Below are 243793 nucleotides of genomic sequence, written 5' to 3'. Positions count from 1 at the left end.
TTAGCTTGAAATTGAATATTTACCTCCAGCCAGCGCTTTCAAAGAGTTTTTGCTCTGCTTGAAAAGCTTCAAATTGTTTTGAGGGAAAAAAAACGGGACTCCTAATGTCCGTCAGGCTGGAGGGATGGCAACAACAAGATCCTAAAATTGACGAATCCGCCCTCCTCAGGGCGCTGCCCGGGGGAGGCGGCAGGGGGCGCCCTGCCAGCTCCTGCCCCGCCGCTCTTCCCAGAACTACCCCCCACCCCCACCCCCGCCCTCCGCTCGTCCTGACGTCCCAGGCCCCCGCCTCCCTCTCCCCAGCCTTCAAAGGGCGCTTGGGGGCTGCGGGGCTGGAGCTTCCGTCTGCAGCCCGGGGGCCTTGCCTTCACCTGCGGGCCGCGAGGCCACGGGTGCGCGCGGGCTCTTCCGGGTCCCGCCCCGCGCCCCCGGGAACAGGTGCCGGGACTGCTTGCGGCCCTTAGCCTCACGCGCGGAGGTGGGATCAAGGCGCGCAGGGCGGCCACATGGACAGCGGCGGAGGGACTCTCCCCGCTGGGACGCTTGGGGTGGCGACCGAGTCGCCACGGTGCCCGCTGGCGCCGGGAGCCTAGGCCACGGCGGAGCCCGACGGGGCGGCCGAGGGCGCCGGGAGCGGCAGCGGGGGCGAGGACGGGGACGCGCCGCGGCGGGCTCTGCGGACCGTATACGTGCGCAGCGAGAGCCCCCAGGGCGGCGCGGCTGGCGGCCACGAGGCGGGGGCGCGGCTGTGCTTGCTGCGGGCCTGCGAGGCCGAGGGCGCCCACTTCACCTCCGTACCCTTCGGGGAGCTTGACTTCGGGGAGACAGCTGTGCTCGACGCCTTCTACGACGCCGGTGAGGCAGATGCCCCCTTCGCCCTTACCCCACGCCGCCTGCTTTTCTTACCCTGGCACACGCCATGGCCCTGGCCACCCCCACCAGCCCCGCTTCTGCTAACTTAACCACCAGCCTGCCCTGCCTTTCTGGAGGGGAGAGTAGGTAGCATTGTATCTTTTTACAGATAGGAAAACAGAAGCGACTGGCATTTAGCTTCGTTATTTTACAGTCTCCTTAAACATCCCTTAACCCAACAAACAGCCCATAAACTGGATGATGCGAAGCCCTCCTCCCCACCAGTTATCCAGTTTTTATTTCCTCCCTCTGGCCCTGTCCTTATAGCAGTGAGTGGGCCCCAACCCCACCTACACATTAGAATCACCTGGGTAACTTTTACACCCCACCCCCACCCCGCCCCGTGCCCAGATTGTATCCCAGACGAATACCAGAATCTGAGGCCTCAGTAGTTGTTAATGCTTTCTCAGATGATTCCATTTTGCAGCCCAGAAGGGGAATCGGTGTGTTACAATTGAGTGTGTGTATATATGTGTAGGGACAGGTGCGCTTAGAAGTGCCCCGGTGTTCTTTTTAGTACTCTAATTCCTGCCCCCCAAACACACTTTGACGGTGGGGCTGTGCTCTCCCACGTGTGTGACAGATCTATTTTATCCCATGGTGCACAAGCATTTGGGGGCTCAGGGTCTCCTCCGTTGCTGGGATGGGGCCCTAGATCTCTGAGCTCACTGTAATAAGCACTGGCGTGACATTAATAAGCCTTGGGTATCGTGTAGTAATTACCTGGGAGTCCTTGTGCCTTGGCTTCTTCACTGATCAAAAGGTGGTAACGGTGCCTACCCTAAACCTAAAAGCATGTCAGAAGGTACAGGGAGAATTTAAGACGCTGGCCACACCACGCTGAAGCAATCAGCCAGATGTAGTGCCATCCATTCTCTGCCAGAGGGAACAGGGATCCGTTTTCTGCAGAGCAAATCCTCCCCGTCTGGAACAGGGGGCGGGGTGTCAGGCTTGTTCAAATAAAGTGGCCCCTGAGCCCGTTGAAGACACTCTCTTGACATTTCTGACCTTTCAGAGTGTACTCTTCGGCACAGCGTCTTTTTAGAAAAGTGCTCAGGAGCCCACTTCACCCAGAACCACTTGGTTTTCTTGCCTTCTGTTCATTCTCCTCCAAAACTGGAGTTTGAACAGACTCTCCTCTGAAAGGTTAAATGTTCCTTTAGCCACTCAGCACAGCTGTAGCCTCCTGCGTGCTGGTGCCAACTCTGAAGATCGCTGTGCAGCGGCTTTATTCGTGCAGGGGGGGAGGGGGTGTGTCTGTGTCTGTGACAAGCCTTCATCTACCAACAGGACCCCTTCTGGGTGGGTGTGAAAGTTATGTCAGTCAGAAATTCTTTGGCTTTCGATTCCAGATCTACACAACAGGTACATTGCCTTCTCTTGCTCCCGGTCCTGATTCCCTAGAATTTTCTGCATCATGCGCTTCCTTTGGTTGACCTTGGCTTCATCTTTTTTTAAAAAAATTTTTAGTGTTTATTTTTGAGAGAGAGAAAGACAGTGCATGAGCAGGGGAGGGGCAGAGAGAGAGAGAGGGAGACACAGAATCCAAAGCAGGCTCTAGGCTGTGAGCTGCCAACACAGAGCCTGATGCGGGGCTCGAACTCACGAGCCGTGAGATCATGCCCCGAGCCGAAGTCAGATGCTCAACTGACCGAGCCACCCAGGCGCTCCTTGTCTTTTTTTAAAAGTTTATTTATTTTGAGAGAGACAAAGACGGCATGAGTAGGGGAGGGGCGGAGGGAGGAAGGGAGAGGGAGAGAAACCCAAGCATGCTCCAAGATGTCAGTACAGACTCCGACGCAGGGCTCGATCCTACAAACTGAGATCATGACCTGAGCCGAAAACAAGAGCCGGACGGACACTCAACCGGCTGAGCCACCTGGATGCCCCAACCTTGGCTTGGTCTTGACTAAGTTGTTTCTCAGCACATCATTACAACTTATAAATATAACTTACGTATTTGTGTATAAATATAAATATATATGAATATAACATATATTAATATATAACAAATATATGTGAATATAACATATTTATATAAGTTATATAAATATATGTAAATATAACATTTATGTAAGCTATATAAATTAACTTACATGTAAATATAACATATATATAAATATAGCAATAAATTCTTTTTACAGGTTTGACAAAGGATGTATGCCACTCCACTAAGTGGGTTTATGGATTAAAGAGACAGCCCCCTCACTCACCTCTCCTGGCTTCCTCATCTCTACCACTCAGACTTTTGATATCTCCACCAAAAATCATACAGATCTTTCACTTTGGTTTCTTTGTAGAAGTTCTGTAAGCACGCTGTCCAACAGGTAGCCTCTAGCCACAGGTGGCAGTTTACATTTAAATGAGTTTAAACACAGTAAAAGTCAGTTCCTTGTGGATACCAGGTGTATTTCAAGTGCTCAACAGGCACTGTGAAGAGAGCATTTTCCTCATCGCAGGATGTCCCATATGGACAGTGCTGTTCTAGAAAAATGTTTGTGGGGAGGGGACCAATGGAGCTGTCCCAGATGTTTTTTAGGGAGGCTGGTAGGTGTGACGTGTGAACACTTCCGGCCTCTTGCTCCCATAGCAAGGTGAAACCGGGTTGGGTTGGGTTTTCCTACTCCTGGTGCAGTTTTATGTGGTCCTGTGTGGGTCTGGATCAGAGGTTCCAGATCACCAGTGCCTGGGTGACTTGGTGGGATATGAGAGAGCCCCAGGCAGGCCTTCATCCCAGGCAAGGACAGGTGACACTGTGGGGAAAAACACTGCCATGGCCATGAGTACTGTAAAAAGCAAATCATAAGATCTACGTAACATAAAATTTGCCATTTAATCATTTTTAAGTGTGCATTTCATTGGCATTAAGTACGTTCACGCTCTTGTGCAGCCATCTCCAGAGAACTTTTTTACCAGCTCAGACAATAACTCTGCTCCCCTTAAATAGTAACTTGTCCTCCCCCGTGCCTAGCTCCTGGTAACCACTGTTCTACTTTCTGTCTCTGTGAATTGGCCTGTTCTAGAGATTTCATAGAACTGGAATCATACAGTATTTGTCTTTTTGTGTCTGGCTTATTTCACTTAGCATAACATCTTCAAGGTTCCTCTGTGCTGTAGCACATACCAGAGCGTCTTTTAAGGCTACCGAATACTCCAGTGATTGCATACACCACGTTATGTGAATCCCTCGTCTGCAGATGGGCCTTGGGTTGTTTCCACCTTTAGGGTATTCTAGATAATTCTGTGATGACCGTGGGTGTCTGAATACTTGTTCAAGTTTCTTCTTTCACTTTCTGTGGTATATGGTAATTTCATGGTTAAATTTTTGTTTTTTTGAAAAACATCCTGTTCACTTTGAGCGGAGGTGGTGGTCATCCCTATGTGCCTTTGGTCCATAGAAGGACTAATTTGTTTTATTTTTTTGAGCATCTGTCATCCATCTTCAAAGTTGGGAGTCTTGAATTTAGTAGAACTATTGAATTATTTGAGGGTCGATCACTCAGTTACTTCTAGTATTTGGAGAACAAAACAGGTGTTCTCTTTTTTCTCTAAAAGAAACCCCTTCTGGATATGCCTTCACTCCTTTTGTCTAAGTGCCCATTTATCTACTTGAACAGAATTCATAGTTATGGCTTGAGGTTCTTCTCTTGTGTGTGGAGTGTATTTACATGCAGCAGCCTTTTCTCCTTCTCAGGCTCATGCTGTGTCTCCCTCTTGGAGGTTCTCCGTGCTTGTGAACATACTAGAAACCAAGAGTTCCTTCAAGAAGGAAATCTATGTAACTCTGTCTCTTGCTTTCCCACACATTTTGACCTGGAAATTCTCTTCTCCTGGACTCTGTAGTAGAATCCACTTACTGTGGTATCTGATCTTAACCTGAGATCTGGTTCAGTAGAATACATCGATCTCCTAGGAGTGCACCGTTTTTTTTGATGGAGGTTTACTCTCCAGGTAAACCAGGTGGTTAATGACCAATCTAAGTTAGAGCCTCCATGGTGAGTTAGCTAGTAACTGCTCTAATGACAGCAGCCCCTTTGATCGAGCCTGCCCTGGGGCACAAGTTCTCTTCCCACTGCTGTTGGGTTTGGCTCTGCCTAACTTGGCTCCTCTCTGAACCTCATTTAGTTGGTACTTTTCTGCCCCACAGGCCCAACTTCTGAGGATTTTGTCTTCAGTTACTTTCACGGTGATTTTACACATTGTGAGCTATTGCCACCTACGGCAAGAAGTCTTTGCACTTCCTGGACATCGATTCAGAAGACCAAGGCCAACACAGACGAGCTGTTTGACTTTGCTCTATCCGGATGACACCCTTTTTCTGGCTGGCTCATACAGAGTCATTTGGAGGATACCAAGTGTGGCAGAGATTGTTGGGTGACCAGGGATTCACGCTCCTAGTTGTTGCTGGGAAGTGGGGGCTACATTTTCCAGCCCTTTGAGTCTTGGGATGTGTAACTAGTTCTGGCCGATGAAATGGAATTACAAGTGGTATCTGTCACTTCTGGGCCCAGGTGTTAGCATAGCGAGTAGTCCTTCCCATACCTTGTGTCCCCTTCCTGTGGTCCCCACGGGAACCTTAGAGGCTCAGGGTAGACGATGGCAGCAGTGCACAATGGAAGGCCCCCAGATCCCTGAACCACTCTTGGAAGGATCACTGTTGGAGCTGGAATGTTTACTTAGGAGTTCGCATAAGCAAGAGAGAAGCTTTTATTTGGTCAGGCAACTAAGATTTGGTGTGGGGGGTGTTTGTTACCGTGGTAAGAGTGCAACTTGGGTTATGAAAACCTAGCCCAGCTGCTAGGAAGTTGTCTCCAAGGTATGCCTTTCCAAGAGGAAGTCCGGCTGTGTATCACCTCAAGTAATGGATCGTCCCTGTTCGTAACTGTGGGGCCCCACGCTGTGCTGCCGTGAGTGAAGAAAATAGAATTGAGATGCTTGGACCATCAGGTTAATACCAGTGATGGGAGGACACGTTCTGGCTTTTTTCCTTGGTTTCACTGGTTTTGGAGGCCAGGTTATTTTTGCCTTTTGTATTAACTGATAATGCAGTGATTCTGTTATTTTCGAAGCTGAGAGTAATATTGTGCTTCTGCCGAGATAGGATATGTAATGGTTTAACGTAAAGCCAGCTGTAGTCCCTTTTGCTGCCCTTTGTGTGGGTTGTGTCTAGCCTCTCCATCTGTGATGTTACTTGTGGATTCTTTATCAGCTTGGTGATAAAGACCAGGCCCTGCCAGCTTCTGTATACTCTTCCACAGTTCCGGACCTCCCTGGCGGTCAGCTGGGCCCTTGTGGTTAGTACTGGCCTGTGAAATGTGAACAACGCCAACACGTATCACTTTGAAAGAGAAGTTAGTGTGCCTCCTCCGTCTGTCTCTGCCTCTGTTATGGCAAACTCAAAGGTCATGTGTCCAAGATGGCTGTTAAGCCACTGAACTGGGGACTTGTGGCACCCTAGCCTAGGTTACCCCGACTAATCCAGTTTGCCACGCATTGTGCTAGAAACGCCTGAATGCGTCTCTCGGCTTTCGTGGACTTAGTCCACAGGTGTATTGGCTTCTACTCAAGAGAGAGCCTTGAGGATGCCTTAGGCCTTCTTGTAATCAGGTGCATACTCTCCTCATCACTGTGGAAAATGCAAAAGGTTCTAAGGAAGACAGGCGTGGGTTTAATGGTTGTAGAATGTGTACTTTGTGTGGCATCTCTACCTGGTCAGGCGACTGGCCAAATCGATTTCCAGCAGAATATAAGGGCAGTAGTTCCTTAGACTATTGCCTTCTCTTAAGTAAACACTGATGAGTGAAATCATCAACTGCGAGTCAGTCTTGGCCCCACCTTCTCGGTCATGGTCGAATCCGGCCTATTGCTTCCAAAATAGTTCTCAGATCTGCTGGATGTTACTCTATGTGCCTCTGCTACCTTGGTACAGGCATTATCTTCTCTCGGCCAGGGTGCTGTTAACACCTTTGTCCCTGGTCTCTTAAGGTTGGTGCGTTCCACCCCATGTCATCTGCTTGGACACCACTGTCCCCTGGCACCCTCCACCACCCTGCAGTCTTGCTTTGTCTATTACGTCCTCAGCCTTCACATCTCCTTTCTTCAAGGAAGCCTTGACAGATTCCTCACCCTTACTCTCTCTCTGTCAGCTTTGAGCACACCGAGGTCTTCATTCCTAGTGAGTAACACAGTTGTGATTAAACGATTACTGATTTAATGATTGATCTTCTGTGAGACCTTGAACTCGTCACCCATAGGCAGCCAGATGCGGTTTTCTTTGCTACTCTTGGAGTGCTTCCTAGGAATATCTCTCTAGTTCTTTTTTAGAATAACTCTCAGTGGACACAATGACACTTGGTTTCTCCTGTTGAGATGAAGCACAACTTATTTTGGTACTCTCAAAAAGAAATCAGAATGTGGTTTCCTGTAAAAGCCACGTTGAATATGGTGGCCAGGCATAGATACAGTGCAGTTGTCACTTTTATTAGGAAACAAGATCCATCCTAATGACACACCTCTGGATCTGAACCTTTCTCCTGAGTGGTACGTATCGAATAGAAGAGACCAGAACCACTCACTCTGGAGACACCGGAATGGAAAGAGTGGTTTGAATTGTGTCCTGGGGGTACTGGTTCTTTTTATTTGTCCACATTTTCTACAGTGTATATTTTTTGTAATATAAATAATTTGATATTAAACAAGTGCAGTGGGAGATTGACGATGGGGTTATCAGAAGCCTCTTTTCTCCCTGCTGGAGACAGTGACGTGGCTTGCCCAGACCACAGTGGCTTTACTCCCAAGGACAAGGCTGCGTGAGTGCCTGGCTGGACCTCGGCTGTCTTCGGCCGGACCTGGCTGCTGGCTTGCCCTCGAGGGCCATTCGCGGAGCCTCTTTCCTTTCTAGCTGCTCTTACTGCTACTGACTCGGCATTGAACCTCGAACTTTCCTCCATGCTTAGTCACGTGGGCTGAGTGAAAGAAGGTTGCACCTGCAGCATTTCCTTGCAGCTGTGCTGATTGAGCCTTGAGTGTGTTTGGGGTAGATAAATACTCGTGGGCTGGCCTGCTACACTGCTGGCTCTCTGTTACTGGGGCAGAAGGTGTTTGGGGTTCCCAGCAGCCAGCTTACAAATAGATTTTTGGAATGCAAGCCATAAACTATTGTTCCAAGACTCTGTGTATCAGGCTTTGAGATCAGAGCTGTTTAAATCCTGTTCAAATAACCTCTGTGGAGGAGGGGTGAACTCCTGCAGAGCCTGCTAGAAAACGTCTGGTTTCCACCCCCCCCCCAACACCACCCCCCCCATACCTTCCCAGCTTTCGGGCTGTTGGGTGTGACAGGGCTTGGCCAAAATGCCTGGTGGTCGTTGGGGCTTGATTGGTGGTAGGAGGTGCAGCGCAGGAAGGAGTTGAGCTGTGGACCTCAGCAGGAAGCAGAGTTCACTGGAGAATCTGGGTCTGTGGGAAGCAGCCCGGGCACCAGGCAGAATTGGACAGGGGTGGCAGTAGGAGAGAGCAGGCGCATTAGATGTAGATGAATTTTTTCTTAAATTTTTATTATGGAAAATTTCAAGCATGTACGTTACCAGCTTCAACAATGATGAACTTTCTGCTGTCTTTATTTGTTCTTTATGTACCCCCTGCTCCACCCTTGATTATTACACTCAGACTTTTTTTTTTAAATGTTTATTTTTGAGAGAGCGAGAGGGAGAGCACACGAGCATGAGCAGGGGAGGGGCAGAGAGAGAGGGGGACAGAGGCAGACCCTGTGCTGACAGCAGAGAGCCTGACTCAGCGCATGAACTCACAAACGGTGACATCATGACCTGAGCTGAAGTCAGACGCTTCACCAACTGAGCGACCCAGGTGCCCCCTACTCTTAAACTTTTTTTCTTTTTTAAAGTTTATTTTTGAGAGAGAGAGAGAGAGAGACAGAATGTGAGTGGGGGAGGGGCAGAGAGAGAGGGAGACACACACAATGTGAAGCAGGCTCCAGGTTCCAAGCCACCAGCATAGAGCCCACCGTGGGGCTCAAACTCACCAACCGTGAGATCATGACCTGAGCCGAAGTCGGACACTTAACTAAGTGAGCCACCCAGGCACCCCCCTCTTGTACATTTTTAACGTGCAATGTATATGCATCAAAGTACACAAATCTCCACTGACTAAATCCCTGTAAATAGATCCTATCACGATAGAATTTCCATCTGTCCAGGAAGTTCCCTCATGTCCCTTCCTGCTCATTCCCCTCTCTCTTCCCGTTCCTGGCACCAAGGAGTGACGGAGGTGCTGTCACTACCAAGTAGATTTGCCTTCTCTGGAGTTTTGTATAAATGGGCTCATGCAGTGTGTACTCCTCATTGTCTGGCTTCCTTGGTTCAGCATGATGTTTTTGAGATTGACGTTTACTGTTGCGTGTACCCATCGTTTGCTCCGTATTCGTGCTGAGTTCTGTTGAATTGTGTGGATATACCACAGTTGGTGTAGTTATTCTCCTGTTGAAGGACATGTGGGTTGTTCCCAGTTTGGGGCTATTAAAAATAAAACTGCTATGAACATTTGTGTGTAGGTCTTTTTTGTGAGCAAATGTTTTCATTCCTCTTGGGTATATACCCCACAGCAGAATGGCTGTATGCGAACCTGTATAAGGACCTTCCATACCTTTCTCCCAACTGACTGTGCTATTTATGTTCCTGGCAAGGATGCACAAGAGTTAACATCCTCACCGACACTTTGTATTATTGAGCTCTTCAACTTTGGCCTTGCTAGTGGGGGTATAGTGGTTTCTCATTATGGTTTTAATTCACCTTTCTTTGATGACTGATGACGTTGAGCACCTTTTTATGTGCTTTTCGGCCAGGCAGATAGCTTCCTTTGTGGGGTGTCTGTTGAGACCATTTATCCATTTAATTGGGCTGTCCTCTTACTATTGAATTAGAAGACTTCCTTATATATTCTGGATTCAAGGGCTTTGTCAGAAGTATATTTTGTAAACATTTGCTCCCAGACTATGGTTTGCTTATTCATCTACTTGGGACTTTGGATGAGCAGAGAATTTTAATTCTGATGAAGTCTCATTGAGGCTATTTTTCTGTTTAGGTTGCCTTCTGTGTCCTCTCTGAGAAATCTTTGTCTCCTTCCGGGTTGCGGTTGTACACATACACTTTGATGTGTTCTTCTCAATGCTTGACAGTTTTAGCTTTTACACTGACGTCTATAACTGATCTCAAATGAAGTGACTTGTGATAGACCACGCCTGACACCTTGTCTCAAGCACCTGAGAGAAGGGTCTTGCCCCAGATGAATTTTCCAGGCGCTTTGAGTCTAGTTGCCAGAACCACGGCTGCCTCCCTTTCACCTTACCATCCAGGAGAGCGTAGGAAGTGCAGGTGATCCTTCAGGTACATTGCCTTTCTGCTTTTTGGAATAAACACCACCAATACAGATCTGTGACGAGACTTTACCAACACGTGTTCCGTCATTGTGTCCTGCTACCCTTGTTAATACAAATGGCAGAGGGGAAAAAACCTTGGCTTTGCTGATCAGGTTTCTATTTTTGCCCTGTCATTTATTGGCTGTGTGACCCTGGATAACCTACTTAACATCTCTGAGCCTCATTAAAAAGAAAGTCTCTACTAAGTAGAGATTCAGCCACAGTGCCCTGAACTCAGTCTCATAAGTGCTCAACAAATGTCAGTCCCCTGTGCCTCCCTTTCCTCCTACCAACAAATAAACCAGAACCTCGCTATGGAAGGAAATATGCTTTATGGAATAGTAAAGACTCAGGGATCAAACCCTTTGGACAATCATTATGTAGTAAGGTCACATTATACTCCTGCAATTGGGTAAAACACATTTTTTCCCAAAGTTTTAACGTTGGAGATTTAATCCTAACTCCATTCCTGGTCCTGTGTTCAAGAATGGAAGTGAGAAAAAGGCACAAAACCCTGCTTTGATGTTTTTTCTTTTTTCTTTTTATTGAGGTAAAGAATATTTATGTAGAAAAGGGCACATTCTTAAGTGTACTGCTCTGTGAGCTTTCATAAGCTATACGTGCTGTGTAATTCTGCGCTGGGATCAAAAAAGTGAACGCCAGTAGCACCCCAGAGTGAGCTTGCTTCTGTTTTCCAGCCTGGCCAAGTCTCAGCATACATTAGTTTTCCTGTTTCTGTACTTTCTTTTCTTTTTAAAGTTTTAATTTTCATTTCAGTGTAGTTAACATACAGTGCAATATTAGTTTCAGGTGCACGGTATAGTGATTAAACACTTCCGTATAACGCGGTGCTCACGACAGTGCCCTCCTCAGTCCCCGTCACCTATTTACCCTACCCCCCCCACCCCCGTAACCACCAGCGTGTTCTCTGTAGCCAAGAGTCTGTTTCTTGCTTTGCTTCTGTCTCTTTTTATAAATGGAATAATACAATTTCCTTTTAGTGTCTGGCTCCTTTCATTCACCATTATGTTTGTGGAATTCCTCTCTCGTTAATACAGCAATAATTTGTTCATTTTCATTTCTACGTACTGTTGCCTTGTAAGAATATAACACAGTTTACGTTTTTTATTGTTGAACATTTGGGCAGTTTCCGGTTTGTTCCAATTGCTGCTAAGAATATTCCACTTAAAAAAAAACAACCCAGCTCTATTGAAAAGTGAGTCATCCACTGCAAATGTACAGTTCAGTGGTGGTTGGTGTGTGTATGGAATCATGCAGCCATCGCCGCAGTCTTGATCTCAGGCCACTTTGCACCCCCCCCCCCCCCACCAAAAGAACCCTATACCCATTAGCAATCATTACCCACTCCAGCCGCCTAGCCACGCCCCCAGACAGCCATTACTTTCTGCCTCTCTAGATTTGCTTATTCATATAGATGTCATTGTGTAAAATGTGGTCTTCTGCGGCTGGCTTCTTTTCACTTACCATGTGTCCACGATTCATCCTTGTTGTGGCTTGTATCTGGACTTTATTCCTTTGTTGTTGCTGAATGAAATTCTGTATGGATAGACCATGTTGTTTTTATCTACCTGATGGATATTGGGCTTGTTTTCTAATTTTGGCTATTGTGAATAACGCTATAACTTTTTGTGTGGACATTTGTTTGCATTTCTCTTATGTTCCCAGGAGTGGGATATCTGGGTCATATGGTAACTCTATATTTAACCTTCTTTAAAATATATATATATATATTGATTGTGAGAGGCCCCTGGGTGACTGAGCATCTAACTTCGGCTCAGGTCATGATTCTCGGTTTGTGGGTTCGAGCCCTGCATCGGGTTCACTGCTGTCAGTGTGGAGCCCACTTGGGATCCTCTGTCCCCCCCCCCACCCCTCCCTCGCTTGCATGCGCTCTCTCTCTCAAAAATAAATAAACATTAAAAAAATTTTTTTGTGTGCTAAAAAGCCACATAATATAAAATTTACCATCTTAGCTATTTCCAAGCGTACAGTTCAGTAGTGTTCAGTACATTCACCTTGTGGAACCAATCTCCAGAAGTTTCCCATCTTGTAAAATGGAAATTGCACCCATTAAATAACTCTGAGTTTCCCCCTCCCCTCCATTCCTGGCAGCCACCACCCAGCTTTCTGTTTGTATGACTTGACTACCGTGGATACCTCTTGTAAATAGAATCCTGCAGTATTTGTTTGTGATTGACTTATTTCATTTAACATAATGCTTGCAGGGTTCATCCATATTGGAGCATGTGTCAGGATTTCCTTCCTTTTTCAGGTTGAATAATATTCCATTGTAGGGATACGCCTTATTTTGTTGTATCCATTTTATCCATCAGTGGGCTCTTGGGTTATATCCACCTTATATTTAACCTTTTCAGGAACCGCTTTTCAAAAAACAACTGTTTTCCAAAGCCGCTATACATTTTACATTCCCACCAGCAGTGTGCGAGTGTTCCAGTCACACCGAATCCTCATTAGCACTGGTTATGGTCTGTTTATTATAGCTGTCCTAGTGGGCTTTAAGTGGTAACTCATTGTGGCTTTTTATTTGTATTTCCCTGATCATGAAGGATGTTGACTGTCTTTTCTTGTGTTTGTTGGCCATTTGTATACTTTCTTTGGAGATATGTCTGTTCAAATCCTTTGCCCACTTATTTTCAGTTATTTGTCCTCTTACTATTGAGTTGTAAGAATTCTATACATGCTCTGGAGACAAATCCCTTGTTAAGTATGTGATTTGCAAATTTTTTGTCTGATTCTGTGATTTATCTTTTAACTTTCTCGATGCTGTTCTCTAATGCATATTTTCTTTTAATTTTGATGAAGTCCAGTTTATTTTTTTCTTTTATCCCATCTGCACTGTTTCCCCTGTTTTGTTTTTTTTTTTTTTTTAGTTTTTTATTTATCCGTATAGTGTTTATATCAGTTGTCAGCATGCTGCCACCTGCAAGCTGGCTGCCTTCATTTTGTAAATAAAGCTTTATTGGAACACATCCATTCATCTATGCAGTGGTGGAGACTGTGAGGCTACAAAGCCAAAAATATTTACTTTCTGGTCCTTTACAGGAAAAAGTTTGACAACTTCTGCTATGTAAATATAAGCACATATGAATGTACATTCTTATTCTCCCTTTCTTAGTCAAAAGGTACCAGACCAAATACACTGTTATGCACCTTGTATTTTTCCATTAACAGTCGAGCCTGAACAACTTTCCAAATCAGAATATGGGAACCTACCTTCTTCTTTTATATAGCTGGAGAGTACATGATTGGGTAAATTGATCTTGTGTATTTTACCAGTTCCTCTTTAAAGGATACTTGGATATATGGGGTTTTTTTTTTTTTTGCTACTAAGCTGCAATGGGTAATTTTGTATATGTGCTATATAATATATGTATAAGTATATTTGTGGTTAGGTACCCAGAAGTGGCATTTGTGTATTAAAGAATAAATGCACCTGCAAAAATAGTTTGCTAGTCTTTTGACTCTTGGTAATCTGTTAGTTGAGAGATAGTATCTCAGTTCTAGCTTGTGATTCCCTTATTCTGAGTGTAGTTGAGCACATCGCCCTTGTTTCTGAGAGCTATTTATTCATGATCCTTCCTGGTGCTTTTTACCTATTGGTTTACAGGCCTTTGGGAGAGTGTCTTAATTTCTAGAACCTTCTATGTTTGGGCACAAACTCTTTGTTTTCTCTCTGTTGTTCATATTGGATCATTTATACTGCACTATTGTTAATTTCACTGACTCCCCTCCCCACCCCCACCCCCTTCCGCCAGTCATGTCCATTCTTCTTGTGGGCCCGTCTGGTAAGTTTTCTATTTTGGTTATTATACTTTTCATCCCTAAGATTTCCATATGGTTCTTCTCTTTATGTGGACACTTTCTACTTTTTCCATTCTTTTCAGAAGTGTCTGCCCTTAACTTCTTGGAGAACTTTTATAATAATTGCTTTAAAGTCATTGTAAGGTAATTCTGATATCTGTCATCTTGTCATTGGAGTGCATTGATTGTCTGTTCCTATGTGAGTTTGAAACTTTTATGCTTCTTTGAATGCCAAGTGATTTTGGATTGTACCCTGAACCTTTTGAAATCCTATCATGAGATTCTAGGCCTTGCATATATCTTGTAGAGTCTGTTGGTATTGTTGCTCTAACAGGTGGTCAGCCTGGTGGTTTTAGGCTGTCAAGTTCAGTTTCAGTTGTGGTTCCATTTCTGATTTCAAAGCCTTTTCAGTGCTGCATGGCTTTGCACTTTGTGATTTACTGGAACTCCCCTTTTGGTCTTGTGGCCAGAAGACTGGGGCTTTAGTTAACCCACTCAGCCTCACATTTCCACAACTGCCCATGTTTGAGGCCAGGAGTTCAGAGAGAGAAAAAGGCAGGGATTCACTGCTGCCCCCCCCCCCCAACCTTGAGACCACAGCTCCTCCAGATAGAGCAGAAGATTGCCCCATCTCAGAGGTCCAGGCACCTGTAGACCCCATTGCCACCGGCTGTCTGTGCTGGCATCACTGTGGGCTTGCGAGGGTCTGGGGGATGCAAGGGAACAGAGAAAAAAGTGGAGAACTGCCTTCCCTCTCTCTGATCATTAGAAGTCCCCTTTCCTGCTTTCTGAGCCACAACTACAGGGCTCTCCTGGCGCTCTCTGCATCCACACCCAGCACCCATTTTGGGGTTTCAGGCTGCCTTTAGTCCCAGCTAGAGAAGACTGGGGGAATATGGGCCACTTGCTTTTGGTTTGGTGGTACTTTGGAATTGGGTCTTCTCCAGTTGGCTTGCTTTTCATATTCCTAAATACCTATTCAATCCATTCTGCCTAGTTTTTATAGATGCATTCAGGGAGAGACAAGCTAGAATGTCTACTCCATCTGACTTGGAACCAGAACTTAGACCATTACATTTTGAGATGTTTTGTCATGAAGCCTTAGTAAGCAGAATGTAATATCTCTGCATCTTAATGATCAACTTAATAAGCAAAAATATCCTCAAGGCCAGCTTCGTTGTATCAGACCAGTTTTGTCCGTACGAGAGGCTCTGTGTGACTGGTAAGATTGGGAGCAAAAGAAGTGAAACACGAGATGGTGGAAATGGTTGATATCATAGAGATTCTTGTTGGGTCTCCACCGTAGCCGTCCAAATATTTTGGTTGTGAGCTGCAAGCAAAGACCATTTCGATGTTGAGAATGACCCTTGGATTGTCCTTGGGTCTTCCAAGGCTGAAGTTTTAAGACTTGTTGGATGGGTTCCCTAAAAAAATGTGTTGTCTTTCCTGAAAATGAAAATCCTGCATTCATAGTACTTGTCCTTGCTAAGTAATTTTTGTAAAGTCTGTGGCTAGTGAGGCATACTTGGTGCAAACCAGGAACTCTGGACATGGATTCTCAAAGAACCTCCTAGGAAAAAGGATATTGGCATGTGTGTGGGGGGGATTAGATGGGATAAGGACAAAGAAAAATGGCCCTATATCCAGCAGTGAGTTCCCATCACCATTGCCAAATGAACTGTGTTCCCCTCCGTAGGCTGTGAGGTGGACGCCACTGAGGAAGCTTGGAGCACAGAATGGGTGAAATCTGTGGTCAGGCAGAAGTCCTGGTACCTAGGGTTGATCTTGAAAGAGCAGTTGATTTGGTCAGGAAAAAGGGGGATGTTACCTTGGAAGTGGATGTAAAAGCCACGGGTCCTCCTGTGTTGACTGGCAGTCATTTTAGCGAGACAAGTAGAGAACAAATTAAGGAAGGCAGTGGCCATTTCCTACAGTCTTGTCACTCTGACAGAAAAGCTCAGTGGTACCCTCTTCACAGTGTGTGCCATGTGGTCCCTGTGCTTCAGGCTCTACTCATCTCTGAAATTGCACACATCTTGAAGGCGACATAATGACCCAGACCTTTTAGAAGGAGAAGTCATTATCTGCTGGTCAGAAAAAGCTGTTAAGAAATGGTCTCGGGGCGCCTGGGTGGCATAGTCGGTTGAGCGTCCAACTTCAGCCAGGTCACGATCTCGCGGCCCGTGAGTTCGAGCCCCGCGTCAGGCTCTGGGCTGATGGCTCGGAGCCTGGAGCCTGTTTCCGTTTCTGTGTCTCCCTCTCTCTCTGCCCCTCGTCCATTCATGCTCTGTCTCTCTCTGTCCCAAAAAATAAATAAACGTTGAAAAAAAAAATTAAAAAAAAAAAAGAGTCAGTTTCTTGGTTTGCCTCTTTTTAAAAAAAAAAAAAAAAAAAAAAGAAATGGTCTCAAAAACTGTTTGCCAGAGAGTGTTCTGTTAAAGCAGATCCTTTTATAAAAGGGCTGAAGGAAGCTGCAGAGAACATTCAGGTGATGAAGATGAAAATATTTAGGTGGCATGTTTAAAAGCTGCCAGGGAACCCAGAGGGGGAGCTGTGACGTGTACCATCTCGGGTGTGGATGCTGGCACACCGTTTCAAGCACCGAGCGAATGGTAGGGTGCCGTTGTTGTCCTTGGTAGCTGGAGGAACAACGTCAGTATGTGAACGCTCACTGACTTAAATCATGCTGCCTTCTCTCTTACGGATAGTTCATTGCGAGTGGCCTAAGATGATGCCCGGTAGGGGTGCCTGGGTGGCTCAGTCACTTAAGCGTCAGACTTTGGCTCAGGTCATGATCCCACGGTTTGTAGGTTCGAGCCCCGCGTTGGGCTCTGCGCTGGCGGCTCAGAGCCTGGAGCCTGCTTCAGATTCCGTGTCTCCCTCTCTCTCTGCTTGTCTTCTGCTCATGCTCTCTCTGTCTCTCTCTCAAAAATAAACATTAAAAAAATGTTTTTAAATGAAGCCCGGTGAGTCCATTCACCTCACGCCTTGCTTATATTCGACATGTTTCTTTGAAGAAAACTGGTAGTCAGCACATCTCAATCACACTTACAAAGTTACACACATTTATCTTTTGGTCATTCTTTTTTTATTTTTGTTTTATTCTGATAGCACACACAAGCAGGGAAGGAGTAGAAAGAGAGGAAAGAGAGAATTCCAAGCAGGCTCCGCTGACAGCACAGAGCCTAATGCAGGGCTCGAACCATGAACTGTGAGATCACGATCTGAGCCGAAATCATGAGTCAGCCACTTAACTGACTGAGCCACACAGGCACCCCTATTTTTTTTTGGTCATTAAAAAAATAAGATCTTGGAAAGCAAAAGATAGGGGGCCAAATATCTATATTTGGTATCCCATTTCAACTGCCTCGCCCGTTGAAATGGGATACCCATCCCATGCCTCTGTGTTATTTGGTAAGGATTTGTTGACGTCGTGACACTGAATTGGTAGGTTGTGTCCTCCTTATGAGACTGGAAAATTGGGTTTAAAATAGAAGTAGAATGTGCCTCCTGTCCAGTAAACATGGGCGCTATTGTTTTTGGGTAGCTTCAGATAACTAATGTTGCCCTAGGTCCAGTCAGATGTTTTTAAATGTCTTTGGCAGTAAAGTTATTCTAAAATCCAGTTCATTTAGATACAACCAATCTTCCTTATCTTCATTATTTCAGATTGCCTGGAATATATGTAAAAACTGGCATGAGCCAGTCCAGTCACAGAATTACCATACGGTAAATCATTTACCATTGTATCATTTTGTTGACAAGTGGTTGGCTTTGGAAGTTGGACACTTTTAAACCACACTAGGAAATTAGAGTTTTACTTACTGCTTATAAAACATTTCACAAAAATAATGTTCAAGACAGTGTTCAAAAGTTTTTAATGAACTAAAATCCTGTGCATCATTCATCTTTTCATATTAGCACGTCATGAGATCCTTGCACTTGATTCTGAAATTGTATGAAGGGCACTTTGATTTCAAATTCAGACACTCTCCTGGTAAGAGTAGATTTTAAGGAGAGCCCTAGCTGTTTTGCAAGTTCCTGTTATGCTGTCTCTTAAGGTTTATTAAACCAAGATGGGAAGGGGGCGTGTGTGTCCCCATCAAGGAGAATGGTGTATCCTCTGCAGACTTTCCCCCTGAAGCTGACCTTTGTCATTAGAAACTGAAAGGTAATGGTTGCTCGGAGAGCAGGCTGCATTTGCAAAGGAAAATCTGAATTTTACCTCTTTTTATCTGTGGTCTGTTTGCCTAAGACTTAGCTTGATCAATCAGCTGTTTTACCCCTTGGTGGCTGTGTTTCAGAGTCAGGAAAGTCGTAGACCTCACGTGGACACTTGGGAGCCCTGTTTCGGTCGGGCCCTCGCTGTGTGACCTTGGGGCAGTCTTGGTGCTTCATTTCCCCATCTGTGAAGTAAAGCCAGTACCTACCCTGCCAGTCTGCCAGGGTGGTTCTGAAATTCAAACCAAGATGTTTGTGGGACTGTTTTGTAAATGTCAAAGCAGGTGACCATTGTGGTGATTGAAGCTTTTAGGTAACTTATGATCTCTTTAGGGGAAGAAAAAAAAACCTTGATGCCTCATTTATAATAAAAATTCCACTGTGGTGTTTAAATTTACTATTTATAAATCTGCAAAATTAGTATCTTCAGAGTTGTAAAAATAAGCTGGTTGGGTTGAATATTGTTGTGGTGTAAATCCTGAACATAAACTCAGTGTAGTGGCCTGAGTGACAAATGTCAGGCAAAAATGTCAGCTTTGGGTGTGAGACAGTTTTTCTGTTGAACATGGATTACGTGGAGTCTGGATAGCGGTATCAATCTGCTCTGTGTTAATTAGGCGCCGGCAAGTCTCTGTCCCAACCCTGGGTGGAGCCGAGGAGGGGCTCTCTAGTGGCGGTGGTAAGGCCGGTGGGGCTAGCGTACGGGACCCAACACAGAATGTTGAGAAGGCGGAGGAAGGAAGGAACTCGCTTCACTGGATTAAAACGTCCTCTCCTCAGTGACAAGCTAGTCCATCAAGTTGCAGGTTTTCCCCGAGAATGGTCGACATAACTGGGGGGCTGCTGTCCATCTGTCTTCCGCCCTTTCCCGTCACTCTGCTTTGTCTTCGGTTGCTTCCTTTCCTCTGTTAGCTAATTACAGCCATCTCCATGGCTTTGGAATTAGCATCTTCATTGCCATCTCTTAATAGCATAATTAGGCAACACATTCTTTTTCGTATGAGCAGGTGATCGAGTCTAAGGAACAATCCTGTACGCAGAATGTCTGATTCATTCAGGTGCAGTGTGATTTTTTGACTCCAAGCAAATGTCTCTGGGAGCAGGTACCCTTCTGAGATAAAACAATCAGGCTGGGTCGTGTGTCTTCAGCGTATATGTTTGTCCTTTCTTGAACAACAACCTCCAAAGGGTGAATTTGGATAGGATAGGTTCCCGTGTAAAACCCCTCGTGATTATTTTTTAAAAACTTTGAGGTGAGGCATTGATGCCACAGTGATTTTTTCCTCTGCATTCTCCTCTTTTAGCAACACATAGTGAAATATTTGGGAATGAAATGCTAGGGTGATGTCTGGGATTTACTTCAGAATATGGAAGGGGGTGGTGTGGGTGGCAGGAGAGATGCGACAGGGCTGGCTGTGAGCTGGTAATTGTTGAGGGAGGTGAAGCGGGTGTGGGGGTTTCGTTATACTATTCTGTCTGCTTTTATGTATATTTGTAATTTTCCATGATAAAAAACGTTATGGAACCAGGCTGGAACGCTGGCGGAAAAACCAGGTGGCACTCGAAGATCTTGGTGGATCGGAGATTGGCTTAACGCCGGCGGGCTCAGAGGAGACTGTTTCTCCAAAGATCTGAGCGCCGAGTGCATGTGGGGAGGGTAATTTATAGTCATCAGCTTCCATTTCTTTGGGGGTTTTCGTGCGCGCAGCAAACAAAGGAAGAAGATCCCGGAGGAGGGGTCTCGAAGCCAGAGACCAGAGTCTGCTTTAGCCCCGTCGGCCATCTTTGGCGTCCTTCATGCACTTCTCCAACAAGAGTAAAAACCACAACGCCACCCTGCCTTAGGTTTCTCATTGCCCTAAGGTAGAGTGCAGCCCTCCTCACGTGGCCTTCAGCCCCCTTAATCACCTGGCACCTATTAACCCTTCCAGGTTCATCTTCTTAGGAAATTATTTGCAGTAGCCTGAACACTTAATGGCCCATCTTACCTGGCCCTTTGCACTGGTTTTCTTCTCTTGCTGCAACACTCTTTCCATCACCTCATCCTCATCCTTCCATCCAATTTTCCTGACCCTTCTGGACCCTTGGATCCCAGACGACCTCGCTTCTTGCAGGCCTTCCCTGATTGCCCTCTGCCCCAGTGTGGGTTGAGTACCCTCCTGGGGGGGGTGGCCTCTGTCACGGTGACCTTCACTTTAGCCATCCTCTGGGTGATTGTCACCACCACTTCCTTCCTGTCACTGTTGTTGTATTACACATTTTTTTTGAGGAAAGGGATTAGGCCTTGTTCACACTTCTGTCCCTTGTACTCAGCACAGTGCCTGGCTTGTGGACACTTGCCCTCCAGTGTCCCACTGCCTCCTGCTCAGAGACACAACGGTGCCCATGTGGCTTCCGCCTACCTTCTCATTGTTGCTCCCATTCACGTCACCTCTGTTCTGCATCCTTGGGATTTTTGCTGATCTCTGTGAGTCACAGCAGGACGTTCTTTGCAAAATCTCTGCATGTGGATAAGGAAGGTCCAATCAAACTTGGAGCTTTTATACTTTCCAAAATGACAAGTTTTGAGATGGTATCCAGTACTAGTGGGCACATTGAAACACATTCCTTATTGATGTGATAGGTTGCTTCACTGTTCAGAACAGGTCTCTGTAGGACACAACTCCAGGGGTGTTTCAGCTACATTGTCAAGTTGATGGTGGACATGTGAATGAAGAGGAATGTTCATTACAGCAGTTTGAAATAGGAAAAAGAAAAAAAAGTGCATTTTGGATGGATAAAGAAATTTCCATCTAGTCCTCATATAGTGGGATGCTCTGCTGAAGTGAAAATGCATCCGCCAGAGCTGGGCATGCGGATTGGTGGCATCACCAACCAATGGCAAGTCCAAGAATATATATGGTGTGCTACTATGTATATAAGGTTCACAAACCAGCAAAACTAAACAGTATACTGTTCAGGAGTTCATACGTCATAATATGCATACACATGCATATATAATATGTATATATACGTGCATACATAATCCCATATAAGCTTGTGCATGCACGTATATAGTATACATGTGCATATGCTCATAAGTGTACATATATATTTTTTCATATACACATATACATGCAGGGAACCGAGAAATCCAGAGATCAGGACAGAGGTGTATCTCTGTGCAGGAGGGAGAGAAGTGACTGGGAAGAGACACATGAGAGTCACAGTATAGATAATGCTCTGTCTTGGGTTGGCACGGCAGGAGTATGGTTTTACATTTCATTATACTATACTTTATAATTTGTATATAAGCTAAATATCTTCTGTGGAGATGGCCTGTTTCCTAATAACACTAAAACTAAATCCATCAGTAATCTTTATGTGAGGCTACATTCCCAAGTCCTTTGATGAAGGAATAGGCTTATCTTGTTGTTGCTTTTCTCCCACTGTTCATGGGGTAATGTTAATCCAATCATTCCTCACTTTCTGCTTTGCCTAAAAGACTGTTGCTACAAGTGCAAATTGTGGTAGTTCCCCATTGGTGACCAACAGGAAGTGGATGAAGGACACAGATCACTTCTCTCTCCCACATCGTGTCCTTTCCATGTTCATCACAGATGTCGCCGTGGTGGACATGAGTGATGTCTCCAGACAGCCTTCACTCTTTTACCATCTCGGGGTCCGAGAAAGCTTTGACATGGCCAATAATGTGATCCTTTACCACGACACCGATGCTGACACTGCTCTTTCATTGAAGGTAAAGGATGTTGTTCATCTTCTTGTGAATACTTTGTTTTGGGAAAACGGTATTATATGGTCAAATGAAATGTACGTGTAGTACAGGAGGTTGGAGAAAAACAATAAAGATTTGCTCGTGCAATTCCTTCCTTTCTACTACAGGTTTTCGCTCACACAGACAACTTCCTGATCACTGTGTGAGCGTGTGTACTACAGAGAGGCATTTGTAGGCATCTTGATCGTTTCCAAACTCATTAGGGAAGTGGAGGCAAAAACAGTTTCCACGGAAGCCAACACACAGCTCTGAGTCCTTTAATGGGCAATGTGATGCAAACCTTCACATTAAAAAAATAGTTTCTCAACTTCAATAATAAGACTGCGCATAACCATTACCATAGCGGGCAGAAAGTTCTAGCATAGATATAATCAGTATTTAATCTGTTACCCCCGCCCCCCACCATCCAAAGCAGAGGAACACTGAAAACTTGTCTGTTTGTGCCCAACTCAGTAATTACTGAGATTTTAAAAAATGTATTTTTGGAACTATGAAACAAGTGCTTTTTGGATAATAGTACTTGTTAAAAATGATCATATTTGGAACAGAGGGCCAGATGGCAATGGAGTAGGAGGTCCCGTGTAAGTGTTGAATCACTGCCTTGTACACCAGAAACTAATAGGACACTGTGTGTTACCTATACTGGAAGTGAAATAAAAACTTCAGAAATCCTCCTGTTTGTAAAATGTGAAGGTCTAGGGTGAGCTACTGCAAAACTCAGCTAATGTTAATATTGTTGAATATCTTAATACTAGTTAGGAAAATCTGGTCTGTATTAAATCATTTCAGGAATAAAAGACTAGTTTGTTAACAGCAGTATTGCTCAACCTTCACTGCACTTTAGAATTACTTGGACAACTTGTAAATATCCCAGTCCCCAGGTCACGCCCCAGACCAATTACATCACAGTCTCTGGGGGGTTTGTTTTTAACCTCTCCGAAGTACAGTCATGGGTGAGAACTAGCGGCTTAAAGTTAGCTTTCATGGATGCCATTTTTAAATGTCCAGCTCCCTTAGTGTTAAAAATCACTAGCATATAAATAGCACAATTTTGTGATGGCAAGGATGAACATTTTTGTGTTTCTTGGGATTTAATATTAACCAGATTGTTCTAGGTTCTGTAATAATTGGGATTATTTCCTGGTAGAAATACAGCCTGCTTCAGGTGTGAAACCTATACGTGTTCAGTATCACATACACTTTATGTAGATGTGTACTCTGTAACTGGAGCACAGTACTGTGTGTTAAGACATCATTCATAGGACATTAAAAGAAGAAACTGGTTATTATTGTACTTTACATTGTAAAATAGTTTCTCAAAAGACTATAAGCCAATGTAAAATATTACTTTAGATATTTAGATACTGATTTTCTTTTACCGGTTTTCACTAAGGAAGTTGTGCTTGGAAATACTTAGAAATAGAAAATATGAAAGGATAGATTATTACGCTACATTTTGATGAGGAACATGAAATCAAAGCATTTTTTCCGATGCAATTCATTATTTTTCTCAACGATGCCTTAGTGGACTCCTCTGGAAAGTCTCATAACCTAGGTAAGTGTTAATTTTTAATAATATGGAAAAATACTTCCTAAAATGGCTATGGGTAGTCCGTTACATCTGACACTGGAAGAGGCGGTCTGCACTTGTCAACAGAAAACTGAAATCTCAGAATATAGAAAACCCATTTTATGGGGCAGCTGTTTTATTATGTTTTCTTTTTGCAGCACATGTTGGCCGACAGCGCATAAATGATACGGTCAAGGACTGCACAACCATTATGCTAAGTTAACTGACTAAAATTGCTATCGCTGAATCTGAAGGTTCCTAGACAATTACAGTGATGTGTCAGAAACCCTACCGGCAACACCCTTTCTGTAGAAAGGCTGACGGAGGGGCGGGGGTGGTGGCAGCACTGATTGAGGCAAGAAGCGACTGTAGACCAGAGGACCCCACGGCACTTCCTGGGCATTCCTTGCCGTCACTGCCGTGGTTCACTGGACAGGTGAGGTGCAGGGCGCTCAGAGTCCTAGACCTGAATCTCACAGTGTTTGGACAAAAGCATTGCCGCTGCTATGGGGCATTTTCATAACTGTAAATGTTCCTCAGTCATTCTAAAAGCTAGCCAATTATGATCTGTTTTCCTTAGAATATAAATTTTACAATTCTCTGAGGCTCACCCTGTTTGAAGCTTTTTGCTCAGGGAAAGTGGGGAGGTTTCAAATGATAGGTCTTGCTCTAGGATGGGTGCTGGATGATGGGGGGCAAAGTGCTTGTAGTGCTTATGGAAATTAATGGGTTTTTTTTTAAAAAACTGTATTCATCTTATTTTTTTCTTTTCAGGATATGGTAACTCAGAAAAACACAGTAAGTATTATATTTTCAGATTTTTAACCTGGTAAATGTAGAAGATGCTTGCTTGAAAATCTCACAGATAGCAGGGTGATTTTTTTTTTAAGTTTTATTTACTTTGAGATAGAGCGTGAGTGGGGGAGGGGCAGAGAGAGAGGGAGAGAGAGAATCCCAGGCAGGCTCCCCACCGTCAGCACAGAGCCCAATGTGGGGCTCGAACTCACAAACCATGAGATCATGACCTAAGCTGAAGTCAGACACTTAACTGGCTGAGCCACCCAGGTGCCCTGCAAAGTGATTTCTAATTATGCCTGTTGGTATGTTTCTCAGGGGGATGGCTGGAACCCCCTGTCCTTCGAGCTGCCTGCTAGGTTAGGCCCCACTCCCATCTGGGGTGAAGGGCAGAAGGTAAGGTCAGGAAAACGGACTTATTACTCTTCATTGTGTACTAGGACTTTGAGGCTGGAACCATCTGGCTATCTCCTTCTGATCTGGGTTGGTCTCTTGGACACCAGCAAGATTCTTTTTATTGGAGCCATTACCTCCCATATTTCCCACCAAAGTTTCCCTAACAACAGAGAAACATGAGCTTATACTTGAGGTAATACGGGGCCTAGCCCAGAGTTCCTGCAGTGACATAGTGATAACACCACGTTGGTTTGAATCATATAATGAAATCCCCACTTTAAAGACATTCAGATAAGTTCATGTTCTTGGAAATTGTGCCAAGGTTACCCTGTGCCTTGAATGAGCCTTGAAGCACTCATCTTCCTAGACCTGTAGCACTGTGGTCTGACCAGTCGTGACCAAGACAGAGGACGTGTCCCTCCTTTCTTTCCTTTGCCCTCAGTCTGCTTACACTGGTCCTTCTAGAAAGGAAGGGCCTCCTGTCTCATTTTCTATACCAGTTGAAATTCCCGAAGGGAGAAGGATAAAGGGCCAAGGAGGTAGAGCTCCCCCAGGGGTGCCCTCTATAGGGGAACAGGAACTTTGCATGACATTCCCCCCTCACAGAAGGCCCTACCCTGCAGCTGTGGGGCTTAAACTTCTCCAGAACCCAGGCAGAGCTCCTTCTCTGTGGTGGAAGCCTTGAGTCTCCTCCTCCAAGCCAGATAATGAAGTTCTAGAAACCAAACAAGTGGTGCAGGTTATGCAGTTACCACTGGAGCTTGGATTTCATAAGCTGACCTATAAAATTAAGGCATCAGGGTGGGTTTGAGTTCTTGGGAAAAGAAATGGGAAGACCTGTCACTTCATTTTGTCCCATTTACATACTGCTGCTCTCCACTTATGGGGCTCTTCCTTGTACTTTCTAGATCTTGATTTCTTAAATTACCTCCGTCATGGAGATAGGGGGGATCCAGTAAAAGGAGCCTGAGCCTGAGGCTGCCAGGCACGGGTTGTAGCCCCAGCCTCGTCTCTAAGTCACTTTGGACAGTCATCCCCGCCCCCATCCTCAGTGTCCTCATCAGGAGAATGAGAAGGTTGAACTCTTTCACTTGATTCATAGATAACTTAAAATTCTCAGAGTCTGTGGTTCCATATTTGTTGCACAAGTGAAAAGACGTAACTTGGATTTAATGCAAGGAATGTGTCAGCAACAGTTATTCCTCAAGACAGGAATCACATTAAGGCAAAGTACAAAGAAGAAAACTTTTTCCATCCTGACTACTGGGTGTTTTGGAGCCCAGAAATATTCTTGTTCTCGAAGAGACTTAGTGTCACTCTGTTACCATTCCACTGAATACCCTCCTTTCTGGTGCATGCTCTCTCCTCTGAACACCCAGGGACCCCTTCACATTCTTGGTAATTCTGATTATATCATGGCACCATTCTCCTTGTGTGTGTGTGTGTGTGTGTGTGTGTGTGTGTGTGTGTATACACACACATATATATATGTGTGTGTGTGTGTGTGTATACACACACATATATATATGTGTGTGTGTGTGTGTGTATATATATATATATATGTATATATATATATATACGCATGCGTCTGTTTGTTTGTAATGAACTTACTCTAGACGATTTGGCAACTAATCTCTCTGCTACATTTGCTATTACTTTAGAATTCAGTGCTCAGTACTGGTTGTCATGCTTCATGGGCTGTGAAAATTTAGAGCGTTCAGGAAAACAAAATAAAGGACCAGAGGTAGCTGGAAGAGTGGAAGATAACACCAAGAGGAAAGGTTGAAGGGAAACAAACCTTGAGAAGTATTGTTCACGGTCATTTTCAAATGTTTTCCATTTCTGGAAAGTAGGGAGACAGTTACTACTTCTACTCTGGGTGGCAGGGAAGTGTAGGGCAAACTCAAAAAAGGTTGCGGGGCGCCTGGGTGGCTCAGTCATTTGAGCGTCTAATTCTTGATTTCGGCTCAGGTCATGATCTCACGGTTTGTGGGATTGATCCCCATGTCTGACTCCGCGCTGACAGCATGGAGCCTGCTTGGGATTCTCTATCTCTCTCTCGCTGTCTCTGCACCTACCCCACTCATGTGCATGCGCTCTCTCTCTCACACACAAAATAAATAAATAAACATTAAAAAAAAAAAAAGGTTGGGATCAGCAGAATGGTCATCTCATAGCTAATAGTGATTAAACATTGAAAAAGAATGTCACAGTAAATCAGATGACTTTTAAGGAGGGTTTACTCGCTTGTCCCCTCAATATGGATTGAGTTAATGCTGCTTAGAACCAGAGGTCTGGCTTGTCTGACTGCAGAGGTTTTGGGAAAGAATCTGATGAAATTTGGGGTCTGTAATAATTGGACAGCTTTAAAAAAAAAAAAAGGTACAACATAGTCCTAGGCAGTAAATCAGGAAGTCCTGTGAGGCAGGTGTACAGATTAAATGCCACACTCTGTGCCACTGAACGCTTGAAGTGATTTGTGAAGAGATGGAAACCTAGAGGCTTTGAGATCTCTGCCTTCATGGAATCATCCTATATTTCTAGGATTGTGCCTAATGGTGTATTGAACTCGACTTCATTTGGTAGAGGGCTGGTGTCTTAGGGCTCTCCAGACAAACAAAACCAATAGGAGACACAGGGAGAGGGAGTTCTTTACTTTGAGCAATCACCTCACATAGTTATGGGGGCTGAGCATTCCCGCCATCTGCCATCCACAAGCTGGACACCCAGGAAAGCCATTGGTGTAATTAAGTCCCAAGTCATGAGGCCTTAGAATTAGGGGAGCCAGTGGTGTAAATTTTAACCCCAAGATCAGAGACGACTGTCCCATCTCAAGCAGCAAGGGAGCAAGAGGGGCAAATGCCTCTTTTTCTCAGCTTCTGTTCAAGCCCCAGTGGATTGGACGATGCCCACCCACTGTGGCAGAGTCCACTGACACAGCTGCTAATCTCACCCGGAAACACCGTCATAACCACCCCCGGCCCTAATGTTTAATCTGGGTACCCCAGGCCAGTCGAGGTGACACAGAATTAACCATCACAGGTAGGCACACTTGCTTCCATTTCTAGGAACATTTGTTTTGCAGTGATGTGGAGGATAGGAAGCCAATTTCTAGGCTTCAGGCTGGGCCACGTCTGCAGCCATTCTGGGCTCATCTTCTCTTTGGAAACACATTATCACCTTTTGTACTCAGCTCTTTTTTAGACCATGCTCATGTTCTCATGTTCCAGGTTTTGTTTTTAAATGTTTATTTATTTTTGAGAGCAAGAGACAGAGCCCCAGAGTATGAGCAGGGGAGGGGCAGAGAGAGAGAGGGAGGCACAGAATCCGAAGCAGGCTCCAGGCTCTGACCTGGCAGCACAGAGCCCGATACGGGGCTCGAACCTACCAGCATGACCTGAGCCGAAGTCGGACACTTAGCCAACTTAGCCACCCAGGTGCCCCTAAAATCGTTTTCTTAATTTCATTTTCAGGATGGATATTTTTTTAAAGTTTATTTATTTTAAGTAAGCTCTACACCCATCCTAGGGCTTGAACTCACGATCCTAAGATCAGCAGGGAGCATGCTTTCAATCCTCTGTCCTCCTGGCTCTCTGCCCCTGCCCTGCTCATGGGTGTGCATGCACGCTCTCTCAAAAACTAAGTAAATATTAAAATATATATATTAAAATACTTTTTACAAAAATCTTCAACGCTCAGCACATTTTATTTCAGTATTTGAGTTAAAAATACTGTTTTTTTTTTAAGTTTGTTTGAGAGAGTGGGCACAAGTGGGAGAGGGACAGAGAGAGAGATTGAGAGAGAAAGAGAGAGGGAAAGAGAGAGGGAAAGAGAAAGGGAGAATCCCAAGAAGGCTCTGTGCTATCAGCACAGAGCCCAACGCGGGGCTCAAACTCACAAACCCTGAGATCTTTACCTGAGCTGAAGTTGGACACTTAACCGATGGAGCCACCCAGGTGCCTCATAATTCCGGTTTTTTAAATGAACTTTGATTTTAATTTCAGTGTAGTTAACAGGGTTGTGTATATTAGTTTCAGGTGTACAATATAGTGATGCCGCAGTTCTGTTCATTGCCCGGTGCTCATCATAGTAAGCATACTCTTACTCCCCTTCCCCTTTTTTGCCCATCCCTCTATGTAATTCAGCTTTTGATCCAAGTTCCAGAAAAATTACTTTTCTCTATTATTTTCATCCTTAAGCTATTTCCTACTGCTTCACAGATACCAAAGAGAGCCATTTTCAGCATTTTACCACTTCAGAAAACCTGTTGATGTGATGAAAGATCAAGGTTGAGCCTTTATGGGAACAAGAGTGGAAATGCTAGCCAACCCCGAGAGACTACTTTATTAAACCTTGGAACTTCCTGGTAGTTTTTTTACTCATGTACATAGTCCACAGGTATTCTTGAACTGTTTTAATTTTCCTTTGCAAAAAATAATCATACCTTCAAAGCCATGGTATATTTTGCAGGTTGATTTCCCCCTGGAAGTGGACTCTGAGACTGAATTGAGTGTGCAGGAGATTTATTCAGGCGTGCCCTTGGGGTCAAGGCTGAGGAAGCAGAGGGAAGGAAGCAGGACCAGGCAGAGAGAGATGAGGCTGGGAGGCAGGCTCAGCGATAGCCTTGGCTGATCCTGTGGGGGGCTCTAGAGCTGGAATGGCCTTTCTGGGTCGGGGTGAGATGGCCAGGCCTTTACATGCCTGCATCCAGCCCTCCCTGGAAGGTGTGTGACCTTGGGTGAGGTACTGTCTGCGCCGAGGCAGTTTGGGATGGCAGGAGCTAACAGCAGGGGCCACACATCCTACCTTGACGGTCGGGGGTGGTGTCTGTGTGCCTGAGTGTCCACCACATTATAATCATTTTATTGGAGAAATTTGCAAATCCTGTATGCCCCACGACGAAGGATTGTATCTCTAAGGCTGAGAGGCACAGAAATCATTTTCTTCCATTGAATTGTGGGTAATTACCTGGAAGCTATACATATCATAGCCTCGCCAGAAGGAAACACGAGGCCATAAACCTGCCCTGTCCCCTAGGAAAATTACCAGGAGAGGATGAGATATTCCACTCAGTACTTATAGAAGGAATTGTTAAAAGTGCACTAGACCATATTTTCATTTGTCATGTCCTAAAGGCAGAGTTCACAGTTGGTTTTTAAAAATGAAAGTTAAATTTCTAAGCTAGGATCATGTTATTAAAAAGCACCTTATTAAAAGACTAATCTGGTTCTTGACCTCAGGACTAGGTGGGTTTTTTCTGCAAAGCCAATGAAATTTAAGAGAAACTCATTGTTCCCATTGAAATAGTTATCTCTATAATCCCAGTAAATTGGAAATTCTTTGAGAAACAGACATTGGCAATATTGGGTACATTTTCTACAATATTGGAAGTCTTTTTCTTGGCTTACAAGCAAATTTAGTACTCAAGTTCAGCGTAACAGAATTCTCTTGGTCTTTCCCTCTTGCGTTCCTCACTTTTCAGTTTGCCATGACTTGGGATCCAAAATTATCAAAGATGATATAGATTGCTTAGGCACACTTTGGTAAAAGGACAATCAAATTTCGTTTCTCCTTTAGATATCCTCTGGGTTTTCTGAGTTCAGATCAGAATTTTTACCACTTTTATTAGTGAAGAACCAATTTCCAACAAGAAGGCTATGTCTCCCAGTAAATGGAGAGGCAGAATTTTATTTTGCACATGGAATATGATTTACGTGAAAACCTGTGTCCTTTGAATATTTGTCTTGTATAGCTATTTTTTAGTATTTCTACATCACCTTTTTTTTTTTTTAGTTATTTTGAGAGAGAGAATGAAAGTGGGGGAAGGGGCAGAGAGAGATAGAGAGAGAGAGAGAGAGAGAAAGAATCCCCAGCAGGCTCCACACTTTCAATGTGGAGGCCGAAGAGGGGCTCGAACTAATGAACTGCGAGATTATGACCTGAGCTGGTCAGACGCTTAACCAACTGAGCCACCCAGGCGCCCCTGGTATTTCTACCTCATCTTAAATTCTCTTTTCTCTAGTCTTGATGCCTTTTGTTTTTTCCCTATGTGCTTGTGGTCTTGTGATCTCTTTGAAATTGGAGTATTCTGGAAGTGCAAACCACAAAGCTTTTGTCTGTTCTTCTCGAATGTCACAGGAGTGATGTCCCATTTCACAGGGCCAGTGTTAGAACCAAAACAGCAATACGTAATTCTGCCTACCAACTGAATAAGTCTTTGGTGTCTGAAGATACCCATTTATTTGTTTTAAATTGTGACACAATTCATATACCATACAGTTCATTTACCCATCTGTTTGTGATAGGTATTTTGTGTAACATGGCTTGCTTTATTAAGGGTATTTCAAAATTAAGCCACAATGGAGGTTACTGACAAGAATCCTGAGGAGGAAGGGGAAGGACCTGAGGTCGTCTGGCTCTGTGGTCCTCTGTGGGCCAGTTGGTTAACCTTTCTGGGTCTCGGTTTCCTCCTGTATAAAATGAGATGATCAATCAGGTGGTTACTGAAATTCCTGCCAGATCTGAAATAATTCTAGGATTATGATAGCCATTATTTGTTTGAACAAAGCAGATGAGCAATTGCAGTAGTTCACTTGACACTGCATGGCCTGTTTCCAGCAGTGAGATCTTCAGTTACCTTTTAAGTGTCACAACAGCCTGATGATTCAGTTGAAATTGTTATTGGGCTTCTGTGTATTATTAGTTCTTATCCTAACCAAATAGAGAAAAGTAGCAATACGGAATGCTGTTTGCATCGATCTTCAACAACAACAACAACAACAAAAAACACCTGCATTCCCCTGATGTGCATGTGTGGGATTTTGAAAATTCTCCTGTAACTGACTAGACAAAGAATTGTATCTATTAGGCTTAACACCTTGTAATCATTTTTAAAAATTTTTTTTATAACGTTTATTTATTTTTGAGACAGGGAGAGACAGAGTATGAACTGGGGAGGGTCAGAGAGAGGGAGACACAGAATCTGAAACAGGCTCCAGGCTCTGAGCTGTCAGCACAGAGCCCGACGCGGGGCTTGAACTCACGGACTGCGAGATCGTGACCTGAGCCGAAGTCGGCCGCTTAACCGACTGAGCCACCCAGGTGCCCCTCATTTTTTTTTTTTTTTTTGAGCAGCCCCTGACTTGGATTCTCTTTCTTAATAAATGGACTTTTTAATGCATGCTCATGTTAAATAACTTTTGAAAAATTACTGTCCCGTATTTGTTCATCTGCTCTGTAAATCTTCTTGGGAACACTTTTGCATGGTTTTCTAGTTTTCGTTTTCACAAAGGATTTGCAACCCTTTTGCGTTACAAGATTCAGGCTCCAAAGTAACTACGTTCTGCCAGCATTCAAGATAGGCCTTCTTCCCTGAGTGCTCAGAAATCATTTTTATCTTGGATAGTGTTAAACCACCTTCCATCTGCCTTAGATTTCCCCCCCTCTCCTGCCTGGGTCATTTATTGACTGATTAAACGTTTGTATTGTGATAAAAAAAATGTTCTTTAGGACATTGAGCTTGGAAGTCTCATTAGGAAGTCTGTTGGGACGAGATTTTACACATTTATTTGCTCCAAAGAATTAATTGATAAAACTTGTGCTGTTAATGACCAATTTTGCCACCTGCTGCTGGCCATAAATAGAAATAAGTGCTGGTGTAGTGAGGCCCCTTCCCTTGGGTTTCTGTCCTGGTGGCCTTGAACCCTTCACCTTCTTGCATAGAGTAGCTACACAGGAGCCAGCTGAGGGGAAAGTCCTGAGTGTCCTTGGTTGGTGGCCATTATTGAAACCCTTAGACCGTGAGGTGAAGAACACAGCATGCTCTGCTCTCCTGAGCTGTCCTAGAGAATCCAGACCGCTGTTTGTGAGTGGGAATCGCGCTGTTACCCATAAATGTGTTCGTATGTGAAGCCCCCTGGAGAAACACTTGTGTTTTAGGGCTTCAGGTAGGATGTTCTATGTGAAACATCTGCTGGGGAGTCCGGAGTAGATACTCTTAGGTTTTGGAGGGCCTTGGGACCCCGTTGTCAATCTGGAGGAACCTATGGACGCCTTCTCAGAACATACCTTAAAATGCTTAAGTAAATACAAAGGATTATAAAGGAGGCAAATTATACTGAAACCTAGCTACTAAAATATTTTTTAAAGTTGCATGTTATAATCTGTGTGCTTCTTTATTAATGTCTCAAATAATAAGATCAAACAGCAGGTCTCAAAAGTATCATAAGTTTGGACTGGTAATGGGTATAAAGGTTATTTTGAGACCTCTGCAGGAAGTGTAACGTGATAGGAAAAATTCTGTGATTTCTATTAGTGACAAAGTCCTGGGTCCCATGAAAACTAAGATGTGTTACCTCTGTTCCTAATTGAAGGCAGCTTTACAATTCATTTAAAGGTAAATGGTGACAAAGATGTAATTTTCTTCTCATTCAAGTTCATAGACTCCCAAGGATTAATAGACTCCAGGTTCACAACTCCTGGGCTGGTCTAGAACTGTTGAACACAGCTGATATTTACTGTATGCCCACTATGTGCCATGACCATATTTAGGCCCCTATCACCTAATGAGGTTGACAGTACGATTGTCCCCATTTTAAAGATGAGAACACTCAGATTCGGACAGAGAAGTACATTGTCCGGGGTCATTCATCTAGTATGGAATGGAGCTGGGATTCAATCCTTGGCCATCCCAGTTCTCCACCATCTTTGCTATGCTTGAGCAGAGATGCTATGATACTTCCTATTTCAGTATTAATAATGTATTTCTTTCTCACCTGACTTAGCAAATGTTGGGGGGAATCCATCCCACTACCCAGCTCTGCTGAGATGATGAAAAGGAAATGCCTCTGCTCCGTCCTCTTTGACAGCAGTACATACCAAGAACCTTAAACTTCCTCTAGTCATTTCATTCTTGGGAAAAGACAACAGTGTGAAGATGCAAAAGTGTTCATCTCTGTGTACAGTAAGAAAATTTTCAGAACAAAGTTAAACAGAATGGTTAAGTACACGGTAAATATTTACCATGTGGAGTATTAGGGAGGCACTAAAAACGACATTCGAGTATGGAAGTGTTGAATCACTATATTGTACACCTGAAACTAATATAACACTGTATGTTAACTACCTGGAATTAAAATTAAAACTTAAAAAATAAAATTGGTGACTGGTAAAGGAAAAAAGTATGGCATTTGAGACTATATAATCAAACTTTTATAATGAGAGCTTTTTTAAAAGCACCTGTTCTTTAACCTAGTGATGGTACAGGACAGTCTGTTCATGGTGATGAATCTGTACATGGAAGTAGTTCTAGAAATCTCCACTGCTAAGGTAGGGACTAGAAACTTTCAGAGGACACATTCCTCCACTCCCAAATGTCACGGTGTCTGAGGCCAGTGGCTTTTACTCTGCTCTCTGACCCCACTTACTATATGAGAATCTTCCTTTGGGAGGTATTTGAAGAGTTTTTCGAAGGGTTTACATGTTAATGTGCCTAGCATACTGGTTCTAATGCCCCTTTATTGTAGGAAACTAAGCTGCCTTTGTTGAATGTGTTTTACTAAGCTGGATTCTTGAGATGTTTCCATTTATAAATGTAACAGTTACAAATATACAAGCTTGGTTTGCTATTGGACATGTGTTATGCTAATCAGTGTTTTTCTTTTTAATTTCTGCTCTCCCCACCAACAAAAGTCTGAATGTGCTCCATCATTTGAAGATGTTTGAGCCTATTCTTCTTCCTTAGAACAAAAGTACTGCACTCAAAAGCCTGTGCTTTCACTTGGAGGTTTATGAATCGCTTTTGTAAATGTAGCCATTAGTCCCAATTGCTTTCTGTAAAATTTCTTCAACTTTTATACACTTCACGAGAGATTTTCTCAAAGGGAGTATTTTTACTTTGCCAAGGCTCCAGATTCCCGTTGTCTGCGCAGTCCTGTTCAGTCAGCTCGCTCAGTTGTCAGACGTCACGTATCCCCTCTCTTTCTCCTCATTTTTCTCTGTGGCTGAACATTTGCCCAAAGGATCAGGTCCCCGCCTGGCTGTGGGCAGGTCTTGATGAGCCTGCGCCTCTCTTGCTCTGCCCACTTGAGCCATAACCTGGAACAGCACGTAGCGTTTATTTGCCGAGGTCCTATTTTTTTCATACCTCATTATTGAGGACTTGAGTAGGATGGGGACAGAGTTTACTTTTGTGCTATTTGGGAGCAATGGGCTTGCTGAAGAAAGACTATGAATAAGATTTCAGCGAAGTGTTTGTTTTAGAAATGGCGTTAAGACCTGTCATACTTGTATCCAAATAAGTGGGATTCTGGCACCTTCAGTTACAGGTCTGTTATGGATACTCCGGGTTATATAGTCGTAAAGTTGGTAAATATTTTTGTGATAATTATTATTCTGTATAATGTTTTTTAAATAAGCTGAGAGAAGGAAAAAAGAAATGTATATATTTATAGAGTTACATTAACCTTCTCGTTGACCATTTCTGGTAACTTTTTGTTGGTTTCTGTGGATTCCAGTTAACACATGGTGCAATTTCCTCATGCCTGTGTACCTTGTGTTATTTCCACCTGCGTCTTTTACACTGTTACTGTCAAATAAATCCCGTTTCTGTATGTTACATACAAATTAGATGATTATATATGTCATTTTATGCAGTTTTCTTTTTATTGTTAGAGTGAATGGGAGACAGGGGCAGAGGGGGAGAGTGCGAATCCCAAGCAGGCTCTGTGCTCAACACGGAGCCCGATGCCGGGCTGTATTGCATGACCGTGAGATCATGATCTGAGCTGAAACCAAGAGTTGGACACTCAACTGACTGAGCCTCCCAGGTGTGCCAATGTGATTGTCTCTTAAGTTAGTTAAGAAAGAAGAAATTGTCAATCATATCATCTTTTTTTAAAATAAATTCCAAACACCTCACATTGGCATGGCAAAGAAAGCCTTCTTTTAAAGTTTATTTATTTCTTTTGGTGGGGGACCAGAGAGAGACAGAGAATCCCAAGCAGGCTCCTCAATGTCAGCGCAGAGCTGGACACAGGGCTCAATCCCACGAACTGTGAGATCATGACCTGAGCTGAAACCAAGAGTCAGGCGCTTAACCAACTGAGCCTCCCAGGCGTCCCCAGTCATATCATCTGTTATCATTAACTGTTTACCTTTCCTGGCATGCTCTGTTTTTACCAAGTGAATTAGAATTAGTGTCTGGTGTCACTCACTTTCAGCCTGAAGAACTTCCTTTAGTAGTTTTTGTAAGGTGGTTCTTCTAGGAACAGATTATCTCAGTTGTTGTTGATCTGAAAATGTCTTCATTTTCCCTTGATTCTGAAAATCTAGTTTTGCTAGGTAGAAGGTTCTGGCTGACTTACTTTTTCTTTCACCCCTTTGAATATGTCCTCCTCCTGCCTTATGGCTTCCTTATTTCCAGTGGAAAGTCAGATGTTTTCAGCAGAGTTTCGTGTGCGTGACAAGATCCTCTTACCTTTCAAGATTTTCTTTTTGTCTTTGAAAATGTTAGCCGTGATATATCTGGGTATGGATCTCTGAGTATCCACCGTGAAGTTCATTCAATTTCTTGGATATGAAATTGAACAATTCATTTAATCACATCTGTGAAGTTTTCAGAAATTATTTCTTTGGATATTTTTCTGCTCCTTTCTCTTCTCTCCTTCCAGGACCCCTGTAATGTGCCATGTATGTTGGTTCACTGGGTGATGTCCCACATTTTTGTGAGGCTCTGTTGATTTCTCTTCGTTCTTTTTTCTCTCTGTTCCTCAGACGGCATCATCTGTTGATCTGTCTGCAAGTTTGCTGATCCTTTCTTGCCCTCAGATTTCCTGTTGGGCCCCTTCAGTGAATTTTTAATTTTGGTCCTTGTACTTTTGAACTCCAGAAATTCCATTTGCTGGTTTGTTTTTTGTTTTTGTTTGTTTGTAATTTCTGTCTCTTCACTGACATCTTCTATTAGATGAGACATTGCCATCATACCTTTCTTTCATTCTTTTCAGGTTGGTTTCTTTAGTTCTTAGAATACCTTTATAATATCTGCTTTCAAGTCTTTGTCTCCTAAATCCAGTATCTGGGCCTTTGCAAAGGCAGCTACTATTGCCGGCTGTGTTTCCTGTGTATGGATCACACTGTCCTGTTTGTTGGCATGTTTTGTTTCTTTTTTGTTGAAAACTGGATATTTCAGATAATGCATTATAGCAACTCTGGATACTCATTTCTTTCTGGCTGTCTCTGGTGCTTATTTTTGTTGTTTGTCGGTTGGTCTGTTTGTTTAGTGACTTGAATAGACTAGTTCAGCGAAGTCTCTTTGCTCCACAACGTGCGGCCTGCGGTGTGACTCTTTGGAGGGTACAGCCTCGGCCATGTACACAGCTACTCTGACCTTGCCACCCCCAGCCAGGGGTGACTGTGATTATACCTGGGCTCTCCTTGACTGTATCTCTCCCTGATTTCCTTAAGTTCTTGTATTGAGAATACACCTTAATTATTAGCTGACTACTGTGTTTTTTTTTAATTTTTAATTTACATCCAAGTTAGCATATAGTGCTATAGTGATTTCAGGAGTAGATGCCAGTGATTGATTCCCTATGTGTAATACCCAGTGCTCATCCCAACAAGTGTCTTCCTTAATGCCCCTTACCCATTTAGCCCATCCCCCACCCACAACCCCTCCAGCAACCCTCAGTTTGTCCTCTGTATTTGTCTCTTATGTTTTGTCCCCCTCCTTGTTTTTATATTCTTTTTGCTTCCCTTCCCTTACGTTCATCTGTTTTCTTATCTTAAAGTCCTCATATGAGTGAAGTCATATGATATTTGTCTTTCTCTGACTGGTAGTTTCGCTTTGCATAATACCCCCTAGTTCCATCCATGTAGTTGCAAATGGCAAGATTTCATTCTTTTGGTTGCCGAGTAATACTCTGATTACTGTGTTTTTGATGAGGCCCAAGACACCAGTGTTCCATAGTCTGATATAATTAAAGTTGGGTACCTTTGCGGGGGTGGATAAGGCCTGTCTCCAAGGTTTACTCTGACCTCATGAAGGTTCTTCTTAGCTCTCTCTTCCCTGTTTGTCTGTGTTAAACTAGCTGGTCTGTCTTTCACCTATTGCTGTCCTGGAACTACCAACTTCCTCTTAATTTCCTGCCACAAAAATCTCCGTTGTTTTTGATAGTGCTCTTAAGTTTGCACTTGCCCATGCTGTGTTCTGCATCCTGGCAGTCCACTTCTGGGTTGCTGCGGGCCTCTCCCTTCCTACAGCATGCCTCTAGTCCTAGACAGAGCCTGTGGCCCACTGCTCCAGAGCTAGGCGGTGGGGGGTAGCGGCCTACCTCTCTCAGATCGCTCCCCTGCTTTCCAGGGGGGTACCGAGCAAGGATGGCAGCGCCTGATCTTCCCAGCTTGCCTTTCCTGACGTGGAACCTTTGTTCTATGTGATCTGGGACAAAGACACTCAGAGCCCAGTTTTCTTGGTGAAATAGGCCAAGCCAAGAAGATCAGGGGCTGCCACCCTTGCTTGGTACCCCACGCTAAAGCAGGGGAGCGTTCTGAGAGAGGCAGGCTCCTCCCCCTGCCCTGGTCCTCTTTCTTGCAGTTGCCCAGGATAGAGCTTCTCCAGCACAGGGCCGGGGTGGATGAGAATGCTGGCGGCCTGGCCTTCCCAAGGAGAAACTGTCAGAGTAGAGGTTGTGGGGTGAGAGGGAGCCCCGTCTACTTGGCTGTACCCACTCAGGGCAGCATTTCTGTCACACTCGGCTGGAGGACGGGAGAAGCGGGTCATAGCTCAAATGCTAGAGTCTCGCTGTTCTTACCAAGATTAGTTGATTTTCTTGAATAAATGTCTCTCCGTTGGTATATGCTCTTCACACAATTCATAAAGACTTAAAAAAATTTTTTTTTAAATTTTTTATCAGCTAGGGCTGTTTTTCTGAGGAGATAATCTGAGAAGGTTCTCACCGCCCCCTGCCCCCTTCCCATCTAGCTCTTTTTGGGGGAAAAAAAACCCAACTCTGCTTCCTCACAGATATTTTACCTTCTAGACCTCACTGATCCACATAGCCCTCTTCTCCCTCTGTCTGAAATCGGAAGGCTTTTTACCATAAACTCAGCTACTTTGTGGAAGAACCAGTTTACGCTTCTGACTGAATAAATGGCTTTTAGCTTACCTCAACAACATGGCATTTTGTTAGAGATGAGGGAGAAATCAGAGTCTAACCCACCACATCCTGACTTTGCTGGTCAATACCAATCTCTCTGAGAATTTGAAGATCTTAACTGGGGTCTTTGTTCTCCTGGTGCAGGCACTTCCCAGTGATTGCTGGGAAGTAGCTGGCAGTCTTCTCCCTGTTCCCCAGTTACCACCCACAACCCTGGATTCTTGCCATCTCTGTTTATAACGCACTGGTATCTGCATTTTGAGTGGTTGAATCCCACTATCTGGTGCCCACAGGGACAGTCTTCAGCTATTGTTCTGCAGCAGGGTAAGCATTCTCAGAAAATCTTATTTTCAGGAATAATGGGATATCAAGGAGCTTAACGTACAACGTGGCTGGCCTGCCACCTGCTTTTGCATCACCTGTCAGCTCAGAAGGGTTTTTCCACTTTTAAGTGTTTGGAAGATGTCACAAGGTGAGGAGTATTCCAGGACATGTGAGAATACGAAATTCAGATTTGTGCCCACAAATAAAGTTTTATTGGGACATAGTTATGTTCGTTTCTATGCCGTCTACAGTTGCTTTCATGCCACAGAGGTGAGGAGCTGCAGCAGAAACTGGCCCACAGAATCAAAAACCCTTACCGTCTGGCCTTTGACAGAACAGGTTCGCTGACCCAGTCTAAGATGTGTTTGAACGAAGCAGCGCTAGTAACTTTTTCTTAACAAAACAATTCAGGGCCTAGAAACATGACTGAGTAGGACTTAGAGATGCCCTCTACAAGGTACAAAGGAGAGAGAGAGTCTCAGGACAAGGAGTTAGAGTTTGAGTTCAGGTGGAAATAAGAAATCCACCTGTTCTTGTGTAAGCAAATCTTACTCAAAAGGAAGACTTAAAAATATGAGTCATGTAGGTATTTGAAATCAGTTCCCCAATGTGGTAGGTTTTCCCACAGCTTCTGTTTGATCTGAGATGGTAGTGTTCTGACCATTTTTTTCTGTATTTAATGAATTTCTTTCTCATTTGGAAGAAGCTATATTGCTTATTTGGTTTCCTGTTCTTGGGGAAAGTGTGCTTCCCAAGGTTATGTGTGTATTATTCTAAAATGTTTGAAAAATTCCATTAGTCTAGTTTTAAAAATTAAGGAGGAAAAATCAGATGAATTATTTCTGGCATCATATACATTCTTTAAAACTAAGTGAAAAGATAGGAATTAGGAAGTTTGGAATTTTAAGCTAGTTGCTTTTTTTTAATTTTAAATTTATTTGTGCTTTTATTTTTGAGAGAGGGAGTGTGAATGGTGAAGGGGCAGAGAGAGAGAGAGACAGACAGACAGACAGACAGAATCTGAAGCAGCGTCCAGGCTCTGAGCTGTCAGCACAGGGCCTGATGTTTGGCTTGAACTCATGAACCGTGAGATCATTGACCTGAGCGAAAGTCAGACGCTTAACCGACTGAGCCATTCAGGTGCCCCAAGCTAGTTGCTTTTTATGACCGTGTAGTCAAAAGATTGACTGACAGAAGAAGGTCGTGTAAGAATGTATTTTAGTCTCAAATGTGCTAAAAAATTGAGCATTATCTAATGCTTTTCAGAAGTAGTGTTTATGCTTTACAATGGATCATGATTCATAGTCAAATTGTAATTAATTCTTAGAAAAAAAGATACTGTTTTACCTGAGTAGTATTGGACAATATAAAACTTTTTAACATCCTTTTCCAAAATAGCTCTAAGACTAGTCATAGTTATTGATACCTGCTTCCTGCAAAACAATTTTTACTCAACAAAGTTTAGAATAGTTCAGCTGTGGTTAAATTATCAAGTAATGGGGCTTTTGCATCTATGCTGAAAAAAAGAGTATCTGCCTTTACATTGCAGTTCTTGGTCATCAGTGGGTCCCAAGCTCACTCTGATTTGGGGGGCCCGTAGTGAAATGATGTAGTGTCCAAGACTTGAAACCCTAAAAGCTCTGCCAGTGAAGTTCAGAGCCGTCCACAGATCAGTCCAGCCTCTGAAACCAAATTTTTGTGTTGAAGCTTGTGGAATTGAATGGTTTCCAGTTTTGTGCCTGATAGACGCATCGTCCTTTTGCACACACAGTTAATCATTCTCAGGTACTTTCTCCTTCCCTGCCCTACCAGGTTCCACCTGCCTGAATCCACGGCTTTGCTTCTGCATCAGTTACTTTGTGAAACGTGTTTTGTTTCTTTTTTCCAGGCATCCAGTGGAAATTATTATTTCATCCCGTACATTGTGACACCATGTGCTGATTATTTCTGCTGCGAGAGTGATGCCCAGAGGCGTGCCTCGGAATACATGCAGCCCAACTGGGACACCATCCTGGGCCCGCTGTGCGTGCCCCTGGTGGACAGGTTTATCAGCCTCCTCAAGGACATCCACGTGACCTCATGGTAATGCCCATTCACCGTCCTCAACCCTGGGAGCTTTGCCAAACATTGCCCTTCACGTTCATGGAGGCAATAGACCCTTAGGAGATCATAATGCCCAGAGAATGGGGAACCCTAGCTAATCCTTTCTAAGTTCTTCTGGAAGCCTTTATTCTTCTTGCTACCTCACTAAGTTGGGCCACTGGGGTGTAGCCAAAAGAGAGTAGAACTGGAGTTAGGAGGTGAGGTTCGAGCCTGTATCTGTCGCCAACTCCCCATGTGACTTTGGTAAGTCTCTGTAGCCATTTTCTCATCTAGAAAATAAGGAAGTTAAGTCACTGGTTTTTGCTTGCTCTTTCAACCCTAAGATTCCTTGTTTTAAGATCATTTCTGAACATGATTTCACTCCCCCCTACCCATGCAGTTGTTGGGGTTGTTAAAATGGCTCAGCAAGGTCATTCAGGTCATAAATTCTTGTGCTATAAAGTCAGATCTGTTGAGTCAAGCCACAGCCATCCTGATGTCAGGATGTCTTGGGATGTGTTCTTTGTAGGCTTATGTCGGAGAAGGTATGGAATACTCATTCAGAGGTGAGCAGGTTTGGGTCTGAATCCTGGCTCAGACGATTCTGTGCTTTACAGCCTTGTAAATGGCAGCTCACCTGTCTGAGCGTCCGTGCTCAAGGAACCATGCCTTAGCATGTTCTCACTCCAGAAGTGGGAGGCCACAAATTATCCACTAAACCAAAGCATCTAGTGATTTTGCTTGCAGCCAGTTTAAAGGATTTACTCCTGTAAGTTTGGTCACAAGAAGGATTCGTCCTTGCAAAACAAATGAAAATCCAAAGCCCTGGCAGAATTGACTTACATTGAAATGGAAAGGACCACACGTCCCGCTGTGGCTCAGGTGGCAGCTCCCCAAACTGTGACATGTGACTGTTGTGGCAGTGGCGTGAGGTACACGCTTGCTCACGGTCTGTTCTCTTCTTCTATCCTATCATCTCTTATTTGGACGCAGAGTTCCTTGTGTACACTTTAATGGGAAAATGAGACTGGAAACCCAGATCTGTGTGACCAAATGCCAACGCAGACAGCAAATGGGGTCCCTTTGTGGCACATTCCTGCAGAGCCTGACTCGATCACCCCTTGCTGCTCAGTGAACATTTTAGTGACGTTTAGAGAGAAAGCTCCTCAAATACCATGTGTTTAGGTCTGACAAGGAAATAGGCTGGTTTGCGTCTGCCCGACGAGCAGGGTCTCGCAAGAAGTCGACCCGAGTTTGTTTTTCATTAAGCGTGTGTATGTATCAGTAGGAAAATGCCTCTTGAGTAGTATCATTTCAGGGGACTTGAAATACCTGTTGGTCACTTCCACCCCTTGATTGGTTGGTGAGAGGGTAAATGGTGCTTCTGGTATAAAACCTGTACAAGAGGGGTGGCAGATATGTCTTTAGCTCAGGTGTCAACTCCGATGGATTGGTGACGGCTGCCTTGGCCTTGTGCTGAGAAGCGGTTTGAAGCCATTGCCAGGTTCACATCGATTAGCAGCATCTTCCCTCATTACCACGGGCAGAAATGGCTGCATGTGAATTACATAGATGGTGTCCCCAAGCCATACTCAGTTCAGTGTTTTGTTTATTTACTTACAAGGTATGACTTTTCTGAGGTTTCTTAGTTTATTGAGACTATTTTTCAGAATTAGCCTTGAAAACAAGACTAAACTCAAGTATAACTTTGTATTTGTAAGGCTAAACTAATAACACTTTAATATCATTGATGCCTTTATGGTCCACCAAATGGACAGTGGCTGTCACCCAACTTAATGACTCATTAGATTAATGACAGAATTTTAAACACTGGTAGAATCTGCTAATTTGCTCATTGGGATGATAAGCAATAGACAAATAAGAAGAGAGAAAAAAGCAATGCACTAATTTTCTCTGGGGCATCACTTCATTCTTGAAATGTTAATCGAGGTCCTATTATAAGCATTGGACTAGGCTGTGTACTCTATTCATATTTATTTGGCATAGTTTTATAATAAAAATAAGTAATATTCTTATTCTTATGTATTGTATCTCTTTCTCTCAAGACTGTTAAATTGATCCTGCTCCTTTCTTTAATGAATGGCCTAGTTTTTCTCTGTGGCGAAATCCTCCCAGCTACCTAATGGGATGAGAGTATATTACTGCTTGGCATTGCCCAGTCTCCATGAAAACATTGCTTGGAAAGTAGGCAACCTATTTAAATCTACGGCCATTGTAAGTTGGCCTTCTGTACATCAAATTGGATCATTTTTAAAGGTTCTAAACCAAGTCCCAGGTACTAGCATTGATTCTTTGAGAGGCTGTGGTAAGGGATTCCAGTGTGGATTTGAAGTGCTTTAGATGTTTTCATACATCTCTATTATTGACTAGATCCCACCGCGAAGGAAGATTAGTTTTACATCAGAAGAGCATTCTGGCAGTTGAAAATGACCAGGGGAGTGAAGGGCAGAGGTTGTTCATAAGCTTCCAGGCACAGCTTCTTGGATTGCTCGTGGCCACATCCAGTTTCCGGCTCTTGGCCAACCGGAAAAAGCTTTGGGATTATTAGGTGGGCGGTACCCGATAGATTGATTTGAATGACATTCTCAATGTACCGTGTTGCATGGTTTTGGGGTTATATTTGGCTCTGTGATAATGCGTTAATAGTGGGGGAAATAATGATTCAAGTAAGGTAACCTCTTGCTCTCTTTGTGTTTGAAAATCTCGGGGGAGGGCTCAGTAGCAAGTCCTATGCGTCATCCAAATACAGATGGAGGTCAACTTTGAAAATATTTTCAAGGTCATAATGAACTGAATTTCTATGTTAATGTCAAGTGGTTAGTTGCTACAGAATGGGACTAGCAAGTAGGACAGGTCTCCTCTCTCTGCTGGTGCAGGGAGGCTTAGGTCTGGGAGAGGCCCCCGTGTGTTAACCTGAGTCGTGGCTGCGAGAACCTAGTTTGAGCTGCTGAAGGAAGCGGAGTCCCAGATGCATGTAGACGCGACTGGGGGTTTTCGTATTTCCCTCTCCAGTGTTTATTACAAAGAAGCCTTGTTAAATGACATCCGGAGAGCCCGAGAGAAATACCAGGGTGATGAACTGGCGAAGGAGCTGGCTCGGATCAAGCTCCGCATGGACAACACCGAGGTTCTGACCCCAGACATCATCATTAATTTACTGCTATCCTACCGCGACATCCAGGTATGAGTACCTTTAATGGAGGCTAGCACGTAGGGGGTTCTTTGGCATAAGGAATTAATTGCTCATATGAAGTACTCTTACACCAGGTGTATGGTTAGGTATCTATTTTATAGACTAAGTAGGTGTATGGCTAGGTCATAGGTCACCTAGCATATCTGTTGTGGTTGTAACATTGGAGGTTTTGTGTGATCAGATGGCCACTCCAGCAGAATCTCATACACAGTACTGCTTAATAAAAGGAACTTAGAATTTCACAGTTTAGATGCACTTTATGCTAGGCACTGTTTCGAGCTCTTGGCAAATACTCATTAATTTGATTCTCTTCACAAGTTTACGGGATGTATAGTCTGATTATCTCCGTTTTACCAATGAGGAAATATGAGGCAGAGAGAAGTTAAGTCCAAGGGTCACACGGCAGTTGGCAAAGTCACAATTTATACTGAGGCAGCTGGCTCCATTGTCCTTGCTCTTAACTCCTCCACTATGCCTCTTTAGGCCTTTGTTGCTTCTTTCTTTGTTTCCCACCACCCAGTAATGACAGAGCAAGAGTAGCAGAGGCACATCCAGGACCCAGGGAATGCAGACACTTATTCTAAAACAAGCATCAGAGACTTGTGGAGAGTCCTTGAGAAAGAGTTTATGAGATGCGGTACCATGAAAGAAATGGTTTCCTCCCTCCAAGTTAAATGCTTTTGAGCCATTTGTAAGGATGTCTTGACTTCCTTCCCTTTGGGGGAACACACGATAGTGGGCCTTCCCTGCAGAACTCTACAAAGCCATATTGGAGGTTGTGGACCACAGGTCTTTAAATCTAAATGAGCGAGGCATCCCTTGACGACCCAAAGGAAGAAGGGTCAACCACTAAGGCACACCTGCCTGGTGACAAACAGGCGCATCTAATTGACTTTAACAGCAGATGCTGTTAGGAATTTTGACAATGATTAGATAATGGCCTAGGGGACAAGAGAATGGGAATGACCTTTTTGAATCTTTCTTCCATCTGAGCTGCTGGCTTCCTTCTGTCCTTGCCGTCACACATCTTTTTATAACCTTCCGTGGGTAGGACTCTCAGGCTCAAAGGTAAGCCAGAAGCTTACCCCAAGAGGGATACACTGTCTCCTTCTCTCGAGCAGTGGCCTCAAGGTGCAGAGGCACACGACAGGCATGGGATTTCAGTGGGAAGTCCTCTTCAGCTAACTGTGGCTGATTGTCAGCAAGTTGGCCAGTAACCGGGATTCAAAGCCTGGCTGGAAGGGTAGCAGATGGCATTGCTCAGAGGGGACCCAGCTGAGACAAACACAGTAGCAATTTTTCCCTGGGTAATTATGCAGTTTAGAGCTATGGTTTTCAACGAGGGGACATGTGACAGTGTCTGAAGACATGTTTGGCTTTCACAACTTGGAGGCTAGAGGGAGGTGCTACTGACATCTTATGGGTCGAGGCCACGGGTGCTGCATAACATCCCAGAATGCACAGGACAGCCCCCACAGCAAAGAATGATCCAGCCCCAAAATGTCGATGGTGCCAAGGTTGAGAAACCCTGGTTTAGATGAATTCACTTAGTTCTGGCAAAATAGGAAGGACCTGGCATGTTTCCTCTCTTAACACAGCAAGTGACCGTAAGATTTTGTGTATGTTTTTATCTCACTCATCTTCACCCACAGCTGTGCTCTTAGTGTTAACTCGCCTGCCCTCAAAGCGTGGTAGCTATTTTCGGGCTGCTGGACTCATTTGCTTGCTTTTGTTGCCTTTACACTTCTTTCCCTTGATCTTTTTGTGGCCTCTGGTAGCAGGGATTTTTTGTCTGTCTTCTCTCTCATCCATTTTGGGTTTGAAAACAATGTTATTTCTGTTCTCTTATGGGCTGTAAGTAACGTCACTAAATGCTGTGTGTAGGGAAAAGCTTGTATTTAAATGCTGAGGCAGTCATGTTTATAACTGTTCAGAAAAATCTGTGAAGAGCTGTGTGTTTCGTCTCCTTCTCACCGTGGGACCTCTTGCCAACAGGACTATGATGCTATGGTGAAGCTAGTAGAAACACTAAAAATGCTGCCTACGTGTGACTTGGCCGATCAGCATAATATTAAATTCCATTATGCATTTGCACTGAACAGGTAAGTGTAATAATGTACGTATAGAATTTTGAAATCTGCCTCCTCTTCTGTTCTTCTTTTTTTTAATGTTGGTTTATCTTTGAGAGGGGGCGGGGAGAGAGAGAGAATCCTAAGCAGGCTCCGTGCTGTCAGCACAGAGCCTGATGCAGGGCTCGAACCCACGAGCTGTGAGATCATGACCTGAGCTGTACCAAGAGTCAGATGCTTAACTGAGCCACCTAGGCGCCCCCAGTCCTTCTTTCATTCACCTCTCACTGAGTCTGAGCCAGATCATTTGCTAAATGCCAAGGTTATGAAAATGGGCAAGGCATATGGTCTTCGTCTTCGGGGATTTGGTCTTTGGAGCATATGTTCCAGCTGTGAGGCCAGACATGTAAATAAAGCCCTAAGAGCTCAGAGTAATAAATGCCTTAATGAAGGTTTGCCCAAAATGCTGTGGAAGCATACCAGAGGGAGGAAGTTATTCTCCTTAGAGGTTTTTCTGTTTCTTTTGGAGAGAGAGCACAAGCGAGGCAGCAGGGGGTTGGGTGGGGCAGAGTGGGGGGCAGGGAGAGAGACAGAGAGAGAATTTGTCCAGTAGGCTTCATGCCCAGCGTGGAGCCCAGCACGAAGCTTGATCTTATGACCATGAGATCATGACCTGAACTGAAATCAAGAGTTGGATGCTTAACCGACTGAGCCACCAGGCACCCCTCTGCTTGGAGGTTTTTAAGAAGCTTCCCTGGGGTCTTTTGGGCTGGGTTTGGAATTCATAGTAGGAATAACCTTGCGGGCAGGAGAGAGTGTGGGATGGGGATGGTGAAAAGGCCGTTCTGCTTGGCCAGAACAGAAATCGGAGCTTAGTGTTCTTCATGTGCAGGGTGCCCTCAGGGAGCATCCAGGGTGACTATAACATGGGACACACGGGAAGCAAGCACATGCCATGAGGCTAAGTGTGGAGGGTGGGACTATGTCTTCAAAGGACCTTGTACACCTGAATAAGGAGTTGATAGTATCTTGTAGATGGTGAGGGACTAGTTGAAGCAACAGGATGACGTTGTATGATAGGAAAAGTAGGTGCTGTCTTCATTTACTAGTATGATCTGAACTTCGGAATATAAATTACTGAGCTAGATAGTCTGTGAGACTTGGAAACTCCTGCCTGGAGACCACGAGCCTCAAAAGCTTGTGTGCTGGGGGGTATTAGTTCAGATGCTGTAACAAAGACACCTCAAATAAAATGATTGAAGTAAGATCAAAATTTCTCTTTCACATGGTAGTCCAGTGGTGAGTGGGCCAGACTAGTGGCATAGCACGCTCCAGGAATTGTTCAGGGACCTGGTTTCAGACCATTTTGTAGCTCTTAAATCTGCACAAGTGTTGTCTTCTTCTAGTTGAAGACAGGTCGCTGCTACCCTGTTTTCCCAGCCTATGCAAAGGGGGAAACAGTGGAGACTCAGGACAGCCTCCTTTAAAAGCAAGTAGAATTTGCACATGACACTTCTCACATTCCACTGGTGAGGGCATAGTCACATGAGTCCATCTAGCCGTAAGGGCAGTTGGGAAATGTAGTCTCTACCTGGTTGACCATGTGCTCATTCAAACTTGGCTACTGTGGGTTTGGAGGATGAATTATAAGCTTGCCATTTCAACCTTCCAAAATCCTAGATGCCTAAATGTCTTAATCCTGCAGTCTCCCTTCTTCCGTGGGTAAGATACAGGAAGGAGAGCAGCATTAGGTGAATATGGTGAGAGCCATGCCCAGATATACTTACTGTGTGACCTGCCTCCTGCCGGGGCCAGAAATTGGTCATATTGAATTATAAAGCAGAAAACTCTGGGAGGGTGTTCAGACTCAGCCTGAGAGCCAAAGAGTTTTGGCACCTCCTCATCAACCTTCCATGGCCAACATCTTCCACGGGGAATGAATAAAGTGAGTATAGGAGGTGACCTGGGTTAGAGGACTCCTGTGTCTAGTTTCTCGGTCTTGGCTTGGTTTCAGCAGCTGGATTAGGCTACACATTGTGGGTTTGCCCCGGCAGCATCTGCAGGACAGCAGATGTGTTCAGAAGCCCATGGCTTCAGGAGTCTTAGAACCCACGTGACATCACGTCTCTCTCTTATGTTGAAGTAAAATGTACATGCAGTGAAATGCATAGATCTTAAGTGTACAGTTGGATGAATTTTGATAAATGGACATAGACTGTACACAACACCCTTATCAAAATATAAAACATTTCCATCCCCTCAGAAAGTTCCTTTGTGCTCCTTTGCAGGCAGTTCCCACCCCTTTGTATGCAACCGCTGTTGTAACATCTGTCAGCCTAGATCAATTTTTCGTGTCCTTGAACTTCGTATAAATGGAATGACACAGTGTGTATTTCCGTTGTGTCTGTTTCCTTCACTTGGCATCATGTTTGTGAGATTCATCCGTGCTGTTGGATGTATTCTTAGTTCGTTGATTCTTGTTGCTGGAGAATAATCCGTTGTGTGGATATACCACAATTGATTTATCTGTTTTATTGCTGATAAACCTTTAGGTTGTTTTTACTTTGTGGTGCTAAGAACAGTGCTGCTATGAATATTCTTGTGCATGATTTTTGTACATATATGGCACATTTCTGCTGGATATATAGCACACGTGTATGTCCTGCTGGAGTAGATAATGGCAAACAGTGATAGGATTTTTATTCCTTTTGGAGGGAAGATTTCATGATCTCTGTGAAAAATGTGCCTCCTCTCTCCCCGCTACTCTTTTTTTTTAAGTTTATTGATTTATTTTGATGGGGGGAGGGACAGAGAAAGAGCAAGGGAGAGAGAGAATCCTGACCAGGCTCTGTGCTGTCAGCACAGAGCCCGATCTCACAAACTGTGAGATCAAGCCGAGATCAAGAATTGGACACTTAACCTACCGAGCCACCCAGGAGCCCCTCCCCACTGGTCTTTAAACTCAGCATCCCAAGGCAGGGAGTGTTGGGAAGGGCATCTTCATTAAGCCCAGAAAACAAAAGAAAAGTCTTGTAACTCTGTTACGTCAAAGTAGTGTGTGCCACTTTCATTCATATTTAATTATACTTGATTAACCCTTGATTTGTAAGGATTAAATGAGCTGGCACTGATGAAGTTTCTGGAAGAATGCCTGGCACAGTGTACAGTGCTATGAAAAAATGGTTTGTTAAATAAAAATGAAGAGGGCCGTTTAAGTCACTCACCACCATGTCTTCTCTCAGATGGAGTAGAGGTAACTGCTGTCAGACAGAACAAAATATTCTGATTGCCATCCATTGAGAGCACTAACAGAGAAAAACGAGTTTTAAAATGTAAAACCAGTACCTAAGAGAAATGGGTGTGGCAGGATGAAGTGATCACAGGGTGAATGAATGTGTTTCCAGTTTGGAAGCAGAGTGACTGGGACTGCACACTACTGACCCACCTTGCTGTCCGGTGACGGCTTTTTTCTTTCTAGTCACCTTAGATGGTGGCTCTTTGTGATAGGCCAGGCAAGGTCCTCAAAGCCAAGAACTTCCTTTTTTCCAACGGACTAGGGATTTTCTGTAATATTGCGGTATTTGTTATCTGTGTATATGCAGTCTGACCCTGAATTTGACATTTTTGCTTTGGGTAGAACTTGGCCAGCTGTCAGCATATGCACAGTAGAATTTGGTACTATGTACAGTTTTGAGAAACTTTATGGCGTTACCCTGTGTCTATAAAGGGGAATATAGTGGTAGACAAATAATATTCCTGCATTACAGTTGACCTTTAACTCAGGAAGTGGAGCAAATCACGGCCATGAATTAGTTACTAAAGTTTGGCGGTAATGAACCACATTTGACCCTCAGATGGCAAGGTGTCCCTGTTACTAGGAAAGCTGGCTTGACCCAGCTAGCTCTTCCTGATCGCTTGCACTTGAGCTGTTCAGAAGCTCATTCAAAGCTGCCTCAAGTTTCCTTTGAGCAGTTAAACTGCTTGCCACTCAGTGGCCTGCAATCCTTCATGGGCAGTTTTTATTTGCTGTTGTTTTTACAGACAGGACTTTATTGGATATGTTAATGCAGCCAGAAGAACCTGACCAGGTTTCCAAGCAGCAGGCAGAAAGATGGTCTGGAAGAAGAATAACGGAATCAAAGTACTAGGTTAAGAACAACAAAACTGTCACAAAATAGGAGTGTTCTCATATTCTCCTTTCTGCATCTTTGGGTCAAAACTGCTAACTCCAGCAAAATTTAACTCCTTGAATTCCTCAGCTAGTGGAAGGGAAGCCAGATGCTTGATGCATTTATTAGAATATCTGATGTATCATTCTATAAGTAAGTTAAGGGGAGTGATAGAGGCAGGTACGCTGTGGGGCCTGGAAATGTGTGCAGGGGCGATAGTAAACAGATGTTACGAAATCCAGCCTGTGCCAGAGAGGCCACAAGCTTGTTCCAGAACCTACAGCAGTCACCTCATCTTTAGCCCCTGGACTCCAGCTTTGTTATTGCTTGGGTGGAGGGACACGTGTCCCCAGGAGGGCAGTGTGGGTTCCTTGTCTCTGCCGTAATCGCCAGCATCCTTTTCTTTGTGTCTTCTGTTTATGTATACCGTTCGATCTTGCCAGAAATAATGTATGTATTTATATAGCCATTCTTTAAAGTTTATTTATTTGAGAGAGAGAGAGACCGTGTGAGCAGGAGAGGGGCAGAAAGAGAAGGGGAGAGAGGATCCCAAGCAGGCTGTGTACTGTCAGCACAGAGCCTGATGCAGGGCTTGAATTCATGAACTGTGAGATCATGACCTGAGCCAAAATCAAGAGTCAGATGCTTACACGACTGATGTGCTCCTATGTAGCCATTCTTTATTAGGTGTTTGTCAAGAGTAGGAAAATGATGACCTAAAAGCATGTTGCAAAATAAGGATATCTTTGTGGTAAGGGTATCTTTGTGGTAATCATTTTCCTGGAAGTGAAGAGAAGCATGAATCTTGTGAACTGACAGGAGTCATCTGGTCCAAACTCTTTATTTTAGAGAAGAGGAAGAAAGAAAGAAAGGCCAGGGCCCAGAATATAACAGCTGATCAGTAAGAGATCTGGGACCACAACTCCCCAGTTTTAGCAAAGTGCTCTGGATACACTAGATTTTTTTTTTTAATGTTTGTTTAATTTTGAGAGACACCAAGAGAGCGTGACTAGGGGAGGGGCGGAGAGAGAGGGAGACACAGAATCTGAAGCAGGCTCCAGGCTCAGAGCCCCGATGCAGGGCTGGAACCCACAAACTGTGAGATCATGACCTGAACCAAAGTCAGGTCACTTAACCCACTGAGCCACCCAGGCACCCCTGGGAACACTAGTTTAATGATGTCATGGCATAATCCATGAATCTCTGCCCAGAAAGCTTCCTCTTCTTTTTCGTCTACCTGAGGGATAGCCAAAAGAATCCTTGGGCCTCTTGAACTGTAGAGCCATCCTTTTATATGTTCTCCTTTGTCATCTGGGATGAGAGCATTAGGTGGTAGTTGAGTATTGAAGCCATTTTCCTAATACATACTTTTTATACCAAAAGACCAGTTGCAATTTTTTTTCTGAGAAATGTACTATCTCCTTATGTTCTGAGTAGTGGCCTTGCCAATAATACATGTTTTCCTTTGTGTGTGTGTGTGTGTGTGTGTGTGTGTGTGTGTGTGTGTGTGTGTGTTTGTTGATTTTTGACAGATAGGCAGAGTATGTGAGAGTGGGGGAAGGTGGGCGGGGGGACAGAGGATCCTAAGTGGGCTCTGTGCTGATAGCAGAGAGCCCAGTGGGGGGTTGGAATTCACAAACCCACAAGATCATGACCTGAGTCTGATGCAGGGCTTGAACTCACGAACCGTGAGATGATGACCTGAGCCGAAGTCGGGTGCTTAACTGACTGAGCCACTGGGTCCCCCTACATGTTTTCCTTTTGAAAAGCATTTATTCACAGAACTTAAACCACCTCCATCAGTCCTCCCCCTGGTCTTCTTGGGCCTAAGGTATCTTCCTTTTCTGTCCAGTTCCTGCTTTGGTTTCCTCCCTTTTGTTCCCCTCTCTGCCCCCCCCCACCCCAATTAATGACTTCTGTGTCAGGGGAGGCCTTTGTACTAAAGAAGGAGACCGCTCATGAGGGGTGTGTAAAGTTAACAAGTGATGGAAAATACACTCACACATGTGATACATTACACACACACACACACACACACACACACACATACACAGTTTGAGAAATATTTCAAAACCACTCTGCTGTTTACAACCCATGAAACTGTGGAATGCACTGCTGTGGAAAAAATGAGGATAATGGAAATTAATAAGATGGGATTTTTTAAATTTCAATTCCAGTTAGTTACCATAGAGTGTAATATTAGTTTCAGGTGTACAATACGGTGATTGGACACTTCCATGCATCACCCTGTCCTCATCACAAGTGCACTCCTTAATCCCCATCACCTGTTTCGCCCATCCCTCCACTCCTCCCCTCTGGTAACCATCAGTTTGCTCCCTATAGTTAAGAGTCTGTTTCTTAGTTGGTCATCTCTCCATTTTTTTTCTTTGCTCATTAGCTGAATTACGGAAGCAGCCTAAGTGTCCATCGATAGATGAATGGGTAAACAAATGTAGTATATATGTACAATGGAATATTATTCAGCCACAACAAAGAATGAAGTCTTGTCATTTGCAATGACATGGATGGATGTAGAGAGTATAATGCCAAGTGAAATAAGTCAGAGAAAGACAAATACCATATGGTTTCACTCATATGTGAAATGAGATGGTTTTAAGAATTAAGTTAGAATTTGTTTTTTTTTTAAGAGTGAGAGGGAAAGAGGCCGAGGGAGACAGAGAGAGAGCATCCCAAGCAGGCTCCATGCTCAGTGTGGAGCCCAACACAGGGCTGGATCCCATGACTCTAGGATCACGACCTGAGCCGAAATCAAGAGTTGAACGCTCAACTGACTGAGCCACCCAGGCGCCCCTTAAATAAGAATATCTTTAAAAACTTAGCACACAGTGCCTGGCACATAGAAGATGCTGAGTGAATGCGAATTGCCCTTCTATTTCCTGACAGAATCCCAACCACCTGTGTTCTATTATCTTCCATGATGGTATTTCAGGAAGGCTTCTTAAGAGCTAAAATCTAGAAAGCCGTTTGGAGTAAAATGTGAAAGTTAGTTCATAGCTTCTGAGTTCTTGTGAGTAGGAGTCCTTAATGGAGAAACTTCGCCTAAGAGTTAGGGAAATGGTCCCATGTGACCTGGGTCCTGCCTTGCCTCCTGTCCCGTTCCTGGTCCACTGCCCTGTCACCACCCTCACCTGCCTTCATTTCTTAAGAGAGGCAGGCTGTTCTCCTCATGGGTGCTTCCTCTGTCTGGAATGCTCATTGCTTGCCTGACTGAATCTGATGATCCTTCAGGGTCTAGTTAAACGTCCCTTTCTAAAAGATTGGTGTTGCAAAGAGTACCATACTTAAAAACAATGTCCCTGCTGTTAGTCATTCTCATAGCACCTGCTCTCTTCCTTCATAGCACGCACATTTCTGTGTTTACTTGTTAATATTAATTCTCCCTCCCACTAGACTAAATCTGAAGGGGGCAGGAGCCACAGTATACTAGGTCATTGCCTCCCCTGTGCCTAATAACATTGTGCCACCCACAGAGTAAGTGCTCAGTATTTGTTGAGTGGGTGAATGAATGAATGACTCAGTGATCACCTGTGGCCTACAGTTGGAGAAGATCCATATGGTGATAACTGGGTGCTACAGTTAAGGGCTTGGTGTAGTAGTAGGCAAACCTTTTGAACTTTAGATGTGTGAAAATAAACATATCTAAGTCATATGTGTTCAGTGTACACAGAAAAATATAAAGCAGAATTACTGGCAATGCCACCCTTAAAGTAGGGCATGGTCCAAAGCAGGGAATCCCAGAAAAGTGAAGGACTGCATAGGCCAGGTCACGGTCAGCAGTGATGGAAGTTTTCCTGGTGCGGGATCCAAGGTGTCTGTTCAAATGCGATTTCATATAGACTCAGAGGGGAACTGGTCTTTATCACCAAGGAAACCTGTGCATTCTTAGTGGTGGTGGCTTGTGTATTGGTCAGGGTTAGGGTAACTGCTATAACAAGTAGCATATAAATTTCAGTCTTAACATGATGAATGTTTGTTTTCACTTACGAATCATTCCAGTGTGGATGTATCCTGGTTGGGCAGTCTCTTCTCCAGGTGATTGAAAATTCAGTCTCCTTCCATCTTGGTGCTCTGCCCTCTCTTCGATCCTCCGCTCTCCTTTCACCAGATGATAAGAGAGACCATGCTGAATTGCCAAGGATATTTTGTGTGGGGTGTGTGTGTTGTAACAGCTTTATTGAGATATAATTTGCATTCTCTATAGTTCACCCATTTAAAGAGTACAAGCCTTTGATTTTTAGTATATTCACAAAGTTGTGCAACCGTCACAGTAATCAGTTTTAGAATATTTTCATCATTTGTCCCCCACAAATCCTGAACCCATTACCAGCCACCATCCCCCTTCCACCCCCTAGCTCCCCTTCCCAGCCCTAAACAACCACTGTTATATTTTGGCAGTCCATTAGCAGTCACTCCGTGTTCCCCCACCTCAGCTGCTAGCCCGAGAAAACCACTCATCTCTTTTTGTCTCTCTGGATTTGCCTATTCTGGACACTTCATATAAATGGAATCCTATAATACGTGATCTTTTCTGGGTGACTTCGTTCACTTAGCATAATTTTGTCAAGGTTCATTCATGTTGTAGCATACATCAGTACTAAATTACTTCCTGTGGCTGAAAAATACTCCATTGTACTGATGGACCCCGTTTTATCTATTCATTTATCAGTTGATGGACATTAGGGTGGTTTCCACTTTTGACTGTACCAGGGAGGTTTGTATGAGCCTGGTCAGGAAGTGATGTTTGTTACTTGTTAGCATATGTCATTGGCCAAAGTTCAGTCTCAGCCAACCTAATTGCAAGAGAAGTGGGGAAATGTGGTCTGGCTGAGGGCCCAGAAAAAAATAATAAATGGGTTTTAGTGAACACATCCTAGTTACCACTGCAGCTTGTAAATAAGAAGTAGAGTTTAACTGGATCCGTCCATGTGGAGATCCCTGAGAGTCTGTCAGCAGAACCAAGAGTGCAGCAAGAATATTCTTCACCTCCTGTTGCCTTTGTGAAAATGGGAGAGCCAGCCTTCGAAGTGCCCTGTTCGAAATTATGGCCTGCCAGTCCACTGTAAAAAATGTTTTTCTTAAAAATGTTTCTTTTGAGGGGCACCTGGGTGGCTCAGTCATTTAAGCGTCCAACTTTTGGTTTCAGCTCAGGACATGATCTCGTGGTTTCGTGGGTTTGAGCCCCACACCAGGCTCTGCACTGACAGCATGGAGCCTGCTTGGGATTCTCTGTCTCCCTGTCTCTCTGCCCCTACCCCACTCACACTGTCTCTGTGTCTCAAAATAAATAAACTTAAATGTTTATTTTGAGAGAGACTATGCATGTGTGAAAGCAGGGAATGGGCAGAGAGAGAGAATCCCAAGCAGGCTCCGTGCTGACAGTGCAGAGCCCGACGCGGGGCTCAAACTCACGAACCATGAGATCATGACCTGAGCCGAAATCAAGAGACAGACACTTACCCAACGGAGTCACCCAGGCACCCCAAGCCCAACCTTTATAGATGTTGCTGGGTGGTCCCAGGGGACTGGAAAAGGTGGTGATGATGGAGGCAAGGATAGGATGATTTAATAGTGGTTCTGCCCTGATGTAAGAAAACAACCATTCTGGTTCATGCATTTCTTTGGTTCTGGGCATTGTTCACACTCAAACACAGGTTGCCTGTAACTGTTCCCTTCTCCGTATGTAAATACGAGGCATCTGGCCAGACTAAGACACCTGCTTCCTTGTGGAAGATCCAATCAGGAAACAAATCTCTAAGTATTTAAAGTAGAGGAAATGTAATACATGGAATTGGTTACACAGGTGATGGAAGAGCTGAGAAGCCAAACAGGGAACTGAGGCCACTCAGAAATGAACATGTACAGGAAGCTGCTACCATCCCTCCTTTGGCTGGATGGATACAGGAAAGAGGTGATGTGATCCGAATCTAGGAGCCAGGATCACTTGAAACCATTACACGCCAGCCTTTTGGGAGCTAGATCTATAGAAGAGATGCAGTTGTTTCTAGAGCCACCACAGGAAACACAGACAAAAAAGGGGAGAAAGTATTATGGCTACTTCATTCTTCCGCTCCTCCAGATACTTGTCCACCATCGTCTTCTACTGGCTGCTCATTGCTGGCAATCAGCTGACCAGGAAGCCCAGAAGCATCCTGGAGGAGCCCGCTCCCCTGTGATGCAGAGCAGAGCAGGTGAAAGAGGGGTGTTATCTGAAGGCGAACAGACCACTGATTGGCCCAGCAGGACACTTACCTTTCAGAGACATTGATGGGTTCTATGTATTTTTAGAGCCAGCTTTATTAAGGTATAAGGTAGAACTTCCGTACAGTAAAATGCACCCATTTAAAGTGCACAGTTTGATGACTTTAGCCAAATAAATAGTCTCATATAACTATTACCATGATCAATAGACACAGTGTTTTATCCCACAAAGTTTCCTTTTGCCCTTGTCCTTGTCAACTCTCCTCCCATGCCCATCCAGCCCCGTTTGGATAATGGCATTTGGCCCATATTCCAGGTCACTGATCCTGTGTTTCAGAGGGCCCAAATCTGGTCTATGGCCGTACCACCCTGAACACACCTGATCTTATCCATGTCCAGATCTGATGCTGTGTTCATTCAGTGTTTTTTTTTTAAACTTTTTAGTTTTAGGACTTCTATTCATTTTTTTTGAGAGTTTCCATTTCTCTCACAAAATATCTTATTTCTTCACAGATACATGCTTTATGTATACATATATATATTTAAACATTTTGTAATAGTTTTTTTAAGTTTATTTTGAGAGAGAGTGTGAGTGGGGAGGGGCAAAGAGGGAGGGAAAGGGAGAATCCCAAGCAGCCTCCACACTGCCAGCGCAGAGCCCAAGTGGGGCTCAATCTCCTGAATCGTGAGATCGTGACCTGTGCCGAAATCAAGAGTTGGACACTTAACCAACTGAGCCACCCAGGTGCCCATGTTTATAACAGTTTTAAAGTTACTGTCAATTTCTGGGTCTGGTTCTATTGATTATGTTTTATCTTGATCGTGGGTCACATTTTCTTCTGTGCACATCTCAGTTTTATTTTAGACATTTTATCTAAAAGAACAGTGGGGAAAAAACAAAACAGTGGAGGCTGAAGTATAATTTCAGTTTGTTTTGTTTATTACCTTGATTATCTGAGCTCTGTCTTAGGTCTGGCAGTTAACATATATGACTGATTTTTTTTCATATTTCTCCTAGAGAGTAGCTGGGTTGGGACTGGACTCAATTCTAATCAGTTTACTTGCGGTTAGCCTGACCTCCCACCTCTTGTCTCTCTGCTACCTTTCTGATCTTGTCAGTATTTGAGCATGGAAGATTTTGAGTTGCTGTTTGTGTAATTTTTGGATTCAGTTTTCACAGTGACCCACATCTGAGTGCTATGATGATGCGTGTGATCTCTTTTTTACTTTGAGCCTCCCCTTCATCACAGCTTTCTTGGAAAAATTTAGTGGGCAAGTGTGCTGCAAGGGAGTTCTTACACTCAGCGATTAGTTTTCGCCTGGGGACCCTTCCAGATTCCGTTCTTTCCCATCAGCCCATGCTGTTGTGCACAACTTTGCTCATTTTCTCTTTGTCCCTGTGCAGTTTCTCTATCAAAGGCTCCCTCTTCGATTTGTCAGTACCTAGAGCAGGCACCCCAGTGAGGATGCTGTCATGGCTCTTTGCTCAGCTCTGAAAGCATTGTTTTCCTGTGGAATTAATCAAGGAAGTTCTTCCTCCTCTTCAGTAGTTTATATATTGTCTAGGTTTTTATTGTTACTGTGAGAGTGGAAGTCCTTTCACAGTCTTCTACTCCTAATTGGAAGCAGAAGTGTCTTCAGAGGTTTTTGGTGGGCAGCCTAAGAGTCTGTCCTAGAAAGGACACTGGTCTAGTGAGACATTTTGCTTGTTAATTCTGAGTGTTTGTGTAGAAAAAAAGATTTTTTGGAACTCTGTCTCCTACCCTATGAGCTTTCTCTTACAGACACACAGTACAGAAAAGGCAGGCAGGCAGGATGCTTAGTAACCAATGAAAGCTCTGGCAGACCTGTAGTTCCCCGTTGCCTGGTGAAGTAAGCAAAGTCCAACATACTTTGCACATGAAGAACTGAGGCCCAGAAAGGGTAAGCAACTTGCTCAAAATTCACATGGGTAGTAAATGGTATAAAAATAACCAGAACCTAGCTGTGTAGGATTCCCAGTCCAATGTTCTGTTTTTACTCTGTGTGTTTTATTGCATAAATAAGAAACACACTTATATATTTTGGGAAGAACCTGGGGAAAAAAACATTTAAAGAAACTGTCCCTTGTGATTCTAATCTCTAGTCCCACTTATGTTCCAGAAGTAATCTGTCTCATCAGTTTGGTGTATATCCTTTCAGTTCTGTGAATTTACATACTATTCAATATGTCATACTGCAGGGTTTTTACAATACAGGAGATGCTCTGTAATTAAAAAAAAATGTTTCTTTTTAAAGAGGGGGGAGGGGCAGAGAGAGATGATAACAGAGGATCCAAAGCAGGATCTGCACTGACAGCAGAGAGCCCAGTGCAGGGCTCAAACTCCTGAACCGTGAGATCGTGACCTGAGCCAAATTCAGACGCTTAACTGACCAAGCCACCCAGGCGCCCCTGTAATTTTCTTTGTTCACTTAACAGTCAATGGATGGAGATCTTTTCATGTCACTACATTTAGTCTTGCTCAGTTTGTCATCCATATAACAGACAACTTAACAGATACTTATTGAGCACCTACTTATGTGCTAGATTGAGTTCTAAGCCTTGGAGCATAGCAGTAAACAAACCAGACAGAAAAATCCCTTCCTCTTGGAGCTTACATTCTTAATGGGGAGACACCATACAAACTAAGTAAAATTATTAAAACAGGTTAGGGTGGTAGGGAGGTTGGTGGGGCAGGTTACAATTATGAGCTGAGTGCTCAGAGAAGACTTGACTTACTAGAGAGTGACATGGAAAAAAATGAGAGATGAGGGAACATACCATGCAAATATATTGGGGAAGAACATTCCAGCCAGAGGGATCAGCACGTGCAATGGCAGGGATGCTTGTGCAGCTGGAGCAGAGGACCCCTACTCTGTGAAACAACCGGGAGCCAGGTCTTACAGAATCTTGTAGGCCACTGAAAGAAAATTGGCAATGGCTCTGTGATGGGAGCCTCTGGAAGGATGTTTTGTTGTTTTTGGTTTTGAGATATAATTGATATATAACATATTAGTTTCAGGTGAATAACATCATGATTTGATGTATGTACATTTTGTGTAATGATCACCACAGGAAGTCTTACTAACATCCATCACCACACATAATTGTGAATATTTTTCTTGTGAGGAAAACCTTTAAGATCTCTCTTAGGAACTTTTTTAAAATTTCTTTTATTAAAAAAAAATTTTAACATTTATTTCTGAGAGACAGAGCACGAGCAGGGGAGGGGTAAAGAGCGAGGGAGACACAGAATCTGAAGCAGGCTCCAGGCTCTGTGCTGACAGCTCAGAGTGGGGAACTACCATATGATAGTGGGGCTTAAACTCCCGAGTGGTGAGATCATGGCCTGAGCTGAAATCGGACACTTAACCAACTGAGCCACCCAGGAGCCCCAGAAACTTTCAAATATACAATACAGTATTGGCTGCAGTCACCATGCTATGTATTACATCCCCAAGATGCATGTATTTTGTAACTGAAAGTTTATACCTTTTGACCCCCTTCACCCATTTCACCCACATCCCACCCCCCACCTTTGGCAGCAACCAGTCTGTCTGTCTTCTGTATCTGTGAGCTTGGTTGAGGTTGGTTTGGTTGCTTTTTTCAGACTCTGCATATAGGTGAGATCATACAGTATTTGTCTTTCTCTGACTTGTTTCATTCAGCACAATGCCCTCAGGGTCCATGCATGTGGTTGAAAATGGCAAGATTCCTTTTTATGACTGAACAATATTCCATTGTGTATGTATATCACACTCTGGTTATCTGTTGGACACTTAGGTTGCTTCTAGGTCTTTGCTATTGTAAATAATGCAGTGAACATGGGAGTGCAGATATCCTTTAGAGTTAGTGTTTTTGTTTCCTTTAGATAAATACCCAAAAATGGAATTGCTGGATCATATGGTAGTTCCATTTTTAATTTTTTCAAGAGTCTCCATACTGTTTTCCACAGCACCTGCGTCAATTTGCATCCCACCCACAGTGCATGAAGGTTCCCTTTTATCCATATCCTCACCAACACTTCTTTCTTTTTTTTTTTTTTAATAGATCTTAGCCATTCCGACAGGTGCGAGGTGATTGTTGTGGTTTTGAATTGCATTTTCCTGATGATGAGTGGTATCAAACATCTTTTCCTGTGTCTGCCTGCGGTCTTTACCATTGGCCGTCTTGATGCCTTCTTTGGAAAAATGTTTCTTCAGGTCCTCTGCCCATTTTTTAATCAGACTTTTTTTGCTCTTGAGTTGTATGAACTCTATATATTTTTGATATTAACCCCTTGTCAGATATATGATTGGCATTTGCGTGGACGGTTTTGAGTAGTGGAGTGACATGACGTGACTCAGTGTTTAGCAGGATCACTCTGACTCCCGTGTTGAGAATAGATTGTAGAGGGTGAAAGCAGGAAATGATGGTTATTTGGGTCAGGGTAGTAGCAGTGGGGGTCATGAGGAGTAGCCCATTTTTGGATATGGCTTAAAATAAAAGCTAACAGAATTATTTGATCGAATGAAAGATACTAGCGATATGAAGCATGACTCCAAAGTTTTTGGCATGAAAAACAGGAGGAACGGACTGGCCATTCTTAAATAAGATGGAGAAGAATAGCTTTGATGGGACAATCAGCAGTTAAGTTTTGGACACATCAAGTTTGAGGTATTAGACATGCAAGTGAGATGCTAGGAAGACAGTTGGATATGGAGTTCAGGGGAGAGCTCTGGGCTGGAGATAGTAATTGGGAGTCATCAAGATATAGATGTTTGGAAAAGCAGGACAGTAGATGATATACCAAGGGATCTAGTGTAGTTACAGATAAGAAACATCCAAGGGTTATGCTTAAGGACTCTCCAGTGTTAAAAGACTAGGGAGATGAATAGGAACCAGAAAATTAGACTCAAGTAGAAGGAAAATGAGGAGAGTATGGTGATCTGCAAGCCGAATGAAGAAGGTAATCCAAAGAGGAAGGAGTACTCAGCTATCAAATGCTGCTGGTAGGTCAGATAACACAAGGGCTTAGAAGCGGTCACTGGGACTTAGCAGTGATGCAGACCTACCGAACATCCAGGGTAAGACACACTAATGCCTGGATCCCATCTCCAGAGACTGATGTAACTGGTCTCAAGTGCAACCTGAACACCAAGGTTTTTGAAGTTTCCCAGGTGATTCTAATGTGCAAGCCAACGTTGCGACCCCACTGTCTTAGTTCATATCTTTCTCTTAATTTGTGAAATGACCTTATCGTCAGAAACATATGTTGCCAGACTGATTAAACACAGGAGATTTTATCTGTAGACTTGTTCGTGGATACTTTGGGATCTGAAAATGATAAGCATATCTGAAAACCGATTATTAACAACTAAAGAGATTAGCTATTTAGCACCTGTCCTAAAGTGGCTTTTAAGCTGAAAATCGCCTTTTCATTTTTTGCAAATATTTGATTTTTTATTTTTGTTCTTTTTTTTAATCCCCCAAAGACCTTTTGTTTTTAGTAACAAGGGTAAGTTTCAAGTTAATGAAAAAAATTTAAGGGAAACATTGCTGTAAATGGTCCAAAGAAAACCAAATGAACCTGAACTCAGATCGATAATGAAGCATTTAGAAGAGTTAAGTAAATTGTTTTCAGAATCCTGAAAATTTCACACCTCAAAAGTTGGCTCATAGCAGATGTAAAAATGTTGTACCTCATTAAAGTTTTAGTCTTTTTTCATTTTCCTGCCACTGACTGTAGAAATTATTTCAATGCTGTAGTAAAATTGAGTTGGGTTGGTAGCTCTTCACTCTTTAAAATGGGAAGGAATCGTGAGTGGGCTGTTGGTTAAGAGATCTGTTTTGCAGGCTGATAATTGGATTCTATGGACAAAGAGAGTACAGATCAAATCTCTGAGAACAAGATCAGGCTGGAAAATAGGAAAAATCAAAGTTGCAATACAGGCCTAATTACTGCAGGTTTCCAGAAGAATGCCAAGTGTCTAGATTAGCCCTTCTCAACCCGGCTTGGGTTCCACAGAGAATTAAACCCTAATGCCCTAAGGCATCCATTGTATCAGTCGAATGAACTCTCTTAAGTATCCAGAATGGGGCTACCTGTGTACCATACTTGGGAGAATGGAGAAAATAGTTACTCAGATAATCAAATAATTTTCTCTGGAGCTTAATTCACTAGCAGGACCCCCATTGAGAAAAGCTGTTTGACGTACTAATCTGTTGTCTTGAATGATGCAGAGTTTTATGACTTACAGGTCCTCAGGAAAGAAAGCATAAAAGAGCCTGTTGTCAAATTGCCAAGAAATTAAAAAGAATAATCTCTTTATTATTTATTAGAATAGTTATTAGTAAAACATGCACAGGAACACCTTGTGCAAATCCCAGCAGTGATTTTTTTGAACAGTTTAATGTGTATCCTTCCAGACTTTGTGCATGTGAACATAAGTGGAAATAATATTTACTGCAAAGAATGGGATCATGGCATTCATTTAGTTCAGCAATGTTTTTTCCATGAACTGTTAGGGAAAGTTTTCTATATAATTACATGCAGACCTGCCTCTTTCTGAGGGTTGCATGATACTCCATGGTTTGGTTGTTACAAACTGTATTTTATCATTTGACATTTATCGTATGTCAGAGGACATTTGGGTTATCTTCAGTTTTTCACTGTTAGGAGCAATGCCATAATAAACATCTTGGTTCAAAAATTCTTGAATATATATATACGTGTGTGTATATATATATATGGGTTTTTCTATTTCCAGATTATAGAAGCGGAATGGAGTCAGGATGCATACCTTTTACTTTTTGGTTTTATTAATAGAAATTTCTTTTTTTAAATGAAATTTATTATCAAATTGGTTTCCATACAACACCCAGTGCTCATCCCAACAGGTGCCCTCCTCAGTACCCATCACCCATCCACCCCTCCCTCCAACCCCCCGTAAACCCTCAGTTTGTTCTCAGTTTTTTAGAGTCTCTCATGTTTTGACTCCCTCCCTCTCTAGCCTTTTTTTTTCCTTCCCCTCCCCCGGGATCTTCTGTTAAGTTTCTCAGGATCCACATAGGAGTGAAAACATGGTGTCTGTCTTTCTCTGTATGACTTATTTCACTTAGCATAACACTCTCCAGTTCCATCCACGTTGCTACAAAAGGCCATATTTCATTCTTTCTCACTGCCACGTAGTGTTCCATTGTGTATATAAACCACAATTTCTTTATCCATTCCTCATTTGATGGACATTTAGGCTCTTTCCCTAATTTGGCTATTGTCAAGAGTGCTGCTATAAACATTGGGGTTCAAGTGCCCCTATGCATCAGCACTCCTGTATCCCTTGGGTAAATTCCTAGCAGTGCTATTGCTGGGTCATAAGGTAGATCTGTTTATAATTTTTTGAGGAACCTCCACACTGTTTTCCAGAGTGGCTGCACCAGTTTGCATTCCCACCAGTAATGCAAGAGGGTTCCTGTTTCTCCACATCCCCTCCAGCATCTATAGTCTCCTGATTTGTTTATTTTAGCCACTCTGACTGACGTGAGGTGGTATCTGAGTGTGGTTTTGATTTGTATTTCCCTGATGAGGAGCGACGTGGAGCATCTTTTCATGTGCCTGTTGGCCATGTGGATGTCTTCTTTAGAGAAGTGTCTATTCATGTTTTCTGCCCATTTCTTCACTGGATTATTTGTTTTTCGGGTGTGGAGTTTGGTGAGCTCTTTATAGATTTTGGATACTAGCCCTTTGTCCAATATGTCATTTGCAAATATCTTTTCCCATTATGTCGGTTGCCTTTTAGTTTTGTTGATTGTTTCCTTTGCAGTGCAGAAGCTTTTTATCTTCATGAGGTCCCAATAGTTCATTTTTGCTTTTAATTCCCTTGCCTTTGGGGATGTGTCAAGTAAGAAATTGCTGTGGCTGAGGTCAGAGAGGTGTTTTCCTGCTTTCTCCTGCTTTTGATGGTTTCCTGTCTCACATTCAGGTCCTTTATCCATTTTGAGTTTATTTTTGTGAATGGTGTAAGAAAGTGGTCTAGTTTCATTCTTCTGCATGTTGCTGTCCAGCTCTCCCAGCACCATTTGTTAAAGAGACTTGTTTTTTTTTTTCCATTGGATATTCTTTCCTGCTTTGTCAAAGATTAGCTGGCCATACTTTTGTGGGTTTAATTCTGGGGTTTCTATTCTATTCCATTGGTCTATGTGTCTGTTTTTGTGTCAATACCATGCTGTCTTGATGATTACAGCTTTGTAGTAGAGGCTAAATTCTGGGATTGTGATGCCTCCTTCTTTGGTCTTCTTCTTCAAAATTACTTTGGCTATTCGGGGTCTTTTGTGGTTCCACACAAATTTTAGGATTGCTTGTTCTAGCTTCGAGAAGAATGCTGGTGCAATTTTGACTGGGATTACATTGAATGTATTAATAGAAATTTCAAACACAGTCAAAAGTAGGAAATGATATAGTGAACCCCCATGTACCCCTTTTCCACTCTTCAGTAATGATCCCTGCATGGCCATTTTTGTTTCCTGCTCACCCCATCCACTCTGTCTTACCCCAACACCAGATTTATTTTGAAGCAAAGACATACCATTTTATCCAGAGATATTTCTGTATTGTCTGAGGGACAGTTTGACAAAACATGGTCATGATTGTGTTATACCTAAGGATAAACAATAATTCCTCAGTATCAATGCTCAGATTTTCCCAGGTACCTCTCTGTCTTTACCTTTTGTGTTTAGAGTGGGGTTTTTGAGTCATGATTCAAACAAGGTCTATACATGGCATTTGGTTGAGATGATTCTTAAGTCTTTTTTAATATATTTTTAAATATTTGTTTATTTTGAGAGAGAGGGAGGGAGTGCACAAGTGGGGGAGGGGGGGAAAGAGAGAGAGAGAGAGAGAGAGAGAGAGAGAGAGAAAGAGAAAGAGAAAGAGAAAGAGAATATACCAAGCAGGCTCCACATTGTCAGCATAGAACCCAGCATGCGGTGCTCAGTCCCACAAACCATGAGATCATAACCTGAGCCGAAATCAAGAGTCGGACACTCAACTGACTGAGCCACACAGGCACCCCAAGTCTTTTTTAGTATATAGGTTTCCCCTTATCTTATTTTTTCTTTTCCCTGTTAATTACTTGGTAAGGAAGCATTTGTCTGATAGCAGTTCCAAAGTTGTGGATTTTGTAATAGTATCCCTGTGGTGTGATTTATTAAGTTCCTCTGTCCCTTTTTCTCCTTGCAACTTGGTAGTTAGATTTGGAGGCTTAGTTCAGATTCTGGTTTCATTTTTTTTTTTTTTTCTGGAAAGAATACTTCATAGTTGATTGTGTACTTTATTTGTTTTTTCTTTTTTTGTGATGTTAATGGCTGTTGACGATCATTGCCTGGATCCATTGTTTCATTAGGGGTTACAAAAATAGTGATACTTGAATTTTATAATTCCTGAGTTACTAGCACAAATACTTTCTAAAGAGACATTTCATCTCATCAATGACTTGGTTACCCCCAGTGTACAACTCATCTGGGAAAAGGAGACTATTTGCTTAATTTTTGCTTTGATAATTTTCAAAAATAATGAGACGGTTCCTTAGCGTTCTCCAAGGGTGACCCCTGAAGTTCTGTAAGACGATTATGAAATCATCATTTTAATATAGTTGATATGTTTCAATTCTTTTTTATACTATTCTTTTTAATGCTCATACTGTCCCTTCTTTGGCCAAAAACTGATTCTTGTTAGTTCCTGAGTCTTTCTGATATGAACTTAGTAGTTTCTTTGAGTCTTTGTATTAAGATGTTCCAGGACCATCTTAGACATATCTGGAATCTGCCATTCCTCCACGAAGTGCTGGTTCCTTGTAGGAACAGGTGCTTTTACAGACCCCAGTCAGGGTTTGGAGGTTCTCATTGCTACTGAGTTGCTCATCGTTTTGGTCCTTTTCGGTAGACAGAGCTAGGAACACCACTGGATGACTTTATATTGATGTTTCAATTCAAATTTAGGACTGTAGGATTTTTAATGAATTCCTTTGATTTTGTGTTTGTGTATCTTACCCTGAAAAATCTGGTTCCTAATGATATTAACATCGTCATTTGTTGTATTCTATACTACATGATGTTTTCACATTACCAGTTCCTGTATTATTGCTAACAATATGATTACCAGAAAGTATTTAAGATTTCTTTGCATTTATATTTTTTCCTTAAGTTATATCCTCTTAGGAAAATACAAAGTGCTGTGCTTTAAAAATCATGTGAACCAGTTTGTCTTTCGTAGGTAAGCCACCAATTGCTTGCAGGGGGTCATTTGTTTGGTTCCAGCCACAAATTCAAATGGTGTTTATTGGCAAATGGTGTTTTTAGGGAACAATGTAAATTTTTTTTAATTCATTTTCTTTTATAATTTGGTAAAAAAAAAAAAACCTTACAGTTTCCAAGTCACATCCCAAGAAGTGAATTTGGATTCCTGTCCTCTTCAGCACGTTTTCTTCCTCCACCTGTTGGTAGCCAGTTTTATTACCTTTTGGTTTATCCTTCCATTTTGAGCAAATAAAAGCAGGTAAATATTCACATCTCTGCTTTGCCTAAATAAAAAGGTAGCACTGTGTGCACAGTATTCAGTGCCTTGTTTTCTGGTCTTAACACTAAATTCTAAGGATCACTCCATAGCAGTATTACATAGTAATTGTTTCTTTATACAAATGTTTAACGTATTATAATATGAATACGAACATCATTAGCCAGAGTTGATTTAATCAGGCTCTGCAACTGATGGGCATTTGCTTCCAAACCTTCACAGGAACCCTTAATATTCACAACCACAAACTCGGGTTATTTTGTGGCAAAGATTATTTTAACAATGATCGAAGGAATCCATTACCTTTGTATGAAATGAAATTTTTACCATATAAGTTAATAAGAGAGAAGACTGTGATTTGTGAATATAGAAACAATTTTCTAAATTTTCTTTTCCAGTGGACAGGAAAACAGGAATTGCTGGGGTCTTTTCCTGTTTGAGGATGGCAAGGTCGAGAAATGCCAAAACACATTTCTAAATTTCTCTTGGCTTTCTGAACTTGGGGGCCCTGCCACTTTTCCAAAAGAACGTTCTGTCAAACCACGTCATTCTCATGATTCAGGCGTAGCTTCCACAATCCTTGCTGTCCATCCAGCTATAGAAGCTGCCATGTTATTTTGTGTGTCTTCCCAAACACATCAGTCTGCATCTGCTGTCATCCACAGTCTGGATCTCAGAGAAGGGACCAAGTAGCAACTGTGACAGCGTGAGATTTACTGGTGTGGGTCTGAAGCACTTGTTACATTTGAACATGAAAAAGTGAATTCTTATTTGGCTTTTGTTTCCTGCTAAAGCACAGCATCCCTACACCAGCCCTTGCCAGAATGAGCGCACGTATGCTCCCATGTCTTGCTTCAGACATGAGTGATCTTACCATACAAATCTTTCAGGAGAAACAGTGTGGGTGACCGTGAGAAGGCTCTGCAGGTCATGCTCCAGGTTCTGCAGAATTGTGACCACCCGGCCCCCGACATGTTCTGCCTGTGTGGGAGGATCTACAAGGACATCTTCTTGGATTCAGACTGCAAAGATGGCACCAGCCGAGACCGCGCCATTGAGTGGTAAACCTTCCATCCTAGTCGGTAGCGTGTGCATCTCTGCAAAGAACAGAACTGCAGAGGCTAAGGATCCAGGTCTTTTCCGTGTGTGTGTGTGTGTGTGTGTGTGTGTGTGTGTGTGTGTGTGTGTGCGCGCGCGCGCACGCCTGCCTACCGACGGTGGGGAGAAACAAAAAGTCATACATGTGGTTTGGGAATTTTCCAGATTCCTTTTTCTGAAAGGGACCATTCAAAACTGCGTTTTGTACTGGTGACATTATTCCCACAAGTTCTCTCATTTACAGGGGCAAGAAGGAGGCTCACCAGGCTCCTCCCCAGCTGCTCCTTCCCTGCTACTTCATCCAGAACTGTGTTCCACCGCCACTAGCGCATTATCTTCTCAGTTCTGCCTGCCTGCCTTCTTCCTTCCTTCTTTCCTGCCTTCCTTTTTTCTTTCCTTCTTCCTCCCTTCCTTTTATCCTTCCTTCCTGCTTTTCTTTGTTCATTTAACAAAAGTTTATTGAGGGTTTACTGTATGCCAGAAACTTTTCTAGATGGTGGGGATAAAGACACAGCAGCAGACATGGACACGAATTCCCGCCTTCACGGACTTTGCATTGCTGGTAAGGGAAGTCAGAGAAAGACAGAAAAATAGGATGTCACCTGTTGATGAGGGCTCTAGGGATAAGTTCATCAGGGAATCTGAGGAGGCTTGGGAGGAGTCACCTGCAGTTTCAGGCAGGGTCATCAGTGAAGGTGAGTAAAGTTGTGAGGGTGGTGAGATGAGCCTTGCTGAGAACTGTGGAGAAAGTGTTCTGGGAGGAAGGGCCAGCAGAGGCAGAGACCAGGAGGAGGAAGTTTGCTCCACGTGATCAAGGCCAGTGAGGCACGAGCCAGGGGAGAGTGGCAGGAAATAGGAGAGAAGAACTTTTTATTGTGAGTGAGATTATAAAATACCGGAGCACTCTGAGCAGAGCCGTGACGAGATCCTACATGCTTTTTTACCAGCGCATTCTCACTGTTTTGCAAAGAATACGTTTCAGGGGGTGTATCAGTTATCATTTGCTGCATAACAAATCCAAAAGTTAGTGACTTAAAACAGCGATTTATAATTTTTCCTGATTCTGTGGATTGGCCAGGCAGCCACTCTGCTGGTTCCACTCCTAAAGTGCTGGTCTCACTCGGAAAAATGAGCTCAGCTGGAGGCTCAGGAGGGGTGGAAGGTCCAAGATGGCCTTACACACGTTTGGCAACTGGCGCTGGGTCTTGGTGGTTCACTTGCATTCTCTGCTTGTGGTTCTCATCCTGGCAGACCAGCTTGGTGGGCGGCATTCTGAGAGAATGAAGGTGGAAGCTGCGAGGCTTAGGCTCCGGAACTCACGCAGGGTCAGTTCTGCCTCACACCCTGGGTCACATCATAAGCAGATCACATGGTTACCCCAAATAGACTCCAGCTGTGGATGGGAGAAGTGACAAAGGCACACGTGTCGTGGGATGGGAGGGATTTGTGGCTATTAAATAGTCTACCACAGGGGCAAGAGCAGAAGTGGGGAACAGGGGACGGCTGCAGTATATCAGGGAAGGGCTGATGGTGGCTTGAGCCCAGGTGGTGGTGATGATAATGAGATGTCAGAACCTGGACATAATTCCAAGGCGGAGCCAACCGCTTACCTCACCCATTTCTGTCGAGAGAGCTCTTGCCGCTCCACTCCTAGTTCTCACTGCTTCCCCTTGCCCTCTCCCCTCCCTTGTTCTGCTTCCATACACGTTGCCGGCTGTGTCATCTCCCCTCTTCTCTCTACCCACTGTCCTCCCGGGTGATCCCAGTCACTCCCACACCATGGAACCGTTAGCCGATCTCCAGCCTAACCTGCGTCCTAAGCTTTGGCCCCACGTCAGCCCCCGTTTGCCCATCTGTCCCACCCAGAGGTGGTGCCGCTATGTAAGATGCAGTGTATCCAGGCTGAAATCCTCACCTCTCCACAAGGGATGGCTTCCAACGTCTTGCTTTCTCACTACCATTCTTCAGCCTCCTACACATAGACTTTTTTTTTTTTTTAACACCTGGTAATGTTCACTCATTTACCTCCCCATATGGTCAGTTCCCTATCGCAGCCCTTCTCTGTATCTTGCCTCACTCCCTGCCAGTCTTTGCTCATCACCACCACCGTGGTCAGTGCCACTTTTTTTTACTTTCTTGCCAGGAGTGTTCTAACAGTTTTCCAAGTAGGCTCTGTGCTTGGTGTCTCTAAAGTCTATCCTTGTAGATTGAACCACTATGCCTTATTCCTCCTAAAGCTCCAAGACCCACCATGGCTCTCCATTTCCTATTAAATAAAAACTCAAACTTCTTAGAATACCATTCTAGGTGCTCTGCAAACTTTCTCCAACCCACCCTGAGCCCCATTGCCCACTACCTGATACATGGCTCACTAAACTGAAGTTTCTTAGGAGTTTTGCAGACTCTCATCTCTGTTCCTGCCATTCTCTCTGTTGGAGGTTTCCTTTCCAAATCTCTGTCATTGCACATCTTTCCATCTTTGTGCCATATCTCGAGTTTCTAGGGGTGGCCCCACTTCTGTGAGCCCCTGTAGACATGGATTTGTGTAGTTTTAGGATACTTACCACATTCAAGTTTGTGTTTTCCCTAATTGCACTAGCTGTGTGTAGATCTTATTACCTCTACGATAGTATAGTTTCTTGGAGGGCAGGGACCTTATTTTATTCGTAATTGCACCTGATGTACTGTATGGTAGGAGTCGCTCAAGGTGCTAAGGAGCAATTAATATTGGGTAGAGCCGAAACAGGAAGCTGTGTTCCCATCACAGTGGCCAAGAATTCAGCCCTCAGGTAAGGAAATGACTGCCTGTGGCTCCTTCACCAAAGTCCTAGGAGCCCTTCTCCATCCACTTCATAAGGCAGTGGTTATAGGAACAAATGAAGCTTAGTCTCTGGTATGGTGAGACCTTGGGGTTATCTTACCCAGGGCCTCAGGTGCTAATGTGGAACATGGGCACAGGGAGGCAGGGGGCTGGTAAGAGGCAAACCTGGGACTGCAATCCTGATTCCTAGTTCAAGTCTTCTCTGCCCCTAAGCTGGGCCTGTTTGATTTATGGATAAGAGGCATAGAGAAGTCACCCTCCCTGCACTCTTCCTAGATAGCTTTTGATAGTAAAAGTGGAAAAAAAAATCAAATGCCATAGGACATAATGAAGGAGGGGGAAGGTTTTTCAATTTTATTGGAATTTTATTGGGTAGGGTTGGAATGACTTCCTTAGTGTCCTCTGGTTCATCAGAGCATACTTGTATTATTAGCCCCAAAGTTCATAAAACTGAATTGTAATCGACTTTAAATGATAGGTTCTCCCTTCCACAATTAGTATTTTGTTGGTGTTTAACTCTCTCGTTGTCACACGAGTGATCAAATTCCTCCTGGTTTACAAGTCTTTGGTATGAACTGTGCCACTTAACAACATTTTAGTGTCGTTACTTCGTGGATCAAATTCTTTGTTCCCAACCATGATATTTCTACTCGCTCATGGAAGGGAAAGAAGCTTTTTATGTAGAGAAAAAAAGAATAAGAGAATTAAAATGGCACTCTTTAAACTTCAGGTGTAAAAATGGTACTCTCTATTTTGCATGTTGTTCTTTACCCCAGGGTGACAGATCCCTGCTCTTCTGTCACGCTGTGCCACTACTCTCAGAGCAATCTGGGGGCCAGGATCCTGCCGGTACTGCTTCGTACGTGAAAAAAAAAATGACTCCATTTTGTGATAGAAGCAAACAAACACCCTGCAGAGTAATTGCCTACAATTGATGGAATTTTCGCCTAATAAAGAATGCTCAATGTACAAATGGAGTCTAACTTTTAAAGTGTGATTTGGACATCAAATTGTGGTCTACTTTGGGGGATAGGGTTATAAAAAGGTTTTAAATTTCTTCTGTGCACTTTAAAATAATTTCCTTATTTTATACAGTGATCATGGTTTTTTCATCAAAAAGTATAAAACTGATGAAAAATTTTTAACTCCTTAGTGTTAATATTATGACATTTTCAAGAAGCTGTTTGAGTGCTTGGATGTAGCTGTTTGTAAAGAGGGAGGGGATCTGGAAAACAACCAATTAGTTGGTCAAAAAAAAAAGTTCACGAGAAGGTGGGCTTGTGCCATTATTTATAATTTTTTGCTTCTACCATAATAAGAGTCGGGCGGTTCTGTACTGGCAGGTATCGCAGAGGATTTGCGCTCCAGTCATCTCTCTATTCAGGAATTAACCTGGCAATTTTGCTGATAGTTGCGGGACAGCAATTTGAAACTTCCATGGAACTAAGGAAAATAGGTAAAGTTATTTTTGATAGCAGATGTTGATGTGCTTTGGTAACACAAATTCAGCATTAAAAGTTACTAGCATTTCGTTCAAATAACTAGCATTTTGTTTCAAAAGGAACAGTTACTCTCTGATAGCCTGCCTGAGATGGTAGCCAACATAAAGTGGGTACTTTTTCCTCTGTCTAAAGGCTTGCATAATGTGATAGAAACTAGAAATATTTTTCATAACTTCATGTAAAATTCACATTCTTAAGGTGTCCGGCTAAACAGTTTATTGGGAAGAAAAGGGAGCTTGGAGAAAATGAACAATTACTGGGATGTGGGTCAGTTCTTCAACGTCAGCATGTTGGCCAATGATGTCGGGAAGGCTGTCCAGGCGGCAGAGAGGTTGTTCAAACTGAAACCTCCAGTCTGGTGAGTCATGTCTGTGTGTGGCCTTCACTTCTCTCAATATCTGATCTCGTTCTGAAGGGTTTTCTCCAGAGAGGAGAGGGATAAATGCAAAAGACAATAACGATTGCCGTGTTTCTCCTTCTGACTTCTTCATTAAAGCAAAGTTAGGGCACGAAGAACAGCTCTGAAGGCTCACTTGGTTTTATGTGACAGGAGGGAACGACAGACAGATGGGCACGTACATGCACAGAATACGTCCCTACGCGCTCTGTCTCCAAAAGGATGCTCTCAATCTTAGTACTTTCTTCAGGTTGTCATCTCAGTCCTCAAGAACAAAACCTTCCTCAGCACTAGTACGTATTTGTGAGAAAGCAGGTAGTGAAGCTAAAAGCACACCCACAAAGTGATGTGCATCACGCATGAAAACTGGAACTAAACACCAAGATATGGTCAAGAAAATGGAGTCAGAGCAGTGGCCCTAGCTTAGCCCATCATGTCGCCATGAAAATGGCAAGAAAGAACACCGGGAGGCATGGACTTGCGTTCATGGTTTATCCTAGGATAAGAAAAGCCCATTGCAGGGTATATTTTCCTCTCTCAGTGGTTCTCAAACTTCAGCAGGTATCAGAATCAGCTGTGTTGATTACAACACAGATAGCTGGGCCCGCCCTTAGGCTGTCTGGTTCCAAAGGTCTAGGGTGGGGCCTGAGGATTTGTATTTACAAATGACGATCTGATGCTGCTGCTCTGGGGAACCACACTTTGAGAACCACTGTTCTGTGTGGTCTTTTAATTAATCTGGGTTTGGTATGTGACTCAGAGCAAGGTCTGTGAGAGGTGGGCAATAGCTGATTTGCCAATAGACATGAAGCTCCATTAGAATCGTCACTATGTCATTGACTCCTGTGGTCTCAAAATAGATGCTTGTTAGATATTTGTGTAATTAATAAATGTATGATGGATTTTCCCTGAAATATCAACAGTGGTGATCTCAAGGAGGTAGCCTAATAAGAAGCTTTTAATCTTTTTTCCTTATCTCTATTTTTCTGATTTGTCTAAAATGCATTTGGATTACACGCATCATTTAAAATTTTTCACTTTTAATGACCCGTGTTCATCTGTCCCGTTATTTCCCAGTTCACTGGGCCAATCTGGACTCCCAGGGGTCGGAATCTCTTCAGTTATTTTTAGTTGGGCCCTTTTTCTTCCCAATCTGAAGGACCTAAATTTGATCCCCAAACTATATCAGCCTGTTGAAATTTTTCTGAGGCTGAGCCAATAGGGATTCAGGCAGAGTCTCCAGTCTTCCTGGAGTGGTTGCTGTTGCCAGAATTCTACTTTTAAAGTGCATTGCTGCACCTGAGCTAGACAGAGCCGACTCCAGGGAGGCGACAGCCAAGCCTTGAATACGTTCTAATTACATTAGTACCTACACTGACTTACAGCGTTGGGACCTGATATTGTAGGTCCGAGACCACCCTGAGCTTCATGATTCGCTAGAAAGACTCACAGAACTCAGGAAGGCTGTCGTACTCATGGCTAAGGTTTATTACAATAAAATTACACAGATTGAAATCAGCAAAGGCAAAAGGCACGTAGGACAGAGTCCAGGAGAGAGTAGGTACAAGCTTCTAGTTGTCCTCACCCAGCGGAGTAACATGGACAATGCTTACTTCTAGCAACAATATAGGGCAACATGTACAAAGTATTGACAACCAGGGAAGCTCACCAAGTCTCGGTGTTCAGGGTCTTATGGGGGTTCAGTCGTGTAAGCATGGAGCACCCATGTAGTTGACCTTAGTCACCGAGTCCCCAGCCTCTGTAGATATGGCACTGATACAGCATGGCCCAAGGCCCCAGTTAAGCAAAAACACTCTTATCAGGCTGGATGTCCCAAGGGCTTAGAGGCAATGTCCCAGAAGCCAGTCAAGAGCCAGACCTCCTGTTTGGAGGACCCAGGCCTACTGAATTAACCCTTCACTGCATGGTACCCAAGCAAGTCAGTCAGAGTCTAGCCGTGTGCCTTCCCGGAGCAGCCCCAGACTTTATCCTCAAAGAGCAACCTAGTAGTCCAGTGCTTTCAGTCCTTCAGTGCTCCATCCCCATTCACTACCAGTGGTGATGTGACCACCACTGCCCAACAGCTATGTTTCAGAAACTTCAGTTGGCCTGAAGACAGTAAAGAAGTGGGGAGATTGAAGACCTCGTAACTTCAAAATCTACCTGGTCAGATCTAATAAAAAAAATACGATGAGTTTCACATTTGTGATTGTCTGGGGTCAAGGAGGAGAAGAGAGGGAGGGGAGGAAAATGGCATGTCTATAGAAGGGAAGCATGACCCTGTGACTGTGAAAATGTTTTCTATCTTAACTGTGTCTTGTGATGTTGTTCTAGAATTTTATAAGCTGTCATCCTTGGTATAAACCAGGCCCAAGGTTACATGGGATCTCTGTATTATTTCTTACAAGTATACGTAAATCTACAATTACCTGAACATAGAAAGGTTGATTTAAAAAAGACTGTGAGTTTGAAATTTTGTCATTTTGTAATTGCTTTGAATTTCAAACTACATTGTTATTAAGGTAGTTGTTAGAAAATGTCTGCCAGTGTCTACACTTGGAATACCATTAGCCCAATGTTGGTGAAAAGCCATACTGTATGATTTTGTTGGACCAACTTATTTTGCCCGGTGTTCGGGCTTCTTTTGATTAAGTGTGTGACTGCCAAATGATGAAGAAGCACTCACTACACACTGTGCATTTAAGTAAATTAAGCTTTTGGGGAACCTCTTTTAAAGGGAGTAGAATTGAATTCCATTTCTTGAAGGATCTAATTTATTGGTGCTTGTGATTTTTCCAGGTACCTCCGATCATTAGTTCAGAACTTGTTATTAATTCAGCGCTTCAGGAAACCCATTATTGAACATTCACCCAGGCAAGAACGGCTTAACTTCTGGCTAGATGTAATATTTGAGGCAACAAATGAAGTTGCTAATGGACTCAGATTTCCAGTAAGTCATGCTAAATCCATTTCTTTCAGATAGAGCCAAAGAAACTGGGGATTGGTGCTAATTATTGAATACTCTGAAAGGGAGAAAACCTTAGAGTTGTTGAAAATGTGAAGATACCGTCTTTGGTAGAATCAGCCAGGGATAGATCAGCTCACTAGAACAAGTTGGCTCTGCCCTCTAACATAGTGGTTCTTGACAGAATCATTTTGTCTCCCGGGGGACATCTGGCAATATCTGGAGACATTTTTGGTTGTCACAGCTGCGAAGCAGGTATTGCTACTGGCACCTAGCGAGTGGCAGGCACCTGGCGAGGGCCACGGGTGCCACCAGACATCCCACAGTGCATAGGATAGCCCCTCCCCCTACATAAAATCGTCTGGCCCCAAATGTCAGCAATACCAAGGTGGAGATACTCTGTTCTAAATCAGTGCAAGACTAATAGTAAAATTTTGGAATTTGACGCTGTTTCCCATTGAGCTTTGGTTTGCCTCCAATACCACTAATTAATTTTTAAAATGTTATTGCAAAGCAAAATGGCTATTAGCTTTTCATTAAGTTTTTGTTTCAATTTTATGACCATATTGTAAGGAGTCGTAAGTAAGACACGTAAGCATCCTAGACATTGAACTTGACATAATTGTATTTTGTATTTATGCCGTGAGATTTTGTGAACATGCTGTGTTCAGGAATTTCATTAAACTGCTAATAGAGATTAAGTTGTTTGAAATGATTATGATAATGATTTTGTTCTTGGGTACTAAGTTTTAAAATCTTCTTTTAATTATGAAATATTTCCAACCTATTGAAAGGGACAAAAAAATAACAGACACTTGTGTAATCTCTACCTAGATTTAACGCTCTTAATTAGGTTGCTGTATTTGCTTTGGAAAGCCATTCATTCTCTCTCCCCCCTCCCCCTCCCTCTCCCTGTCTCCTTTCTCCCCATCTCCTTCCTCTCCCTCTCCCCCAGCAATAAAACATTACTCATGGAATGTCACCTCACTCTTCATTCCCTGGGATGTTTCATAGACTTGGACACCTCACAGATCATCCAGTTTGCTTCATTTCTCTCAAAAACTGTAGCCTCCCTCTTTCTTCTCTGCCACCTTGTTGGGCAGGCCTTTCTTGGCCACCCCATCTAAAGTGCTCGCCCCACCTTTATTCTGTCGTGTTTGCTTCACAGCCGTATAGGTGACTGTATTCCATGCCCCTATATGTTTGTTTCTTGTGTGCCCCATTAGAGCATAGACTCCTCCCCCGCCGTGGGGAAGGGACTACTGTCAAGATTGCGGTATCCCTGGGCCCTAGAGTAGTATTGGCACACAGTAGGTCCTCGAGTATTTGTGGAGTACAGCGCTTCCCACTTGCTCACTGGGCAGAGTGACCTGTCTGGGATATTCCTGTGCATCACAGAAATCTGTCCTTTCAGGTGCTGGTGATAGAACCAACCAAAGTCTACCAGCCTTCATATGTTTCTATAAACAGTGACGCTGAGGAGAAGACGGTTTTCCTGTGGCATGTCTCACCCACAGAAATGGTAAGAAAAAAATCTTCCATAGCTGTCTCTCGCTTCTGTGCTATTGAATCAGAAATTTGGTATTCAAGTAGGAGGGTCCGTGTTGCAGTACTTGAAAGAATAGGTACCTGTGCCTGACTGGTAAGATCTGTGAGTGCAAGAGGGTATAATCACAGATGGGAGAGAGGATGCTGGTTTTTCCATTTGATGTTTCTTTGTATACACATGTGTGGGTATGACTTTGTGTATGTTTATGCAAATGAATACAGTGTGGAAAAAAGAAGTTACACCCTGAGGAAGTGGATAAGGAGTAGTGGGAAAGTCCCTCCAAATCCCCCAGACCCTGTCCTTATTCCCATCCCCACTGACTTGGTGGATATTCATCCGTACCATTCTCTGCACTGCCTTATGTATGTGTAAGAGTGTGTATACGTGCATATATTTATTATTTTAATTTTTTTGATGTTTTATTTTTGAAACAAAATACAAGCTGGGGAGGGGCAGAGAGAGAGGGAGACAGGAACTGAAGCGGGCTCTGCGCTGACAGGAGAAAGCCCTATGTGGGGCTCGAACTCACGAGCTGTCAGATCATGACATGAGCCGAAGTCAGACACTTAGCCAACTGAGCCACCTAGGTCCCCCTATACATGCGTTTTATATATATGTTTGTGCGTGCGTGTGTGTATATATATATAGAGAGAGTATTTTTGTTAAAGTGAGATCATACAGTATATATTTATTATTTTGCATCTTACTCTTTTTTAACTGATTCATACATCTTAATGTTTATTTGTTTTTGAGAGAGAGAGCATGAGCAGGGGAGGGGCATAGTGAGAGGGAGACATAGAACATGAAGCAGGCTCCAGGCTCTGAGCTGTCAGCACAGAGCCCAACGTGGGGCTCGAACTCACAAGCCGTGAGATCATGACCTGAGCCGAAGTCGGACGCTTAACCCACTGAGCCACCCAGGCGCCCCTGATTTTCACATCTTAGACATTATTTCCATATAGCACACAATGATCCCCCTGATGTTTTTGGTTGGAATATTCCCCATATTCCTGTATCGTGGTGGTCCATTTCTGAGTATGCTTGAACTGTAAATTATGGTCCCAGTCTCCTGCAGTGCACCTTTCAGCCTCACCTGTGCACTCTAGCTGATGATAGATGCGTCGGTGTACGTCCTGGCGGTGTCACCTTGCACACTCCTATAGATTGTTTCAGGAGCAGAGATTCCCAGAAATGGACTTGCTGGTTTTAAAGACCACATATATTTAAAATTTGAGAGCTACTGGCATATTTGTCCCATTTCAATTTATATTGACACCAAGGATACAGGAGAGGGAACATTTTCAACATTTATTTATTTTTGGGACAGAGAGAGACAGAGCATGAACGGGGGAGGGGCAGAGAGAGAGGGAGACACAGAATCGGAAACAGGCTCCAGGCTCTGAGCCATCAGCCCAGAGCCTGACGCGGGGCTCGAACTCACGGGCCGTGAGATCGTGACCTGGCTGAAGTCGGATGCTTAACCGACTGCGCCACCCAGGCGCCCCGAGAGGGAACATTTTAATTGCCCGCTAAAGAGATCACAGAAATGCTGGGCCAGGCCTGATGTTTTGTGGTAGTAGCTATATTTTTATCTCTGTGTGTCTAAAGTACTTCTTCAGCTCTTTTCTTGAATGAAATATTTTTAGTCATGAAAAGATCCAGCACCTTTGACAAGTGCATTCATTATGTGGGTCTGTTCACTATGTATATGTTCTCATGGACCGTGGGGGGACTTCTGCCATTAACTAGGCAAAGAGGGATTTTTCTCCTGGAAATAAGAGCGTGAGCAATTAGGTCTTCATCAGGTAAAAGTAAACAGTATCCTCAACAATGAAATGCAACATGGGAGAATAAGCGGAGGCTCAAAATCGTGTAAGAAATTCCTTATCAGAAATAGTCACGACACGGCACCTCCCCATCGTTCGGCTGGTATGAAGTCCGCCTTCTGGATGCATAAGTTGCGGATGTGTGCTGTACGCTGTGGCGCCCGGAGTGAACAATCCAGCACTGTGCGTGCTTCATGGTTTAAGAGAGTAATTCTCATGTGTCCTTATCCGCCACCCCCCCCCCCGACACACACACACGAAACTAAAACCAAGGGACACAAGGACACTTCGGGAGGTGTTAGACATGGATATTACCTTGATTATGGTGTTTGAATATGTCCAAACTCATCAAATTATGTGCATTAAATATGTGCACTTCTTTGTCTATGATTATACCTCAGTAAAGATGTTAAAAAAAAAAAAGGGACACGAAATCTCAAGTTGCCTTAGTACCCTTGAGCGGCTGTAACAAAACACCGTAGGCTAAGGGCTTAAAGAATATTTCTCATAGTTCTGAGGGCTGGGAGTCTGAGGACAGGGTGCCCACATGGTTGGGTTCTGGTGAAGGCCCTCTTCTTGGTGTGTCCTCACATGGTGAAGAAGTGTCTCCCTTGTGTCTCCTTTAATAAGAGGACTAATCCCATCACGAGGGCTCCACCCTCATGACCTGATTGCCTCCCCTAGGTCCCACCTCCCAGTGCCGTCACATTGGGGTTTCGACAGCTGATTTGTGGAGGCACAAACATTCGGTCCACAGCACAAGTGTAAGCCAGTAACTTTTCTAAGATTTAACAGTGTAGCGACCTTCTCGTTCATCAGAGTCAGCAGCCATTAGGGGACATGAGCTGCTCTGATGTGCTTGGGGTTGTTGGTTTCTTTGGTTTGCTCCACTGTGTGTGTTAGTTTAAATACTGCAAAAGAAAAAAGGGCAAAATAAAATATACACATGGTGTTCAAACAGCTAGAGCTCCTTTGAAGAATGGAGATGTTCTGTTAAATTTGCCTCTTTGGTTGTTTTTAACCTTTTATGGAAGTGTCATAGACACTGAAAAGCACCTCAGTCATAAATGTACAGTTTGATGGATTTTTGCCAAGTGAACACACCTGAGTAACCAGCGTGGCCAAGGAAGAGAACATCAGACCCCACTACCCCCAAAGCCTGGCTTACGCCCCCTCTGTGCCCCCCTCCAGTACCCATCCCCAGGAAGCACCCCGCTTCTGATGTTGGAGTTCTTGTACTAGAGACAGACCTTGCTTGTTTGCGTTGTGTCATTGATGCCACTCTGATACGAGAGGGTTTTCAAAATTCTGGTCTGTGACCTCAGTATTCCATTAATGTATGCACAAAACACCTCCTATTTTGACAAGTACTTGGAGTAAAAAACCAATGTTATTCAAGTGACTCCTCAGACTTTTAGAGCCAAATGTTTTTGGTCTCCTGGAATTCTGCACACTTTGCCCATTTTATTTGAATCCTCTAATGGTTGCTGGCCCTTAACGGAAATTTCCATGGGTACATATACTGTCTCCCTAGTTGTAAATGTTTTACTTTGTATATAGTCTGTAATAAGAAATGGAAAAGAACTATATAAGCAGCAAATGCTAGTTTTCCCTGACTGATGAAATGTTTTGCACAAGTGCTTGTAGTTGTCAGAACAAACGTCTGAGGGAAATATAAATTGCCTTTTTTTCTTTGAGAGGAAGCTTTTGCTTTTGCCTGCATTTGCATTTTTGAAATTCTGCAGGCTGTAAAAGCCGGCAGATTCGCCTGGAGTGAGGGCGACATTTCTCCACGGCGTTGCGTCTTCTCCCGGTGGGCTGTGCCCAGCAGGGAGAGATCACGCACGTGCACGGTGTTCTGTCGCGTACTGGCGGACCACACTGCTGTCAGAGAAATTCAGTTCTGGTTTGCTAGCCAAGGATTCAGAAACTTCTGCTGGTAAATGTTTAACAGCCGGCTCTCCAGGGGGCACGGGAGCAGAGGGCTGACCCGTGGCGTTTGGCGGTTTCTGCGGTGTAACTACTCCCACCACTGCCAGTTTCAAGCCACGTCCGGTGGGTCTGCAAACGTGGGGTTGGGAGGAGGTGTGCACGGTTGGCCTTCCTACACCGGCACCAGTGGCACCCAGTGCAACAGTGCAAGTAGGCTACCCGGCGTGGGGACAAATGCAGCATTGCCCCCTCAGCAACTCTCACGCCCCAGAGTCACCACCGGGCACATAGTAGCCACCAGCGCTGACCACGCGGGTAGGGCTGCTTGTTGGGGAAAGCTCTGTCGTCGTCCTCGCCACCTTTTATGCTTATGTAAGAGAGCCACAGGACAGACACGTCCAGAGTCTACAGAATTGTCCCAGATGCCCAAGATTCCTCCCTCAGAGGTCTGCATTCTGGGAGTAGGAGGGCAGGTGCTGAGGCGCCTGGGGTGGGGGGAACCCTGGAGGCCTGTCCCCACCTCTGGCCTCCTGGCCCGTTTCTCCATAGCCCACCCTGGCTCTTGCTCCCAGGAAACTCTTCCTGGGAGCTTCTGACCCCGACATGGAAAGTTCTAGTCTTGAGTCCATTTCCTCATGATTCAGAGGGAAAATATCCCCTCTCCAAAAGGATGAGGACGCTGCTGAAACGGGAGGCTCGGGATGGGAGGAAAACTGCCCCTGCGTTCATGATGGAGACGGTACTCCGTGCCAGGTGACCCACCAGGCCACTGGGTCAGACCCTGCGCAGCCACCCTGACTTCCACTACCAGATGCTTCATGAAAAACCCCACTTGCACATCCAAGAGAGTGCAGGCTTCACAATTTCATTCACATAATATTCCGGAACAGGCAGAAGTTGCCATTTCTACTCTTGGATGACTAGAGATGGGGGGGGTTATGAGGGAAGTTTCTGGGCTGCTGCTCATGTTGTCTCTTGATTGATTTTTTGGAGCATGAGAGAGTGTGTGTGTGTGCAGGAGAGGAGCACACACAGAGGAACAGAGGGGTGGGGGGTGGTAAGAGAGAATCCTAAGCAGGCTTCACGCTCACCGTGGAGTCCAACAGTGGGAGCGATCCCACGATCCTGGGATCATGACCTGAGCTGAAATCAAGAGTCAGATGCTCGACCTACTGAGCAACCCAGTGCCCCATGTCTCTTGATTTAAATGCTGGTTACAAGTATTCATTTTGTGGAAATGGACTGTGACAGTCACTGTGCCCTTTTGTGAATGTATGGTGTGTTTCAATTCAGAACTTTCATAATAATTTTAAAACACTTGTACTGGCCCAAACCATTACTGGATCCCATGGCTTTCCAGATTAAAACTCACACTCTCGTACTGAGTGTCAAGCCCCTGTATAATCCCGCCCTCTCATTGTCCCCCGAGCTGGCCCACAGGGGCTCACATGTGCACTTCCGTCATCCTTATTCCGTGTAATTTCTTCTTCCAGTGACCCAAGTTCCAACTTTGCCGAGTGTCTCTAACCACCCTCCCGCCCCTTTCACTCACTGTAGGCTACCTTCTTGCCTGTATCGTGTACACAGTATTTCCTGTTGCTTATTGATCGGTTTTTGAGAATGTCTCCCCAAGTGCTCTGCAAGCCCATGCAGGACTTGTATGTTTCATATCCATAGTATCTACAAAGCCGGTACCTCAAATGCCCATTGGTTATGATAGAAAGGGAAAGAGGAGTGTGTGTTGTTTACTTCTTAGCCGGCAAATCTTCCTCCCCAATCAAGAAGCTCCATAAAGCTACCTCACAGTAAACCTACCATCTGGGAATACTTCAAAAACTCCTGTGGCTGAGGTTTGTTGTTGTTGTTTTTTTTTAATGCTTGCGATAGAGCGCACCACCGGGGGAAGGGCAGAGGGAGAGAGGGACAGAGGATCTGAAACAGGCTGTGCGATGACAGCAGTGAGCCTGATGGGGGGCTTGAACTCACAAACTGTTAATGACGACCGGAGCTGAAGTCAGACGCTCAACCAACTGAGCCACCCGGGTGCCCCTGTGGCTGAGCTTTTTATGCACATGCAGCCTCTTGAAGGTATAGGTAGGTGGCCCAAGGCTGTCTTGAATCTGTCCTGGTTCCTGTTTCTGTACCCTAATCCGAAGGTAGGCTCCTGCTCTCCACCACTGCCTTCTTTCAGTGACTTTGAATAGAACTCTGAAATATGCTCAGTCTTTCTACATGGTTGGGTCCAGTGTGCTGGCTTTCATATTAGCATATGCTTTCATCTTTCACAGCCCTCACTGGTTCCCGTCTTCTATAGAGTAGAAACTGAGGTCCTGATGATGGTCTCCTAGGCCCTGCATGATCTTCATCGTGAGCTCTCCAGCCTCCTCACCCACTCCCCTCAGTCACTCGCTCCAGGCATGCTCCCCTCTTGGCTGGTCCCCAAACATGCCAGGACACTGCTGCCTCAGGACCTTTGCACTTGCTGTGCCCGCTGCCTGGGACTGTTCTTTCCCCCCCAGATATCCACATGGTTCAGGCCTTCACCTGCTTTAGCCTACTGCTCAGACGTCATCAGAGATGCCTTCATGGAACATCCAGTTTAACATCATGACTCCTGCCCCACCTTGATGTCCTTCCTGGTTCTATTTGGCATTGTGGTGCTTTTCGTCCTCTGTCCTATTAAGTTACTGCTTAATTTATTTTTCCTCTCTCCTCACTTGAATGGAAGCTCCATGAGGGCAGGAGTTTTGTTTTCTGTTATGTCCACAGTACTTACCCAGCACATAGTAGGTGCTTAATCAACACCTCTGAATGGATCTTCTCCCATTGAGGGCCATATTTCCTGTTGTTCCTGTTGTCGTTCCTCCAGGATGGCAGGTAACTTGTCACCCCACTGCTCATGGCTATTCTCCTAAGCCATATACTCAGTCATTGGGCTCTGACACTTCTCTTGGGGGCTGAGCTGGTCACTTATGACATTGTTCAGGCCAACCAAATGTATTTTCTTATTTTAAATGATTGTCCATTGTTGTGATGTATCGGTATTGTAGCCTTTGGCTCTTCTGAAAAGGATTTCAGATATTTCTTTTGAGGCTTAGCTTTGTGCAAAGTTTATGACGTGCGTGGAATGGCAGTGGAGGGAGGGAACAGTTATTTTTAAAAATCTGTCACGTATAGACTGAAATCCAAGTTAGTCTTTGTGTTAGTTATGATAATAAGGTATCTGCTGAAACACATAGCCCCCAAATATCAGTGTCTTAACATGATAAAGGATTATCTGTGCTTTGTGTCACATCCAGGTTGGCAGAGTCTCCGTTCCCTGTAGCGGAATAGAGGATGGCTAGGGAGGTTTTTATGAGCCCGGCCCACAGGTGGAGCACATCATTCCTCCTTAGACCCCGTTGGTCAGAACCTCATCCTGTGGCCCCACCTAGTTGCAGGGGTGGCTGGGAAATGCATTCTAGCTGTGTGCCCAGGGACAGAAAGAAAGATTGGAGAACACTGACTGGAGTCTGCCACAGTCTTGCTTCTGCAAACATTTTCACAGGTTACTCAACTTAGGTGGGCTGTTCCCAAACTCATTTTCAAGTTTTCCTGGTATGTCGACAGAAGATGAAAGTCCATTCAGTGTGTGTTTACTCTGTGCTTATACTCTTTCAAATTTAGATCATTTGCTCTAAACTGGATTAAAGATACAAATGAATTTTTAGGATACCTAAATTTTTAGAAAGTGTTTCAGGTCTTCCAAGTTATATAAAATATATTGCTCTAACTTATAAATCTCTATTGAAAGTAAAATAGCAAAAGTGACCTGAGAATGAAACCCCCCAAAATTTTTTTGTGTGGAAAAAAATCAAGCTCTACTGACTTTTGTCTTTAAAACCTACAGAAACAAATTCATGAATGGAACTTTACAGCTTCTTCCATTAGGGGAATAAGGTAAGAACGAACATAAGGAAAATGGAATTATTGTTTTAATACAGGTGATAATGACAGTGTTTTATTACTTTAACGTTTCCACTTATTTATAATATGTGATATTTTCATTTTTAACAATCCAAAATAGACTATGAGCTCTTTTGTAACCCTTGCTCATGTGCTGCTAGTCAGGGCTTCTTGGCTTGTTGTAACACAATAGCTTTTTGTGGTATCCATAGACTAAAACTCTCTTGTCTCAAACTTTTCTTTAAAAATGAAGTTGTATCTCTAGAAAGAGAAAGTGTTTCTTGTTTAAGCCGTTGATGTTCAAGTGCTCAGGAAAACCCAGAAACCTAGAAATCTGTACTTCTACCAAGAAGGAGTTACTTGGTAATGACACTTGGTTGGGGTCTCCTGAGCAGAGTAACGGAGCCAAGGGAATTGTTATTAGCTGGGGGAGAGGTGGTGTAGTCCAAGGAGAGGTACGGTGCTTGCTCTTTGGACCAGGGGTGGTGACCATTTGGTGACCCTTGTGGCTGCACTCTGAGCCTCACTCTCCCAGCACAACCAAGGGTAGGAGCGGCTCTGAAGCAGATGTGAGTTGTAATCCCTCTTTCACTGTTTGACCTTGACAAGGTCACTCAAGGACTCTGTTTCTTCATAGTTCCCATTAAATTAAGGGCTCAGATTATAACTGTCTGTCCTTTCTCTGATTGTAAGACCACAGGCCACTGAATGAATCCCCTGTTACCTCTAGACATGGTACGATCCTATTCTAGACATATCACTGTTTAAATTAGAATGTTTTTGTCACTTTAAAGGGAGGGGAAATAATTTAAGAACAGGGTAGTGAATTTGAGCAATGCTGCTCCAAAAATAAAATTCAAAAAGTGTTGAACATTTTGAAAATCTTATTACTCCGGAAACTAAGTGGTATAAGAACATGTACTTAAGAACCTTTTGTTTGTGCCTTCTCATGGATCTATCTCTTGCTGCCATTCACTCATCAACAAGGATGTGCAAAGGGCCTGGGGTGAGAATCAGAACCTGGAACCAAGGTGACACAAAGAACATGTGTTGCACATTCCCAGTGCTACCCAACTAACCGTGGTAGTTCCTTTACAAATTGGTTTTCAAAATTTATGTATAACCTAGTTTTAATTTTTTTTAATCTCCCTGTACTATTGCTGTTTCAACTCATTATTTGTCACATAATCCCTGAACACAGGAAGAATGGCTAAAGAAGCTGTGGATCTCAGGAAGAGATAACTCAGGGCAAGATACAGTGGCATCGTTTGAAGAGAATTTGGGCTTTTCCATAGTGCCACCTGGCTAAATGAGGGCCATTGTGTAGGCTTAGGCCCAGTGTAGGTATAGAACTTTCTAGCAGTTAAGTCCATCAGCAGATGGAGTATGGGGATTTTCTGTCACTGGGTATGTCCAGGAAACCTGAACATCGACTAAGGCAGGCACTGTAGAGTCAGATCCCAACCTTACATGGAAATAGACCAGATAACATTCAACGCCTTTCTTGAGCTAAGATGCCATGTTTATTTCTGCCTCCCTTGTGTGGCCACAAATACTCTGTCCTGATACTTTTCAAGTCTAGTAATTCCTTTGGTACCATAATACGTTATCTCACAAATAAGCTTCCTGTCTTTTGTGTGAAATTCTAAACTTTTGAGGACAGAGATCATATTTCTTTCCCTTTCTTGCTGCTCTGTGCTTTGTTTAGCACTGCATATATGGTAATTTCTCGAGAATACAAACATAGGCAAGACCAATGTCCCTGCTAGTAAAATTTTCATAGAGAAACAGAAGTCAAATTTGGGGGGTATCTGTTAAAACATTAATGAATCTTTCAAATTCGCAAAATGGAAGAAAATCTATTACTAGATTTTTCTGAAAAATTTACAAGGGTTATCATAACTTACATATGGTAATCATTCTTATGTATGTTTTTCCAATTTTACAGCATATCAAAGTTTGACGAACGGTGTTGTTTTCTTTATGTCCATGATAATTCTGATGACTTTCAAATCTACTTCTCCACTGAAGACCAGTGTAGTAGGTAAGTTACAGCTGATTGAGGTGTTTGCAAACTAATTATGGCAATTCACTTTTTTTTTTTTAAGGGAGAGAAAGTGTGAGCAGGGGAGGGGCAGAGAGAGAGGCAGAGAGAGAACCTTAAACAGGGTGCACGCCCAGCAGGGAGCCCAATGTGGGGCTCGATCTCACAACTCTGAGATCAGGACCTGAGCCAAAATCAAGAGTTGTATGCTTAACTGACTGAGCTACCCAGGTGCCCCATGTGGCAAATCAGTTTTAAGGGTCTTTGTTGTGAAAAAACAACATGAAGATAACATTGCCTTTTCTGAAATTTTAACTTTAAAAAAGTTACTTTTACAGCTTCATTGAGGGAAGAATCACATACCATGCAGTGTGCCCATTGAAAGTGTACAATTCAGTCTTTTTTAATAAATTCCCAGTTTTGCCACCATCACCACGTTCTAATTTTAGAATATTTTCATGACCCCCAAAAGAAACCTGGTGTCCGTTAACACTTACTCCCCATTTTCCCTCGCCTTAACCCCCCTAACCCCAGCCTTGTGCAAAAACTAATCTACTTTCTGTCTCTGGATTTGCCTTTTCTTGACATTTCATATAAATGTAATCATATCATATGTGGTCTTTTGTGTCTCACATTTTTTACTTATTATATTCCCATGGTTCATCTGTGTTGTAGCTTGTGTGGGTACTTCATTCTTCTTGTGGCTGATCATTGTTCCATTGTATGGATATATTTGATTTAACTATTCATTTGAAAGGCACTTGGGCTATTTCCTCTTGTTGGCTATTATAAATAATGCTACTGTGAACCTTAACGTGCAAGTTTTTGCATGGACCTGTGTTTTCATTTCTCTTGGAGCTAACTTACTGGGTCTTAGGTAACTCTCTCTTTAACCTTTGAGGAACTGCCAGACTGTTTTCCCACTTGACATTGTCGTCAGCAGTGTACGAAAGTTCTAGTTTCTCCACATCCTTGCTACACCTGTTATTGTCTGTCCTGTTGATTATAGCCATCCTAGTGGGCAGTAGGTAGAATCTGATTGTGGTTTTGATTTGCATTTCCCTAATGACTGATGATAGCGTCTTTTCATGAGCTTACCGGCCATTTATATATCTTCTTTGGAGAATGATCTGCTCAAATCCCTTACCCAATTAAAAGAATGTTTTAAACTTTTTATTTTGGGAAAACATTCAGAGCTATAAGAATGTTTCAGAAGGGGCACCTGGCTGGCTTAGTTGGTAGAGTATGTGACTCTTAATGTCAGGGTCGTGAGTTCAAGCCCTACATTGGGTGCGGAGCCTACTTTAAAATTAAAAAAATTTTTTTTTAATGTTTACTTATTTTTAAGAGAGACAGAGACAGAATGCGAGTGGGTTGGGGTGGAGAGAGAGGGAGGCACAGAATCTGAAGCAGGCTAAATTTTTTTAAAATAAATTTTAAAAAAGAAAGTTTCTAATCTGGCCATTTGTAGCAACGTGGATGGAACTGGAGAGTATTATGCTAAGTGAAATAAGTCAGAGAGAAAGACAGATACCATATGTTTTCACTCATACGTGGATCCTGAGAAACTTAACAGAAGAGCGGGGGGAGGGGGAGGGGGAAAAAGTTACAGAGAGGGAAGGAGGCAAACTATAAGAGACTCTTAAATACTGAGAACAAACTGAGGGTTGATGGGGGGTGGGAGAGAGGGGAAACTGGGTGGTGGGCATTGAGGAGGGCACCTGTTGGGATGAGCACTGGGTGTTGTATGGAAACTAATTTGATAATAAAATTTCTATATATCTATATATATAGAGATGGATCTATACATATATATGTGTGTATATGTATACGTACGTATATATACATATATATGTGTATATATATGTATAGATCTCTCTCTACATATACATGTATATATGTATATACATATAAAAGAAAATTTCGGAGAAACAGTACAAAGAATTTCCATATGTTTCACCCAGAATTCTCCAGTGTTACTCCTTTACCACATTTGTTTTACATTCCTCTCCATATGCATATGATTATTTTTGTTCTGAACTGCTGAGGAATAACTTCAGACATAATGCTTCATCCCTCTCGCTACTTGAGTGCATATTTCCTAAAAACAACATTCACTTGTATAATCACAGCACAGCTATCTAATCAGGAAATTAAGATTGATATGGTTCTGTAATCTACAAACCTTATCCCCATTTTACTTACTGTCCAACTAATGTCTTTCACAGCAAAACACAAGATTTTTTCTCAGCTCCGCGCTCCAATCCGCGATCATGTGACATTTAATGCTCATATCTGTGTAGCCCCTGTTTATCTTCATCATTGCTTCCTTGTTTTTCTTGACTTAATGCTTCCAAAGAGTACAGGCCATTGATCGTGTGTAGCCCTTCAGTTGGGGGTTGTTGTTTCTCACGATTACATTAGCATCATGCATTTTGGGGAGGAACCTCACAGAAGTGATGTCCTGTCCTTCTCATGCACGACTTCAGGATCTGTACAGTATCTTTGTCTCATTACTGGTGATAATAACTTGGCTTACCTGGTGAAAAGTGGTGTTTGCCAGGCTTCTCCCAACTGCCCATTTTTAATTGCATTATTTGTATTTTTGTTAATGGTTTTAAGGATTCTTTACGTGTTCTGGATACAAGTCCTTTACCAGATATGTGATTTGCAAATAACTTCCCCGACCCCATTCTACGGGTGGTTTTTTCACTGTTGATGATGTTCTCTGCAGCACGGTTTTTAATTTTGATGCAGTTCAATTTATTTTTTGTCTTGTGATTTGTGTTTTTGGTGTCCTGTAAGATTTTGCCTAAGCCAAGGTTTTTTATGGTGCTTCTTTTCTTCTAAGAGTTTTAGCTCTTACATTTAGGTCTCTGGTCGCGTTTGAGCTCATTCTTGTACATGGTGTAAAGTAGGGTGTCCGGCTTCATTCTTTTGCTTGTGGATATGTGGTCGATCCAGCACATTTGTTGAAAAGACTATTCTTTCACCCACTGCACGGTCTTGGCAGGCTCAGAAAATCAATTGACCAGGGTCACCTGGGTGGCTCGGTCAGTTAAGCGTCAGACTCTTGATTTCAGCTCAGGTCATGAGCTTCCAATTCATGAGTTCCAGCCCCACATCGGGCTCTGTGCTCACAGCACGGAGCCTGCTTGGAATTCTCTCTCCTCCTTTCTCCATCTCTCCCCTGCTTGTGTGTGTGCTTGCTTGCTCACGCTCTCTCAAAATAAAAGTTTTAAAAAAAGAAAATCAATTCACCATAACCAGGAAAGTTTAGTTCTGGACTTACACTTCTATTCCATTGATCCGTATATCTGTTCTTGGGCCAGTACCACATTTTCTTTCTTGCTGTAGGTTTGTAGTAAGTTAGGAAATCAGGAAATGTGAGTCCTCCCAGCTTTGTTCTTGTTTTTGATAATTACTTTGGGTACTGTGGGTGCTTACATTTCATGTGAATTTTAGAATCAACTTGACAATTTCTGCAAAACAGGCAGCTATGATTTTGACAGGCATTGCAATGGATATGTAGACCAATTTGAGAAGCGTTGCCATTCTAATTATGTCACGGTAAGCCTTCGATTCCATGAGCACGGCACATCTTTCCATTTGTTTAGGTCTGTAATTTCTTTTGACAGTTTTTTTGTAGTTTCAGTGTACACGTTTTATACTTCTTTAGTTAACCATATACCTAAGTATTTTATTTTTTTGATGCTATTGCAAATGGAGTTTTCTTAATTTCTTTTCCAGAGTGTTTCTTGCTAGTATATAGAAATATACTTGCTGAACTCATTTAGTGATTGTAATATTTTTATTTTTAAGATTAAAAAAATTTTTTTAATGTTTATCTATTCTGAGGGAGAGAGAGACAGAGTGTGAGCGTGGGAGGGGCAGAGAGAGGGAGACAGAGGATCCGAGGCAGGCTCCAGGCTCTGAGCCGTTGTCAGCACAGAGCCCGGATGTGGGGCTCAGACTCATAAATTGTGAGATCATGACCTGAGCCGAAGTCAGACGCTTAAGCAACTGAACCACCCGGGCGCCCCTATGATTTTATTTTTTTTTAAATCTCTACACCCAGGATGGAGTTCAAACAACCCTGAGATCAAGAGTCACATGCTCTACCAAACAGAGCCAGCCAGGCACCCCAGTTCTCATACTTCTTATTGAATTTCTTAAGATTCTCTGTATACAGGATCATGTGTGCTGCAGATTGATAAAGTTCTTCCTTTCCAACCTGGATGCCTTTATTTCTTTTTCTTACCTAATTGCCCGACCAGTGCAGTTGTTGAATACAAGTGGGAAGAGCAGATGTCCTGAACTCAGGGGGCAAGCATCCAGTTTTTCACCAGTAAGCATGATGCTCCTGGCGGGTTTTTCTTCCTTCCTTTTTTCCTCCCTCCCTCCCTCCCTCCCTCCCTCCCTCCCTTCCTTCCTTCCTTCTTTCCTTCTTTTAAGTTTATTTATTTATTTTGAGAGAGTGCGCAAGAGAGAGTGAGGGGAGGGGCAGAGAGAAAGAGAGAGAATATCCCAAGCAGACTCTGTGCTGTCAGCACAGAGCCCGATGTGGGGCTTGAACCCGTGAACCATGAGACCATGACCTGAGCCAAAATCAGGAGTCAGACGCTTAACCGACTGAGCCACCCAGGCACTCCATATTTACATAATATTTAAATTGAGGTGTAACATACATAGAAGTGAAGTGTGTAAGTGCACTTAGGTATATCAACACCCTAGAAGGTTGCTCGTGCCCCTTTCCAGTCATTAACCCCCCTCCAGTGGTAACTATTTTGATTTCTGTCACCAATGGTTAGTTTTGCCTGTTCTTGACCTTCAGATAAATAGAACCATGAAGTGTTTACTCTTCCTCACTTATTTCTTTTAAAATAATATCCATTAGATTTAGCCATGATCTGTGTACCATTTCATCCTTTTTATTGTTGTGTAGTATTCCTTTGTGTGAATATACAGCAATCTATCTGTTCTAGTGGTGAACGTTTAGATTGTTTCTAGTTTGGTGCTATTATGAATAAAATTACCGTGACCTTTCTTGTACATGTCTTTTGGTGAACATATACCGATTCCTGTTGAGTATATACCTAGAAGTTGGAGTTACTGGGATGTAGGGCAGGTTTATATTCAGCTTTGGTTGATGCTTTCCAAAGCGGGTGCATCACTTCACACTTCCAGCAGCAGTGCACGAGCATTCCACATGCTCCATACGTGGACAAGAAATGGTCATGTCTTTTATATTCTAGTTATTCTGGTGAATTCGTATCATATGTCTCCTAAGAAGTCTGACTCTTGGTTTTCTCAGCTTTCAGAGATTAGAAGAAGCAAAGGTGGGATGGGTTGCAGAAAATAACGTTTTAACGTTTTGTGGAAATTATCTGGAAGTATACAATACCCTTCCCTATGATCGTGTGAGAAAACCATAAAAATTTTGCAAGTCAAATCTCTTGTACGTAAATAAACAACTGCACAAATGTCGGAAGTGGCTGATGTGGCCCAGCAGCATCTGTGAGAAAGACCTGGGGGTAATAGTTGATGTTAAGCTTCATCTGTGTCAAGAGAATGATGAGGCCATCTTACACATTTCCTCCTCACCCCTCTCCTTAAGACCTTACTGTTTACAAAGAACTAGAGCGTCGACAACTTGAGAGGTGATGATCCCACTATCCTTAGCGCTGATTAGGTCACATCTGGAACACTGGTCTTAGGGCCAGACGAGGAGAGTAATGCAGGGACACCTTTGAAGAATTACCTGCTACTGGAGTGACTTCAAAACAAATCCTGGAGGAAACACTGAGGGAACAAGGAGGAAAGATTTAAAGGGATTTAGTAAATTTACGTACTTTTCTAATGGACTGTTACATAGAAAAGGGATTAATTCTAAGCAGTCTGTGGATGAGACCCACGTAAAAGGAGTCTTAGCTCAATGAGAAGCTTAGCTTCTCATCAAGTTGTCCACGGAATAAGCAAACTTGTGAGGTAATGAGTTCTCTGTCACTGGAGATGTTCAGGCCTCAGTTGGGCAATCAGTTGGTGGGGCTCCTGTATAGAGAGGACTCAAGTATCACATTGAGTATTTGAACTAGATTTGACATAGTACCTTAATGGTACTATGTCATTAAGGTACTATGTCAAATCAAGGAGTAGATTGATTATTCCATGAAATTGTACAAACTTGCTTTATGTAACCACAGTTTAATGTAATAAGGCTAAGTTAAAGCTATGGAGCATGAGTGATGATAATTAGCATCTTTGTGACATTTGCTGTTCTAGGTTTTGCGCTTTGGTCAAAGAGATGATAAGCAACACAATGGGTAGTACAGTGGAGGGGGAAACTGATGGGGACACCTTAGAGGTAAGTCATAGAAGACCTAGAACATGGAAAAAAATATTTATTGTGTCTTTGATGCTGAAAGAAAACATCCCATTTTTTGTGAGAATCCTTCCTATTTAAAAATACTCTAGAATGAATGAGCTAGCTATCACTATCTGTGACTTTCAGAGATTAAGTTGAATATGTCTGTAGAAGAACCTCATTACTTTGGGATCTTCTCAGCCAGAATATTTAAGAAAAATTTGGCATGGACTAAAGTAAAGTTTTATTTTGTGTACAACATATGGATAGGGTTTTCTCTGCTGATTAATAATGTTTGTGAGACTACAAGAGAAATAGTTGGTCAGTTCATTGTACCCATTCATCTACAGGTGGGCATGGGGTTGTGTCCATATCTTGGCTACTGTAAATACTGCAGTAAACATAGGTGTGCATGTATCTCTTTGAATTGGTGTTGTCATTTTCTTTGGGTAAATACCCAGCATTGGAATTGCTGGATCATGTGGTAGTTATATTTTTAACTTTTTTTTTTTTAGTTTATTTATTTTGAGAGAGAGCAAGAGAGCGCACAAGCAGAGGAGGGGCAGAGAGAAGGAGAGACAGAATCCCAAGGAGTCTGCACGCCATCAGTGCAGAGCCCGATGCAGGCCTCAGGTTCACGAACCACGAGATCATGACCTGAGCCAAGATCAAGAGTCAGATGCTTAATCAAGTGAGCCACCCAGGCACCCCTGTTTTTTGAGGAGCCTCCATACTGTTTTCCACAGTATCTGCACCAGTTTGCCTTCCCAACAGTGTACAAGGGTTCCTTTTTTTTCCACATCCTCACCAACACTTATTTCTTATCTTTTTGATAATTGCCAGTCTGACAGGTGTGAGAACCCTGAGCTCTTCTGGGCAACACAGCTCTCGTCCACGGTTACTACAGTGTTAGACGTGTGTTTAAATATTGCACAATTATTCAGGTTGGCCACTAATTGAGGTCCTCCCATTGATGACAATTTAATGGTATTTTACTATCAAGTTAGTTTGAAATTCATTCTTTGAGGTTTCTTTCAGAAAATATCAAAAGGATTCATTTTAATCATTGACTCACGTACCTGAATTCTTAGTTTAGAATCAAAGTTTGTTGTGGAAATGAACTAAGAGATGCACTTTGAAGGTAACAGATGTGGGGGCCGAAAACGGTGTGAGAAAAAAGGCTTTTGTGGAGCATGCTGATGTCTGGTTAAATCAGACATGATGGGAACCTGTTAGTGATCCTAACTGTCATGAGCATCTTTCAAAGTGTGTGTGGAAGGAACCCACACGCGTTCTGTGCACTTCTGTAAGAATGCACAGCGGATCACAAAAAAGAACAAGTATGGCTCAGCCTAGAGATATGTTGGTTTTAATCATCGAAAAGGACCAACTAGAACGCAGCTGTACAACACCTTTCGATAATGAGATTGGGGGGACAAAACTGCAGTGGCGATTATAGGCAGAATGTGTGCGGTGTGTTTGGTGCTAGGTCTGTTCTTCTAAAAGGCGGAAGGCCCTGCTTATGTGCTTTGTGTTAAGACAATTTTAATTTTTATCGACCTTCAGTTCTTCTCTGGGCTACAGAAAAGGATCGGTTTCCTGAGAAGGTAATGAGGGATCATGCAGGAGGGCACCTCTTTGGGGCTCTTGGCATGCTCAGAAGCCTTTTCAAATTGCAGCATTAAAGTGGGGCAGAATCTCCCAACGCTGAGCCCATGAAGTTACCTATGACTCATAGTTTTGAATTTCTTGGATTCCATTTCATAAAATCATGTTGTTAATATATGAGTAACTGAGTATGGCCCTTTTAAAGTCATTACGTATTGAAAATAGCATAACCTAAGGAATGTGACCTGCCCGGGACTCAGATAACATTATTTATAAATAAAAACTTGCAGGACAATGTTTCGGTTTTTATGGGGCTCCACCATAAGTTGTGTGTTTTTTGATCCTGTTGCTTTGCCGTCTTCAGTATGAGTATGACCGCAATGCCAACGGCGATAGGGTCGTGCTGGGGAAAGGCACGTACGGGATCGTGTATGCCGGAAGAGACCTGAGCAACCAAGTGCGAATAGCCATCAAGGAAATCCCAGAGAGAGACAGCAGGCAAGTCGGGGAGGGCCATCCTTGTTGTCAGTTGCCACCTTCACACCCAAACCCTGTGCCCATCAGTGCTGGTGCGGGGGACTGAAGAACGAAGTCATTATGTCATCAAAAAATTGAACATTCTCTCGTGGTAATGGTGATTTGTTGTTGTTCTTTGCGTATCATAAATGGATGCAGAAGACGGAATAACTTTACTTGAAGGCATGTGGAATGCCAAGAGTCCTATCCCAAAAGAAAACTTTTTTATTTCCACTCATCAACTAGGTCTGAAATTTTACATTTTTACATAGCTAGACATTGGCAAATTTTTTTAAATGTGGCTCTGCTTTAATTCACATTGTCATAATTGTAAATGGCTATCATTTTTTTTAAAGCTTATTTCTGAGACAGAGAGAGACAGAGCATGAGCGGGGGAGGGGCAGAGACAGAGGGAGACACAGAATCCGAAGCAGGCTCCAGGCTCTGAGCTGTCAGCACAGAGCCCGACGCGGGGCTCGAATTCACAAACCGTGAGATCATGAACTGACCTGAAGTCAGTTGCTCAACTGCCTGAGCCACCCAGGCGCCCTGTAAGTGGCTATTATTTATCCAAATGTATCATTACAGAAAATTAAGCGTGGCAAAAAGAAAATTAGCTTTTTGCAGTACAGACTCTTTTTAATACCCTGCCCTTGAATCTCACCCTCAAAGATTTTGGGTATTTTTTTTTTAAACCACCACAACTACTAACTTATTTCTTCAACATTGTTTTGAGCCTAATTAAATATTTATGCCTTTTTAAATTCACCCCCCCCCACCAATTCTAAACAAGAACGTGGCATCATTGACTGTCCAGTGTTTTTGTAGAGAAGCTTCATACACAATAATGGCCACTACGTAAGTGTGGTCACATGACATCTGTGTGTTGCTTTCAGTACTGGACACTGAGGGACACGTGCAAATATCCCTCCGTCCTGGTGGTCACTGAATCATTAGTTATAAGTGCTTTCTAGCAGCCATAAGACCCTTCATCGTCCCTTTGTTCGTTTATTCACACATTCATTCATGTGTCCTTTCATTCGTAATGGGATTGCGTGTTCTCCTGTTTGAGTTAAAAGGCCGGTCCTGAAATGAACTCCTCTAGCTGCTTCTAAGGCCGAGGAAGATTAAATGACTTTTCCCAGCATGTGAGGAGTCAAGACTAGCATCTACACTCTGGAATTCCTTGTCCAGTACTGTCTCTTAGGGTCATGCTGGATAAGGTACTGCAGTTGTATCGCGGGGAAATTGCTGGCATGTACCACCTCCTTTGGTCGCAGCACTTAAGCTTTTCGTTGCCGATAGCTTTTCCTGGGATTTTAGAGCTAGAAAGGATCTTAGACACTGTTTTTGCCCCATTCCCTAAATTTAGAGCTGAACTTAGGCTGTCAACCCTTGCCTGGGGGTAAGAGCGACAAGTGCCATCATAGAGGGGCACGCAGAATGTTTGTAGGACAGGAGAGGAACTAATTACTTTTCCTGGGTGAGTTGTGGTCTTTGAGGGATGAATAGGAGCTCGTCTGACAGAAAAGAGGAAGCCCAAAGCGTCCTCTGCTGCGGGAAGAACAGAGCTGTTCAAGCACAGAGTGCATTCGGAGAACAACAGATTACCTGTTGTGACTTGAATGTAGGATGGGGGTGGAGGGCTCTTGACATGAGGCAAAAATTTTAAAAGATGTAGTTTGACTGGAGTTTGAACTCCCCGTGTGCCGTGTTAAGCAATATGGTCTTTATGTGGATTTCATGAAGAGAAGTGATATGATGAGGTATGCAGTTTAGGAAGAGAAAATACGGTGACCAGACGTTGAATATACTAAAGAAGCCAGACACTGGGTTAGGAGGTCTATAGTGTAAAGGGAGTGTGTGGAATGAGACTCGAGGGCAGCTGAGGAGAGAACCTTCTGGAACGCTACCACTCTTCATGAGAGACAGAGGAAGAGGACCTATTCAGAGAGGGAAAGGGTAGTTGGAGAGTGTAGACCTAACCATAGCAGCCATTCATCGAGTACCCACCGTACACCAGGCGCTCCGTCGGATGCCTGAGAGACGTGACACCGCTTTGGCCTTGAGCGGCCCTGTGTGGCTAGTATTCTTACGGGAAGCTAGGGACTCTCACGGGAGCCAAGGGAGAGAACATTTGCAGAAAGAAGGAACGGCCAGGAGCAAGACAGGTACTGGCACAGTGCCGTGTGGGCCCCAGGCCGCAGGGATCTGGCAGGTGATGCTGGCTTTGTTTTTCTTCCTAGGTACTCGCAGCCCCTGCATGAGGAGATAGCTCTGCATAAGCACCTCAAGCACCGCAATATCGTTCAGTACCTGGGCTCTGTCTCAGAGGATGGCTACATTAAGATATTTATGGAGCAGGTGCCTGGGGGTGAGTAGCCACTAGGATTCTGGTCTCGTGCTCTGAAATTCATTGATGAAAATATAATATGAACATCATTATCCATCTTGCCACTTAAAAAGTGGCAGACCTGCCGTTTAGATGTGGTGGAACATTTGTTTCTCAGAGGAGTTGGATACAAACTTTTCGATGTCGCATAGTCTATTGCTGGCTTCATTCAATCATCAAATATTCATTGAGGATCTACTGAGTGCCAGCTGCTGGGCTCAGCGCTGGAGACAGATGAATTAAAGCATAGTCTCCAGCCTTGAAGCTTTCAGTCTGGGAGTTTAAAGATGGCTTGGAGAAGAGGGGACCGAGGTCTTAAAAATGACACTGCAAAATAACATGTTTACTGTGAAATCAAACACCAGTGCTTTCTCCACAAAATCCCCCGTATGCAGGCAGTATTGTGTGGGGGAAGAGTTCCTCTGACCTGGAGCCTGGAGTGTCTAGTTTGAATAGGTCCCTCCATCTGCAGGCTGTGTGACTTCAGGCAAATTCTTCACCTCTGTGCCCCCCCCCCTCGGTTTCCTCATTAAATAAATGAATTGTCGGAGTAATAGGGGCGCCTGGGTGGCTTAGTTGCTTAAATGTCCAACTTCAGCTCAGGTCATGATCTTGCGGTTCTTGGGTTCGAACCCCATGTTAGGCTCTGTGCTCAAAGTGTGGAGCCTGCTTGGGATTCTCCTCCTCTCCCTCTCCTCTCTCTCTCTTTCAAAAATAAATAAAACTTAAAAAAAATACCCTGCATTTAAAAAATAAAGTAAAATCGAAGTAATAATAGTTACCATAATGATTGGAATAGTACTAATTATTGGAACAATAATGACCCTAGCTCAGTGGGTTGTTGGATGGATTAAATGAGATAGTGTGTGTAAAGCTTTTAAAATGGTGCCTGGCAAAGAGCAAGAGCTCATTAAGTGTTCATTTAAAAAAGTAATAATAAAATTGGGGCACCTGGGTGGCTCAGTCAGTTGAGCATCTGACCCTTGATTTCAGCTCAGGTCATGATCCCAGGGTCATGGGATTGAGCCCCATGTCAGGCTCTGTGCTCTGAGCGTAGAGCCTGCTTAAGATATTCTGTCTCTGTCTCTGTCTCTCTCTCTCTCCTTCCCTCCCTCCCCCCTCCGCCTCCCCCTTTGCCCCTCTCTCCCATTTGCATGCTCTCTCTTGCTCTCTAAAATAAAAAAAAGTAAAAAACAAAATAAATCATGGTAATTATGATCTGAATACAAACACTAAAACTTCAGTTAGAAATCTGTATTCATTCATCTAACCAACAGTTACTAAGAACCTACTATTCTCTTAAGAGCTTAAATGCGTATCTAGCCAGGCAGTGGGCTAGATTTTGAAGGTTACAATAAAGATAAAATGGTTTGTTCTTCCCTCAAGTTGCTCATAGTCTAGCAGAAAATATATCATTGCTGTTCCCATTATTTGATATTCCAAGGGCGAGGTTTAAGGATGGCAGCAGAATTGTAGATAGATGTGCACAAACCCTTTTACATATGGAGAAACTGAGGCAGGTGGCAAGGTTCCTGTAGCACTGTGGAAGGTGTCAAGCTGAGGCTGGCTGCTGCCTGAGGGCTTGCGATGATAACCTCTGAACCAGATGCTTAGAATTGTTTTCTTTGGGCCCAAAGGTTCAATGTTTAGTATAATTGAGTCAGGGGCTGGGGGGATGGTAAGATAGTCCTGCCCCTGTGACCTGGCCCCGAGGGCTTCTCCCAGTGGAGATGGACAGACCCCGGCTTCTCTGATCCCAGTCCCTGTCTCCCTGAATGGCCCCTCATTCTGGTCCTTTCCACCTCTGATTTCCCGGCAAGGTATATACAATGTGGCTTTGACCCAGGCTGAACAGCCGAGACATTCGTGCAGAATCTCCAGCAGGGGGCTGGTCCTCTCAAGTCCAGAGTGCTTGTTGCACTCTCCTCCTGACTCTGTGAAGCTTAACAGAGCTCTACCCAAAGGGAGCCCCGCTGAATTTTGGAGGTCACAGGGGGTTCCTGTTCACCCTCCATCTCTGGTCCCTTCTCTGGCTGTGCTGCTTGCACATCTGGAAAACAGGCAACAGAGGGAGGAAAGACGCTGCACTTGGCCAGGATGCAGCCATGTTGGTATGATTGCTTGTGTGAGGTTAGAAATATCACCTCGCTGGGCCACTGGGGTGGCTCAGACGGTTAAGCGTCCAACTCTTGATTTCCACTCATGTCATGATCTCACGGTTTGTGCGTTCAAGCCCCACGTCAGCTCTGCACTGACAGCATGGAGCCTGCTTGGGCTTCACTCTCCCCCTCTCTCTCTGTCCCTCCCCCACTCTGTCTCTCAAAATAAATAAACATTTAAAAAAATACATCACCTCGCTTTATTTCCCTGACTCTTGTGATTGAATCTTCATCAACCTGATGAGTTTTCTGCTGTGTCCGTTTCCAGGAAGCCTTTCTGCTCTTTTGCGATCAAAATGGGGGCCAATGAAGGAGCCCACCATCAAGTTTTACACCAAGCAGATCCTGGAAGGCCTTAAGTATCTCCACGAAAACCAGATTGTGCACAGAGACATCAAGGTGCTTGCTCATCTGAGGCAACAAGGTTTCATTTGTGCGTTTCGGACCACATGAGCTGCTGGCTGGCAGTCTGCAAACTGACCAGCTCAGAGAAGGGGAGGAATGGAGCGTGTGATGGCCCTCAGAGTGCCGAGTCGAGTCTTGCTACATACTTGTGACTGTTTCTTCAGGTACAAATCTTGTTTCATGTTAGCTTGTTTAAATCTGCCTTTCAGCATTTGGTGGTTTTTCTTTTCTGAAGGGTGACAACGTTCTGGTGAATACCTACAGTGGAGTGGTGAAAATCTCTGATTTTGGAACCTCCAAGCGTCTTGCAGGAGTGAATCCGTGCACCGAGACTTTTGCTGGTAAGCAGGACAGGGCTTGGTGTGGGCGGCCGTCCCGGAGTTAGGTTTACCGCGCACCTCAGCGTGGCAGTTGGCAGTTGAAGTGGACGGCGTCTTGTCCCCGACTTCAGGTGGTGTGAACTTGGTCACAGTGGTGCCCTGAGCCAGCTACCTGTGACAGCACTATTGCCACAACTCTCTTGTCTTCACAGGTTGGGTAGGTGTGGTGCTCTGCTGAGGTTTTCTGAGGGTTTCTGACCGCTCAGGAAAGTAGCAGCATCTCTTCTAAGTTAATGTCATGGGTAATTCTGAATCCCGCTAGCCGTCAAGCCACTTGTTGGGGTGTTTTACTGGTCTGTCCTAAAAATAGCCTGTTCTAGTTCACGAGTTCTGGTGCCTTGTGCTTTGATGGGGTTATGTTTCCAAGGGAAGCTAATTGTTCTGGGCAATATGGTCTTGTAAGTGGGTTCGAGGAATTGGATTTTCTTCTCGGTGGGTCAGTCATGGAATCATGTAAGTGTTTAGAGGGACTGGATTCCGAGAGTGGTATAAAATTACCAGCTAGCTTTCCATTTATAAGACCAGGGAGTTGAATGAGGTTCAAAAGCTACCTGTGGCTTTTTGAAATTCCTGCTTAAAAGGAATTGATCTCTGGAAAGAAATACTGATTTTGAATAAGGAAAGGTTTATGGTCCCCTAAGGTATAATAAAAGGGTCACAGAGGTCTTGCTTGATGGAATTAAGAAACAGTGCTTAGATTATTATGGCTCTGAGTAAAGCTATAAAAGAAGCATGACCGTCCTCTGTCCTGGAGCACTAAGCTGTAGTGTGGACAGATTTGGCCTTGGTCTTAGTGAATGTCTCGGCTCTGCTCCAACAAGAGGGTTTTCTATGTCGATCGCTAGATGCCCACAGTGGAGGCACATTCCCTGTCTAAAGAGAACTTTTATTTGTCAGAAATGGCATCGTGCTTGTAACACCAGAGGAGATACACGCACCTAAAGATGGGAAAATATTACACCAAGGACTCCACCAGAATCTCACAAAGAAAGAATGTGTTGAACTTTCATTTTTTGTTTCTGATAGAAATATACACGTGTCATCATGTATATGTGAGTATGGATGTATATATGACTGGCACATTTTTTTATTACGCTAATTGAAAATGACTTCTTTCCTCCTCTTTGGAAGTCACCAATTAGCTTGGCAATATGTAGCAAGAGGGTCTCTGATATAACAAGGAGTTATTTCAAAACATAAAACCCCTGACAATTTATCTCGTAATTAGCATCCCCAAGGAGAAAAAAAATTCACAAAGAAAACGCATGTATAATTCATCATTGCATATCACATTTTCCCAAGTAATTGGCTTCAGGAGGCATGAATTTTGCATTGCAAAACAATGCAGGGGTGTTTGGGGGATAATAAAGAAGGGGTCTCATTTTGGGTAGGAAATTCCCCTGCATATCATTACTCTTTGCAACACAGAGTGGTTCTGTAAAGAAGTCTCAGCTGGTTGGTGCAGAGCCCTGCTTGGATGCCTGAGGTTGTGGTGGGGCTTTTCCATGCAAGTGCCCGGAGGCATGGAAGGAGAGTGGGAGGTTTAGGCAACTTCTGGCACCTAAGCCTCCCCCTCCCGTGTTCTTCTCAAGGGTTTTCACTATAGGTATAAACCAGCTAGAACAGGAGGAAGGGCTGTTATGACCCAACCGACTGAGCCACCCAGGTGCCCCCACAGTTTGGCTATTGTGAATAATTTTGCTATGAACATTCACAGGCCTTTGTGTAGACATAAGTTTTCATTCATCTTGGGTATATGCCTAGGAGTGGATCTTGGGAAAGGAACTCTGCTCTGGTCTATGGTTGTGAACATCTTTGGTTCAACTTCTGGCTCAACCGTTTGCTAGCTGTGTGACTTGAGGCATGTTACTTAACGTCTCTGTGCCATAGTTTCTTCAGAAGTAAAATGGAGCTGTTCATAGTACCCAGATCAGAGGGTTTTTACGAGGATTAAATGAGTTAATATTGGTGAAGTGCTTTGACCCGGTACCTGACTCACAGCAAGTGCAGGTGAAGTATTTGTTAAATAAATAAATAAATAAAATAAATACTAATTTGCACTTAGAAGATCCCAGGTTATCAGAACTGGCAGGAGTCTTTCAGAGAATCAAGTTTCTGTGGGTAACAAACATGTTGAACCTGTCAGACTCACAGGTTGTAATCATAAAAGTCACCCCCTCTTTGTCTCCCACTGCCCTCTATGCCCTGCCCATGGTGGTAGTCCTTTCCTGAGACTTTGCCAGCCACCCTCAGGCAACTGAGAGAAAGTCTTAATGGAGCTTCGAGAAGCAAACAGTCTGAATTGGGTAATTAAAAGGGGCCACACTGGGGCTCCTGGGTGACTCAGTCGGTTGAGCATCTGGCTTCGGCTCAGGTCATGATCTCGCTGTCCATGAGTTCGAGCCCCGTGTCGGGCTCAGTGCTGACAGCTCAGAGCCTAGAGTCTGCTTTGGATTCTGTGTCTCCCTCTCTCTCTGTCCCTCTTCTGCTCGTGCTCACACACTCACTCGCGCTCTCTCTCTCTCAAAAATAAGTAAACGTTAAAAAAAATTTTTTTAAGGGGCCACACTAATGTACTCATCAACACTCTGGTCCTCATTCCAGGGATAGCGACCTAACCCTGTCCCTGCAGATCTGGTGGCAGGCGGCACGCAATCTCGAATCTCGTCCTTTCTCACCTGCCCCCCCCCACCTCCTTTTCTGCTCCCCAGCTGCAGGAAGGGGAGGAGAGGGGCACAGAAAGTGGTCACTTGACCGGTGCTGTTCTAAGCTGGATTTGTGTGCTCTGGGACTGGCTAATGGTTATTGTCAACGCTTTCCTGCCAGATCCTTTGTAAGTCCCACGTCATGGGCAGAGACCTGTCCTTTAGTTGACTGCTTCTTGCCCCCCGCCCCTCTTTTACCCCTCACATTGTACACACTCCTCCGTGTTTTTCTCCTGAGGGATCCAGGCCATAGGAAATGGCCTTTGAGCAGGATTCCTCTAACAGGGACCCTAAAGCGGTATTTCTTTTTTTTTTTTTTTTTAATTTTTTAAATGTTATTTATTTATTTATTTATTTATTTATTTATTTTTAATTAAAAAAAATTTTTTTTCAACGTTTATTTATTTTTGGGACAGAGAGAGACAGAGCATGAACGGGGGAGGGGCAGAGAGAGAGAGGGAGACACAGAATCGGAAACAGGCTCCAGGCTCTGAGCCATCAGCCCAGAGCCTGACGCGGGGCTCGAACTCCCGGACTGCGAGATCGTGACCTGGCTGAAGTCGGACACTTAACCGACTGCACCACCCAGGTGCCCCAAATGTTATTTATTTTTGAGAGAGAGAGAGGGAGGGAGGGAGGGAGATATAGTGTGAGTGGGGGAGGGGCAGAGAGAGGGGGAGACACAGAATCTGAAGCAGGCTTCAGGCTCTGAGCTGTCAGCACAGAGCCCGATGCGGGGCTTGAACCCACAAACTGTGAGATCATGACCTGAGCCGGTCGGACGCCCAACGGACTGAGCCACCCAGGTGCCCCTAAAGCAGTATTTCTGCACTGGGTCCCACATCTGGCGTCCAGGGTTCATGCATCTTTCCCCCACTGTCAAGAGGGCATGGCCGTATCTTCGGACGCTATGGGCCGCTCCCCTGGGTACCAGTCCTGTGTGCAGCTTACCAGTGGGGGACATGTACATGTGGAGCTCTGCATGGGCCCAACGAGGAGTCCTCATCTTTGGGTTTAAAACAAAGCGGTGTCCCCTCCTACCAGGCCCATCCTTGGCCAGGGCAACCAGGGTGGTACAGGAGGCATCTTGTTTCTCTTTCCGGTACCTCATTAATATGAAACTTGCAAACTTTGAGCTCTAACAGTGTTTTCCAGGGCCTGTAGAAAACGCTTATGCGTGTGCCCTCCTTTGGAGTGTGACAGTTCTGAGTGCGTGTTGAATTGCCCGAGTCGCCATTTTGGGCACAGCCTTTCCTCGGCTCCTGTAATGAGAGGGCAGACCTCCCGGCACAGCAGTGTCTAAAGAAGTCACTCACAACATCCCCCACCTCTAGTCTCTCCTCTCTCGATCTTTTTAATCCCTTGATCTGGGTGGCAGGACCCTGGGCTAGAGGCCTGCGAGGTGTGTGACCACTTCTGTCGGACCCCCTTCGAAACATGCGCCTGTCGTCTGTGTCTCACCCCTTGCCTTGGTGTCTGGCTTTGATCTTGGCGCCTCGATCAAAACTTCTCAATTATTGTCCTATGCCATGCGTTTTTGTCGCTGGTGATTTGAAAATCCTGCTTGGGCAGTTCTCCGGGAGCCCCCACAATTTCATGTCCCCAGTGGTCTGGGTCCATGCCTGTGGGTCTCCTGTCCCCTTGTTCTGAACTCTGTACCCCCAATCACATGACCTGTGTGTGGGCACATCTTGGGGGACGTGCAGTTTTGAAAGGCTAGGATACCCTTAAGAGAGCCAGATTGAAGGCAAGCAAGTTTCCCAGGATTTCCGCATTATTCAGATGCCCCCCCTACCCCCGCCGCTGGCATCTTTACTTGATTTCTCGACAGAAGCCGATTTGGTGCAGCCGATACACACCCACAACGTGCACACCACTTGGGAACAGTCCCTTGACTATTGGAAACAGTTGTGTGGATCCGTCTCCATTGGATGTTGACTGTGAGTGGGTGGTTTTTCTATAAAACTGGTAGTCAATAAAATGGAGCACCCGGTTCTCTCTTACCGCCCTACGCCTTCCAGCTATGTGGGAACACGTCACATTATGGCTTTGGAAATCCTCACGTCAGCTTGACTTTTGTTCAGGCAGCATTTGCTTCACTTGTGCTTGTCCTGGATTCATTGCATACATCAGCAGTGTCATGGTGAACAGTTCCAAATGTGGAGACGGAAGACCTGAGTTCTAGCTTGAGCACATCTGCTGCCTTCTCTGAGGCTCATTTTCCTCATGTATAAAATGGGAATAACTGTTAGATAGCGCCGACCTTACTGGGTTGTGAGAGTCACAGAGACAGTGCTACGTGGAGATGCTCTGTAAGTCGTTGAATACTGATGGGAAGTCAGGCATTGTGGCCATTAGCCTCCAAGATGGCCCCCAGCGGACCCCGCCGCCTGGCCTTCACAGCCTCGTGTAATCCCCTCCCCTTGAATGTGGGCTGGACTTAGTGACTCACTTCTCTCTTTTTTTTAAAGTTTTTAATTTTGAGAGAGTACACAAGCAGAGGAGGGACAGAGAAAGAGAGAGGGGGCGAGAGAAAATCCCGAGCAGGCTCCTTCAGCACGGAGCCCAATCTGGGGCTCAATCCCATGAACCATGAGATTATGAACTGAGCTGAAATCGAGAGTTGGACACTTAACCAGCCGAGCCACCTGGGCACCCTGATTAGTGACTCCCTTCTGATGAGCATATGAAGGCAGAGTGGCAGTGTGTGACCTGGAGGCTAGGTTGAAGAGGACAGCGTGGCATCCCTCTTGCTTGCTGTCTGTGGATCCCTGGCTCCCGGGGAAGCCCTAGTTTTGAGCAGCCCTTTGGAGGATCCCACTCGGTGAGAAACTGAAGCCTCGTCCCACAGCCTGCCTGAACTTAGAAGTGGGTTTCAGCTCCAGTCTGCGTTTCCCTTGACTGTAGCCCAGCAGATACCTTGGCTACAGCCTAATTAGAGACTCTGGGCCAGATCCACCCAACCCAGGTGTTCGTGGATTCCGACCCTTAGAAACCGCATGACAGGGGTGCCTGGGTGGCGCAGTCGGTTAAGCGTCCGACTTCAGCCAGGTCACGATCTCGCGGTCCGTGAGTTCGAGCCCCGCGTCAGGCTCTGGGCTGATGGCTCAGAGCCTGGAGCCTGTTTCCGATTCTGTGTCTCCCTCTCTCTCTGCCCCTCCCCCGTTCATGCTCTGTCTCTCTCTGTCCCAAAAATAAATAAACGTTGAAAAAAAAATTTAAAAAAAACCGCATGACATCCTAATTCCTGTTTTAAGGTGCTAACATCTGGGCTAATTTATTACATAGCAATAAATAACTAATACGGATGTCCTTGATAAGTCCCTACATTTATAAAGAGTGATGTTTACTATGTTGTCCTATAAAGAAAATCTCTAAATTTGGCATCAAGCGGGCTTAGCCTCCAATTATGAAACAGTTGTACTCTGGTGCACAGTTGTTTAACGAGGGTCAGTAAACCATTGCGGTTTGGTATAGTGCTATTTTCTACGTTGCAGAACTTTGTAAAAGTTCTTTTAAGAATTAACTTTTACTCATTGTGTTAGTTGGGATTCAGGCAGGAAAACCAAAATCGCCCCAGTTATTTTTACAGAGAGAATTTAGTAGAAAAAACGGTTTACTGGGACTGAGTTATCAGAAAGCAGCTTCTGTTTCTAGGGCTTGCGGGGAGCACAAGGAAGGGTGTTACTGGAGTGGAGCAGGCAACTAGTGGTGGGGCAAGAGGAAGCCGGATCTGAAACTATGAGGGGACAAAAGAGCTAGAAACTGGAGCCAAGCACTGCTACTGGAACCAGCTGAGGGTCCAAAGTGCAGCTCCCTCAGAGGGACAGCGGCAGACATGGGGGAGCAAGTAACCAACCTCTCCTTCCTCCCTCCTCTAGGTATGCCTGAGCAAGCCCGTTTGAGCTCCTCCTCCCATGGTAGCGCGCTCTCGCGCGCGCGCGCCCCCTAGTGGCAGAGCCTAACAGGAAGCTGCAGGCAAAGCACAAATAGGGTTTGCAGAGTCCCAGAACCAGCATCATGGAGCAGAGCTGAGAGAGAACAGCTGAGTTAACAAAAAGCACAAGTCTTTCCTTGATTAACAGATTGTGGATTAGTTAGTAGGCACATCCTCTGTCAAAGCCTCTCCATTCATTATTCACAGCAGCACAAGCCTGGGAGGAGAGATTGTGTCACTGGAAGTTCCCTCCCTGGGGCTCTAGGATTTCCCAATGGTGCAGCAAGTGCTATGAGCCTGTATCTTGCCCAACCCTGCAGCAGCTGAACACTTCCCTAGCAGGCTTTCAGCTTTGGAAACCAAAACCATCGTTCGTGCCCTACTGATCTGTTGAGCTCACAGACCCAACCCAAGTTATGTTTCACTTTAAATTAGTTTGAATTTTTTTAAACATTTATTTATTTTTGAGAGAGGGAGAGAGACTGTGTGAACAGGGGAGGGGCAGAGAGAGAGGGAGACAGAGAATCCAAAGCAGGTTCCAGGCTCTGAGCTGTCAGCACAGAGCCCGATGCAGGGCTTGAATTCATGAGCCATGAGATCGTGACCTGAGCCGAAGTCAGACGCTTAACCGACTGAGCCACCCGGACGCCCACAATTACTTTGAATCTTTAAAAATTAAAAGAAAGTAAAATTCATGTCATCCGTCTCACCAGCCATATTTTAAGGGCCCAGTGGTTATATGGGGCTAGTGGCTACCATATCGAACTGCACAGATTTTCATTATTGCAAAACTCTGTGGGTCGGTGCCTTTCAGATGCTCATTGGGAGGAAAAATACTAAAAGACATTGGATCTTCAAGAGGAAGATGTAGTACAGAGCTTCTCCAAATTTTTTTTAAACCAATGAGCCCTTTGTTTTCATTGATTAAGACTCTGGAGACTTGCTTTGGCTGTGTGATCTTGAGATAGGCACTTGAATTTCTCTGGGCATCCGTGTTCTCTGTTCACACCTTGGCCAGTGTCATATGCAAGTTTGCTCTTTATTAGAAACCACTTTGCCAGCATATAGTGTCTGGTGCTGTTGCTTTCCTCAGCCTTAGTTTCAAGAAGAACCTATGATTTTACTCCCAGAGCCCTGATTGACCTCCCTGCCCCCATCTCTGCAGTGCTTTCTCCTCCCAGCACTGTATCTGATCACCACCTTCCCTGTGGTAACCTCTGGCAGCCCGTGACCCACAGGAGAAAGTCTGAAGCCAGAGCCTTCATTATGTACTGCTTGCCATTCGGGCTGTGCCCTCGCCACTGCCTCCTTAATTTTTAACTCCTAATACCCTACTCTGTGTCAGCTTCCGCTGGTGGTTCCCCGAACTCACTCTGTACTGCACACCTTCGCACCTTTGCTCAAGCTCTTCCCCCAGCCTGGGAGTCCTCCCATCCCACTGTCCACCTCCTCAACCCGCCTGGTGGGAGGCCGGCTCGCTGGCAGCCCCGTGTGCCGCCTTCTGTGGCTCTGCCTCCGTGTTCGTGGCGGGGTCGTCCGTCACCCTGCCTGCTCCTGGCCGACGACTGCACGCCGGCGGCATGCTGGACCAGTGTGATGTTCCTGCAAGGGGCAGCTTTTGGTCAGGGACTCCCCAGTGGCCTGGCCGAAGCCGTCCCTGGGCTGTTTTTCTGTCTGAGACTCTGCCCACCTCTTCGTTCCCTGCCCTCTCTCCCAGGTGTCACATTGGCACTGAGCTTGACAGTTCCCCCTGCCCATCCTGCTCCCTCCCCCTTTATCCCACGTGTATTTCTCCCCAGTAAATCTCTCTGGTGTCCAGTGCTGTCTTAGCATTTACTCCTCGGAGAACCAGACTGATCCAGGTAAAACTTTCCCTGACTTGAAGCAGGCAGAATCAAGCACTTTTTCATCCGCTTTCTCGGAGCCCTCTGCTTTAGCACTTACTCCATTTTGCCATTAGCCCGCCCCCACCGTCGTCCTATCATCTGTCACTTCCACTAGGCAGCTCCTGAAGTCGGTGGGGCACTGTGTGTCCTGCGTTCTGTGCACTGACTGGATGGGGTTGGGGCCCATTTGTCCTTCGCGGAGCTGAACAGTCTTCTCTCCGTGTGACCAGTATCAGAGGAAGGGGCATTGCCTGCCTCTGGTCAGAGAAAGGACACAACGGCATCATTTATGCACGAGAGCAGGCTCCGTCTGTCATTAATGAGAGGGTTGAAGTCCACACGCTTGTTTACCAATGGTCCGCTGAGATTTTTGTGCAGCTTGGTGCCCACAATCTTTATTTTTTTCCCCATAGGCACTCTGCAGTACATGGCACCTGAGATCATCGATCAAGGACCTCGCGGGTACGGCGCCCCGGCGGATATCTGGTCCCTGGGCTGCACCATCATTGAGATGGCCACCAGCAGGCCTCCGTTCGATGAGCTCGGTGAGCCGCAGGCAGCAATGTTCAAAGTAAGACATGTTTGGTGATTGAAGTTGCTGGTGTCAGGGAAATAATAAGTAAAAAGAAAATCTCCTGCCACTCCAGAAATCTCTCCACAAAGGTAGAAGAGAAAGCAAACAGCTTTATTGTTGAATAGGCATTAAATCAGAATGCTATGCAAGCCACAGGCAGCCCACTAAGTGGTTGCAAGGACAGAAAGAACTTGTCCTTTTCTCCAGCCAAGCACTACCACCCTCTGACCCGTGGTCTCAAAGGAAACGATCACTAGTCCTCCCGTGCGTGGACAGGATAGTGCCACTGGTCACAGTAGCGCATCCAAGGGTCACTCGATAATTGGGACGACCATTTGCATCAGCTAATTGATTTTACCTAAAGGAAAAATAAACTTCTCCAATATTTAAGATAGGAGGTAGTTTTGGAGGAAGACACTACTGAAGTTAGGGCTCCCCCGCAACCGGAAACTGGGAGATAGAGATGGATCCTTCTTGATGTTGACATTTCCAGGAGTTGGCCCTCAGGTCCTTGAGAAAGGCATTCTTGGCAAGAGGCTTATTCAGCTTTTAAAAAGATTCACACAGCGTCTCAAAGACACCAAGAACTTGCAGTTACAAGTTTTCTAAAGTACATGCTCTAAGAAAAGAGGGGGAGGGGAGGTCTCTTCCCTTATTTTCAACAGGGAGGATGAAGGCTCTTTGTTTTCTGGTGGGTTTTTTTTTTTTTTTTGTATTCTACCAGTCTTATTATTAGTTTTAAAAATCATAGCTGTTGGGGCACCTGGGTGGCTCAGCCATCAAGCGTCCAACTTCAGCTCACGTCATGATCTCACGGTCCGTGAGTTCGAGCCCCACGTTGGGCTCTGTGCCGGCAGCTCAGAGCCTGGAGCCTGCTTCGGATTCTGTGTCTCCCTCTCTGTCTGTCCCTCCCACACTCGCTCTCTCTTTCAAAAATAAGTAAACACGAAAAAATTAAAAAAAAAAAAATCATAGTTGTTAAAATATTATCCATGTGATTTTTATCTCCTGCTTCTTCCCATACTGTGAGGAACTCATCATAAACATCATGTTGCATGTTGTTTATTTCTAACTTTTGCTTGTACAACTAACATTATTTTTTTTTTATTTTTATTTAATTTATTTTATTAATTTACATCTAAGCATATAGTGCAACAGCGATTTCAGGGGTAGATTCCTTAATGCCCCTTACCCATTGAGCCCATCCCCCCTCCCAGAACCCCTCCAGGAACCCTCTGTTCGTTCTCCATATTTATGAGTCTTTCATGCTTTGTCCCCCTCCCTGGTTTTGTCTTATTTTTGTGAAGCCTCTTATTTTGAATCTGTATTTGCCCTTACACTAGGTGAGGCTCAAATACCACATGGGCCTGTATCTTTGGAGGGCAGGTTTCTGACTGGTTTTGAAGAGGTGGGGCTTCGGATAGCAGACAGTGTTTACTTTGTCATTCTAAAAGCCCTCCCCGAGCTCACAGGAAGGCCACCCCAAGTATTGAGGCCCACATAAGACCGACTGGCCACCATGGGGGGCATTTTACCACCAGGCCTGCTCCCTTGGGAAGGGACATGCTTCCCATCCCGCGGGAAGCTGATGCCAGGATAGCCCCTTGTGTCTAAGGTTAGGTCTGTGGCTTCTGGCTCTGAGTACACTTGGAGAAGTTGAAGAGAGGCTGTGGTCTTAAGAGTCCCTTAGCAGCAGTGGCCTCCCTGGAGCATTTTTGGTTGCCTGAAGGCTAAGGAGGAGGAGAGTGGGTTCACTGCTTATGGACAGTGAGGTCACAGTGCGTCGAAGCAACCCGATAGAACATGCTCCAGAGGCCTTGCTTCCTTGCTTCTCTGCCAGGCATGGCGGCCCCTCGGCCCGCCTGCCCTGCAGCCTTGCCGCCCGCATCTTCACCGGACACTCCAGCTCAGCCTCTGGCAGAACGAAAAGGAACGAGTGCAGGTTTCTCAGCGAGCGGAGTGCAGGCCGCTCAGCAGACGGACTGCTCTGCGCTGTGGGTGCCGTGGCTGCTCCCCTCAGCCCGGCCCCTGCAGAAGGTTCTCAGAGCAGCGGTCAGGCGGCTCCAACGTCAGGACCTCAAGTCGCCGAGTGTCTTCTGGCCCCCACAATCCTGACAGGACCCTGAACGCGAGGGCCGGGGGGACAGCGGTAACCTTCCCCGCCCTGCGGCGTCTGTCCGTGGTGGAGCCGTGCGGCTGTCGAAGATCCTACCTACAGCTTCAGTCGCAGGCCTCGGGACAGATACTCGCTGGTGCAGAGACAGACATCGGGGCCAGAGAGGTGATGATATGGAGAGACACGGAGGGCGGCACGCCGAGGCCAAGGTGAGGGCGATGTGTCTGTAAGCCAACCGTTGCCGCAACCGCCCGAAGCTGGAAGAGGCAAGGACGGATTCTCTCTAGGTTTCAGAGGGAGCGTGGCCCCGTCAGCACCTTGACTGCAGACGCCCAGCCTCCCAGACTGAGAGAGAATAAATCTGCATTGTTTTCAGGCACCCGGTTTGTGGCGCTCTGTGAAGGCAGACCAAGAGAACTCCTACAGGGGCCTTCTGAGTAACAGCAAAGCACCTTTAGAAGTAACGTAGCGACAGGGCACCAAGGTGCCGCCCACGTTCGCTCTCTGCTTTCCGACAGTCTTGTGGGGGACGCCACCCCTCTCTCCTTTGGGTTCTTGCCCTGAATTTCGGTCCCTGGCCCCTTAGTGCCCTTCCCCCCTGCCCCTCAGGTGAGGGGTGCCACTGTAGGTGTCCTGCATTTCACATTTTGGGGGGATATTCCATCCAGTGTTTAGTGTTCTCAAAATCTAAAACTCGATTTAAAAACTTTTATTTGATCGTGGTAAGAACAGTTAACAGGAGCTCTACACCTTTAACATACCTTAAAGTGCTTGCTGCGGTATTGTTGACCCTAGGTACAGTTGTTGTACAGCAGAATCCTAGAATGCGTTCATGTTGGTTTTGTTTGTTTTTTTGTTTTTGTGGGGTTTTTTTTAAGTTTTTAAACTTTATTTTTATAAACATTTTTTTAATATTTATTTTTGAGAGAGAGAGGTCGCACGAGCAGGGGCAAAGAGAGGGAGACACAGAATCTGAAGCAGGCTCCAGGCTCCGAGCTGCTAGCACAGAGCCCTACGTGGGGCTCAAACCCACGAACCGTGAGATCATGACCTGAGCTGAAGTCGGGTGCTTAACCAGCTGAGCCACCCAGGCACCCCTTAAACTTTATTTTTAAAGGTGTTTTTTTTTTTTTTTTTGAGAGAGAGAGTGCAATCGGGTGAGGGGGCGGGGGTGGGGAGAGAGAGAATGAGAATGCTAAGCTCATCATGGAGCCCGATAGCAGGGGGCCCATCCCAAGACCCTGGGATCATGACCTGAGCCCAAATCAAGAGTTGGATGCTCAACTGACTGAGCCACCCAGGTGCCCCAAGATTTTTTGATTTTTTAAGTAATCTCTGCACCAAACGTGGGGCCTGAACTTAGAAACCCGACATCAGCAGTTGCATGCTCTTCCGACTGAGCCAGCCAGGTGCCCCAAGAATGTATTCATCTTTCTTACCTGAAACCTCATGCCCTTTGATTAGTAACTCCATGCACCCCCACCCCCAAACTGCTGAGCCTCCCTGCGTGTGACCTCAGGGCTCCACTGAGGACTGGAACAGAAGCCCCAGGACCTCTTAAGCCCTACACTCTGAAACTCCTCTGATTTCACTTTTCCAACAACCTACTGGGCAAAGCAAAGTCCCAAGAGGCCAGCCGGGCGAGTCGTCGAGGATGTTCTAACCCACCAGCTCCTCAAAGGATGGCAGGGGTAGGAGCTTTATACTCAAGGCACGTGCACCCGGATGTGCCTGAGGCCTCACAGTCACGTGAGTCACATAGGTCCCCTCTCCCTTAAATGCAGGTGGGGATGTTTAAGATCCACCCTGAGATTCCAGGAGCCCTTTCAGCTGACGCCAGAGCATTCATTTTATCCTGTTTTGAGCCTGACCCCCACAAACGTGCCACTGCTGCCGAGCTGCTCAAAGAGGGTTTCTTAAGGCAGGTGAACAAGGGCAAGAAGAGCCGAATTGCTTTCAAGCCAGCAGGTGAGGTCTGCCTGGACAGCGGGGGTGCCGCCCGGGGCGCCGTGGATGCCTGGGCCCCTCTGTCACCGAGAGTGCCTGCTCTCCAGAGCCGCACGCACGGAGCCTGTCCCTGTGAAGAGTGGCAGGGATTGGTGCAGGGGGCGTAAGAGTGGTCACACCCAGCCAGTGAATGTCCCTTGATTTCCTGACGGACAGAGGGAGCCCCACAGGTGACAGCGGCACACCCCCCCCCCCCTTGTTAAAGTCTTTCATTTGAGATTGTGCCGAGAAGGGAGGCCAGGGGTGCCCTGCCTGGGTTTTGGGTCTTCGGTTGGTGCAGAGCCTGGCCTTTCCCCCTCTGCTGCTCCTGACCTTGATTAAGGGGTGCAGTAGCTGTCCTACAGGTCACTGAAGCGAAGTGGCCCCTTCTAGGGCAACGAGCCCTACCTGGCAATGACATAAATGTGGCCTCTGGAAAGAAAGCTGTTGGTTTTCTCTTTCCTGGTGTGAATGGAGTAGAAGCCAGGACAGATGCTCAGCATCTTGCTCGGGGGTGACGAGTTGTGTTTCTGTCAGTGTTTCCTGCAGGCTGGTTAGAGACGCGGTCTTGGGCCTCAGACCTGCTAAAATGGAACCTACATTTCAGGGACCCCGGGTGATTGACTATACCGCCCCGTTAGAGCAGCACAGACCTAACAGTCCCTGCATGGGTCACCTGGCCTGAGGGGCTGAGGCTCACCCTCCCCCCTCCCTGTCTGCCCCCACACAGAGGGTACCCGGGGCGCCACCCTGGCCCTGCCCACGTCTGGGGAGCCCATGGGCAGCAGCAGCAGTGACCACAGCTCTGTCTCCCCGGACTCTGATGCCCAGATGGACGCGTTCTTCGAGAAGGCCCGGGCACCCAAGCACCAGCTCAGCCCCCTGCATAGGTACGGCCCACCCACTTCCCTACACTGTGGGCCAGGAGCCAAATCCCTCCCAGGTGAAAACCAGATGGCCGCCAGGGGCTTTAGCTTTCTGCACGGTTAGTAGGGCGGCCAACAGTGCAGGTGAAGGCGGCGGGCAACGTGTTCACTGCGGTCACTTCCCCATCTTCCTGTTCCTTCCCCTCCTCTCTCATCCCCTCCGCCCCTCCTCCCACCATCCCCATTTTCTTTCCCTTTCTTCCCTTCTCTCTCCCTCTCTCAAAACTGGTGCTGTGGGAGTTAGAAAAAACACTGCATCTCTCTTCCACCTGCCTGCCTCCTGCAGTTTCACCTTAAGGGTGGGGACTGCCTACTCGCCTCTTAGCCCCTCCCCCGTGGCATCCCAGCCTGGAGACTTTGTTCCAGGACATGCAGGGATTGTCGCATGTGTTTGTCTGCAGCAGTGTTCCAGATGAGAGCGCAGCCTCCTCCCCGGAGGACAGGGACCCGGGCCTCTTCCTGCTGCGCAAAGACAGTGAGTGCCGCGCCATGCTGTACAAAATCCTCTGGGAGGAGCAGAACCAGGTGGCTTCCAACCTGCAGGAGTGCGTGGTCCAGGTAGGGCCGGGTTGGGGGAGCTGCTCATGCCGCCCCCTCTGCCTGGCACCAGGTCCCGGAACAGGGACGAGTCTCCTGCTGCCCTGGACGGTTTGCAAAGTTACGGTAATCACCGTAAGTATTTCCCAATGCCCTTCCCTCTTCCAACAAGACAAAAGAAAATACAAAGCAAAAAAAAAAAAAAAAAAAAAAAAGACTCCACCAAAGCCCGAATTTGCGGAACACTGCGGTGAACCGAGACATGGCGTGGTGCTGCCCCCTGGCGTAAAACAAGCCAAATGCAGCACGAAGCTTAGGGACTCACAGCTTTTGCCCTTCACTCACGTTAAACCTTCGTTTTGAACCCCCAGCTGCAGGACACATTGAGTTGCCCTCAGAAGCTGGGAAAAGGCCACTTTAGGGGGAAAGGTTATGGATAAAAATGTTTGCATTTTAAACTTTTTTTTAATGTTTTATTTATTTTTGAGACAGAGACAGAGCATGAATGGGGGAGGGTCAGAGAGAAAGGGAGACACAGAATCTGAAGCAGGCCCCAGGCTCTGAGCTGTCAGCACAGAGCCCGACACGGGGCTCGAACTCCTGGACCGCGAGATCATGACCTGAGCCGAAGTCGGACGCTTAACCGACTGAGCCACCCAGGCGCCCCAAAATGTTTGCATTTTAACTTACTTTGGAAGCGGGAAGGTCAAGGCCACTTGCCCTGCTATGAACTGTACCTTCTACCAGGAGCCGGCAGAGGGGGATCAGTTAGAAGGGGTTCAACAACAGGATGGCAAAACCATTCCTGGGGGGGGGTGGGCAGTGAGGAGAGGGGGCTGCCTAATGAAAGATCTGGGGGGAATTCCAGACAGACCCTTTCTCACCTGGGGAGCCCACAGAATACATCTTGAGTTTCCCCCTCTCTGACTTACTCAGTGAAAATTATTTGCGGGGGGGGGGGGGGGGTTGGTGATCAGAGTTCAGAAGACTTGCATCTCTCAGCCGGCCACATCAAGCAAATAATTGGGATCCTGAGGGACTTCATCCGCTCCCCGGAGCACAGAGTGATGGCATCCACGATATCAAAGCTAAAGATGGCCCTGGATTTTGACAGCTCGTCCATCAATCAGATTCATCTGGTACTGTTCGGATTTCAGGATGCTGTAAGTGTTCCGTCTGGCTCTAGAGAACATGCTAGAAGGCAGGAAGCCCACTGAAGTGGCTCACAGCCGGGACCCTGGAGTTCAGTTACCATCTTCTCCCCTAGTCCCCATCTCTTCTGTGTACACCTGAATCCCTAGTTTCAGCAGTTCATTCTAAACACAGAATATGCAAGTACAGGTGAACGAGGGGATTGTATCTGGCCACTAAGAGCAGGAGTGTAGGACTTGGGAACAAGTGGCATCTGCCAGCTGAGTAGGCATGGGGTTTAAGCTTATGTGTCTGTGCAGACAGATGTGAGTTGCTCCAGGCGTGAGACCGTGTCTGGTCCAGCTTTGTGTCCCACGCCCCCAGCGAAGAGCCTGAGTTTTCATAGGTGCACCAGAAATACTCTCCGAGTAAACAACAACGAGCCCGGTGCGGGAGATCCGATCACTGCACCCATCCCGAAGACCCGGCATGACTTAGGGTCAGCTTGGAGGGAGACCCAGTCCGGAGGGAACGTATGTCAGGTAGAGATGCAGGGCAGCACGGTTAACATTTTATCTCCGAGTAGAAGTAAACTAGAATTCGTAAGAACTCCTATTTCTTGAACGTACAGCAGACCAGAAATCTGGATTTTTGTGATTTATAGGTGAATAAAGTTTTGAGGAACCATTTAATTAGGCCCCACTGGATGTTTGCGATGGACACCATCATCCGGCGAGCGGTGCAGGCTGCGGTCAGCATTCTCATCCCGGGTAAGCGTGCCGCCTTCGCGGTCCAGGGCGGGCTCAGGCCACGGGCGAGGTCACACGTGTGCTCCGCGCTCAGCAGTGGTTTTCTCCTTCCCATCTGGGCGGTATACTTCCCTGCAATTCAGCGAACGCTAGCAACTTCTGGAGCCATACTTCTGTGTCCCCTACCCATAACCAAGGAGACTGCACAGAGCCAAAACTTGTCATCGGAGAGGGAGCCCTGCGCCTGAGGGCTGGGATCCCGCAGTGCCCCCCGCCTTCACTCAGGAATGCCTACTGGTGGTTTGATGGTGCTTACTACAGGCTCCGTCTCCTGTCAGAATCATCATGGGGTAGCTCTAGAAATCTTTGGCTTTTTTTAAGTTGCTTTCTTCAGTTAGAGACAAACAGCGTGAATGGGGGAGGGGCAGAGACAGGGAGAATCCCAAGCAGGCTCTGCTCGGTCAGCACAGACCCCGCCGCGGGGCTTGAACTCATGAAACCAAGATCATGACCTGAGCTGAAGTGGACAGTCACATGCTTAACGAGCCACCCAGGAGCCCCAGTTTTTGGCTTTTGTACCTCTCATTTGTCATTTGTGAAGCCACAGAGCCGCTTAATACCCAAGTTCTCTCTCCTGCAGTGACTTCATCCTCGGAGGGGGAGGCTCTGCGCCACTCATGTTGACATTGCCGCTTCCTCTCTTGACTTCGCTCCCTCCCTGTCATGTCCTCTCCTGCCTGGTTCTCGTTAAACCCCAGGACTTCATCACTCCCCACTCCAAGCGGGCACCTTTTCTGTAGTAGAACCACCCAGGCCAGGCCAGGTTGGAAGCCTGGTTGCACCTCTGTAAAGCCATCCTTGGCTAACTAACTTAACGTCATTCAGCCTCAGTTTGCTCATCTATAAACTGGCCGTGAGCATCTTTTCACTGCTGAGAATGGAGTAACGTCTCCGCCCCATTTATTTATAACGTGAGCAGTCCCTTGATGGAGCACTGCCTCGCTGGGCCAGCCTCCGAACACTCCCATTCGCTGGCATAAGGACAGAAGCTCCACTGAGCCCTGGCCTTGTGTCACCACGGTCCTTTCTCCTTCCGTCATTTCACAGAGCTCCGAGCCCACTTCGAGCCCACGTCAGAGACCGAAGGGGAGGAGAAGGACCCAGATGAGGTGGAGGACGACTCTCCCCCCGCAGACCTGCCCGGGAGTGAAGGGCACGCAGCATACCGAGGGAGCAGCCCCCCATCAGCGGGCGCCCCAGAGCCACAGCCCCAGCAGCTCCACCACCGGCACCTGAGCCTCCAGCTGGGCCAGCTCAGGCAAGAAACCAACAGGTGGGCAGGGGTGGGGCAGTGACCTGGGCCAGGAAGGTTATCACTCTGCTTGCCTGAGGGTCTCACCCGGGTCTCGGAAAAGCATCTTCACCAACAAAGTGGGCAAGGGGGGGTGGTCTCAGCTTCAACTGGGGGAGAAAGCCTCCCCTTCTTTAACGTTAGGAATCAGAGAGCTGCGATGCCTTGCCACCAGGCACAGAGCAATCAGCCGTGCCGAAGGCACTGGCGTCTGGGGAGTTTTTTCTGTCTCTTCACCAAGGTGAGCCCCCTGGCATGGTGTGTGGGTTCGGCAGAGAGCAGTGGACAGCTGCAGCCTGCCCCTACGGACGTAGCCAAGCCAGGGGTTGGTGTCCCATAACCCTGACCCTGCAGAAGTTTACCCTCCCCTCTTTGAATCTCTTCCGTGTGATTTGTCAGAATTAGCCGGCAGGCATTCGTGGCCTTCTTTCCCAGCCAGGGGACCCTGGCATTGGTGTGAGGTACCCCCGAGAGAGCTGGTCTGTTTTGTTCACTTCCTGGCACGTAGTAGATATTCGAAAATATTTGTCAAATGAGTAAAATGAGTCCCGTTTGCCCTGGGTAATCACATCAGTAGACCTATGAAGGACAGAACCCACGGGCAGAGCAAATGAGTTGGTCCTGGTTCCAGATGATGCCTTGTTGCCATATGATCACTACTAATGCCAATTAATAATTGACAGGGAGATATGGTATCAGCTATCCATATTTTGGAAGAAACATTGTACACACTCCAGGGATCTCTGAAGTTTGACCTTAGGCAGATCTAATCACTTCTTTTTAGAGACCTACAGGGTTTTTGTTTTCATTTTTTTAAGCTTATTTTGAGAGAAAGAGTGCAAGTGGGGAGGGGCAGGGGGAGAGAGAATCCCAAGCAGGCTCCACGCCATCAGCACAGAGCCTGACGTGGGGCTCGCTCCCACGAACCGTGAGCAGACATCAGGAGTCGGACCCTTACTGACCGAGGCCCCCAGGTGCCCTGAGACCTGGAGTTGTAGTTAATAGGTAGCGGTAGCAAAATTGTGAAAGCTTTTAAAATATGACACCTGTGGAAGCTCGTGATAATTAGCACCACTTTAAAATATTTTCTGGTGGGGCGCCTGGGTGGCTCGGTTGGTTGAGCGCCCGACTTCAGCTCAGGTGATGATGATCATGGCTTGTGAGCTGGAGCCCCACGCCGGGCTCTGTGCCGACAGCTCAGAGCCTGGAACCTGCTTCTGATTCTGTCTCCTCCTCTCTCTGCCCCTCCCCCACTTTTCCTCTGTCTCTCCCTCTCAAAAATAAATGTAAAAAAAAGTTAATAAAAAATTTTCTGGTAAGGTTTATAATTTACTAAATTCCTAAACTGTTACATATGGGCTCAGTGGCTCTTCATCTACACTGCTGATAGTCCTTCTGTTACTTTGCAGTTTCAGTAGAATTAGTAATGACAGCAGCCGACTACAGATGGCAGACAAGCACGCCCTCCCTCGGTAGCACGCCTGTCCCTACGGCATGGAGATGCCTTAGCTGCTGTCAGGTAGAGCACGAGGATGGCACCTCCCACCCAGAGTGGCGTGGCCTGGAGGCACCTGGTCTGTCCTGAGTGGGAGGCCAGCCCCTGTGAAGCATTTAGCAGTCACTGGTCCCACAGACGTCTGGAGCTGTATTCCTCCCGCTTGAGGGGGCCTTTTTGCCGGCTCCCTCCCACCACTGTCCATCAGAAGCAGGGGCACCCGGGGTGGCTCAGTCGGTTGAGTATCCAACTTCGGCTCAGGTCGTGATCTCACAGTTTGTGAGTTCGAGCCCCACATCGGGCTCGCTGCTTTCGGTGCAGAGCCTGCTTTGGATCCTCTATGCCCCTCTCTCTGCCCCTCCCCTGCTTGCACGTGCTCTCTCGCTCTCAGAAATAAATATTAAAAAAAGAAGCAGCAGGGCTTCTAGCTCCTTGGCCTCCTCCCCAGAGGAGAAAGAGCCTGAGAACTAGTTTCAGCAACTTGATCTGACGCAGGGAGACAAGTTGTAATTATCAGATCCTTCCTGGCTGAGTTTACCGATCACCCTCAGGTTATCTTTCTGGTTCCTGATAGGTTTTGAGACAAAATAGACCCATGCCCTGAGTGCTGGTCTTTTTTTTCCAAAGGGAGGAAACACAAGGTAGGTGCCCAGGTACAGGCTGCAACCAGATTGTTGGGACTGTGTCATTTTCTTTCAACCTGTAAGGTTCAACAAATGTTTGTGAATTGAACTGAATGATGTTAGGCTCTCTCTGGATAATGGCTTGTTTGTTTAACCAGACTTTTGGAACACCTAGTTCAGAAAGAGAGAGAGTACCAGAATCTTCTACGGCAAACCCTAGAGCAGAAAACTCAAGAATTATATCATCTTCAGTTACAGTTCAAATCTAATGGTGAGTAATTTTCCACTTGCTCTGACTTGGGGGAGCGAGACCACTGAAAATCTGCCTAACGGTCTAGTCAGCCTTGACACTGCTGCAGTTATTCTCTATGAAACCAGCAAGCACTCCAGTAGATTCTGGAATACTAATCAACGATAAAAAGGAACTGCCGGTACATTCAAAAACACAGATGAATTGCACAGATGAAATGCATTATGCTAAGTGAAGGCAGATTCAAAGGCTACACACTAGGACTTCCTAAGTATGGAATATTTATATATGCAGTACTCTGTTAAAGGCAAAACTACAGGGACAGAAAACCAATCAGAATGGGGGCAGGGAGGGGACGGATTATTCAAGGCCACAACAACTTTTTGGGGTGATGAAAATGTCTTACCGCATACCTAAACAGGGCGATTTACTACCTACCTTCTGAATTCATTGTGTGCCTACAAAAGGGCTACAGCTGCCTCTTGGAATGTAGAATGGATAGGCTCTGGTACAAAAATCTCAATACTGAATTGTTTCCTCATTTGATTTCCAGTGCAGATAAGGATGGGATTCCTTACAAAAGGCATTTTAAAGACTAGAATAAGCATTTAAAGTGGTAGACCTATAGCATATCAAATTCCAAAGAAGGAAAATCACCCTTACCTGTGGTTCCTTTAATCTCTGGAAAGTGAAGCCAAGAACTGTGTGATGTTGTGTGCACTGTGGACTAGAGCTGCTAAGACAGGTTTAATGAATTAATTTGCTTTCAAGTCACATTTACGTTCTGGAATAGTTTATTTCATCCAACTTACTATACAACAAAACAAATCTCTCATCGTTGCAGATACTCCAGAGAACCCAGCATCCCCACCCGGGTCTCATGGGCAGAAAACAGATAAAGAGCTTGTAGACTGGTTACAAGAGAAAGGAGCAGATGCGAGTACAATAGAAAAGGTAAATTTGTAACAAAAAAACATTCCTATGCTGTAATAATAACAAATAATAGCAGCTTAGCTCTTATGTATTTGATGTCTGTTTCAGATTGTTGAAGAGGGTTATACACTTTCTGATATTCTAAATGATATCACTAAGGAAGATCTAAGACACCTTAGACTACGGTAAGAATGGCTTCAAAACACTAACAGAAAATGACTTTTTTTCCCTGTGCTTATGCTTTTAAATAAAGCAGTAGAAAACAAAGGGCTGGTAACTTTCCCCCTTCATTGAAATTAATTTCCTATCTAGGTAGTGTGTTTTCTAAGCCACAATCTCAGCCCCCAACTCGGGAGGTTTCCTAGGATCAGGTTGCGTATGAGTCAGAAAGAGGGAGGGGAAACACAAAAGCTCTCCCCCTCCCATCTTCTGCCATCCAACCCTTTTTATTCTCTAGCAACCTGGCATTCCTGCACATACCTCGCAGGTCACGTCCCCTTCCTACTGGGCACAAATACAAGAGGACATATCTTCAAGTTAGGAACTGCATTTTGGCAAATCTAGACAAGTCTAGAATTACTTAACATAGCTTTTGACATAAGAGCTACCCAGGTATTTGGTGGGGTTTTGAAGTTCTTTTCTTACCACTCTAAAAAAGACTCTGGATTGTTTCCTAGTGGCGGTCTCCTCTGCAGGCTCTGGACAGCAGTCTCCCAGTACAGAAGAAAGGCTCAGGGGTCCCTGGCCTCCCAAGATGAGGCTGAAACTGTCGGCTAAGCCAGGGAATAGAGGGAGCCAAGAGCTGTCATCTTTGTTTAAACTTCTGTTAACGTGACATGAATTTCACCGAGTTTACACAAGGAAACCACCACTATTTAAGACCTTGAAGTTTTAAAGACTTACAGAAACGGGATGGGTTTTTTAAACGTGTTGTTACTTATCAACATGTTTTAAAGGTGAGTGGAACCTTAGCATTGTGAGAACAGTGACTGAACCTTAATTTTGACATCCCAGAATAGTATGGTGTTCTTAAAAACGGATGAAAATTCCGTACACCCTATAGCACTTACTGGAAAGCAGGCTGGCATCACTGTTCTAGACCACGGGGTACTTACAAGATTAAAATGTTAAGAATATGCCTTCTGTCTGATACTGAATGTACATAGAAAACTATGTTTTGTATTTAATATATAAATGAAGAGGTCTTATTTAAAAATGGAATTGTCCTTCTATACCCTGCCTGGATGTAATAAATATTGCGTTTTATTGAGCAGTGGTCAGTGTGAATCGGCTTCAGCCTCCACACGCACACTGGTGATGGACACGTGCCACTACAAGGGTCCAGGGAATGATCCTACTCCCCTCGACTGATGGCAGGGTTGGACAGGTAGAAATGGCCATTTTTCACTTAATGTATACGATTTAGCAAATACTTTTCAATTATTAAAAGAAATAGAACTATTTTAAGGAAATAATTTTAAGTCTAAAATACCCTTTGTAACTTTCACACTAAATACTTAGGTGTGCAATAACGTCTTTCAACGCAACACTATACAAAACACATGCAATTACTATCTTAGCCTACATCCTTTCTTTTTATGGGTTTTTCTTGCTTAATGTTAAAAGTGGAGAACACAGAGTCCCTTACAGTTGAAAGTATCACCATCCGTGATGTGCAGTTTCCCTTTAACTGATGGACTTAAACTTGATCCACTGATTTGCACCCCGAACTTCAAAAGGTGGGTCGCTGCTGTAAATGTGATAGCCTAGTTCTTCCAGAGGCGGTTCAGGATCAGCGGTGGCAAACTGGGCAGCATCCTCAATCTCTTTCCTCACTTCAACATCAATTTCCTAAAAATCAGATTATAGTTCGGGAGGTTTTTGAACACACAGCAGCTTAGGTACCAACTAGCTCTACCTGGAACCTGTTGCTAGTATACAAGTGCTAATAGTTGCTATTTTTGAAGGCGATGATTGTTTTTTTAAATTTTGGAACATTTATGAATTTAACATCCAAAGTCTATTTTTAGGGAAAAAAGAGTGGTGCTACCGGGAGGGTTAAAGCTTTTGCAAATACGACTGATTCGTGTGCTGTGAAACCTTCCCATTTACGGAGGCAGTTCCCCCAGGAGCGGCAGCTTTCTGTGTGCAGAAAAACGCGTTGCCCAGAAAGGAGAGCAGAGAGCCTACCTTTAATTCTTCAACACTGGCCAGGTTGCTGTTCACCATTCTATCCTTGAGAAGCATAATAGGGTCACTCTTACTTCTTACTTCCTGAATCTCCTCTCGTGTACGGTAACTACAGGGAGGCAAACGAATAGGTAAGAACATTTCCGGTACAGCAAAGACCGTTCTGTGAAATACAGATGTATGTTCCTGACCGGGAGCACAGCAATACCTCTGTCACTGTGGGAACAGTGCAATTCTACTTTCAAAATACAAGAACCCCACCTCTAACAATTCTGTAAGAGCTGCTTAGTGTCTTTGATAGGAAACTCTACCCTGGCACTACCCCCGGCTTCTCGGGCGGTCTGACAACAGGGGCCAAGCCTTTATTTGCTTCTTGGCTCTAGATGAAGGGTAGGAAGGACGGGGTAGAGCCTCTTTATGTGCCCACCGTCCCACCCTTCTGAGCTTCTACATTTGATGTGGGTGGTGAGAACTACAGACTGTGAGGCAGAATGCCAAGCAGGAAGCAAACGTGAATACCCCAGAGAAGCGTGGCCAGCAAACCCACGGACAGCAGGTTTTCCAATCCCTCTTCTATGATACAGCTGACCCCTGAACAACGTGGGGGTCAGAAGCACCAACTCCCCATACGCCCCGTAGAAAATCTGCAAATTTTGACTCCCCCAAAAAACACATTTTGTACATGTGTATTATATTCTTAATGTAAACTAGAAGAAAGTGTTAAAATCAGAGAAAAAAATACCGTTCTGTAAGAAATGGACCCACGCGGTTCAAACCTGTATCGTTCAAGGGTCAACTGTACTTCCTTGTCCTAAGTCACATATAACCCCACAAGGAAGGGCTCTACCGTTTTTGGCAAACACCAAGGACATTTTTCCCACTTGCTCTTTGTAACGTTGTCCCTTAGAACTCCAATCTACTCCAAGGCTTGTCAGGGCTTACTCTAACTCTACTTCTTTTAACTGTGTCACACACTGGGATGGCAGCATTACATGCCAGAATTACTAAATCGACAAGTAAAACTATCTTCCTACCATAACCTACCTCTCACTGATAGATTTCAACATGTTGAATACCCCACGTGCCAGGTGGCCTCACTCCACACCAGCCAGCTTTTCAAATTCCGAGTCTTCATGGGGGTAGTGCCTACAAAAGCTACATGCCCCTAAATACATAAACTCTCCATACCGTCGACCTGTTTTATGCAATGATTTCTCTCTGCAGTTTTTGTTAAAGTAACCTCTACCCCCAAAGTGGGGCCCGAGCTCCCAATGGAGACACAAAGTCGCATGCTCTACCAACTGAGCCAGCCCGGCGTCCCCCTCTGCAATTTTTTTTATTGCTGCTCTTGCTAACAAGAGCATAGTGCATGCTGTGTATTATAGGCATTTTCAGAATGCTTCCAGGCAAAGACTCCTATAACTACTTTACTTGATGTCAACTAATTCACTGCATGAAGCCCACTGGTGTCTGGCTTCCAAAGCAAAGGCAGAAATGTTTGCTTTTTCATGTGAGTAGCCACACACAAAGCCCAGCCACTTGGGACACCACACTCAGATTTCCCATGACCGTACCTGACACCAGGATCACTCATGCTATGTCCGTGGTAGCGGTAAGTCTGTAGCTCCATCAGTATGGGCCCCTAAAACAGAACCCAGTAGAGATTGAGATGATGGGCACAGCATATCCTTTCAGAATCAAAGATCTTCTCGTCAATCTGTAAATTGGCTGAGTCGTCAAGAATTCCTATTACCTGACGTAGCTGTTCTCATTTCTATTACCTGTGTATTCCGTTTCATCCTTCTCATTTTTTTTTTTTTTTTAATGTTTGTTGAGAGAGGGAACACAAGCGGGGAAGCGGCAAAGACACGATGTGAAGCAGGCTCTGAGCTGTCAGTGCAGAGCCCGATGCGGGACTCAAACCCATGAACCATGAGACCGTGACCTGAGCCAAAGCCGGATGCTTAACTGACTGAGCCACCCAGGTGCCCCTCCTCCTCATTCTTAACAGGAACTTACTGGAATCCAAAAGGCATTTAACATGTTATAGAGCCCACTGATCTTAATCATTTTATTAGCATGGTCTTTGATATATAATAATCCTATGAAACAGCTGAGATTTAATGAAGAAAAACCTATTAGCAGTTATGACACCAAGGGGGAGGGTGTCAGTTTATCTCATCTAGTTTTCCCCCTCAGTCACAGAGGACATGATCTACAAACATTTGGATCCTTTTAGAAAGCTAGAGAAAAACACGAACATAAGATCTCACAGAATAAGACTAAAAGCAAACCTGTATGTGCTGGAAAGTACAGAAGGCAGAAGAACTAAAGCTAGGCTGGGTAGGTGAATCTCCTCCCCCCATTTCACGCAGTGTTTCAGAGGGGCTGGCGACCAATCCTGCTGCACAAGGATCTGGCGAGTGTGTGACAAAGACGGCAGTCATGGACAACATCTGCTGTTTAATCCTGCGACTCTGCCGGCCAGCCTGACCACCCCTAGGACACCTTCCTCCTGCTACGCCAGCCCCCTTCCAGAAGACGAGGTTGAACACTGAGGGGGAGAGGGTGGATCTAGGATCCCCGGGCAGTTTGGGTGCAGTAGTTCAAGTGTCTGGGGTCCGATCTGGGCTGTGGCGTACAGCAGCTATGTACCCTTGACTGCTCTGTGCCTTAGGTTCCGGTCTCACAGATGAGGGACCGGACTCAAGAGTTGTGCCGATGAACACATGAGAAGTATTTACTGCATCACCCGACCTACGTCAATTCCTCAGGAACTGTCACCTATTCTTTCTGTTCTGTGTCATCCAGGAGCTACTGAGAAGCGCAGTGGGTTGGGCTAAGGGGGTTTCTAGATTCCTCTAGTTCCAAGATCAGGCTGGGAAAGTCAACACATACCACAAACCGGTGATAACGTTTCTACATATGTTTGTACCCCACATATTCTTTCAGGAACTGGGGAAGAGGGGAATGATACCCACCTCCCAAGCCTGGACCTCTTCTAGTCTTGGGAGTCTGAATACAGACCGCTGAGCTCACTGCCACTTCAGTCATACTCTACATTTCCCCCTCTGCTCCACCCCCTGCCCCACTAGCATCACTGCTGTCCGAATCTTACCACACAGGGGAGGTCACTGAAAGGTCAACCCTAAGGACATGCTTTCTGGGCTGTGCAACACCAACTTAGGGAGAACATCGTTCTTTCCACCAGCTCTGATGGCACCTTCGCCAACCTCACTGTTGCCCTCTTCCTCTACTGCTCTCCCTGAAAGGTCGAGATTCTCAACTGGAACAGGAAGACTAGGATTACACACTTGAACCATAATATTTAACTTAGAGAAGACAAGCTTACACTGAATACCTGTTATCCAAGCAAAGTTCTGTGCTGAGCATTGTGAGGGTCTCCAGTGTTCATTCGAGGGGCTTATGGAGGGGGTGGGTAGGTAGAGATTGGAGGCAAACCACAAGGCAAAATGCTGAGGAAGCACTCAAAAGATGTGCCCTAAATGGAGGCAACGTGGGATCTTTCGTTTCCCAAAAGGTGAGCTACCAAGACCATACTATTTACAAAGGGCCCCGATTCACTTGACTCTGCTTCTACTTTATACATAACCTCAACTACCAGCTACCCCTGAAGAGCTACGATAGACACACGGGAGGCACTCTTTTAACTTTAAGACAAACATCAATAGAAATCTCTAGCCCACAGGCCTAAGAGAAAGCCTTACCTTTCCAGATCTACAGTAGGCGGCTGCAAACCTCGTCGCCTCGCGGACACACAGGATATCCATTCCATCTACCTGTTGATACACAGGAAAGGGGCAGAACATAAATCAACCTAAAACCATTTAATTTTTACAGGACCTATTTGTGCACTAAAAACCGAGAACTCTTCAACGTGTGTGAGATTGTCAAGGTCACGCACAGAGGCATCAAGGGGGTAGCCCTGGCTTCACACCAGATGTCCTTACCCTCAGCCCAGGAATGAAGTCACCTCTCTTGTAGTAATCCGTGCTGGCCGCTGCTCTCTCAACAGATGTTCCCATTCCATAGCGGTTATTTTCACAGATGAAAATACATGGCAATTTCCACAAAGCTGCCATATTGTAAGCTTCGAATATCTGACCCTGGAAGTATGTAGAAGAAGTTCAAATGGTTTCATTTTGCCATTTTTCTCTAGACTTCTTCATCGTCCCCCGCAGCTGCTCTCTGACACAGAAGTTTTCACAAAACACGAAATGCCTCACCTTCCACAAACCAGCTTTTGAAACCAACGAGTGTGTGTTAGGGACAAGCAGCAGCAAACATCTCTTTTTGCAACCCAAGGAAGGCACAAACCAAATACCACCACTTGTTAAGTGGGGTCAAGGCAGTAGTACGAAACACACTGGCTCTGTGGCTACCTGGTTTTATGCTTTATTGTAAATGCTAGGAGACCCGATGGATAACCAGAGTGAACCAGTGCCTGAGAATCAGCATCCAGAGCAGTGCCTCAGAGTATCGTGCACGGGCTGGTGATGACTCGGGCCATGACAGAAGTACAGAAAGAGTCGTGGCTCACAGACCGTGAGAGGAGTCTGACGATGCCAGGGCATCCAAGAGAATGAGTCTGTACGTTACGGTACTGATTGAAGAATTGGTTTGCAACGGGGTAAAATGTGAAAAGGTCTTTCAGCCGCCGAGCGTTTGTGAAGCACTGAGGTAGAGGCAAAGGAGAGTTCCCTCATGGGTGTGCCCGTACAAAGCGCTTGGTGAACAGGCCATGAAGTAAACCTTTAATCTGGCCATAAAACCAAGTTTTAGCTTTCCACGAATGGCTACTTCAACTAATAAGCAATATATTCTTTCTCTATAAATGAACTATGAACGTTCAACGCTTTAGGAATAAAACTGCAATGGTTATTAAAAACTTAAGAGGCATATACTCACTTGGTTAGCAGCACCATCGCCATATAAAGTCAAACAGACCTCATCCTTTCCGTTATACTTACAGGCCAGAGCAATCCCTGCTCCCAGGGGCACCTAATATTAAGGACAACCAAGAAAAGAACCACTGAGGTTTATATATACAATGGAATACTACTTGGCAATGAGAAAGAAGCAAATCCTGCCATTTGCAGCAATGTGGATGGAACTAGAGAGTATTACACTAAGTAAGTCAGAGAAAAACAGATACCATATGTTTTCACTCATATGTGGAACTTGAGAAACTTAACAGAAGACCATGGGGGAGGGGAAGGGGAAAAAAATAGTTACAAACAGAAAGGGAGGGAGGCAAACAATAAGGTTGATGGGGGGGGTGGGGGAAAATGGGTGATGGGCATTGAAGAGGGCACTGGTTGGGATGAGCACTGGGTGTTCTATATAAGCAATGAATCAAGGGAATCTACCCCCAAAACCAAGAGGACACTGTATAGACTGTATGTTAGCCAACTTCCCTCCATGAGGAGGGATATTAATGCTCCGCATTTTAACTCCTGGCCAGAATTTAAGATAAAAATTACAGTGTCACTGCAAACTCCCTCTTCCACTGCTATCTCTAACTACTCCACCCCCATAATTACAAACTGGTAAAACAGCATGAATAATTCTCATTCTCTTTTAACCATGAAACAACATTTCTGCAAAGATTCCACTACTAAAGCGCCAAAACATGAAACCTAATTTTTTTTAACATATAATAGAATTTCATTAGAAAACAAACCAAACAATCTAGTTACATTTTTACACTGTTACTTCTTCACTATTCACTAACTGATGAGAACGAAGAGGACTACATAAGCAAGAAAGCTGGATTTATTTCTAACTAGGCCCCTAAGATCCTGATCACCTGCCTTTCCTTGTCAGACACTAGCATCAGCAGTCTACAGCAGGGAGAGGTAGGCCAAAGTGGATGTGACAAAGCAATCAATGTACTTAAATGGAAAAGGTGAAGGTACAGCTGTTACTACAGACTCTTGCTTCCTTATAAAACCTGACAAATACCTAAAAGAAAGAATTTTAAATCATTGTCCAAACCTGTTTATTAACTGATCAAATGGTAGGCTATGAAGCAACAGGTCTTTTAAAAAACACCACGCTCCCTGGGGCGCCTGGGTAGCTCAGTCGGCTAAGCATCCGACTTCGGCTCAGGTCATGAACTCACTGCTCGTGGGTTTGAGACTCTGTGCTGACAGCTCAGAGCCTGGAGCCGCCTTCAGATTCTGTGTGTCTGTCTGTCTGTCTCTCTCTCTCTCTCTCTCTCTCTCAAATATAAAATATAACCTAAAAACATAAAAATTAAAAAAAAAAGTACACCAAGCCCCCACAGTCCTAAAATACTTCAAGAGGAACATTCTCTGGGGTGTGAAGATCTTTAAGACATGGTCTAAGGCCAAATCAAGGCAAGCATGCAATCCTCATCCTCATCTCGGGTCACCTGAGCTCCGACGATGCCGTTGCCCCCGTAGAAGTTTTTGGCATACATATGCATCGATCCGCCTTTCCCTTTAGCGCAACCTCCTCTTCGTCCTAGAAATGGCAGCATATACACATCAAAAACCAAATATACAAAAGAAAATCGCACGCCAAGTATTTACTGAGAGGGTCAACCATGGGGACTCACAGGCTAATTCAACTGTATAAGCACCCATCCCTCTATGCAAATACATGTTCCACTACATCCTTTCATGAACACCAATCCAGTCTCATGTCCTTGACCTTTATCCTTTAGACGTTATCATGATACCCTGGACTTTTTTTCCAGTTATAAACATCTTCTGATTTCCCCTACACTGGTACAATGAACAGTTCAAAAGTCAAAGGGGACATGAAAAAGATTCCTAGAATTTAAATTGCATGCAATGAAATGCTCCTACCCCATTTACTTTCTATGACTGCTAGATTTCTACTGGCATGCTTGAGTGATCAACAGTATTCTGATTTTACGGAGCTAACATTTTTAAACTTCTACCTGAAGGACCAGATGACCTCAAAAACGGTCAGTTTACTCAAAAGCACAAGAGAGGTACCAGAGCACCAAAAGGAGAGGCTTTCTTTTTTTTTTTTTTTTTTTAACTCAAAAAGGTTTTAATATTAAGTTGTAATAGCATCTTAACATGAGAGATCTGCAAAGTTATTTCAGTAATTTTTCTTTTTTGAAAATCAACAGCAAACCTGTAAGCTCTGCAAGAATTTCTCGGACAGAAAGTCCACGAGTAAAGGTGAAGCCATGAGCCCGATAGGCTGTGATAAGATGGTCTGTGGGATTTATGCCGGCCTCCAGGCCCACACAACAAGCTTCCTGCATTAAAAGAAGCAGCAGCAATGAGTCAATACAATTCACATTTCTAGATAAAAGAATCCCTAGAATATTAGGAAACATTTGGCCTAGCAGAACTCTTTAATAACCACAAAAAGAGCTCTATTTTTCATCACAAACAGAGTAGAGGGTAAAGCACAAGCCAGAAGCTGCAAACTGGCAATCCACAGATGTACAGTTTCAAGCCCATACAGTGATATGGAAAAAATCCCGAATTAGACATCAACATTAATATTGGGGGAATTTCATGTGAAAATCCAGACTTCTGTCTTCTCTAGAAGAAACAAACAACAGGAAGCACTAATCTCATATGTCCACATGGCATCAACCGGCTAGAACCAAGTTATGATGCCCCTGGTGGGCAGGGGGGCTGCCTGCTCAAGGTCACTACCAGTCCTAGTCACCGTTCTCTAGTTTTGTACAGCTGGCCTTCTTCACTCCTTTATTGCACCTAGCTAGTCCCCACAGGCATTTGAATTTGTAACCCTTGGCCTAAATCCACAAAACAAAAATCAAAATGAAAACCCTTCCCCCCAAAAGTATATCCAGTACAGGTGATCACAGTGCCATGTAAGGCACAGGGGCATGTGAAAAAATTCTCCAGTGTAAGCTTCATAGCAGGTCTTGGCATTCTCATCTTTACTCTGACAAGCCAGTCTCGAGTCCTTCTGATGCAAAAGGCAAGGTAAAAACCAGTAAATACAAACCATATTGAGGCACCTGGGTGGCTCAGTTGGTTGAGCATCTCTTGATTTAGGCTCAGGTCTTGATCCCAGGGTCATGGGACCGAGCCCAGCAATGGGCTCTGTGCTGAATGTGGAGTCTGCTTGGGATTCTCTCTCTCTCTGCCCCTACCCCATGCTCTCTAATTAAAAAACCACAAAACAACCATACTTAAATTCCTAAATCTAACATGGTTTTATTACAAAACCACCACTTACCTGACCATCACACAAGTGACAAAAACCACGAATAATTTTCTGTTTATACAGCTGATCTGCCTTTAATTCCATTCGGCGAACAGTCTGCATCATCCTATAGTATTTGAGCCCATCCTCCCTGGTGAGTACCGTGGTGACAGGAGGGCCCTCTTCCAGTCGGTGAAGATCACATTTCTGAAATGGAATCAGACAGTTAACTTCCAGTTACTACAACATAAACACTGCCAACCCATTCTAAGATCTAATATCGCAACAATATTTAATTCAAAAAGCTGCAGAGGAGCACATTGGAAATGCTACATATTGCTTCTGACTCCTTAAATCATCAAGTTCACTGTGCAATGGGATGGAGTAGAAAAGAAATATTTCTAAGACGACTTTCACTGAGAACCCCTCGAAGTCAAAGGAGTTACAGGTTGAAAGACAAACTTTTAAAGAAGCACTCTATTCCTATTGAAATATTTTACTGAAACAACATTCTAAATTTTGGATTAAGTCTTCAATTTTTTTAGGTCTCCCCCCTTCCCCCTCCCCAAAACACCAGCAAGCTGCTGAGCAAGAAAAGTGAATTCTAACTTTTGCTAAACTTCTCTGAACCTCTGACTCTAGAACATTTGGAAGAAAATAGTAAAAGAGCATGAATATCAAAATGTTCGATTTCAAAGGTAAAACTCTGTAACAAAGTATACCTGTGGAAATATTATTAACACAAAGCAAAACACCTCTTACCTTAATTTCAAATGTAGCATCATTTGCAAAATTACGGGATGCCACCAGCACTCTGCTTGCCTTGAAAGACCAAAATATACAAACATATCAGTACTTTTTATTTTTAGGTATTTTTGAAAGTCATTATTATTATTATTAACCAATTATCAGGATGCAGTCCTGGAATTTTCATAAGCCCCAACACATTCATGGGTTTATCTTCCTTTCTCTTCACTGTGTTGGGATCTTGTCTTCAAAATGATTCCATGCTTTGGCCAATGAAACATGATTATACACCCTTCCTGAAGGCAAACAGCAGAAACAGAAAGGAGGAAAAAAAGTCAAACCCATCCACTTAGCCATTTTGTTTCCAAAAAAATTACATTGAAAATATAATGAAGTTACTGGCCAACAGAAAAGACTAGACAATCTCTGGGCTTTGTTTATAGTTATACACTGACCAAGCTAAAGCTTTACTTTCAGAATTCTTCTTCAAATAAAACTGTGATTCCACTCCTACTTCAGGCAAACCACCATTCTATGAAATGGTTCCATAAAAAAAAAAATATTGGGGCGCCTGGGTGGCTCCGTGGGTTAAGCGTCCGACTTCGGCTCAGGTCATGATCTCACAGTTCGTGAGTTCAAGCCCCACGTCGGGCTCTGGGCTGACAGCTCAGAGCCTGGAGCCTGCTTCACATTCTGTGTCTCCCTTTCTCTCTGCCCCTTCCCTGCTCATGCTCTCTCTCTGTCTCAAAAATAAATAAACATTAAAAAAAAAATTAAAAAAAAATATTTCAAACTATTCAAAGTATGAGATAAATATGTTTGTGAGACATGTACAAGACAAAAGAAAAGATACTTAGCACTCCCTGACTTAAAAACAATGGACTTGACAGACATTTTATAATCTGAACAGCTTAGGTCTTCAGTAGGCTCTTCCTGAAGCCTCAGAAGGGAGAGATGTTCTCTGCACCAATGTTCCCTTCTTGATGTTACGGGTGGCTGTCACTGCTTGGGTGGTAAAAAGATGGGGGAAATGTTTCCTCTTCACTTTCGACTGAACATACCTGCTCACAGAAAAAATACTGCTAAGTGATGACCAAGGTCCAGACTGGACCACAAACATTTAACCAATTACTATTATTATATTAGTTTAGCCACATTCTGCCATGTTTTCACACGCTGATAATGTAAAGTTACATGACTTCTCTTCATGGAGACTTGAAGCACATTCTTGACATCCCACAGAAAGTACCTGTGATGTGTTCCTACAGTGTGTCACCTTACCATCCAGCTTCTAGCACTGGACTTGATCTTGTTGAGAAGGGTAAAGACTGACCTGCTAAATGCACCTCCAAGTATACAAAAATCTATTATTTACTTTTCACCTATCAATATACCCTTATCTAATAAAGCCAACAAAACAATGACACTGCTGTAGGAAAAATGCCTCAACACTAGAAATAAATGTTTCAGTTACAGGTAGAGAGAGTCCATTAGTATACCTAGAATACGTGAAGAAAATTGAGGAATTTGGACAGAAGCTAAGAGGGGTGAGGTGACAAACTAATTTCTGGCAATCATGAAACGGACCTATTATTTTTGCCGGTTCACAAATACTGTTGTGGGGCCAGAAATATTTCTTGTAGTGCAAAATAAATTTCCAGATACAGCTACAGAAACTGTAGTCTTCAGAAATATTTAAAACTAGAGACCTTGGGGCAGCTGGGTAACTCAGTAGGTTAAGCATCCAACTCTTGATTTCAACCCTGAACCCACAGTTCAGTTCAGGAGTTTGAGCCCCACGTCGGGCTCTGTGCTTGACAGCACAGTGCTTGCTTGGGGTTTCTCTCTCTATCCCTCCTCCACTTGCACGTGCACATGTGCATGCTCCTTCTCTCAAAATAAATATTTTTAAAAATATATAAAACTAGAGACCTTGTGGAAATACTTTATTGTACACCTGAAACTAGTATTACTCTTCTCTGCAACAGTTTTCCCTTCCTGATGTTTGTATGTTAACTGTATGTTAGCTGGAATTCAAATAAAAACTTAACTAATAAAAGCAAATAAAACTAGAGACCAAACCAGCCAGTAACCAACCACACCGGTGAAGAGGTAAATTTTTCTTTCTCCATCTTAAAGTTGAAACCAAGAATGACAGAAAATTCTATATAATAAAGAGCAGGAAGGAAAGGCCAAAGATTATGACTGCCAGAAAGCTACTCATATCTTTTCTCATCGTTTCATTATTATGAATCTCAAAAATTAGAGGAATCACTCATATAATGGGTAAAAGGAGCTGAGTTGAAGAAGCTGAAGTTAAAGAAGCTGAAAGTCCTATCAGAAGTCTGAGTATATAATAATTTGTAACTGTTGAGACTGCTGAAAAAATTACCTTTCATTTTCTCTGGAGAGCCATAAAAAGCTTCTCTGTTAAATGGGATTCCTCTTTGAGAGACCATGGACAAACCCATTCACATTAAAAATAAAAACTCTGAAGTTCTTAAATACATGGGAACCATTCAAGTGAAAGGGGAAAATGGTTCAAAAATTTCAGATTCTACAAGTGTAAATTAAAAATCCTACCCTATTACCTAAAAAGCCAAAAGATTACTGGTAGTGAAATTCTCACAAAATAAGGGATCATATTGGAAATACAAACAGTAAGACAAAGAATAAAAATTTTAAATGCAATTTAATCTGTGAAATAACTGAAGACACTCAACCTCATTCAAAGATGAAATCACAGGTACTTAAGTAACTTAGGTTACCCTGGGCTCTCTGCTTTCATTTTAGAGACTCTCATTTTGTAGAAGGTGCTAGCATCCAATTTCTAAAGGTTTTGTGGGTTGGTTGAAAGGTGGCAAGCCGAGAGAGAAGAGTGGAACAACATCCTAAGGCTTCCACCTAGGCCGGCCCCAGTAACCCCTGAGAAGTGAACATTGTAATAAATTACAGCAACATTTAAGATATTAATTCTACAAGATTAATTCTTTAAGATATTAATACTACATCTACTTCACACAATGAGTTTGTTAAAGGACAAATTCCTTACACTTGTTTGTATCACCTATGCTTGGAAACAGGTTGTTTCTGTCTTGATGGGAATAACATCAGATATGCTTCATTTTAACGACACTGTTGGAAATCAAAGTGTCAAACCCAGAATCACTGGGAATGTGTGGCAAACTGTGCAACGAGAAACTTGTCCAGTTCATCTAACAATGATCTTTTCAGTGTTAAGAAGTATAGGTTCAAAGAAGAACGTATACATCTATGATGATTCTAAAACACTTTGAACACTCTAAGCAACCTGTATTAACACAACTGAAACCTGATAAATAAGCACACTAGACCCAAGACCTTAAAGTACACTGAGCACTTTGAGGACATCTCATCAATTATTACAGTTTATGGAAACACTAATTACCTGATTCGCTCTGTCGCAGGGAGGAGCTATTAAACAGGGTTTCAGCCCACAGACACACATAATCCACGCTGAATACACAATTCTTCAAAATATTTTTCTGTGCCTTAGTATAATTAATGCCACATATACAGGCATCAGGAGAAACATGCAAAATAGCCAAAAAGAGGGGGAGGTTCAAAGTAAGGAGCATTAACTCTTTCACTGTCTCTCATCCTCAAGAATCTATTTCTGCTGTAATAATCTTTTCTCTCAATAAAAATTTGTGACTAAATGAAGTTATATTCCGCTCTGGTTTTATCCAGTTAACAAATCACTGTAACCCAAAATTCATTTCTATTTGATTTTTGAGGAGGCCAAAGTTTTACTGAGATGAAGTGCAATTTGCATTTCGGGCCAACGACTTGCCGGAAGACTGCAAAACACAACCAGGAGTATTTTGGACAGTTGAGTGAATGAGAGTCTGATATTAAATGACTTCTCTGTATTCACAGAGAAACACAGGTGACAGTAATTTGAAAACTCACATACCAATTTTCCTCTTTCAGTAGAATATCACCAATTCTATCAAAGTTTTTCTTTTCTAATGCAACCCTTTAAATGTAACATAATACTGAACTAAGACCTTTATATAATGTTGAAAATACGTTTCTATTACTTACATTCAACTTAAAACTGCAGTTGTGGAGATTAAATAGCCTAGTGCCTGGCACTTGTTAAGAGCTCAGTGTTGGTCGTATCATGTGATATACAGAAATAACACTTAAATGTGCTTATCCTTCAGGTAGATCTGGTTACAATTACACGCTAATAACTGATTAACCAAATTGTGTTTTGTAGTCATTTCAGTCAATGGGATTCCCAGAAGGCTATATACTTCCTACCTTTCGATGATATCTGCCCATACTAAGCAGAAGTGCCACAAAGTGCTGGGAGAGTTACTAGAAGCTGAATTGCAAGGCAAGTTTGGCTACAGTTATACCCAGTAACACTACCTTCCACTACCTAAGAGGTCAAAATGGTTCAAGGTCTTAGGCACATCTAAGAGCTGGAGCCGCAGCCTCCAATCACCACTGCTGTTTTCTTTAGCTACTTTTACCCTAAGCCTACGTAAGGGGGAGGGCGGTTTCCTCTGGGTTCTGCTTGACTGCCTTTGAAGCGGCTGCCAAATAAAACCTCAACGTTTAAGGGGAAGGTTTGCGGGGGGGAGCGGGGAGGGGGGTGCTTTCTGGTGAGCATGACCCGGTCTTAACCCTCCAAAGCTGAATGCAGGTGTTCCATAAATGTATACCTACTGGGCACTGAAATAACATTGAACACAGATGGCACTTACTATGCACCAGGCACCATTTGGAAAGGTTTACATACGTGTCACGCGTTTAAGCCTCACGACAACCTCATGGGGTAAGTACTCATACGTATTATCTTCCCTTTAGAGATAGGGGAACTGAGTACCAGAGGTTTAAAAAAACTTGCCCAAGGTCACAAGGTTAGTGAATGGTGAGGCAGGTGTTTGAACACGACCAGTTTCCGGATTTCACACTCTTAACGTACTATATGGCCTCTCAGTCAAGAGGAATAAAATTAGGAAGATTTAAAATGAATGGGCAGGATCAACTGGAGACTCGAGGAAGCCCAAGGCCCCCTTTTCCGTCTGCAGTAAATGAACGGGCATTTCTGGAGCACACCAGCTTTAGCAGGCGCAAGGAGCCGCGGCTGACCTCCACGCGGACTTTGCAGAGCTCCCGTCCCCATTAACCGCCGAAGGGCCCAGTAGCCCCTCGTCCCGGAGTCGGAGCGGAATGCACGGTGCGAAAGCAAAAACAAAAGACCCGCGGCTCCCCGGACGCCCCGCAGCGCCCTAGGCGGCACCAAACCGCGCGCCCCGAGGCCCGGGCCGTCCTCCCGCGTTCTCCAGCGTCCGGCCCGCCTTGGACCCGGGCCCCGCCTCGGCCCCGCCGGTGCCCTACCCCGGGCCGCCCACGCCGCCTCACCGGCTTCTGGGCGACGCCCGACAACACGCGGGAGACAGCTGCGAGCATTTTCCTCATGGGTTGCCGGCAGAAGCGGCGACGACTACTCCCAACAACTCAAGCGCCGTGGCCCCGGACCCTCCAAGTCTCCTTCAGGCGCCCGGAGCGGAAGCCACGCCCTAACCGCTACGTGACAGAACGGAAAGACGTCAGGCGCCGCGCCGGCCACAGGCCTACCGGGAAGGCTCCTAAGGAGCGCCCCGCCCACCAAAAAGGCCCGCGGCCGCTCATTGGGTGTGGGAGCCAGGGCGGGCGGGGTTGGGGAAACTCCCGTTCCGGCGCCACCGGCGGGTGAGGATCCGGGAACTTGAGGACGCCTGCCTGGGAAAGTGGCGCCCGGCTTCCGGGGCCCTGCGGGAAAATGGCCTTTTCCTTGGATTTTGCAACTCTGATTCGGCGTGCACGATTGGAAATCGTACAGGTCACCTACAGTGAGCCCAGTCCTGCCGGTGCTGCACTTCTATAGCCTTCGGTCAGTACACGGGATGATTCAGATTAATGGCACGGTTGGAGCCAAAAGAAAGCATATTTGGTTTCTGTAAATGGTTATGCTGCTAACTTGAGTTTAAGAGGTCATATAACAATTGTAGAATGCTGTCCTTTCTACCTGAGCCAGGATCAAAAAATCGGTTCCCCAAGTAAATAATTAGAGATCAGTGAGAGTGTAGCAGGATTCTCGCACTGATAGTCGTGACACCGACACCGAGGCTTTTCTTTCCTGGAAGCAATTTATATTCCTGCCAGTGGCACCGCTCAGTTGGGTTCGTATCCAAACAACTGAGCCCCGAACGCCACGTGGGGCAGTTTTTTATATATTTTTTACTTCTTTGTTTCTCATATATGATAACACATAGTCTGATTAAGTGGTCTCATGTTACAAGGTCGCAAAGGATGTTGTCAAGTACATAGCAAGGTTGAGGGTTTTTTTTTCTTTCCTTAGGAAGGACACCCTATGACATCCCCCCCCCCCTTGGATGCTCGGACCCCTTTATTTAGGGTCAGAGAGCATCACCTTGGTTTGGAGGTTTATTTATATAGGCTGTTCTCCCACATATCTAGTATAGTCCACCTGAGGCCTGCCATTTGATGGCCACATTGACATTGTCCCAGGCCTCTCAGAGATGAGACAAGTTAGACAAGGGGTGGGGATCTGGCTCAAGGTTATCTGGGGCCCCCCATCATTGGGTTTTTTTGGGTAGTTGAGTTATAAAATCTTTGGCCTAGGCACGTTAAGTTTTGAACAGAGACGACAGTGAACTTTTTCTGCACTAGGCAAGACAGTTTTTTTTTTCCCAATAATTGAGCTTTTAAGAAGCCAAGCCTGGATAGTAGGACTGGGGTGTTTTGTCCTACTATAAGGTTTGTGGGGATCTAATTTTTTAGTCTCTTATGTCCATTGTCTCCCCATGTTGGTACCAACGAAGTATTCTATCCACAAAAAGAAGGTGAGTGTTAACAGAAACCTCGCTTCATATTTTTAGCCGGCCGGGGAGGGCCTCGGCCAATCCTATGGCAAAGAGTAGAGCAAGAATCACAATAATAGTGAGAAACGGGGAGTGGCAGTGCATCACAGTAAGGAAACATATAGAAAATAAGGACAGTCTTTTGTTTCATCGGACTGTCGATTCCTCAAACTTCTGCCGTGCATAGATTAGTTAGCTTCCGGAGTGGCTAAAGCAGGCCTGCAGTCTCCCAGAGCCTCTGGGGTTGCAGATTGCTTCTTCCATATGGTCAGCTTGCACAGTGTTGGTGGATCAGGAATGCACTCCCAGTTTCGAGATGCTGGCCTCACTCTGCTGTAGTGAATCCAGGGACCCACTTCGGCTACCTGTAGTGCAGGTGGGGTGGACAAAATGACAGTGAACAGGCCCCTCCAGAATGGTTTTAGGGGTTGGATATTTTATTCCTTTATCCATATTGCATCTCCTGGTTTAAAGGGGTGAACGTCTGTGGTCAGATTCACAGGTAATCGTTCCCTGACCCAGTGGTGTAAGGTGGTTAGGGTAAGGCCAAGGGCCTGCATCTGTTGTTTTAGGGTTAGATTGTCTATCTCATTTAGATTCCCCCTTATGCCCTGGATAATGGGGGTGAGGACACCCATAAAGGATTTCATAAGGGGAGAAAGCACGAGCCGGGGGAGGAGCCGAGGGGGAGAGAGAGAGGGAGAGAGAGAGAGAGAGAGAGAGAGAGAATCTCAAGCGTGGAGCCTGATGTGGAGCTCCATGTCACCATAGTGAGATCATGACCTGAGCCAAAATCAAGCGTCAGATACTTAGCCTACTAAGCCACCCAGGTGCCCCTCCCAATTTGTAATGAGTAGGATATTTTCTCACTTTTTTTTTCTGCCAGAAATGTCAAAACTAGAGTTGGAAGTGAACCCGAAGGTAAGGGATACTTCAGGTGTTATATGAGTGGTGACAAGCTAAGGTTGCAGTTAATAATCATTGGCTATGGGCCATGGTGATCTCATCTGTCCTAGAACAAAGGACTCTTGCACCTGGAGGAGGAAAGGCCAGGGAGATGGAGAAATAATTATAAAAGGCAGGGGCCTGAGGAAGAGAAAATCTTAAGAAAGAGGAGAATAAAAAATAACAAGTATTGGGGAAGGTGTGGAGAAAAGGAAACCCTCATGCACTGTTGGTAGTGATGTAAATTGTTGTGGCCACTATGGAAGACAGCATGGAGGTTCCTCAAAAAAATTAAAAATAGGGGGCGCCTGGGTGGCTCAGTCGGTTAAGCATGTGTCTTCAGCTCAGGTCATGATCTCACGGTTCATGAGTTTGAGCCCCACATTGGGCTGTCTGCTGTCAGCGTGGAGCCTGCTTTGGATCCTCTGTCTCCCTCTCTCTCTGCCCCTCCCCGCTGTGTCCCTCAAAAATAAGTAAACGTTTTTTTAAAAAATAATATTTAAAAAAAATTAAAAATAGGACTACCATACGATTCAGCAATCCCACTTCTGGGTATCTATGTGAAGAAAATGAAAATACTAAAACCCCATATAGTAAACTAATATGTTCACTGCAGCATTGTGTACAATAGCCAAGATATGGAAATAACCTAAGTGTCCATCAATGGATGAATGGATAAAGAAGATGCAGTCTGTATGCAAAATGGAATATTCCTCAGCCATAAAAAGAAGGAAATAGTGCTATTTGCAACAACATGGATGGAACTTGAAAGCACGATCCTAAGTGAATTAAGTCAGACACAGAAAGACAAATACCATATAATCTCACATGTAGAATTTAAATAAAGATAAGAACAAAAACAAAACCTGGGCTTACAGACACAGAGAACAGATTGGTGGTTACCAGAGGTAGGAATGGGTGGTGGGGGAAATGGGTGAAGGGAGTCAAAACGCAGAAACTTTCAGCTATAAAATAAGTAAGCCCTGGGGGTGGAATGGCGACCTTAGCTGATAATATTGTATTGTATATTTGAAAGCTGCTAGGCGATTAGATCTTTAAAATGCTCATCACAAGGGGACAAAAGGCACTGTGTGGTGATGAATGTTACCTAGACTTCCTGTGGTGATCATTTCACAATATGTACAAATTTTGAATCATGTTGTGCACCTGAAACTAATATGATGTTATATGCCAATTATCTCCATTTTAAACCAGAAAAAGAATCCCTTCATTTCTTAAAGGAAAATAAACACTGACGGGTTCTATAATAATGTAAAAAAGGGGGGCGGGGAGGACTTCAGAGCTTGGGTGGAACTGGAGATGAGGGACTCCTTCTCTCTCCAGTGTTCCTGTCGTCCACTGCTCTCTGCTCTCCACTCTCTAGGTGAAGCCAGAGGATTGGGAGAAATATGCTTTTTGACCTTTCCTTTGCAAAGCTCCCCAAAACTACAATCGAGCTGAACTTGAGGGCAAATCATGGTCCTTACATGCCTTTGGCTTTCTTGGTGGGAGTTGTCCCCACCCATGAATGACTTGGCATAGAAGGATCATGGATCATATACCCAGGTGAAAAAGTCAGTGGCTATTTGAGTGTTTGGTGTGCTAGGCCCCAAGCTGGTGGAAGGATTATGGCTAAGGGCTATTTTGACTTTGGAACCATATAGATGTTTTATGTAACCATAAAACAAAATGGAATAAAAACAGAAATGAGGGGTTACCAATGAATTTAACCATATACCAAGTTGCTGACATAATGGCACAGAGAATGGCCTGGAGCTATTGACTAATGCAGTAGTAAAACCAGAACAAAAACAGCTGCTAAAGACATCTTAAATTCTTTTCAGTTTATCTGTGTTATTGTTATTTCTAGATTACACACACACACACACACACACACACACACACACAAAGTGAATATATAATTATGTTAATGTCATTAGGAATCAAGATTTTCTGCATAAAATGGACACAAATCAAAGAAGTCAAAGCCTGGTGGTCCCGAATTTGAACTGGAAATAGCAGTATAAAACTATCTTCCCTTAAAAGATACACAGTAAAACCTTGCTTTGTGAGCATAATTCGTTCTGCAAACATGGTTGTAACCCAAAGCACTTGTATATCAGAGTGAATTTGCCCATAAGAAATATTGCAAACTCGGGCACCTAGGTGGCTCAGTCGGTTGAGCGTCCTGACTTCAGCTCAGGTCATGATCTCGCAGTCCGTGAGTTTGAGCCCCGCATCGGGCTCTGTGCTGACAACTCAGAGCCTGGAGCCTGTTTCAGATTCTGTGTCTCCCTCTCTCTCTGCCCCTCCCCTGCTCATGCTCTGTCTCTCTCTCTCTCTCTCTCTCTCTCAAAAATAAATAAACATTAAAAAATTTTTTTTAAGAAATATTGGAAACTTAGGTGATTCGTTCCACAACCCAAAACTATTCATATAAAAATCATTACAATACTGTAATACAAAATAAGAAAATCAAAATAGAAAAATTAAAAAAATTAACCTGCACTAACCTTTGAAAACCTTCAGGGCTGGTGTGAGGGAGACGAGAGAGGAGGGTTATTGTGTAGGGCGACTTTCACTCTGACTAACGGAATCATTGCTATCTATTGGCTCAGTGGAATCTTTTTCTTTTTGTGCAACTTTAACAAGGAACTTATCCAATGACACTTGCTTTTGCCTCCTTTTGAGGATTTCTCGGAATGTGACAATGCATTGTCATGAAAGAGATTCCTCACTCACACTGCTGCAGCCTTATTCGGGTGGTGCTTTTCTACACAATTTCGCACTGCTTCCCACATTTCACACATCTCCCTAATCTCACTTGAAGTGAGGGATTCCTCCGCCTTTTTCCCCTCCTCCTTTGCAGACGAGATCTCCTCTGTAACCTCTTGCTGTGGCTCTCGATGCAGATCCGTCATTTCCTCAGTGGTCAGCTCCTGGCCACGTTCCTCCACCAGCTCCTGAATGTCATCCTCATTCACCTCCAGTCCCGTGGTCTTCCCCAAGGACACAATTTTAGTGACAACTGGCAGCTCCTGTTCACGAGCAAGCCCCTCTGCGTCATGCCCAAGAACGCATTCAGGCCACAGTTTTCTCTAAGCAGAATTGAGGGTTCTCTTGGCGACCCCATTCCAGGCTTTATCGACGATCTGGAGGTAATTCACGATGTGGAAATGACTTTTCCAAAATTCTTGGAAGGTAAGGTTTGTTCCTTCAGTCACCTTGAAGCATTGCTGAAATAGCGCTTTTTAAAGTGTAAAGCTTTTTAAACTTTGAAATGACCTGCTAATCCATGGGCTGAAGGACTGGAGTGGTGTTGGGAGGAAGGAACTTGACCTTAAAAACTCAAATTTCTCCAGGAAGTCGTCCTCAAAGCCTGGAGGATAAGCAGGAGCATTATGCATAACCAGCAAGGGTTTGAGAAACAGATTTTTTCCTAAAAGGTCTATTTCTTCACTGCAGGACTGAAGGCCTCATTGATCCACTCAATGAACAAGATAGGAGTGACCCAAGCTTGCTGTTGGACTCCACATAACATTTAAGTGGCTCTTCTGCACCTTGCATTTCTTGAAGGCCCGTGGATTCTCGGAATGATACAGGAGCTGGGGCTTTACTTTAAAATCCCCGCTTGCCTTAGCACAAAACAAGAGGGTGAGATGGTCTTTCATGGGCTTGCAACCGGGCACTGCTTTCTCTTCTTTGTAATGTAGGTCCTCTTTGGCATCTTTTTCCAAAAAAGCCCCGTCTCGTCGCAGTTAAAAACTTGCTCCAGCAGGTAACACTCGGAAGCCATGAGCTTCTGGAACTCCATAGCGAATGCCTCAGCTGCCTTAGCGTCCGAACTCACGGCCTCTCCGTGCCTCACAGCACTATGATACTTCCCCTCTTAAAGTTTTCAAACCATCCCCTGCTTGCCTTGAAGCCTTCTTTGTTTTCTCTTGACGTACCCGGCAGTTTACTTACGAGGTTGGCGTACAAGGCCTTTGCCTTCTCGCACACAGAGTTCTCACAGTCACCTCCTAGTTGTTTCTCGTTTATCCGAACGAGAAGCAACTTTTCTACATTTTTCAGAACACGTGGCCATTGTTTTGATATTCTAATGACTCCTTTTGCTGCCTCTAGACCCCTTCTCTCTTCTTTCTTCTTTAATATTTTGCAAATGGCTGACTTAGACTTCTTATAAAATCTTGCAATTTCAGCCACTCTTACACCTCATTCATACTTCTCGATGATTGCCTTCTTAACTTCCACCACAATCATATCCTTCTTCTTACCGCCTTTCTTTTCAACCTTTTTCTGCATGGGGGCCATTGTATACGCTCACAAGGATGTTGACTACAGTACAGTATTAATCAACTCTTGTCATAGTCTGTAGTTAATGTAACTGGCAATAAGGCAGCAGAGGAAAGGGTCTCTATCTGCAGGCAGCCTGATCTAGAATGAAGCAGAACATTCCTAAGCTTACTCTTGTCTGGAAAAGCAAAGGACTGTCCACAGGTGCTCTGAAGGGACAAAAAATACACTAGTGCCAGTTGTGGGCACCTTCCAACATTCTGAAAAATCACTGATTCCCGCCAGACACCACAGCCTGAGACCAAGCATCCGAGCATGGGAGATGGTCACCCACAATCCCACAGAAAGAGAGAGAGAAAGAGAGAGAACCATTGGCTCAGTTGTGATCATGTGATGTTCGGCGTCATGTACTACTTGTATTGCAAAACATCACTCATTTATCAAGTTAAAATTTGGGGCACCTGGGTGGCTCAGTCGGTTGAGCGGCTGACTTCGGCTCAGGTCATGATCTCGCGGTCCGTGAGTTCGAGCCCCGCGTCGGGCTCTGTGCTGACAGCTCAGAGCCTGGAGCCTGTTTCAGATTCTGTGTCTCCCTCTCTCTGACCCTCCCCCGTTCATGCTCTGTCTCTCTCTGTCCCAAAAATAAATAAATGTTGAAAAAAAAAATTAAAAATAAATAAATAAATAAATAAATAAACCTTAAAAAAATTTTTTTTAATTTATTAGAAATGTTTGCTTGTCTTTTGGAACACTCTCAGAACAAGTTACTTGCAATCCAAGGTTTTACTGTACATCCTAACTGTCCCCACTGGAAATACCTAGAAACAAAGAGCTGTCCAATAGTAATTATTCTGAAAACTGGTAAAAAAAAAAAACTGGTAAAAAGAAAGAATCAAGGTTTTATCTGGCCTCTTGTAAACCAATAGTTAGCGAGGGAAAGTTCTTTATGGGACAGTTTCTGCCAATAAATACAGAAGGAATCCTGGAGTTTTCATATCCCTGACGTTAAATAACAGATCTAGCCACTGGGAACTTTATAATGCACGACCAAATAGTGCCTGATCAAGCAGCAGTCCACACCTCCTGCCAGAGATCAGCCCAGGCCCCTCACTCGTCTGCAGAATGTTCTTGCCTCTAAATCAAACTAGAATTCCAGCAAGCCTTAGACATCCTACCAGCTGACAGGATGCAATCTGTAAAATCAAAAGATGGGGAAAACATTATAGGAGAGATGAACTAGTATCTTTAAAAACCAAATGGCAGGGGGCCCCTGGGTGGCTCAGTCGGTTGAGCGTTCAACTTCAGCTCAGGTCATGATCTCACGGTTGGTGAGTTCCAGCCCTGCATCAGGCTCATTGCTGTCAGCACAGAGCCTGCTTTGGATCCTCTGTCCCCCTCTCTCTCTCTGCACCTCCCCCGCTCGTGCTCTCTCGCTCAAAAATAAACATTAAAAAAAAAAAAAAGCCAAATGGCAGGATTTAAAAACAACAGGACAAGGGAAGTGTCATATGTTAAGCGATTTAAGAGACTTGTTAGCCAAATGAAATCTGGCTGTCTCAAACAAACCAAATGTAAAAAAAAACCAAAAAAAAAAAACCAAAAAACCAAAGACATTTAGTAGGTAATTTGGACAATTTAAACACTGACTAGATGTTTGATGATATCGAAGAATTGTTTAGGTGTCCAGACACTATCAAAGTCATTTTTTTTTTATTTTTTTTTTAAATTTTTTTTCAACGTTTTTTATTTATTTTTGGGACAGAGAGAGACAGAGCATGAACAGGGGAGGGGCAGAGAGAGAGGGAGACACAGAATCGGAAACAGGCTCCAGGCTCCGAGCCATCAGCCCAGAGCCCGACGCGGGGCTCGAACTCACGGACCGCGAGATCGTGACCTGGCTGAAGTCGGACGCTCAACCGACTGCGCCACCCAGGCGCCCCTCAAAGTCATTTTAAAAGGACTTCTTATCTGTAACAGATACATGCTGAGGTTTTCGTGGTTGAGATAATTTGATATCTGAGAGCGGCTTTAAAATTATCCGGCAACAGTGGTGGCCTCGCTGGGGTACCTTGTAAGACGGTCACAGGAAACCGGGTGGGCCAATGATCCGATAACCATCACAGCCGAGTGGTGCCTACGTCGGAGGTCACCGTACTCTTCTCTCTACTCCTGCGGATCTTTGACGATTTCTCCTTGTGGAAGAAGCATTATAGATGCCAGACACCGGCGATTACATATTAGACAGTTACGTTTAGTTGATTTAAGAAAATCTCCATTCCCACTTTTTGGTATTTACTATAGGGCCCGGAAGCTATGGAGGACTTGCTCATGTCAGGCAAGTGTAGACATTTATAAACATCCGGTTCACAATACACACTACACACCTGTAAACCAGGCACTGGCATTACAAACGTCAGGGGCGCGATGGCTGTCTTGGAGCTCGTGGTCCGAGGGGCGGGGAGGGGGCAGACATTAAGCAGATACATTACGCACATAATTACACGTAAAATTAACACATTTCCACTGTAATGAGTGTCATTAAGGGCAGAGGGGCCGGGGGTGGTCAGGAAATACTGAGGGAAATCTTTTTAGGTACAGTCTGCCAGCTGGGGGCTGACTGGTTAAGGCGAGGCAGGCACACAGCCAAGTATGGAAAGAAGCTTAGCAGTAGATCCTCCTGGTCCGTTCAGGCCTCATCAAGGATCTAGACATTTGTCCTAAGTGCAAGGAGATGCCGAAGAAGGATTTCAACATTAGCTTTGCAAGATAAGATGTACCCGCATATCACAAGACCCCAAGGGAAATCAATTGGAACAGGTGCCACAGGGTTTTCACAGAAGCGTGGGTTTCCTGAATCCATGGTAAGATGTATGAATAATGGTGGGCACGGTCCGCTCTTTCTTTCTTTCTTTCTTTCTTTCTTCTTTCTTTTTTTAATGTTTTTATTTATTTTTGAGACAAAGAGAGACAGAGCATGAACAGGGGAGGGGCAGAGAGACAGAGAGGGAGACACAGAATCGGAAGCAGGCTCCAGGCTCCGAGCTGTCAGCACAGAGCCTGACACGGGGCTGGAACCCACAGACCGCGAGATCGTGACCTGAGCCGAAGTCGGACGCTCAACCGACTGAGCCACCCAGGCGCCCCTATTTTTTTTTTTTTAATGTTTTTATTTAGGTCCGCTCTTTCTATTAGCCAACACAGTGATGTGGACAGATGGATTCCAAAATCGTCCCTATTGAGGGTGCACTCAAGCTGGAGAGAACGTAAGCATGAAAAGCTGGGACCCCTGGGTCTGTATTTCAGGCCTTTGACCTATTCTGTGTGGTCCAACAAGAGCAGGGTGAGGATTTCCTTTCCATCTGTGGTTGCATCAGCCTGGGCCGGCTTTCATCAGACCACAGATTGCATCACCTCGCACATCCTTCCAACTCTGGCCTCATTCTCCCACCACGCAGACCTTTGCTGACCAGTCTGGCCTTAAGTTACTGTCAATCATTTTCAGGGGCTGATTCCCCAACCAGAAGCAGCCTTTGGAAACCTAAGACCAGGCTGAGGGAGAGGCGGCATTACACCTGGGCTCCGGAACCAGTCCCCCTGGGCTCCTATCTTGGCTCAAGCCCTTACTAGCTGTGTGACCAAGGGCATGTTGTCTAGCCCCTCAGTGCCTCGGTTTCCTCATCTTTAAAAGGAGAATAATGACAATATTCATGTCACAGGGCTGATACGAGGCTTATACAGATTAGTATTTGTCAAGCACTTAGAACAGCACCTGGAATTCAGTAAATATGCAAATCTTTAAACCTCTTGGTGCCTTGCTGTCCTCATGACAAAAGCAACTTTTAGGGGCACCCAGGTGGCTCAGTTGGTTAAGCCTCCCACTCGATTTCAGCTCAGGTTGTGATCTCGCGGTTTGTAAGTTCAAAGCTCCGCATCAGGCTCAGGGCGACACAACCGGAAGCCTGCTTGGGATTCTCTCACTCCCTCTCTCTCTCTGCCCCTCCCACACTTGCTCTGTCTCTCTTTCTCGCTCTCTCTTTCTCAAAATAAATAAATAAACTTAAAAAGAAAAGAAAAGCAACTTTTAGAAACTTCTATCTTCCAGATATGCTTTGAAAATGAATCAGTTTGGTACCTGGTTGATTTAAGGGGTGACTATTACCTTTACAGTCAAGTTTAACTACTGTTTGGGGACTACCACCAAGTGCTATTAAACAAAGGGACAGAATCTGTGTCACTGTAGTACCTGGCCAAAGGTCAGGAAGCAGCCAGGCTGAACAACGGCAGACCGTCCAATGGCAGATGTGGGGCGCTCAGTGAGCTCTGCACCTGATGCGACAGCTCACGGCTTCTTACGGCGTCAGGTTCTCCCCTCACGAAAACGCACAGGGCCTTGTCAGTTGCACAACTGGCTTCACCGTTGACAAATCTTGCCAATCTTTTTTTTTTTTTAGATTTTTGATCTTTGATTTTGATTTTTTGATTAAAAAATCGCTTTTACTTATTTATTTTTATTTTTTGAAGTAAACTTTATTAGCAATCCAAGAAACGCAGATTAGAGTAAAAATGATGCCACTTTTCACTTAGTAACTTGAAGGAGATTTTCTGTTTGTTCATCTGATTAATTTTCTGTTTTAAATGGTGCTGCTACTTGGTACTGGCAAAAGTGAGATCAAACAGATACTTGGTTCCAACAGCGTTTATACCCTGCAGGGACTGGGGTAACCGAAACCCTCTTTCTGAAAACCCATGTGGATGGGTGTCTCATTAGTTTTAGTTATGATACTCATTTGTACCTGGTACTTCTCTTTTTTTTTTTTTAAGTGGGCCTCACGCCCAGCATGGAGCCCCAAAGCAGGGCTCAAACTCACAACCCTGAGATCAAGACCCGAGCAAAGATCAAGGGCCAGAAATTTAGGCTGCTGAACCGACTGAGCCACCAAGGCGGCCCTGCATCTGGTAATTCTTCTTTTAGAATGCCCTAGGAAATATTTGGATCTATCAACGAAGGTTTTGTTCCAAGAGGTTCATAGCAACTTTATACCAAATAGAAGGGGAGAGGGAGAATAGCTAAGTCCCCAACATTAGAAAAATGCTTAAGTACATTGTATTTTGCGACCTCATTCTTAGTGGTTGTATAATATTATTTCAGTGCATATATTTACACATATATGTATTTACCGTTAAAAATGATGTATATAGAGGTACCTGGGTGGTTCAGTCGGTTAAGCATCTAAGATTATTTATTTATTTATTTTTAATATGAAATTTATTGTCAAATTGGTTTCCATAGAACACCCAGTGCTCATCCCAACAGGTGCCCTCCTCAATGCCCATCACCCACTTTCCCCTCCCTCCCACCCCCATCAACCCTCAGTTTATTCTCAGTTTTTAAGAGTCTCTTATGTTTTGGCTCCCTCCCTCTCTAACTTTTTTTTCCCTTCCCCTCCCATGGTCTTCTGTCAAGTTTCTGAGGATCCACATAAGAGTGAAAACATATGGTATCTGTCTTTCTCTGTGTGACTTATTTCACTTAGCCTAACACTCTCCAGTTCCATCCACGTCGCTACAAAAGGCCAGATTTCATTCTTTTCTCATTGCCACGTAGTATTCCATTGTGTATATAAACCACAATTCCTTTATCCATTCATCACTTGATGGACATTTAGGCTCTTTCCCTAATTTGGCTATTGTTGAAAGTGCTGCTATAAACATTGGGGTACAAGTGCCCCTATGCATCAGCACTCCTGTATCCCTTCGGCAAATTCCTAGCAGTGCTATTGCTGGGTCATAGGGTAGATCTATTTTTAATTAAAGATTTTTATTTTTAAGTAATCTCTACACCCAGTGTGGAGCTCCAACTCACAACCCCAAGATCAAGAATCGCATGCTCCACCGACAGAGCCAGCCGGTGCCCCGATCTTGCCAATCTTAAAGAAAGCTAAAGCGGGGATTTACCAAACACAAGGTAGGGGTAGTTATGGAATTCACCAAACAGCTACAATAGGATTCTTTTATGAAACATTTCCTCATCATTTTAGAACTAGTGCTTTTCTTATTGTATAAAAGCATGTTCAACGAAGAAAATCTGGAAACTAAAAAGAAGTCTGTGTGTCACCTCCCAGTGATACACTGTCACGACACATTTACACATTTTTAAAATGCATAGAAATGAGATCAGAAGATACCTCATATTTTGTAATCCTTTCCCCACAGGTGATTAAATCTTTTTAACAACCTAATTTTTAACTCCTAATATTAGATTGTAGCTACAATTCAACCACTCCCTTATTGTTGCACAATTAGATGGCTTTCCACTTTTACAGTCATAAACCATGCTTGGTGAGCATATTTGTAGCGATCATCTCATCTAGATTTTTTTTTTTTTGTAGGGTACATTCCTAGAGGTGAAGCTGCTGGGTCCGACAGCACGCAAACACTTTAGGGATGTGATTCATATGGCTACTATGCCTTCTAGGAAGGGTTAAACCCTTTTCAGTAAGTGAGGCCCATAGAAAACATTATACCTATAACAAAGGGTGGTGGTAAAGGGGCTAACAAGTGGGACTCGGAGAAAAAGTGGTGTCCTAGGTTCACTTGCTTCCCCGACACCATGAGGAGAACATGGCACATACCTACCCTGGCCCGTGTGTGCCCCCGGGTGGCTGGATCTGGGGGGCTGCAGGGCCAGGAAGACAAATGTATTTACAAGTAAACTGAAGAAAGATTGTGTCAATAATTTGTTTTGTTCTGGGATCTTCCAAGACTTGTTTACCATTGCAGAAAACTCCTATCACCAATGGTAAAGCTGCTAGTGGTATTCGACTCACTGACTTAACACCTCACTTCCATCTACACCCGCAGCTGTTACAGAGAGGGAGAGATTCCGCGTTCGGGGGCAAACATCCAACCACTCCGTTGCAGCTCTAGGTATTCGCAGGCAAGCCAAGGTATGAGTTCGTAACACATTACTTTGCTTTCCTTTCTTCTTTATATTAAAGTCTTTAAAATATATAAAAATTGGGTGTGTTGGTAGGTAATATTATCCACGGGTTGCATTTCAGAATAGTAAAGAGGATGTTTAAAAACATTTGCTATGAAAAGGGACCATTGGGCTGTGGTAGCATTGAGAGCAGTTGCTGGCGACCTCTGGTGGCACACTCGAGCATTGCTTCACTCAGCTAGTGGTTCTTGGGCTTAAAAGCTTGTTGGCTCCAAAATGTGATTAAAAAAATGACCTTTTCGGCAAAACTCAAAGCAAAAAATTCCCTGAGTTGTTCTTGGCCGTCTATCTCATCTGTCGTCATTTGGATCCACCCCCACCCCGGGCCACACAGCTACCATTCCCTAAAGTGAAGCCTGGTCCTTTCCGGGTTAGGATGCCGCTGCACAGGGCTCCTCCTTGTTGATGTGCTGGAGACCGAGCCGGGGAAATGGAGGGAAAGTCAGGAGCCGAGGGAAGTAACGCCAACCCCATGTCTCTGTTCAGAACTAGAAAATGTAAGCAAAGAGGCAGCTTATGTCACATCCCATTATTTTTTCTGTCTTACCTGCTGGGGCCTCCCGGCTTTTTCCCCTCCATGCATAGCAAGGTCCCGGCGTGTACTTTCAGCACAAGCTTTCCTTACACCAGTGATTCTCCATCTTAGCATGCATGAGCCTCACCAGTCCGAGCGCGGCCTGTCGGGGCCGCCCCGGCTTTCGGCTTTCGGCTTTCGGGAGCTGGGAGAAGGACTTCGCATTGCCCGCGAGCTCGCAGGTGGGGCAGGTGCAGCCTGTTTGGGGAGGAGCTCAGGCGGCCTCAACTCCTGGTCAGTAGTGAGCCATGTTTACCATTCTCATTTCCTGAGACCACAATACTTTGCTCCATATCCTAAGTGCCCGGATTTTAGGGAATTTGCGGTTTTCTGAAGGCAAGCCAGCGCAGGACCGCAAGGCCGCCTCATAGAAAGGGGCTCCGGGAAGCCTCTCCTGGCGAGGGTGGGCGGAATCAGGGGTGATTACCAAGCCCCCCACCCCGCCCTCCCCCCGCCTCGCCCAGGGGGAGCAGGGTTTCCTGCACCACAGCCTCTACCCCAGTGGGGCCGCGTGCACCCAACACAATGCCCAATCGAGAAAAACGATTTCCCTCCTCCTGGCAACTCTGGGACCTTTGAGAGGATCCCGTCTTCCGGCGCATGAGTGTCTTTTCAGGGAGAACTAGAACCTCAAGTGGCCAGAGTCCTTACGTATTTGTCATTTCTCGTGGACTTGTTCTTTGCAGTCACTGAAAACCAAAATCTTGCCGGGCTTTCTCATAACTGAATAAATATGAAAGCAAAAGACATAGGGAACGAAGAGAAGGAAAGATGTCAGGGGGAAGGCGGAGAAACCTAGGTTGGGAGGACTGGCTGGAAAGGGGAAGAGCGGGGATTTTTCTGGAAAGAAAAAAGTCGAAAGAGGGAGACGGCAGAGGAACTGGAGACAAACAAAAGGCCAACAAGATCCCCGTCGCCCCCGCCGGGGCGGTGGTGTCCGCGCCCTGGGCACGCTTCGCAAGCGCGGTGTGCGCACGGCTCACGCGGGACCGGTCAGCTGACCCCAGTCCGGCCTGTGGCGTCCCCGCGGGGTCCCCCGAGCACGTTGTCGCCGGGGTGGTCCGCGTGACCCACGGCATCCGGCAGGAGCTGACGCGGGGCTGTGCGGGCGCGCCGGCTCTCGGGCTGTGGGCGGAGGCGGCCGCCAGGTCGGAGCTGCCGAGCGGACAGGCCCCCGGGGCCGGCGAGCCGCGGAGACTCCTTCAGGCCCCCTCGGGCCTTCGGACGGCCCGCGTCCTGGCCGCCGCCTCCAGAGACACCCTGACCCCCACCCACCTGGCTCGGCTGCTTCTGGATTCCCGACCCCCACCGAAACTGTGCGACAATAAACGTTTGCTGCGTCGAGCCACTCGCGTTTGTACCGGAACAAGACACGTCTGCTGAAGTGGGGGAGGCCCGGGAACGCGGAGTCCCAAACGAACAAGGAGAGTTCCAGACCGATTGCCCTTCCCTCCCTCTCAGCTGCCCAGCGCCCTGTGTTTTAGATCTCCCTGGGGCATCATTTTCGGGTGAGGACCAGGACCCCCTGGTCTAAGTCGCACATTTCCAGGATCACCGTGGGACGCGGGAGTGCTCGCCACACTTCTTCCTGCCGCAGCGCGTGGCGAGAACGATGCTCTTTGTGCGGCGCAGTGGCGTGAACCTGCCGGGCTGCCCTCACCCCAATGCAGAGGCCGCACAGGGGTTCTGGCCTCGGTGAATGTAGGGGAGTAGTATGCTGACATCCCTATGGCTCATCTGTTGCACCCCGACTGCGAAGTTCTCTGCGAGATGATCTTTGTGGTTCTGCGGTCATTCTCACCCCGGGGTTCTTAGCTGAACCTCAGAACACCGAAAATGACGTGACCCTCTTTCCAATTCTCGCAGAGAGCACATAACCCTTCCTATTCTAGGTGCAGAAGAGAGGTTCATTCCTTACCTACAATGGATGCTCCGGGTGTAATCCTCTCCCGGGCTAAGAAGGCCTGGAAGGTGATAGAACTTTGCCAGTGAGTCATGGTGTCTTTCTGAAAGAATGCAACCTTGCCAATGTAGAGCTGGGGTAGCTTTAGCAATGGCTAGTTCAGGTCTCTCGTTCACTAATGGACAGATTAAGGCCCAGAGAGGTTAAGTAATTTGTCTGAGATCACACAGCTAGTTAAAGTTCTCTGGGATGAGACTAGAACTCAGAATTCTCGACCTTTAGCCTAAATTCCCACTCTGTAAGACTTTTAATGGAGAGTGAGGGAATAAATGCATGAGCAAAACTTTTATTTCTTGGCTTTATAATGCCTGCAATTTACTTTAACGTAATCCAGTGTAAATGGAGTGCTCTAAATGTGTCTGGGAATTCACTTTAATCTTTTCTACCTTAGGGGCAGTCAGTTAACCTGTAAAGTACCCTAATCAGGGAGCCACACTTCAGGGGTAGGTTATTAACATTGGAAGGACCCTAGCCAGAAGTCCATATTTTAGGGGACCTGCAAATACCCTATCTAAGTTTCCACCGGAAAGGTTACCAATTCACGTAAGAAGTGTTAGAAATGATTTTCAGTTGGTGAATTGAGTGGTGTTCAAGACATGCTATTGGCTAAAAAGATGACAAGGGACCTGAGCCCTTGCATGAACACAGTGTAAGAAAGAGTCTGACAAGTCAGAGCTCCAGCGCCTGTGAGGTAGTGGCTTGTGCTTGCTGCTTACTGAGGACTTTGTCATCTCTTTCTGTCGCGGATCAACATTTTGGGAAGAAGCTTGTGACAGTGCCGAAAAGGAGTAAGCAGAACCCTCAACTGCATATGGGAACAGGCCGTGTGGCAGGTTCTGGGCCTGCATACGAATAAATGATTTTGACAGATTTCTGTGGCTTCTTTGCTTGTAACATGCCAGCGAAGTGATAGGGAGGGAAGGAGACAGAGTTTCTGCCTACTTCAGTTTCAGGAAGCTGTCGTATTTATCCAAACAACCTGACAAAGTTGAAGTCCTGGTTCATTCATTCATCCAACGGATATTTAGGGAGCACCCATACTAGGATTTTATGATACAAAAACAGACAAAATCCCACATTGTAAAGTTGTGTAGATAAGTTTGCGAAAATATATCCAAAGTAACTGGTAGGTTTAATCAAAAGGTATCCTGAGTTCTTTAGAGAGACTCAGGAGGGCAGAGCTTCCTAAACTCTACAGTTTTCCAAAAATGAAACAGTTGCAGAAATTACATGAGAAAAGAAAGCCATTTATGTGTGAAACTAAAATTTAAGTAGTATTTCAGTGCTTCTCAAAGTGCAGTCCCAGACAAGTAGCATCAACATCAACCAACACCTCATTAGAGATGCAAATTCCCAGACCCCAACCCAAACCCCCCAAATAGGAAACTCGGGTTGGGGGCCTGCAGTCTTTCTTTTAAAGAGCTCTCCAGGTCATCCAGATGCCAAGTTTGAGGATCACTGGTCTACTTCTTAACAAAGAGCAATTCTACCAGGTGGGACTCTTTCACAAGTAACAAAAAGACATTTTTTTTCTGTAATTGCTGGATGATTCTGCCAGGTGACTCTTACGTGAGAAATTAAAAACATACCTGTTCTGTAATTGTAGGAAAATTCCACCAGGTGGCACCCTAACCCGAGTAGCAGAAAAAACAGTGGTTTTGCAATTACATATTTCCACTAGGTGGCATTCTAACTTGAGTACTAGGAAAAACATATGTGCTCTGAAATTACATGATAATTCCACCAGGTGGCACTCTAACCTGAATACAGCTTTCCCCGAACTAACCACAAGTGAGTTATGCCACTTCCCTCTTTGGAGAGGACTGCATTAGTACCTGTTTTCCCTAGGTGAAAGAAAACCGAAGAGAATTTTCACTTTTGTAATAATGTACTAATGTAGGTCCTTCCTAAGAGCAAGCGGTGTAACTCGAACTTTTGGAAGGGAGGGGACACTCTTTGCTTTATGCCATTTCGGTTTAGGAACGGTTTCATGGGAACCTTCAACTTTTGGATAGCAAGGGAAACCTGTAAGAAAAACAAACATGTTATGTGATTGCAAGATAATTCCACTGGGTGGCACTCTAACCTGAGTAGGAGAAAAACGTATCATGCAATTGCAAGATAATTCCACTAGGTGGCATTCTAACTTGAGTAATAGGAAAACATCTGATTTGGAATTATTTGAAAATTCCACTGCGCGGCACCCTAAGGATATAGGAAAAAACTTCTCTGATCCGCAATTGCACAATATATCCACTGGGTGACACTAACTAATTAGCTAACTAGCCAACTAACCAACTAACTAGCCAACTAGCTAACTAGCCAACTAGCCAGTTAAATAAAAGAATGGACAGCTAAAGAGATAAGTAAATAAATAAATGAATGATAAGAAACAATCAAACAGATAGTTCGATAAATAAATAAAAATAAATAAATAAATAAATAAATAAATAAATAAATAAATAAATAAATAAATAAATAAATAAATAAATTGTTTTGCAATTACACGCTAACTCCACCAGGCGGCACTGCAACACAAAAAGAAAATAAATAAATAATTGGTGCTGCAATAACATAAAAATTCCACGAGATGGCACTCTAACACAAGAAATCGGGAAAATACAATTGTGCAATTATAGAAAATTCCACACGATGGCACTCTAACATAACAAATCACTGATTGCTGTTCCCCAGAATTTCCAGTAGATGGCACTCTAACATAAGAAATAGGAAAAATTCACCTGTCTTGGGAAACTTTGGCATTTAAGTAAACTTTTTACAAAATACGTGGTAACAAATTTATAGGAATTATTTATTTATGAATTCAAGTGTAAATTAAAATGTAGTAATATGCTTTCAGTGCTTTGGAATATCTTAATTACAGGGCTTATTCTTTGCATTTAAAGAATATTTTTTTAAATTTATTTTTTAATTTACATCCAAGTTAGTTAGCATATAGTGCAATAATGATTTCAGGATTAGATTCCAGTGATTCATCCCCTATGTATAACACCCAGCACTCATCCGGACAAGTGTCTTCCTTAATGGCCCTTACCCATTTAGCTCATCCCCCACATCCACAACCCATCCAGCAACCCTCAGTTTGTTCTCTGTATTTAAAAGTCTATTATGTTTTATCCTCCTCCTTGTTTTTATTTGGGGGGTGGGGAGAGGGAGGGAGAGAGAGAGAGAGAGAGAGAGAGAGAGAGAGGCCAAGCGGGGGAGGGGCAAAGAGAGAGGAAAACACAGAATCTAAGCAGGGTCCAGGCTCTGAGCTGTCAGCACAGAGCCCTACGCAGGGCTCCAACTCACCAGCCATTAGATCATGACCTGAGCCGAATGAACCACCCAGGCGTCCCTTATCCTTTACATTTTAATGACTTGTTTGTACATTTTTCCCACCATTGGTGGGTCCTCTAGGGCAGAGACTATCTCATTTTTCTACCTCCACAGCCTCTATTACAGTAACTGATGCATAACAGGAATTCTGTAAGTATTTATTTAAAAAGTGAGAGAAAGAATGAATGAAAGTGTGAGAAGCCAGTGAAGGTCAAATAAGTGGAGGGAAGACATCACGAATCAGAGTTGTTGGGCTGTATTCCCAGGGCTTCCGCGCCCAGCAGTTGGACAGGTAGGGTGAAATGTAGAGGAAAATGTGCTTGAGACCCAAAAAACAATGATGTTCATCTAAATGCCTTCCAAATTTGAGGGGGGGAAATCAGCAAATTATAAGATTTTTGTTTTAAATTGGCAAAGCGTAGGGGTACCTGGGTGTCTCAGTCAGTTGACTCTTGATTTCAGCTCAGGTCATGACCCCAGGGTCTGGGATGGAGAGGCTCCTCGGGCTCTTGCTTGGGATTCTCCGTCTCTCTCTTCCTCTGCCCCCCCTGTTCATGCTCTCTCTCTCTCTCAAAAAAATAATAATACATTTTTAAAATTTTAGCAAAGTGAATTAGAAAGGATTAAATTCAGTGAGAAAATTAGCTTTGATTGTGTTTTCAATAGCCGTCAAAACGATCTCAGTCCTAGAATCGTTTTGGAACTTGGTTTTCGAATTGAATGTTGGCCTTCCTCCCCCAGAGTAGCCTGGGAAAGCTGCCTGTTAGGATCCCCTCGGGATTCCTTCCCCTGGGGCCCTTCCTGCTCTAAGGCTAAGCTGGGCCAGCCGAGATCCGAGATCCGTTCAGGAGGAGGTAAGGGCCTGTCAATCTGCAGACCAGACCGAGGAGGCTGGAGCTCACGTCAGGAAACGTGGGAAGAAGCCGCGCTCGCCCTCCTGGCCTCCTGCAAGCTCTTTCGGGTCCTCATGGACGGCCTCCCCCTCCTCTCTGAGCAACCCTCACCCTGCTCCAGCCTGCCCACCCACTAGCAGCCCACCCAGCGCCCGTCCACTCTACATACGCCCTCAGTGCCTCAAGGTCTTTCTGAACCAGAACTTCCAGCCTTCTGTCCCATCTGATTTCTCATTGCCCTGCCCTGCTCCTCATGGCCCAGTCTCCATCACTGCTTTCTGTTTTGACTTGGGGAAAGGAATTGGTATTTCATGCTGAACTAAAAATCTAAGCTAAAAAGAGTGTCAAATGGTGGCGTTTTAGGCATCAGCCCCCAAGTAGGAATTTTTTACAGAAGGAATATGAGGCTCTCCCCCCAGAGGCGGCCCAGCTTTGGCCTGTGCTCTGTGCCGCTTACACAGCTGGGACCTCCTGGCGCCATTTGGCTCTGACTCCCAAGGAAGTTACAAAATGCCCTACTTCCTGGCCGTTAGCCTATTTAAAAATAAAAACGGGTTTACAAGGCCCTGGCGTTCATGCTGTCTGTCATTAGTCACCGCTTCGCTCCCCGGACCTCCAGCTTCAGGCGGCCCAAGCGCTCGCCTCTCGCCTCTCCGGCAGCTGGCTCGGCTTCCCCGGGCTGCAGGGCCCACGCAGGCTTCCCATCCATTTCCCGAATCTTCTTCCGAATCTCACTGCTTCGCCCTCACCCTTCCAACCTAGTTGGGCCACCCCGGTGGCATCTCTCACCTGGACTCATGTGGAGGTCAAATGACAGATCTCCCTGCACACTCTCGTCCTGCTCCGGTCCGCTCCCTGCATGGGGTCGAGGTGACCTGGCAAAAGCGTAAACTAGCTCTTGTCCTCCCTGCTTGCGATCCTCCCGCACCTTCCCGCACTGCAATTAGAGTGCAACCCCAACTTCCTGCCAAACCGGCGAAGATCACCTGACCTGACCCCAACTTCCTCGGCTTCAGCTGCTTCTCTGGCTCCGGCCTTTGCAGAGATGCCGTCACCTGTGCACGTGGTGCTCGGAGAGGCTGCGGCGGCCAAAACCACTCCCTCCTGCTGAGCCGCCCTCTTGCGCGTGATCTAATTACCCTCGCCATCCAATTATCCTGTTTGCATAAATGTGCCCCCCACCCCTGCTCACTAGAAACGGGGATCTCTCCAGGGTAGGCCTCTGGAACATCGTGTCCACCTCTGTGTCCTCAGAGTCTAGAACAGCACTAAGCGCACACAGGGGGCTCAGTCAACACTTCCTGATGGACTCAGACTCATCCACTCAGGCTCATATCATAACTCTCACCAACCCCTTGGGGAATTTTCTTGTGTCCGTTGCATTTACGTACGACTGTGTAACCACCGTTAAATCACTGAAAGTAATGGTACTGAGGAAGTTTTGACAGCAAACATTTCAGGGTGTTCTTTTACCTCCCGTCCGTCGTCCAGTGTGAGGCCAGATGGGAAGCAAGTGACCCATTAGGCTGGCGTGATGGTATCTCGGAACCTGTTATCGGTTCTTCTATCACACATCTGAGGAAGTGGCCTCTTCTGGAACAAATGTTACTTTAGGTTATAGGTTGAACGTGACATTGATTTCTTCAACATGAAAAAAAATCATGCATGTCTGACAGATTTTGAATAATCTTACTTTATTCCGTGGCCACTAACTGCTATCATGGATTTACCACTTGAGGTTCTCTTAGGCCGATGGTTCTCAACTGGGTGTGATTATGCTCCCAGGGGACACTTGGCAGTGTCTAGAGATATTTCTGATTGTCACAGTTTGAAGGGGAAAGCGTCGCTGGCATCTAGAAGACAGGTACCGGTGCTGCTGTTAAACATCCCACAGGGCACAGGATGGCCCCGCCACAAAGAATGATCCATTCCAAAATATCAGTCACGCTGAGATTGAGAAATGCTATCCTAGACTATGTAAACTAATAATGCATCACCTTAAAGGTAAAAAATACATGTTATTTCTAGAAATATTGGAAAATATAGACAGACCCAGAGCTGGCGAGTGTTAATCCTTCGGTGTGTTAGCTTTCTAGTATTTTTCTTCTACGCACATATATATTATTGTTAGTGAAAACGATAGGTACCAAAGATATTGTTGTGTAACCCTTGTTTATTTAATTGTGCCTACGAACTGTGCCCGTGTCATTAAGTATTATTCTACAACATGGGTTTTAATGACTGCATAGTGTTCTGTTGCATGGGCGTACCAGTATTTATTTCCCCACCGTTGAACATTTACATTGACATTTGCTACTTGTATCTCTTATTCTCAATGCTTTGATGAGAAATGAACATTTTGGTATCTAAGTTTTGTGCACAAATATTACTTTTGAAAGATGTATTCTTAGACGTTGAACTGCTGGGTCAAAAGTTATATTTCAAGGTTTTAATGTCTACTTTTATTTATTTATTTTTAAAGTTTATTTATTTTAAAGAAAGAGAGAGAGAGTGTGTGTGTGTGTGTGTGTGTGTGTGTGTGTGAGCAGGGGAGGGGCAGGGAGAGATGGAGAGAGAGAGAGACTCCCAAGCAGGCTCTGCACTGTCAGCTTGGAGCCTGATGCAAGGCTTGATCCCATGAGCCATGGGATCATGACCTGAGCTGAAACCAAGAGTTGGGTGCTTAACCTACTGCGCCAACCAGGCTCCCCTTTAATGTCTACTTTTAAAAACTAGTAACTAGAGGGTGGAGATGTATTTTATTGCTCCTTGGTATCCCTCATTATAACTAGCTCGCTTAGGTGGGGCTCCCTCAGAAGCAGATCTAAGAATAAGATTCGAGCACGAGTTGTTAACTTGGGAAAAGCACCAGTCAAGGAGTGAGGATAGAAGACGGAAGGGAAAGAGGCCAGTGCTAGGCATGTGTTAAAGAGCAGCCTACCTCTGTGGGCAATTGCGGCTTCACACCCCCGAGAAGCTGTAGGAGAACATACTGAGCGCACCTCAGAGCTGTTCCACCTGAAGGGGAAGAAGCCAGGGTATTGACACTCTCCCTCCCATTCATCACAGCCAAGGGCTGCTCCGGGAGCGATCCTTGCCACTCTGGCCTTCCTTGCATGCAGGCTAGGTGGAAGCTTCTGGGTGGAGGGCGGCGGGTGCTTGCAGGTGAGTGCCGAGGGTATCGCCGTTGGGGCACTGATGGCGTCAGCTACGCTGGCCCCATAGTAAAGACACAGTCGATGCCCACGCAGTCTTTTTCAAACAAACAGATGGCACTTTGCGTCTTTTTTCCTTATAGGATGAAAGAGTCATATCTTTTTAGAGTAGGAGGCGAGCTCAGGCACAATCTCAGTCAAGCTTCCCACTTCACGAATGAGGAAACAGGTCCAAGATTGTCAAAGCGAGGCTTCCTTTCCTCACCTAAGATGAAGGACTCCCTGTGTTATGCGTGGGAGTCTGATCATTACAATAATTGACAAGGAACGAAGCATTCGGTTCTGGCCATTGGGATGCATTGCCTGTCCCTCAAGCTCTCCAAACGCCATTCTGTCTCAGAGCTTTGAACTTGCTGTTTCCTTCTGCAGAGAATGGTCTCCCCTAGATCTTTGCATGGTTACCTCCTTCTTATCATTCATTTCTTGGCTCCGATGTCACTTACTCGTTGAGGTCACATTGACCTATGGTTAACTAAACAGCTGAGTTTAGGGAGACGTCATCAGATGGTCAAGGCACAGACATTTAGAGACTGTATGGACATCAAACACAAATAAAGGGCCATAAAATATATGGGAAATGTGCAGGTGCTTTGTGTGGAAGGAAATGAAGAAGGGAGAGTCTAAGTCAATGGGTGTTCAGCAAAGGGGGGTGCTGAGAGTGGTCTGAATCGTTTGGGTGCCGAACATCTTCTGTTTCCACTCTCCAAAGCTCACTCTCCACCTTCTCCACCCTTCTCCATCCTGTAACCCAGGAGGCTGACCTGCATGAGTTGTGTCCACAGGGCCCCCTGCTCTCTGGCTTCCTACTGGGTCCAACCACTGGGCAACACAAGCAAGAGATGGGAGCCAAATAGGGTCAGTGTAAGTATCACCTGTGGAATTCCTTCCTGGGCCATTCTGTGGTGTTTGCCCAATCCCTTATTAAACTTGTCTTCACTTACCCAGTGTGTGTGTTCCATTTGTGTCCCACTGGAACCTTGACTGATACAATGATTTAGTATACTTAAGACTCAGACATCCGACTCAGCACCTGTTTACTTCAGAGGCTTTTACACAGTTATTTGGAATGATGTTATGCAAAGACTCCTGTTTGGTTCTCTTCTTCCTTTCTTGAAGGTCATGTTTTCTCTACCCTTTTTCATCTTCGTGACCTTTAAAAAACTCCGTCTAGGTTGATCTGTTGAATGTGGCTCCTGACTCCAGAGGGGTCTGGCATTGAAATCACCTATCAGAACACCTTCCCGCCCTCTGCTCTCTGGGCCACAGGGAATTGGAATGAACAACGGAAAGGCAGACACGGGAGATCATTTGCTAATCTTCAGAGAAACTGCAGTTGTGAAACATCAGTAGCTCTTAATTAAAAAACAAACAAACAAACAAAAAACCGGCAATGACCTTTAGGTGAGAGTCTGTTAATCTCTGAGGCTGTCAGGTATGGGGAAAGGGTTCTGTGTGGGAGGATGGGATTCTCTCCTTCCAGCATGTCTCCTTTATTCCTATCTGCCACTTGTAAGAATAGTAGTTTTTGACGAAATATGGTATTGCAACTTATACAAAGTAGGCATTGAGAGATAGAATATTAGAAAAATAAAAGGTTGATTTGGTTTATGGAAGCTCCATTCCAAGAAATATGAAAGCCTCCTTCCATGACCTACGATCACAGGGCAGGATGGAGTGGACAGGAGTTTTTGGACCTTGAGAATCTGATGGTGCTTCTCCAGATGGCTCTGGCAGCCCCAGATGTATAGAGTTCATAACTGCTTCTCCACAGTGAGCATACTTAGGGTTATGTGTTCTTAATCCACGTTGCAGACCAAGAAATTATTTTATTCATTCAACAAACATTTATTGATCACTTACAATATGGTAGACACTAGGGACAGGACAGTGAACATGACACAGGCTCTGTCTTTGACAAACTGCTCACAGTTAGGTGGAGAAACAAGTATAAGTAAATAATTATGCAGAGTTACGAGGGTACAACAGTTGAGGGAGTAAATTTCACCTGAGGCATTTAGGGGGAAGGCTTGCTGAGGAAGTGATAATTGTGCTAGGTATTAAAGAAGCCATAGATATCCATCATGTAGGGAGAAGGGATAAGACTGTTCCAGGAAGAAGGACCAGCATAGGCAAAGACATACTGAAGATAGACAAGGCATGGAGTGTTCAAAGAATAGCCCTCAGTAGCTGCAGGGCAGGAGTCACAGGTGGGAGCCGGAGCAGAGTAGGATACCCCCAAAATTAATGAAAAGTGTGTTTTGAAACTTCCAGAAGAGAAATTTATTTTGGGGGGGGACATGCTTTTCTTGCTAAGGTCTAATTTTATCACACTGAAATGGATCTTTTTCAATGCACATATCCATTTTAAATATAAAATAGGAATTTTAAAAAATCCAAGAGGCAAAAAAAAAAAAAAATCCAAGAAGCTGGGGAATCCAAGTTTGTAACTCATTTCAAGTACATTTTTGCATATATGTGAAATGGGAATTGTCTTTCTTTTGCATGTGGTTATCCGTTTTCCCCAGTACTCTTTATTGAAGAGACTATCCTTCCCCCTTGTGCATTCTTGGCTCTTTTCTCATAAGTTAATTGTGACCTCTTTTTTGAGACAACTTAATAAAGTGCACAAATCTTAAAAGCACAGCTCAATGATTTTGTACATTTGAATACACCTGTGGAACTACCACTGAAATCAAGATCTAGAAAGTTTCCAGCATCCCTAGGGGCTCCCTCATGCCCCTTTCCAGTCAACACCACCCTCCCAGAAGTAACCACTCTTCTGATTTCTGTCGCCATAGATTAGTTTTTCCTGTTCTTGTATGTCATACCAATAGAATCATATAGTATGCACTCTTTCCTATCTGCCTTCTTTCCTTTTGTTCGATGTCTATGAGATTTGTCCATGTTGTCGAATGTCCTCTGCTTCTAACTTTGATTTGAACTGGATTAAAATTAAAATCATGTCAGGCTTATATTAACTTGGTTACTTATTTGTAAAATGAGATACATGACAGCTATGTCTCAGGGTTTGGGGGGTAATCAAATTTATATGTAGCTGTATCCATTATAGTTTTGTGATTTGACCCATAATAGATAATAAATATAATTGCAAGCACTACCAGTAGCAGAATCAAAGCCTGCTGTGCTTCTCTCAACAGAAAACAAATGTTATCTGGGGCAAGCCTTTCCAGTAGGTTACTGGGCATGAGTTTCGTTGACCATGCTACCCCTTTTACTGAGAGATAAGACTTTCATTTCCCCACTCAGAGTGCCATCAAGCCAAATGGAGACTATCACTAATGCTCAGTCCGCTCATGAAAAAGACATTATTTTCCGCAGATCTCTGTGATCTGTGTGGTTTGGATCTGCTGAAAGGGTAGGCTCCCCAAAGCCCCATTCATGCATCTGAGCCTGCCCCACCAAGTCTTGGGAAGGCCAAACTCCATCTGAGTGATGCCCTTGGTTTCTGTCATTTGGACCTCCTCTCCAGCTGGAGGCAGAAGGATCCTTAGCTGCCAAGAAGAGTTCTAGCCTGGCCACACATCTGAGACCTCAAGGAGCTTAAGCGGCTCCAGAAGGAATCTGCAAGTAATTATGTTTCACAAATTGCCTTTAGTGTGGGACCAGCTTTCTTCAGGCCCTGGGTGAGGCACAGTGTGCGACTTGGGCAGGTTTACCTACCTAAGTCACACGTCCACGGGGGGAGTGGAGAACACCAATGTCGTTTGGAAGAACCCCACTCTTTGCAGGGGAGGAGGGCATCACCAGCCAGGACGTTTGGCAGTACCAGTACTGTCACACCCTCCTGGGCACAATCAGCTCCATCTTTTAGTCATCCGCAGTGTGGAAAATTTGGCTGCCTATTGCAAGGGATGGAATTAATGATTTTCTTGTGTTCTGTTGAGCTGGGATAGATTTCTTACATTTCTGTTACACCGCAGAGTAGCATCTTCCCTTAATAGATCACAGGCCCTAGTCTGTAGCGGGTATTGCTAGGGGGAGGACTGGCCTTATGGATAGGTGGGTAGCCACCTGTAAGCATGGTGGAGGGGCTAAGCACCGAGACTCTGGAGTCAGCCTGTCCGAGTTCACCTATCTCCACCAGTTACCTGCCGCGTGACTTCAGGCAAGTAGTTAATAACCCCTCTAAGCTTCGGTTTCCCCATTTGTAAAATGGGGACTATTTTACCTAAGTCATAGAGTTGTTGTGAGAACGAAATAAAACAACCATTATAACATGGCCAGCATATCATACATTTCAATACATGTTACTTAACGTAATAGGAATGAATCTCAGTCCAAACATTCAAATATAGAAACATTATCTTATTATTTATTTTAACTTAAGTTCCATTTGGGACACCCATGAGGTGGAGGGAAATTTGAACTCAATTATCGAGTCTTTTCTAGGCCAGCGCTCTGCAGTTGTTTACGTCATCGCCCATTTTCCTCATAATGGACAGGGTCCTGGTTCCTTTTTCAGTCCAGCAGTTCTGCTGCTTCCAAGATACACTTGGGTGATAGGACTCAGGCAAAGCTGGAGCCCCTGCCCCTGGGACCCAGTATCCCTGAGTGTGCCACAAGTCTCTGCCTTGCAAAGTCTTGCCATCTTCATGAGGCATCACCAAAGCAGCAGGGACCATGAGGCTGCAGATTCTTTCCCTCTCTCAGGGCTTCATAATAGAACATTCTAAGGTAGTCTAGGGGTGCCTGGGTAGCTCAATCAGCTGAGCATCCGACTCTTGATATCAGCTCAGGTTGTGATCTCGCGGGCATGGGATTGAACCTCGTGTCAGGTTTCACGTTAATAGCACGGAGTCTGCTTGGAGTTCTCTCTCTCCTTCTCTCTCTGCCCCTCCTCCCCTCAAAATAAAGAAATAAACATTTAAAAAGAACATTCTAAAGTATTCTATAAAAGCTACAACTGTTCCCTGCAGAGCAAGTCTTTCTATTAAGTTCATAGATTATGTTAACTAAATAAGAGAAAGGATGTTTTGCCTGTGTGATGATGAAATGAAGCAATTAATAAATCTGTTAGAAATTATAGTGCTGTCATTTTTCTTCTACAGTGCCCAAGATGACTATGGTTTCATGTGATATGCACAACAGAAGGCATAACTTGATTTTATCCGAAAGTAGTTTTTTCTTGAATGGTTTAGATTTTTTTGAGAAAAATTTAATCCCTCCATGGAAGTTGCAAGAACAATACAACAAATACTTGAACGCCACTCACCGAGATTCACATGTTATTGACATTTTGCCACATTTGCTTCCCCTCTCTTTCTCTCTAATTTTTAAAAAAAATTTTTTTAACGTTGTATTTATTTTTGAGACAGAGAGAGACAGAGCATGAACGGGGGAGGGGCAGAGAGAGAGGGAGACACAGAATCGGAAGCAGGCTCCAGGCTCTGAGCCGTCAGCCCAGAGCCCGACGCGGGGCTCGAACTCACGGACCGCGAGATTGTGACCTGAGCTGAAGTCGGCCGCTTAACCGACTGAGCCACCCAGGCGCCCCCTCTTTCTCTCTAATTTTTAAAGAACTATTTGAGAGTCAGTTATGGGCATGGTGACCTTTCACTCTGCATACTTCCTGCATGCATTTCTTGTGAACCAGGACACTTTTATGAAACTACAGTATAATGATCAAAGTCAAGAAATTTAGAAATGGTGGATACAATATTATCCTCTACATGTGGTCTGTGTTCAAATTTCACCAATTTTCTCAATAATGTCCTTTATAGCATTTTTTTCCTTTCCAGGATCCAATCCAGAATTATTTGCTGTATTTAGTTGTCGTATAGAAATCAGCACTTACAAACACCACTAGAAAAGCATTAGATTGAAAGTCAGAAGCAGTGACTCCATATGACCATTTAGCCTCTTTGAAATGCAATGGTAATGAAAATGAACATTCACCCTGCCCACTTCCCAGGGTTGTTGCAAGGGTCAAATGAGGTACCCTATTCTCTGTGAATGGCAAAGCACTGTGCAGTTATGTAGAACTGCTCCATACACACATTTTCAGCTAGTTTCTTAGTGCTTAATTGCAAAAAGTTACTTTCTGAAGACATGGGAAAGTGTGAGGCGGAGTCAGGAAAATGCTGTCAACAGCTAAACCTGGCGGAGATCATAGCATGCCACCAGTCATTTCAGAACTTTAGGAGACTTCGTATTCCTCTGATGACAGTTCTTTCCTTCCTTCCTTCCTTCTAGAAAAGTTCCCTTAATGCTCTAAGAATCTGTGATCCTATTTCCGTAGTCTTTATTCTTTCTCCCAAAAATTGAGGTATAATTTTCACACAGTAAAGTGTGTATCTTAGGGCATAGTTTGAATTGTATGGGTAAACACCTGTGACACCTGCACACAGATCAGGATACAGAACATTTTCATTATCCTAAAAGGCCCCCTCATGCCCCTTCTTGGTACCCCTCAATTTCACACTAACAGAAACTGCTATTCTGACATGTTGTCATAGATTTGTTTCTTTGCTCTTGAGCTGCATGTAAATGGAATCATACAGGATGTGCTTTTTTGTATCTGGTGTCTTTTTCAGCACTGTTGGCGAAATTTCTCCATAATACTGTGTGTAAGGCTAGTTCATTATTTTCTCGATTGTTGTGTAGTATTCCATATTGTGCGTATTGCGATAATTATTTACTCATTTTACTGTTGATGGACACTTGTGTCGTTTCTAGTTTGGAGCTATTATGAATAATGATGCCATGAATACTTTTGTGCACGTCTTCTGATCGACATAAGGGCTCATTGTTGTCGGTTAGATACCAGGAGCAGAATTGCTCATTAATAGAGTGTACATATATTCAGCTTTTCCAAAGTGCTTGTACCTGTTTACGCTCCCACTGACGATGAGTGAGAGTCCTAGTTTTGCACATCTTAACTGTCACTTGGTGTGTCAGTCTTCCTTTCACGCGTTAGCCGTTTTGGTGGGTATATAGTGATGTCTCATTGGGTTCTGTTTGCATGTCTGACATATTTGAAGTGCACAGTAACTAGGTCATGTCTGCTGTATCAGGGCCAACGTTAAGCAGCTGCTTTCACAAGGAAGTGACTAGAAGTGCACAAGGAAGGCTTCCCAGACCCAAGCTGGGGTGACTCCACAGAAGTCATCATTAGGGGTAACTTTTTGTGAGTGTGATGGTGGTAGCATTTGTCCCATCTGTGGCCACCTGACATCTTTTGAACACCCATCTTACGTTTGGAGCACTTCGTACACGGATGCTGACTTTTTAAAGATTGAAATCATAAATTTGCTTTCCCAGAAACCCCTGCAGCTAATTCCCACTGATCAGATGCACCTCGGGAAGACATGGATTTGAAAGCCAGTTATGCATGGGAACAAGTGCTATGAGGAACTGTTTTCTGCTGAGGGAAGTAAGAAGCTCTCTTTTCTTTAGAGGCAGCAGTGAATGAGTTTCAGGCATCTGGTCCCCACTATCATCTGTGAGAGCTGCAGTGTCTGTTTGAGAAGTAGTCACTCTTTAAACTTAAAAAAAAATGTTTATTTATTTTTGAGAGAGAGCAAGTGGGGAAGGGGCAGAGAGAGAGAGAGAGAGAGAGAGAGAGAGAGAATCACAGCAGGCTCCGTGCTGCCAGGGCAGAGACCAATGTGGGGCTCGAACTCACAAACTGTGAGATCACAACTCAAGCTAAAGTCAGTCACTTAACCAACCCAGGTGCCCCCAGAAGTAATCTACTCTTGGCTGGAGCAGACCATTGATGGCTCGGGGAATGTTCCTGGCTGCCTTGTGTTTGAGCCTGACTCTCTGCGCCACACCCTATCCCCACCCCCAGGTTCTGTGAGCTTCCTAAAGATTCTTTTTAAGAAAACTTTCTTTATTTGGAAATAATTTTATGCTTAGGAAAAATTTCAGTGCACATTTCCTAAGAAAAAGGACCTTCTTTTTTTTTTTGAATATTTAATATTTGGATTTATTTAAAAAATTATTTTTATTAACTTGTTTTGTTTTTTATTTTCTTTAATTTACATCCAAATTAGTTAGCATATAGTGCAACAACGATTTCAGGAGTAGATTCCTTAGTTCCCCTTCCCCATTTAGCCCATCCCCCCCCACAACCCCTCCAGCAGCCCTGTTTGTTCTCCATATTTATGAGTCTCTTCTGCTGTGTCCCCCTCCCTGTTTTTATATTATTTTTGTTTCCCTTCCCTTACGTTCATCTGTTTTGTCTCTTAAAGTCCTCATATGAGTGAAGTCATATATTTGTCTTTCTTGGACTAATTTCCCTTAGCATAATACCCTCCAGTTCCATCCACGTAGTTGCAAATGGCAAGATTTCATTCTTTTTGATCGCCGAGTAATGCTCTGTTGTATATATATCCCACATCTTCTTTATCCATTCATCCATCGATGGACATTTGGGATCTTTCCATACTTTGGCTCTTGTGGATGGTGCTGCTATAAACATGGGGGTGCATGTGTCCCTTCGAAACAGCACACCTGTATCCCTTGGATAAATGCCTAGTAGTGCAATTTCTGGGTCGTAGGGTAGTTCTATTTTTAGTTTTTTGAGGAACTCCATGCTGTTTTCCAGAGAGGCTGCACCAGCTTGCATTCCCACCAACGATGCAAAAGAGATCCTCTTTCTCCGCATCCTTGCCAACATCTGTTGTTGCCTGAGTTGTTCATGCTAGCCATTCTGACAGGTGTAAGGTGGTATCTCACTGTGGTTTTGACTTGTATTTCCCTGATGATGAGTGATGTTGAGCAGTTTTTCATGTGTCGGTTGGCCGTCTGGATGTCTTCTTTGGAGAAGTGTCTATCCATGCCTTTTGCCCATTTCTTCACTGGATTATTTGTAGAAAAAGGATCTTCTTAAGTAATCACAGTACAGTTATCAACATCAGGAAATTTAATATTGATACAATATTTTAATTGAATTTACCATTTGAGTTTCAATTTTGTCAGTTGACCCAATAGTGTCTTTTACAGCATTTTTCACCTCTCATAAGGATCTACTTTAGGATCAGCATTGCATTTAGTTGTTTAGATTGTTTCCATTTAAAGAAAATTAGACATTTCTTGGTGAATACCTAAGCTCATGTACTCTTTGCTATACACACGCTGTAACGTAACCTCTCATTTTTTTTCACTCCATGATACATCATGTCAACTTCCCATATCAGTAAAATTGTCCAAACATAATCATTTTTAATGGTTGCCTAGAATGTTTAATTTCACCAGTCACTTGTTGGTTGATATTTAGCCTACTTCCATTTAACGACAATTCTAATCAGCTTAAAGTAGTGATTGCTAGGTATCTCCTCTACTAATTTTGAGAGAAAATCCTCCATTGACTGAAGTGTGTGATGACTCCCTCTCCCAACTTCTATTGTCCGAGTCTGAGGGATTCCACCTCTGGGCTCAGACATTACTGTTTTCTGTGTCCTCACAATAGCACAGAAGAAATAAAATGGCCGTAGGGCTGATGTCAGAACTCCCAAACTTAGAGTGACTGCAAATGTCACAGCATTTGGTCTGAAAGGCCTAGTCATCATCTGCAGACACGTAAGGGACAGCAGGAGGAGCCTTGCCTAACACCTCCATTTTTATAGATGAAGAAATGGCTAAGTGGCTTGCCTGAGGTCATGTGACTGGTTAAGGTCATAGTTTAGATTGGACCCAGGTCTTCTAACTTCTGGTGGGTGGTTTCTGTTTCCCACACTGCCCTGTTCCGAGTTCTTGAGGTCCTCGCTCTCCAAAGTATGGCCAGGCAGCACTGGCCTTTCTGGCAATCTGATAGAAATGCAGACTCTCAGGCTGCATCCCAGACCTGCTGAACCAGAACCACAAACCTGCTGAAGTTTGAGAAGTAGCGGTTTACGCTTCAGAGCTGTTTTTAGGGTGAACTTCCGTGTCTCCCAGCCACAGAAACTGGGGGCTTCAGGGGATAGGATGAGGTGTCCGAGGGGACACCTCCTAAAGAACTACACAGTGTTCAGTGTTTCAAAATAGCCCCCAAATACTGTTTCAAGTTCAATGAGAGGTGAGACAGTGCAGATCCTGACAGATCCCAAAGTCTACTTACAAAAAACCCTCTTAAGAACAAAGTGGCGATTCTCACCTCTGGGCCTTTGCACTTGCCACTGCCTCTGCCCGGAAACTGGTTCCACATGCGACTCCGGTATTAAGTCAAATATTACTCCCCTTGCCGGGTCAGCCTGGCTTGCTGGTTTGTGTGGCGCCGGAAACAGCTCCCACAAGATGACTGCTCCCACTGCTGCCATCTGAGTTCCAGCTACCGCGCTCTTCCTTGCCCTTCCAGCAGAGGGGGGTACCAGCTCCCTGCTGTTACTCTACTGTACTGCACCCTCCCAGGGATTTCCCTAAACCCTGACCGCATCTCTGCAAAGCATCCCTTCCTTAATCTCCTCAATGCCTCCTAATTGTGTGTGGCTTTTGTTTCCAGCCAGTACGCTGTTGGTGGGCGCGGGGTAGGGAGTGGATGGGATAGTCGGCTGGCCTTCATAACTGTGCGGGGTGAAAAGCTCTCCAAGTGATTTTAAATTTTTTGAATGTGTTTTTAAATTTATTTTTGAGAAAGAGACAGAGCGCGAGGCGGGGAGGGGCCGACAGCGAGGGAGACACAATCTGACTCAGGCTTCAGGCTCTGCGCTGTCAGCAGAGAGCCCGACTCAAGAACTGTGAGATGGGGACCTGGAAGGATCCTCAACCAGCTGAGTCGCCCAGGTGCCCCCAGGTGATTCTAATTCACATTCACTTCCCTGCCTACAGGGGCCACTCTTCCCAGGCCCTCTTCAAAGTAGCAGGAAGCAGGGAAGGTGGAAGAAGGAGGGGGGTGGAAGGAAAGGAGAGGCTGAGGCCAAGAGAGGAGCAGTTATTAAAGCAGAGAATGCCTGGGATATCACCATTTTCTTTTCACATCAGGGTCTTTGAAAATCCCGACTAGTCTGGAAGCAAGTACTGGACGGCAAAGACGAAACTTACCAATTTGTAAGAGCAACTTGGATGTGGCCACTCATTAGTCTACAGCATATTCTGCTTTAAAAGAGGAAACGGTACACAGGAAACATTACTCTCCTTTTCCCCTCGCTATTTCAACTAATAGGCCTATGCATTAGTCACTTTGCTAATGAGTAGTTTTACCCTGGCTCTCCGTGAAGTAGGCCAGAGAGGGGCCCTGCAAACTCTTGGAACACCTCGTGAAAAGTCCTGTTCTTGTTGACCCATTAGCAGAGAGGTGAGACACGCCGGGGCCCAATGTTTGTATATCCGAGCTATGTTTGGAAATTTAATTGTTTTTCTAAAAATCTCAGTTGAGAAAAGTTGAGGATTTGATAATAGAGTGAAAATAGTACATTCTAAGACCTACTGTGTTCTTATTTTTCATTGGCCTCTCCCACTTTCATAGTCCAGAAAAGCAAACAAGGGAAAAACTGCTTCACCATGTCTTCTACATCAGAGGTTCTCACCCAGGGGCAATTGTGCCCCCCAGGGGACACTTGGAATTTGTCTGGAGACAGTTCTGGCGATCACCCCTGGAGTGAGGATTCTACTGGCATCTAATGGGTAGAGACCAGAGATGCTGCTCGACATCCCACAGTGCACAAGACAGCTTCCACAAGGGAGAATGATCTAGCCCCAAATGTCCAGAGTGCTGAGGCCGAGAGAACCTTCTCTGCCTTAAAATTACAGCTCTATTAGCAAGGAAGTTGGTGTTCAATAATCTTCATAGCTTTGCAATTTAAAAGCCACTGTTTTTAAAGTTAGGTGCCCCTACTGTACTGATATCACTATAAATCACTCATTAAATATCATTTGCTTGGAGTTTGTGGAGTTTTGAAAATGGCAAGTTTATTGCATTTTTTCGGTGTGTAATCGATGTTTTCCAAAATAGAAACCAGGCTAATTGGTCAGATGGAAGAAAATCGTTTCAGAAGACACAGAAGTTTATTTTTAATTGCCTCGCTAATCAAAAGCATTTCCCCTTCAGATTGTGGTTCTAACTAAAGAGATGCTCAGCCCGAAAGGAAGTGGTCTGAGTTTCAGAGTACCCAAGGCGAAGATAGTGGAATTAGCATCTTAACCATTAGCCACTGTAAAGAAGAGATGAGAATCCAGGGCTCTGTGGGAAAGATTTTACCAGACACAAAGGTATCAAATGTCCTGTCTCCCTTCCACCCAAAATAGTTCTGGCCTGAACATGAGGTCCTCAAGGTATCTTCGAGTAAGGAGGAAAAAATCTGTTCTGGGCATTGACAATTACCAACCATTGAGGTTTGCTGGTCAAAGAAGAGGCCAAGAGTGTCTTACTTAAATAATGTTTGTCACTGAGGGACATGGCCTGCTGGTTAAAAAAAAAAAACAAAAACAATCCAAAAACCCTTTTGTTAAACTTTACCCTGTGCTGGAGAAGCAGGCTCAGGAGGAATCAAAGAGCTATCAAAGAAGCTAAAAGCCTTTTGTGGCAAAGAAAAATCAGCCTGGTGTTAAAATTAATGAAGATGCTGGAAGAGCAGAGACAAAAGTGCTGGAAGGATGAAGATAGAGAAACTATTTTAAGGTCAGTCTCCAAGAAGATGGGGAAAACACATGAGGCCAGGTAGAAGGAAATGCCAACCCCTCCAAATTAACTATCCAAAGAAGGACTACATTTCTTGGAAAAACTGACCCTATGCAAACTTGCAGCTCCAAATACCATTCTTCTGAGTCTATTACAAGAATGGGCTCAAGGGCCTCGCCGATCCAGGAGTTTGAAGAGCACTTGAGAGTTTGTTGAAATTTCTGCTCTTCTCCAAAGGAATGTTCCTAGAAGCAGAAATTGGTCTGCTTAGGCTGACAATACTAAAATGATGAAGAGCTCAGATAGGCCCAAGCTGCAGGAATTTAACAAGGTTGTCCAAGTGATGGATACGTAGTGGATGAAGCTCCCGGCCAAAGTTGTGCAACTTGACTTTGTGGATCATCCAAGGCCAGCTCCCTGCCAGGTGAGGGTACGGGGGAGTGTGCGGCTGTCGTGGCTGGCTCCCTACTGTGCAGCGTGCCAGAAGCAGGCTATTCCACCAATACTTTAAGAACATTCTCATTTCCAAGTCAAGAGGGCCCGTGAAAATATGGTGGTGAGTTGGGGTCAACACACTCCAGCAAAGCCAATAATAACACCGAACAATAAGTAACTAAAAGTGCTGACAATCTTTGTTATCGAATCCACTTTTTGAAGGTAAACCAATCAGTGGCTTATCCTAATCAACGAGATGATCACAAAAGGTGGGGATCAAAATAGCAGAAAGTATTGACTTAGTATTTGAAAGCACCAGAGTAAATCAAGAAGAAAAAAGAATTTAATGTGGTAGAAACAATTCCAACAAGGATTAGCAAGAAAGCAAAGATGGTCATGCCCCAACCGGAACAATACTAATGACAATAACACCTAACACTCATTTGCCCCTTACTCTGCACGAGACATTGTTAGGTGCTTCTATTAACATTATTGTATGAAATATTTCTCACAGCTCTATAGAGTAGGTACCATTACCCCCTTTTGTAGATGAGATTCTGAGATGCAAAGACTTTAAGTGATGTGCGCAAGTTTCCTTAACTACAAAGCAGTAGAGCCGGGATTTGAATCCATGTCTGCCTGACTCCAAAATCCGAGCTATTAAACACTATATTCTACTAGCATAAACTTTCTGGCTCTGTGGTGGAGTAGGATGCCCCAGGGGAACAGCGGAAGTTTCATCACTTGGGTTTTCAGACTGAACAAAATATTAGTTATGTGTGTCATAGGAAGTAATCTCTAATGGCTCAGGGTGGATTAAAATAATATCTGCGACTTCCATTTCTGAATGTTAAGAACTCTTAATCCACAGCACTGGCCATATTAGTGTAGCCCATTGCACTTTCACACACACTTTCTCATCTGATGCTCACTGAAACCTTGTGAGGTAGGCAAGCCACATATTACCAGGCCTCTTCTCAAAGATATGATAGGCAGTCCCATCAGAAATGAAGCATTGCCAAGTTACTTATCATCAAAAGTATGTGGGAGGAGGGGGAAATGGGATTCCAAAAAAGTTGCTTATTTCAACCCTGAGCAGTTCATAATTTATTTCCACAGCAGCGTGATTGCTTCCTTTTCAACAAGGCTTTGACTCACTCAGAGGAATGTATTCCATTACAAGTCCGCTGGCTTCAGGCTTTATGTAGAACCCGTTGGTTGCCATGACGACCAGTATTAACAAAATACAAACCATGAACTTTTTCAATCCTGGTCACTAACTCACTTCTAACAGTCCACCTCAGAACAGCGGAAGCTGATGGTGCTTCCGAGGGAGTATATATTCATATCTCCATTCATTCCAGAGGGTTCCTCTTTCACATTTGAACAGAATCTCGAGACATCTGCTTTGGGTTCAAAGATAACTTGGACATAAGGTTTTTTTTTTTTTTTTTTTTTGTCTCTGTGGTGAAAGGTGTTTGGAGAGCAGTGTCTTCAGCCATGATATTCTATTTTTTAAAAACTTGCATTTCTCATACCGAATAAAGGTTTTGCCTCAGGTTGAGGCAAAAAAATTAATACACTGAAGATTAGTAATGGCTTGGTATAGCAAAACCCCTATAGCATTTATTACTTAAGCACCCAGCTCCTATCAGAAGATGTTTATTCACCATACCAAAAGCCTATAAGATGATATGTTTGAATTTTGGAAAACAAGACAATTCTTAAAAATTTATTTATTTATTTTGAGAAAGAGAGAGAGCAAGAGCAGGGCAGGGGCAGAAAGAGAGAGAATCTGAAGCAGACTCCGCACTGTCAGCACAGAGCCCGATGTGGGGCTGGAACTCACAAACCGTGAGATCATGACCTGAGTCGAAGTCAGGAGTTGGAAGCTTAACCGACTGAGCCACCCAGGCACCGCAAAAAAGAAGATAATTTCTAAGACACCATAAAACCTCGTTGGTTATAGCTAAATGAGAAATTGGAGGAAAGAGAGGTGGGGAAGTTTAATTTGAAATAGTTTTTCTGAATTGTAGTGAACCTGTTTTTCTTTGCTCAGTGGTCATCCCCAAATCTTCCGACAACACTCTGACTCTCTTTGGGGAGCCACCCTCTACCCCGACTTCAGGCATGTAATTCAGGTACAGTTGACCCCACCCCAGTTCCAGGAATGCACATGTAACACAAGCCTGGGCGATCGGAGTAATGTGTCCCATTGAATATGGAGATTAGTTCAAGGAAAGGCACGTGACCAAAGTCAGGCTGATCTAAGCCAATAAGATTCAATTCCACAATTTTATTTTGTTTTGTTTCTAAGTTTTGTTTTTAAGTAATCTCGATACCCCATGTGGGGCTCAAACTCACAACCCCGAGAGCAAGAGTCTCTCGCTCCACCGACTGAGCCAACCAGGTGCCCGAATTCCACAATTTCTGTTGGAGTTCTTGGGACAGAGGGATGATCTTTGGGGTTGCTGGACAGGTTTATGAAAGCCTAGAGCCACTGGCAATGATCTTGCTACCAAGAGGAAATAGTAACCTGAGAACGGAATCTACTTAGAGGGAAAACAGAAGACAGATGGAAAGAGTAAGATCCAATTTCCAATGACATTGTTTGAGCCCCTGAATCAAGCCTTGCCTGAAGTTCGTCTCTGGACTTTTTGGCTATTTGACCGATAGATTCCTTTTCTCCTTAACTTTAGTTCAGTTGGATTTGTTATTTACAACCAAAAAAGTCCTGATCAAGAGAGAAAAAAGATGTATATTATTTTATTTTATTTTTTTGTTGAATTGCTCTGTGCATTTATTCGCTAATATTATTAATGCAGCAAAGAGGGCACAAAAGCTCACAAACACTGTATGTAGTTTCACAGGACACATCGCAGAGAAAGGAGTGACTTGAGAAGGACTGACAGTATTGTGTTCTGGTGGACACACTCCTGGGGGAGGGGGACCTCTAATACCTGGCGGAGGGGGTCTCATTCCTGGAGGGGGAATGCCTATTGGCATCCCTCCGGCAGGGGGAAGCCCAATTGGTGGGCCCATGGGTGGTCTCATACCACGTGGAGGAGCCCTGATGCCTGGAGGTGGTGTAGCTCCGCCCACGGGAGTGGGTGGGGTCCCCCGTCCCGGTGGGCACCGGGTGGGGGCTGCAGCAATGCTGGCAATAGCAGCAACTGCAGCAGCTGCTACAGTACCTCTTCCCTGTAGAGCCATTTCCTGTTGGGATGGTCCCCCAACCCCTCGCACGGGGCCTGCAGATCCAGTAGGAGACTGGGGGATTGGAACACCGGCTGGCACTCCTCTGCCCGCTGCCCTGCCGACCCCAGGACCTCCTGCTGCTCCAGCAAGTGGTACCCCGAGCAATGCCAGGGTCTCTGGGGGGTGGTCCTTGACAGGCATGGAAACCCAAGTTCTCCCTACGTAGCAACACCAGACCCCCAACCCGCTTTTCTTCACGCTCTGGCCGCTTCGCATTCTTTGGCCTGATCTTGCTGGATTCATCATAATTCCGGAGGATCACGTTCCTACGTTTGTCAAAAGCCTTAGAGGTGCCAATGAATGTTCGGTCATCTTGCAGGATACGCGTGGGTCTATATAGTCCGTGTGCCGTGGCATCTTGCTGCTCTTTCCCACAGTCACGGCTGCTGTTGCACCCAATCCACCGTCCGCGGTAAGGTTTCAGGATCCTTAAGACCTTAAGAAGGCTACAGATAAAGGTGTGACGGCGGCTCTCCTACACACAGTGCAAGCTTGGGGCAGAAGCTTCAAACAGTAGACGGAGGCTGCTTCTTCCCCTGGCAATCGGCTAAGCTGGATGTTCCAGTGCTGCTTTCACCACTGCTTGTCCCAGCGAAGAATCGCCGTCCCAGTTCGGCCTGGAAATCCACCACAGGTACTTGCTGCTGCCGAGACCACCTTGGGTACAGCTGACACTCTTGGTTGCCCAGGGAGGCTCTCCTTCGACATTTGACTTGGACTTGCACCTCGGGCACGTGCGGTTCCGCAGTCCGTCTCAGGTGTAAGCCGTCCCTGGCTCGCTCCACCGCGCTGCTAGCCGCCCCTCAGAACAGACGGTCGGGCATCTCTGGCGACCACTCCGCTGTGCCAAGATCTGCATTATCTTAAATGCAGTGATTAAATCTAAGCTAAAAAGTAGAAGGGATCTCCAGGGACCCTGTTTCAGTGATTAGATAATTATGTCATCTAATAAGCCTAATGAATTCCCCTGAAATCAGTCCCTTGGGGGAACTTTATTTGCTTAAACATTTTAGAGATCTCCCCTTACAATCTTATTTATGATTTTAATTTGTGCTCCTGAAAAATAGGTTTCTCAGAAAGGCTACATTTTGGCTCCCATGTTAACTGGAACCCATCAGCGGGATTTTATTGTGGCGGGCACTGGACGTGTGGATATCCTGATCACAGACAATCCTGAACTTCCTAAAGAAAAACTGAAAACATACTGTTTTTTTAGTCTTCAGCTTCAAGGCATTGTTACACTTAATTAGCTTTTGCTCCGTTAGGCACTGCACAGTTGCTTTTTTAAAAGTATAAAACATTTGGAGTCCCAGCCAAAAAAAGACTTTAACAACATATAATTATTATCTTGTTTTTCTTTAAACATCTTCAAGAACTTTACAAATTTTCCTATTCATTGTCATGCATCTTAGGGGGTTAGTATATTTACTTTAGTAGATTTCCTGGACTATTAATAAAATCCTAAATGTTACATTATGACAAGGATTCTCAACTCTGGCTGCCTAGGGGAATCACCTGGGGAGCTTTTCAAAAATATTAATGGCATGGCCCCACCCTAGACTAATTGAATTAGAAATTTTTGGAGTAGGGTTCTGGCACTGGTGTTTTTTAAAAGCTCCCCAGGTGATTTTAATGTCCAGCCAGAGCTGAGAACAACTGTATTATTGGAAATATTGACTACAATCTATGATTTGTTTCAGCAAGGAATCGTTTAATAAGGAATACTTTGGAAACACCCTTATTTTCTCAAAACAGAGTTTAAAAAATTATGCACATACACACACTCACACACACAGGAAATACATTGTATGTGTTTGAGAACTCACTTATGCTCTTGGGTCTATGGAGGCACCTCTCACCAAAACTGATCCTTTCAAAGAAATATGTAAGAGGCCGACTACTTTCCATGTGTTGGAACATCATTCTTCCTTTCTTCAAGGTGAATTATATCCATTATTATCCTCGAATATTGTCTGTTTGAAATTGCATAGTTCTGCAACTGATCCTTGGTTAACTTGCCCGAAGACAGAGCTCACTTACTATTCCCCCAACTCCAGCTCGTGGCGCTTAGACTTAGAGGAAGACTCGTGATTAACGTCTCAGGGGATACTATCTTTTTGGTTCGGAATAGTACATAAAACCTCAAATGACCCAGAGAAACTTGCAGAGCACGCGAGAAAGAGTAAGATCTTGAGGTAAAGGGGACAGGATGAAGCCAATCACAGAATCTCTTTCCTTTAATATGAGCAAAAAGGGATTTTTAAAAATAGCAAAAAGTGACCAATAGCCACCATGGAAGAAAAGTGGCATGACCTTGTGAAAATAAGAAACGGTGGCCGGAGGAGGGACTGGATAATTCGGGCGCTTATTCTGGCTCACTGGTGTGCTGGAGCAGGTTCCCACTGGCTCAGGAGAGCCTGCTGATAGTCCAGTTTTCAGGGATTTTTCAAGCCAGGGATTAAATAGAGCAGTTCTTAAAAATTACACTTACGATTAAACAAATTTTACTTAAAACAAAGATAGTAAATGCTCAAAAACACCGCTTTCTAATTATTTCACTTCATTTTACTCTTATTTATGCTTTTGAGGTTATCTATGTATCCGCAAGGTGGAAATACTGTTTAACAATGTGCTACGCTATATAGCGATGTGTGTTCCAATTCCACACTTAGTCATGTCACATTGGTGGCTTGAAATTGGCTACGGGGGGAATACTTATGCTGTGGAAACTGGCATACACTCTACATTAGGGATTTTTATTTTTGAGAGCCAGTCTTTAAACATTTACCTCCACACTACTGCTCTTAACCTCACCCCAATGTTCCACTGACCATCACCTGATATGGTACCGGGGGGAGAAAAAAAAGCCAGTTGACAAAAACCCATATTCTCACCACTCACTCTCAATTTAGAGAGAAGTGAATTGATGAGGAGAATCAGAAACCCTAGGGAAAAAATCAAGGAAAAGAACTGACTATTTCATCAGGGACAGAAGAAAACATCCTCAGTGTATGCCATTTACTAGGGATTCATACGGAATTGAGGGCATAATTCCAAGCCTAACATATTAAGAATAGGATTTGTCTCCAAGTATGAGGTCTGAATTCCTAGTGCAGAACACAGAAGATATTCTTTAAAGAGAGCTCGTGTCCACCAACAAAGGGGGCACACAACCCCAGTTGAACTCTATCTCTGCCCCTCTGGCCATATCATCAGTGTAGAGAAAAGTATATAAAACACTTCATTTAGGACTCAAATTGGAGCTCTTAGAGGAAGACAAATGAGTTTTAGGTAGGTTAGAATGGGGTCAAGATTTCGCTCACACATGTCAGGGAAAACAAAAACGTCCAGTCAGCTGCCAACATCGAGAATGAGAAAGTAAAAATAAGATAAAAAACCAAGATGAAATGCTAAAACAGCAGATGGGGCTAAAAAGGGCGAAGTCAGAGTTAAGAAAACAAGTTGAAGACCAGCACAATACAATTATAGGTTGAATGAATTGATTGGAAACAGCAACAAGAATGGACACCAGGTGAAATATCACATTATTGACAGAAAAGGTTTGGGGTTATACAGTTAGAACAGAGGTAAAGACAAATGTCAAATTTTAGACTATTAGTAACCAAATAGAATTTGGTAACACCTCAACTAGGGGATCAGAATTAACATCACAAAAGAGGGGCAGATAGACATCAGATGGGTGTGATACCCTGAGAAGGACACAACATTTATATGGAATTCTGGCTGGGAGTGTAAAACTGGAATCTAAGAAGCATTCTATTAAAAAGAGAAAAAGGTCTGTATTCTTTTAAGATGTCAGTGTCATAAAAGACAAATGCTGAAGAATTGATCCATACCTAAGGGGACTGAAGAGGATGACCAGTGTTCTTGCCTGAATGTTTGTGTGCCCCCAATATTCATACGTTGAAAGCCTAACACCCAAGATGATGGTGTTAGGAGGTGAGGCCATCGGGAGACAGTTTGTTCATGAAGACAGAACTCTCATGAACGAGATCAGTGTCTTATAAGAGCAGCCCCAGAGAGCCAGCTCACCCCTTCCATCACGTGAAGCTACATGCAACAAAAGAAAAAGTAGATAATTTGGGTCCCATCAACATTTTATGTTTCAAAGAATAGCAGCAAGACAGTGAAAAGACAACCCACAAAATGGAAGAAAATTTTTGTACGTCATGTATCTGATAAGAGATTTGCATCTACCATATATAAAGAACGCTTACAACTCAATAATAAAAACAACCCAATTAAAAAATGAGCAGGGGCGCCTGGATGGCTCACTTGGTTAAGCGTCCAACTCTTGATTTCAGCTCAGGTCATGATCTCGTGGTTTGTGTCTGTGCTGATGGTGTAGTGCCTGCTTGGGATTCTCTCTCTGTCCCTGTCTCTCTCTCTTTGTCTCAAAAATAAATACACATTTAAATAATGGGTCCAGGCTTTCCTTTTGGGGGAGATGGTGAAAATGTTCTAAAATTGACTGCGGTGATAGTTGTTCAACTGTGAATATACTAAAAACCATTGAATTGTAGGCTTTCAATGGGTAAATTGGATGGAATGTGAATTATATTTCAGTAAAACTGTCATTAAAAAAGATTTGAACAAAGGGGAAAGACATAGCATGGGATTTAACTAGCATAAGAAAAAACTTTTGTGCTATTTTGGTTGTTTAACAGATCAGAATTTAGAATCACCCCACCTTAGTGCTAATGGACACAAGGAATGGCAATTCACTCTGGCAGTCCATTGCTCAGCAAGATGTTTACTGAGTTACTATGTGCCAGGCACTGGGCTGGGGGCTGAAGACAGTGAACAAGACAAGCATGGTTGTCATACTGACAGTAGTCAGAGTGTACTTCAAAGACATACATTAAATTACAAATTACACAACTGAATAAATGCCCTAGGAGAAAAATCCAGATAGTAGGAAAAGGTCACTGGAGGGTCCCAATCTAATCTGGGAAGGGAGGGGGGCTTCTTTGAAGAAGTGATGTTTGAGTTGAGCTCTTGAGGATTATCAAGAATACACTAGATGAAGACTGGGTGTGAGGTAGAGAGGATTCCAGACAGAGGGGCCTGGGCCTCCTCTGACAAGGAACCAGGGGCCAAAGGGCAGTGAGAAGTGGGGGGGGGGGGGCAGCATGGTGGGTGCTGGAGAGGCTGGCAGACCCCGAGGGCTTCATAAGCCACATTAGGAAATTGATCTTTATTTCAAAGGCCATGGCAAGCTGTTGACAGATTTTAAGGAGAGTGTTCCATTTATGTCTCTAGTATGTTTTCCTGTTAAGTCTCCCCCTGCGTAACACAAAAATTAAACTACCTGATTATGTCAGTGGAGGTGATGTGGCTCCCCCACTACCAAATTTCCTAGGCCATGGTTCTCATATTTTGGTCCCTGGGAAACAGCGTACACAATTCCCAGATGGAGAAGGGAGGGGAGAGTGTACAGAGGAGCCCCGAGGAAATTAAGCTGGGCCACATGAGCTTCGGTGAGCTCAGCGACACCAGTAACGCAATGACCCATAAGGACATATTGGCCTCTGTAAGCTCTGGATGTATGTAAGAGATGAGATCACTCCCTGTGACTCGAGGGTCTTGTTATTTACAGCTGCAGTGCTAAAAGTGGCACCATAGGCACTTTATAAAATATGGGTGGAGTAGCCCCTGGCCTCTGTTATATATTGCTTGGGCTATGAGCTGGTATCCTCAATTGAGTACAGGTGAAAACAGATGGAAAATAAATCATCTTACAATTCTCGGTGTGTTTTCATTGCCTTAGCATCTGTTGGAAAATTTATTCTGAGAATAGCATCAAGGAGCTGATCTACATAGTGGGCAGTGGCCAACTGAGGCCTCTGAGAGATGGTTTCTCCATTGGCCAAGGAGCGCTTTGCCAAAGTTCTTAAGGCTATGATATTGCCTTGACAACACTGAGTAAAACAAGACACTGAAGTTCTTTAAATTTACCATAAGTCACAAGTTACACTTGCTCTTAATTCCAGATCTTGGGAATATGTGTTCTCTGGTTGATTTAACTTTTTTGTCTTGGCTGGATGTGGTGAGGGCATGCCTTCCATGTTGTAAATGGCAACTCAAAACACCTTTTGATTCTCCTTGCTCTTGACCTTCCCTTCTTCTTTCCTTGTCCTCTTTTACTATAATCCTCTTTGTCTCTTGATCTTTCCTTTGAGTGACCTGCTAGAATTTTGAGCTCTTATATATACATGGCTCCAAATGGATTTGGCGAGTTCATCATGATCAACCACCAAACAATACGTTACTGAAAATAATTCAATTCTACTATGTGCGAGGTATACACTCTGATCTCAAAGTAGCATTTTGACTCTTGTTGGTCACCCTACTTTCTTCTTTGGCTTCTCTGACACCCATCTCTCTTGCTTCTCTTTTGTCACGGCCCCAGTGATTGACACTTCAATATTCATTCAAACCCAAATATGACTAGTCTGAGCCAATAGTAGTGGTTCTATTATTTTTGACAATGAATGATTGCTTTAAGAACTTCTGCAGCCATTTTTCCTCCAGCCTGAGGAGGAAGCCAACACTAATCTGGACAAGTTACAAAGAAATGAAGTTGGAGCTCTGATGTAGTGTGCCTGGAGCCCATGCTAGTTCTGAACTTCCTGTTACATGACATAATTAGTTTTCTTATTGTTTAAGCTGATGTGAGCTAGGATATTCTGCTGTTTGCATCTAAAAACACACTTACTGGGTGACTCAGTTGGTGAAGTGTCCGACTCTTGATCTCAGCCCCGGTCTTGATCTCCAGGTCGTGAGTTCAAGCCCCGTGTTGGGCCCTGCACTGGGCGTGAGGCCTACGTAAAAAAAAATAAAAATATAAAATAGGGGTGCCTGGGTGGCTCATTCGGTTGATGTCTCACTCTTGATTTCAGCTCAGGTCACAATCCCAGGGTCAAGGTATCGAGCCCTGCATCAGGCTCCATGGAGCCTGCTTAATATTCTCTCTCTTCTCTCTTCCCCTCTCCCCTGCTTGTGCTTTCTGTCTCTAAAATAAATTTTTAAAAAATAATTCAAAAATAAATTTTGGGGCACCTGGGTGGCTCAGCTGGTTAAGCGTCCAACTCTTGATTTTGGCTCAGGTTAGGATCTCACAGTTCGTGAGATTGAGCCCCACATCAGGCTCTGTGCTGACAGCGTGAAGCCTGCTTGGAATTCTCTCTCTCCCTCTCTCTCTGCCCGTCCCCTGCTCATGCTCTCTCTCCCCCTCAAGATAAATAAACGTAAAAAAAAATTTTTTTAAAGAAAAAATAAAATAAAAACACACTTGCTGATGTTCCTTTCTAGTCCTTTCACCTCCACTTCTCAGGCTCCTTTTCATTGATTTTGCTTCTTTCGATCTTAGGGTTTTGTACTTGGTCCTCTTCTTTCGCTCACCAATCTCTATGAGTCAGCTCATCCACTTCTTTTGCTTCAACTACAGTTTACAATGTCAACTGGCTTCCAGGTCTGAATTTCCAGTTCACCCTCTTTCTCAAGCTCCATATCTATATTTTCTGCTGTTTGGGATCAATAATGAAATCAATCTCGACTGCACTTCACAATTACTGTAGACCTTTAAAAATGTATGGTGGGGGCGCCTGGGTGGCGCAGTCGGTTAAGCGTCCGACTTCAGCCAGGTCACGATCTTGCGGTCCGTGAGTTCGAGCCCCGCGTCAGGCTCTGGGCTGATGGCTCGGAGCCTGGAGCCTGTTTCCGATTCTGTGTCTCCCTCTCTCTGCCCCTCCCCTGTTCATGCTCTGCCTCTCTCTGTCCCAAAAATAAAAATAAAAAACTTTGAAAAAAAAAAAATTAAAAATGTATGGTGTCCATGCCCATCCTTGACAATTTTGGTCCACCAGATTTAGATCAAGGCGAGTGATATCCACTAGAACTTTCTGAGACATTGGAAATAATTTACATCTGCACTGGCCAATACAGTAGCCATTAGCCACATGGGTCTATTGAACACTTGAAATGTGGCTGGTTTTAAAAAGGAACAAAATTTTTACTGTTAGTTAATTTTAATGCATTTAAATAGTCACACGTGCTAGTGGCTACTGTAATGGACGGTGCAGCTAGCCCTTGCAATCCCTACTTGATTACATCCGGGAATCTTTATGAACTTAAATACAAGACAACTACTACTTACATCAGCTACTACTTCTGCTCCACAGGCAATCTCTTTGTGATTTAGACCATGGCCCACAGGAAGAGATATATTTTACACAATGACCCAGTATATATACACATATACTCACTCCCATGTACACACACTCACGTACACATATATGTCTTCTTACTACTTATGAGAAACTCTGATGCTTTTTATACTATTCTAGTCTATCAAAAAAAAAACAACTGCTGGCCACGACCCACTAATGCATCAGGCGCCACAATTTGGCAACCGCTACTACCCCTACAGAGCTGTCTTGTGCCATGGAGGGCTTATCATTCTACTTTAGGCACTGAAGTCTTTGCTGGGTGCCACCGCTGCTTGACCAGGCTCTTCAGACCTCCTGTGTACGGAGCCGTGGTCTGCAGCAACGAAGGGGAGAATGCCTGTCTCCCCTCTGTACTTCCGCATGTTAGAAGGCTTCCAAAGCATGCAGCTGATCTCTGAGTCCTTTAAAAAAGCTTCTCACCGGAACATCTCTTTTGGCTTCCATTTATAGCTCTCCAGCGCGAGAAGCTGTGTTTTCACTGGGACTTTAGAGGTAAGAAAATCTGAGTAACAGACATCATGCTGTGCTCAGAATTGCTTCTTATCCTCTGGCTCTTGGAGTGCCTCTCCTGCCTGATTACCAAGGTTTCCCACTGGCTCAACCTTTTTGTGCCCAAGATAGAGTCCTGTCTCAGAGGGCTCCTTTGCCTGCACACATCAGGCATCTGGTGGGCCAGACTCCCGCTTTACCTGCCTTTGTAGACATTTCCTCAGACTCAAATAACTTGACAGGTGTTCAATGAGGGAAGTGTGCTGTGGGACCATGGTTGGATTTATTCTGTGTAGAGCTGAGGGAGCTTCAGAAAGGGATAGGGAGGGGAAGATAAGGAGGAGGTAACAGGTGAGCTCATCCCAGGGGATACGTAGAAGCTTGAGGAAGAGAAGGATCTGATGTGATGTCCTTCCAGCTTCCAAGTCAGGTCAATAGTTTTCCTCCTCTGCTTCCACCTTTTCTTCCTGCCTGTATGAGAGACTCCTCACACTTTGGAGTGGTTGTTTCCGTCTAGACTTTGAGATCTTTAGGGACACAGGTCATATTTTCTTCATCCTTGTATCTTTACCAACTAACGTGACGCTCTTCCTTTGCAGAGAGAGATAGTCACTGAGTGAACAGGCGATGTATTGGATGTGAGAGAGAAGTGTAAAGATTGAAGTCAATTCCTGTGGGAACGGGGCTCTGCTTCCAGAGGCTCCAGCCGACCCCAGGTCCTCTTCTAAGTGCCCTAGAGAGAAGGGATAGATGGGTCCTTTGGAGACTTTCAAGGTAGGTTTGAGATCATTAAGGGCACTTTCAAAACCATCCCGGCTACCAAGTATGTCCTTTGAACCCAGGAAGTTCAGCAGCGAGGCTCCACTGCCTGCATGTGGGGCTCAGCATGACCTTGGTATCCTGTTCCCAGTCCAGATCCAAATCCCAGCCAGGTGTGCAGGCAAGGAATTAAAGCATTTCAGGTCTGAAGGCGCCTTTGAGATGGACTACGGAGGTCCCCTCACTGACCTTTCATGAGAACCCGACTTCAAGCCTAAAGCAGTCCTCCAATTGACTTCCTTTCTTTTTCTTTTCCTGGGTTTCCATGGAAATCAGTAATGAAGGAATGATTGATGTTCTGCTTCCTGCAAGCGTTCGTGTTCTCACCTCTTAGTAATATCCACTGGGAGTACGAGTAGCGAGGAAACCCAGGAGGAGGAGGTGTGGGCAGAGCTGATGCTATTTTTAGGGGCTGAACTTGAGTTCTGAAGGTGATTCTGGAGGCCGCTGGAGACCCTCGTCTATGCAGGTTGCCCAGTGCGCAGAGCCTCTGAAGGGAACTGAAGTCCTGTGGGCATTTGGAAGCCCGAGCGCAGCTTGGAGAAGCGTGGAAGAGAAGCTTTGGCCCCGAGACTGATTCTGGAAGAGCACACTGCCGACCCAGTCTTGCTTTCTGCTTTACTTCACTCCTCAAAAATTCTGCGGCTGATCTTGGACAGTTGGAAGTAGCTAAATCTAGAGGGGAACAGGCATGTTGGCCCCGGAGCCGAAGAGCGTTTGTCTTGCAGCTGTGCTGCCCTCATAGCACAGGTGTACAGAGCATGATTAAGTGACCCCAGAAATGCGACCGCCTGGGGTGCGGTGCTCATTCCTTCACCCTGACGCAGCTAGCTCAGGGTGTGGGTACTCTCGGCCTCACGCCCCTTTTCTCTTCCCCGCCCCCCCCAAACACTGAGTTTCAAACTGTGGCGTCACTGTGAAAAACAGAGACGCTAGGAGACAGGTTTCCTGCTGTTGTTGTTGATTTGGTTTTAGAACCACTCACTCTGGTGCATTTCAGAGGTCTGCCCGAAAGGCAGGACAAACTTTTGAAAAATCTTTCGGCACCTTCATCGATCCAAATTTTAGTGTGATTTGGCAGGCCATGCCGGGTAACGTGTTCCAACGTTTTAACTTGCGCATAATTGCCAGATTAGCTATTGTTTGACTTGTACAATTATTAATGAAATGTGGAAAAGAAAGGGTGGTAACCGCAAGGCCTGGGGGAATGTCTAGACATGAGGGTGGGGGTTGGGAGGTGGGGCACCAAGGGAGACGACACAGAATTTCCTTGACTGTGGTTTTTCTCAGACTCGGTATTTCTGCCTTAGCACAACCACACGTGGCCAAGATATTGATAGGTGAGAGCTCATTGTTTCAGTTAAAATGAAAAATCAAGTTTTAGGCTACATGCTGGAGACATTTCTCACCTCACTGTGTTAGGAGAAAAGATGCAATCCCCTGGGCTGTGGGGTGAACACACGCAGGCTCACAAATGCACACGGACATTTAGGTTTTCAAGAGCTACTTCCGTGTCAAGGCAGCCAGGAGAGAGACGCTCAGGGTAACAGGTTTTTGGAGGAAGAAGATTTGGGGTTCAGGAGAGCTTACGAATGTCACGCACGCACTTTGCAACCTTGTGTCAGGGTCACAAGCTGAGAGAGGGAATCAGACCAACACACACGGATTTGGGGTGAGACCCCCGTAGGCAAAAATCAAAAAGAAGCCACTTAGGTTGTATGCTGAGTTGCTTTTGGTGTAAGTACAGATGGATAAATTATATTACAAAACCATACATAATGGATCATCATGTACACACATGCAATCGCATGTAATTTGTCTCATCCACGTAAATGTAAATTCAACTTTCAAGTGGCTGGATGGACTGGTTTTTATGTACGTTGGGAAAAGGTTTTCCCCTCGGTTTTATTCAAAGCAAGGCAAGCATCTCCCTCCCCCAGCCTCTCAACCCACCAGGACCCTCGTTACAGACAGACCCAGTTCTGAGCATGAACCTCGGTTCTCAGAGAACAGCTTCTGGCAGTGTGGGATAGGCCGCAGGACTTGCTCTGTCCCCCTCCCCCACACCTCTCTCCCCCGCCCCCATCCTGACGTGGCCACAGTAGCTCAACTCCTCAGCCTCATTTCACCCAAGGCCACGAGTAGTACGGCCCTGGGACACACGAGAGTAAGTTTTGTTTTGGGTCCCAGCGGAAGAAGCCTGGGCCAGGTGCTGCCGTCTAGAATGGGTGAATGTCGCGGTGAACAACCGTGAGCAGTGGGGCAGGTGGGGGCAGCAGGCAGCCTAGGAGCCTGGGGTAGAGGAAGGAGGGGTGAGAATCGACAAGGGCCCTGGAGGAGAGAAAAGAACCAGAGCCACAGAATTTGAGAGCTGAAGAAACCTTTGAGAATGTTTAAGTCCAATCCCTTCATACTACAAATGAGGAAACTGAGGCTCAGAGAGAGGAACTGATTTGTCCAGAGTTAAGAGGTATGTAGCAACAGATCTGAAATTAGAATTCAGATTTCCCGTCTCAAGCCTGGTAGACTTCCTACTCAGATGAAATATTAAATACACCAAAACCACAATAAGCTAATATCGAGTTCATTTGTAATTCAAAGGAACCGTTGTTTCTCAACCGACTAAATGCCCTATTGTTCTTCATTAGGAAATCAGATAATTCTGAATCCTGACCGTTCCATATTTCTCTTAGAGATCCTGTACTTTAATGCAATTTTATTGTAATCATGCCAAATATCATGAGCAGATAATGAATTTACTAGATTATTTCAAATCAGTTCCTTATACACTAATTTGTTTTATAGGATCACATTCAAACTCTCTCTCTCTCTCTCTCTTTTAATCACCAGAATCACTCTGTGATTTAGGTAGGTAAACTTCAAAACACCAGGAGAAATTGCTTCTAGTATTTCCTGCTAAGACTTGAAAAGCCTAGGGGCTGGAAACTGTACGAAAAAGTCAGGTGGTTCTCTCAAGGCTTTCAGTATAGTTTTGGCATTCGTCTAACAATCGAAGTCTTTGTTTGGACTATATGAAATGTCATGGTGGTTTTTCACCCCTAGGAAGGAGTGATTTGCTAAAAAATCACTCCAGCACTATATAGGTAACATCTTCTTTTGTGCTGGGCTAGCAAATTGGTCAGACTTGCCTCATTCTTTCAGAATTGCCAAAATCCCTTCCAAGTCCAAAACCTTGGTAACAATTCTATCCTAATCTTTCTCTTTCTCTTCCTCTTTAAAGAGCTGGTGTCTGTGATTTTTTAACTATAAGGTGCCCATTGCTTGACACATAGGGCTTAGGGCCCTTTATTTCTTCTATCCAGACTTCTTATGAATAGCTAGGAGCTGCAGGGCAGAAAAATTTAACAATCATACATTTTGTTTCTGAAATCTCTAATTTATTCTTGCTTCCCACTTTCTAGTCAATCTCATTTGCCCTGTCTTTCAAAGATTCCTATTTTCTAGCACTGACATGTATTAATCATTTGTAAAACTGTGTGTGTGTGTATTTTTTCCTGTCATTTCAACAGCTTTGAGGGTGGAGAGGGGAGGCTGGCATGTGGGTCAAGCTCTGACTGCAGTTTTTCCCTTGCAGCCTCTTAGATGAGGGGAAGGTGCGGGGAATGTGCTTCTTCCCCGGCTGTCACTGCTTCTGAGTTTAGAAAAAGGCTGAGGAATTGGGGTGTCATACTTCGAATGTGGGTAACTGTGCCTGCAGAGTAGTCCGGAGGGTGCATTTTGGGTGAGGGGGAATGTCTTACCTAAGCCTCCTTTTTTGCTCCCTTCACATAATCTCTTTTTATTGGCAAGTTTAAACCATTTACATTTAAATTAATTACTGATAAGGAGGGACTTCTGTCATTTTGCTATTTGTTTTCTGCCTTATAGCTTTTTCATCCTTCATTTCCTGTATTACTGTCTTCTTTCGTATTTAGTTGATCTTTTTTTTTTTTTACAGTGAAATGCTTAAATTCGTTACTAATTTCCTTTTGTGTATATTCTATAGCTATTTGTTATAGTTACTATGGGGATAATGTTTAACATCCTAAAGTTATAACACTGATTTGAATCGGCACGACCTTAACTCCAATAACATACAAAAACTCTGTGCCTTTACAGCTCTGTCCCCAACTCTCCTGGTTGTTGATGTCACAAAATTACATCTTTAGACATTGTGTGCCCTAAAACATAAGCTACTAATTTTCTTAATGGATTAGTTTCTTAAATTATGTAGAGAACAAAAGGTGGAGTTACAAACCAAGGTTACAATAATATTAGTTTTTAGATTCATCAAAAAAAAATGTGTTAGTCTCTTAAGTCATGTAGAAAACACAAAGTGGAGTTATAAACCATTGTTACAGTGATACTAGCTTTTATAACTGCCCACGTATTTACCCTTCTTGAGAATTTCATTTCTTCATGCAGCTTCAGGTTACTGTCTAGTGTGCTTTCATTTCACCCTGCAGGACTCCCTTGAGTGTTGAGTGTTTCTTGCAGGGCAGGTCTAGTGATAACAAACTCCCTCAGCTGTTGTTTACCTAGTAATGTCTTAATTTCTTCTTCACTTTTGAAGGATGGTTTTGCCAGATACAGGATTCCTGATTGATGGGTTTTTTTTTCTTTTAGCATTTTGAATACATCAACCTACTGCCTCCTGGCCTCCAAAGTTTCCGATGAGAAATCTGCTAACTGTTATGGAGAATCTGTTGTATGGGACAAATTGCTTCTCTCTTGCTGCTTTCATAATTCTGCCTTTGTCTTTGTCTTTCAAAAGTTTGGTTACAATGAATCTTAGTGTGGGTCTCTTTGAGTTCCTCTTTCTTGGAGTTTGCTGAGCTTCTTGGATGTTTATATTCGTGTCTTTCATCACATTTGGGGAGTTTTCAGCAATATGAGGCAGTATGGCATTCAGGGCCAATAAAATGGTAATGGGGTGGTTTGACAAGGTTTCAAGATATGGAAGTTGGTTTGGACCGAAGGAAGGACAGGATTTAGGAAGGCATCAAGATGGTGGTATATTCTAGGCAGAAGGAAGGATGAAGCCTGATAACGAAGTAGTATTTGTTGTGTCTGATGTGGCAGGCACGTCAGCCATCTCATTTAAAATTCAAAATACAGGGGTGCCTGGGCGGCTCAGTCGGTTAAGCATCCGACTTCGGCTCAGGTCATGATCTCACAGTTCGTGGGTTCGAGCCCCGCTGTCTGTGCTGACAGCTCCGAGCCTGAAGTCTGCTTCGGATTCTGTGTCTCTCTCTCTGCCCCTCCCACACTCACGCCCTGTTTCTCTCTCTCTCTCTCAAAAATAAACATTAAAATAAATAAAAATAAAATTCAAAATAGAGTACTAAAATATCAAAACAGAGGTAGGTACTAGCATTCTCATTTTACCGATAAGAAAAGGATGTTAAGGAAGGTTGAGACACCTGCCCAAGCTCACATGGCTAATGAGTGAATCGCATGGCTAATTAATAACTGACCGGAGAGTAAGAATTAACATAATTCATGCACTTTCCACTTTACCATCCTACCAAGGGTAGTAGCATGAATGGAATTTGGAGGTGAGAATTGTTAAGTCACTCTGGAGTCAAGTAAATAGGCTTGGCCGGACCAAAGGGCAAGTGTAGAAAAGCAGTAGGAGATAAAGCTTAGATAAATGGGTCGCATTAAAAAAAATTTCAAATACCAGGCTTAACGTTTGGACTTTTATGGCTAGGGGAGAAGTACTGGCAGTTGAGAGTAAAGAATTTTTAATTTCTTTCCAAAAGATGTTGTATAAATATGGAATGACAGTAAAAAGTAAATTCCTTGAAATCATGGATGTCTTTTGCACTAAATGAAGGGGCCAAGGGTCACGTCTGCATAGTCAACAAGTAGAGCAATAATAGATTCCACTCACCAAGAGCCTTTCATCTTCTGTTTATCTCTTAAGAAAACCTAAATCCATTTTTCTTTGTCTGAACACTTCATTTTCATCCCCCAAATAGCAACTTCTGTTTTATAGATTATTCTTGTTCTCTTCTTCCTTTTGGCTTTATAAAATGAACATCTGGAATTTTCCTGGATTGTTATATCCTTGAAATAAAATTCTATTAAAAGATTTGTTGTGGTTCAAAGGAAAATTTATTATTTTGTTTGGTGTGCTTTCGAGTCTGTGGAACACTTACGGTTGTCATATGTAAATTTAGCATTTCAATCCCAGTTTAAGCCCTTCAATCTTGTTGGGACAAGTAGAATTCACCAGGCATTTATGTAGAAATGCTTTCTTTACTATAGTAGTAAATTGGGTAGGTATTAACATTTTTGAGATGAATTATTGGGAAAACTATTAGTTTGTCCAGAAATGAAAATTCTCTAAAAGTTCCATCTGCCATTAAAATGCTTGAAGTGCTTGCTCTTTCAAGGGCCTGATAAGAAATGTCACAGAAGTGCATTTGGTTCCTGGAATTGCCTAGTATTTTAGGGGGAAGTCTGGTTCGTCTATGTAAAGTATCTCACACAGAGCTTGGTACACAGTAGGATCCAAATTTTAATTTCTACCTTTTCCCCTGTGGGTGTGAAAGACTCACTGTAAGGTCCCAATGTGTCGTGGCAGATTATATTTTGGGGTGGTTCTTTTTTTTATGTTTAGCTATTTATTTACTTATCGAAAGAGAGACAGACACACACAGCGTGATCAGGCAAGGGGCAGAGAGAGAGAGGGAGACACAGAATCAGCTCTGAAGCAAGATCCAGGCTCCACGCTGTCAGCACAGAGCTCAATGCGGGGCTTGAACCCCCAAACCACGAGATCATGACCTGAGCTGAAGTCCAGGCGCTTAAAAGACTGAACCACCCAGGCACCCCAGAGTGGTTATTTTTCTCATTAAAAAGAAATTGAGATATAATTTACATACAATAAAATGCATAGTTTGTAAGTACATACTTAGATTAGGGTTTTTGTCTATTATATTCACCCATGTAGCCACTACCCAGCCCAAGATAGAGGAAGTTTCTCTTACTTCACTTCCTTGTGTCTATCACCATAGATTAGTTTTGTCTATTCCAGGAATTTTTAGAAATAGAATTGTACCATGTGTGCTCTTGTGTCCAGGTGTTTCGCTCAGGATAACGTCTGTAAATTTCATCCATGTTATGACACCGAGTAGTATAACAATATAGATGTACCTCAGTTCGTTTGTCCATGTTCCTGTGGATGGACACAGGGCTGTTTCTAGTTTTGGGCTATTATGATGAAAGCTGCTATGATTATTCTTGTACAACTCTTTCTGGGACCATATGTTTTTATTTCTCTTGAATAAATATCTGGTGGAGGAATTGTTGAGTCACAGGATGGATGTGCATTAACCTTTATTGAAACCGTCAGTTTTCCAAAGTGCTTCATCATTCTCTACTCTCAGTAGCAGCTTATGAGAGTTCCAATTGTTCCACAGCCTTACCGACACTTAGCGTTGTCAGTCATTTTCATTTTAGTCATTCCAGTGGGTTCCTAGCAGGTTTCGACACAAAAAATATCTAAGTCTATGTACAGTGGGATGAACAAAAATATCATGCTTTTCAGTCGGTACCTGAGTTTTTCTAAAAGAAAGAACTGTCTTTGTTTGAGAAAGGCCTTGATAAGCTGATTTTGGCGGACAGGGAAGCCCTGAAGTCATAAGTTGGAAGGAAGCACTAAGGAGATGGCCTACAGAAGAAAGGAACAAGAATTCAGGAGTGTAGTGAGAACATAGAGGAGAAAAAAAGAAAAATTGTTGGGAAATACGGCAGCGACTAGAGCCCTGGGCAGCAGAAATGGCCGAGGGACTTTTCAGGAACAAGGAAACTTAGTATTAAAATTTAAATGCTATCTTCTAGGTAGATCTCACCACAGTCAGGTGCCTAAGAAGATTCCTTTTGGGGGTGGGGCAGGGAACCAGGAGGAGGCCTGGGGACTGTGCTTGGGCCACTCTCAAGGTAGACATGAGGGAAAAATTCCAAGTAGCTGAGTAGAAAATGATAATTCAACTTAAATTAGAAATTAGAACTAGAAGTAATTACAATCATTCTCAAAGAATTCCAGAAACCTTTAGACTTCCCAAGGGGCATGGAGCTTTCATATGAGCCTATCTTTTCACTCCTTTATAAATCTTGAGGGATAGAGTGACACTAGCTGACCGCCAAAGTGACTTCAGAACTTAACTGGTTTATTCTCTGGCCTCCAGGTAATCAGTAATAGCACGGGCTTTTGCTCTTAAAAGTGTCTTGCTTTGGACAGTAGATTAATACGGTCAGTCTAGCTCGGCAGTTCTCAGCTCTGACCACAGATCTAAACCACCCGAGGAGCTTTACAAACTCCTGATGCCTGAGTCCCACGTCTAGAGATTCTGATTCATTTGTTTGCTACATGCATTCTGGGACTCACAAAGCTCTTAAGTGATTCTAGGGGGAGGCCAAGGTTGAGAATCACTGCTCTGGCTCTAAGCCATGGAACTAAGGGTTTATTGGAGTAGAAATTGTACTCTTGGGAAAACCAATCAAACGAGGGCTATCATCAAAAAGCGTTTCTTTGCTTCTGTAACGTTACCGACATTTGAATCTGAAGGCAAGACATACTGTAAAATTCGACTTTATATTCCAAAAAATTATTTAAATAGCAAATACTCTTTTTTTTTTAAACTTTTAAATCGTTCTTTTAAAGTTTTATTTCTAAATAGAGAGTGTGAGTGGGGGAGGGGCAGAGAGCGAGGGAGAGAGAGAGAATCCCACATAGGCTCTGCACTGTCAGCACAGAGCATCACACAAGGCTCAAAGTCACAAACCATGAGATCATGACCTGAGCCAAGATCGGACGCTTAACCGACTGAGCCACCCAGGCACCGCACAAATGATCTTTATAAAAATAATAGACTGGCTACAATCTTTTGTACAGCATGACATTTTTGTTGAAATTTATGGAGTTAGAAATTCTACTTACGAGTTTTTATTAGAGGCATTTGTATAGTAACCCTAGGATTTCCAACCTATGCAGATTTCTCCTTGATTTGGCAAAGCAAACATAAAATGTTTATGGACTGATCTTTTATTTTTGAAACACTGTTGACATCATCAAGACACCCTGATGTGTGTCTGTATCTTTAGTAGGGACACTATAAAGAGATTCGGGCAGGAATGGCTAAGATTCACATTGACAAGGGCCTCTTGTTTTTGCCACCTGGACCGCGTCCATTAACTTGCCTTACTCATTATAGACTGCTTCAGGCACAATTCTGACAGAATTCTCGGACTCCAGTGCTCCAGTGCTCTGCCTCCAGTCCTGCCCGATTTCCCCCACAAGTAGGGTCCGTTGTCCTTCCTCTTTATTAGACCAGCTTACCGTCCCTGCCAATCCTGACGTCTTCAGGAGAGATTTGAGGAAATGGAGCTTGGCTTTCTGGGACTGGGCATGAAGTCACCAAGGCTGCTAGGTCGTTTTGTTTTGTTTGGTTTTTAGTGAGCTCTATGCCCCACGTGGGGCTGGAACTCATGACCCCGAGATCAAGAGTTGCTTGCCTTACAGACTGAGCCAGCCAGGCGCCCATGGCTGCTAGTTGAAACCTCCACTTTAGGTCTTGGTTCTGGTAACTGGGCCTCTGCTTGTGCCTAAGACTCACTCCCCCATTCCCTGCCGTCTTGGGGCCTGGATGCCGTGCTTCCGAACCCTCATCTTGTGTGTCGGTCATTCTAGGGTGCAAGCCCACCTCTGGGCCCATGGCTGACCCCAGTCCTGAGAGTGAACCCGTCTCTCAGCCAGACGCCTGCCGCTCAGATTCCTCCGTTCCTCCACATCACCGGAGGGCCGTCCCCGGGACTAGGTGTGACCCGGCAATGCATGTCACGACACAGTGGCCAGGTCTGGCCTCACACTCTGGCCTTTCTCCCCTTGTCCTGCCTCCATGTATCCTCTGGGCCATGCATGACTGGGACCAGGGAAAAGACACCATCCCTCCGTTCATCACAGCTGCTGCTTGTCTCTCAGTCCTCACCCCTACCTCCCTCGTCCCCTCTGTCCTTCCCTTGGCGGCTGCTAATACGCCAGCATCTTCAAACACTGTCAGGGACCTGGCATCTGGCAAGTGTAAGTGCTTAGGACCAGACACTCTGTAAACACTTCAGGCACTAAGTGGCCAGCAAAAGAAACCAGACTGGAGACAAAGACTGTTTCTTGCAGAAGCTTATTCCTGAACTCAAGACACCAACATGCATTATGAATTTTAAAAGTAATACATCTTTTTTGTAGAGAGGTCAGAAAGCACAGAAACACCTCGCGATAACCTCTATCACTATTTTTGGTACATTAGGGATCCATCCTTTCCTTCCGTTTGCTTCTCTTTCATACACATAAACACGCCCACAGACATTACATAGGAAGGCACATGTATATTTGAATCACACTGTGCATGTTATTTGTAATTTGTTTTTTTTTTTTTAATTTTTTTTTCAACATTTATTTATTTTTGGGACAGAGAGAGACAGAGCATGAACGGGGGAGGGGCAGAGAGAGAGGGGGACACAGAATCGGAAACAGGCTCCAGGCTCTGAGCCATCAGCCCAGAGCCCGACGCGGGGCTCGAACTCACGGACCGCGAGATCGTGACCTGGCTGAAGTCGGACGCTTAACCGACTGCGCCACCCAGGCGCCCCTGTAATTTGTTTTTTAACGTAATACTATGTCTTAAAGCTTTTCAACAAATTTTTAAAAAAAAATTTTATGCCTATTTATTTTTGAGAGAGAGAGAGAGAGAGAGACAGAGTGCAAGCAAGGGAGGGGCAGAGAGGGAGACACAGAAACAGAAGCAGGCTCCAGGGTCTGAGCCGTCAGCACAGAGCCCGACGCAGGGCCCGAACCCACGAACTGTGAGATCATGACCGGAGCCGAAGTCGGACGCTTAACTGACTGAGCCACTCAGGCGCCCCTCAACAAAATCTTTTAAAACATAGTTTTCACGGGTGCCTGGCTGACTCAGTCAGTGGAGCATGCAATTCTTGATCTCGGGGTTGTGTCTGAGCCCCACGTTGAGTGCAGAGATTCCTTAAAAAATAAGATAAAATCTTTAAAAAAAAAAGGGTAATTTTTAGTGGTTAGGTATATCCCATAATATGGACATATGTTATAATGTACTTAATAGATTCTCTATGTGGGGGATGGATTGTTTTAGTTTTTTGATATTGTAAACAGTGGTGTGATGAACCTCTTTGTACGAAAGTGTACATTTTCCCACGCCTTACTGATGGTGTTATTAGAATAAATTTCAAGAAATGGAATTTCTGGATTAAAGGCGAGGCATAGGTTTAAGGCTTTTGATACACGATTGCCAAATACCAGAAAGGCCGTTCTGGCTCCCATCACAGACTCTCATCACAATGAGTCTGGGGCTCATTCCATGTTCTTCCCATCAATGGGTAGTATCATTTAAAATTTGTTTTTGACAATTACGTACTTCTAAACACGTGTCAGCTAAAAGAAACAAGAATAAGATATTGCTATGAAACAATAGTGATAAATGTGAACAAGGAACAGAGTCTTTAATATTCATAGCATTGAAATGACATTCTTTTATGCCTGTGGTCAGTTCTTCCAAGGGCTTACATTTTGGAATCTGGTTGAATTACATAAGCTCCTTAGACATAACTTCTGATTATGTTTTATAAATCTATTTTTATAAGCAAACCATCAAACCCATTGATACAGATTTCAATAGCTAGGTGAAGTAGTCAACAACCACTTTATCCACTTAAAAAAAAGCCCTTACCTAATCTCATCGCTATTATTATTTGATTTTTAAAAACATGATTAGGCAGCGGCCTGTCTCCAAGTTCACCGGAGACCTTGAAGCGGCTCTCAAAGACTTTTCATGCACTAAAAAGCGGTCATCTTTCGCTTAGTTTGGCTGGCCCAGGAATTGTGGCTAGCCGCCTCAGGAAATATTCACATTGTGGAAAAGATCTGAAGGAGGAAAGGAAAAGAAGTTGCAGGTAATTGTGGGATACATGAGTAAGCTTCACTTTAAGGATTTACTCTGAAATAGAGAATTCAAAAAACACGGGAAGCCCTGGGGATTAAGGAGAAAACTATCAGTAGGCGTAATAATTTTCTTCAAAGAAAAGAATGCCTTGCTATATAAACTGTCATGAGAATCATCGGAATGTCGTAATTAGGATGCATTCGAGAATGCCCTCTTCACTGTGGATGTCCCTCTGGATAAACACAAACCAGGTGTGCTTCTGGAGCATCTCGGAGGGCTTCAGACTTTGATATCCAGACAGACCACCGAAAAATGCTTCAGATGCAATATGACAATATTTCTCCTGAGATCATGGAAGTTTTCTATGAGGGGATGATTTGTTTTCATTTAACACTACCAATGAGTGTGTTTAGGGATTTAGGGTTCCTCTCTCTGCTTTGCCACTCGTCTGTTTTTTTTTTTTTTTTTTTTTGGTGGCATTGGGCAGCTGACCCCTTTTCAGGTTCTGTAAAATGCTAAAACACAAACAATTAAGAAAGTAATTATGCCAAGATTTTTACAAATACCTTACTGGCAGAGGTCACGGATGATGCATCAAATAGCTGAAACTTCGCTTATTGAAAACATCTGATGATCAACTCTCAAAATAAGAAAAACAATTCTGCTTTTAAGTTTGAACGACCTTTATCCCATACCTTGGCTAAAGCAATTTGACAGCATTTCTTAAGACTATAAAAGCTGCGGCATTTATTGAATGTCTTTCTGACATCTATTTTTTTCTTAATGTTTATTTATCTTTGAGAGAGAGAAAGACAGCATGAGCGGGGGAGGGGTAGAGAGAGCAGGAGACACAGAATCAGAAGCAGGCTCCAGGCTCTGAACTGTCAGCACAGAGCCTGATGCGGGGCTCAAACTTGCAAACCGTGAGATCATGACCTAGGCCGAAGTCAGGTGCTTAACAGACTGAGCCACCCAGGTGCACCTGACATCTATTTTTAACACATGACAAGTGCCGTACTTGGCAAGGCCCTCAGCAGTGTCCCCAGCGAATGGTGTGGCCGAGTAATTTGAGAATATTTAAATATTTGGAGGTGTTAGCAGCCTCAGAAAGTTTTTATTAACTAGGTGCTTATGTATAGTACCATTTTAAGACCCTCTGAATGTTGCTTTAGACTTCATAACTAGAACCCAATTATAATGCTGTAGTGGGGGTTAAAACCAAAATTTGCCTTGCAGGGAAACAAGGCCCCTAGTATGCTTTCTCCACGTGGCTCTTGTGTTCAAAGGGACATGGTTTGACTCAAAGTAGAATCCCGTAGTTCTGCAGAAATAGCGTTCATTATAGGGTAGGCGTTGCGCTGGTTACTTCCCATTCGTTATCTTGTATCACATGTGCAATGCCCCGCAAGGTAGGAATTATAATTCTCATTTGACGCTCGAGGAAACCGATGCCATGAAGAAGGCAGGTAATTGATTCAGGGTCCCATACGTGCCGGGGCTGGAATGTGAATCCCTGTCCTCCAGAGCCCGCGCTCCCATTTGTGACCCATGCTGCTTCCGCCCGGGCTCGGATACGCACCGAGGCATGTACGGTGCTCGGCGTCACAGCGAGCTACTTGCCCTGCTCTTAAAACCAGACGTGTTATTCTCCGGCTGCCAATGTACCCTCGTCCTTCCGACGACAGGAGCCGACTGCCGAGAACGAGCAACCAGAGTGTGCTTAGTGAATGGATATTCGTGGTCTAATTCCCAGAACCATATTTGTGTTGTTTTAAGTCGCTAAGTTTGCGGTGATTTGTTACGGCAGCAATAGAAAACCGATACAGGCCCTTTATCGATAAAGTTTAGCAGGGGTGGCAAATAATGGCCTGCAGGCCAAATGTAACCTGCCACCTGGGGCTACAAATGAAGTTTTATTGGAAATCAGCCACACCCATTTGCTCACATATTGCCCATCGCTGCTACAATGTTAGAGTCGTGTGGCTGCAGCTGAGACCGTTGGGTCGACAGAGCCGAAAATATTTACTGACTCTGTACCGAAAGACACCCCAATCTAGAGTGCAGTTACGAATACAACACGATAACTATGGATGCAAATTAGGTATAAAAATGTACCAAACCGCTTTGAGAAAAAGAGCAAATCCTCCTATACTTTTTCTGGTTGGTAGTCTAAATTTTCTCTTGAACAGAGATGAGAGCAAATTCCCAGTGAACAAATTCCCCGAGCAGGCTCGTGCCAGGGAGCCGAAATTCCAATGTGTGTCACACTATAGAAAAGTCAAACGGCGTGAATGTGAAGTTAAGGAATAAAGATGTTATGAGAGAGGACATTTATGTTGTTGAGCTAGGTAAGAATTTAGTTTTGAATTCTTGTCTTTCCTCTTAGGAAAAAAAAAAAAACCAACCCAGAATTATTTCCAGCCTAAAAAAAAGGTTGTTTTTCCGTTCTTTTCTGAAATCTCTCCTTCCTGCTCTCAGCTGGGGAACTCCTCTCGGATCGGATCGACAGCGTGGGCAGTCCAAGAGGCCGCCCGGCCAGCGTCCCCCGCCCGGCGTCCGCCTGCCATTCCCAATTAGCCTCAGCTGGGCCAACTCCTATTTGGGTCAGCTCCCTTCTGAAATGGGTGACAGGGGCGGACACTGCCTGGCAATAGCTCTTTCACTGTAATGTTAGACTATAATTTTGGCACGTGTTTCGTTTCTGCTAAGTGCCCCCTTTTAGCATCTTTGGCCATGGATCCTAACTTTTGTCCCGAGGGTTTGTGCAAATCTGTTTCCTAAAACCGTTCAAACTTGTTATCATGGAAAACATCAACCACTTACCAAGTACACCGGAGAGTACGATGACCCCCTTCACGAACTGCACTTGCTTCAGCAACGGACCCCAGGCCAGTCTTGTTTCATCCTCCACAACCACCCACTTCTTCTTCACCTCAAGTTTTTGAAGCAAATCCCAAATATAATACTGTTTCATCCACAAGTATTCCAACATGTGTCTCAGAACATAAGGACTCTTTTAAAAGTACAATCGTGATGCCATTATCACTTCTTTTTTTAATATTTACTTATTTTTGAGAGACAGAGAGACAGAGCATGAGGTAGGAAGGAACAGAGAGAGAGGGAGACACAGAATCAGAAGAAGCAGGCTCCAGGCTCCGAGCTGTCAGCACAGAGACCGATGTGGGGCTCGAACTCACGAACCACAAGATGGTGACCTGAGCCGAAGTCGAACGCTCAACCTACTGAGCCACCCAGGCGCCCTGCCATTATCACTTCTTAAAAACGTTTAGCACTAATTTCGTATCAAATGTCCAGTCACTATTCAAGGAAATAATTTTTTTAAATTATCTTACTCTGGAATATTTTGAGTGGTTTATGATTTTTATTCCAGCTGGGGCTGGGGTTGATAAGAGAGGGAGGCTGGAAAGGTGTGTGTGTGTGTGTGTGTGTGTGTGTGTGTGGCACTGTCTGAAGCTTTGCTTTAAGCCTGTCATGTTCATGGTTTTCTTTTCTTTTTTTTTTTTTTTAAACAGCTTTATAGGGGCTCCTGGGTGGCTCAGTCGGTCAAGCGTCCGACTTCGGCTCAGGTCATGATCTCACGTTTTCATTTGTTCGAGCCCCATGTCAGGCTCTGTGCTGAAAGCTTGCAGCCTGTTTTAGATTCTGTGTCTCCCTCTCTCTCTGCCCCTACCCTGCTTGCACTCTCTCTCTCAAAAATAAACATTAAAAAAGTAGAAAAAAACCCAGCTTTATAGAGATAGAATTCACATACCATACAATTCACCCATGTAAAGTATACATTTCAATGTTTTTTAGTATATTCACAGAATTGTGCAAGCTTCACCACAATCTAATTCTAGAACTTTTTCATCCCCCTCCAAAAGAAACTATGCACCCGTTAGTGGTGACTCCCCGTTTCCCTCCACCCCCCTCTGCCCCCATCCAATGGTCTAGGCAGTCACCAATCTCTTGTCTCTGTAGATCTGCCCATTCTGGGCATTTCATGATTGATGCTTTTTTAAATTTTTTATTTTTTTAAGTTTATTTATTTATTTTGAGAGAGAGAGAGAAAGAGGCAGAGAGAGAGGGAGAGAGAATCCCAAGCAGGCTCCATGCTGTCAGTGTGGAGCCCGATGCAGGGCTGGATCCCACGACCTTGAGATCATGACCTGAGCTGAAATCAAGAGTCGGACGCTCGACCAACTGAGCCACCAGGCACCCCGAGGTTTTTTTATTTTTTATCGTTCAACTTTTAAATGCTCTTTGGAAATTGGGGACTTAGACTTTCCATTGATGGCTAACATACAGCCTTTACCACCCAAAATCTAAACTGAAGTGTGAAAAGGAAACTAAGAAAGGAGAATGCTAATTATGTTTCCAGGGGAAAAATAGAAATATAATATGTTTACTAGAAGCTGTTAGATTTTTTTCCCTTCCGAATAGTCTTAGCAAATTTCTAACCAAATAGGGAACCAATGTAAAATGCTTCTGCATACATTCGGGTCTACAGAACACGCTCTGCCTCCAGCTCCCCCAAATCGGGGAGTGTTACCCAGGGCTTTTGTGAAATTCAAACAGAAATAGAAGACAAATGTAACAGCAGTATTCCCATGGGAGAATATGATGAGTCTTTTTAAACATTTGAAAAAATGGATTAAAATAATAGATAATTATATTAGATAACCAAGCATGACACAAGAACAGGCCAAAAGATAATCATTTGAAAGTGGATAGAAATAAATATTAACCACAGAAAATGGGTCTTCTGACGTGTGTGTATGTGTTTAATTTCCCCTTTCTTTTTTTAATGTTTATTTATTTTTGAGAGAGAGAGACAGAGTGCGAGGTGGGGAGGGGCAGAGAGAGAGGGAGACAGAATCCAAAACAGGCTCCAGGCTCCGAGCTGTCAGCACAGAGCCCGATATGGGGCCTGAACCCACCAACCGTGAGATCACGACCTGAGCTGAAGTCGGAGGCTTAACCGACTGAGCCACCCAGGCGCCTCTCCCCTTTCTTTAAAAAACCCTGTCTTGAATCTCTATTTATTCTATTTCCTAATATTTGTATTCAGTGCCCCAGAATATTCTACAAGAGAAGCATATAAATTAAAATGTCGGTATCTCTAAAGAGTTTTGAAGCACTTATCATTTTCCAAAATACCTAAAAAGAAGGCTTCAGAACCATAGATAAGTATCTCAGAGTAATTTCCAAAACCAAATGTGCAATTGATCTTCTTACTAAGAAGGATCCCACACCAGAGCTCATCGACATGCTGTGATTCAGCAACATACTCTCCAAAAAGGAGATGGGATGATGCCTCAATCTTAGCTGTATTTCTAGAAATCACATGGAGGGTTTGGAGTTTCAGGCTTTGCACTCTGAGATATGAAGAGCAAAACAAAACCCCAAACACCTCACTATAATTTGTTTTAAATGACTTTAGCCAGGTTAACCCTTTGGAGCTGAATTCTTTGGGCTTGAGGTGTGGATCGCTTGCACCCGCACCCATCGAGGATGTTAATATGAACCTTAGATAGATACAGACTGGTCAGAGACCAAATTTGCAGTCCCGTGTTTTGTTCCATTGCTTAGTTTCAGTTGAAAATGGTGTTGGGATCTTGTTTTCTCCTGAAGGAAGGAAACTTTGTTTCTGTTCCTGGGCTTCATGGTTATTTCCTCCCCTCCACTGTTGGAGCCCGACAGAGCCAACCCTTACATCACAGGCATCTGTTTGCACTAGGAAACTTTTGGTAAAATACGACTGGCCCTATAAGGTTGTTGCAAGGAGCTTTGGGTTACTCAGTAGATTTTTTAAAAGCTATATTTTGAACATTTGGAGAAAAACTGTTGTGCGAATATGCTCTGTCTGGGAAGGTGAGTGAGCTAAGGAAGGCTTCTGTCTGCCGGGGGCCGACGAGGAGTATGAGAGACAGGAGCTCAAGGTCATACACCATCAGAGGCTTTCTTTGGTCACTCTCCATCTCTTTGGATCCTTTTAATTTTGGTTAATTAGCAGGGCAAATATCCCCCATAGTTACGGGCAGAGAGCTGTATTTCTAATACAAAATTGTGTTTGAAACATGGAACAGGTACAGATTTCAAATAAAGTCCTTTATTGGTGCAAAAACTTCTGACCCCTGCTATCTGAGTCACTGTAAGACATAGTTCTGGGACCCCCTCCTGAACTAGGAAAAACACTCTTCTTCCTATAGCCAAGATCGTCCTTCAATATACAGGGAACCCCTTCTGGGGCTGCTTGTGTATGACACCAGTGGATGTAGAACTTGCAACTGCTCTGCTGGTGAAAAATATTAGAGCCCATTTCTCTGTGTGGAGAATTCTACTGGACTCTCACGTGCTAAAATCAAGAAAGTCAATGTCAGGTTGTCCTAAGGGAGATATGTTTGTTGTTGTAAACCCCAGGAGAAGGTCTTTACACCCACATTTCCTCAATTTATTCAACAAATATTCACCAAACTTTCTCCAGGTGCAGGGAGCCTTTCTGGGTGCTCAGAGTATGGAAATGAGTAAGACCGACAAAAATCCCTACCTTCACGGAGCTTCTACTCTAATGGAAAGAAGGGATACAGATAATACATGCTGATGGCTGTCCACCAAAAGTTCATTTTCCACCTCTTCCTTGGAAAATGGGTGCTTGGCCGAACCACAATTTTCCAGCCTCCCCTCTGTTGGATGTGTTCTAAGTTCTCACTGATGAAATATGAGTGGCAGCGATTTACGCTGCTTCCTGGATTGGGCTTTCGGCCCCTGGCTGTGCTTCCTTCATGTTCTCTTCGCCTTCTCTGCCAGCTGGAACCTGGGTATGGTGTGACCCAGCTTCAGATCTCTGAGTGACTGGAGCAGAGATACCCCACTGGTCAGACCGGTCACTTCTATATTCTTCAAGCCATGGTATCCTGGGGTTTCTTGTTGACAGCCATTTGGCAACACCTCAACTGAGACCATAAACAAATATGGAAAACATGATTATTGAGATGGGAGAAATGCAATGGAGAAAACTAAGAGAGTAACGAGAATGGAGAACACCAGGATGGAAAGTGGGGAAGAACTCACTGAGGTGACAATGGAGAGAAAGTGTGAGGGGCTGAGAGAATCAAGCAGTACAGATATCTGGGGGAGGGCGTTCCTGGCAGGAAAAATAGCAAGTGCAAAAGCCCTGAGGTGAGACTATGTCTGGCATTTCTGAGGAATGAAAGGAGATTCGCGTGCTGAAACACAGTGAGTACGGAGAGACTAGCATGAGACGGAGGCACAGAGGTGGTGAAGGGAGGAGGAGGGCAAGGAAGTAGACTGTGGATGGCTTTTGGTGGGCCCTGAGAGGACATTGCCTATTTTAAATTAATTTTTAACATTTATTTATTAATAACATTATTAATAATGTGGGGGAGGGGCAGAGACAGAGAGAGAAACAGAATCCGAAGCAGGCTCCAGGCTCCAACTGTCAGTACAGAGCCGGATGCGGAGCTAGAACTCATAGACCACGAGATCATGACCTGAGCTGAAGTCAGACGCTTAACCGACTGAGCCGCCCAGGCGCCCCAGAGGACTTTGCCTTTTAATCTAAGTGGGAAGGGGAACCACTGGAGGTCTTGGGGCCAGAGTAGAAATATGATCCGGCTTCGTTTGAACAGGATCCTTCCAGCTTCTGCGTTAAGGAGATAGAGGGGGGAAGTGTGAGACCAGTTACAAAGCTATGGTAATAATCTAGTTGAGCATTGATGGTGGCTTGGTTCAGGGTGGCAGCAGTGGTGGTGAGGAAGAGTCGTCAGAGCTTGGCTGTATTTTATTTTATTTATTTTATTTTATTTTATTTGAGAGAGAGAGAAAGAGAGAGCACAAATGGGGGAGGGCGGGGAGAGAATCTTAAGCAGGTTCCATGCTTAGCACAGAGCCAGATGCGGGGCTCGATCCCACGACCCTGGGGTCAGATCTTGACCTGAGCCAAAATCAAGAGTTGGATGCTCAACCGAGCCACCCAGGCACCCCTCAGTTGTATTTTGAAGGTAGATTCCATAGAAGCTGCTGATGCAGCTTATAGACGTGGGCTATAAGAGAAACGGAAGAGTCAAGGATGATGCCCACACTTCTGGGTTGTAAAATTAGCAGAAAGGAGGGGCCCTTTATTGAACTGGGGAAGATCCTGTAAAGAGCAGGTTTGAAGGGGAAGAGTGAGGGTTAGTTTAGCAAAGGTTAGTTAGTTTGTTAAATTTAAGGTGCTTCTTACACAGGCAAATAGAGATGCCAGGTAGGCACAGATGGATATGTAAATCTAGAAAGAAAGGGGAGAAGCACCAGCACACAGATGATCTTTAAAGCTATGCACTGGATGAGATCGCCAGGGGAGAGAGGGTGAATGGAGAAGTAGTATGAGGATAGAGATCTGGGGCAATATCTACAGTTTGGGGAGCTGAAAAGGAACCAGCAGAGGTGACTGAGAAAGAGCCTTTGGTGAGGTAGGAGGACATTCAAGAGAGTTCGGCATCCTGGAAGCTGTGTGAAAAAAGTATTTCAAGAAGATTATTTGGGATGCCCGGGTGACTCCGTTGGTAGAGCGCGAGACTCTTGATCTGGGGGTTGTGAGTACGAGCCCCACGCTGGGTGTTGAGATTACTTAAAAATAAAAAAATCTTAAAGAGGAAGAAGAAAAGGAAGAGGAAGAAGAAGAGGAGGAGGAGGAGGAGGAGATTAGTCACTGGGAGGTGCTAAGGGACAGAAAGGGAGTGCTGCTCCAAGAACCAAAAAACCCAGGGTGCTATTTCCATCCATGAGAACTTCAGTAAGTTTCTTGATAAAATTGAGGCCAGGGGCATGTGGGTGGCTCAGACGGTTAAGGGTGTGACTCTTGATATCAGCTCAGGTCATGATCTCCCAGGTTCATGAGATCCAGCCCTGTATGGGGTACAGAGACTGCTTGCAATTCTCTCTCCTCTCTCCATCTCTCTGCCCCTCCCCATGCTCCTCTGCGAGCTCTCTCTCTCTCTCTCTCTCTCTCTCTCAAAATAAATAAATAAATTTTTAAGAAAAAATTTAAAAAATTGAGGCCCAAAGAGTTTTTCTGTAGAAGGGGACAGCTAAGCTCAATGATCCAAAAGCTTTCTCCAAGCTCTAGAATTTTAGAAGAAAAAAAAACAAAAGCAAAAACTTCAGTGTGACTTAGTTTCCATTCCCTGACTAGACTGTGGGGGGTTTTTAAAAAACAGTGTTAGTGTCTCTTACTTTTTTCTTTACTTTTTCTTTTTTTAAATTTTTTTAACGTTTTATTTATTTTTGAGACAGAGAGAGACAGAGCATGAACGGGGGAGGGTCAGAGAGAGGGAGACACAGAATCTGAAACAGGCTCCGGGCTCTGAGCTGTCAGCACAGAGCCCGACGCGGGGCTCGAACTCACGGACCGCAAGATCATGACCTGAGCCGAAGTCGGCCGCTTAACCGACTGAGCCACCCAGGCGCCCCTACTTTTTCTTTTTTAAAGTAATCTCTTCACCCAATTCAGGACTCGAAGTCATAACTCCAAGATCAAGAGTCACATGCTCTACCGACTGAGCTACTGACATACCCTAGTTGTAAGTAGTTCCTGTTTTTTTAATGATTATTTATTTTACACAAACGGGAGGGGAGGGGCAGAGAGAGAGGGAGAGAGAGTGTTTCTGAGGATAGGGAACAAGTCCTATGTACCTGTATCCCCACATCCCCACAGGCTAGAGGGTCTCACGGCAGGAATACAGTTGATATGAGCATCTGATAATCCCACATCAAACTCTTCAGCCACCTCTTTGTCTGAATACTGAAGGTTAGAGATGCACCCCTAGGGGAAATAGAGCCAGGTTCCCATGGAAACAGAGTCCAGGAGGTCACAGATACGAGAGCTCCACATGCCATGCAAAAATGCCATCCATCTCCTGCCACCTCTCGAGGCAAACTTTATGGTCAACCCTGGAAGTCACTCAAAGACGTGTCTCGACTTTTTTCCTTTCCTTTCTCTGGTACATTTCCATCTTTTCCACTCTGGCTGCCCACTGTGCTTTCCTCTTTAGCCTGGAGATGCTAAAGAGGAAAGCACAGTGGGCAGCCAGAGTGGAAAAGATCATGGAGACAAATGTACAAATAGAGCCATGAACTTCCAAGTGACTTTTTTAGGTTGTTCCTCTTAGTTCTTTAATGGGAAATGTGCAAATATCCAGTTCAGGGGTTATTTCTGATTCACTTTGGCTATCATTCTCCATAGGTATTTAAAGTGACCAAAGCAAGAATTTGAAGAGGCTTGGTTTTTTTGCAGGGGAGTCCTTTTGGGATTTGTATCATATTACTTGATTGCTGTTATGCACATTGTCCAACAGTGTATCTCCACGTTTCTCCCAGCCATGCCATCATGTAAATATAGTGACTTTATAGTGTAAAATGCCAGTGACATTTGTGAACACGAAGCTGTAATTTTTTTAGAATGATCACTAACCAGTACGTTGGTTTAACCTTTAAATCCTCACCATAAGTTTTGCTCAGCTGTTTACTTCTCAAATATAATGAAGGAGATGGCAGAAATTCATGCTGTGGAAATAACCCTTTTTAAAGTTTATTTATGTATTTTGAAAGAGAGAGCAAGTGGGGGAGGGGCAGAGAGAGAGGGAGAGAGAGACAGAGAGACAGACAGACAGAGAGAATCCCAAGCAGGCTGCGTGCTGTCAGCACGGATCCCTACTAGCGGCTCGATCTCATGAACCATGAGATCGTGACATGAGCTGAAATCAAGAGTCAGATGCTTAACTGAGCCACCCAGGCTCCCCAGGCTATGAAATAATCTTAATAACAATGTTTTCATAATAAGCAACCACCTAAATGATTTCCCAATAGCTTGTTGTCAAAAGATAATCAAAACAAAACAAAAAAGAAGACAATTAAAACAGAACAGCGAAGAAGTTTCTTTAAAAAAAGCTGCAGAATTTGTTTGTTGAAATTGGGTTTGGTTAATCGTACTTAGTGGCCTCTTTTATTCTAACAATTACTTAAACTTAGCATAAACACACAATGACTTATGAAATCGCCTGATTTGGGCAACTTCAAGAAACTCGAGTAGTCTTTTCAGGAATAACAATGCTATGAGAGTATCTTGTTTTTTCTTACAACATAGAATTATTTCATTTTGTGTTATTAACATGTTTGCAATCTGGATGGGTACCACAGTGACTCTTGAGTAACTACATTGATGAGGAAATCTGAGATGTCTTACTGATCTAAACCAAGTAAAGGGTTTTGAACTTTTTTTTTGTCTATTAGTGCTTTGTTCTCTTTTGATGTCTTGCCCCTTTTAGTTTTCTTTGGTCATGTCCACTCAAGAGGTATACGTACAGCCTTGTACTTTTAGTGAGTTTAAGTACTGTTTTCTCTACCCTTTGCAGCCAAAACAATGCATTCACTATGTGATATGGTGTTTCCTCTCCATTTTGGAAATATAGCCATGTAAAGAGCCAGGGAACTTTACTCACAGGTCCCAAAGCCTTGCAGAGGTAGAAACACTTTTGTCTTTTTCTCGCATCCTTTTCTTAATGGTGATATGAGAACAAGATCTTTGCTATCAGTTTGTAAGACAGGATATCAGTTTGCTTCCTAGCTGCCAAGACTGAAAAGTCTAATTAGAAACAGCTTAAACCAGGGGCGCCTGACTGTCTCAGTCTGCGGAGCATGCGACTCTTGATCTTGAGGTTGTGAGTTCGAGCCCCATGTTGGGGGTAGAGATCACTTAAAAATAAAATCTTTGGAAAAAACATCAAAGAGTTTAAACCAGCGCTTCTCAAATTTCAATGTGCCTAGGAATCCCTGGGGGCTGCAGATTCTGAGCTAGTAGGTCCAGAGCGGGCTGCAGATTCTGTATTTCTAACAAGCCCCCAGGCATGCTGATACCACTAGTAATCCTATTGCACCTTGAGTAGCAGGGGCTTAAACAGTAAGAACATTTATTACCTCATCTGACAAGTCCAGAGGAAGGAAGTTCTTAGGTTGGTTCCCAGCTTTTTTTTCTTCCTCTTTGTTCTGCCATCCTCGGAATGTTGGCGTTAATCTGTGCGTTTGTCCCCTCAAGGCTGCAAGATGGCTGGTGCCTCCACGTGGCCTCTCCGGCCTTCTCAGGGCCTTCTTTTCAGCCACGTACACTTCTCCAGGCTAAGTTTCAACCTCTGGACAGTGGGGCAGAGGAGAACCCACCCCCCAGGTCACTGAGGAATGTCAACACTAATAAGGCTTCCAGGGGATTCATTGCCTGCCTTTCCAAGCCAACGTCCACATTTGAACACAGGCCTCCAGGCACATAATCCGGTCTTGAGGACTGGCCTGGTTCAAGAGGGAGGGTAGCCTAGTAGAACTTGGAGATGGATTAGTCATTTTAATTTTTTTTAACGTTTATTTATTTTCTGAGAGACAAAGAGCACAAGTGGGGGAGGGGCAGGGGCAGAGAGAGAGAGAGAGGGACAGAGGATCCCAAGCAGGCTCGGCACTGTCAGCACGAAGCCTGATGCGGGGCTCAAACCCACAAACTGTGAGATCATGACCTGAGCCCGAGTCAGACGCTCAACCAGACTGAGCCACCCAGGCACCCTGGGATTAGTGATTTTAACGTTTCAGAAGGAGGCTATAAATATCCAAGATTATTGATCTCTAGACTTCATAATCCCAGATATCAAAGGACCAGAGAAGAAAACATCTCCCACATAGCTGAGAAGAGACTGAAATGAGACAGTGGAAAGGAAAGAATGCACCATTTCTGCATTCTCGCCACAGGGAGCGGCACCAGCCCTCTTTCTCCATCTCGAACCTCCTTCCTCCTGTGGCTTCCCCTGGTGCACGCACCCGTTCATTCCTCAAACACGTACTGAATTCCCACCACCTGACCAAAATAAACCATTCTCCATTTTCTTCTAAAAGCCCTACTGCCGGAACTGGAGGGTATTATGCTACGTGAAATTAGTCAGTCAGAGAAAGACAAAAATCCTATGACTTCACTCATATGAGGACTTTAAGAGACAAAACAGATGAACATGAGGGAAGGGAAACAAAAATAATATAAAAACAGGGAGGGGGACAAAACTGAAGGGACTCATAAATATGGAGAACAAACTGAGGGTTGCTGGAAGGGTGGTGGGAGGGGGGATGGGCTAAACGGGGAAGGGGCACTAAGGAATCTACTCCTGAAATCACTGTTGCACTATATGCTAACTAGTTTGGATGGCAACCTTAAAAAATAAAAAATAAAATTAAAAAAAAATAAAGCCCTACTGCTAAGTGAAAAGTTATCGAATGAAAAAATATTTCCATTAATTTCAATGGAAGAAATCATGAGAGGCGCAGATTCCGAAACAATTTTTGCAGGTGGAAAAATACATCAATTGAACAGTGAAAACGTGTTTTTTGCGTGTAACAACAACTGTGAAGTATATAAATTTGTGTTCATAATGTCAGGAAGGTTAAGGAAGGTTTCCAAAGGAAAAGAGAAGAGCCGCTGATGCGTGGTCCTGGCGGCCGATGTGCGAGGGAGTCATTCTTTGGAAGGGGTGAAGAGTTGTGATTGACTTTCAGGCAGACCTTCAATATTGGAGTCAGAGGTGCACGCTGCTAATTTTCACTGACTCGAGGCCTGGTGCAGAAGACACTTCTGACAAGGCTGCCTTCGTATAACTACAGAAGAAGTGGAATCCCCGGGTTGAAAAAGTCCACACGGAAGTTCACCTGCCTTTTTGTAGTTGAACAATCAGATTGATTCTCCATCCACGGATCAGATGCCTCAGGTTTCATAAATATCTCATGATAACCTCTTGGGACATGACATATTTTCTCCAAGCAGACAACCGATTGGGAATTTATCTTCTCATGATTTCTAAAAATTATACACAGCAGTGTGAGCTCCGCTTCTTTGTCTGACACCCACCACTGGCCGCTGGTTCCCAAGGCAGCTTGCTGGAGTCTACTCCCTGCGCTGTTCCTTGCGGTCGTTTCCTACTTTGCGTGCTCTCGGGCACTGGATCAGTCCAGCTCTGCCTGCTGGCTCGTGTGAACTCCTCATCTACCTTCGAAAAGGTCTCCCTGCTTAGAAGTGGTGCACGTGGAGATTAAGAGCAAGGGTTCTGTGTGTGGGAGGAGGCAAAATGGGCGAAGGGGATCAAAATGTACACACTTCCAGTTCCCAAATAATGAAGTCACGGGGATGTAACGTATAGCGTGGCGAGTCTAGTTAACAACACTATACTGCGAATTTGAAAATTGCTAAGAGAGGGGCGCCTGGGTGGCTCAGTCGGTTAAGCGTCCGACTTGGGCTCAGGTCATGATCTCACGGTTGGTGAGTTCAAGCCCTGCATCGGGCTGTGTGCTGACAGCTCGGAGCCTGGAGCCTGCTTTGGGTTCTGTGTCTCCCTCTCTCTCGGCCCCTCCCTTGCTTGTGCTCTGTCTCTCTCTCTCTCTCTCTCAAAAATAAATAAAGATCAAAAAAACTTAAAAACAAAAAGAAAATGGCTAAGAGTCATCATAACAAGAAAAAAATGGTCACTATGTATAGCGGTGGATGTTAACTAGACTTATCGTGCTGGTCATTTCAGAATATATACAAATATCAAATCACTATGTTGTACACCTGAAACTAATGTGATGTCATTTGTCAATTATACTTCAATTCAAAACAAAAAGAACAAAGGTCCGGAGCCAGACTGCCTGTGTTCAAATTCTTTGCCTGCAGCTTCCTAGCTGTGCGGCATCAAAAAAGTTACTAAATCTTTCTGTGCTTCACTTTCCTCACATGTACAAAGGGATGATAATACCTACCTTGGAGGGTTGTTGTAAGATTTACTGGAATAAATAGAAATTACTCAAAACAGTGTAGTGTATGGCACACAGTAAGCTCTCAGTACGTGTGTTACTTTTAGCTTCCCTTTCCCCCACTATCGTGGATGCTGGTGCAGAATTATCTTCTTAAATCATCTCAGTAACTGCTACCATGTGTTGAGTACCTACTATGTGCCAGACCCTGTACTAGGCACTTTATCTATAATACCCATTTAATCCTTGCATGTTATCCCTCGTTTACAGATGAAACTACAACTCCGAGGACCCCGGGATTGGGACATGCACACTAAAAATATTAGAATTTTAGTAGTTGAAAAAATGGTGTGGGGTACATGGAGGAGTCCTTTTGATTTTTGGTCTAGTCCTTATCTGGTCTATTAGTAAACTATTGCTGAAAAATGCTGTATAACAAGCCGTCCCCAATTTTCAATGCTTCACTATGAAAACATGCATCCTTTCTGGCTCCGACATCTGTGGGTTGTCTAGGGTTCTGCTGGGCTTGGCTCTGGATTGTAGACAAAGACACATCTACTCCCGTGTCTCCTCGTCATGGGAGCAGCAGCTGCCCAGGCATAATCTTGTCTTGAGGGGTAACAGAAGTACAAGCACACAAGCCAAATGTCTAGCACATTGGAAGCCTTTACTTATGTCACATATGCTAACATTTCATTAGCCAAAGCAAGTCACGCAACCAAGCCCAAAGTCAGTGGGGGCGGGGAAGTATCATTTTTCTACTCTCCCCGGGAGGCACAGTAAGGTTACTGGCAGAGAAAGGAGTGAAGAACCAAGAACGATCATCCAACCTAACATACTGGGGTGGAATCAGACTTATTCCTGGTGGTGAGGGGCACAGGAAGATATTGACCACTTAATGTTTTTTTAAAGATTCCACTTTCAAGTACTGTTTACACCCAACATGGGGCTCACACTCACAACCCCAAGATCAAGAGTCACGTGCTCTACCAACTGAGCCAGCCAGGTGCCCCTTGACCACTTAATTTTTAGCGTAGTGGCTGCTATATGTTAAGTGTTCAATAAATTTATGCTGGATGAATGAGTGGGTAGGTAGAGGAAGGAAGGAAGGAAGGAAGGAAGGAAGGGAAAAGCCAGTTGCTGGTTGTAACTCAGAGGAAGCCATAAGAGAAAGAAGCTAGAGATGGATCTACAGGGGGGCTATCGTCTGAGGATAATGAGATTCTATAACCCATATGCTTCCTTCTACTAGGATATGGGTTCAGAAACCCGGTTGGAAATTTGACTGTGGCCGTACTAATACATTATTTAAACATAGCTCTTTTCCCTTTATTCTTCCTTAATTATCAAAGGTCTTGAAAGTAACAGCATGCCCCAACTTGCTGAAAGAAACCAAGAAAGAGGCTTTTCTCCTTGCTTAGCCAGAGTTTTAAAGGGGGAGAAGGGTCGGGGCACGGGTGGGGTTGGGTAAGGGGCAGCGATAAGTATCAGTGTGACAAAGGTACAAGGGAGAGGAAAGATTCAGGACCGGGAGACCAGCCAGCTGACTTGCCCACCTGGAAATTCGCCCTCCAGAGCTCAGTTGAGTGTCTGTGCAACAGCATGCTGGGTTCTAGTGCAGTGAGGAGAGAAGCCTCCACTCCGGGATTTAACTATGCCCCCCAAAACAAGGCCCCAGCCTATCTTCCTACCTCCTCTCTGGCTGCTTTCCTACTTCTGACCTAGGCTGCAGTCAGAGGCATCACTCTGTAACGCCACCTTCTCCAGGGAGCCTTTACTGATTTAAAAAGAAATCGCTCCTCCTTGTGATTCCGTGTTCACGTTGATTTGTATTTCTCTTATGGCACTTTGCTTGCTCTGCTTTTTGGTGGTGCCCATTGTGTCTTTGCCTTACCCTTTCTTACAAACCTGTGAACTCTGGTTCAGACTCTGTACATCTGGCTCATCTGTGTATTCCCTCTATGCCCACCCAGTGACTGCCAGAACCCTCAATGTGAATGCATTGAGTTATCTCCCTCCCCACTCTCCTCTCCTAGGGTCTCTGCTCTGTGGGCAAGGCTATATCTGGTGGGGGTTAAAAGTGCAGGCTCAAGGGTACCGGGTATGAATCTCAGTTCTTCCATTTCTTGGTTGTGGCTTTGGACAATTTACCGACCTGTACCTCCACACCCTCATCTGTGATATGGGACTGTGTGGGGATTAAGTGAGTTTGCAAATGTAAAGGACTTAGAATAGCGCCTAGCGCTCAGAAATTCTCCATCTATCCTAGTGACAGTTACAAGTAATCTTATTTTTTGAAATCCAGTTCAATTTCAGCGCAACTAACGAAAGAAAAGCACAAGCAGAGAGTTTACACGTGCTTGGCGCTTCGTGTACATCTCGTCCTGTTGACTTTGGGGTTCGTACTGGTAGCCAGCGGCCCACTGTCTGTTTGGCTAGTGAGCTTGGCGTAACCGCGAACCTGTGAGCAAAACTGGGGGTTTTTCTTTTTCTCTGATTTTACTTTTGTCCCAGCTCCAACGTTTCCAGATCTCGTAGATTCAATTACGAGCTTTCTGCCAAGCGGACATTAAGATGTGTCTGCTGTGGAAAAGGAAAAAACACAAAACCGTCTGCGCTGTGACTTGAACGCACTGCTTCTCAACGCACATTACGATCGTCTGGGGAGATTTAGAAAATCTTGCCGCCCGGGCTGCACCCCAGATCAATAACATCAGATTCTCTTGGCGTGGCGCCCAGGCGTCTGACCTTATTGAGGCTCCCAGGTGATTCCAATGTGCATCCGGGGGTGAGGCCCCCTTGAAAGGAATTCTAGCAGGTAGACTGACTTTGCGAACACTTCACTGAAGGTCACCGAATGTAAAAAAAAGCGCGGCTAGCCAACTCATTTAAATTTTTTTTTCAACATTTATTTATTTTTGGGACAGAGAGAGACAGAGCACGAACGGGGGAGGGGCAGAGAGAGAGGGAGACACAGAATCAGAAACAGGCTCCAGGCTCCGAGCCATCAGCCCAGAGCCTGATGCGGGGCTCGAACTCACGGACCGCGAGATCGTGACCTGGCTGAAGTCAGACGCTTAACCGACTGCGCCACCCAGGCGCCCCAAGCCAACTCATTTAGACCTTCTACAGCTCATAATATTGCAAATAGAGCTCTGTAAGGCCCATTTTCTTTTGCACCACGGTTTGTGGCAAATGTTGAAGTGGCCCCAACCTGCCAACACGCTCGGAGGCTCTGATAATTCTGCCCTTCCCTCTGCCTTCACTTTCTGCACTGTCTGCTCATGAATTTTGGTTTCTTTTTCTCAAGTGACCTGGGGGTGGTGAATAGATTGTCCCAAGAGCATGAGGCAATTCTGTTCATGGTGTTCCCTCCTGCTCTTTTTCTAGGAAATCCACTTGTGTTCTAAGAAGATGACTACACTCACCTCTGCCCCCCGAGCAAGTCACTGAAAAGCTGAGCTAAGGCCAAAGCTTCTCCAAAACAGTTTTGTAGAGGTTCAGATGCATAAAATAAACACACAACTTCTAAGCCCTGAGGACTCTTACGAACGAGCGACGGACGAGCTGCCTGACTGCCGTCGTTCACTTCGTGTGAAGGCACAGGCACATCATCGCAACGCCTCACTTATCTGACTTCTCGGGGGAGGAGGAAATTCATCTCCCACAACTTCTGGACACTTGAAGCCAATGCTCTCGGGTGCCCAAATCTTTCGTTTTGGAAGAAATGAAGTTTCTTCATTTCAAAACAATGAAATTATTCTGAAGTGTGATCTCCATGGGCTGTTTTCTGTAATAGGAAATATGGGAAATGATTTCATCCAGGGGCGTATATATCTTCTCAAACTTCTACTCACCATGACTCAGCCCGAACAAATCTTCCCCTCGGAGCGAGCCCCAACCACACAGCCCCTCCGAGAACCAGCCTCCGCGGCTCCATCTCCGACTCGCCCGCCCCAGTCAGTCCCCAAGCTCTGCTGGTTTTGTCACCCGAGTGTTCCCTTCCTTCATCTCTACCTCTACTATCTCTGCCCCATTTCCTGAGCTCACTACCAGCTCCGCCTGGGCTACTGGAAAAGTCACATCTCCACTCTGCACATTCACTGATGATCTATTTAAAATATGCATCTGCTCATGTCATGCTTTTGCTTGAGAATCTTTCGATGGCTTCCAATTACCTGCAGGATAAAGGCCAAGCTTGGGAAAAGAGCATACGACACCCCTGGTGACACGCTTTTTCTCTGACCTTCCCTACCTCTCTGTCGAAGCTCTGCTTGGGCTCCTGCACACCGGAGCCTCTGGGCCTTGCCCCTCCTGTTCCCAGACCCGGAATACCTTTCGCCCCTCTCTTTGCGTGCTCAGTTCCAGCTTTCCCTAATTGTAGGGTACAGCTGGGGCTCCAGTCCCTTCCTTCAGAAAGTCCTCCTTCTTTTCTGCCCATGCTTGCCAGCTGAAATAGATTGAAAGAGATGCCGCTCCGCAGAGGTCCCAGAATGCCCCGTGCATATCATGGGGGTCAAGGTGAAGAGCATGTTCACGTGTTCAATCACGTGGTGGTGTAGTTCTGTGTCCACTCACATTTTCCTGCCCCTGCCTGGCTCTCAGCAGCCACTTATCAAGGCCATCTTTGGGCACATTTTCAGGTGCCCCCTATGTCCCCTGATTTCCGGATAACAGCTTCTGGTCTGCGGTGGCCTGGGGAACTGGATAACCAGGTTTATTAGAAATTGTAGATCCGAAAAAAATGTCAGGAGTGGTTATGTCTGGATGTCGGCTCTATGCGTGACCTATTTTTCTTTCTACTTTCCATTTAAAAAACATTTTTTTTAATGTTTATTCATTTTTGAGAGACAGAGAGCAACAGAGCATGAGCGGGGAAGGGGCAGAGAGAGAGGGAGACACAGAATCTGAAGCAGGCTCCAGTCTCTGAGCTGTCAGCACAGAGCCCGACGCGGGGCTCGAACTCAAGAACTGCGAGATCATGACCTGAGCCGAAGTCGGACGCTCAACCGACTGAGCCACCCAGGCGCCCCTACTTTTCATTTTTAAATCAAATTCCCTCTAATGAATATGCGCTATATTTATGATAAAGATGGTAAGAATATACACATTTTAAAGAGTGAGTAAAACTTCTAGTCAAGGTTAGCACCTTAGGCCAATTCCGTGAATCCCCAGATTCTCAGTGTGGTCCCCAGACCAAAGCCAGCAGCCTCACCTAGGAACTTGGTAGAAATAAGAATTCTTGGGCCCTGCCCCAGACCCACTGAATCACAAACCCTGAGCCCGGGCGTAGTCATCTGTGTTTTAACAAGCTCTCTGGGTGAGCCTGAAGCACGCTCAGGTTTGAGAATCACCAGTGTGAGGAACCAAGTGCAGAGCATGGACAGCGGGCTCGCTGACAGCTGCTATTTTGGGCATTTGGAGGTGTGTCACTTGTTGCGCGTTCCCAACTTTTGGGCCCTGCGTCCTAGGGGGTTGTAGCTGCTAAGGATCCGGCCTATGGACCCTCACGTGGATTTCTTACGACTCTGTGGAAAAGGAAGGGCTTAAACATACTGATTTCATGAAGGGAGGAAATAGGAACAAAAAAATAATAGTTTCTCAAGCTAGGGATGGGGGATGGGAGAGCTACCGGATGGATGAAGAGGTAATTTTAGCTTTCTTTTGAATGATTCCAATTGTGGAGCCCTCAACTTCTGCAGACATTTAAAAATGGTCAGAGGACGGACTGAATGCAAGACTGTGCCAGAAGCAAATTGCTGGTTAACAGGACCCAGAGGCCAGGTGTCATTGTGCACTAACCATGGCCTCCGGGGTTGGGTAATTATAAGGCAGGGAAGGTGCCCCCTGAGGCTACACTGGTGGTAAAGAAATGATCTTTTTTTTTTTCCCTTTCTGTTCCAGGGATAGCGTGGGAACTGTGCCTGCTCTAAGCTCTGGAATCACTTTTCAATTTTTTATTTATTTTCACGTAAGTAAATTAAAAAAAATTTTAATGTTTATTTATTTTTGAGAGAGAGGGAGAGAGAGAGAGAGAGAGAGAGAGAGAGAGCATGAGCAGGGGAGGGTCAGAGAGAGAGGGAGACACAGAATCTGAAGCAGGTTCCAGGCTCTGAGCTGGCAGCACAGAGCCCGACGCGGGGCTCGAACCCACGAACCAGGAGATTATGCGTGACCTGAGGCGAAGTCACTTAACCGACTGAGCCACCCAGGCACTCCTTTTTTCACATAAGTAAATTTTAAATTAAAAATGTAATACAACTGCAGAGTAACATATGACAACAGATCACAAGGGTCTCCAATGAAAAGTAACTCTTCCTTCCTAGAACCCTAGACTCTCCTCAGAGGCAACCACTCGTGTATACACAAGCATATATGTTTGTGTATCCCCTTTTGACACACAAAAAGGCTTACTGTTTTTCCTCTTGTTACGCCTAAGTTGTCACATCTAAGCTGTACAGTTGACCCTTGAACAACACAGGGGTTAGGGGCACCGACCCCCATGCAGTCAAAAATTCACGTATAACTTTTGACTCCCCCAAAACTTAACTACTGACAGCCTACTGACGACCAGGAGCCTTACCGATAACATAAACCGTAGATTAACACATAGTCTTACAGTAAAGTCAGCAAGAGAAAAGAAGATGTTACAAAATGGTAAGGAAGAGGCAATGCATTTACAGTACCGGCCTGCATGCGTTGAAAACAATCCACGTTTAAGGGCATCCGCATAGCTCAAACCTGTGCTGTTCACAAGTCAACTGTGGGGAGCTGCCTCAAGCTTTTCACAGCTGCGTAGTATTCCATTGTAAGAATGAGATGTGATTTATTTAACAAGTTTGTCACCCTTGGGTTTGGGGGTCACTTCCTTCCTTTTACAGCCCTTTCACCATGAGAACACTTAAGCTGGGTGGACTTCAGGTATAAGCCCATGTGTTGCGCATGTTTTCTATCTCTGTAATTTCAGATAACCTGATGTTTGGTGAGCAAAGAATTCTAAGGCTTACCTTACTCCCTGGGCAGGCATTACCCACAGCTGTAAAAATCATTTTGAGAAATGAGGGGTAATATCAGCAAGATAGCAGAATAGGAGATCCCCACTTCCCCACATATTCCCACATGGCAACAAAAATTTGGCAGCCATCCAGGGACAAAAGTGCCTTTGTGGCAGCTTTGGGATCTAGGTAGGAGGTTGCAAAACCCTGGTGGAGCTCCAAGACTGAGGAGGGCCATTTTGAGAAAGCAGGCCCACACCCTGGTGGCAGGTTCGTAGATGGTGGTCCTTACAACAGACCCAGAAACAGCCCCATTCCCCTGTGGACTTAGCTGCAGTCCCATTTGGCCTTGGTGTTGTCACCAGCACTACCCGCCTAGGGATCTAGGCGGAATCACATATATTTGATGAGGGGTTAATATCCAAAATATATACAGAATTCATACAACTCAATAGCATAAAAAGCGAACACTACAATTTAAAAATGGTCAAAGGATCTGAATAGACATTTTTTCAAAGAAGACATACAAACGGCCCCCAGGTACATGAAAAAGTGCTCACCCTCAGTAATCATCAGAGAAATGCAAATCAAAACCGTAATGAGATATCATCTCACGCCTGCTAGGATGGCTATTATCAAAAAGTCAAGCAATAACAAGTGCTGGAGAAGTTCTAGAGAAAAAGAAAACACTTGAGCACTGTTGGCAGGAATGTAAATTGGTGCAGCCACTGTGGGAAACAGCAGGAGATTTCCCAAAAAATTAAAAATAAAACTACCAACCTCACTCCTGGGTATATAGCCAAAGGAAGCAAAATCAGTATCTCAAAGAGATACCTGCACCCTCCATGTTTATTGAAGCATTATTCACAACAATCTAAACATCTGTTGATGGTTGAATGGAAAAAGAAGAGTGGCATATATATACACAGACAGACAGACAGACACACACACACACAGACACACACACACACACACACACACTGGAATATTATCCAGCCATAAAAAAGGAAATCCTGGGGCCCCTGGCTGGTTCAGTCAGTAGAGCATGTGACTCTTGATCTTGGGGTTGTGGGTTCGAGCCTCACACTGGGTGTAGAGATTACTTAAAAAAAAAAATAAAAATCTTAAAAAAAAAAGGAAATCCTGACATTTGTAACAACGTGGGATGAACCTGGAGGACACTGTACCAAGTGAAAAAAGCCAGACACAGAAAGACAAATACTGTGTGCTGTCACTTATATGTGGAATCTAACAGTCAAACTCACAGAAGCAAAGAGTAGAATGATGGTTTCCAGGGGCTGGAGGTAGGGAAAATGGGAGATGTTGGTCAAAGTGTACAAATGTTCAGTTATGAGATGAATAAGTTCTGTGGAACTAACGTGTAGCATCATGATTATAGTTAATAATGCCATAGTCAATACTGGAAATTTGATACAAGAGTAGATCTTAGGTGTTCTTATCACACAAAAAGCGGTAACCATGTGAGGTGCTGGACATGTTAATTGGCTTGAATGTGATAATCATTTCACAAGGTATACATATTTGAAGTCGTCGTATTGTACATTTAAATACGCAAACCTTTTTTTTTAGCAAATGATACCTTAATAAAGCTGGAAAAATTTTGAGACTTCAGAGCCCTTTTTGAGATTAAAAAAACAAAACCAAAAACAACATTGGTCACACAGCAAAATGTGTTGCAGAGGTTAGTGTAGAGAAAAGAAGTACCAGAGATTTTGTGCAATTTTTCAGATTTCTTGAAGGTCTTATTTAGAAAGAGGATATGCCTTGGCATTTTATACCATTTCTTTAAAAAGATGAGAATACCCTATAATCATTCTCTCTTCAAGATATATTCTAGGGAACATGTCCCTGGATTAATTATGTCAACTGAGTAGGAATCCATTTCATCTCACCTTATCTTAAGTAGGTTCCACACCCAGTGCAGAGCCCATCTTGGGGCTTGAACTCAAGACCCTGAGATCAAGACCTGAGCTGAGATCAAGAGTCAGACACTCAACTGACTGAGCCACCCAGGTGTCCCTATTTAATGTTTATTCAACAAATTTTCGCCCAATTCCTATTATTTGCTAGATCCTGGGGATATACATCAGTGAACAAAATCTCCCAATGTTTAGATTCTAGCAGTAGCCCTGTATTAATTTTCTAGGGCTGCTGTAATAAGATACCAGACTGAGGGACTTAAACAACAGAAACTTCTTTCTCACAGTGCTAGAGGCTGGACGTCCAAGATCAAGGTGCCAGCAGGTTTGGTTTCTCCTGAAAGCCTCTCTTCTTGGCTTGTAGGTATCTGACTTCTCGCCGTGTCCCCACATGGGAGGGGAAGCATAGTTCAGCCTACAACAGACCCCAATCTAAGAAGTCTCCCATACGCTCCAAGTATCACTTCTCAAGCTTTAATGTACATATGAGTCGCCCAAGGATCTTGTTAAAACATAGATTTTGATTCAGTAGGTCTAGGGTGGAACCTGAGACTGCATTTCTAGCAAGCTCTGGGTAATTTTGACGTTGTCCATCCACGGACCACACTTTGAGTGGCAAGGCAAAGCCGTCCACAGCAATGACAAGACTTTGTTTTTGAAGCCTTTCCTAAGTGGCCTGTCAACAGTTTTAGGGAAATAAAACTAAATTCTTCCCATTGGTATATCATTCCAGGTGATATCAGATGGGGGGCTCTCTGGATGGTCATTTCCGTAGGCTGAACAGATCACATCAGTTCCTGGGGGCTGTCAATTTTCAGCAGTTAGTCAGCCCTTTCATTCCCAGTGCTTCTTGGTTGCTCTGGACTCCACCCTTTTGGGGCATGACTCCCCAGTTACCAGCACTAGGCAGGAACTTAGGAGTAAGTTTTAGGGTTCGTGACCAGCTGGTGCTCCCAAGCTTGTTGGAACTGGAAGATGCTCTAGAGATAAGTGACAATGTCTGGCCTCCCGGTGCCTTTTGAGAGATAAACGAGCTAAGGTACAGCCATGTGAAGTATCTGAGGTCACACGCCTGGTGAGGGCAAGGCTGTACCCAGGATCTGGGACACCATTCCCTAAAGTAGTGGTTCTCAACCTTAGGGGCACATTAGAATCGCCCGAGGAGCTTTTAAATGTATGCACACCCAGGCCCCACTCCAGACCAATTAAACCAGAAAGTCTCAGAGGTAGGGCCCAGGCATTGACTTCCCTCCCCCCCCCCAAAGTCTCCATGGTACAAGCCTAATATACTAGGAGTTGAGAACTACTGTCCAAAAGCAGTAATAGAATCACCTGGAGGACTGGTTAAATCAAAGATCACCAGACCCCACCCCCCGGGGCTCCTGAAGCAGTCTGAGGTCCAAGAATTTGCATTCCTAACAAGCTCCCCAGTGCTGCTGATACTGCTGGTATGTCCTTAAGGCTATGCACATGGTCAGCTCACTCATTCTCAAGGGCAAAGGCCTGTGGTTGTCCCCACTTTCAGTACCCATCCCTCTGTACACTGTTCTTGAATTTCTTTCTCTTGAAAGCCTACTTTTAATAATCATTTGTTGCAGATTTGTTGCCTGATTTTAACACTGGGGTCCGGATGAAGAGGAGAAATTGTATTTGCTCTAAGCTCCTCATTCTTCTGCGGAGTGGAAGGAGAATGACCTTGCTTATTCTGAACACAGTATATCAATGTAAAGACTTTGACCAACCTCATACACACACACACACACACACACACACACACATTTTCCTGAGTTCTGTATATATGACAATTTCATTTCCCTGAAATACCCACTCAATTCCAAATTAATGACTAGGTTCTAGATTATACCAACTCCCAAATACTTGAAAGGTCTCTTAGATGGTTGCCAAACCAAATACAAAAGCATGGCAACCACAGCACGTTCCTCCAGTGGATGTACTTTCCAAGTCCAAGTAATGGCAAATTTGTATGTGAGGAATCTTCCCCAGCTGCAATTTGAACTGAGAATCTTTGAATCCAACTTCCAGAGCTGTAGACACCGGAGCTATGGGTGGAGATGTGGCTAAGGCAAAGGCAAAGGCAAAGGCAAAGGACAGGCTGACTTTTTCCATCCTTGTTATGATGGCTGGGAGAAAAAGATCATGTCCATAGCTGGGAGTTGAGGGAGATGGACAACCCTTGTGAAGAGGTGGGCCATGGTAGAGAAATGCTCCCAAGCATCACAAAAGGCCTGATACATGAAGTGTTGACTGGGTCATGTGCCAGCGGAAGATCTTTACGCCATGTTGGTCCTGTGTCAGAGCCTCCAGCCCTTGCCTCAGCAGCATGTATAGGTGGGATATTCTGTTTATGTGGACAGCAGGCCGGAAAGGACATGGCCTAGGAGCCAGACCCTAGTTCAAACTCCCTCCCTGCCACTTACCATTTGTGAACTTGGACATGTTCCCACTCTCCTCATCCTTAAAATGGGCCTGATATTGATAGGTTCGCTCTGAGGGTTTAAATGTAATGTGTATATAGCGCACAGCACAGTGCCTGGCACATGGCAGGCACTCAATCAGTGGTAGTTTTCATTGCGTCAAAATCAAGTGTGGATTGAAGTTGGAGATACACCAGATTGGTAAGATATCGCTTGACAGTGTTTTCCCCTCATAATTCAGACAGTGTGAAGAACACACATAAATCCACTGGAGAGAAATTAAAACAGAACATCTAGAGACTTGGATTATAGTTCCAGCTCAGACTTCAGCAGATCATGTGACCTTGGCAAATCAGTAACTTTTGTTTTCTCATCTGTAAGAGGGGAAGTTGTAGCTGATGCCTTCCAAGGCCCCTTCTCCTCCAACATTACATATGTATCTATGAAGTCATCAAAGTGGCTCAAAAGCCCATTGTTTAGTGACCACCAATTCCTTAAAGTGGCATTTCCGAACTCACTTGATAAGAACACCTGGGATGCTTTCTTTTTCTTTTTTTTTAAGTTTATTTATTTATTGAGAGAGAGAGAAGAGAGAGAATGAGCTGGGGAGGAGCAGAGAAGGAGACAGAGGATCCAAAGCAGGTTCTGTGCTGACAGCAAGAAGCCCGATGTGGGGCTTGAATCCACGAGCTATGAGATCATGACCTAAGCTGAAGTTGGACGTGTAACCGACTGAGCCACCCAGGTGCCCCTGCGATGCTTTCAAACATGCCAATTTCTAGGGTCTTTCCCTAGCACCGTACTAGCCAGATGTGCCTACTTAGCACTTTAAATGTGGTTGGTCTAAATTGAGATGTGCCATAAGCAGAAAATACACAAAGCAATTTAAGATTTGGTATGAAAAAAGAATATAAGACATTTCAATAATTTTTTACGGCTCACATGTTGAAATGACAATATTTTGACTATATAAGTAAAATACTCCTATTTTAAACAATAAAAATAATAAAAATATCATTAAAATTAATAAAATATATTTAAATCAAGTAAGGTTTATTTCAAATATATTTAAATAAAAGATATTATTAAAATTAAATACAGTATTGTTTAAATAGTATAAAATTTATTCTTAAAATTAATTTTACCTGTTTCTCTTTATTTTTTGTTTTCTCTTCTTATTATTCAAAAATTTTTTTTATTTTCGAGAGAGAGAGTGAGCGTGAGAGGGAGAACGGCAAAGGGAGAGAGAGAGAATCTAAAGCAGGCTCGGAGTCTGACTCGAGGCTCAATCCCATGGCTGTGAGATCATGACCTAAGCCAAAATCAAGAGTCAGACGCTCAACGGACTGAGCCACCCAGGCACTCCTCTCTTTATTTTTTAAAACATGATGACTAGAAAATGTAAAATCATATATGTGGCTGGCATAATATATCTATTGGATAGCACTGTCCTAGAGGTAAGAATTCAGAATGTCTACTAAAGTTGACATAAGCTATAATTTTAACATCTGACCCAGGTGATACTTGGGTACATCACTATTTGGGCAACACTCTTTTAGGGAATCAAAACAGACCTCACAGCTTTAGGCAAACCTCCCAGCTTTAAGAACTCATAGGCATTGGATGAAGAAATTATCTTGGAATAGGATCAATCTGGGCAGGCCTCACTTTTTTCCACTTGGCTTTTAAGAACTCTGCTAGCGCCCTGGTCTTGACATGGAAATTACTATGCACAGTTCCTGAGAATGGAGGAAAGTCACACTGAAGGGGTTAGTAAAAGGAGCCCTTCTACCTTGTTCTATGGTTTTACTGCTCCTTGGTGCTGTGAGGAGCTCTCTTTGGGCCAGCGGGGCGTTGTCTTCGGAGCCATATCTGGTTAAAGCTAGGTGCCAAGGCAAGAAGCCCATCAGAGAGATTATGAAAATGCCGTCTCGTGTCTCTCAACTTTACTAGCTCTTGTCAGCCATGGCTCCGGGCTGGCCCCTGAGCAGGTGAGTTGGAGAAACGGAAGTCATGCAATACTAGAGCCCTCCCTCCCAGGTAAAGCAAAAGGGGGTCTGCGTCCACCCAGGGCACGCTCTTCCTCACTGCTGGATGACTGGGTAACCTGATTCGGCACGTGCCATCTTGCTTTCAGCTACACTAGGCTCCTGAGTTGTCACGGAGGGGTCTGAGGGGTAAGGCCACATCTCCTCTCCCGCGGCCTTCCTCGTGCTGAGGCACAAGAGCACTCTGACAAGCCTCGACTTCACTCCGCTTACGGGGACAGTGAGTAATCGGACCCCCCCCACACCAAATAAAAAGACTGTAAGCCAAATAAAGAAATATCCAAATATTGGCAATTTGACACCAATAGAGGTCCCCACCAAGACTTTTTCTAGCATGTACTGTGGACAGAAAGAAAGCAATCTCAGATGGAAGGTTGGAGATATAAGAAGAGAAAATGAGCAAATTAAGTAGTAGAAAGGTGGGTAATCTAAAACGTCACTGAGCACAGAAGCAATCATGTCTTATAAGGTTCAAAAAAAGAAACATAACATCCAATAACAGTCGCGTGTAAATTAAGCACTAAAGTACACTAGATTAAGAAGCCAAAGTACACTAACGTTCTTGTGTTTTTAAACAAGAAGGCAAAGATATGAAGGTCAATATTGATGTGATTTTTGCATATCAAGATTCATACTAATGCAAGAGAAGTGGTATTAGAATAGGCTAACTGCTTTACAAAATAGGTCCAAAATCATAAAATGGCCAAAACACAATAGAAATGTACTTCTTGCTTATGTGACAATACTAGGCAGGCCAAAGGAGGTCCTTGGAGTGGTTCTTCCTCCACAGAGATCGGTTTTCTGGGCTGTCCATTCTTTTCCATTGGTTCATATCACACTAGCCTAATTCAAATAGTTTCAAAGAGTTCTTGATAATGGTAAGATGAGTCCCTCCTCTTAGTTCTCCTTTATTTAGCAGTGTTTTGACTGTTCTTGCTTCTCTGATAACCAACAAATATTTTAACTTGTAGGGTTCCACAAACACACCTTTTCGGATTTTCATTGGAACTCCATCAGCCTGTATATCAACATCTGTACAAGAGTGAGTTTGCTTCTCCGTAAACATGGTATTGCTCCTCAATGATTTGCACTTCCCTCGCTTATTTACGACGCAGAATTTTTACTTTCTCATTAAAGATGTATTCTTTGTCATGTCTATTTTCTGATGTGTTACACTTTTAGGAACTACAATTTTATTTTTATAATTTCCATTGATTGCTATTGTATATAAATACAATTGTTTTTGGGGCGCCTGGGTGGCTCAGTCGGTTGAGCGTCCGACTTCGGCTCAGGTCATGATTTCGTGGTTTGTGGGTTAGAGCCCCACGTCGGGCTCTGTGCTGACGGCTCAGAGCCTGGAGCCTGCTTCAGGTTCTGTGTCTCCCTCACTCTCTGCCCCTCTCCCATTCCTACTCTGTCTCTCTCTGTCTCTCAAAAATAAATAAACATTAAAAAAATTTAAAAAAATACAATTGCTTTCTGTAGGTTGTTTTTTTTTTAATACAACAAACCTGCCAAATTCTCTTATTAATTCTAGATTTTTTGGAGTTTTCTGTGTAAACCATAGCATCATTCTCATAGTAGCTAACCAATAGATAATTCTAAAATGGAAAACTTAAGAAATAAAAATAATAACATTCTATACAAGTATATATAAAGAATTATCAGAGGAAACATGTAAAAAGATTTGAAAGGAGTTGCCTTTGAGAAGTAGGAAACACGATTGGGAGGAAAGGACACGTGACTATAGTCTTTCAGTTTAAGACCAATTATGCTATTGTGTTTTTCAAAACAATGTACTTATACAAAAATTTAAATTAACAAGCAAATGCTAAGGGTGCCTATGTGGCTCAGTTGGTTAAGCGTCCAGCTCTTGATTGGCTCAGGTGATGATCTCCCAGTTGGTGGGATCGAGCCCTGCATCGGGCTCTGTGCTGATAGCACAGAGCCTGCTCAGGATTCTCTCTCTCTCTCTCTCTCTCTCTCTCCCCACTTCCCCACTCATGTGCGCACTCTCTCTCTCAGGAATAAATAAACATTTAAAAGAAAAAGTAAATTCTATGTTAGCTATCTTGACAGGATTTTGGATTACCCAGGTGTGTATGCATTTGTTAAAACTCAGTGAATGTATACTTTGAAATGTATATATTTCGATGTGTATACATTTTACATCAAAAGAAAAAATCGGTAAATACTGAATTCGAATTAACAACATGCATGCCGATGTCTGTAATTGACTTTGAAATCCTTCCGAAAATAAGATGGATCAATGAATGGGTAGAAGGATGGATAAATACGTGATAAAACAAGTAGGGTCAAACGTTGATGGTAGACTCCAGGAGGTAAATGAACAGGGCTTCGCTGCAAAATTCTGTCAGTTTTGCTATGTACTTGAAAAGTTTTGTAATGAAATATTGCAACAATTTTTTTTAATCCGGCACTAAAAATAAATTTAAGAAAGAACATTCTGTCTAGCGTAGCGGCTAGGTGAACTTTGATGTGAAAGTGCCACTCGCTTTCCAGAAGCATTCTGTAGCCATTTGACCCACAGATGACTGGTCAAATCAAGGAGGGCAGTGACACAAGACGAGTGAGGGCAGGCTGCTGTTTTTTGTTGGCCTTCTTACCAGTTTCCCTACGGGGAATATGTGTGGTTCAGTGTTGAATATTTCATCTCTCTTAACAAGCTTTGTCCTCTGGTTATGAATATCCTTCTTGTCACATGTTCATCTATCTCTTAGCTCCAACTGAATTGTAAACTCATCCAAGCTATAGTTTGTAAACTCCAGGGTCACATATCCAGTGGTTCATCAATATCAATTTTGCTCTAATATACCACAGAGGAAAAGTAGCTCTCTGGAATGATGGATCTAGGAAAAGTGTAAGCTGGTTGGTCTGGGGAATAGAATCATACAATTTTCCTTGCAATGACTCTTAGGGCTTGGGTCCAATCTGGTCATTCTGTAGATGAAGAAACTGAGGGCAAGAGAGATTACACGACATCTCCAGAGTGATTTAGCTAGTTAATGTGGTTATCTTTGGGTATTTTCTTGTTTGGGCCCATTTCAAGCTATGAAGTAAGCTCATGAGATGTGAACGCACATTTACGTGAATAAACATCCACCCTTTTCCCAAAGAGGCACTTGATTTGAACGGAACTATGGGACGTGAGGCACCATGGAGACCCGAGGCAGCCCATTTGCGGGGTGAAGCAGGAGCAAAAGAGCATAGGTGATGGAATGCTCCCCCATACTCAATTTACAACCTCAACGAACAGTATCTGTGATGAAAGTGTTGATGCACGCCACATTGCAGACGAACCTCGAGCACAGTATGCAAAGAAGCCAGGCACCCAAAGGTCACATACAGTCTGATTCGATTTCTATGAAATGTCCGCAATAGGCAAATCCATGGAGACAGAAAGCAGACTGGAGGTTGCCAGGGGCTAGGGAGAAGGTGAATGGGGGTGACTGCTTACTGGATACGGGGTTTTATTTTGAGGGAATGAAAATGTTCTGGAACTAGATAGAGGTGGTGATTATACTACATTGTGAATGTACTAAATGCCACTGAGTTGTTCACTTTACAATGGTTAATTTTATGTCATGTAAATTTCACCTCAATATGACAAGAGATCTCTAGCAGGAGGGAAAAAGCAAATGTGGCAAAATGTTAACAATCGATGGATCTAGGTGCAGGCCATCAGGAGTTCCTTGTAGTATTCTAGCAACTTTTCTGTTAGGTTTAAGATTTTTCAAAGTAAGAGGTTGATAACAATAAAGTATCTTTGGGAAACTAAGAAATAATTTCATGAGATTGCTAAATTGAGGCCAACAGCAGCAATCTGAAATTAGCTATTGTTTGATCACTGGCCTGTGAAAATAGTAACAACTATTTCCTCGTTGGCCAGTAAGGTTCCCAGCAGTGAAAATTACTTTTTAGGAGAGTCACAAGCCAACAGTGTTTAACGTGGGAGCCTATTAAGATTCAAATTTCTGAACATCAGTGCCTAAGAAAAGTTTATTGGGTTCCTCTGAACAGGTGCTATTAACTGAAAGACATGAGCTTTTAGAACTAGGTGTGTGTATTCTGGCTTTGTCACCGTCAGATGAGGCTGACACATCTACTGATAGCTAAAAGCAAGAGTGCAAGCTGGCCGAGAGTGTCGTTAGGAGAAACATTAGGGGCACAGGTGACCGTCCTGACCCTTGCAGAGTGTTCTGAGACTCAAGCAGTAATGAAGAAAAGAGCATCCTGTAATCTCACAACGTCACCCCATCATGTAACTTCATAATGATGAGAGAGGAGGGCTCGTCTGCCTCCATTTCACGGCAGGTCGGATGGAGTTAATGCCTCCCTGGTTCCTTACGGGTCCATGACCTAACTCTAATCCCCCACCCAACCATCTCTGAGATCTGAGACCACAAATCGACCTGTCTACACAGGTGAGAGCCTCTCAGATGCACCAAACGAAGTACACAAAGATTCATAAGGTTGGACAGTAATACGAATATACTTAATACTACTGAAACATGTACTTAAACAATAGTTAAGATGGTAAACTTAATGTTGTGTACTTTTTAGCAGGATACTAAAAGACACCTAAGACCTAAGTTTTATTTTTCATGCAACAGACCTTAGAATTACTTCCCTTTTGTCTAAAATGGAGGTACACTGCCAATCTTTAAATCCTGACACAGACTCCCGATGAAATACGATCTGCTCCCATGGAGGAAAAAAAAAAAAACTAGAAAAACATTCAGGCCTCTGCACATTCTTTGTTGAGCAAGAAAAATGGACAGAAGAACGGATTAATGGCAGGACATTAAAAATAGACAAGAACTATTGATTCGAAGGTGTTACCTCAAGAGATAAGTACCAATAAATATCGGAGAGCAGTGGTCACCATATTTCAGATGATGATGTGAACTAATGTATGTTCCTTAGGGTTTACTCATGCTTTTGAGATGCAATTTATCGGCTATCTAGACACAGCTTTGGGACTGAACAAATCATTAAAGGGAAGGAAAAGGTTCAGTTCATAAATATAACTTTTATAGGGGGACAAATACAAGAATGCTCTGCTTAAATAACTGAGTTCTTTTTTTTTTTTTTTTTTTGCAAACTTTTGCATTTTCCGAGAATTTTTATCAAGCACACAAGAACAAATTCATGGCCAATCAACAAGGCCTAATAAGATCTTTAATATTTGTTTCTTATAAGATCATTGTTGAGAGTACAGAGCTGTGCTGACCCACTCGGTAGCTGCTATAAACACAGGGCTCTTGAGCACATGAAATGAGGCTAGTCTGAATTGAGATGTGCCATAAGTATAATATAATCATTGGATTTCAAAGATTTAATATGAGAAAAAGAACATACAATATTCCATTAATAATTTTTGTATTGATTACATGTCAAAATGACCATGTTTTGGATACATTGGGTTAAATAAATATACTGTTGAATTAAGTTTCAATTTCACCTTTCCATTCACTCTTTTAGTGTGGCTGTTCCATTTCACTTTTTTAGTGTGGCTACTAAAAAACTTAAAATTACATTATGTGTTTAACATCATATTTCTAGTGGACATTGCTATAAAGACTATTTGCATTTTTGATCCCATTCTCTCTTTAAAAAATTGTTTTTAATGTGTTTTTATTTTTTAGAGAGACAGACTGTGAGGGGGGGAAGGACAGAGAGAGAGGGAGACACAGAATCCGAAGCGGGCTCCAGGCTCTGAGCTGTCAGCACAGAGCCCGACACGGGGCTCGAACTCACTGACTACAAGATCATGACCTGAGCTCAGGTCGGTGCTTAACCATCTGTTTCACCCAGGCACCACCCCCTGCCCCAGGCCATTCTCTCCTTAAATGGGTCTGTGTGCTACATGTAAACCTATACATGTGTAAATAATATATTCTGATTATCAAAGTAATGTATGTTCTCTTTTAAAAAGTGGAATATGGGGGTATCTGTGTGGCTCAGTCAGTTGAGCATCCAACTCTTGATTTCAGCTCAGGTCATGATCCCAGGGTCGTGGGATCGAGCCCCACATCGGGCTCCGTGCTGGGCATGGAGCCTGCTTGAGATTCTCTCTCTCTCTCTCTCTCTCTCTCTCTCTCTCTCTGCCCTTCTTCTTTGCTCATTTTCACTCTCTCTCTTTCTCTCTCTAAAACAAAAAATTAAAAAGTGGAATATGTAAAAACCACTAAGAGAGGAATACCCAGAGATAAACATTCTTCCCTCTATAATTACAATGTCTGTTTAAGCATGACTTTTATGGACACAACCACAATTTATATTAAACATTCCACTGGTAAATGAGTTTATACAAAGTAGTGTCAGCACTGGAGCTGGTTAAGATAGGCCACTAGAAATTGCTTTTGTTCCTCAGAAATTGTTTCCCAATGGAATTCTCCTCCATTTAGATTAATTTGGTTGGAGTAAGAAATGCAAAAGTGTAATTCATTGTACTTGGCCTTACACATCTCGGAGATGGCTTGGAAATGACTGTATCAGTTACATAATGAAAAGTGATCTCTGGCTAAAAAATTGCCAAGGATCAGAGAAAAATTACACTGACTGTCAGCATATCCACAGGACGGAGTTGAAGAAGCAAGGATCTTAAATAACATTTGACTTGGTAAAATGTTGGCCGGGATTTTTTTTTTTTTTGAATGCGGGAAGTATGATTTTTAAAAATTAATTATTGTCTAGCTAGAAGTTGGTTAGAATGGAACTTTTCCACTTCAGTTTCAGCTAAGGTCAACAGTGCAGTCGTCAGGTATGAACGTGAGCGGGAGGCAAAACCCGCTACGGGCAGAAACTACAGGAGAAGTGTTCGGGTTCTGTTTCTGCGGCTCTGGGACCCTCAACCAGAACAAGGTTATCAGAAGAGGTCAGGGTGTGGAGGGGGAGGGGATTGGTGAAAAAGAACAACTCTTGCTGTGCGTGGGTGGGGTGAAAGACTCACACCCTCCTTCACTTTTAACCTGGTTCGTGAGAGACTTCTGGAGGGCCGCTTGGGAGCTTTGGAATTGTTTTCCTGTGGACATAGGGAGAAATGGGGCCTACATCACACGTAAGAAAGCTGACGTGGAGCGCTGGGGCCCAGGGCACCCAGAGCACCAGAGAAGGGCTGGCCTACTGGGTATGGAGGGGCTGGTATGTTGGACGAGCTTGAAATCCAGACTTTGCCAGGTCAAGGGATACAGGAGCGTCTCTCTGGGATCTGATGAGGACCTTGTAGCTCATCCTGGGTCCTGTCCATTGGGACCCCCTAGAGGGAAGAGAGCAATTTTGCAGCTCTTTCATGGGAAGGATTTAAAGAAATCCCTTCGGCTGTTGCAGAGGCTGACTGTTGCCTTTAACCTTGTAGTGGTTTAACAATATAACCACTACATTGAGCAAGACTGACTCTTGTAATCTCCTCAGGCCCCAGATCCAGTCAGTCTGGCCGAGTCCCCCTGTGTGTTTCTATCTGCCTGATCTTTCCTGCTCCTGCTCTCTTTCTAGGCTTCCCCCATCGGGCACCTCAGAGCCTCCTGCACGTCTGGCCCTGGAATGGTTCCCGGATAATCCTTACTTGTCCCTTTGTTCCTCCCACCGCGCCACCACTCTGCTTCCGTGCCACCTAACACACCCAACATATCACTGCCAGGCTCGTTTTCCTGACTGCACACCTCCGATCACGTGGCGTTCCTACTTTGAAACCTTAAGTGCGATGGCTTGTAATGACACGTTACCTGGAAAGCAGGGGCATGGTGTGGGAAAGGATTCGACTGTGGGGGACTTAAAACCATACATACACCTTCCCTGAGACATTCTGCACCTGTCCTCCTCTCTGTGTCTCCCTCCAGCCCTGAAGAATTGTTACCGGTAAGAGTATGTTACCTATGTGGTTAGTGGACAGGCAGAATCAAGCAAGGCTGTATCAGTTAAAGGTAGCAGTGGTTTTCTCACACGCATCACAATCTGCCAGGAGTGCTCTGCTTGAACAGCCTCCTATGTGACTCTTCAGGGACCCAGACTCCTGCCACGCTGTGGCTCTGCCCTCATTTGTGAGGTGGATATAGTGATACTATTTTTGTAAAGGCTGTTGGAATGGTTGATAGGTGAATGCGTGCTTGGTACACAGGAGCTCTTCTAGATTTCCTTCCCCCTTCCCCTTGTTAGGGGTTCCCTGGTAGGTCAAGTCAACTCTATTGATAACCTGTCAACTCGCCATGCTGGGCCAGTTCTGGGCATTTTGAAATGTGAAGTTAATCGTTAGAATCATTTCACCTTGCCATTTATTTCTCTCCTCTTACTTCTAGCCTGTTCCCGATCCCCCTTCCTGGAGGCTCTTACTATCAGTCATCACAGTTGGAAAAGGTCTGATGCCTTTACTATCTCACCTACCCAATATTTCTTCTCCCTCTGCACTCCTGCTATAACCCCCCAAAGGGTGAGATATATTAAAAAAAAAAAAAAGAAACTAAGGTATTATTCTTCTCTAAGTGGTACCTGTACCATGATGCATGATTTCTATAGAGAGACGCTCTCAAGACTCAATAGAAGGAAAAGTCTTTATTGGAGGGGTTTCAGGAATGAAAATAGATGACAAGGGAGATATTTGGGAAGGTGGATAGCTGCGGGCTTAGGGGCTTAACACAACACTATCCATGTGGGTAGATGACAGCTCTACCTCTCATTCTACTCCTCTTCTTTCCTTCCTTTTACCCTGTGCAGAGAAGTTGGTATAAGTAGACCTTTTCTCATAATAAAATCACTGTCTTAAATATTGGACTTAAGAATATTTCAGAATAAATGCACAAATTTTTTATAGAGGTAAGGATTTTAGAGAGCATTTCTCCCAGGTATGCTTAGGTGGGTATCATTCATTCATTCATTCATTCATGTATGTGTCCAGTGCTGATTTGTTGTAGAAGTTTGAAAAGATAGCCACAAATTCTTTGACTCTGCTCCCATAAACTGGTAGGGTCTAATTCTCCCCTTCTACCATCTTGATTCTGGGCTGGCCTTACTTGGAAGCCATACAGAAGTGGTGTTATGACTTCCAAGTCCTTGTCAGAAGAAACCTTGAAGCCTCTCCCTAGTTCTCTCTGAATACATGCTCTGCAGACTCTTCCTGTTGGGACCCAGCCACCACGCTGTGAGAAGCCCAGGCCACATGGAAAGGCCAGAGGTAGGTAGTTCGTGGAGCCCCAGTTGCACTCCCAACTGAGCTAGGATCACCTGCCAGACTTGTGAACGAGCCATGGTGGATGTCTAGCCCTGTTGAGGGACACCCAGACATCTGGACACAGTCGTGTGAGAGACCTCAGTGAGAACCATTCTGCTGATTCCCTGAATTTCTGACCCACAAAGTGATGAGCAAAAAGAAAAAGGATGTGTTAAACCCCTAAATTTGCAAGTAATTTGTTACACAGCAATTGATAGCTGGATTATTTGTCATGTTCACTTTTCTTTTATAATCCTGCCTTCTAAAAAGTCTCAGAAGTTTTGTTTCTAGCAAAAGCTAAAAGGCTCCTGGCCCCAGAAGATGTTAATACCCTTTCAAAACTTTCTTCCTCAAGAAAAAGAGGGAGGTTCCAGTTGATTTTCCAAAAACACAGTTCTTGATTTCAAGTTGTTACCTTCCTTCCAATATCTCAAAGTAGTGACCATGAACTCACTCAATACCTTCTTGTTTTCTCAGCAGTGGTACTTTGGGGGTAGGAAAGGAACACTTAACTTCAACTGAATAAAATAGTGTTTCAATGTCCTAAAAAACATGTTTCAAGAGAAGCTAATCAGTTTTTCACTGAGCGACCCACCTAAGGTGTTACTTTTTTCTTTTTTTGACACATTTTGAACATAACTGACCTGTGATGAAGCAGAGTGTATCTTGCCAGAAGAGCAATTTTTCTTAAGAATTTTCTAGACTGATGGGGCCTAGAACTTGTATATATATCAAACAAGGAAAAAAATGGGAGAAAACATAGCATCTTTTGAAGTTCCAATATTTACAACTCGCTGCTGAAGTTCCTTCCAAAAATATTCTTTATTTTACATTTTTTCAAAGCAAGTGACCCAAAATAAAGGATATTGACAAAATAGAGTTCAATGAAAGAAAAGAACGGAACATGAAACTACACAGCAGAAATTTTCATGCAAGAGAATCAAACAGAAATAATATAGCCACGATGCAGCCCATTTACATGTGAGAATTTACAAATATGGGAACTAGATGCTACCCTAATTAAATATGTGACTCCTCATGTTGTTTCTAGTACAAAGACATAGATGCAGCAATGTGATTTCATTAATGAAACCATAAGTGTATTAATGTAATCAATATGTATTTCTTGTCAGATATTATGCTAGAGACCAGCACAAATTCTGTCCTCAAGAAACCTAACAGTCTATGGGGTGCCTGGCTGGCTCAATTGTTAGAACGTGCGACTCTTGATCTCAGGGTCATGAGTTTGAGCCCCATGTTGGGTGTAGAGATCATTTAAATAAATAAATAAAAAAAGAAAGAAAGAAAGAAAGAAAGAAAGAAAGAAAGAAAGAAAGAAAGAAAGAAAGAAAACGTATAGTCTGGGGGATGGGGAACAGCAAGTAAAAAAAAATTAACTGAGTTTAATATGTATAAACTCTTTATGACATTGCCAGACATAGTATCATGTACCTGTTAAATAAGTAAATAAATATCCATTCATTTGTTTATTCAACTGATATTTATCTATCTCTCTATCTATTTTGGAATTGACATTATGAGGTTTATTGCAAAAGGTTTCTCAATGAAATCATGGAGGTGAATGCTTAAATTTTTTTACTTTTAATATTTTCTCCGTATCACTGGTTGAAGCAAATAATTTATGATGTGTTTTTTAAAATTATACTTGATCAGTACATATTTATTGATCACCTTCTACATGGCAGGTATAGTGCAAGATTCTGGGGATAGAGTGGTAAGCAGAGTTCATATTCAGAGAAGAGGACAGATATGGAACAAGCAGCAAGCAGAGACATTCTGGGAGTATTCCTGAAATGCCCAGAAAGCAAGAGAAGGCTGCTGGCTCCAGGTGACCAAAGGCCAGGCCAGGCCAGGCCAGGCCCAGGCTAGATGCGATCAGCAGCATTTACCCCAAGCCACAATGAAAATCTAATGTATAAAGTTAAACTTGGGGGGCGCCTGGGTGGCTCAGTTGGTTGAGAGTCCAACTTTGGCTCAGGTCATGATCTCGTGGTTCGTGGGTTCAAGCCCTGTGTTGGGCCCTGTGCTGACGGCTCAGAGTCCGGAGCCTGCTTCAGATTCTGGGTCTCCCTTGTTCTCTGCCCCTCCCCCGCTTGCTCTCTGTCTCTCTCTCTGTCTCTCTCTCTGTCTCTCGAAAATAAACATTAAAAAGAAAGAAAGGAAGAAAGAAAGAAAGAAAGTTAAACTTGGGAGAGCTCAAAGACCAGCAAGGCAATCAAGATCTGCCCCCAAATTCCACACTGGATCAGAGGGCAAGCTCAAGGGCAGAGACAAGCACTGGACTTCGTGCATTGGCCATCACACGAGAGCAAGAGGACAGCGGAGTTGGGATGGAAGACTAGACACAGTGCTTGAGGCTCTGGTACTTGGTTTAAGCAGTGGGGTCTGCCATCCATAGCACAAACATGTCTGCACCAAGACATGCTGGAGCTCCAGGAAGACCAAGAATTTGGTGTACCTCAAATGATACACTTCCAATATTAATGCAACAATTATTTAGTCAGGGAGCAGAGCTAGTTATAGAAGTAGTCACACATGCAGATCTGAGTTAAGTGGTACCATATTTCTGATTTCCATTAGGAATAGTATTGTCCTTATAGATTGGTGCTCAGAGCACTTATCCAGTTGGCTTACCTTTTTACTTGGCTCTGAGCACAAAGGACCCCAGAATACAGGTGTCTGCTGATTGCCCTGGTGTGACAGGCCGAGGGCCATTTTGTGTGTGTGTGTGTGTGTGTGTGTGTGTGTGTGTGCATATGCATAAAAATGTATCTGTGGGGACACCTGGGAGGCTCAGTTGGTTGAGCATCTGACTGTTGATTTCAGCTCAGGTCATGATCCCAAGGTTGTGGGTTTGAGCCCCACATCAGGCTCTGTGCTCAGTGTGGAACCTGCTTAGGATTCTCTCTCTCCACCTGCCCCTCTCCCCTGCTCCTGTGCACTCTTTCTCTCTAAAAAAAAAAAGTGTGTGTGTACGTGTGTGTGTGTCCCTCCTCTTGTACAAGGTGGATTCTCCCAGGTATGGAAATACAGCAGAACGATTGGTCTTATGAGGATCATCTAAGTTTTACCACTTAAGAGTTTAGAACTCTAGGGGCGCCTGGGTGGCTCAGTCATCCACTGGGTGGTTAAGTTTCTGACTCTTGATTTCGGCTCAGGTCATGATCTCACAGTTCTGTGAGTTTGAGCCCTGCGTCAGGCTCTGCGCTGCCTGGTTCCACTCTGCCAGCACAGAGCCTGCTTGGGATTTTCTCTCTCCCTCTCTCTCTCCCCTATCCTGCTTGCAGAGCCTGGATTTAGGAGTCTGCAAACATGATAAAGTCATGTCTCTGTTCCTTAATGGTGGTGAGATCCTAGGCAGGTAACTTAACTCCGTGAAACGGTAGTTTCCTGGTCTGTAGAACGGGGATGGTGATATTTAGCTCATAAAATGGTTGTGAAGATAAAAATAGCACATTGAAAGCACTTAACGTGATTCCTGGGTTATAGTAAGCCCTGAGTAAGTGGAAGCTATTAGTGTTAGAATTAAAAGTACTGAGCAAGGGCTATGCACAGCCAGACATCACCAGAGCTACAGTTTATGCTCGTTTTACATTATGGGCAAAGTCTATAAATAGAGAGTCAAAATATTGAGCAGGCTGTAGACTTAACTAAACCGGCCCACTTATAATGGTCCATCGTTTGCTACTTTACCAGGTACTCAAGAGCTAGTCAATTCTCTTCCGGACAAACAGAGGGCCTTTCCTCATCTTAAAATGGGCAGAACGACTTTGTGGACCCAAGCTGATCTGGCTTAAAAACCCAAGCATTTCTTATTTCTACATAAATCAATAATTCAAAACAAATTTTCTAAATAACAAACTTCCATTTCGTTGAAAACAAGAGTTCACTAATGGATGCCTCTAAATTTAGCAACCACTCCAGATGTATTATCGGTGGGTTTTTGTTGTCTCCCTCATAATGCACGCTGATGGCCAGGCACTGAGAGCACTGGATGGTGTCAGATGCAACTAGGCACTGATCCAGGACCACCTTCTTCCAGGGCTATAGATTCTAACACTGAGATAGTGGACTTTTAATCCATTAATTAGCAATGAAAAATAAGAGTGCTATATTCTGACATCACTAGTTTCAAACAGCCTAATGAGACATAGTAGGATGCCTTCCAAAATCGATGAGCTCAATCGTTGATGGGAGTAACCGAAGAAAATGTTCAGCACAGCTGAGATAACCCAACTGTTCTTTCCCGAGCTACTCATGAATTCTGAAACTGAAGTTCATTCGGAGTTTTTTGTTTTGTTTTGTTTTGTTCCTTTGATTTGGAGTGGGAAATGCTTCTAACTCTCTCAAAGCAGAAAGTAATTTTTTTTTTTTTTAGTTCCCACTGCCTGACAACATCAGGTTCCACTCAGGCTTGTCCATTGAAGTGTTTTGGTTAATTGTTAGATTAATTACCAGGCTTCCATTTCTACACCTGGCGGTCCTTTACAAATGTGTTGCCTTTTCCTCCTTCCCTTCCCCCCTCCACCAAATACTACTCCAACATGGCAATTCGGAGAAGTCTCGCGAACATCTCTGTCCCGCTGTCACCCATCTGCAGGGCAAAACCATTTAAAATGAGGGAGTTTGGCCTGTGCCCGAATGTTAGCTGGTGGGTTGCAGCTGGCTTGGAAGGCAGGCCAGGCACATGCTTGCTGAAGGCAGGGAGGCAAGAGGGAGCCGGAGAGAACCCAAAACGGTTTAAATGCAAAATGATGAGGTTCAGAACTTGAAGTGTTACGATCAGGACAGCAGCAAGTCCAAGTAAAACTCCTTGCTCCCGCCTTCTAGCAGGCACCACGGTGTGAGTCCACAGCCGAGAGGAGCAGAGTATATGAGCGCGGGCTGAGAGGTGCCACTTATATGCTTAATGGGTAGACAGAGCAATGGGCACTGCGCCCCTCTCCGGGCCAGCCTGTGGCAAGATGGTGGATGTGGCTCCCTTTCTTTTTACTGTAACTACTGAAATCATATTCTGTGGTCTGGGGCCAGCTATATCATTTGCCAGGCCTAGGGCAAGATACAAACGCAGGGCCCTTGTTCAAAAAGCAGAAAAAAAGGATTGTCTAGGTCCTGAGATATAAAATGTGTCCTCTGCTCGCTAGTGCGCACTCTCTCTCTCTCTCTGTCTCCCTCTCTGCCTCTCTCTCAGTATTTAGTCTCTATCTGAGGTCACGCTAAACTCCCATAGGCACCCGGAGATGAGGTGTATGTGCTCCGCTGGCTGCCGGGTTCCCCCTCCCATGAGCCACGGGAACCACGTGCGGTGTCCCAGCCCCAGCCGGAAAGTCAATACCCCTTCCCACAGCCTGTGACAGGCCCTCGAGGGACTGCAACTTCCATACCT

The 243793-nt window shown here is 44.3% G+C and overlaps 2 protein-coding genes across 4 annotated transcripts; one reads left to right on the top strand and one right to left on the bottom strand.

Moving 5' to 3' along the window:
• The first annotated feature begins 312 nt into the window (after positions 1–312).
• Positions 313–124115, top strand: MAP3K15 (mitogen-activated protein kinase kinase kinase 15). 3 transcript variants are annotated; one of them, XM_047843445.1, is made up of 29 exons: positions 313–855; positions 22006–22145; positions 24526–24549; positions 41311–41504; positions 44538–44706; positions 46714–46820; positions 68634–68804; positions 73006–73118; positions 73363–73522; positions 76361–76511; positions 77941–78048; positions 85723–85772; positions 87727–87822; positions 94105–94186; positions 96159–96292; positions 98557–98684; positions 101130–101260; positions 101502–101607; positions 110588–110745; positions 114649–114832; positions 115581–115740; positions 116178–116334; positions 117291–117476; positions 118109–118214; positions 119301–119526; positions 121821–121933; positions 122757–122866; positions 122954–123030; positions 123523–124115. In XM_047843445.1, exons 2-29 carry the CDS (start codon positions 22023–22025, stop codon positions 123620–123622), a joined length of 3624 nt encoding a protein of 1207 aa, XP_047699401.1. In that variant the 5' UTR covers positions 313–855; positions 22006–22022; the 3' UTR covers positions 123623–124115. The 3 variants fall into 3 exon arrangements, with proteins under 3 accessions (XP_047699401.1, XP_047699403.1, XP_047699402.1); XM_047843447.1 differs by lacking the exons at positions 118109–118214; positions 119301–119526; positions 121821–121933; ... (1 more) ...; positions 122954–123030; positions 123523–124115 and having other exon boundaries at positions 117316–117470; XM_047843446.1 differs by lacking the exons at positions 117291–117476; positions 118109–118214; positions 119301–119526; ... (2 more) ...; positions 122954–123030; positions 123523–124115 and adding an exon at positions 116387–116878 and having other exon boundaries at positions 116178–116251.
• Positions 122689–139571, bottom strand: PDHA1 (pyruvate dehydrogenase E1 subunit alpha 1). Its single transcript, XM_047843449.1, has 11 exons — positions 139409–139571; positions 134006–134065; positions 133277–133450; positions 132191–132317; positions 131454–131545; positions 129965–130057; positions 129007–129162; positions 128764–128835; positions 126610–126677; positions 125036–125144; positions 122689–124696 (listed from the first exon to the last, which is right to left on the bottom strand). Exons 1-11 carry the CDS (start codon positions 139463–139465, stop codon positions 124532–124534), a joined length of 1173 nt encoding a protein of 390 aa, XP_047699405.1. The 5' UTR covers positions 139466–139571; the 3' UTR covers positions 122689–124531.
• Positions 139572–243793: the final 104222 nt, after the last annotated feature.

Source organism: Prionailurus viverrinus, chromosome X (genome assembly GCF_022837055.1).
Source record: "Prionailurus viverrinus isolate Anna chromosome X, UM_Priviv_1.0, whole genome shotgun sequence".
Lineage (NCBI taxonomy): Eukaryota > Metazoa > Chordata > Mammalia > Carnivora > Felidae > Prionailurus > Prionailurus viverrinus.
Note: the sequence above shows the minus strand (reverse complement) of the source record. Positions and strands in the feature narration are given on the sequence as shown.

Coding starts and splice junctions, on each gene's coding strand:
- MAP3K15 (XM_047843445.1), top strand. CDS start 22,023: ATGAGTGATGTCTCCAGACAGCCTTCACTCTTTTACCATCTCGGGGTC. Junction 96,293..98,556: donor ATCCCAGAGAGAGACAGCAG/GCAAGTCGGGGA, acceptor TTTTCTTCCTAG/GTACTCGCAGCCCCTGCATG. Junction 114,833..115,580: donor AATTGCTTTCAAGCCAGCAG/GTGAGGTCTGCC, acceptor GCCCCCACACAG/AGGGTACCCGGGGCGCCACC.
- PDHA1 (XM_047843449.1), bottom strand. CDS start 139,465: ATGAGGAAAATGCTCGCAGCTGTCTCCCGCGTGTTGTCGGGCGTCGCC. Junction 133,451..134,005: donor ATGCTACATTTGAAATTAAG/GTAAGAGGTGTT, acceptor ATTCCATTTCAG/AAATGTGATCTTCACCGACT. Junction 129,163..129,964: donor GCGATGGTGCTGCTAACCAA/GTGAGTATATGC, acceptor ACATACTTCCAG/GGTCAGATATTCGAAGCTTA.